Source organism: Colias philodice, chromosome 8 (genome assembly GCF_061535455.1).
Source record: "Colias philodice isolate Cphi_HAF_F1 chromosome 8, ilColPhil1 Martin Lab GWU primary, whole genome shotgun sequence".
NCBI classification, from domain to species: Eukaryota; Metazoa; Arthropoda; class Insecta; order Lepidoptera; family Pieridae; genus Colias; species Colias philodice.
Genome location: NC_143093.1, coordinates 8,440,026 through 8,686,233, shown reverse-complemented (window position 1 = coordinate 8,686,233; position 246,208 = coordinate 8,440,026). Strand labels below are relative to the sequence as shown.

Below are 246,208 nucleotides of genomic sequence, written 5' to 3'. Positions count from 1 at the left end.
TCTTAGAAACATAGAAATGTTGCTACATGACGATGTATTTGGTACACGAGTATATAATACTTTTCTGGTAAGAAAAAAATACTACCTTCATCTTTTCTGACTTCTACGATACCTGTAGCCAGATTCGAGCTTATAGAACGCAAAACAAAAATTACCTACCTCTAAAAATGACTACGGAAAGCAAGACATCACCAATAGCGTAACGATCTTCCGCGTGGACATTTCGAGCACATTCTCGCATTTTCTACGTGCGCCACGCTCATTGTACCAGTTTCGTAAATCCGGAAGCCCATTGTTTAGCACAACTGCACAACTCGAGCTACATTAGTATCCCAGTTAACTGAGCCGTTTGATACAAAAACTGAGTAACTCGATCCAGCGCTTCCCGGCGCTAACAACTAATTGGCCATCGCTTCCCCCGATAGGGTTACGACGCGGTGACGACGCTTTTAGACGTCACGAGATATATTTACCGTTCTTTTTAATGTGAAATATGGTAACGTTTTAACGTGGAAATGTTATTGTGTTGCTTTTCATTGTTTGGTTTCAGGAAGTGAAGTTTTTCTTGGTATCATTAGACTTTGAACGCTGCGCTGTTCGATTTTTACCATTTGACTATAAAAGCTTTACCTACATTTTTTGATAAAGATTAACAGAAACAATCTCTTATTATTTATAGAGATATAATTATAATAATGATTCAAATGCAAGAATATGGTTACTTCTCTATATCTGTTACTGTTAAATTAACCTATAATCTCATCTATTATAAAGATGTCCTCTTAACTACAAACGATTCCCAATTCACGTCAACACTTACTCGACTCGCAGTAGGAAATTAAATATAAATATAGTAGAACCCGTCTCCTGTCGTTTATCGAAATCGTCGCATCCACTTCCTTTCCCTTCCTTCCGCTCTAGTCTTGCTATTCGCAGCTAGCGGATGAAATAGCGATTTATTAATGTGAGAAATTTATTTATTTTATTTTCTAGCGTGACTCACAAAAAATGTACAGTTTTAAAATGCAAAAGCTATGTGTAAGCAGGCTTAGTACTAAGCCTGCGTAAACGGACCATGAATATAAGTTTATATTTGACCACAGTTAGCCAGTTAGTAACCGCTACTTTATTATATTAGCCATTTAAAATCAGATTTTCTAATCTAAAAACTTGGTTCATCGCTGTTTGAAAGTAAAAACTGTATCTTGGAAAGCTAAACGATTAAAAAATACAAAAGCTACTTTTTTCACCATTAAATGGTCATTAATAAGTCATTTCAAAAGTAATTAATTCCAATATCTAAGTCCAAATTATTTATTGGTACATAATTAATACACAAACACTTATGGACGGAACTTAGTTGGAAGATTGCAGAGAGTACTTGTAGTTTACTTAGTTTACAGCGTAGAATATAGATTGAGAAATTAAATTGGATTGAACGTTACATTACTGACGAAAGTGCTTTTAATTATTTGTTATGGCTATAACAGCAGTGCCTGAACTAAAACAATACATTTAAAAATATTATGGTAGAATAATACAGAACAATAGGCGATACATAAACTATAAGAGGTGCTACGGGGTTGAAAAGATTCTCCGATAGGAACCAGGATTTGACCAGCTTTTAATGAATTACCAGACTGTGAGATTTCTTCTAGTCTTCGGTTATGAAATAACAGTGTCATATTTACGGGTTTTTCGGGAGTTTCCTCTGCCTTTGAGTAAAAATAATACCCAACAAATTTTTGTTTACAGACTTTTTTTTGACACTACCTTTCTTCCTCCTTCGAAATCCAAGTTTGAAGCGCATTCACTTTACTCCCATTCAAAAATTGATAATATTTCATACAGCAGTGATGCAGCGCTATTTTCCATATCACTCGGATCGCTTAGAAGATGACAGCTTACGATTTGCACGCATATTCCGTCTGTCACTCCAGTTCGCGGCATTAGTGGTAACGGTCGACGTGTGCGGGCTTGAGTGTTTATTTACGTAAACAGTTTGTTTACATGGAACTAGTACTATTTTTATTGACTGAAAGTTAAATAAGGGGAATTGAGAAAATTCCAGTTTAGTTAGGTTCTCATTTAAAGAGCAGTTTAATCTAAAGGCAGTTTTTAGCAGTTTTTATAGTATAGGTATCGAGTTCGACGTTAACTTTGTATTAGAAACAATGCCCATACTCAGAATTCACAATTTTTCTTGTTATAAATCATAACAAATTACTTAAAATTTCAAAAAACTTAACCCTCTTCAATTTTGAATTTGATCATTACATTTGAAAATATAAACGGTCCCATATATCCCACAACAACTGAACGTATAGCCACCCAGCTACGTGACATACCGCGATCGCACGGGTATTTTAGTCAATTTTATTTACATATTTTAACGCTCGATTGATAGGGGCTGATCAATTTCGGTAATGGCCTGATGTAATGCATGCGCATGAACTTATTATAATCATATTATAAGCTATATGATAGCGGGACAAGTGACACTTTAAATTTTAATATTAATTCATTACGAGAAGTCCCCTGTTCCTCTAGTGGGGTATGGGGCAAATGTATTATTCATACACTGTGTTTCACTGATCGATTTTCTTAAGGACAAGTAGATGATCAGCCTTCTGTGTGCTGCCAGACGGTCAGACCAAGACATTCTTCGTCGTCGACCAGGAATCGAACCCAGCACCCTTCGGTTCTACGCTTACCTACGCGTTAACCAGTGTACGAAAGAGGCGGTCGAATTCATTATAAACAATGATAATAATAATTATTATCAGTGTCATTGAATTGTTAAGAGTTTAATTCTTCGTATTAAGGAGATATGAGTGAAGAACCGAGCTAAGTGGTAGTAGATGATAAGATTTTGTAATTGATATGAATATTGTAATACAACTGTCTATATTTATAAAGCTGCAACTAAAATTTACTAAACGAATGAAAACAAAATAAAACTTACTAATTTGTCAATAACAAAATAATTTTGACACAAAAAATGGAAACAAATATCTTGTTTCGAATTAATTATCTTTAATATCTATTTAATTTACTGTGCAGCGAACGCTTAAACAACACCATACTTCTGAAGAAAATCAATCATAAGGCGCCAAGTCCATCCCGATAGAAACAAAAAATATATGTGTATCAACTATCAGTTTCCGTAACGCAACCATGCCTTAGTTCACAACAAATGATGCGTGTTAGATATTATTTATTCTTCAACATCCAGGATAGTTCAATCACTATTAATTTAGAGTAACACTCGTAAATTAACTACCGCTGCGTTCATTCAACGTCATCCGACGAAAGATGTCACTCCCACTTCTATTTCGAAGTTTAGTCGGATATGTCGTAAAAATAATACGCATTAACTATACTAATATTATAAAGCTGAAGAGTCTGTTTGTTTGTTTGAACGCGCTAATCTCAGGAACTACTCGTCCGATTTGAAAAATTCTTTCGGTGTTATGGTGTGTCGGTGGCCCATTTATCGGGGAAGGTTATAGGCTATATTTCATCACGCTGACCAACAGGAGCGGAGAAATGCGTGTGAAACCGCGGGACACAGCTAGTTAAATATATAATTGGGTTAGTGTCGACCACACGTGCCGGGCCTTTCTGTGAAATGGATTTATGTCAACCGGATTTAACACTCAACAAGACTCGATAAGAAGTCCGATGTTATATAGAATTATCCGAGAAACAGCATTTTTCATATAAAACTCTACGATGAGTCGAAAACTATTATTTTGATTTTTCATGCTTTATTAGTCTCATGATGTGTCTTTTGTCATTGGTGAAAAAGTTATTGGGTTTTATAGGATTCGTTGAAATTAAAACTTTATAATTTGCAATGTTAGAGAAACTCTATCTCATTTGCAACACGTTTGAAACGGGAATCTCGATGCGAATTTAACTCAAACCAAAGTTTTTAAAATATTTACCCAAATTGAAGTTAATTCTACAAACCACAAATATAATTGCTCATTGCAAAACCGAAAACACGGTGTGACCGCGGTTAATAATTTATTATAAACGTCATGCGTATAAAACGGTGGAGCGGTGGTCAATGTTATGGTCTACGTGACCGGTAGAGGATCACTGGATATCTGGAGAGGTTAACCCACTATTGAGAATTACGCTTTTTTCGATATTCTATTAAATATAAGAATTTACCAGTTGTTAGATACGAAACTGGGCCAAAATCTTTTGTATAATATAACTCATAAAATATTTGCATAAGTAGTATTGTGGTTAGATATATTACGTAGTATGTTAGAAAAGAATAATTTTGCGGAACATTCATAATCATTGAACATCGTCCTAAGCTTTGCCTTGTTCTTGAAAAGCTGTTGTTCGTCTGAAGTGTGGGTCGAAGAATGTCAACATTTGCAGTTATCCTAAGTAAGGACTAAGAGGACCCATACCCACCCTATAAAGGCCCATTCACACATGTCAATGTCACGAACATGTGATCATCCTAAAATGTTTAGGGACTGCGTAATAAATATTCATGTTATATAAAGTGTATACGGCTAAATGCGATCAATACATAACATCAACACATGTGCCCGAAGGTCGGCGACGCATCTGTGTATATCGTGATTCTGATTACAATTCACACGATCGACAGCAGATGTATGTACTATAGATATACCTTGTAGGTAGGTCCTATAGGATGAAGGTCAGTTTTCAAGATTAAAGATGTACTGAAAGCGAATGTATGCACAAATTAAAAGACAGAGAGGAGAGAGAGCTGCTAATAATATTGTTTCTGATAGCTTATTGGAATTTTCATGTTAACTTTGATGCATTAGATATATCTGCATATGGTATTTACATATCAATGTATTTTGTCTTGTGTTTGTTATTTTAATTGACAGATCCAGAAGATGTAAAAGAAGCCATCAACCTTCACCAATCGTCGCTCTATGTTATTTTGTAAACGTCGCTCTATTTATTTTTTTAAACTTACATAACTACACGAATTTAACATGGAAAAACTAGAACAATTCTATTTTAAATACATAATGATATTATATTCATGTAATGTATCGCTAGACAATGGACGCCAAAAACAATTCATGTACAAAATTGATTTATTGCATTAATTAATTATGTTTAACACGTTTATATTTTGCACATTATTATAAGGTAACGGTAACGTCATGTTAATAATAAATCAATACAAAACCAAAATATGTAACTATGTCGTAGATGTAACAAACATAAATTAATTAAAAGAAGCCGCTAGAGTCGTTATTCCTAAAACTTTCAAAATATTATAATGTACTGTACTTAATAAAGGTACTAGCTCCTAACACAAAATATATCATCGTGGGTTATTAATTAAATTACTAATAGCATTTTTTTAATAACTATTATAACATTTACATAAGTATGAATATAATCTTATAATACTATAAAAATGAATCGCAAAATGTGTTCGTAATTCGAGAACGGCCTAACCGATTTCGTTAATTTTTTTTTAATAATATTCCTTGAAGTACAAGGATGGTTCTTATGGAGAGAAAACGTAAGCATGTACCGCTAGTTGTCCATAAAAATAAGTAGTAATACACAATTAAGTACCTACGTTAAAATACATTCTAATTAGGCGCATGATGTTTGTTTCCAACCTTCATTATAACATACGAATACATAATTTCTTTTTGTTTCATTGTATGGTAACACGTTCTCGCTTACAAGTATTAATAGGCTCTGAACGTGACCGACAGACGTACAACACTTCTATATATAGAGTGCAATGAATTGCGTTTCCTTACAAGAATTTCATTTACTCGTAATGGGCACTGTAAACAAAATTACTGAGGCGATTGCTGTAGTTAAATTTGAAACTGATGCATTATAATCAATATTAATAAAAAAGCTTTAAGTTACATGAAAAACATATATATTTATAATATTGTAGAGTAAATTAAAAAAAATCACAAAAGGAACTCCTTCGCACTTTGCTTAAAAATTGACAAAACGTGTAAATGTTAAAAAAGAGACATACGACGCATTGAAATAGCTTAAAATTACCAAACTAGAAGTCAGCATGCACTGGGATGATAATTACCTGAAAATAAAATAAAATAGTAGTATTAAAACAAATTCGCACAATAAAAATGTATAAAAAGATTTGACAGCGGTGGGATTCGAACCCACGCCCTTTCGGACTGGTGCCTAAAACCAGCGCCTTAGACCACTCGGCCACGCTGCCTGTGCGAAGCAGGATGAAATTATCAATCGTATACATTTCATACCAAATCAATATAATAGATACCTCCATAAAGAAATATTTTTTTCCATCATTTTTTCAGTCAATATATTTATACACAGCATACTTCGGCAATTTATCGCTATTACTACATAGGTATTATAATACAAAGTCTTTCGTCGCGTCTGTTTGTCTGTTGGCAATAAACTCAAAATACATTGCAACAATTTCATTCTGGCTTCACCAATGGATAGTTAATTTAAATTATGGTATTTTTCTACCTGCATAAATAATAATAACCACACATAATTTTTAAGAGGAAAGTAATTAAAATTAATAATTCAAAAAACATCTGATGATTTGTCATTTGATATTGAAACCAAAAAAAAAAATCATAAATTGTAGGCTTCCAATAACGTAACCACAACAGATCAATATCATCCTACATCATGTGCCAAAAAGCAAGTCTTTTTTTGGCGATTGGCGCCTCTAAACAAAAAAGAAGCATACCCATTAAGCAAACGAGATTACAAAAACCTTCTCATTTACAAGGATTGGCGTACTCAACGCAATCAGGGATTTATGCCCCATAATAGCTCGATACGTGACACCCACCTCGCTAACTAACCTATAATAACGCTTATTACAATAACTCCATCATTGCATTTCCGAGAAATTGTTAATGCAGTTCTGAAATGCACAAAAGTTTGCGAAATTGAGGGTATCTGATTATAGTTCTTAGTGCAGATTAATATTGCTCAATCAAATCATCATTAAAGTAGGTACTTTAATACATTGTTAAAGTAATATACATAGCTACTTAAGTACTTACTTAAAAAAATTTTCACGTCTACTGTCATATCCATACTAATATTATAAATGCGAAAGTAACTCTGTCTGTCTGTCTGTTACTCAATCACGCCTGAACTACTGAACCAATTTGCATGAAATTTGGTATAGAGATATTTTGATACCCGAGAAAGGACATAGGATAGGTTTTATCCCGGAAATCCTACGGGAACGGGTTTTTCTCTGAAAACGCGGGCGAAACCGCGGGCGGAAAGCTAGTAGACTATATGTCAATTGTTTTTAATATACCATGTCACAATGCTATTCGCGTCCATTTCATTTCTTTCCAAAAAAAGCCTATCAACAACTCTACATTTCATTTTTATTTCTTCTTGCTATTCCTTATAGACAGAGTCCAAAAAATACAATATGAATTCAGTAATGTAACATTCCCATTACTAGAACATCAAACAGCCATTGTAATTCCAAGCAACAATAATGATGATACAATTAAAAAGCAACCATCTCATCGAATTAGAAATCCAACTGCAGCCTGAGTCATAGCAATAACAAATCATCCCACAAGCAAGTTGATTGCGAGCCCACACGCTGCAGTCCTGTGAAAGTGGCGACATTACAGGGACGCCCACGGCCATGGCCTGATCGAGTTTGAGGTAATGATTGTGCATTTCATTAATTAGATGCAATGATCTATAGAGTTTATTGACAAAAAACAGAGGCAAAAATAGACAATCGTAATCGTAAATCGACGTATCGAAGAGGTGTAGTTTTCTTATAGATATTATCATATGTAATATTGATAGACATTAAGTTTTCTGTCTTTACCTTTCTGAAGAATTTAACAAAGTCAAACTCTATATTTCTAATTTAAATTTTAGTGGATAGTACTATTGGAGAATAATTAACATGAATAAAGTAGATTAAAACTTAGTTACCAACTAAACTAATGCTAACTTGAATTACGTTTGATATACAAAATTTTAATAAAGCAGAAACTTCCAAGAACTGCTTAATAGCGTTTACCATAAATTTTATTAATAGGCTTCAAATTAATATAATCCCTAAAGCAACAAATTTCAAGAATAGCACAGACACCATTGTTTTACAGGAACATAATATAACCAAAGCTATTCATCCGAAAATCCACGAGATTAAACAGAAAATCGGGCGATCAGACAAAGGGAGTTGTGTCGAACATAATTTGTGGCCCTTGCGTCCTATAACAATAAATCTTACATGTAAGCAGATTTACGACACTATAAACATGCAATCTCATCAAACTTATTTCACTGAAAGAATAATATGAGCTTTGGAGTAAGGATGGACAAGAATAACGCCGAGAGGTGCAATCATCGCAACCTTTACACCGTTTCGTTAACAGCATAACTGACATGCAGGTACCAGACGTTTAGCATTTATAGGATAACGTTTTAAATTACTACCTACTCTTCGCCGCTTCGAGCTATGAAAAAATATCGCCTTCCTTCCCATTGTTCAAGATTTATTTCAGATTTGCGAAACTTTTAATGCTTCGGAGACTTACTCGAATTTAGTTGCCAAGGATTACGATTATAACGAACTCACAATCTGTTATTAATTAGTGTAGTGGATAGTCGAAGCAGAAACAATGCCTCATTTATCGCTAAGAATGTAAAACAAAAAAAATATCAAGTCTTATGGAATTTGTCCAGTAGAAAAAATGAAGAAAAAAGGACTAATTTTAAAACAAACATTCCCTGCAACTTTCAAGGGACAAAAATTAGTTGAATCAGCAGGGGTGGATTTTTGTGGGTCATTTGTTTTGGAGCCCATAAAGAAACGCCGTTACCACCCGCGGCGAATATTTAGACTGGCTAATGGTTAGCCACCACTTTCAGTTCGCAAGGATATTGCATATTCATGGAGTTTTACATGGCTTTTTTTGCGGCACACACATATTTATGACACCCTTGCTCTTGTACGTTGTTTTATGAAAGGTTAACGTACATAAACATAAATGTAGTTACCGTGTTTTATGTTTTTACTTCGTAATAGGTTTTGTAAAACATAATGTCAGGAAAGCTGAAAATCTAAAAGGTGAAATGACATAGAATATCATCCCCAATTTAATACTTTCAGAAGTTTTGGCATGATTAAGTTACATTCATTTATGCATAGAATAAAGACAAAAACCCTAAAACAAAAAGATAATTTGTCGATTCAACGTGAATCAAAAAACTGTTATGAAATGAAAAAGCACTGTTCTCCATCACACAATTACTTTGAACTTCTTTTATTACGCAGTTTAGTACGACATGGACCTAATAATGTCGGTTTTAAGGCTCTCACTGGCTTGTGCTCACAGCTACGTGATAAAAGCCGGGCAGTATAGTGTGATTAAAATAATGTACGGATTTGGGAGCGGCCCCTAATGGGGACTGGCCCACGCCCCGCCACGTGTGTGCTAACGGAGAATCCCTTTGAGGTAATTACGGTATTTTTTAAAGCTCTGTCATATAATATATTACTTCTGAAACGTTCGTTTCAGTTTATGTTATAATGTTTTTTTGAAATAAATGATACTAATTTTTGTGAACAGCGTGGTTTTGCTACGTGTAGAAAATATGGCGCTCATGAGGCTATAAAATTTAACTGTTTTTAACGAGATAGTTATATGTAAGTTGGATTTTCTCTTCGGGGAAAACTTTTGTATTGGCAAAATTTGACACGTCATGATAGAGAAGAATTGGAATTTTTCAATGCAATCTATTAGAAACTGCTGAGAAGCTACTTTTTGTATAGATAGGTATTAAGTCCCCATATATTCGTTTGACAAAATCAGTACAGTAACAGAAAATGCCATCCGAGCCAGTAAAGTACATGGGATATTTCGTTTACCAAAGATTTTAGAACGCTCCCAGCGTTGCAGTCAGCGCAGCGGCGATCTATCGTCAAACATGACTAAACAATAGTTATTTTGTCAGCGCTGTGTCGCTTAAAATACAGCAGCCTCTAATCGTGATCGATTGTCGCGAGTTCGTGACCCTGAATAATGTCAATAGGTTGCACTACCTTTCTAAGCGACGCATGTTACACGAATATGGGTTTTATCTCGAAGTGACCACGGATTAAATTCCCGTGGGGCGCTCATCAGAATTAGAGATCCTTCATAATAATTTTGAATTGGCAGTTTCCTCGGTAAGGTATCGTTGACCTAGACATTGGCTTGTTAGCTAGTGGCAATGTCGTAGAAGAATCAAGTTGGAACTGAGAAATCTTCTCTTTATAAACAAGAATAGTCTCTGCTGTTTTGTAGATACTGAATTTAAAGCGAGGGAGAACAATTAGTATTCATAGAACAGCTTTGTCGAAAACTTTATTTAACCGTGTGAGAAACTATTATTAGTTTCATAAAAGTGCAATAAACTTTCGTCCCGGGTGTTTATGAAGAATACTCAGTCGTGCTCTATTATTATCTTCTATTATTGGTTTGTATCATATTTCATTTGTAATTTGCATAAAACTTTCACCTCTGGCCCGCATCCATATTCACTACGCTATTTACAGATGGAATGAAATCTATAACTTTTTAGTACAAACCCGACTATTTATTCCATACAACTTTTCAATATTAACATTTGTAAATTCAATTACACCTGTTTCCGATATTCAAAGACCAACTACAAGCTTGGTTTATTGGAATTGCATTTAAATACTGTCTCACGATTTCAAATAATTTATGACATAAATCGTGGAAATTTCTAGAATTATCCACATAATTCTATTACCGGTCGTTTTTCTTACAAAAATCATTTCCAGAAGAAAATTACAGACATAAAACCGTCAATTATTATAGCTTAGAGGTGTTTTCATATTAGTGTCACTTTGAAGCAATAGATAGTTATTATTGTAAACACGGAGGTAGTTTTGAAAATTACTAGTTTGTAACATTAAATTAAATGTGCGCTATTAATAATGCTTTTACCGCAAATTTCCTTTACAATTTCCCCATTATTTGTCTCTCTCATCATCTTTTGGTCATTATAATAAATTGACTTATTTCATTACTATTCCTATTCATGGCGAGAAATTATATAATTCCCCGTAAGTGGTCCTACAATAAGATACCTACATAACAGTTTTGTAAAAAATAAATTAAGTTGCACTACTTTTATAAAATATTTATAATATTAGTATAGATATAGGTATCTCTATCAATTATAAATCTATTTAATGGTAAGGAAACAATTCAATATTCATAACAATTTCTCAATGCATCAATGTTAATAATTATCTCTTTAGATGCCCTGTGAGTGACACATTTCTAATAAATAAATTTACGACCCGAAATTTTAAAAGTGCCACACACAAAAAAGAGGGTTATAATTCAACAATCAGCCATTACATGCACTCCCAATGATCTATCCACAAATACTTAGTACCCACATCTCCCTAAGCACTAGTCACCAACAGACATGGAACAAGAATGCGTGATTTACGACCATTCCGGATGGCGCGCAAATCGTACGTCTGCAAAAACAGCGGGCCAATCAAGCGCTAGCACACGATATCTGCCGATGCAGGGGTCGCTGTCATTAATCACTATCATTTGGGTGCGACTAACCTAACAAATGCTCGGGATACACACGGTTAAAAGGACCGTCAAACATTATTGTACGACATTGTAGAAATTTTAATTATGTTGGAGTATTAAAATTGTAGAGAATAAACTGATATTGAATAATTAATTCAAACTTAATATTTACAAGTAATTTTTTGTTAATTAATAAATATTCGCTAGACAGATCCACAATGAATACCCTTTTATTTAAAAATCCATACTAATATTATCAATGCGAAAGTAACTCTGTCTGTCTGTCTGTTACTCAAACACGCCTAAACTACTGAAACAATTTGCATGAAATTTGGTATGGAGATATTTTGATACCCGAGAAAGGACATAGGCTGCCTTTTATTTCGAAATATGTACCACGGGCGAAGCCGGGGCGGACCTCTAGTATCAAATAAACAAAAGATCTAATTCTGCATTTTTTTTATTTCACAAACAATACTAGTAACTTCATGTAAGAATTTTACATGAAGTCTCAAGAGACTTGTTCATATTTTGAAATATGTTTAGCTATGATAACATATCTATCATCACTTTGTTTGCTATTCGGTCTATCACTATCTATCTACTGTCCAGATACGATTACTGTAACAAATCTATTGGTAGATAATCTAATACGATTGGTTGATGTATACAGTGACCCACTTCTTGGCTTTTGTTTTGTTAGGATAGTGCGTAAACAAAATTTAATGCGTCGTGTGCGAATATTTTATAGTATAAGTAAACAACTTTAAGATACGTGCTAGAAATTATTACTTAAATAGAAATTGCTAATTATTATAATTGTTTATAATTTACTTATTCGTTGGTAGAACTACGGTTCTGCACTCTTCTTCTTTTGATTGAATTTCATTCGACCAATATTCCTAGTAGAAATAACTAATAACATTATCTTTTATATTGCTAGCTAAATAATTAAGTCTTCCAGAAAACATTATATTAACAAATTGCGTTATTAAGTCATCAAAAATTGAAATTGAAAAAAAATATGTTTATTTTCTTTACGCGGGAAAATTGACATCGTGTTTGACAGCTGCTGACAAACATTATATCTGTGGCCATCAAACGTGTTTGAGTTCGTTTCCATTAACTACATATACCAACTAAAAAGGCTAAAATATTGAAAGGTCTCGGGGAAGAAAACTACATTCAGATCTTCAGTTTCCAGTCGGGACACGTACGTTTTGTTATATGGAGGTTTCTGATTATTTACCTATTTTGCATAGAGGTAAATAATGCTCTTGATTGTTATCTAAACTTTCCACTTTATTCATGATACCGCACGAATATCAATGACTTTCTAGAAAATAAGAAAAAGCTCTATGCATAGTAAATATGAAATGTCAGATACCAATCGGATGCATACAAAAATATAAAGTTGAAATTTTATATCGTTCGGAACCAATATTAAACTTTATTATAGAAAAACTTCAACGTGATATATCAAAAAGCAGTTTCAACCAAAACACCCATGTAAAGCCAGATTTATGAAATATAAACAATGTAAAAATCTACTACTATCTACGTAATGATCAGGTACAAAAACTTGTCGACACGTTTAAAACCACACGGTCGGGGGACATAACAAAATTATACTCTCAAATGGGCCCAAAGATCGATTCGACATGCCTTTTATCTGAACACCATCGGCGCCCATACACGAGCCTCGATAAGCCATCTAGATCTAATAAATCATTTTTACTGCGTCTATGCGTTGTCTATACGACAAGTTTTCATAAAGCGCGGGTGTAAAAAGTGGGCACATATCTCAAACCCTCCATGATTTCTGAGATTTAAATGTTTTTACTTTGGGTGTATTTTTATCTGTTAAAAGGTATATGATTTATGTAAAGTTACGAGTAATAAAATTTATGACGTGAGGACTGGGTTTATTTTGAATAAATACCAAACAGAATATAATCTTCGCTTTAATTCATTTTGTTAAGATAAACAGTTACTTAATGATTATAATTTTGATCCATGAATAGAGCCTTCATATTAAACCAAGGTTTCAAAGAGAAACGAACGTTTACAACGTCTTTTATACCATTCCAAGACTTCCATATAGCCCAGATGTATTGAACTCACTTGCCCTAACTGTCCAGTGGAACATGAATGTCAATGATAAGCCTCCCTTATATAGAATACCATTTACAAGTAATGATCTGTGCTCCCGCCTTACGGTCTTTGTATTATCTGTAGCAACATAATTCGTAAAAGGAATGAGGACGAAATGCCATAATAGTCTTGTATGCTCTGTGAACTGAATGAAAATGGAACGACACTCAAATTCCAGCAACACGATGTACCTTTTTTAAAATTGTAAACACGCTCTAAATTAAAAAGCCGTGTTTAAAAATCTAATCCTTTATTTTGAAACCAGTGTAAGTAGAGCCTTTTTACTTTACAGCTACTACACATTCACATTGTTTTCTCTAACAAACGAAACGCGGGGGGTGTCAACCTAAAACAGTGTAAAATTCAGCTTCCGAGTGACACGTTGTATATTTGCTTAGGATATGGTCCAAGAGCCAGTGAACCCTGGGAGTAACGGTCTCTCTGTAAGGCTAGAAATTTGTATACTTACGATTTATGGCATTCTAAGAGCAATAGCCATGACCTGGCAGGCGTCAGCGCTGCACGTCATCAGCCCCTTTATTTTTTAAACTGTTAAAAAAATTGGTTTTCTAAACTTGTTTCTGTAAATTTGAAAATTTAATAGGACAAAGTTTATTTATTGTACATCTTAAAAAAAAATTTACAGGCGATTACAATAAGCAGAAGTATATGACAGATCAATTAGAAAACGCACAGTTGATGGGCTAAAATAAACTTTACCCTGTATACTCGAAATTTTTATATGTCTTCAAATAAACGTCTCAGAGTAAGTATGTACAATGCCAGGCGGTTTTGAACAGCATAAGACCTTGACAGGCGAGGGGACAGTTGCTAAGGGCGGCGTGCAAATAAGAAATTTTACATGAACGCATACAGTAAATGCAATGTATTTTATTGTGTTTTATAATTCAAATCAAAAAAGCTTTTTAAATGTATTAAAATCACAATAAAATACATTATTTCATTTTTTTAATATTTTAAAATGCATAGGTAGGTACTTCAAATAACTTTCTTTATGATGATTATGATAAATAAATATGTGAGCAATCAATGTCTTCTTAAAGTACTACCTACACCACCTAATATTTATTTTGTAATATTTTTGGAACAAGTATGTTCCATATCGCGCGTTGCGAAAGGGGGCTAGACATGGGCTAGACAGAAAAAATAAAGGCCAAAAGTTGTAACGAAGCTTTTTTTTTTTTTAAATCGTGGCCGCGTCGCTACGCTATGTGATGTTATATACATAGTAGTGACACTACTAGCTACTAGGAAAAGTGAAGTCCCGTGTCCCCGTAGTGGGGTAAGGGGCAGATGCATTATTCATACATCTGTTTCACTGATCGATTTTTCTTTAGGGACAAGTAGGTGATCAGCCTTCTGTGTCCTGCCAGACCGAGACATTTTTTTTTTCGTCTCCACCGGGAATCGAACCCAGGACCCCTCGGTTCTACGCTCACGCGTCAACCACTGTACCGAGGAGGTGGTCCAGCTACTAGGTAATATAATAAAACTGAAGAATTTGCTTGTTTGTTTGCTATGTTGAACGCGCTAATATCAGGATTCAGGAACCACGGGTCGGATTTGAAAAATTATTTCATTCATTTGTTATGGTCTATTTATAGATCTTATAAGATAAGCGAAAACTTACAAAACAAAAATTATTTAATATTAAATTTGTACGTTTAAATAAAATAAATCTTTACTAATATTATAAAGCTGAAGAGTTTGTTTGTTTGTTTGAACGCGCTAATATCGGGAACTACTGATCCGATTTGAAAAATTCTTTCGGTGTTAAATAGCCCATTTATCGAGGAAGGTGATAGGCTATGTATCATCACGCTACGACCAACAGGAGTGACAGACAGAATGCACTATATGCATTCACGCAAAACCTCCCACTCGCACGCCCTTAGCAACTGTCCCCTCGCCTGTCAAGGTCTTATGCTGTTCAAAACCGCCTGGCATTGTACATACTTACTCTGAGACGTTTATTTGAAGACATAAAAATTTCGAGTATACAGGATAAAGTTTATTTTAGCCCATCAACTGTGCGTTTTCTAATTGATCTGTCATATACTTCTGCTTATTGTAATCGCCTGTAAATTTTTTTTTAAGATGTACAATAAATAAACTTTGTCCTATTAAATTTTCAAATTTACAGAAACAAGTTTAGAAAACCAATTTTTTTAACAGTTTAAAAAATAAAGGGGCTGATGACGTGCAGCGCTGACGCCTGCCAGGTCATGGCTATTGCTCTTAGAATGCCATAAATCGTAAGTATACAAATTTCTAGCCTTACAGAGAGACCGTTACTCCCAGGGTTCACTGGCTCTCCAGCTAAATAATACATCCCTTTTGTATGCGTGAATGAAACAGGCGAAATTAAATTCTAATTACATTGCATTTGACTCAAATTCCTGTTAAGCCGCGTGTAGAGCATACCCTATGTTTTGTAGGAAGGGTTTATTGACCTTGGCTTTAAGCCAGTTTTGGTAATAAACGAATTAGGCGGTTTATCAAATATCTTATTTATGATTTATTGTAATAGAGAATGGTAGCTCAGCTGACTAAGTACATAATTGTCTTGAGATAACATTGCTATTAAAGACTTATACAGTGGTCAAATAACAATATGTTCGGAATAAAGTATAAAGCATAGTCACTTTTTATTATTTTAGGTCATGTTCATATGAAATTTCAAATCAAAACCAATTGTTACACGTCACGTTAACTCCCTCTTCATTTCTAGCTTTACGTCCATGACTATGGATCTCTTTTTATACAAAACTATTTAGATATCTTCATTCCCCTTAATCTTCTGAATATAATAAGTGTCTTAACTGAAATTTTGAACAATACAAAAACCTTCCAAAACGCAGATTATGATATCCGGGTGAAATAAGAAACATAAAAGGTGATTAAGCAAGGTGAGAGGGTTCGTTACAGCTCGCCCGTGCACACTTAGCCGCACGGTTACCATGTGTCCGGATAAATCCGGTCTAGACCGGACACGAACTCCTATCTTATATTTTGGTCTTAGTTTAAAACTATTCGAGCGTTTTCATTAGAGTTTTGTAACATTCGTACTATTATAGGGTAATACTTTTGAGTTTTATCGGATGTTTTTCTATATAATCTTTATCTTACAAATGCTCAAAAAGATTTTTTTCGATAATTTTTTATCATACAATTTAGGTGCTATGACTTTTAATTTAGTTCTTTTAACATTTTCATTACCAATATTTTTTTTTCTCTTTCTTTAGGTGCTATAATTTTCAATTTTGTTCTTTTAAATTTTTCATTAATAATCTATATTGAATATTTACTCCACTTTGTTTGAATTTCAATATTGTCAGTCTAAAATATCAAATAATTCGTCTTATTTTTAAATTAATATAAAATTCATATTTTACTTCTCTAGTCTTTAGTTTTTAAGCTGTCTACTTATTTATATCATTATCTCGACACGAGGCTAGATAGTCTGTTTTAGCAAAGTTTAAATTAAAATATTTGAGGCGGAAAACACATTAAGCGTACAGCCTCGGTGTTTCACGTCGGCCAAATTTTAGTTTCGGCTAAAATTACTTAGCTTCTGTACTTATGGTTAAAATTTAAACACTAAAAATTTTGAGATAATTTGTTGAAATTTACGTTCGAAATATTTTATGATAGCTAAATTTTAGAAAAAATTGCTATGATAGTAGTAACATCCTAATATAATTGTATTTTATAGGTTTCATATTTACATAATTAAGTTCAAATTTTAAACCGAACTTACCATTAGACATAATATACGCACTTATTCTAATCGTCCTATCAGAAAAGCCTCATCTAATCAACCAAAAAGTTGCCATCTAACTACCAAATTTTTAGAACTGCAAACTTTTTTCACCTGGTAACCCTACACAGTTAATTTCCTCGTCGTCTTTGTGATGTAAATGGGGGGTGGCAAGCTCTCCAGCATGTAAACTAGACTGGGACTTGAATAGATGCGAGTGCCTGATAATACACTGATTGGCGTATGTGAATTTTTTAACGTGAAAACGTTAATTATCGTTATTGTGTGAAGTGTTTTGGTGGTTATGTGCCAAGCAGTAAGTGCAAGCAGTAAGCCTTTTGATCTTTTTTATATTTTGTTTAGCAAAATGTAAAATGAACCGAGAAAAGGGTGGTCGGCCATACCGCTTTTTCTGCTTTTTTTGCTCGACTTGGCGGATTTTTTTTATCAAAATAATAGGTTTTATATGTAAACGTATTGGACCATAAGCCTATAAAGAATTTCAGAAAATTAATGTTAATATATTAACGTAAAAAGTGTATTTTTTACAGAAATTGATGTCAAACCACTGTTTTAGGCTACATTTTATTAACGCTTAGCTTATTATTATTAACGTTTTAGGTTGCCATCGTTCTATATAGTTGGGTTTTATAACTGGCTTCTGAATTTAATGATCCTATGGTTACTTCTTTGTAAGACTCATCAAATGCAAGTTTTAGCAAATACTTTAAAAATATACACCTCACATGACCTACAGGGTAATCTATGCAAAATTATCTTTGCATAGATTACCTATTAATTACCTACTACGGCTTCTTAATAAATATATTTATGGTGTCCTATTAAATAACTAGTAGAAAACTACATTAAATTTTTATAAATCAATCATTTCAACAGGCAATAAACCGCAAATAAATCTCCATCAATTTCTCACTAGATTAATATCAGAAATTTCTGGAAAAGCAGCTAATATGGCAACACTATCGCTTCATCTCTTTGAGGTGAGTTTTTTGTAGTCAAGTGCATCAACCTTTGAAATGAGAACGTTCGTATTCCATTCGTTTGAATCCACGTTTCGTAATCGATGAGAAAGCGAATGAAAAGCGTTCCAAAGGATTTATAATTTAAAGCTAGTTTAAAATTTAAAAAGCTCATTTAATTTCAATTGATGTCATCACGAACTGAAATTAAAATAAATTTAATAAAAATTGTCAAGCTTCGGATAGAAAAAAATATTTTTATTTCCGATTATGTTCCTTTGTGTCAACATTTTATCACGCCCGACTTTATTGTTTTATCATAAAAAGTACATTAAATCTGACATCTTTATGATTCAAACAAGCGATTAACGTGTCTATATGTTTACACAATCAAAGTTCAACCCGTACTCATAAACTGATAAATTATACCATAAACAAAGAGTGCATCAATCAACACTCGCCTCCGTAACTGAGCGTCAAATACTCCTAGAGCATCCGTCGTCAACCCACATCTCAAAATCGACGGCACAATTACAATTATTGAATCAGGAAACTGTTCCCCCTCGAGAGCAAGTTTAAATAAATCAAAGGGCCACTCAGCGTGCCGGTCGCCTATTTATTCAGTCCGCACTCCATAAAAAAACTCGAAGAATATAACGATATGTGGATGGAATCTAACGCACACTAGCGCGGTATGTCCATATGCGGATAGAATAATGCGCACACTTGGAATAGAACGATGGCACACACACATAGGCAGATCCACACCTGGGTCCACGGGATCGCGACAAAAATCATTATTCACCGCCTTTGCCGCAGTACGCTTGCCGTATACGCAGTGATATAAGAATAGGCTTTTCTAAGCTAGTACGTTCGTGACCGCGCCACCACTTTCCATCAAGTGGGTTTACGGTCAAGAGCTTACCTATGAAAAAAGCTGCCGTATGAACTATGAAACGTTTTTCAAGCGTACACTTCATGACACTTTCCAACGAGTTCAGGAACCGTGGCGAATTGTTTATTCGCCTGTAACCTACTATAATTTATAATTTCATGATTTAATATTGAATTTAACTTCCCTCCCGATGAAACTAAAGAGGTAAGTTTAAAATACAGTCGAAAATTTTTCATGAAAATCAAAATTGATTCGAATATAATTTTAATTTCCGTTCACTACATGTTGATATAGCACAGACATAGATAGACTACGCAAGTACCGCGATCTGTATGAAAACCAAGCGTGTCATATTTTTTGTACTGACCTTGACGCGTTATGACGTCACGAGCGCTTTTTAGTGATGGTAATTTCATTTTACGCTAAATCGATTAGGACGCCACTCGCGCGGCGATTCTAGTATCGTCCTATCCCATCGAAGTAAATCGAAAGAAATCAGATCAAACTAGATCTATGTCTAAGAGGTAATTAAATAAATGAATCGTAATCGATTACTAAATCGATTCAAGACAGAAAAATGATAATTACCATAGACAGAGGAATGATAAAAGAAATTTATAAACCTTTTAATATTCTAACAAGTAAACTAATGTGTTTTAGCTTTTTCTTACATATGCCCATTGAGTTACCGTGTACTACGTACTAGAGAGGCCATCGAAAGAAAGTAATGAAACTGTCAATCAATCAATCTTTATGTCCCGTTGCATCAATCCATTTTTCTTTTATGTTCGGGTTACTTGGAAAACTGAAAAAACAAACATAGTCTAAGCAATAAGGAGTTTTCTTAAAAAACTCCCAAGATGACACTTTAACTAATGGCGTCCATGTCATAATATTTATTTTTAGTACCTTTGTATTAAAATACTTAAAAGTTCTAGGTCCAGTCGTATTAAATGACAAAAAAAATCTATGCCTTTTTTTCTGAAAAATTGCTCCTTCAAATTATCATTTTTCTGTTCGATAATAAAATCGATTAGAATCGAGAACTGTTGCATCAAATGAACATCACTAACCACAAAATTGGACAGAAAAATGAGAAGACGCTATTCATTGCTTGTTATCATACGACTCGATCTTTACCGTGCCAAGTAAAAGCCGCAATGTATTCCGAATCATTTCGTATGATTTGGTATCCGTGTTTGTCACGATCGTTTTCCACAGATATTCTTTATTTGATTTTAAAATAAATAGTGCATATTCTGATTAGAAAATTAAATTACTTACCGGTGGAAGGAAACATCTCTGCTAACTCGGCCACTCACAGCTGTGGAGTTTCTACAGTTTATAACGGCGTAATTCGGCATTTTACTTTATTCAGCTTCACGTCTTTCCTTGGCGAACTGCAAGCGCGTACTGAGTGTAGGCCAGCGTCAAGTAAGTTTCATAATCTTAGTTTGGACACGGGAAGTACATACACTCGCTTAGTCTATCTTGATACATGTCTGTGTGATATAGGTTAACTGCCGAGAGATATTTAAAACAGCCTTGCAAAACGTTCGGACACCATCTGGCAATAAAAAAACATGGCGAGGAAACGGCGGGAAAGTTGAGGTTTCCCGCGCAATAATTTTCCCTTGAAAATAAATGGAGAGTAACTAATATAATAACACGATCGAGACATACCTTGCTATAAATAGAATGTTGAACTGGTTCGCTCTTTATGTAGGCGAAATTGAATTGACATTGCAGTTTTTGGATTACACTTGACAAAAATTATTATGAGATTTCTTTTTCTTTCAGATTAATGAATTTTTACCTTCCAAACAATCATAATATTTTATCAGTTCTCACGTCATTTTCAATTTCGAAAATCAAGTACCTACTACATAATTATTATGATTTAAATACCTTTTCCATATATAAATTTTAAAATATATAACCATGCGAAATAATCTTATCTGATAACTTTAAGAGCCAATATTTTTACTGCATGACATAATACAGACTATATTCACTCAATCGTAATGTACAGATAAGCAAAATTAAAATTGCCGTGATAATTAAAATGACGTAAAGAAATTTACAAACGAGTAGCTAAAAGGCTATCATACGATATAATCTTTATTCATTCAAAATAAATATCACGTAGTCATGGACGTCGTTTAAAAGCAAATGAATAAGTAACTATTGATCGAAATGGTTTAAGATGTCATGACAATAAGTTATTATATAACAAGGACTTGGAGATGCAAGTAACATTATTAATAAAATGCTTTAGCGTATATTTAATGTAAAATTTCAATAAGTAGACAAATAAGAATCAAATTCTTCGAACCAAGTGCAAAATTTCTTCGAACTTAGCACAAACTATTTTTTTTATCATACTTGCCTAAAATTACATAACCATTCTTAGCAAAAACGATGTTCCGTACTTACAATGTCAATCATAACATCATTAAAAATAATAACCTGCGATGCGTGAACTTTCATTACGAATATAGTGAAAAACGCATCGAAACTCGACTTTCACTAACCAATATGGTATGGTATTTCGACACAAAGTCAGCAATCATATTTTTGTTGCTTAAACCTCGTAATTGAAATGAGCTAATTGCGTGAATAGTTAGTTAACGAATGGCAAAGCAATGGTAGCATTTTGTTGCATTATGGTTGTTATGTAAGAAAATTCGTTCATCATTCAATAATTACGGAATTAAAACTAAACTCAACACTGCGATAGGTAATTTAACTTTTATTTTTTATTAATGAAACAAATAATTACAACATTTCTGTAAAAACTTATGTAGAATCTATATTCCCCCATAAAAAAAAAATACCACCACACAATCTTGTCTATGGAAAATAATCCCAAATTTAGAACTGTAAAAACAACATCTTAACTTCTATACCGAAGTATAATATTCGCGCGAAAATTCAAAACTGGAATAGAACAAAGACGTTAAGTCACAGATAACGAATGTAATGTTAGATTGGGAAATATTAATTAAAATTTAATTAGAAGTTTGATCCGAGTCGTACCAGATGTGATCGACGGTAGTTAATTAAGAGCAATTTATGTTTCCGTATTTTCTATTTGCCAACTGAGGAACTGGAGAATTCCTTGATAGAATTGTTTATTACGTTGTTTTTGTTGGACAAGATGTTTTTGATGGAAAAATTAAATTGTATTTACTTTCAGCTCAATTATTTCAATTAAGTTACCTTGAAACAGATGATTAATGTTGTATTTTGTTTTCTCTGCTTATATTTTTGTTTCAGAATGTAAAATGTGATTATTGTGTTCCATAATTCAAACAATTAAATTATTAAATTTATGAAGAAAAGGTTTATCTATATTTTATATTGCTTAAATGAGGGTTGGCACTAAATTAATATTTATTCATATTTCTCTATCTACTATATTTTCGTCTTGTTCATTATAAAACGCTAATTAATTTTGAACAAAATAAGTCCCTATTTCGGTTAAACCGAATTCGATAGTGAAAAATTATCGCAATCAGAAATGAAAGCTTCAAAACCACACGGCGATTCATATAAAATGCTTTCAAGGAGAAAATTGGCTTCACATGTATCACGGTCTTGTTTCACGACCTCTCGCAGTCAAAAGCAAATCGCCTAGATTTTTCTAGAAGTTCGCCAAATTGGCAAATAACGTCCGTAAACGCGCTACCGTTCGTTCCATCGTGAAAATCTTTCTCTCCGCTAAAAGCTTTCTTGAATAAGTCTTTTAAAGTGTTTGATTAGAGGGAATTGCTTAGCTGAAACATTCGTAATTTTAAATTTCCATTTCTAAGAATCTACTAACTCTTGTTTTAAGAGATGAAACATTTTACAAATAACATAAGCGAAACTAGCGAAATTGGTCATAGATAAAATCGTTTATGCTCAATTGAAATTGCTTAAAAAATCGAATAAATGCTCTCTTTCTTCTCTATGATGAGGTGACAGAATTTTACTAAAAACTGTCTAGCACGAATCGAAACTACTTATAATTTTCGTCTTAAATATAAAAGTGCCAAATTTCTCCAATGCCACAGATATTATTGAAATTCCGAAACCTTTACATAAACTGTGTTGCCACGTGAAAATGATTTACGCGGCTAAAATCGCAAGTCCCGACCGTTCGCCCGCTACATAAATCCAATGAGTTCCAACATAAAAGAGTTATTATTGAATCACATTTTTCTATCAACATACGGCGCAATACGTAACCCTATTGTAGACGGTTGAAATTGATCAGGAAAAATGAACTTTATTTTCTGAGATTGAAGTGATATAGAAAGTTATACTGCTGATGTTTTTAGGCGTATGATTTTCTTTCTATCATATTATATATATGTGTCCTAATAAGTATTATTTATTTTGAAATGGGTCACAATATACTTATTTCTTACCCTTAATTTGAAGATTTATTACATCAAAGATCTATTGTCATTAAATTGTATTATACTTACTTATAATGATAAAAATATTCTTCCCATAAGCTTCAAATCCGATTAGTACGATTCCAATACTTCTACAAAACAGACCCAGAATAAAGCATGATACACACGTACCGAATCAAATTTAGTCGATTAAACAATAAGTCCCCAGGAGGACTCGGCGGACGCAATAACCGTCATTCGTTGACTTCCGTAATTTGATTAAACAAAAACGTTTTTCATTTACCGGTATTTGACCCGCCACAGTCGTGTCAGGCACGAATTATGATAGAAAACGTGGGGTGAAAAAATTCGGCGATCGGCCGACGTAGATTACGGTCATTCGGTTGTAGTTTCCTTATTTTAGGTTAATTAATTATATAACTATTTGGGCATGGAAGATCGAGGAGAAACATTTATAACAAACAAAGGCTTTCTATCAGATTGAATAGGTGGGATGCAAGTGAAATCAAGAAATTTATGGATGATTCTTATGCTTCAAAAATATTTTTAATTAAAATTAACGATAAAGTATTATAAATTACATATTTGCAATGGATTTTTCTGCATCATAAGGAATTATCTTAATTGCAATCTAGTATCGTTTGCTCCTTTTAATACATTTGTTGAGAAGCTTAATTAGTCCATAAACTTCAAAACGACAGCATCGAGGAAACTTCCAGCTCCCGAACGGTGTTTAAATCGAGGCGAAGCCGATGATAAAACTGAACTCAACAAATGGGATACATCCGTGGAAAGTACCAATAAAACGGCAATACGAACTAAACAACAGTCCTTTGTTGTTAGTGAAAATAGCGATACAGCTGTTCAAAAACTAATTGAGGTCGATTCGAATGGAAATGCAAAGTTCTTTAACGTTTCTAATAAACGCTGGAGCAACGTCTTTAACACGTAACAAAGTGTGGATTCTGTGCGCGACTGTTGCAATTCTTTTAACGATTACTGAGCTCCATAGCAGCTGTAATCACGAGAAACTCAGATGCAACTATTGGCGCCAAATTAAGAATTAGTTCTGCTGTTTTCCGCTTGATTAGCAAAACCATTTGTACTGTTATGTTGGTCTATTAGCTTATCTATTACTTTTTTTATAGATAAGACGTTGTGGCAATTGAAAATTAACGCTGAAGACGATCATAATATGAACTATTTTAAGGATTCAAAAATACTTGATTATCACGACATTCATACAATATTTAAGTAGGTACCGGGCATACATCTCATTTATTAATAATCGAAAATAGGTAGCATACCGACATAATTTATCAATTTGTATAACAATATTCTACAAGATAATGAATAGCAAAGGTCAGAACAAACGATACCGTCTCTGTTTTACATATATTTTAGAGTAATCATACATTTTATAGTCGTATTTGACATTGAAGAGTATAAAATATCAAGAGAATTAAGCGCGTCACACACGGTGAAGATTTTATCTTAAGATACTGTTATATTTTATATTACAGTATCTTAACGCATCCGGTATCAGCGTTCGGACCATCATTTTTCTTTTTGTCATTGCGTACTAAGACTCCTGTAGAACCGCCATCCTGTTACAAATGACCCACAAAATTTCGCGTCATTTGTAACAGGATGGCGGTTCTACAGGAGTCTTAGTACGCAATGACAAAAAGAAAAATGATGGTCCGAACGCTGATACCGGATGCGTTAAGATACTGTAATATAAAATATAACAGTATCTTAAGATAAAATATTATAGTATCTTCACCGTGTGTGACGCGCTTTACGATTTACGACGTTATTTCAACGATTGTAAGTAATGTAACTAATAGTAACTAGTACAGGCAGTGACTTTCGTTTTATCTTTCGATCAGGCACCGGCATTCGCCGTGAAATTACTACAATTCTAACACCTATTTGAATTTTATGTTAATTAAATTACCGCTTAGTGCGTTTAAGATGAAACGATAAACCAATTACATCATAACTAATTAATATTTCCAATATCACTCGGGACTTTTCGATGATTACACTCGTTAATATCATTTTTAAGCTCGTGTTTAGAATTAATACTTTAATTTTTTTACTGCCATTGGATAGTGGTATTTAAATCGAGAAATACATCCCACCTTTTAAAGGTATCGTGTGAACTTATAATATAATCCTAAGGCATATTTCTACAACTATTTTTATGAAACCAGTCCATCTATAAAGTTACGTCACTTATCAATAATACCATAACTTGAATGCAAGCCATAAAATGCTAATTTAAGGGAATGATAGCTTAAAGTAGACTGGTACATAAATTATTTATTATCTACTTTATAGGGAAGAATAGAAAAGCGGTGGAGTTGTATCCCGAACTAAATAATATAGTTAAAACTAAAACACACACTTAAACTCATGAAATTATTGTACTGTCACCTATCCTTGATAAGTGTATAAATAAATAATGTGTATAGTGGATCAAAAATGAGTTTAAAGGAGTCGGTTGTATACAAACATACAGGGTAAGCTTATAAAAGCGTGTTAATACGTAAAGCAACCACGATCCACAACCAGAATATAGACAGATAGATAGTGGACAGATACTAAAGTTACTATATACTAAAGTTAGTATCTACTTCATAAAACGAAACGCATTGAATATTATTAGACGGTAATTCAAATTAGATCAGGTGAAAGTGGTCTGGAGTACTTACCTACTGCATAGCGTGAAATATAAGAGAAAATTTAATACAGCCCGGGAAGTTAGCATGCATTAAATTTTACCGCTAATAAATGTTGCACAACATTTAAAATGACTTACATGTACGTGCGAGATAAATTAATTGGTTACGGCGTTCATTATCATTTCGTTTTTACGAATTCTACAACCAATATAACAAAAGATATTATACCTTGTGCTTATTTTGCACACAGTGTTACATATAAAACTTACTATACCTAGTAAGTTTAGCGCGTAGCAAGCCTTTTTAATAACTCAGGCCCCGGAATCACAGACACAATAGAAAATCTTTTGTGTCGTGGACCGATCGGGCCGTTCGGGGCTGAATGGGTTAAAGAGGCTTATCGCTCATGTTTATAGGTGTACGTCTTTGAATTCATTTCCAGTATAACTTTAGTTAACAAAATGGTGTTTCAGAAATAATTCTACACCTTACGATACATCAGTTATTTTGTCATGTGCCTTCTAAATCGAAGCATTAAAATGCAAATTATTGATAAGATATTTACCGCTTTAACGTTTTAACACTTCTGGCTCTCTCCGGTCCTTTTTCGACAAAATTCCTCAAATACTTTTCAAAATGAAGAATCCGAACACGTGATGCGACACAAAAATGCAAATGAAAGCAAAAATAAGCGTCGGCACGCATTAAAGCCGAAATAAAAATTTATAGCAAACATCAATTTAAAACTTGATTCGACGACAAGTCCAAAAACTGAGTACCTCGTATCGGATAAAAACTGGAATTTAGTTTTTGCTGTGGTACACGATGCTGTGGTTATTAAAAATGTACACGTTTTATTTAATTATTGATCAATTATTATATTAATAGCGATCTTTAGCAATCGCAAACACATAATATTTATATAATGCTTTGACCTTGGCTGAAAAGGTGTGATCCCCAAATTATTCTTCGTGATATTTTTCAATATAAACAGTACCAACAGCAGCTTAATATTTTATTTAAGGTAAAACATTAAGTTTAATACCAAAAACCTAATCATCAGGTAATCCAACCCCTAACATCTACAACACTTCAATATGAAACCGCATTCAAACTAACAAGCTGTAGAGACAGAGCGACAATAGCAATCGTCCTCTGTACTCTGTACTCTATACTCCGAGGGAGTGACAGCCCTCAGTCGGCCCCGCGCAATACATCACACTAGATGTAGACAGCCCTACAGACCCTTTGCTAGCGGGTTTCTAAGCTTGCGTATGATTTTAAGTGACATTAGATCTCCAAAGGCTTAGTTCGCAATTTTTTTCCATCGGTATCAAGCATCATAACAATAAATAACAGTCCTTTTTATATGTCATTATGATAGAAATTTATGAAGGTTATCATCATGTTAATGTATGATGAGACACTGAGTTCTTTTAGTATTTACAAAGACTATGTAAGCAGAAGGATTTGACTGTTCAGTTGGCTTGGTTGTTAGTGACCCTGCCTTCCAAGCCAGAGGTTGTGGGTTCGATTCCTACCCAGGGCAAAAATTTGTGTGATGAACATAGATGTTTGCTCTGTGTTTGGGTGTTAATTATCTATATATGTAAATGTTTATTTAAAATTATATATGTACCTATGTTTATCAGCCATCTGGTTTCCATAACACAAGCGAAAGCTTAGTAGTAGCTTATGCCGTGTGTGAAAATTGTAGGTACTGAAATATTAATTTAAAAATATTTATTTTGATTTTGCATTAAACCTGTTAATTTTAATTAATACCACCAATATGCGTATTTTAGGTTTATAACATCACAAAGTAATTGACACTATTTATACCAAAATCTTATCCCAATCCTGCCTTAAAAAGCCTTCATCAAATTCAAAAGCATCGCCATTTAAATAGAGACACAACACATCTACCAAGAATTCATCACACATTTATTTAAGAGATCGCAGCATCATTACTCGCTAACAGCGTGCAGTCCTCCGAATTTCCCCTCACACAACACAACGATACATGTCACTAGTCTCGAAATGAGCGCTCTCCAAAGTAACCTAGGGAAGCTTACATTGACGCGTTTTGAGGTAGTATCAACTAAGAGAACTTTACATTGCATTTGGAATAAGTAACATCGTATTGTGGGTATGGTGCTTTAAATATTGAAACTTTTGAGCAGGAGATACTAATTAACGTAAAAATTATAGTACTTGAAAAAAATGGTTAAAATTTGTTTGTAATGCGTAAGACTTGGAATGGCTATCTAATATAATCACGATTAATTAACAACTGATTTGATACACAAAGAGTAATATTCAATATTTTTATACCCAATTCAATAATAAAATCTACTATTGAAATACGAAATTGAACATAAAATAAACAATTGCGTACTTACTTAACCGTTTATTAATTTCTTTGTTCCCTTATGTACTTTCTATATAATAAAATACACCTATAGCACCTGATACGACTGTAAAATCTCCCCTTGCATTTAGTTGCAGGTGCCTACAATTTTTCTTTCCCAACAAATTCGAATAGAGTGGCTCCATCATTTCTGTATATGGGGAGGAATGTTTTAATGTCAGTCCTTTGAAGTTTGAGCGTTACAATTTTTTGTCATCACACGTAGGGTCTAGGGAGAATTCTGCATTAGGACAAATTGTTTCATCTTTTATGACAGTTTGAGCATTTTTAAGGAACTCAGAAATGCTTGTTATTCGATTAAATGTAATAAAGCTTAGTTCACTATGTATTAGTACTTTTAAAAATCCAGTTGATTGCTTGATTTAAAGCGGTTATTTGAAAATACCTTGATAGTAAAGAATGTTGTTTTTAGATTGAAAATCCTTTAAAGATATAAATATATTATGTTCTGTACTTAAAATAACCGTAAAGAATGTCGTTCTAGTACTGTGATTACATGGACTAACTCTATCTATCTATCCTTCTTATACATCGTAAAGAGATAGAAGAAACTATACAAAAGAAAGTATTCTATGAATCAAAGATTATTCTATGCAAATGAACCGTTATACAATATGACATAATGTATATTATATTAACGATGAGTGTTTATTATGCCGCATAATAAAAATAATTTGGAAAATCCAAAAGTGCACGCCTCATAATTTTTCTTTAATAAATATTTATTAATTATTATTTTTGTTTATTTAATAACAATTAAACCACATCGAATCAGACCCTGAAAAATGAAAGGGTTCTATTCCTGAGCATACTCAAGCGTAAGAGAAAAAAAAAGACTCGATTAGTAAAGTATTTCGGTCGCTATCGTGTTAACAAGAAAAAGGATCCGCACATACAGACACACGGACGTCCAAGACGGAACTTTTTTAAACTGTTTTTTAACTAGTTTAAATAACAAAAATGACATCAAAAATATCATGAACGTTAAAAATAGTGTTTTTTCTTAATATGTGTGTGTATGTATTATCTTACAAGTGCAATGTATGATACATAAAGACATTTAAAGTTTGAAAAATCAGATGTTTTGCGCGAAGTGACAGTAGTACCCACCTCAACGCTTCGCTTATGAGGCGTGCAATATATGAGCCTACAATATCCACGACAGTTATCAACATTAAATCAAGATACAGGCTCACAGCATTCCTACACAAAAGTGAACAATAAAATATCTCAATCACTTCAAAAAGGCCATAAATTCCGAAATACTTTATAGGCGTTATAAATCACATAACAAGGGAGCTAAGTCGTATAAATCTAACAATATCAACTGTGAGCAGTCAGACACTGATCAACATAATAAATATAGCACTTGAAATAACAGCGTCTCGAGTGGTTCTTGTAATGCTTGTACCTCTGACATGGTTCTTCATAGAATATGCTAATTTACGGCAGAGTTTCATGCGCTTAACCCTGCATCTTACTGAAATTGAATCCAGTAGAAACTTCGCAAGTGGGTTTTGTTCCGAGTGTTTAAGTTCTGAACCAATTAATGTTTCTTTGTTGGAGGACTCATTAATCATTCGAATGGAAATCTCTTCTGTGGAAATTGAAGTGTTTTAATTAGCAATTTCGCAACTATTTCGAGTGTTTTATTATAACAAGCCTATTGTGTATATGTGTAGGTACCTATTGTATTAAACAAAGGTTTAATAAGCAACGGAAGTTTTAAAGCCGATGGAATATAGTTATTTACTTACTAGCTGCTCCGCGCGGTTTCACCCCCGTGGCTCCACTCCTGTTGCCCGTAGCGTGATGAAATATAGCCTATAACCTTCCTCGATAAATGGGCTATCTAACACCGAAAGAATTTTTCGAATCGGACCAGTAGTTCTCGAGATTAGTGCGTTCAAACAAACAAACAAAAAAACTCTTCAGCTTTATAATATTAGTATAGATATGCGACAAGGAGTTGTACAGGTTAATAATTATTATGCTTAGGGCAAACATTTAAAAGTTTTAAACACAACCTATACAAAAATTGTCTTCTGCACACTAAGTTCATTGCCATTTCTCATAGTATAAATTTCATTCACACAAACAGACTAACATTTTCTCGCATACAATCCCGCAAGTTCCACTAGAGGCGGTGGAGGGCAATTGAGCACATCTTAGCGGTGCGACGACCACCGAACAGTACTTAAGCTGAACGCCTTACCTGCTACGTACCTACTGATGAATGTATTATGTGTTAATGCTTTTAGAATTCCGCATTATGGAAGACTGGAGATTATGAACATATCCTAGATTTCAACAGTAGGTAGAATATCGAAGATACTTCATTAACCTATTTGTTATTCTCTGTAAACATTTTATTAATGCAATTACAAGAAATTAGTGGCAGTATGTGTCCCGTTTTAGGCTACTTTTTAATAAGTTGTAGCCTTATTCACAGAATATACTAACTGCAGCCTGCAGGTAGTTATACCTTTTTGTCCGTCTTGTAGTTGAATATATGGAAACTATTTGCAGTATCTTTTACGGGTAGCTCAATCGAATTCATTTTCTTTTTTTTTTCATTTCAATTTATCACTCTTCAAACACAGCGTCTTCAAAGTCTCTATATCAAAGAGTATGCTACAGTTTGATAGAAGCCCCTCATAAGTGCAACGCAGCGCGTTTAGGGCATGCACCCGGGTTTACCCGGTTCCGAAAAACCCGGGTAAACCCGGGTTTTTTGATGATCTTGAGAACCGGGTCTGAATAGTATGAAACCCGGTTCTCCCGGTTCCGACCAAAATATTAAAATATAAAGTATTATTTATATTTTGCTGCATTATTTTAACAAATTTATTGTATCTGGCAACGTCAGACTCACGTGCATCGCGAATTTTCGTGCCACGCCTCAAACGTGGCTCCGATTGGTTGTCTAACCTTAGATGCTATAAGTTTCCTACGGTTGTATTACCAAAAAAAAAATTAGGCTTCGAAAATGACAAAAATTAGGCTACAGATATATTTTTATTAGATTTCTCGTGAATTTGAAAAGCTGTTAATTTTACTGATTCATATTTAATGATCCAGTCATGTTTTTGTTTTTGGTATCAAGCTGAAATTTATATCGAATACTCAAGTCTTCGGTCCCTTTTATGTGAAAAAGTCGAACTCACAAGCCAACGCATCAAAAGATACAGCCGTAAATGCTGAAAATTTTCGAAAATTTCGACATTCGCATGGGACTCAAAACCTACAGCTGGGTACTTTTCATGTTTTTATGTGATATTATGATAACAAGAGCGCCGAGACAACCGTCAAAACGCTAAGGAATAGAATACGCTATCGATACAAATTGACATAAGCGTATGATGTTTTGCCTAAGGATTCGGTCACACTACCAACGACGACGACGACCACGAACAAAATTTTCATCCAGTCGAAATTAAATAAATTGTGCAAAATTTTTTCGAGATCAATGGATAAAAAAATAGGTTTTTCGTAGAAACGGTAGCTCCTAGAAAAAAATGTATTTAACCTTTTTTATAGATAATTTTATGATGTACAATTTTGGTTCCAGGTAATCACCTGGTATGATAAACTTACCGTCTCGGCGAAAATCGCAAAAAAAACTATTTATTTATTGATTGACCTCGAATTAATTTGAATAAATTTTGGCAAGATTTGAATTTTGGTCGTGGTCGTCATCGTCGTTGGTAGTTTGACCGAACCATTACCAAAATATCATGAGCTTAATGCTTATGTCAATAATTAGCGTTAGCAATTTCTATTCCTCGGCGATACTGACGTTTGACTAAGGGCCAAGGTACTTTTATAAGACTGATAAATAAAGAGAAGTATTGAAATTTTGTTTCTTTATTAATTTAATAAAATAAGACACAAGCCGCGTAAAATAAAGGCCTATCAGGTACTTATACAGTTACTTTTGTTTAATTTCGTATTTTTTCCGAAGTATTATAAAAGAACCGGGTAACCCGGTTCTACCCGGTTCTGAGCTCGATTTGGAACCGGGTTTCAAAAACTTGGAACCGGATCCGGTTCTGCATGCCCTAAGCGCGTTATGAAATCATTACCTAATGTCGTGAACACGTCTGCTCGCTAAAGATACGACAAATTTCTTTCCCCCTCTAGTTTAACTGCTTAAAAAACCGTATATTCTCCTCCCTCATAAGATCATCGTAAAATACCGATAATTTAAGATAGCTTGTGACAAAAATCCTTTGTTGTCTAGACTACAAAACGTTTTAGATTAAATTTTATTCAAACTATTTATTATATGAAAGGTTCGATTAAGATTTGTAAAAACGTTTTATTAATTTTTCATTCTGCTCTTTTTATGTAAAGCAACCATTATACCTATCACTTTATTGATTCTTATTTTTATTACGATACCAGGTCTTTTCGGTTCGTGTTGTCTTTGTAATTAATTTAAAAAAAAATGTGTGCGTGTACTAGTGTACACACGTAAGAAGAGAAACTTCTTTATGACCTTATTTTTCAAAAAATAATTTACTATATGCAACTTTACAGAAATATTATACGTCAAATCACGCGTGGTAGGGATACGAAAAAGTTGGCGCGTAACGGAAAAATGTCAAAATGTATTTAGTTTTCTCGGAATGAAATTACACTTTTATTACATAAAAATATTATTCAAATATTGGAAATGTTTCTCATATTTACACAATAATAGTTGTATAAAAATCTTTACCAAATCTTACAAGAAAAATATCTATATGTTTTTTTCACAAAAGCCTTCTAAGATCGCCAATGAAAACCCTTAACAGATTATCTATCTTACGTATATGAAAGCGAAGTTTTCTTAAAGTAATCTCTCACAGGGATCACTGAACCTTTATCAAACGGTCTCAAGCAAACAAATACAGTGTGTCTAACCACTCATTCTTATCAGTTTATGATGAACAGCCGAGCGACATATCACAGATTATTTATAACTATATCCAGGTAACGCATATTTTCAAGTGTATAATATTATTATTTAATTTTTAAATCATAACTATTTGACAATTATTTGGAAGAATTTAATTATGTAAACGGTTTTATAAAGGCTTTTATTTTTTTCTATCTGTGTTTCTATATTTTAGTACAAACAGATATCGCTCTTACTGTTTATTGATTTCTTTATTATTCCCATATCTGCAATCACTATACAGGCGAATAAAGGTTATTCATTCTCTATGGAAATACCATGTGACAGCTGTCAATGTTCCCGCCAAAAATGAACTTTATGCAGCAGTTGTTTTGATGAAAATTGATCCCAGAATTATTAGGGTCTAACCTTAAAAATATACATAAACTAACATACATACATATTGTTATTTTAACATAATGTTTTTACTATAGACACGACTGCATTTACTTAATGTTTATTACTCTCAAATGTAACATAAAATAGTGAAAACGCCTTGAAAATTTACATGTTCAAATAAGTAGAGCATTTTGCAAATATTTTTAATTTCAAATATGATTGTGCTAAATTATTTTTATATCATAAAAACGGTACGCTGGTATCAAATAAATATTAAAATATTTTAAAGACTACAGAAATCGTATCGAAAAAAAATAAACGTGTAAATTTTATACTAGGGGTATGCCGTATGCCTTACCTCTATTGCAAAAAGAAGTTCATATGCGGGTATATGCAAAACCATAATATCTATTCACTATAAAATTTCTTGAGGCTTATTGTATTAATTTAATTTCTTGACATCGCCCGCTCTATTTTCAGGATTATTAAAATCATAAGAAATATCCTATGAAAAATAAATTGCTATTTTCATCAAATTCATATTAATGCCTTGTTAAAGTAATCGGGTCGAAATACTGTTAAAGAAGAAAACTGTTCCATTTTAAACAATACATCATTTAAACATGTAAGGGATTAGCCATAAAAATACTTTGCCATTTCTCTGTAACCGCACATTAGTGTCAACTTGCAAAACTGGTATTCTAGTACTTATGGGAAGTCTGGTGTCTAAACAAATTAATGAATTCTTATATTTATACGAATTTATATTTTTTATTCAAGTTTTGCTATTTAAAACATTCAAAATGACATCGAATATTGCATATATGTAAATGATTACAATAGAATATCGCGAACCACATCTAATCCATACTAATATTATAAATGCGAAAAAAACTCTGTCTGTCTGTCTGTTACTCAATCACGCCATAACTACTGATCCAATTTGCATGAAATTTGGTATAGAGATATTTTGATACCCGAGAAAGGACATAGGATAGGTTTTATCCCGGAAATCCTACGGTAACGGGTTTTCTTTGAAAACGCGGGCGAAGCCGCGGGCAGAAAGCTAGTTTCGCATAAATATTTAATTGTGCAATCACACAACCGCATCTCCCAAATGCGAATCAACTGTCAAATTTACAGCCATTAGACCAAACTACAACGCGATAAAACAATATACAGATACAACCAGTAGGGAAACTTCATACAACATTTTCGAAATGGCTCACGCACACAACCAAGCGTAACCACACAATTGACCACTGACAGATATAAGAATACCCTTAGACATGCTTGCTTGTGTGTGTGTGCCATTCCGAAAATGTAGTATGCATTTTCCCTACTGGTTGTATCTGTATATTGTGGCGACAATAATCTCAATTGACGTGACTGGAATGAGTGGTCCTCTGGGGTCCCGTGTGAATTGCTTATCAAATCATTACCACTTGTTTAGCAGTGAACGGCTAAGTGGGTGCCTACGGTATATGCCAAGTATTGTGTGCATTATGGTTATTTAAAGTTTTTACTTTTACTTTATGAAATAGGGAAGTAAAGCGCTTGACCACAATCTCGCCTGATGGAAAACTGTGATGTGGCATTTCTTGAAGACCTTCATATTGTACTCGTCAGGAAACACAGAATAAAAAAATAAATAACATAAGCATAAGACAAATTGAATTTATACTTCATAGCATAATGACTGAAGAAAACAAGCAACTGCTAATTGAAATCGCAATGCTACTTCATGTATCCATAGTCCCGAGAAATATCTATAAAATTATGCACGGCCCATTTAAGCATTATCTATAGAAAGCAGTTATAAGCACGCACTACATATTAACATAGATAATATAACATTAATATCAGTGAAATGTTAATAAGATGCAGTTATGCGCCCATTTCTGCGCAACTACGCACGTCAACGCTTACAGCCCTACTCACAAAGCAATGTAAAGTTATTCGCTTAGAAAACGTCCGCGTCGGTGCCTTTTAAAACAACGCTGCGCGCTTAAAATTGCGACCTACAAGGCCGTGGAAAGCCAAGAAAATGGAACTTTAAACTTGTTTTAAAGCTCGCGATCTGTCTCGTTCTCTCGTATCGCGATAGATAGAGACGGATTGTCTTGTCAGTGATAGAGTGAAAAAGAGCGATCTCATTTAATCACATGTTAACATAATTCCATAAATTGTAAGGCCAGTTAGCAATGAGTGTTGATCAAATGCGTTGTAAAGCGCAACGTAAATGCTAAGTACTCTAAAATTAGAACCGGGGACTGAGCGTGGAAAGTCAGCTTAAGACGATCACATGAATTATTTATAGGACAGGAAACCTAAGGATTTCAAGCTCCGCGGATTAAATGCAATTATATGAAATGAAGATAAATGGAATGTAAATAGGCAAGTTCTACAAGTGTTAAAACAAGTGTTGGAAGTTATTTTTTTAATTGCAAACCGCTTGTTAGCCTGCGGGCATATAGGTCAATAGACTTTGTATCCGGTGCACTAAAAGAAAAAAAGAACTTCCATGGTACCTATTAAAACTGTAGTTTGTAATTTAATAACAGAGCCTTTTTAACTCATCCTAAACTACATACCATGGGTCTACAACAACAACTTAGTACATTTTTTGTAAGTAAATGATAAGGCCTTTTGGGCAAGTAATACCTACATAAAAGTACGAAAGAACATACATTTTAAAGTTCTCGTAAGTGCTCTTTACCTCACACATATATTAATTAAAACATATTTACTAATTAGCATTCTTAAAATAAGCACAACCACAATTTGTTTTTAGCATTTAAAACAACTTTAGAATGTTAAAACGATAACCATCTGACAAAATGTAAATACGCTCTTAAAATATTTTAAATTTATGAACGAATAAAAATTTTAGGATAAAGCTCTTATTCTATATCAAATTTAATGTTTTAAAGTTCATAATAATTTAGTAAAGAATGTGATAATTGCATTTTCCTCAATTGTCGTTACATTTTTTCTAAAGAACGTCAAACATGACATACTCCAAGTTGTATGAGAAATGACACCAGAATATTCATTAGTTAGGGGAGAAGAGAAAGGGCTTGTTAACTGGTTATTTACATAGATATGAAAGCAAGATATATTACAAATCTGGGCAATCGGGCGATATTCAATTAACTTCTGATCGCTTTCCGTCCAGCGGACACTCGCAATTCTTTTGAATAACTTTAAAACTTTTCTTATAAAGGCTTATTTAGGACCTGAACGTCTGTTTCTCTATTTACAGCTCTCTTTATTGCTTTCGGTTTAATAAACAACGCTTTAATTTCATGCTATTGGCATATTCTTTGAAACTTTATGCAGTTTGGAATAAACGACTTATTTATTGAATTTTTCAACTCCGTCTATTAAGACTTCTTCAAACAACGTAAGAAATCTTATTAAGACTAAGTTTAAAAAATGCCTGAAGTATTTTTTAATTTAAAATACGATATCGTTTGACGGAAAAAACTCATTACAACTTCTTTAGTTGATTTAAAGTATATTACAGATTTAGTGAATGAATTAATACCATTTCTATAATAACGTCCCTTTAGATCTCCTTTTACGAATAAAATCTTATTTATAACCTAAAGTTTATGTAAAAATAAATTCAGAATACATCAAACTAATTACCATCTAAATAAAATGGATTCTAACGAAACGTGGTCGAGATTTTTATGTGTCTGTTTCAATGAATCTTTTAACTTTTCAGCCAGCAAGTGGTCGGTGCGTTTTGCAATAAAACCTACATCTGGCGAATATAAAGCAAGGATCAAATGGAACCTTTTTTTTACATTCAATGTACGTAGATTAAAATATTATACATACTAACATGTTCTTCTCCCTAACATTTATTTTTTAAAACGGGAATGTATGTTTTATTGTAGCTGTGTTAAAGAAATAAACGTTGAGCAAATTGCAACTTTAATACGATTTAAAAAAAAAATTGTTTTTATTTTAAACTCTTAACCAATCTCTGCTACAGTCTACACTATATTTATTAAGCTTTTCCTTTGGTAACGTTTGAATAAGATCGAAAGAGAATTCCTTCAAAAGATAACACTTTAATTGTGTGATAAAACAGTCAGGACGCAATAGAATGTGTCGATGTCTTTATTGCAGTCAAATGGTTCGATCGCTTTATACGAGCTCGGATAACGCGCTTTCTAAATATAGGTACATTTGAATTCAACATTTGATTTGAACTGTTCTTTGTCACTTGGGTAAAACACTTATTCTAACACACCAACGATGTTATTAAGATTAACTAAACTATGCTACTTTGAGAGCTATTACCTATTATGTAAAAAAATATAATAGGTAAATTTAACTTAACTCTAACTTTGTTAAAGTGACTTATTCTAAAATAGTAGCATGGGTATCATATTTAAAAGCGACCTCTTTATCGAATTTGTGTATGCTTTATTTTAAATCATTGATTGAAAAAAATGTATTTTTCTCAAATTTTAGTTTATACAATAGCAAAATTTATATATATCTTTATGCACCTTTTAAGCCAGGTTATGGCGCCAAACGTGAGAACTCATCAGTGTTACGACAACACTCACTGTTACTACTGCTATAAATAATAATGGAAGCGATCTGAACGTCTACTTGATGGAAAGCGATTCCATTTGATCTTTGCCCATAAACATCTTCGGGGTCACGAACCCGACGACGTATCCCCTCAAATGGTCACTATTAATATTGAAATTTTATACGAGACGTTTTAAAAAACCATAAGTTTAAAATTCGACACTAGAAAGAAAATTTAAGAATCGATTACGGTCATTGATACCGCTTGAATGTCAACTTGCGTGTCGCAATTCGCCCTTTACAATTCAAAGTTGCGTAGTAAAGAAAACAATTACTGATATTTAAATGTAAATACTTCGTATGTGGATACGTAAACCTTCCAGACATCGTTACATACCATTCTGAATACATATAAAGTTTATTCATTTTAGATAACTTGAAAAAAGTATCTTCCTGCAGCGTGAAATAATGTAATCTTATATATAAAAATGAATCGCAAAATGTGTTGGTAAGCGCATAACTCGAGAACGGCTTAACCGATTTCGATAATTCTTTTTTTATTATATTCCTTGAAGTACGAGGATGGTTATTATGTAGAGAAAACGTAAATATGTACCACGGGCGAAGCCGGGGCGGATCGCTAGTAAGTTTTAGTTTAGAGGAAATTTACTGTTGCTTTTATAACATGAATATCCGAATTATGTAAATTATTTCTGTCGTTAGTTTATTTTTGTAAAAATTCAGTGATTGTAGATTTGTTCTTTACAAAGGAAGATTTTTGTCGACATTTATTAGTACTTAAAGTTGGCAAGTCTATCTACAAAGCTAGTTTAGGGTCTATCAATAGAGCATAAACATTCATATCGACTTCATTCTCCACACTACCTGATTACCCTGTTACTGCATACATAATTCCATTTAGTTATGTAAAATGATAATCAAACCTGAAGCAAGCGAACAAACAGTTAATGCCCTTTTTGCCTCCATCCCGCGCTCGCTTCTCGGATTACTTTTTTACAATAATTTGCATAACACACTGACAAATTAGTGATGTAAGAACCTGTACAATTAACATACAATGTGTTCGTGTTAATTGATGTTCGTAATTGTTTAACTAAACACAGAGCTGAAACATAACAGGACTAAATGTTTTTATTTTTAAAACGAGTAAGTATATCAAAATTTTAGTATTTACCCGTTTTTATGTTAACCATTTTTATGGCTTACCTGTGACGGTAGTGGTTGACAGGAATTACCTGTTGAACTAGGCAAGGGCCAGTAATTAGAAGCTAATCAAGCAATAAAAAGAATTAACATAGTTTAACCAAACGCAGACATTAAAGTCGGTACATCGGAAACGCAAAAACACAGAGCTATATAGCATTAGCATACTTAAACGTCCGCAATCATTTCCCTATCGCCGATTCGCCAGAACATACGCAGCCATAAAGTATGAGAGGACGCGCGTAATCCCTTAAACGGTAAGCCTTCCGCATTCGTCCCCGTCAGGCCGACCGACTCGTGCCAAGTTCAGAGACCATGCGACCGCAAACCACTAACGCGAAAGCACCGTTTTTGGAGGTACAACATAGCAACCGCCACTCGCCAGCCAATCCCAACTAGACACTAGATCGTAGATGTTTCCATTACGCCTCGCACTAGTTAATCAGGTTCCCGCGCTAAAGATGACCAGTAGAACACGAAAGACGCAATTGAACCAGGAATTAATGGTGTAGAAGTTATTAATGAGCGAGTAACTAAAGCGGTAATGAATACGCTAGAACCAATTTATAGAGTCATGCTGATTATACGATAAAGTGTGACTCGTATACGGATGAATAAATTCGAAGAATATCCAAGGGCCCATAAAATAACGATATCTACTGTTAACGCTAATAAAGTGCCCGGTTATATATAAGGTACATTCTACAATCAGGACGAGTTTCCTAAGAAACTATAAATCGTAGAAAGTTGCTAAGTTTGAAGTTATTAAATGAAGTCGTCTCGGTGGACGTCTCGTTTGCATACAATAAAGAAATGCAAAATGAATTAGCTCTAAAACGTAATAACCATCGTTCATTGCTTTGAGAATATAGCCTTAGTGGGTTTGTTACATGAATTAATTCAGTTTGTTTGTGGAGATCGCTTGAGGGTAATTTGTTTAGTGCAATGGATGGATCTATGGGACGATATCGTGGTGCATTTGAATAGCGGATGAATGAGCGTGTTATATATATAATAAGTACGTGATAATGACATTTTAAATGAATAATGTTTTTCAAAAACTACTTTTTCTTATAGATTTCATTTTATGTGAGCACAAGCGTTTTTGATGAAATCAAATAAGGTTTTTTAACGAATTTTCAAATATAATGAATATAATGAATAACTATAAGTATTAATTGAATCTATAAGTATTTGTACAAGTAATAGAGTTCTACATTCTGCAAATAAAGAAATTTGAATTTGAATTGAATTGAATTCTCACAAGTTAGTTTTCTATCAACATTTCTTACGCATATAGGTAACACCAGCACTATGCGTCCACCAAATATGTTGCATACCTGAAACAAAGATAAAAATAATTTTTTATTATTTGATATTTTTAATCATTTATAAAAAAATAAAAAGCTTTCCGAAAAATACTTCCACTAGTTTATGGCAGAGTCAATTTCAAAGCCAAATTTAAGTAAACTTTAGAAATCAAAGCCTCCAACAAAAATAACTCGTTACTATAGATACTTGAAATTAATTCGAATTGCAAAATCAAATGGGATTAATTTAAACACAATATAAGTAACCCAAGAATTATTAAATAAGATCAAACCATAATAAATTACAAACATCAAATATTATGAAAGTTAAAAGAAAACATCCATTAAACTTGCAGGAATGCAGAATTTAAAGATAACTGGAAGTAAAGGCGTCTTATTTAATTGAACGCTCCAATAATTACAGAGAGCGTAGGGTTGGCAGCAGTAGCAAAGTTCGTAATAAACCTTTACTGCTTGTAATAAGATAAAACGCCTCTTCGCACCTCTCACCGACACAGATCTACGAAAAACATTATGGATTCTTAATTAGTTAAAGATTGTAATGTGTATTAATCTTAAATTTAATAGTGTACTAGTATCGTATGTTCAAATGTTATGAATCTAGCAAATAATCATTATTATTAGTTACACGTATATATAAATTGGAAACCGTTAAATATTACGCTATAACCGTTTTAATTTAAACAAATGAAACAGAACATCTCTCGAATTAAGGTTACGTTCGATATTCGAAAGCAAACATGCCGTATACACAGATGACAGAACTAAAATAAAAATCAAACAATCAATATACAGAAGCAAAATATTAATAGCTATGGAACAGATACAGACAATTAAAAATAAAATATAACCATAGACAATTTTTTTCTTTTTTTTAAGACCGTGGTATCCGTATACATGTCGGTAGCCCTAAAAGGCTTGGACATAGGACGGTCCGAATTAATCTGGTACCACACTGTGAAACGGACAGAAGCGCGCTTGTTCGACTTAACATTATCTTTTAAAATCGCTTCGGAATTTTTAACGTGCGTGTTACTTATTTCGGCGTATCTCGCGCCATTGTGTGTGATCTTCGCATTTCCCCTTTGGATGGAATTTATTCTCGAGTATTCTGTGTCATCGCTTAATACATATATGCCTTGAATGATATCGCTTGTCATGAATACGTGTACGCTTCATATTACATATCCACCTTCCTATATATTATCTGTATAAATATTCGTACCTATAACCTACATATTATATTGAAAATTCTTATGTATATAAGTTACGATTCTACACGCAAAACTTCTTAATCTAAAGCTATCAAGAACTACAAATAAAACCACCGATTGTTATTTTACCTCAATTTATTCGATACAACAAAACTGGAATTTGGTAACCTTATTTTTACACGTGAAATTTGATATCTTATATTAATTGTCTCTAACCTTTAACCTTATACAACCTCCAAACCTTATCGACAAAATGGGCACAAATATACCCATCGAATAGCGAATGAAAAAATACTTATAAATCATAGAAATCCTTACAAAGCTTTTTCCACAATAATATATCTCATACAAAACTATCTCCAGTCGATATTGAAGGACGTGGAACTGACACGAGGTTATTTTCCTCACAAAACATAGTTCTAGACATTATTCAGTAATAAATTAAGCAAAGAAAATATTGGAATGTAGCCAGATGGGAAAATCGATGGCAGTTTGACGCAGGGATCCGCTCTGCTACACAAAGGAATACAATAAGAAAATCACATTTATACGTACATCTGACAATAATGTTATGCGAGAATATTTTCGACTTGGCTTTTTTTGAACGTAAAATAATGTCTTTTTAATTTGGCTTTATATGTCTGTAATGTATGAAGCTATCGCTATTATTATTTAATATTTTGCCTTATTTTGTTACATGAGCGTAGTTAGACTTTAGTGGTTTGTAAAAATAAAAGGACAAAACATATAAAATAATCCGTATATTAAGAAGAAACATTTTACATTAATAAAAAAATTGATACAGAAAGCTCCAGCATGGAATCGTGGGAGTCCATTATCGAGTAGGGGAACACCATAGGCTAAATTAATACAAAAAATAATAGAGGCCGCTTTGAATATTATTATCTTTAAATATTTCGGGGTTTGGTGCCAAGTTAATTTTATCCCTCACAATACCAATTGCAATGCTGCATATATCGGACGACAAGTATTGTAAATAATTAAAGTTGAAATCAAACTACTTCCAACTAATCAAAGCCGTGGGCACCTGTTAGAACTTAATAATTTATTATCTGTAACCACGAACAGGATCAATACATTTCATAATATACCTACTCTGAATATGTGAAAATGTTGCCTTATGTTAAAACAAATATTTATAAACCCTCACAAATCACCAGAAAAAATAGCTTTAATGTTTGCAAATACTACTTTTTCATAATGTAAATTGCCGGAACAGGTCTCTTAGTAAATTTTACTAATATCTGACGATGACACTGACATCCAGAATGTAAACATATTACCTATATTTATTTTTATCTATGGCAATGCGGTTATGGCGCGAACTTCATTGATCATTCGTACAATGAACTTCACGTAGTACATACACATGGTACATAAATGCATGGAGTTATAATTGGAGTTTTCAGTTAATAAAAAGCTTAATTAAAATAACATGGACGTACTGTAAAGGTTGTGTCCAAATAAAAGGTTCGTTTTAAATGCCAGATACGACATGATTGAGAATTAAGGAAAGGATTCATAAACGTTTAGTAATTAAAATGGTTGCGGATAGAATTCCAAGAGGCTACAATGGATTTATTACTTTATTTAACCCGAAACTTATAAGAAAATACGCAATTTTATTATATCTCTTTATTTCCGTAATAAAACAATGTAAACATTTCGAAATAGAAATTAAAAATATAGTAACTCGTTCGTAAAATAAATGAGTAAGTAAATGCAAAATATATAAGCAAAGGTGAAAATAATACTTATGGACGCAAGAGATCTGCGTCGAGTCACTTCAACATATTCACTTCAACGGTACTCTGTAGAGTGTAGAGTATAGACTACACAACAAATAGAGGCCGCGAGAACGGTGGCCTGCACGTGCTAAGATGATATTGATTACCGTGAATAATCTATGTGTTCATTAGTCTACAGCATCACAAAATATTAGCCGTTCAAAGGTCAATGCGGTAGTTAAGTCTGCATTAATCTCTCCGGCCGTGTGAGAAATTGTTAATTCACTTAGAGCGTTTCCCTCGTTCTAATGGTTCGGAAAATTCGCGTTGATTGAGTTTGTGTGCTGTTAACGAAATATGTATAGGTAATTTGGCAATTTATACCCTTGCCTTTACTCAAAATGTAGATAAATAAATATAGATTCATCATTCAAATATGCGAGAAAAATCTTACTATAAGCTTCAGTGAAAGCATTTTTACTTTTTTAATACTTAGTACTTGTCTATTAAATATATAGATATTTATTAAACCCCACACTACATTAAACCCTATAAATATTATACACATTAATAAAATCACAATTCCCTAAAACTCACAAATTACGCAATAATATTGTCACCTTTCCCGCGTTAATTAAGCTTAAATTAAGAACACAATAGAACACCAAGGAACCAATATCCAGTATAATAGGATGAATTTTAATCACACCCGTCAGATATATGAACCTCTGATATGGGTCACACTACATCACCATGAATGTGGGGCTACTACAGAATTAATTTACTCTGAAAGCTTTTAAAGAGCCCCACACATCCGAATATTAAGCACTATCTTGTAATTACATCTTATTAATTTGCCTTGTTATGTACGGTAATTTCACTGAAGCGTTTTTTAGTTTCTTTTGCAGTCTCATATATGATATGTATTTTTATTGCACGCCTCATAAGCGAAGCGTTGAGGTGGGTACTACTGTCACTTCGCGCAAAACATCTGATTTTTCAAACTTAAAATGTCTTTATTTATCATACATTGCACTTGTAAGATAATACATACACACACATATTAAGAAAAAACACTATTTTTAACGTTCATGATATTTTTGTTGTCATTTTTGTTATTTAAACTAGTTAAAAAACAGTTTAAAAAAGTTCTGTCTTGGACGTCCGTGTGTCTGTATGTGCGGATCCTTTTTCTTGTTAACACGATAGCGACCGAAATACTTTACTAATCGAGTCTTTTTTTTTCTCTTACGCTTGAGTATGCTCAGGAATAGAACCCTTTCATTTTTCAGGGTCTGATTCGATGTGGTTTAATTGTTATTAAATAAACAAAAATAATAATTAATAAATATTTATTAAAAAAAAATTATGAGGCGTGCACTTTTGGATTTTCCAAATTATTTTATTGTATTGTAAAAAACAAATATGTATAAAACAAAATAACACCATTTATGAAACAGCAACGGCTGTATGGAGCTTTATCTTATATTTAAAATTCTCGTGTCACAATGTTAGTCTGCATACTCCTCCGAAACGGGTGGACCGATTCTCATGAAATTTTCTGTGCATATCGGGTAAGTCTGAGAATCGGCCAACATCTATTTTTCATATGTACCACGGGCGAAGCCGGGGCGGACCGCTAGTAATTGTATATATATTTGTTTTAATATCATAGCTCTTGAGACATTGACAAAATTTTCATGAGATACAATAAACTGAAAATAAATGAAGATTAAACAATTTGTGTGATTTGACACCTTATAAAATATAACATACCTAATAGAGTTGAGAGCTCAGTTTTGTTATCAAAAATGTATGAAAATAATTCAAAACCGCGACAAACTAATACAAAATATTGAACTAAACATATTTTACCCACTCCATTCTGGCACACCACCAAAACAAGCACTACAAAATATTGTGCCGTAACAAAAAAATTAATAAGACAAGCAGTCGACCTGGGATTGTACGAACGTGTCAACGGCATGCTGGTGGAATGCAAGAATTGTACAAAGAAAAAGTCCGATGCTCACGTACTATGCAGAGAAATGCAAATATTTAAAAGCCCGGGGATGTCCGAGACTACGTCTTGCATACAAAAACTTTCTCCCTTCAAGAAAAATGCTGACACTCCTTTTAAGGCAACCCGCCGGGTCCGACTCTGAACTGTGAACCGCGGAGATTTTATTTTCAAGAGAGTAATATACTTAATGCGCTTCCAATAAAGGCGTTAACAAATTGAACTTTCCAAGTGACGGCACCGCTGAATAGCAGTTAATTTTAAAACTATTGCCCGTAGACAAAAGCCGGTGTAATAATAACGCAAACTTAAACTTTGATTGCAAATTCGTCATAGCCGTCTGTGAAGTTTGCTCCTCAAAGGCATTACTTGGGAAGTCGTCACAACTTCACCCGGCGTGAACTGAAACAAAATGTTTCTCGTTTCTTGCTCGAACATTTGTTCCGAGCCCCGCTAAGTGCGAAAGAGTTTGTCGTCGACGCGTTGATATATTACCTTGTATCCCTTCAACTGCATACGATTTGTCAGTTTGACACACACGACAAATTATGATAAACGGCCCTGGAGGTAATGGTAATTGTTACTATGTACCATGTGTGTTACGGGTCACAGGTTGTAATATTCCCATAACTCTTTATGATAAACATTTTCAGACTTTGCTCGCTTTGTCTCACTTCCTTGATACTAAGAATAAGAGAAATATCTTCTTAGTGCATTGACATCGTTGAAATATATGCTCAGTTTTTTTATGTACCTCCAGCATTTTATTATTATCAGCCATGGCTGTCCCACTGCTGGGCAAAGGCCTCTCTTCCCACCGTCTGATGTTATCCATGTTTATCCATACTAATATTACAAATGCGAAAGTAACTCTGTCTGTCTGTCTGTTACTCAATCACGCCTAAACTACTGAACCAATTTGCATGAAATTTGGTATGGAGATATTTTGATACCCGAGAAAGGACATAGGCTACCTTTTATTCCGAAATATGTACCACGGGCGAAGCCGGGGCGGACCTCTAGTTCTCTATATAAACAAAAAATTGTAACTTCAAGGAGATTTAGTTGCTCTACAACCTTCAAATGCTTAAAATTGCATATATATGCGACATTGGTGCAATATTGCTGATCATGTGTTAAGTAATAAGATGCAAAATTGAATTATTTCAAAGGGCGTCCATCAGGCTAGGGTCGATGACTCATCGGTAAACTCAATAAAGAAACGCTCCGAAAAATGTATGTTATTGGCCGGATTATAGCAACGGACGTGTGAGCGCTCTTAGCTCCGTCGGCCCAGTTTAACCTGATCCCTATTTTAGTAAGAACCCCATAAATTCATCTTTGTAGAGTATTCTAGAAAGGCGGCGTTATTGATGTTGGCATCACCTTTTTCCGTGAATTCGAAACGATTTTGAAGCTTTACATTCAATTTTACCAACCATGTTTTAAATAGCAAGAATGTTAGATTTCATCTGAAACAAAATTAACACTACGCATTATAACGTAAAAGTATGTACACAATACAAATATCTCGAAGTACTTTCCAAGAAATGAAAAACACAATATTAAAGCTGAGCACATTTAAGAATGCAAACACTTTTAAAGTACGCCAAACCTAGATTACTTTTCAAATCGAAAATATATAAAAAGGCCGTTACTTTACCTATTATATTAAATTGTACTTTATACTTTAATTTCTGTTCCTCTTTATGAATTTGTTCGCCAGTTTTCAAGATATACGGTCTCTTCTAGAAGGCTAAATTGTAACCGTTTGGAATCCCAACAGAAGGAACTTGGTTCTCGTTTTTTGTATGCGGGAAAATACTTTTAAAGCCTACTTACTGCATTTCCTCTAATACAACAATCCTCCCAATTATCCACATATTTCGATACAGCTTCCAACTCTCCATAAACTAGAGCTGTCCGTTTGATATCTGAACTGTCAGTTGCCCTCAGGATCGTTTACTTTCCAAACCGTGGCAGGCACTCGCGATACGTTATCTTAATTATCGGAGCGATAAACTCACTAAAACTAACGGATCTTGCTAGATCGAAACCGTAATATGCCTAGTTTATCATACACTTGGTAAAATATCGCGGTATCAATATAATACACGTATAAACCTTTAAGTAGGCGTGCTATGAAATTATCTAGTTAGCAAGTGGCTTTATGTGTCCACAGAATAAGCTTGTTGCTTATCAGAACTCGGTTCCCGGTTTAGACTTAAAGAAAAAATGGCAGAGCAGGGTCTGTTTATCAGTAAAAAATATGCAACAGATGTAGAATACGTCGCTCGTGGTAAGGATCTCAATTTTAAGGCTTTATGTCGTCACGCTAGTACTTTTTTGTATACAGTTTATAATGAAACCCAATAATAATGTTCTGTTATCCTCAACAGGCAGTCGCTATAACTGCTTACATACTTTTTTTTTCTTTGCTCTATCGATTTAACAAATTTCCCTATACTTCCACACCGACAGACCAGACAACTACAAGCATACGCTATAAATCTCACATCACTTTGATCACAACTTACCGCCGTCCCCCGGGACGGTCCCAACCATTTGAAGTTGCGTAAAGGTGTTCCGATCTGATTTGCTTTTGTTCACGCGATTGCGGCAGGAATGGAGAAACGATAAACTAGTAGGTATTAGGTACATTATGTGTTGTATATTTTACTGTTTTAACAGAAGATAAGTTTTTGTAGACATGTCGTGGCCATATTGATTTGCTCACTTCGTAAAATGCTCGAGTAGTTTATGAAAGTATTTATTATTATATTTTAACTGAAATGAAACATGTTTATTTACATAAGATGTAGAGAGAATACAAATAAAAAACAAATATACATCTAAATTCTCTAAAATAAAAGAGCGATGAACTAAAAGAACACTGGGAATAAATCCTTTTCTTTACAGAAAAGTCTAGTCAAAGTTAATACGGGAATTTAATCCTAGAGAACTATGAACTTGCTTCTTATTTTCTTCTATTGCAGAAGCATGAAAGAAACGGATGTTTTTCTATGTACTCTTTATAATTAATGAAAGCAAACAAGGTATTTAATTAAAGTAAACTAATATGGCTTTTTGAGACAGGAAAACTCAACAAGCTATTCTTCAAAATAGATTTTCATATCGCCGGTAAACATTATTGATTGTATTATTGATCTTCTCCATTGGTATGATTTCTACCACCGCTATTTCATGATAGATACGAATTTTTTTACGAATTTTTCAAACGTAATTTACTCTTAATTACCCTATTTTTGTGCTGGTAGGTACCTAAGTTAGTCGCACAGTTACTCTATTTTATATCATTACTTGTCATTGTTTCCATAATATTCTATCCTTAATTACCCGATTTACCAAACATTTCGTACCGTGACATAACAGTCACGCCACAATGTTATAGGATTAGGTGATTGGCATTCAGTCTACGGTTCGCTAACCAGAGATGATTATATTGCAATGTCGATAGATTGGCCGTATTACCCGCAGTGACGTCACACGCTCTATCACGATTTATTTGTTGATCTTTGACGGATAGTTAGATGTGGCATTTTATTTGACGAGTACACTCCCTTATAAATAACCGCTTTACTTGTGTCGAGTAATTTAGATTAGAGGCAAATTACTAAATAGAATCGGATATGTAAATTCAGGTTATAAAATCGATAGTGTTCGTGATGCAGGCATTACGATAATGAATTGTTATTTGTTGATCTTTGAAGGTTAGTTAGATGTGGCATTTTATTTGACGAGTACACTCCCTTATAACTAAATCACACTGTGTCGAATAATTTAAATCACAGGGTACTTACAATTAGATGTGAAAACTCGTAATGCCTTTATCACGAATCACGATCGCTATAAGGAATTGTTATTTATTGAACTCTGATAGAAACCTAGATGTGGCATTTTATTTGACAAGTACAGTAATTATAACATCTAGTTAAATCCATACTAATATTATAAATGCGAAAGTAACTCTGTCTGTCTGTCTGTTACTCAATCACGCCTAAACTACTGAACCAATTTGCATGAAATTTGGTATGGAGATATTTTGAAACCCGAGAAAGGACATAGGCTACCTTTTATTGCGAAATAATATGTACCACGGGCGAAGCCAGGGCGGACCACTAGTAATTATACGTTTGTGGGGTCGGACGTGAAAACCTAAGATATTTTTTCAATAGTTTGTTGCAAAATACATTCATTATAGATACGAACGTTATGACTTACTTTTATTTAAATGTAACGTTAAATGTTTGATATAAAATATTATAAAGGCGAAAGTTTGTAAGGATGTATGGATGTATGGATGTTTGTTACTCTTTCACGTAAAAACTACTGAACCGATTACAATGAAATTTAGCACACATATAGAGGGTAACTTGGATTAACACATAGGATAGGTTTTATCCCGGAAATCCCACGGGAACGGGAACTATGCGGGTTTTCCTTTGAAAACGCGGGCGAAGCCGCGGGCGGAAATCTAGTGTTTGATAAATGTTTTAATCTCAATAAAAATTAAGAAAGTCACTTGATAGACTTGTAAAATAAAACAGAGCATAAATTGAAGCGGTGTCGAATTAATTGCATAAAATACTATAAAATAATATTACAATATTTGTCATAAACCATATAAATGTGTCGAAGTGACACAATTTTATCTATAAACACTGCATTATTAATACTTAGACAATTAATTATAAGGTTTTCCTTTCGCCAGACCACGGGGTAGGTTCCATGCTGTTTTATTACTCTTCTCATAGTTTATAGATTATGCTATAATTTGTTACGTATAAGACATTAAGTAAGCGTTAAATCTTAAGCTTATATTTAATTAATACTTAGTGTTTATAAAGTAATTTCCAATGTTAGTTAAATCTATTAAGTTTTATAATCTAGCTTATACGATTTCTAGAAGTTTCACGCGATAATTTTAATATTCTTTCCTAAATTGACATTTCATTTATACAATCTTTCACACAAAGGTATGAAGAATGGATTTATTATTGGTTACACATAAAAATATTAAATCAAGGAAAACCCAAATTAATCTTTCCTCCAATGTTTCTATTAATAAACATACATAGGTAGATAATTGTATTTTACACACGACTTACTTTACGCACGTGTACATGTTCAATCATAAGGAGTTCAATTGAACGTTAATTTATCATATAAATTTTCATGCTCTCCATATTTTCCTGAACATAAAAGGAACCTTGGCCCTTCCCTATACTAGCTAGCTACTAGTTATTATTCTGTGCCTGTACCAAAAATTCATCAAATTAATTAGGTGTTGATAACGATTTTGGGAGGTGGTACCGGTAACCACTTACTCCATTACATTTACTTAAAAAAGAGCGTGTGCCGAGTACACATGTCATAAGTTAAACTTCTTTGGCAAGATTCAAATATACCAAAATCGTCACCTTATTCTATGACGTGACGGTATTGCCATGACGCGACCTTGAAATTTTCCTCTCAACGCGCTTAAAGAAGTTTCACTTCAAAACATAATATGTAATGTGATCATTGAATTTACCACTAGTGTGATCTAGTTTCAAATAATTTGCCTACGTGATAATAGCCATGTGCGCATCCCCCGATATCCGCCAGCAGCACTTTAAATGACGAATTGAGATCAATACATCGCCACTCCCCTTGATAAGGCTCTGATAAACGCGATAGCCGAATTGTTTTTAATATCAGATCTCTTATCGTGTAGTATTTTTAAATTTCGCACTTAACCTTGATTAAGTTAATCAGTTTTACGCAAAATGAATCAGCGATAACCATGTATCTATTTACTACATTAGCTGGTTAGGTCATGATCAATTGTGTTATCTACGTAATTACTTACATATTTAGTTATAATTTTTCAATATGAAAATTATCTGCTTAAGATCATTGCGTTGCTTATACCCCATCAATATCAAGTCCTAAGCTAGCGTTGCCTAGATTCCTACTACAATATCAAATAGGTACTTACTCTGCGTAACATTTGACAGTCCACTCACTATCAAAGACTTTGCAAACGTACCTCAAATTGTAATAATTCATTTGAGAGCTTGTACAAGAAAGCATCGGTATGGATTAAAACGAGTACCGCTTCATGCCCCGGCGGTCGAATGTTAATTATCGCAATGCATTACCACTGACCCGGGGTCGCACATAAACGGTACATAATGTTTGTAAACAGTTTTATTAAGACTTATCTTCTGTACAGCTGATCTGTAGCCCTAACAAATTATATGTTACGCCGCCTTTCTCGTTTTGTACCAGTTAGTTCAACAAGATGGGTACAATCACGTTTTATTAAGAATGATATACCTACCTTTTATGGTCACTTTAGGGAGAGAGTCCCTAAATTACTTTAACTTAGAACGTCTTGTTTAGGACATTTTATAAGAGACTGAAAAACGATTTGAAAGTGAGTGTGAGCTATATGATAGGTATAAGAAATTCAGTATTATATAAAAAATGTTTCAAGTTTGACAGTACGTTTTCGCCAAGCATTTTTTATGATATGGTGATAACTGATAGAATCAACAGCTGTCAGTCCAGTCTATTGTTCGCGAAGTTATTGTATAGTACGATGATATTCCTCTTCATCGATCATAAAATTAATCATCGAAAGCTTTACTAACTGTTGTAATATACATATTAGGTACTTGTGCCATATCTTGCAATCAACTGCTGCGTTTCTGTGGCACAATTTTTACCATTCCTTTCTAAAGACCAACATAAACTGCCTATAACCCTAGGCCACTCAAACAGTACATTACACTCATGTACGATGTTCAGCTTCTTGTCAGGGCCTGACATAATAACCACTTATCAGCGTCTGCCGTTTGACATCATAATTTATCCACAAGTACCAACGTTGCGATGGAGATTGAACATCTCATTGCGTGGAACGTTTAATTTGCTTTACACTTGCTCTTTTATTTACCTACATCCGCTGTTCTACTTGTTCATACTTTTTTATCTTGTTTACGAGCTGCAAGGTAATATTTTATTTCATTTTTCGCTCCGATTTTAACGTCTTAAGTTCCTTATGCAACTACTCCATTTGAAAAGAAAAGTTTTAATTTGCAATTCTTTCGTTTGGAGTTTAACGATAAGTATATCAGCCATAGGTGACTTCTCTGTCGAGCCAGTACCTCTAACTAGTATGAATAACAAAATATTAATTTGACTCCAAACCTCAACCGACACATTAATCTTAATGTACCTATAACTTTTAAAATCCACTACACCCGGTTCAATTAAATCGAAGAAAACAGCGCGGTACACAGCGAACTGCACATAATAAATTTTCATTGAAAGATTCCTTGCATAAACTCAAACTCAAACTCAAACTCAAACATTTATTTATTCAATTAGACTTCTTCTAGAAGCACTTTTGAAACGTCATTAAGTACATATTTTTAACATTTACCACCGATTCGGAAAGCAGTATCTACGGAGAAGAATCGGCAAGAAACTCCATAGTTGCTCTTTTTAATCATGTCAGATTTACAATTTTACAAATTACATATGTAATATCATAATGTATTATCATAATATGCCAAAGAACTGTCCTGTGGTTTTTACGCGACAACCCTCCATGGGTTTTTATCGTCCATAAATTCCTTAATACTGTAATAGGCTCTCTGGACAAGTACATTTTTTATATAAGTTTTAAATTTAGAACTACTAAACTCTTTAATATTATGAGGAATTCTGTTGTAAAAGCGTATACCTTGGCCCATAAATGAATTTTTAACTTTAGCTAGCCGGAAAAATGGCATTTCAATTTTATTTCTGTTTCTTGTGTCATAACAATGTCTATCTCCTACTTTTGTGTGTAAGTAAGCGTTATTGTGTACATATAAAATATTATTAAATATATACTGCGACGGTACAGTAAGGATACCAGTATTCTTAAAGAGATCTCTTAGTGAGTCTCGAGCACGCAAATTATATATAGAGCGTATGGCTCTTTTCTGTAATATAAATATAGTTTCTATATCTGCAGCCCTGCCCCATAGCAGAATTCCATAGGACATTATGCTATGAAAGTAGCTAAAGTAAACCAATCTAGCCGTTTCTTCATCGGTGAGATGCCTTATTCTTCTAACTGCATATGCAGCTGAGCTGAGCTTAGCAGCGGTGGTGGTAACATGGGCCCCCCATTGAATGGCCCCCCATAGCATTCAGATCTGCGATAATGTTACAAATCACGATTTCTAGACGATCAGATGTCAGCTGCAGTGAAAGTAACGTGACGTGCTATGCGAAGCAAATTGCAAATTATCCTTACTTTTCCAGATCAATCTGGCTCTTGGTGCAAGTTATGGGCTAGAATTAATCGGCGGGAAAGTGTACGAGAAACGGATATCATTTCTATTGCCTTGTTTATTAATACTAGGTTCGTCCGGTGGGCGAATACGAAATTTCTAGGGAATGTCCACTGAGTTCCTCCACATGAATGGAGGAATCTGTTCAATGATTTGATTTGTACTACAAATAAGTTTACCTATTTAACAATAACAATTTACGAAAAAAAAATTGAACTTAAATAAAGAAATTAAAAACACAACCTGATGAAGAATTTTGTTAGTGATTTACTTGCTCGTTTAACATTAATAGCCAATACGGTAATTACTACATGTACTGACTAATATTATCGTAAATAAGTTAACAATGGTATTACACTGTCAATCAATGTCATTATTACTTAAATAGGCATTAAAAGCAATTTTATAGACACTTTGTAAATCGTGTTTATTTACTAAATCGCTAATAAAGTTAATACTATTACTATACATCGTACATACATACTAATACTATTATTTATACATCGTTTAAAATTAATCGATTTGCGCTTGTAATTAAAATTAAATAGCATTTAATGAATTAATAAACATGTCGTATCGAAAACTTTACATCGACTGCGATCGGACATTAGACAAGGAGCGACGACAAACTTATCATCAGTCTTTAAAATTAATCGTATGTTTAATCCATAAGGACTTTGATATATGTATCTCAAAATCTAAAAAGAAATCTAAAAACAAAATTGTAACTAACTGCAGTATCCACAACTTCCAAACATCCGAACGCATCTGTCACAGTTGTCATTTATAATCTATATTTTTCGGAATCATTTTAAAAAGTTTTCCACAGACAATCTATCAAAACTAGTAAAAGCATACCGTTCTTCCCGCTTGTGTAACAGTGCAAGTGTCAGGTGGTGTGGCAGTTTGCCAGAATCGTAATAAATGGTCACCAACTTTCTGATACTTAAGAGAAGGAATGGGGTATTTATTCCTTTCCACACTTTTTGTATGTTTTATATGACGTAACTATCCTGCAACATTCGGGTTAGATTTTAGAACCAAACCTTGTTTACCTTAAAACGGTAGCCTATAGATTGGTTCGTTCGCAAGATTCCTAAGTCCTAACTATTTTAAACATTAGTCAATAACTTATTTCCTATGTTTTGTGTACATTAGCAGTTTGTTTACATAATATTATGCAGTAATCATTTGAAACCAAGTTGTAGGAACTATATTTTGGAAGTATCCAAACACGGGGTGGAAATTTTCTACACGAATAAATATTTCTTGGGTTGTAAGACACAGATAATACTTAACTGATTTTAGAGTTCGGTATAGGTAGATATCGTCACAGATTTTCATCGGGATGTAACAATGTTTGATGTTTGTCTTTAAATCAAGGAGATTGTTATTATATCCGTCACAGAAAGTTATTGTAATAAAATTCAATATTTTCTTAGAGATGGTATTCATATGTTAGTGAACTTAGCAGATCATTTTTAGCAGATCAAAAAAAAAATGAGTTCTTATCGCGTGCAGTTGAGTTCTACAGTTCCTGATACTTTTTAGAAATAGTTCTGGCGTTTTTACCTTAAAAAACGACATTTGAAAAAATGATCTGCCAACTTCCCGTAGCAGATCATTTTTAGCAGATCAAAAAAAAAATGTGAGTTCTTATCGCGTGCAGTTGAGTTCTACAGTTCCTGATACTTTTTAGAAATAGTTCTGGCGCTTTTACCTTAACAAACGACATTTGAAAAAACCCGACCTGGACCCGGCTTAACGTGATGCTAAGACGTAATGCTACGACGTGATGCTATGACGTGATGCTACGACGTGATGCTACGGCGTGATGCTACGCTGTGATGCTACGGCGTGATGCTGCGGCGTAATGCTACGGCATGTGTTACGGCGTGATGCTACGCTGTGATGCTACGGCGTGATGCTACGGTGTGATGCTACGATGTGATGCTACGGCATGATGCTACGGCGTGATGCAACGGCATGATGCTACGGCATGATGCTACGGCATGATGCTACGGCATGATGCTACGGCGTGATGCTACGGCGTGATGCTTCGGCATGATGCTACGGCATGATGCTACGGCATGATGCTACGGCATGAAGCTACGGCATGATGCTACGGCATGATACTACGGCGTGATGCTACGGCGTGATGCTACGGCATGATGCTACGGCATGCTGCTACGGCATGGTGCTACGGCGTGATGAAATATGACATAAATAAATTTTCTAGTGTTTCATTTTACGCGAGTATTTCTAAAAAGTATCAGGAACTGTAGAACTCAACTGCACGCGATAAGAACTCACATTTTTTTTTGATCTGCTAAAAATGATCTGCTACGGGAAGTTGGCAGATAAATTTTTTCAAATGTCGTTTTTTAAGGTAAAAACGCCAGAACTATTTCTAAAAAGTATCAGGAACTGTAGAACTCAACTGCACGCGATAAGAACTCACATTTTTTTTGATCTGCTAAAAATTATCTACTACGGGAAGTTGGCAGATCATTTTTTCAAATGTCGTTTTTTAAGGTAAAAACGCCAGAACTATTTCTAAAAAGTATCAGGAACTGTAGAACTCAACTGCACGCGATAAGAACTCACATTTTTTTTTTGATCTGCTAAACATGATCTGCTACGGGAAGTTGGCAGATCATTTTTTCAAATATCGTTTTTTAAGGTAAAAACGCCAGAACTATTTCTAAAAAGTATCAGAAACTGTAGAACTCAACTGCACGCGATAAGAACTCACATTTTTTTTTGATCTGCTAAAAATGATCTGCTACGAGAAGTTGGCAGATCATTTTTTCAAATGTCGTTTTTTAAGGTAAAAACGCCAGAACTATTTCTAAAAAGTATCAGGAACTGTAGAACTCAACTGCACGCGATAAGAACTCACATTTTTTTTTTTGATCTGCTAAAAATGATCTGCTAAGTTCACTAACATGGTATTCATTCGGTCATTGTATAATATGCATTCGATTCAAAGCATATTGCTATCTCAATTTTATCTCCTTAACAAAACGAGATGGAGAGATATATAGAACAAAGTAGTCACTTAGTAACTGATATTCCACTTTATGTAAGCAATACACGTACGTTAACAAACGGAATAATTTAATTTTGCAATTATAAATATATTTATCAGTTAGTAGTAGTAACTTATTGTTTGTTTAGTGTTCGAAGGAGATATAATATAATATCGATATTAATCAATTATCGATCGATATTAACTACTATTTAAACATTGTACACAGGGGTAAAAATTTTATATTGTTCCTTGCAATCAGTTATAGTCTAAGCTTTCAATATTAGTATCAAATAGCAAAATACCCTGCCCTAGAATAAAAAAAAACCCTGCCCTGTATTGATTAGAATAATTCGACGTCTATCTACACCACAGGGAATATGTAAGTACGCCTATTTATTTAATTTAGGACGGCGTCACATAACAAAATTAAAACATAGTACTTATTACCACAGATAATACAATACTATAGATATTACAGTTCAAAAAAGTCGCTTACAAAAATATAATCTTAATATTTTAATATACTCTTAATATACTATTATAAAGGCGAAAGTTTGTATGGATGTATGGATGTTTGTTACTCTTTCACGTAAAAACTACTGAACCGATTACAATGAAATTTAGCACACATATAGAGGGTAACTTGGATTAACACATAGGATAGGTTTTATCCCGGAAATCCCACGGGAACGGGAACTATGCGGGTTTTCCTTTGAAAACGCGGGCGAAGCCGCGGGCGGAAATCTAGTACATTATATAAAATATAGAGTCGTTTACAATGTTGACAAGAATATTCAATAGAAATAATTTCCCGCCAAAGTATAGCTATTTTATAGACATCATCATTTTATTGCGTCTTTTTGTTCGCAACGACGTATTTATAGGCTTTATTCAATACAACGTGTTAATGGGGTTTTATTCAAATTGAAACCGATAACTGTAAAACTGTATAGCTATTTCGTAGGTTTACGATTACTATAATTGAGGAAATGTTTAATATACCTTATATAATTTATGTATGTAATTGAAACCTTGTGTTTTTGTGTCACTTACTAAGTTTTATTCTTCTGAGCGACAAGTATCAATTGTTGAATATTTATGTAACTAAATATGGAATACGTTTGTCCCTTTAAAAAAAAGTTTATACAAGCTCTAACTTCATTCTTATTTTAATCGATCAAAATAAAATAGTATTAGTAGAGCATTATTAATATTAATTTACAATACCTTACATTTCGATATAAATATCATTACTAATGAAATAACTCTCTGTAGCGGTATAAGATAAAAATTGTCCAATATTAATTATGCACAATTACCAACTGCATATGTTGTGCAACTGGCCTTAAAAACTAATTAACTGAGACCATTAAAATTAGTACATGAACAACAAGAATGTGGTAGGTACGTAGGTCACAAGATCTTTAAAAATGCGAATGGAAGTCGCAAACCAAACTGCTTCTTATTACCAACCGCATTAAGTATTTGTATTCCTTGCATCGTTTGTGTCATGCGACGATTGACTATTGAGGCTTGCAAGAGGAATGATATAAACTATAAAGGGATCAATTACACACAAGCCTGTTGAATGATACGGGTCTGTTTATGTGGGCTCAATAGATCGTAATACATTGCGTCTTAAGTACAGCGTTGAATGCATCTACGCTTTGAAATGAAGACCGTGCGTATTCAGTTACAAATGGACACATAGTGTGAGGTGTAGGACGTAGGTGTAGCTGTATGTAGCTTCTATTATTAGAAGCGACATAACATATTTAGTCCTTATCTTGACCTTTCAATAACTAGTCTAAACTGACTGAAGTTATATTTAATTATTTATTTCTAAATTAATAAACATTCTCGCTTTGCATACATTAAAATAAATAACAGTATTGATAGTTCCTACTTATTTTATAGATCTAGATCTTTTAACTAAAGTTTCACATTGTTATGCATTGTAAAGTTTGCCGTTTTAAAAATAAATACCACCGTTACTCCCTATAATTGTAGTGTGTGTAAAATCCCCAACTTTACTTCTAATTATTTCTCATGTGTTGCACTAAAAGTCTAGACCACTTGAGACACGAGGTACGATTTCGTAGCATATAAATTGCAATGCTTTACGGCGCCATTTAAATTTCGCCCAATATAATAAACCTACCTTACCTACCTACTAAGAAATTTCCTGCATAAACATTTATAAATAGCCAGTGAAAAGTTCACGATAAAAGCGAAACCTATTTCCTACTTATTTATTAATATTTTCAGAATTAAACGTAAATAAATGCAAATAGCCGTAATGAACCAAAAATATTTTATCTGTGAAGCTAATAGACGCGGTATTTTTTATCATCCATAGACCATAATTATTTATTCATCAGTGAAGACGAAACCAGATGAATACCAGCGACTCATTGAATAGGAGTTAACGCGATAAAAACATGATCTTCCGAGATAATCTAAAATATGAGGTATAAAAAGGGAACACAAAAAGGCAGATTGGCTCGTAATCGTGGGACCAGACCCTACATTTTTGACACATCCGTAACTTGATAAAAGCGAGAACAATGCTGTAGTTATGGATGATAGAATTTGGGTTGATCTTACGTGGCATTATTACTAGAAAGACGTTACAAGAAAATTTATAGTGGTTAATTTTTTTAGATATTCATTGAACAAAGATATTATTTTACTAGAAATTAAAAACACCTAACTAGTAATTTGTCCGTACATCGAATTAATTTAAAAAATACGTGGATATACTTTATTAAAGATCTTCTTTCTACACCAGAGAGGAAAAGACGAAGCGCATAAATATTAATTTTATAAACTTTTATAGGATAACACTTTTTCACGTCCGGTTTGCAGGAAATTAAAAAAAGAAGTAAGTATACTTTTAATTAGATTTTAAAAATTTACTACGTAAGTACACCCGAGCGTCGAATATCAGGATAGAAAAAACAATTGGCCCGTTTTACGCAATATTTCATATTTTCATCATAATATTATAAAAAAAAATTAAATCACTTGAAATAAATAATTCAATATATACATTTTAGCGTTTACCCTACTCTACAAGACTAAAAAAACACCATATTTTATTTCACCCCTTAAAACCCGCAACAAATCATCGTGATCATCTTTCGATTCCATCTCAGAAGCAATTCGGATGCGCCATAAATTCTCAGGAAGTAACGTCACGGGCAAGGGTTGTGACACAATTTGTCCGCGCTCGATCAAGCTTTACAATTGACATATTTGTCACTGTGTTGCCGACATCACGCCCGAAATGTATTTTTATAGGGACTATGTTTTTACTGTTCTGTGGGGACTACAATGTGCTGTCAAGCGCATTCTATTTACTATAACATATTTTATTGTTAGCTTCGATTTTTACGGTGTTATTCAACGCTTTGTAAGTTGAGCTGATAATTTTATTTTCATAATATCAACAACTTTTACTTGCATTTAGAAAACCACTTACCGATAAACTCAAATTCAAAACTATTATTTATTTAATCTCAAAACTTTATTTGAAATCAGGAAAACGTTAAATTTCAGTCATTTTCAGTGGTCATAAAAAGCTGAACTAGATCAATTTTTGTAAGAAAACGCGATTCTAACAAAAACACAAAGCGCCTGAAGTCAATTGTCAGTTTTTACTGATCGTCTGGGTGTCCCAATCGACGATCAAAGAAACCAACAGTAAAAACTGCTTAACGCTTCAGTACCCAAATCTTGTATTATTCGATTACACAATATCTGGCCTCGGATAACTTTTTAACATTGAAATAACGGCGAAATTACGTTTTAATCTTGGATAAGCTGACCTGCCGATGTACCAACCTGTAACAAATGAAAATACATTTATTAATAAAATATGGTCAAATATTTTACAAGTTCTTATAACATTATAATAGCATAGACGAGAAATTAGAAAACAGCTGTACAATAACAATCTTTTATGTCAAAATGGATTGTGTATCGTTTGACGTAACAAAATTTCAGCTCAATATACGCAGAAAATTTTCTTAACCTAATACTACCTATAACCTATCTACTTAATTTGAATATAGATTAGGTATAATTAATTTCCTGTATAATAACGTGTAATACAAATAATATTTACAGCTGTGAAGCGGTATCCAATGATATCAATTTACATACCACATTAACGTGTAATCGAAAATGATTTTTTGAACACATCACTACATGTGAAACCGCATTCAGTTATATGAGAACCTTGTCACTTAATTATTATTATATTATTACATTTAGATGATAAACAAGTAAGATTTGAATATGTAAGCTATTAGAATTTTTAATTGATCATAATTGTATTTAAATTATATGAAATGATTACAATTTTAATATAGTGGACATTCTTAATATATAAGACATGCAATTATTTAGGCGAGATTGTTTTTTTGACATATTTTATTACAAATATGTTAAGTTTTACAATACCTGTGGAGCGTTTAATCTCCTTCTTTAATTACATTTTTGATATAAAAAAATAAACACAACTCTAGGTATATAAAAACTTTCCTATTTTTCTTGCTTCGCTTTTAATATTTTAATTAAAGCCACTTTAAAATAGTTAATTGCTGTTCTATGTTCAACTTGGTTCACATTTATCCTCAAAACATGATCTCGCACTACTAAATTTCAATGTTACGGCCGTCCGTCCGCTGAACGCTTGCTCGCCTGTCGCATTAGGGTCAGCTCACACCGAGACGCGACGCGGCGCGACGCTGCGCGCACATTTTTTATAGAGCGACTCAGAATATACTTTATTCACTACACGAAAAGATACACATTGCTACGCCGCGAGGCACCTCGAGGCGCAGCGCTGCGTGGTGCAACGTAATCTGAATTCTCACAATGTAATGTGTATCTTTTCTTGTAGTGAATAAAGTATATTCTGAGTCGCTCTATAAAAAATGTGCGCGCAGCGTCGCGCCGCGTCGCGTCTCGGTGTGAGCTGACCCTTACACGGACGCTCCGCCAGACCTTGTACAGCGAAAAGGTCGAATTAATTTACTAGTATCAACATAAACTGTTACTACAGATAACATTTTTTTAATTATAGTCTGTATTTTTTACGGAACAGCGCGCGGGAGCGGGAAAAAAAGAAATTAAAACGAACGAACGACAAAATTCAAAAATGGAACTCTTATCGAAATTGCCTTCGATATTATTAATTTCAAAAAACACATAAAACGAATTATAAACTATGTCACCAGTCAGTTAACAGATACAATTTTATCAAACCTTTTCCTGTTTATGTTTTTATAATGATAATTAAACTTTCCTGATTTTTGATAAGAATATTTTTTTAACAAAATTGTGTAAAGGAACGGTACAAAAGTAGCACCAAAAATCGTCCGTTATGAACAAACTCCATACAATAATAAAAAAAGTATAAAATAATATTTCTTTAGAAGCATGTTTAGAAAAACTAAAGAGTTCGAGTTTGTACGGATTCACGTTTGAATTGCGAAATAATATCTGAAGAAAAGAATCTATACCTACCACAGTAGATAGATATATCTTACACCTACCTCTGTATTTTACATTTCTTAGTAGAAATTTCTTAAACATTAGCATAAGAATCAAAAAGGAACAGATCAATAAAGAAAAACATTGATATCGTTATTTATGTTGATTGCTCTCTCTTTTTCGTAAAGCCCCAGGATGAGCAAAAACAACTTGTTTCTTGTAAGATATCGAGTTGTAATAATAACTTTTTGATAATCCCACACCTCATCTTAGTTTGCGTCTAGAATCTTATTAAGTCCAGAACTTTTTCTGTTACACAAATTGACTCTTGCCAGCGCCTATGTTTCTTTTTATACTGACTACACAGCAAATGATATTTTCTCGCGCCTCATCGTAATATACTTTTTATAGTAGTGAAGTTACAATGAAGCAATGAAAAAGTTTTCGTTCTCATCAAACAAACAAAATTCCTTGCGTTGTTCGTAACGTTAACCTAAAAAGTAAAAACTATTCTCTAGACTTAATAGCGTAGAAAACTAGGCGAAAATAGGTTTTCACGCATTTCTGACGTAAAAGTGTGTTTGTGAAGAGAATAAAGGAGAGAAAGAAACTTCGTATTTAAAATATAATCACGAAAATTATAAACAGTACGTTAAATAAAACAAAGTTAATTCTTAGTACGAATCATGAAGTTATCGCAGTCGTTTTAAATTAAGCCACGAATCGGAGCTTCATTTTCCGAGAGCGTTCCTCACTAAATTGAATTCAGCAAAAAATCGGTTGGAGTGTAAACGTTTTTGCGCCAAAGTAAAATTGAATGTGGTTCAGGAATCACGTTTATGGATTGTTACGCCGAGTGAAAAAATTGTAGGCCTTGTGTCGACACCAATTGTTGTTCCACTGTTTCAGCGCTTGCTTTCAGCGATTTAAGGCTTTTACACCCTCGACGAAAACATTATTACGTGCTTTGAAACAGAGACGTTCTTTCAGTCGTGTTCTAGAAATGTCGATTGTAGATGGAGAAATAGTGGCCTATATGGAAAAAGGACGAGAAAATTATGTTTTGCTCATACTGTAAGAAATTTTAATAATTAAATTCAACATACTACATACAACTTATAACAAATTTCTCTTCCGCGAAAAATGTTATTAAGGGAGAAATTTAACAAGATTCTATCCCAAAATATTCATAATAACAACGTACAACAATTAACAACATTCTTTCTAGAAATTTCTTAATACTATTTATTTTGTGATACATTCTCATGGCCGAATATAAATGTGAGTATTTAGTTTCGCAAATTCCAATCTGCGATAATTTAATTAGTACGCACTGTTATGACGGAGATGTAACGATTTTATGATTCGGCGAATCGCATGATAACAAGGTTATCTATTCAAGTTTTATGAGGAACGATGATTAAATGTTTCAAATACAAGCTATCGGCTTTTATTGGCTGCTAATTGGTGAATGCGGGCCGTGGAAATGTGTCATGGTTGATAGACAATAAACCTCTGTTAGATCCACAGATTAAAAACCGGCTGTGATGTAAGAAGCGAATTTAATGTTACCAGATAAAAAAAACTGATATAATATCTAATGTTTGCGCTTCACTGGTTTATTCATTATTTATAACGCGTTATTGCCATGTTAGTCAGTTTAATAATTTATAGCTGTATCAAATTTAATAAACATCGTTCGATATACGTTCGTGTAGATTTGGTTCGAAATTCATGTCCAGAAATAATAGAATGTTTGTACGTGTGTCCAGTGTAGCATATGAATGTGGTACAGATTTGCATCCCGAACAAATTGAACTATTGTAAATGCTATGAATTAGTATTGATTGACGGCAGATGAAGCTATCATTACTCGTTCGATCTGAATCACTTGCATATTATCATGTTCGATTTACAAGTGAGTTGATACAAAGCTTTTGTTGTAAATTAAAAATAAATAGCAGTGATTTTTGTTTAAAAAGAAATAAATTTCTGTTGTTTTTAGTCGGTAGGCTTTGAAAAATGAGATTTTACTAAGTATAAGAGATGAAAAATATTCTTTAGTGAATATAACCCAAACTAATAAAAAGGTGCATACCTATTTAATTTTAAGTTTTACAACCAACTGAAATAATAAGACATAGAATAATTTACTTATTTATTTAAATCAAGATTTATAAATCCACCAAAGTCACCTTTATATTTTGTTTTACGTCTACGCCATTTTAGGAAGCATTATCGGATTAGAAACTTTCATGTGATGCCTAGGCCATAGTTGCATCTAGATTCTAGGGATATTTTTCTTGTCTCATTACTTCTGAGTAATCCTATTAAACTCCATTACTATCAATATAAGTCGAGATGGTCAGGCACATCAGCATAATAATACGATATAAAATAACAACCTCCTTCCCTGCCGTACTACAGGAGCATAAAAAGCGCGGAAGTTAAATCACGTACTATCGTCTATCACTAATACGACAAATACCATATTGGTCAAGTGCACGCTAACTAGCATCGGCTTTACCATACTTATCTGATCTGCCATTCGTATGCCGACTGTTTACCTGTTCGCTGTGCTTTAGGAAAACAAATGATCACACAGTTCACAGAAAAAGGCTGTAAACCTCAATCCTGTACCTATTATGTAGGTACTATTCTAGGTTGTTTCAGAATATTATGTGGTTAAACAGTAATAAGTTGACATTAAAAATCACGGGAGAACGAAAATACTATAAATTAAACAGTTCTTTAGCCATATTGAGATATACTCACCATTGTTCCATTAACAGGGAAACGACAAATCCTATTTGAAACCTAAGTAGTTCAAAACATCTATAGGAACGCAACTGATATTTTTTATATTCCACGAAGAACAAAATCTATTTACTTCACAAAGAAGCAATGTCTGAACTTAGCTATAATAACTAGCAATAACATTAATCTTTCATGATACTAAGTTACGCGTTTAAGCAATGTATATAAATTAAACTTGAATAATAATATAATAAATAAAGCAGAATTTCAAGATTATTATCAGCTTCTAGCTATGTAGCTTAACGTTATTAGAATTCTGTAAGTCATCAGTTCTACAACAACTGGTTAAACACATCTACAAATTAGGTACAATGTATTTAGAAATATCTGATTATTATATAATTTTACACACTGCTGCAGGTATATCATTCAAATAAGTATTAAAGAACGGTGTATGATTATATATTAACATAATATCAAATCCTCCTTTATATTAGCGTTGGTAAATGGTAGGTATACTTCAAGACGCTTTCGCTTCGTTTCGGTTTCGCGAATGAACTCTACTTTGTACAATGTCTCGGTTTCAGTCAATTCACCCCAATATTTAATTACTTACAGCCCTACATTATCAATGGATAATTCATATCCAAAAAGTTGCTGAACAGATTCATGGCCTTAATAGATGATTACCACCATTCTCTTCAGAACTCCACTATACCCAAGGGAGTTAAAATTCAGACCGCCGCTTGGCGCTCAGACGCGGCACTTATATCGCGTCTTGAATTATACATAGCGCTACACCTCACAAGCTAATACCGTGTGGGAACTAAGCTTTACAACAAGATAAAAAGTAAAACAACTAAAACCCAACTACGACAAAAAACGACGCTGAAAAAGTATAAAACAAAAGTTAAATTGATGAACTAATAAAGAAGCTATGAACGAAAAGATGTGAATTATATGCAATCAGCCCATGAATACAGGTAAAGTCACAAGCAAATGCTAGTAATATATATATATTCAAAATGTGCAAGTAAAAAGCTTTCAAATGATACCAAACACGGCATATTTATCTTAACTTTATTTTTTTACTCTGTATGTTTTGTCCGCTAGAGGGCGCCACATTAGATTTTGTGAAACCCCATATAGCCTATAACCAGCGGACAATTAAGACGCTTCTAATGATATGTCATTTGTCGAATTCTGATAAGTAGTTTAGAAGTTACGAGGGAACAGATGAACATACATACATACATACATACATACATATATACATACATACATACATACATACATACATAGCCTGTCAAAATCATAACCCTCCTTTTGCTTTGCCGTAGTCGGGTAAAAAGTACAGCTATTAACATCGCATCGTATTGTAAAAATACTTGTACGTACGCTTTTTACCTAGTTCGATAATAGAGTGTCATTAGGAAACTCTTTACTGCAGTATGCATGGAGCGTCCATAGCTGTTCGGGTTTTGCTATTAGTTATTCATGTGTGTGACCCACTCGTTAATAAAACTGTTTGCTCGATAAACACCTGTCTATTATTGTTTACATCGATAAATCGGCTATCGTAATAGCTTCCATGTACATTTATTAAATTATCCATGTTGTCATTATATGATTTGTTTGGACAGTTTACTTGTTTTAATTATACCTAACTACCTACCTACATTTAAAGCAAGTTCACAACTAGTTCAAACTATAAAAAGCAAAACCTGGTGTTATATTCATTAACATTGCTTTCCCTTTAGCTATGAAAAACTGAATAAACATTCATTAGTTAAACATACGGATATAATTGATTCAAGGGTACTACTAACTTCATATAATGTATATTTCTTTAAGAAAATCATGTGATCATAAGGAAAAATCAGGTTAAGAAAACAATTAAATTATGATAGCCTTAAACTATAATATTTCATAAACCTGTAAAGTTAATTTTGATTTGTTCACTAATAATGAAATATTACAAACGGAAAGAAGCCTCTATAATGTTTCACAAAAAACCCTAAAGGTACATGAATTGAACAATAACGTTGGCATGTACTTTAAAACTTTCGATTGTCAAATAACAACGCAATTCATACACCCCGGTAATAAAAGAAAAATTCAGAGGCACGAATTTTTGGCGGTAAAACATTGCGTGACATTCACGTGACTTATCATACAAAGAACACGTTGTTTTGCTGTTGTTTTGGCAGAACGACACGCACGATTTGAATTATTCTTTCCCCTGACATCAGTGAACAATTCCAAAAGTTTCCGAGCTTATTCTTGTTTTCTGAACAAATCAAGTTGCAAGATTGATATCTCCTTTATAACTGAAACACCTGCACCGCCTGCTAATGAATAATTTACCTATTTCGAACAAGTTGAAGAGACGAGCGTTTGCCGAGGAATTTAATTAATAAGGACGTCTGCTCAGAGACTGATAATATTATTCATCTCTTTTGAGTTATTGGTGTATTATGTTTTTATTGTGAAACTATGGCTTCGTGCGGTTTTATTAATTATAATTGTCATTTTTATTTACAACAAGATTGTAGCTGACAGCTGTTTTATGGACAGAATCAGAGAAGATACTATAATCATTGAATGTCTCATTTAATGTTTGAGACAAATCTATATGTTCGGCTTGAAATATAGGAAATATTTTCGATATATTCATATAATCCATTTTTTTATACGAACCTTTTGCAATTTTAAATTACATACAAACAAACTAAAATATATATATCTATCTACACATCTATCTTGTACTCCTCGAATAAAAATTCATCCATACCGCTAAATCAATGTTCATTCAATGTCATTACCAATCAAAAGTTGCACATTGAAACCAAGCTGTAATTTATTCACCTCGATTAATTTCCGTGAGAGAACAGTTGCCAGACAACAATAAAAACATGTGCCCGTTTACATGCTGTCACAGCAAGTGGCGACAGCGATCCAAGCCACAGAATATTGACATTCGACAAACGTTGAATTGAACTGCGCTCCCTTGTTAGGGATTAAACATCCATCTGATGGACTGTAATTTGTATTTATTTGGAATAGGTCAGTTGATGTCCGCTGATAGATAGCTTCTGATTTACAAGCTATTTTGTGCAGTGTATACCGTAAATGTATGTAAGTACAGATATATTTAGATACCAATTTAAATATTAACTTCTATTTTATTAAACAAAAACTATCAATAAATTTGATAAGGAAATTCTATTCTAAATTATCATGGCAAACTTAGCTATTTTACACTGAGCTTCTTGTAGAGCAAATCCAGTTGGAAGTAAAAAAGATAACATTACCTAAATGTGTCACAGGAGACCGACAACAAAATGGTTGTCACAAAGTTTACTTTTAAATTGTTAGTATCATGATATCCGTCGAATCGTGCTATTCCACAATTTTCCTCAATACCTTTAAAGGTCTTGAGAGCATTATTTTCTTATTAGGCACTGATTCTACTCGCTTTTTTGCCTCTCAGAAAAATCATTACTATTAAAAGATTAACATGGTTAAAGTAACGGATCTGCAATCTTTTATAGCAGAATTTCACTATAATAGCCAGAGCAAGAACTTTCCTGCTATATTAAAATAAAAACATTCCTATATCAAGCGTCCCAACTTGGTAGTAAAAGACGGATGATCATTCCACGCTATTTATACAATGAACTGAATATACATAATTTTATTGGAGATAGGGTAGCATGTAATAAAACTGCCATCGTGCAAAAACCATGGCAGATTGACACAAAATGGACTATTGGCCGCTACCTCGTCCGCCGCTCGTAGTTGTATCGCCATTTTTGGAAGGCGATTCTATGAAGAATCCCGTGAGGTAGGAAGACATAGTCCGTTTTTATTGCTTTGCCTGTTGTAAAGTATGTATTCCATGACTTTCCTTCAATAAATTCCAAATAATAGCAGATTTTATGAATAGTTAAATTTACTTTATCTTTAAATGGCATAACACAACATACTTAATTGTTTGGATAAAATTAATATATATGATAATCTGAGTACGCGACTCAAATAACCCTGAAATTCCATCAGAGATATAGATAATACCTATTGTAAAATATAAATTAGAAAGAGAAAGCGTTAGGTATAACAGTAGCTTCAAGCTAATACAAGCAAAGCACCGGATTTTGCATTTTTAACGTATGCTTTTATTTTACACTAGCCGCTCCGCGCGGTTTCACCCCCGTGGCTCCTGTTGGTCGTAGCGTGATGGTATATAGCCTATAGCCTTCCTCGATAAATGAGCTATCTAACACCGAAAGAATTTTTCAAATCGGACCAGTAGTTCCCGAGATTAGCGCGTTCAAACAAACAAACAAACAAACTCTTCAGCTTTATAATATTAGTATAGATTGTATTTAACCAATGCGCGTGTCCAGTAAAAAACTGCCTTCGCAGTAACCTCATTTTCGTGCGTATTTTAAAAGATACGTTGATTGTTTTTCTATTCTATACAATACAAGGGCGGATCCAGCTTTAGTGCCAGGGGGGGGTCACATAGACGTGGTCAATTTTCAAAAGCTATATTTTGGTAATTTAATTGATACGTAGATTTTAAAAAAATTGGTCAAGTGCGAGTCGGATTGGCGAACCAAGAGTTCCGTACCGTACAAACATTTTTATATGTTTTAATATTAAATTTATGCTTTCTGCAATTTTTCCTTTATCTGTGCTATAAGACGTAAGTTTCTATTCAATAAAGATTAAATATCAAGATTCTGTGTTCACGGAAAGTACCCTGTAGGTTTTGATTCCTGGCAACACTTGCGAATGTTGATAAGCATGAAATGTATGTTTTAGCAATTTTTCCTCCATCTGTGCTGACATTGCTTTTAACCAAATTTCAGAACTCTGTGTTCACAGGAAGTAGTACAATACCTATAGATTTTGATTCCCTTGCGATAATGTCGAAATTTGCGATAATTTACGGCATAAACGGCTGTATCTTTTGATTGCGTTGGCTTATAAGTTTGATTTTTTCACAGCTATAAGGAACCGTAGATTTGAGTATTCGGTATGAATTTCAGATTGATACCTCCACGCGTTCCTGAGAAAAAGGGTCTTGATAGGCAGACAAACCTAATAACCTAACCGTACGGACCGTAAACTCCTAACCGTAGGATTTCGACATTAGCAAGGGAATCAATACCTGCAGGGAGCACCCTGTCCCGTAAACACAGTCTTGAAATTGAGTAAAAAGTATCGTGGTATAGCACAGATGTAGTAATAACTGCGAAAACCCTAATTATTTAATTAAATGAAATAAAAATATATTTTTTAAATAATTTTAAACTTACAATCCCTTTACTCATGAACGTCTACATGTATTTAATTGATATTCACATCAGATCTCAGGTCTATAATAACTTAAATCTGTTATTTAATTCAAATTCTATGTCAACGCAATCTGAAGAAAAAGCAATTAGAGCCGCATATTCTGTAATTCGCAACTACTTGCAAGGGAATCATCAATCAAAACCTACAAGGTACTTCCCGTGAACACAGTCTTGAAATTTGGTTAAAAGCAACGACTTATACCCGGCGCGGCCTAAGATGATCCCTATGACAGTTCGTCTTAGTGATTGCTCGTATGATGGATCGTGTCGATACTTTACTATTTTATAGGCTAAGGCGTGGTTTGCATTCAGCCACGTCGGTAAACATGTTTTTACAAATATTATAAAATGAATTTTTAACGTCTATTATGTAAACGAAACGGTAAGTAAAACGAAAGTTTTCCAAAACATAAAAATGCACCTTATCATTTTCTCGTAATCTTTAACCCGTTTAACACAGTGTATATTATTTTATCATGAAAATGGAATCCCCCATTTAATTTTTCTAAAAAACTTATATTATCATAGGTAAGTAAATTAACGCGAACGGTAATTAATTAATTAATTATGCTGCGATCTTCTGTTCCATTCAATAGAGAATAAACTATAGCTTAAGCATGGAAAAAATGTGAACTCGTTTCCATTATCGAAATTTGTGTATCGATACTTTCCGCACTAGTCGATAAATGCCAACGATGTAAGTTTTGAAGGACGTAAACGTAAAGTCAGATTGATATAATTTCTCGTAAATGTTAAGAATTGTTATAATTCCAACGGAATATCATTGTAATGGCATAAAGCTACGTAAAAATTAATAAATGCCATTTTTAGACGCCTCCAATACGTTTCTAATTTAATGGTGACGCCATTACAAGTTTGTCTCTTGACAATAACTGTCAGTGTCATAGGGATCATCTTAGGCCGCGCCGGGTATAAGCACTTACAAGCACAGATAAAGAAAAAAATCCTTTAAACAAAATTGATACATAAATTGACAACATAATGAAAAAATATGTTTGCTCGGAGTCCTCGGTGCGCGAGTCCGACGCGCATTTGGCCGATTTTTTGTTGTAATTTGACTGTATTTTCTATTGTTCATTTAAAAAAAATTTTGCTATTTTATGTCTTATCCACGAACTGGGATATTTCGATATTTGAGGTTTTGTGTGAAAAGTGTAACAGCAAAAGTTGTAGAAAAAAAATTAATTACATATGTACAACTTTACCATTACACTTTATTCCGCAATATAGTTTTTTTTTTTAAATCGAAAAACCTGTTATTTGTCCTTAAATTACGACCACAGGTCGACCCTAATAAACTTTTTCTATAATTTTTGTTATATTGTCTTCCGTTACCGTTTGTAATTGATTTCAAATTGTTCTATATTACTTTTATGTCTCAAAATTCAATAAAGACATCATATTGAACAGTATTAATTTGTGAATTTAAAAAGTTAATATTAAATTAGTGGTCCACTTAGGTCGTGGACCTAGCCCAGGGGGGGGTCATGACCCCGTGACCCCCCCCTGGATCCGCGCTTGATACAATATACCTACATTTTAAGATGGTGTAAGTAACATAAATCGTCACCTAAAAAGTAAATATCATTCAGCGTAAATCCTCCCCTTTCTTATTATTTTGTTAATATAAGCTATCTAATACATCTCATCGCTACCCGAAACATGTTCAAATTTGCGAATTTTAATTGCATTTTCCACTTATGAGAAAAGCTATGAATAACATTACTTTTAATTGACCTTCTTTTCAACGTCACTTTACAAGCTTGGTGAAACAAAGGCCAACGACACGTCATCGCTAGCGCTTGGGAAACTCAAATATGCTAATCCAAAACCAACATAGCCGGCAATTGTTTATCGACGTATGTACGCAATTCCACCCTTTTTTTCAAAGAGCAGTTTTATCCTAGGCTATAAATTGGTCTGCTTTTTAAACCAGCAGTAACAAAGACACGTTTTTCTTTTTTTGTCATTTGAAAATATTTTGTTCACATGCTCACATCGCTCGATAATATAACGTCCATTTGTAATTTGTATCCTAGCTTATCTGAAGTAAAAATTTGAATATTTATTTAGAATATCCTCCTTTGGTTATGCGAGTTTCGTGTACGAAAATGTCATTAACATTACAGAGTCAAGTAATTTTATTTAAAAGCAATTTCCTTATGAATAAATAATTCGAAGCATTCTATGAAAACGTAACACCTGTTTCAACGAAATTTCGCAGAAAACACGCGTGTTGATGATGAGGTTAAATTCATGAAACACCTGCGACATCAACTTATTTGTCGTGTCTTTTGAACTGAGTTTACTTTAAATTATTCAACGACTCAAACTCCTTTTCAAAACAACAAAAGTATCCATTTTCACAAAGTACAATAATTATTCATACGTTTCATTTATTTAGTGAAACATTTCATTAATAAACATCAGAACTCACAGACAACGCAAAACAAATTAAGTATATTCCTTCAAACAATTTATCGCATGGATGTGAACAATAAATACAATGCCAATATGTTTAATAAAGTAAACACAATTTATAATACGGCGTAAACAAAGTCGTACGTTACATTTCTTTGGACGGTCTTGAGCAAACAATCTCAATTCGCCTGTGTACAGTTTATTTTGCTTTCCACTTAGCAGCTTACTGTCCGAGTAGTAACTGATCACACGTATTTAGCGTCTACTTAGCTTAAAATCCGTGTGTTTGGAGATGTTCAGTTTGTTGTTGGAAAGTAACTAGACGTGTTTTGATTTGTAGATAAGGTTTAAAAAGGTTGAAAGTATTGAGTAGTTACTAAACGGAACTTCTGAACTTAGATTTCAATTTCTGTTTTACTTACTTGTTACTTGTAAATTTCTATTAATAGTAATTTCACGCTGATTGCGCTGAGATTCACAGGCATTCGCATTTTTTGTACCCACCGAAATGCATTGATATTGCTAAAGTAGGTTATCTATTTTCATAACTGTTTAATTAAAGAATCTACCTAACGGTCATGAGAAAATAATATTATTGTAGACGTTTATTAACAAAGCACGTTTCTTATTAATGAGTTCCCGAAATAAGTTATTTTTTTTAATAACACACGAATTGCTTTTTATTTTGAAAAAGAGACTGTTCACAGAATGTCTTTTTATATTCAACAAAATTTTAATTACGATAGCAAGTGTTTGACAATGACCAAAATTTAATTAACATAATAGCAAAATCAAGTAAAACTTAATTAAGCCAATATCATAAATAATCCAAATCCATTGCACCTGTAGCGTTAAATTTCGTCCCGAAATCGTAAATTAGGGGGATTGGGAAAAATCGATAAGCGGGTGCGTTCAACACTAGACAGCATGGCGCAGGCATCCAATCCGGTCAAGAAGGGACGATGATTATTGCCATTCCTTTACCTACATTACACCTACCATTCATTTCGTCCGGGTTGGCCATGACTTGGGCGTGACGAGCGAGCTCCCACATAAATTCTTCTTTCACAAAAGTACCGGCCCTAATTAAGTTGAGTTACTTCAGAAATATACTGAATAATTCAACCGTGCCTCTGGGACTCTCAATTTCTGACAACGGGCACTCTACCTCAGGTAAGAACTGTAGGATTTTGCAGTGTAATATTTCAGAACTGAAGTATATTGTGGATGTTAAAGTTGATAAATGAAAGAAAAATTTTGTAGACTTCAGCCTCTTCAACATTTTCAAGGAGCTTTTTGAATATACCTACACGATATATTCAAAAATCTCAATATTTTAACATATTGGTAAAGATAAGATGAGAACTGAGATGTTATAGACTTTTGAATGGATACATTTTAAGCTTATAATACCTATAGGTAAAGTGTTATGACCTCGTTGGTATAGACTATTGAGTAATGAACTCAACTAAAACAATTGAATAGTTATCTATTACTTTTCAATGCAACTACAAAATTAAAACTTATAATACCTACAACAAACATTAGCGAACCAAGCTTACACGGTCATTCAGAGAGGCTTTACATTTCCGGTTCGGCCAATCGATAACAATATTTTCCGCTCGCGACAGCCTGAGCGGGCAAGTGACAGCCAACTGCGGGCGAGATATTTCATTACGATAAACTTTCAACTCTCCTCTCCCCGTAGCTACAGCCGATGTATCAATTGGGCATGGTGCTGAATGTAAATAACGCAATCTAGTGAATACTATAAATTGCTTATTCGATAAGCATTTAAACAATCAAATACCAAGTCGTGTATCATAATGAACAAGACATCGAATCTCTAAAGAATGCCTTCTTTCTTATAAAAATTCAACCGTGCCTCTGGGATTCTCAATTTTTTGACAACGGGCCTTTTATGTTACAAGCGCTGGTTCAACGGTTTTTTATGTTCTCCATTAAAATGCACTTAAATTAAGAAAGCATGCAATTCTACGTATTAATTAACGCAATAAAATATTTATCAGGTAACAGAAAAAAAATTGGGCCAAATTTTTAGCTTTGCATTTTAAGTGCAGGAATTTATGAATAATCTATCAAATATTTCTTCACTACATGCGCACACATTTATAAAATAAACGTATCTTTAATATACCTGGGAAAATAGCCCTCGTCACACGTTTTCATTTAAGTTTTCAGTTGGAATATGTAAATGTTTTTCATCACCGAGTCCTCATTCATTACAGTGACAATTTAAAAACAAAGATCGGTAATATCGTCGACACATTTTAATCAGCAATGTTTGAACAGCTTAACGAATGCTGTCCTCGCTGTAATGATTCATTACCCAAAAGATATGCGAAACAATACTGAGGAATTACGCATTTTATGGAAGTATTCAGGTAAACTTCGTCTTTAACAATAAACTTTTTAAACTTCCGCAAGTTTGTAATTATATTGGCAATTGGCAAAATATGATATAAGAGAGTACTTATATTTACTTTTACGAAACCTATTAACAACAAGTATCGAATTTAATGTAATCAATGAGGCCAAAAGCTGTACCATTTTTTTATTTGTGATATAAAATTGAATTATTGAACGCACCTAAAACGCCAACTAAAAAAAATTGGTCATGGGGGCTCTTATTATAAAAATAACAGCAAATAAAAGTTTATCTGCTTTGGTTTAGAGTTGTCGAATTTTTGTATAGGTTAGATTAAATTAAAATATCATTGCCCTATAATCTCACATGACATACAGACCTTTAAAATCCAATCGTATTAAAACATAACGTTATTAAAAACGTTATAAACAAACACCACCTGAACGTCCACGGTGTGAATATAACCTCAGCTAGCCATCTGTTTTCCATAAATGTGCGATTTAAATTCAACTATTGAAACTCAAAACTCATTAAGCAGAGTAAGTTCATTAACCGCATGTTAGCAGATAGAGAACAAACGAAAATAAATTAATCAAGAAACAGACCACGTGCCTACCCACTTACACGAAATGGATCGTTTTCTATGTAACCTTTTCAAATAAGCTTAGGAATAAGATATTTCTTGTGGAATTCATAGAAATAGAACATAAGTAATCCTATTAGAATACAACAAATGAATACATACCTGCATTGTGAATAGTTAGTAGGATACATATCATGCTCCCAATTTTGTAAGCATAGATGAAGTTCTCATTATTTTGTCTCCACACATGAGTACATGCATAACGTAACAAAAAAATAATGAAGAAAGCTATAATCAAACTTACATGCTTGGGTACGACATGGGCAGATCCTACCGTTACGCGTATTTTTGCCCCTAATGTTTATCTGTTCTCCCACTAGTTATACCATAAATAAACAACCCAAAAAATGTTCTGCCAATGCGAGCAATTATAGCAACATTTCAAGCAACCCTTGCATTACGGCAACCCTCGCCAAACGTCGAGTAGGTGATGGCAAAAGATTTTCAACATCTGCTCCCTCATTCAATATACGAAGATATAATATTCTATGTCGTGGGAGGTGCACGTCTATAAACTTCGTAAAGACCTGCCAACTTGTAAATATATTTTTTTGGTTTAAATATTCCTACTTCTCAATAAAATTGTGACTCACCTTATAATTTGAATTCTACGTTGACCCAAAAAAAACTTACACGAATATTGACATTGCATTTAATTATGGTGTGGCATTCACTGATAAGAAAAAGAAAACAGTTAAAACAAATTTAATCAATTCTGAATTGTTGTGTAACAAAAGAGGTAAGATTTGCTTAAATTAAAAGAAAACATTTAACTTAGTAGTAAATCATTGCGGTGATGGTAAAAAATTCACCCCGAAAGCTGGCAACTCACAATCCAATTACCGAAGCGGAACTCTGGAAATTCTAAACCGATTATAGAGAATTGAAAACATTAAGTACTTTACGGACTCTGGGCCCATTACAGGACATCGAGCCTTATTCCTGATATCATTAGAAGGTTTATAGTGTAGCACAAAATGTGATTACAAAGTCATAGAATTTAGATCGAAATTATTTACGCAAAACTCTTATTTTCGGCGACTCGCAAAAGTGCTGATTAAGAAAGTTTGATAAGTCGTTTCAGCAAACACCATTTCAGCAAATTATTTAGTTAGATTGCGTAGGTATTATTGGATTCTTTACATTTTGCAAATATTATCGAGGTAAAACTCTGTTAGGAGTGTTAGGGGCCATCATTTATTTCCGGCGCGCCGTGAAGGCCGTGAAGAATTATTACTAACGCTACTTGGTCATAGGCTTGAAAATAAGAAGCTTTTGTCTTCGTACCCGTACATCATGTGTGTATAATAACCCCAAAATAAGTACAAAAGCAATCAAGTATTGTTTTGTTATTTAATACGCAAGAACCAAGATGCGGAGGGTCCTGTTCGCGAATCGGAACACGACACTAAGATATTTCTCAGAAACCCTGCTTTAGTCTTCCACCTTGCATTAATTAAAGAATGCGTCGATGCGATCATTCGGTATCATATATTACACGGTGAAATCGAAGAAAGCTTTACATGTAATTAAAATATAAATCATTTAATGAAACTACACCGTGGAAATAAACATTTTGCTTTATCGACATTTGTGTCCACAATTATATTATTATAAATGTAAGTAGTGCGAATTTAAAATTATTAAAGTACATATATATAATAAACTTGAAGCAGCTCGATTCCAATGGTTCAAATGACTACCTATGTAACAAATGCTTTTATGACGATGATTTTTCATACATTTTGAAACGTTATCATCAAACAAAACGTTGTCACTTTCAAATTCGTGACTCACGAATAGTTACACTATGTACCTATCACTGGGGTCATTTTACTGTCATAAATTGTCAGTACGCATTTATTGGCCTTAAATCTTAGCTGTTAAGATCTAAAATAGCGTAAATATGATCAAAACGCGAACTGTTATCATATTAAATAGACAATTGTTACTCTGTAAAGTTAACGATCTCGGTTATGCAAACAATACTTACGTTAAGTAATAGTAAAATGATATAACTTAATGTGTTTTAAATCTGTTATAAGATATTTTTATGTTTAAATTTTTAAGAGGAATCATTGAATACCAATAGGTCCACAATTATATTTTCTAAAAAGGATTTACGATCATAATAATAAAAGTCTTATCTTTCACTGCCGTAAAAATTATACTTTACATAGCAGGTACATACCGAAAATGGGCATCATTTTTATTGAAGGCAACAGTGAAAATATCCACGCTACCTCATCACCATAAACGCGCGTATCGTCGTAATGGCGGGCAGACTTCTCGTTTGTTGTTTTTATTTTATTAAGACAAATGCTATGTTATCATCATTGTACGGGTTCCTATTGTCTGATATTTTTGTGTAACCCATTATTTCCTTTTTATCCGCCCCTGTGTTATTTTATGCATACTAAATGTACCGATATTTGGACGGCGAACCTTTTCAGTCTTTAAAAAACAAATCTGCTCCTGCGAATACAATAAACTTAACTTAAACACAGACTTCAGATAAATCTGTTGGTACTCCTACATGTACGGAATTTTGTATGAATTGAATTATACATATTTGTAAGTAAGTACTCTCTAGTCTCTACATCTTTAAAACTCAAAAGGTAATTATTTTAGTAACAACTTTTGCCTACCTATAGGGATTAGAAATAAATTCGAAAATTAAGGTTGTATCCGACTATATCGTACGTATTAACGTAGGTACTTACGTATATCAAGATATTATTAATACTGAAAGTTCTACACGGGTTGTACAAAGCGGTCGGTCTTCGGTCGTGATCTTGAACCGAGGGCAGCCTATTGTCTCCTTGTACTCTATGAAACCCAACTTGATATTACTCGGAAATATGCTAAACATTAATATTTTCTTATAATCATTAATCATAATAAATAAAAGTCATCAGATATTTTCTTGAAAGAAAGCAACGATGGCGATATTATTCATTTAATACAAACTACACAAAGGTTTGACATGAATAATAGCAACTGATTATCTGAATCTTTAGAACAATGTGTAAAGTTATATTTAACAATGAAAATGTACCTAAGTCTATTATTCTACTTCCCGATATATTAACTTAGAATACTTCTAACTTCTAAGCCTACATTCGGTTAGCAACATAACACAAATACATTCGCTATTAAATAATAAGGTAAAGGCAATTAACAATGGCACGATGACATAAAGAGATAATCGCATAACAAACATTTCAATGGACCGCAGTATAGAAAATAATGGTTATTCACATTATTGTGAGACCTATCTCTGAATTTAAAATGGCTAAGCTGTCCAGGCTTTCAAACACATATTGTTAACGGCGGCCAAACAAAACATTGCATTGTTACACAGTAGCGGGATGGCCGAAGAGTTGGACAACCTCGTGACTCACGAACCGAGTTTAATCAGCCAGGAAAGACGCAAACGCCTATTTATTTGTCCAACATGACCTCCTGCTGCAATATCGAAACTATGCAGTTGAGATATCGAATACTTTCTCTATCAAAGTCTTTAGTAATTTCTGATGTAGTCATTGCAGTAAGTTCCACGTTTGAGAAATGAGATAAACTCTTCCATTTTGCTGTCTATAATGGGTAAAAGAATGTAGAGCTGCATTTTATTTGTTATACTACACAGCATTAATAGAAACCACGATGTAATAATATCATTATGTAAAATATATGGAATAATAAAATTTTTGAATGCAACATCAAATAATTCTTAATGTCATCAAAAATTGTTTGGGTGAAGGTCACAAAGACAGGTAGGAATCGTGTAAGGCCGGAGCAGATGACGTCACTTCCTGGACCGTGGCACGACGCATTACGTTACACCGAAGAATTCTAGTCGATAAGTAGTAAAGCAAAGTGTGCTTTATTCTTCAATTTATATCGCATTGAGCAATGGAATTTGGATTAACGACTGTTAGAGATTCCATTGTTCGATATGGGTTAAATTTTTTAGACAAACATTGATTAAACTTAAGTCAATATTAGCAGATATAAGCAAGATGATAAAGGAGACTTCATCCAATACACTTTCCTCAACACGTTACAAGAATTGAAATCAATACAAGATTTACTTTTCTCTTTTTTCAAATTCAAATTCTATTTACATAATTTCATCGTTTCAGTACCCATTAAATTTAGTATATGTAATTCCAATAAGTAATTTCATACTCGTTTCCAACAACAAAGCAACACCTGTTCCTCTACATTCCTGGTTTAATATTCATACATAAACACATAAATAGATCGAATGCAGTAAAACGCAAAATGCGCCACCAGCTACACCACTTGGCTCCTATTTTACTGCATCGCGATCGATCTAATTCCTGGAGCCAACTATAAGAAACCAAAGTTCATTGAAAATTCATCACAAATAATGGCTAGCTTTAAAAAAAATGATATGCCTCTTCAATTAATACTCGAGTTGTGAATATATAATTTTACTGCAATGCAGAAAGTTGACGAGCAATGAGATTTTTCACGTTATTTTTTTGTATGCACGCTGCTGTATTCTTCATTTATATTTCAGCTTAAATGATTTTTTAATTAAATAACGACAGATATTTTTAAGTAGGACGAGATATGTTCATATTTATTCAATTAAACTAGCTCCCATAAGGTTCCCTATATTTTACTTCTAGATCCTAGGTCGAGGTTAGAAGTTTTGAATCAATGAGGAAACATTTACAAAATTACGTTTTCATTGTATATCTTGTTATTCGCATTATTGCCAAATATACTGAGATACTCTCGGTTATAGAATACATTATTTCTATTACATATTCACTAGTTTCCGACTATTTAGATGGTGATAATCGTGTGTAATAATCACAGGAGATATTTTATTAGAAAAAAAATTCTAAGCTGTAGTTTCAACCAAAATTTTATCCTCAATTTATAAAGCATAACTAGGCAAGCCTTAAATCACCTTTAGTATCTATAATAAATTTTCAAAATCTATTATCCTTTATTTGAAAGAAGAATCCGGATAATTTTGCAGTAAGTCCATACTTATAACCATATTTAAAACCTTCATAACATATTTACCGTGCAAACGTCTATAACGTGGATATACGGACTTTACTTACAAACCAGGCACTTAAACTTATTCATAAACTAGTTAGGTACTTCTGGACAACTTTTTATCATATAATTAATGACTACAAGTTAGAGATCTTGACAAATACCTATCTACTTTTTATTTTCCTGCGAGCGCTCATTCAAGGTTTAGATACTGTGACGGAAACTATTCATGTGGAACCAGGTTTTAATACTCCTATAAGTTACGTTGTTAATATTAATCCTTAATAATTTATTTTAATCAAGATGTGCCACATTGTATACCTACAAATTGGTTGCAGCTCTCAAATAACGGTGCTTTACGTAAGCAGCAAATGACGCGACCGCTAAATATCTCCTTTGTCGCTTCCAATCTGAGCCCCAAACGAGCACACAATATTCTCAAGCTCAAGCCATATCAAGTGCGCTCCAGATAAATGGATCACGTTACTTGATTAACCGGCACGCATCCCTTCCCCTCATCACCCCTGGGAATATTTAAATGGGCCCTGAATATATCACACCACCCTCAGGAGGCAAACGAGCGAATAACCCTGTAGATTTGCTTACCTGCGATGTAGATCGCGAGTTAAATGACTTTATCTTAATTAAGCCCCAAAACAACTGCGAATAAGGGTGATTAACAGAAACCAATTACCTATATCGATTCCTGTGTAGCAAGTGTGGGAACGCGAGTTTGTAGCGGCTATTGTGTGTAAAATACTACAGCTATCTGTGCCAATTTTGTTTTCTATTCCTGCAGGTTATAAAAATTTTATAGATACCTATGGATTTGCAAGTAGCAAACGCATATAAAATACATCAACGTGTGACCAAGAAGAATAGACGTTTCGAAATAAACAGCACACAATTGGATAATTCCTTGCCGAAATCAAGGAACAACTCTTTACACGCAAATTGGGAGGATGGAATATATTGCTGTCACGTGCAATTTAGAGCAACAATTTGTAGCAGACGTGCTATCTAAATCAACATGGCAATCACGCGCGGCGCCACATACAGATAATGTATATTGAATATCAGCATTCAGAACATCGTCGGCACCTTCACGCGCATTGTTACACTCATTGATTTCTCACGGAACTTCGTAACATCAAAGAAATGTCTTTATCAAATTCGCGAATCGCTCGAATTAATTAAATTACAAAGCGACCGCACTGTATTCATTCTATACTCAAAACCGATCCCAATACGAGTTTGATGGGTACTTCAGTACTATCTTCATCCTATCCTTTCCATCACTTGCAAAATCTTTTGATTATCGCGTAAATTATGAGTAGCGGACAAACTTACTGAATATGAAATAATGTTTACAAGTTTAAGTAAACGTAAAAAAGTAAACTTCTGTACATTATTTCATATTCAGTAAGTCAATTTGAATTTTTTTCTTATATTTTACCATATTATTAAGGCAAGCAAGTAATGAAGATGTTTCTTTCTGTTCTTAGGTTTAGTCCTTGGTTTTGAATCGCAATAAAAATAAATTCTCAATTCTGTCAATTTTCATTCAGAACATTTTAAGTTAAAGTCGATAAATGTATTTATCTCTTGGGTGTTACTGATTCCATGGAGTAATGATATTGGCTGCATATTACATTCGATGTCCCCGAATTTCATTATTTTGTGCTGTTTAATCGATAGCTGGTAGTGGATTTTCTTAACAAACTGCTTTTCTTTTCCATCAAAAATGCGTAGTTTTTGTGAAAATCGAAATTGAAAATGATATTTTTTAAGGTTATTTTTGTACTAAAAACGCAACTTAAAGTAAAATCTTAAGCCATTATAGTATCAAAATGTCTAATTATCACACTCACACGCATTATTTTTAAATATATTTACGTACCTATTACTTTATTTACATATTACAATTTATTTTGTCAAAATAGTATTTTAACAATTTAGTATAGCCAAAAATCGTTCCATATTTTGTATTCACAACAAGCCACAGATAACACAGATTAGTTAATATGACGCAGATCACAGATTAGCAATACAAATATACTAGCTTATCATAGAGTATAAATGATACATTTTAATTTTTAATGTTTTTTTTATAGCTCACTTGCTTCAGTTTTAAAAATCGATTAACTTTTACTTTTAGTATTCAAATAGGTAGCGAGGAGCGAAGCGACGAGCGTGTTAGGTTAACTGTTGAACTGCCGCACGAGCCGAGCGAGCGAAGCGAGCGTGCCGCGGCAGCGGCCGGCGAGGGCCAGAAGCGACTTTAGGGCGATTCCCACTCAAACAAAAAAAAACTACGTAGGTTTAAACAACCTGTTTGTATTTTATTTATGTATCGTAAAATTTTTGTTATTATCAAATGCTATCTATATTAAAACGAAGTGTCTAGTCGTCCGCTAAACGGATGAATAAAATAAATTAGTCGTCCGATTACCGGATGAATAAAATAATTTAATCGTCCGATTATTCGGATTAATAGATAACCTTTTAACACTAAAGCTAGTTGGGTTGGACTAAAGCAAAGGGGGCGCAGGACTTAGAAAATTTTTGATGGAGTTGGTGTCATTATAACACCTATTTATTATTATTTTATCGTAAAGATTACGCTAATATAAGCATGTTTTATAGGAACAACTTTTCTCTAAAATCAAAAATGGCCGAGATATTCGCCCTTAATTCGTTAGGTTAGGTTTAGGTTAGGTTAGCCTTTAGGTTAGGTTAGGTTAGGTTTCTTAAAAAAAAACTACACAGAAATAGGAGACCCGCGAAGCGGGGCTCCGTCGACGCGCAAAAAAATAATCAAGTTTAGGTTAGGTTAGCCGTTAGGTTAGGTTAGGTTAGGTTTCTTAAAAAAAAAACTACACAGAAATAGGAGACCCGCGAAGCGGGGCTCCGTCGACGCGCAAAAAAAAATCAAGTTTAGGTTAGGTTAGCCGTCGACGCGCAAAAAAAAATCAAGTTTAGGTTAGGTTAGCCGTTAGGTTAGGTTAGGTTAGGTTTCTTAAAAAAAAAACTACACAGAAATAGGAGACCCGCGAAGCGGGGCTCCGTCGACGCGCAAAAAAATAATCAAGTTTAGGTTAGGTTAACCGTTAGGTTAGGTTAGGTTAGGTTTCTTAAAAAAAAAACTACACAGAAATAGGAGCCCCGCGAAGCGGGGCTCCGTTGACGCGCAAAAAAAAATCAAGTTTAGGTTAGGTTAGCCGTTAGGTTAGGTTAGGTTAGGTTTCTTAAAAAAAAAACTACACAGAAATAGGAGCCCTGCGAAGCGGGGCTCCGTCGACGCGCAAAAAAAATCAAATACCTACGTGTGCCCTCCTCCCCCCTCTCCTCCCCCCACAAAAAACCTATAATACGTGCGGCAGTTCTCTAAAGAATTATTATTTTATTCATCCGGTAATCGGACAACTAATTTATTTTATTCATCCGTTTAGCGGACGACTAGCGCTGTCCTTAAAATTATTTTTGACAAATTCATTTTAAAAATCACTTTCGAATTATATTTATTATCTACAATTGTGAACGCGTCATATAACATTTATTATCTATAATGGCATGTCGTAAATACGTGGTAAATACAAACTTACATTTTCCAGGTAATATAATTTAAGAAATTGTTATAAATAAATTAATAATACGGCATTATATTTAAAAATATTGCCTGTGTGCGAGATTACTAGAAGTTTTAATACGACAATGGTATAAAAGTGTCGTTTTTAGTACAAAAATAACCTTAAAAAAAATAATTTTCATTTTCGATTTTCACAAAAACTACGCATTTTTGTTGGAAAAGAAAAGCAGTTTGTTAAGAAAATCCACTACCAGCTATCGATTAAACAGCACAAAATAATGAAATTCGGGGACATCGAATCAAATATTTAACCATGATATTTAATATCAAAAGGAATCCTAATAAATAATAAGTCTTTTAATGTAGGTACATTGGATTTAACAAAAACTGGTTTGGATCATGACGAACCTATTTGTGATTAATTATGTAAAATCTATGATATATTGATATAACCGTACAGTTAATTTAGTCCATTCTCCTTAAAGCTACTAAAATAAAAACCTTTTAAAATTCATTCCAACATCTTCGAGCACTTTGTTAAACTAACACATCAAAACAGTTTATTTTGTTACCATGGCATCTTATTCGCACATTAAAATTCATGGTACCGTAAAGAGAATTAATAAATCCATCCGCTAAAAACATCTCAGGACCACAAGCTCATTCAAAAGATCAAGTGGCAAAAAAACTAGAGCAATGAACTGAAGTCACGTAGTATCCTCATCCATTTCCCGAGCACGTAGGAGCATCTAAACTACCGCTCATTGTCAATATTGGAGTATTCTGAACCACTGGCAAAATCAATAGACATTATCTGATATATTTATTATCCTTTCTATGTAATAAAGTTAACAAAGAATTAGTGCACAATTTGAACACGAGTTACTAGATGACTATTGTTCAGTATCCCGAATTGAACAGCTTTGTACAATGAACATATTTTTGGATCAAAATTGATACATTACATTGATATAATTGAATAATTTGCATCATTAAGCTATAAATTAAGTTAAATGATTGATGCATTTTATTTTAAATTCAGTTTAATTTACGGGGGAAAAAATTAATTATTAAAATTGTCGATCTTCATACATTTTAATACTGCTTTTTAATTTAAATTGGAGGAGCTAATTAATACGTCGAGCGTACTTTGTATCCGCTGACATTTTTTATCAAAAGCGAAATCGATATTAACTGCATAATGCTTGCGAATGAACACTTGTGTAGAACATAATATACGGTAAAGTGCAAGGATACGAAGTGCATCGCCGATAAACCGGAGATGAAAGCGACTGTTTATTTGATTTTCTGCCGCTACGTACTGGCATATTAACTAAGCTCGACCATTGAACTTTGCAGCCTGAACATTTCCACAACTTGTTAAATTCCTGCCTCTACGTTGTTACACGCAAGAATGGCACCACATTATGTTGCTACACCGTACTTAAACTCCTAAGTAATTAGGATGCAGTTACATTGTTATAACATAGACATTGAAAGCTCAACTTTACGTTTGACTCTTCGTTCGTTCTCGTTCGCACATCATATTATATTTTAAAAACAAAACAGAGATCCAACTACCAGTAATTCTTAAGTTTCTAAGCTTCCTTATGTCGTAATCGTTTAAGGTTAAATCAACTGTTTTTATCGTTGACGACCTCCCAACGTGTTCTACCACAAGAAAAATATGGGAAGATCTCATCAGCTACTGCAAGAGTACTTCACATAATTATTCGCGTACGAGCGTCGTACTTGCATAGTGAATGCATGTTGACCGTGAGTTATAATTGCGCAGATAATATCAAGGGACTCTGTGAATTCCTTATCAAAGCTTTTATGACAGTTAGCGTATATTCTTGTTATGTTGTTGTGTCACATTATTAACGTAACAGGGAAGGCTATTGTCATTAACTTTGCCTCAGTCGTCGACCTGGAATCGGGCTTGGTTTCGTAACAAGTTATTTCAGCTCGTCCCATCGAACATTGTCGGATTTCGTTTATAGACCATTTGTATGTGATCTGCTACGGTTAATGATTTCGGCCGCTTCTCGCTCAGGCAACTCTATTTCGAGACGAAGATAATAACTTTTTATTGGAGCCCATTGCTATTGTGTGTATAAATGTTCGAAAGTTCGTTACGACGGTGGCGAGTTCCGATTAAGTTTTTTGTTCAGTGTAATAATTTTCATTTGTTTTATGTTTTACGCTAAAACCTTGAAACCTGTTCCTCGAGTTCTTATTTTTTACATTCGTTCGTTAATTCAAATTAGATTTTACTAAGACTTATTTTTTAATCCTAAGTATTTGTTAATTAATATGTTATCAGAATGCCAATTAAATAAATTATGAAGACAACATGTTATCAATAATTATTACTCGAGTATGCAATATGATTTTATTTTCCTTGGACATCGACCTTCTAATACGATTGTGCATGAATTATATTCACATAGCATAACCTATGTAGATTGTAGAGTCATATTATTGTGTTTGTTCCAACAAAAACACGTTTGCAATATGTGCGACCAACGAGATATGAACCACTTAACATAATATTATAATCAATATAAATTTTATTCACATCTACATACGATCGATCTTTGCACGAGCATTCTTGAATTTCTTATCTATAAACCACGACCCGGTCAGTTTTTCACACGAATTCTTATCAAAAAGTAAACAAGTTTTAAGTTGAAACTACTTCATTTATTTAAATGTTATAAATTAAATAATATAAAGGACATGCTGCTACACGTAAGTGCATACAGACCGTTTATTTTTCTCATGCCGGTACTAGACCTCTACTGCACCGCCAAAATCCTGTCCTCGGTGGGTCGCGTCAACAACAAAACACACATAGACTCAGCACTTATACCACTTTACACTCAGTTTTAACCTCATAAAATAATTTTCCATACACAGCGCATTTGTTTATAAGTTAAAACGACGTTTCCATTGTGTTTATAGTGAAGAAAACACTAGGATAGTTTATCACGCTACGATCTACACCCACGCAACCATGTTGCGACGCGCGTCAACGCCGCGTGACTGCAGGCGTGTCGCCGGCTGACACTTTGGCGCTGTATAGTGCGGCGCTTGTAACAAACAATTGTTACAACCATAAACGGCCTACAGATGGCGTTATTCACAATATGCATTTTCTTGTTTACATGCCGCATTACAATATATCGTATCTTCTATATTTATTTATATATCAGAAAAGCTATAAATGCAAAACTCACTGTTTTAATTTAAACGACCATATTCATTGAAAGTTTCGATAAACAATAATTGCCTCTGACATGAAATAATATATTTATCGTACTTACCTGAGAAGCTTACAATTAATGCGATCGAGTTTTCCTCAATTTTCCAGCATTTGTAGCACACAGTTTCAGCTTGAATATCACTTCACTTCATAATAAAATTAGAACGGACAGATAAATCAAACACAGTAAATTTGTATTTTACATGAAACAGTCTGAAACGCCGGCTGATTGCAATACTTAGCATTAAGTTTCTCTATAGCGCATCATTTACAGTGTTAATGGGTTTTCCACACCGTACTGCAACAATATAAAGCGTTTGGGACACAGTTCACGGTGAATAGCGACCGATAACACTATCCATCACCCCATTATCTACACGCCTTGAAGTTAGCAACGAGTGCGCACGTCAAAATATACCATAAATAAAACCGTACAACGGGGTGTTCCACCCCATCCCCCGTTTTCGATCCATATCGGCGTCAACAGAAATGATACTTTGAATCGAAATTTGAAATTTCAAGAGTCCCCAACGATTAAATCGATGCCGGCCGGCTTTAGCGTGCGTTAACGGACGACTATCGTATTCTTTGAGCTATCGTTGGCGGCACTGAGCAGAGGGGGCGGCGCCTCTTATAAAACCCGTATTACAATACGCTAAATCGTCTCCAGTCCTCTTATACTACAGTTGGAGCGCAAAACTTATTCAAACTGGAACAAGGAGTAGGTACCTACTAAGTACTAACCCATCAATACGTTTTAAACTTCTTTGCAATTAAGTCCGAATAATTGCGCATGTAAAAATCTCCTATTTATAATAATTATTGGATATATTTGAAAGGCTACTTAAGGCTAAATTATAGCCAAAAAAAAATACGAGATGTATTATTTACAAAAGTAACTTTATGATTAATGATTACGTATAATTCATTTTATCATACCAGTAAGCCAACCAAACGTAGGAAGCCTTTTTAGACGTTAAGACGTGACGCGAAGAAAAAGGAAAGCGACAATTTTTCCGCTTCATATCTTTCTGTACATTTCATTACTTCCGCTATTTGTGGACGTGAATCGACCTCGGGTACAGTCGTACAGCGTCGCGCCCTCTCGGATTAGACCGCGCGACTAATCGATAGTCAGGCATGCTTCCAACTTGCTACGCTACGTTATACCTACTACGAATTCACAAACGTAGCTTACTACAATTACTACACGTCGAAATCGAAAAGCCAATTTCAACTGGCGTAGCAGTCTCTCTATTTGGTATAACATGTTTAATTGTTTCATTGTATTGAAGTTGTTGCAAGAACACACTGAAATTAACCCTGGTTAGTCGAATTATAAGTTACAGTATTGTTCTACTATATTATTTATAACTGCAGAAGCTACCTAATGAGTTTGTTCTGTATGCAATTAACAAAACATATAGGTAAACTTTTTATGTAGAATATATTCTACAGGTTTCAGGTAGCTGCTGCAGTTATAAATAATATCACTACTCACTACATAGTATAAAACAAAGTCGCTTTCTCTGTCCCTATGTCCCTATGTCCCTTTGTACGCTTAAATCTTTGAAACTACGCAACGGATTTTGATGAGGTTTTTGAAGTGAAACTTCTTTATCGGGGGTGGACAAAAATTTTGTGAGACATTTTTTGCGTTACGCCGCGCGCGTTACATTTTTTGCGTTACGCCGCGCGCGTTACATTTTTGCGTTACGCCGTACTCGTGACATTTTTTTTCTTATCCCTACCACGCGTGATTCGACGTATACTTTCTCCAGCGGAGTAGGGATATCGTATCGTTTTAACGTACGTCCTACCACTTTACTTGACCGTTTTTCTTTTGCACTCGTATTTATTTCCAACGCTCTATGGTGACGTGATAATATTATATTAAAGTGATCAGCACAATCAAAGTGTTTATTTTAATTATTCTGATTCCAGTGAATTTAAAAAAAAAGTAAGTAATTACATATCTTTTTCTAATACTTAGGTGTAATTATGGTATTTATTTTTCTAAGTTATTTAAAATTAACCTCACTTTTTGATTGTATTTTTCAATTTTTTCAATTTTATTATAATATGTATAGATAATATGTATAGATACACTAGCACGTGGGTGGAATTATGTATAAATTTTTTCTAATACTTGAATGTTATTGTGGTACATATTTATTTTTCTAATTCTAAAATATTTACAGTTATTCTCAGTTTATGATTGAATTTTTTAAAACACCAACACGTGGGCGTGATCATGTTATTTATTTTTCAAGTTATTTAAGCTTAACCTCTGTCTTAATATGTATATATTATGTACTATGTGCGTCATTAATTTCTGACTGTTTCGAGATTTGATGCAAAATAAAACAGTGTGTAAATAAAATTAAACAATTGAGTAAAAGTATAATTTCATAGATAACACGTTGAGAAGTTCCCTGTATAAATATATATACATATCTTGTATAAATACATACATAATATGCCTATAGATTATATAGACTCAATTGTTTTATTTTATTGATTTTTTACAAATTTTATTTACACACTATTTTATTTTGCACCAAATTTCGAAACAGTCAGAAATTAATGACGCACATATTATATTATATACGTTTTAATATAGAATATTTTTTATTTTACAACCTTTACAACTCGATCATTAGGAATTTATTACCTCTATTGTTCGAACAAAAATAAGTTACCGACTTTAAGAACGTGCCGACAATGTAAGTACACAATTGTTTCTTAGAAAACATTTTAGAAGTATACGATAATAAATCTATGACTCACGTAAACACGTGTTTGCTTGATTGGTGTCAGGTGTTCAATTATAATTTTATGAATTCAAAATTTATAAGAATAAACCTCAAACTCTCTGTCCAATCAAAATCCGAGGTTAACTTTTGAACTACCGCACGAGCCGAGCGAGCGAAGCGAGCGAGTTGCAACAGCGGCCGGTGTTAATATTTAAATAGGTAGCGAGGAGCGAAGCGACGAGCATCTTAGGTTAACTTTTGAACTACCGCACGAGCCAAGCGAGCGAAGCGAGCGAGTCGCGGCAGTGGCCGGCGTAAATATTCAAATAGGTAGCGAGGAGCGAAGCGACGAGCATCTTAGGTTAACTTTTGAACTACCGCATGAGCCGAGCGAGCGAAGCGAGCGAGTTGCAGCAGCAGCCGGTGTAAATATGTAAATAGGTAGCGAGGAGCGAAACGACGAGCATCTTAGGTTAACTTTTGAACTACCGCACGAGCCGAGTGAGCGAAGCGAGCGAGTTGCAGCAGCGGCCGGTGTAAATATTTAAGTAGGTAGCGACGATCGTGTGACTAACGTATTTCTTTAATATTGTATATAGTAAATTATTTTTTGAAAAATAAGGACATAAAGAAGTTTCACTTCTTACGTGTGTACTCTAGTACACGCACACATTTTTTTTTAATAGATAGAGTGATTCAAGAGGAAGGTTTATATGTGTAATAACATCAATTAAATAGTGGAGAAGTACTGTTATTTTTGAGGTTTCTAATGTGATGTCGTAAATAATTACATTTTTTCCGCTTACATTGCAAACGCAGGCTGAACCCTACGAGATTTATCAAAATAATGTATTAAGTATTATACACATTGAAAAGGTCTACAGAAAAGTCCGCGATGGTCTATCTCTTATGGATAACCCACAATAACTTTTTTTTGTCATTTACTTTTTACGACAAATAATGGTTAATTTTCGAAGCGATTTTAACCAATACAGCATTAATCCTTAAAGAATTAAATACCTTGAATACATTGTTTATTTAATATAGATCTATATGGCCCTTTACATCGTATGATTTAAATGAATATTTTCGAAGATAGGTATTACAGATTTAAAAATTGCGGGACGTAGCGTTTGCGGCGGAACCGGCCGGCCGCCATTGCACCCGTGCGAAGCCGGGGCGGGTCGCTAGTGAATATATAAATTATTGTTTTAATTTACTCGAGACTTGGCAAACGTATGCAGGTTATATAAAATAACAGATAACTAATGTTCCTTATAAAACGTACATATATCATTCTCAAATTATATATACATACTTAGGTACATAATATTATATAAATAGTTTATTATATAAAAATAAATACTTACAACATAGACAGAATTTTATATTGAAAAAAAAAATACCGCATTTCTGTATAAAAATACATTTCAAAATTATATTAGATGCTCTTAATCTAAGGACTAAGAGATATTCTCATGACCATCATTTTTTATCTCTGAATTAAGCCCATTGTCCACTACTTTTGTCTCGCCAAAAACTTAGGTAGGTACCGTAAGCATATATTATAATAGTTTCATAAACACGGAAAGAATATTCACAAAAATGTTAGGTAGGAAATTTTAAAAGTCCTAATCTCAGAAAATTAAAACGAATCATTTAATTTTCACTCATTTGCTGGTGCGCATGAGACTCATGCCATGAGTTTTACTATTTGTTGTCACTCAGAAATCTGAATTCAAAATTCCTACATTAGGCGCGTTCCGATTCTCATTTAGATTATTAGAAAATGTTAGGTATGTGTAAGCAGTACTTACATAATATTATAACTTATGTATAGTAATTAGAAGGTATATGTATAGGATTTCCCTACCTACCCGTTTTGATTCGTATAGAACTTCTTTTTATTGGTCTTATGTAAGTACTATGCATAAAAAAATAATATAGAATAGAAAAATAGTCAGTTTTCAATACATAAAAACTTTAATTCTATATGACAAAACCTATGGACAAAACATTACAAAATTATTACATTTGCCATAATAGTAGGTATTAGGTATCTAGTATCTACGTAATTCTTATAAAAAAAGTACATACCTCTTTTAAATAATGCCAAATCAGGTGAATCTCTTAATTTCACACCTTTTAAACATTTGCATATTTGATCTGAGTTAAAACTTATTAGTTATTGATGAAATAAAAATTAAAAATCTATGAACGTCGATCCCCATCCCGCCAAAGCACAAAGTTTTTTTCAAAGAATACATATACTCTAAAAGAGCTAAAAAAGAGGTTTTTTTAATTAGATATCAATGTTGCCATTTGTTGCCTACAATTTTTTACAAATTAAAAAGTTAAAAAATTCATTTCATAAATTCATATTACAGAAAACTTTATAAAAAAATAAATATTTACCTACGTCATATTATTACACATTACTTTATTTGTCATTTTTAAATTACAATGAATACGCATATTACTTCCAAACGTCTTTTCTGTGTTCGTTGTATTAATAAGTTTTAATGAAAAAATATAATAGGAAATTTCACAAAAAAGCAAGTTGGAGAATATTATAAGCCTTTGCGCAAACGAGGTGTACAGAAAATTGTAATTTAATATATTAATAAGTACATATTCTGGTACAAACAAAACTTACAAAGTAGTTTTATGGAGTGTAGATAAAAGAGTACAATCTCTTGTCATATCTTAAGAGATATTTCCTAAAACTTTAATCATAATCTATTCATCGTCTTGTGTGTGGAAATAAATGTATATATCTTCGAGGTTTACCAACTTTATATACCTAATCATTAGCAAATACCGACGAATGAGTTTGGCGTTTGCTCATGGGTCATGAATATAATTTAAAACCTATGACCTAGTCCCAGACTCCCAGAGCATTTTAAACCAACGTGTTGGTTTATGAAGCCTAGACCTAAGCCTACCACTCAGTTTTTATTTATTTATAATAGCAATACAATGGCCTAGTGGCGCTGTCATCTTGGACGACATTGACACTTGACACTTGACAGTTTATAATTTTAATTTTCGTGACTATAGTTTCACGATATATATAAAAGTACTCTGTGGTTTCACGTTCACAGTTCACACTTCACTTTTTTATTATTTAATAAAAAGATATGCTAAAAACGGTCCTTAATTGTATCAAAAGTTGATATATAATTCAACTTATTACCATCAATTCCAATTAATGCGTTTGAATACAATCATGAACAATATAAAGATATTACCGTAAGAATTCTTTCTTGCCTCTGTAAATTGTGTTATTTTTTATAGTGTTTCAAAAATGTTTATTATATTTTAGCGGTGATGAGATTGTGAAAAAAGGTGTAACCAGACTCGAGGCTAATTTACCTGAATTAGGATTGAAAGATGTAGTCCCCAATGGTTCTTGGTTAGAACAAAAACAAATTCAAGCATCACTGGAAGCCAAGAAGTGTCTCATAGAAGTTGAACGTATCGAAAAAAGGTAATTTATTTTAAATTGTAAAGTACCTGTATAAACAATTCACAAACTAGTTTTATCTACATTTTTAAACATTTTAAACAACTTTAATTTAAGTATTTCATATATGCAGGTATGCAACCACAGTATTTCATGTAAAATCTACATAATTTTATAATATCTATTACAGAGGTCAACTCAGTCATGCAGAATGGAAAGATGAGCTCATGTTAGCTGAAGTAACGCAGAAGTGTGGTGGTTACTGGCAATACTTAGGTCACAATGTCGGGAGAATTCTTTATTTGAGACCTGAGGAAGCGCTGCTGCTGATGGAACTGGTTTGTTCATTTTTTTCGCTCTATTGTTGATAAATTAGTATAAATTTCTGAAAGTTGTTTAATTGTAGTCCATTAGACTTTTTTATTTTAAGATTCAAATGTCAGATTTTAATATTTTTGAAACATTTGTTTACAAACACATTGTTTAGAATTTTAATATTTCATACATTTGAGTACAGTATAAAATATTATTAACTTGATTCCAGAATTGTCTGCTACTTAAATATAGTGGAGTAACAGTATCACTACAACAAGCCTACACCTTACTACTGCAAGGGGATATAAACTTATTAAAATACAAAGTATATGCTTCATTAAGTAGAATAGGTTACAAAGTTTATAAACATAGAGCTCTTGTTAATAATAGATTGAAAACAGAACAGAAACATGAGAATCTTGATGAAAATACTAGCATACCTTTGAGTGAATCCCAACTCAATGAAAATGTTACAAATAATGAAGATAAAACAAATGAAAGTACACTAGAAGGAGCTCTTGTTATTAATAGATTGAAAACAGAACAGAAACATGAGAATCTTGATGCAAATACAAGCATACCTTTGAGTGAATCCCAACTTAATGAAAATGTTACAAATAATGAAGATAAAACAAATGAAAGTACACTAGAAGGAGACACAGCCTGTACTTCTAATGGCACTAAAGAAACAGAAGTTTCCATTAGTGAAAATGATAATAATGAGCATATAGAACCAGAAAAAGATCACACAAGTGAAACAATCAGTGTACAATCATATAACTCTGTTTATAAAAGTTACCACAACAAGTTATCGAGATTAAAGAATAGGAAACTTAAACAATGTTGCGCAACTACAACAAATGATATATTCAGTACAATTCCAGATCTTTTAGAAAAGCGTACTGTAACTTTAAAGGTGCCAGAAGCTAAATATGTTCCAAATGACATGGTTCTTGAGGAATCCTATACAATTAACTTAAGGAATGTGCCCAAAAAGTGTACAAGATCGTCTAGTTTATCTTATAGTTCTAGTGATGAAGCAAGTGGAAGTCACATAAAAAGATTAAGGACTGCATCCACCAGTGGCCCATCAAATTCTAATAGACCACATTCAACACAAATGTACCACAATAATCATTTCAGGCAGTTCTCCTATTTAAGACCCCAATCTAACTTCAATTACTTTAATATTAACATGCTATTCCACAGACCCTTTATTCAACAAATATTCTTTCCGTCACCTTTCCAATCCCGAGGTTCCCTGTTCTTTCAAAGGCCTCAGTTTTATCAGAGATCACAGATATTTCAAAGGCTACCTCTAAACAACTTTAATTACTTTAACAGCAGAGGGAATAATTATGTAGCACAGAATAACGTGAGCAATCAAGAAGCTTACTTACAGAGGATAAAAACTTTGGCCCAAAAGTTGAAGCAACTTGTAGCAAGGGGTAATGTTAATCAAGATAACACTCAGTCCTTACAAAGACTCCTCAATACCTACAATTCAAGATACAAAACAAATCTAAGGCTAGGCCCATATTTCGATATTGTCACTGCTGATGCCATAGAAACTATTGACTTAGACATGGATGATGAAGAACCACAAAATAAAAAGCGAAAAACGGATGATGATTCACTCGAAGATAACCTTAAATCAATTAAAATAATGGCGCTAGAATTGAAAACTCTAGAAATTAATGGCAAAGCAACACCAAGGCATAGGAGAACATTTTCGAAATTACTAAAAACATTCAATAGATGTTATAATTGTGATTATTATTTGAATTCTGTACATGATGTAATTAATCGGAGGCAAATAATTCTCGATTCCTCATCCGATACAGACTGTGTAATACAAGAAGAAACAACTAAAGCACCTGCACAGAAATGTAAAAAGAGTAAAAAATTAAGGAATCCCTTTAATATTCTCAAACGGCTGTCGGAAAAGCAAGATATTGCTAATGAAGCTAATATCTCAACGCATGACGAATATGTAGAAATTAAGGATAAGAAATATACTGATGCTATTAAGGAAACTATAAAAGGCAAGTGGCTTCCTAGTGAGAACGATTTTGGTCGAGTAGAACTATGTGATGAATATGGCATAGATCCATTGTTATCAAAGACAAAACTCCTATATGATTTTGCCAAATTTAAATCAAATGCGTTTGAAAACTGGTTAGGATTGAAAATAGCTTTCTTGGAAAGTCTGAAAGAAAGTATTACTGAGATCCAGGATATTTCTATGTTCCAAACTCATTTTGATGTAGATTGCTTAGTTAAGCCTGAAGATTGTAGCGATACACAATCTGTACTACAGAAATTAAGAATTATAAAATCGAACAAAGAAATTACTAGTAATTCAATACTGAAAATTGATTTTGATGTTTACAATAGAGATGTGGAGAATTTTAAGAAAACTGACCCTCCGACACCTCATTTCCGAATTATTTGCCTAGAGTGAGTATATTTAACCACTTATAATTATAATTTAAAATTGCTTCTAAAATTACACTGAAATAATTGTTTTATATTATGTAAAAGTCATAGCATATTATCATAGTCTGGTTCAATTTATTATAAACACTTGGTTGTAGTCATGTTCATGTATTTTTTTTTATCTTAATATATATAAATCTCGTGTCACAATGTTTGTCCTCAATGGAATCCTAAACCACTTAACCGATTATAATAAAATTCGCACACCATGTGCAGTTCGATCCAACTTGAGAGATAGGATAGGTTTTATCCCGGAAATCCCACGGGAAAGGGAACTATGCGGGGTTTTCTCTGAAAACGCGGGCGAAGCCGCGGGCGGATAGCTAGTAAATTATATAAATAAATTAGCTATCTTTTAATTATTTCTGTCGGAAAACTGCATTTAATAAAAAAAATGGATATATATTAATATTGTATGAGTTGATAATATTAATAAACTTAATTTTCAGGGAATCATCATCACTACCAGCAGCGTCAGAAATCGAAGCACTCCACTCAAAATACACAGACAATGTCCCAATAGTGTTCGCTCTAGTCAGTATGAGCTCAGTATCATACTTACAAGTTAAACCTATGGAAATACCTGTACATACTCCGAGTGATAACTATCGATAACATATTTATGTTATGGGTGTATTTAGTAAGACACCTATTATAATATATTATACCGTATATCATGTACAAATACATACATTTTTATTTCATACATTTTTACGAAATAAGAAAAAGGATAGATGAAACCGCTCTTCAATATATTATATTCACAACAATATTATATATGTATTTTCAAATGTATTATCATATCTGAACTGAAAGTAGTGAAACAAAATTGTTGCAAAAAATAATTTGCTATTGCTAAATATTATATATGTATTTTCAAATGTATTATCATATCTGAACTGAAAGTAGTGAAACAAAATTGTTGCAAAAAATAATTTGCTAGGTACATGGAATATACAAATTTTGTAGATATTATATTATACAGTATCCTATAAAATTAAATACCATTTTACTACTAATAGACATAAAAAGACTACAAATATTATACACGCGTTCTAAACACGTACAAAAATATTGATGTAACATATACAATAGGTAACCAATGTAAGTATTTATTTAAAATTCCCTGAGTTTTTATTTTATAAATACATAATATATGTATATAAACTCACAAAGTCCTGATACAATATAAAAAATAAGTAGATGTTTCAAAGTTATTATTGTACAATGTACATCATCCAGAATGGCAATAGAAAGGTCAGTTAATTGCCTGACTTATGTAAGTGAGATGTAAATGTAGTACATATACATAATTATAATGCTTCATGCGTAAAAGATTATGCGCGACTTACAATTTTTAAAGGGCCGTTGCCTTTTTAAAATACTAATGATGTCTAAAAAAGATATACATTGTATTGTATATCTTTTTTATACATCATTGATTTAAGGATAATTCAAATTTTATTTTCGTTTTGTTTGTTTTTTTTTTCATAATTTTATATACAGTAAAAGTTCCTTATTCGCGGGTAATAGGTTCCGTAAATATGCCGCGAATAGAGAAACCGTGAATAAGGAATGGTAATTTGTATGGGGTTATAGGGAATACGTTCTTAGGTGACGAAATAAAAAGCAAATACATAAAGAAACCAGTTAAATTTAAGTTTTTGACCAAACATATTTATTAATTACCATTTAATTAGGTATTATCTTCAGGTTTAGGCAATGGCTTGTCACTTTTTACTCGTTTTTCATTTTTTTTTAGTCGACATTATAAATTCGTAGTTGTAGTTTAAGCGTTTACTAAGGATAACGAATGGTTTTTATTTAGGTAATTACATATATGTATGTACCGATGTACCGATTCGATCCGCGAATAATGAATTTTAGTCCGCGAATACAGGATTTAGGTCGCATTTTTTCCATCAGCGAATAGTGAAACCGCGAATGAAGGAAGCGCGAATAAGGAACTTTTACTGTATTTTCTTTTTTAAGCTATTGCATAGCTTCTATCGCGGGCCTTGAGCGCGGGGTCGGAATCGAGAAATTCTGTAACGAAAAAACCTCACGCTCCCCACTCCGACGGGCTCGGAGGTGTGGCTTGAAGGCATGCTATGCAATAGCTTTACCGCAGCAGTCCCCGAGTGCCACACGACACACTTCTTTTTTATACTTAGCATTGTATCAACGACGTCAGGGATTGTTTTCATGCAACTTCCTTCTTGAACTACAAAAATGTTATATTAAGTTGTTTTGTTAATAAATTAAAAATATACATTTACTTACCTCTTTTATTTCATACCTTTATCTGGGGGCAGGCTGTATGTACATACTATGATATTATTAAGTTAACTATGTAGGTATTTTTCATACAAGAAAAAGGCTACTAGTGGGTTTCAGTCATGTTTCAGTACTGTTTTTAATAAGTATCATAGACTAATAAAGTATCTAGTCTTTTTCACATAAAAGGTAAATAAAAAAAGTCGGTACCTACTCGGGAATTTCAATAATATTTTTATCTGTCGACTTCCAAGCATTCAGAATTTAATTTTAAAATAGTTACATAAAAGTACATAAAGATATTTCGAATATGATTTATGGATTTTGGTTGCGTGAGATTTTTGAGAAAGGACATGGGATAGATTTTATCCCGAAAATCCCACAAGAATAGGAACTAAGCGGCTTTTTCTTTGACTGCGCGGGCCACAGCTGGCGGAAAGCTAGTACTTAATTAAATAAAAGAAAAACAATTTTATATTAAACATTTTATTAGTCTATTTAAATCCAATAGTTTCAATACACAATACTCGTACTCGTATATTCGTTTACATACACAACCATTGTTTTTTTAATAAAGCTATCGCTAATTTAATTTAAGGCGTAGGTAACTTATAGCAGCTAATTATTGCTATATTAAATTAAAAATTATCCACCGATTTTTCCACTTACGTACTAGATATTTATGTGATATAAAATTTGGCAAAATTATAATATCTAGAATTGGCATAGGAATGTACAGTGAAGTGCATTAGGAACTTTCGATGATAGAATTAGGTGATAATTTATTTAGGAACTAGAAGGTTGGATTGTGAAAAATGTTTAGGAAAATCAATGAAGACATGCACACAAACAAAAATGTCTATGATCTTTATTTTTAACTTAAAATTACCTATTTTTGTTATATAACAATGAAAATTATGAAATCAGTTCGAATTAGTTACGTTTAGGTACCCATGGACGTATAAAAAAAGACGGACGCCGTATTACGAACAAACAACGTGAAGCCACCATAGTAAGCTAGCGATCGCGTAAAGACAATAAACACGCACACACTCTCACCATAGTAAGCTAGTCGGCCGCCATTACGTCGTGAACTACCGACTGATTAACTGCGTCACTGTTTCACAAAAAATATTTAAAATGCCGTCTTGCGTGGTTAAATGGTGTCGCAACAGTACAATTTTAAATAACAAAACACAAGGGATTACATTCCACAGGGAAGCAAGTTATTACTTTTATGTTTTAATGACAAAATTATTACGGCAAAATTTATAGAAAAAAATACAGCCGCCATTGTCATCAACACAGCTGTTGCCATGGCAACATGGCACACACGCATGGATGTTTCGCCGCCATTACTAGGCTTCACTCAATATTTAGGCGATATACCGTCCGTCTTTTTTTATACGTCCATGTAGGTACCCTATTAAAATTAATGTAATTTTAATTGTTGTTGGCAAACTGTGAAGTTTTTCGCTTACGGCTTTTTTTATTCAAGATAGGGAAGCGCCCGCCATGGAAGCGCTTGACCTTGACCACAATCTCGCTATCACAGATAAACTATTTTTTAATGAATATAACTTATACCTTCACTTTTTTCCCTAATTCACAACGTAAGCTTACTTTAATAATTTTTAGAATAATAATTAATAATACGTAATAGTACCTAAACTACAGCGGGTACCTACCTATCATATTGTTTTGTAAACATTTTTTTCCTAAATAAAGTCACAACGTAATAGATATGTTACAAGCGTAGTAAGTACCTACTAATTAGTAATTTTTTTAAAGTCCGCGCCAAACTTTTTGAAATTCGTATCGAACGATACTACGGTATTCGAAAATAACCTTCATCTGTTAATTACCTACCTATATTAATTAAAGTAATATTTAACTGTAGAATTGAATATCAAGGGTTCAATTTGTATAAAGTTTGGCAAGGACTTTAACTTACCTACAGACTAGGCTCATTAAATGATATTACTAATATAATATTATTTTAATGACTTAATAAAGGTACACCTATAATACTTGGATCACAGTCAAAAGCAAATGTGGACGTCTAAACATGTTATATACTATACCTACAGCTAACTGCATTCTACATACACAAAAGACTTCACATCTTATATTTTTATAGGAAGGTCATTCAGTTCCACAGAAAAATTCTGAAACAAATTTTATAGTTCTTCATTTTCTTTGAAATCCTAGTTTACAATATTGATTGAAAAAATAGAAGATTAAATTAACCATTTTTGAGCCCATCTCACGGCCATTTAAAATTAATGCCCGATAGTTCGTAAAACTTTTCATTGTGTGGTTTATAAAATTCTTTCAGACGATCTAATACAGCTTGCTCTATATGGGGATGATTTCTGCCCTTGGTTTTACCCAAACAGTGTGGAATTGACTTTGTTTCAGATTTAAGAAGACATGGGAAGCCCTTCGTTGAGTTGAAATAAAAATGCTTGTCCGTGATAACTCGTTTGAGACCGAGGAAATCCTGAAAAATTATGTAATATTAACTTCACTGTCGATAAGAAACCTAGCTTAAAAAAGTTTCGTATTAGAATCTTTAGTCAAATCCTTGGTCAAATCCAATCAAGACGCCACGCCACGTGTATAGAGAAAACTTACATATTAAAATCTACGGCTAGACACAATTAAATAGTATAATGTTCGTCATAAAATATTTCCCAACGAACGAACTGTGGGCCAAGATAACGACTTTGTGGAGCCCAGGAACAGATAGAAGACGTCGCGGCAGGCCGAAGAAGTGATGGTGAGATGAACTTGACCAATTTAAAAATATTATAATAATATTTTTAGTAATAATAATATACTGGTTTTCATTAGGACAAGACCGCGATTCATGGAAGCGACTTGGAGAGGCCTTTGCTCAGCATTGGGACGCGACAGGCTGATACAATACAATACAATACAATGGAAATCGAACCCACACATATTCAAGTCAGGTTTACTTGTGCCAAACATAGGTATTCGTTTCCTGTGTAACGACTCTCTTATTATACAAATGAAATAAAGTTTAAATTGGAACCCACCTGAACTCTAGCCATTTCAGCAGCTGGATCAGCAACTAGTCTCTCACCATTAATCAACAAAAGTCTAGATTTAGGAAACCTACGCAGCCATCTACGATATGGTCGCGAATATATCCCTAATCTTACTGGTGGCCATGATGCATCTATGGCCCAAGCCCCGCCCCATTGTAAAGTGCTGTTTATGAGGGCGAAGTCTTCGAAACGAGGTAATCCTGGTCGTTTGCTGTATGAAAATAAATATTTAGCAACTACTCAATACATATAATATTAACTTTGCAATAAAAAAGACAGCTCTACAACTCATGCTGCACGAAAAAACGAATAGGTAGGTATATTATGTAAAAAATATTATGTAAACAACATAAGTTACATAGAAGAGAAGAACAAAGTTAAACAGTCCTCCATTAATTAAAAACACAAACACATGTCTATTGCCTAGTTACTATATTTTAAAATTTGAACATTTTTTAACACCCTGTATTCGGTACATTTACCTTACCTAGCAGACTGAGTATAATCGCTTATTGCTCGCGTCACGGGATCTCTAACAACAGCTAGCAGTTTTACAAGAGGGTTCATAGCAAATACTCGTTTAGGGGCGGATTTCGTCACCCAATACGAAGGTGTCTTTTCCATTGTAATCTGCCCTTCTAGCGTTGGCGGCATTTTATCTCTGCAAAAAAAAATTGTATTGATCATTATAGATAATGGAAAGAAATGATAAAATAATATAAAAATATTATTGAAATAATAATAATGCGTAAGTACGTACCTGTACCATTCAAAACCTTTGTGATAGTACTTGTCAAAGAAATGAACTTCTGATCCTGCGGCTCGCACGTCTGGATGCAGCCTATATTTAAAATGATTACTGAATATTTTTATATAACTAAACTTTAATTTAATATTTCGAAACCAATAAGATTATAAACATAATTTACAAGAATAAGAATAATCATTACCTTAAAAATTCTAATAACGCCCGTGTACCACATTTCTTTACGCCTATAATGAGAGCATCTGGAAGTTTTTTAATGGGTACTTGGTTGGATTTATGCAATCTGCGATACTCGTAACCTCCATCTAAGTTCAATCCCAAAAACGTAGCAAATTTAAATGCTGCGTCTTTATATTTTGAAATGTGGTTCCAAGAAAGCCTGACTGAGACCTGAAATTTGAATAAAGTTTTACAGTTTCATTAATTCAATACAATATTAACGGTAGTAGGTATTATAGAAAATAATTGATACTTACCTTACGTTCATCAACTAAGGAAGTATTCAACACATATAATAAATATAATAGAAATAATAATGTGAAATATATAAACGTAGTTCGTTTGGAAGAAAGTGGTATCCATCTCATAGCTGCTTTTGGAAGGCATTTGTGACACTAATTTATTTAATCTACAATAATTGAAACCGACTATCTAGTAATATAAATAAACATCATCATTCGATTTAACGCTACTCTTTATTTCTTTTCTACAAAACACGCTATAATTAAACAACCCGCACCCCGCAATGCGATACATTTGTATTATTAGCAGTGCGCAGTCGCGAAATGTTTATTTTATGAATGAACAAGATATTCATGAATTCATGTATGGCTCCTTGCCAAAAATAAATAAATTGATAATGGAAACATCGCTGAAAATATTTTAAATTCGTACAAGTTTACGTAGGGGCATTAAATTTTCCCGCTCCTAACCCTAAAGTGCCTAAACTTTATCTTACTGAATAAAAAAAAATGGTATCTAATTATCTATGGTACAATTTTTTTACAATGTTAGCTGCGTTTAATATTACTATTCTAATATACATTTTATCACTTAATGAAATATTAACTTTAGTTACCTTTTTTTAAAGAATCAGAAAGATTTAAATTATCAAGAGCTCACAAATGAATATGCTCTAAGTTAGTCCGATTATCCAAATAGACGGGCACACCAACATGAGCAACGACCACTGACAACTGACAAGCGACAAAGAAAGGAATTTGTTTGTGTTGAACTTTGAAGCCGAGAAATAATTTAAAATGACAGTCCAGCAACTAAACTCGAATATTTCTGACGACTCAGATGATATGGTTAGTTTACCATCCGAGGAAGAAATTTATAGGCGAAAATATCAATTGTTACTTGAAAGATGTGAAGTGTTGCAACAGGATAATGAACGAATAGTGAATAGGTTTGCATTTTCTTAAGAATTTCGTTGTATGAAGCTTATTTACAATTGGTATATATTGACCTATCTTTTTAGGATACACGAGGTAAAGAAAATAACAAAACGCTATAAAAAGGACATAAGGTTATTAGTGGAAAGACTAGATAAACATGGCGATGCATTCAGGAACATACCCATTGAAACCGAAGTCAAACCAGAAGTATTCACGAAGACTGTTAAAGGCAATAAACCACAAACGCCCTTACGGCAGATAGATAAACAAAATGCGACAGGTGGAAAGAAACCTGCACCCAAAAGAAAAAGCAAAGCAGACAAGGTGCTACTTAGTTACTGTTCATATAATGTTTATGCTTTATTGTGTCTACTATAATGAATGACTGTTGTTGTGTATTGACAGTATAAGCCCTTGTTAATCTTCAAATTATATGTATTAATTAAATAATCTTATTAACAGCCAGAGAAAGACCCCAACGCTCCGAAGAAACCTTGTAATGCCTTCTTCCAATTTTGCCAAGAACAAAGACCAGTTGTAGTAGCAGAAACAGCAACAGAAATGGGCTCAGAGCCCACGAAACAAGAAGTCACACGGCAATTAGCGTCACGGTGGAGAGCCCTCACAAATGAAGAGAAAAGGGTAAATAAAATATTATTAAAGTGAAACTTTTATTACATCGTCTCAAACGTTTTGGTCTGTGTAGCGCATGTCGCGTGTATCGCGGCTGCCGAGTAGGTATACCTACTCGGCAGCCGCGATACACGCGACATGCGCTACACAAAGCAGTGTTCGGAACCGTTCAAACAGTTTCACTTTTACCATGGTTTCATAAAACCACACAACATTTTTTATGTCTTTCAGATTACAAAAACTTACACAGGAATCAGATTTAGTTTATCCAATAGTATTGATCTAGGAAAATGTTAAGTATAATGTTTTCTTTGTTCATGTGTAGCAGTTTTTTATAGGTTTGAAATGATAACAATTCACTATTAAGTCTTTGTCTACTTCACATAATATAATTTTCATGAATTCTATTTTACAGGTATATGTAGCAATGTTTGAGAGATCAAAGGAAAAATATGCGGAGGAAATGTCAGCATACATTAAAAAGGAGCAATAGTATTCAGCAATTAAACCACTTAGCAGTTAATCCCCTTGTGATCTTAAGCTTTAAGTTATTATTTAAATACAATTTTAATTTACAAACATTTCTTTTTATTTAAGCAAAATCTAGTTAATCATATTGCAATATTGCCTTAGCTATCAATTTATCCCTATTAATATTATAAATGCGAAAATAACTCTGCCTGTCTGTTACACTTTCTCGCTTAAACCTCTCAACCGATTTTGATGAAATTTGGCGCAGACAATCTTTAGACCCTGAGAAAGAACATAAGCTACCTTTAAAACACCACGCGGGCGAAGCCGCGGGCAGAAGCTAGTTTTAAATATAAAAACATAATTGAAAAATAATGTAGGATGAAATAATACACCAAGTATAAAATACAAAAGTGTATTCATCGATAAAAAATTACAAATTAAAAACAACTATAAATAATGGAAAACAACATATTGACGGGAATCTACTATTCAGGATTTAAAATTGTCTTTTTCCAGACGGATAGCTTTCATAGTTTCGATTGGATCTGCTTTGTTGACGTGTTTCATCACTGGTCCTTGTGTTACCCTCATAAAGGGATTGTAGAGTTTTTCTTCCAATATTGTTGATGGTACCTAGAATTCATATTGTTATTGTTACTTATATTAGTTATGTAATGCTATCAACACTTCAATATACTTATATAAATATTGTGATAAACTAGTCTTATCTTTTAAGACTACTACAATATCTTTGTACAGCAGCATACATATTATTTTAACTAAATTCGGTTCAAATATTTCAAAACATGTTATATATAAGATTTTATTATTCATCACCTAATCTGTTAGTTTCAAACAATTTTAGAACAATAGCAATGAAAAATTCGTCAAAAATAAAATTTAATAATAAATATAACATTAGAACTCACTGTAGGCTTTCCCTCTTGTCGCTTTTGGAGAGACCATGTGATTTTATTCTTAACATCTTCATTTTCTGGTTCAACATGAGCAGCAAATTTCAGGTTTTGTATGGAATACTCGTGGCCGCAAAACACTTTAGTCTGTTCTGGTAGATTGCCAAGTATATCTATCAGAGCTTTGTGCATTTGTTCTGCTGTACCTTCGAAGAATCTTCCACAACCTCCTAGGAAGAGTGTGTCACCTGTTGAAAAACAACCAAATATAATAACATATAGGTTTATTAAAAAAATAATGAAAATTAAAGATAAAAAAAAATTACAGATTAAATATTAATAAAAGTAAGAATGTGCATGTTATTTTAATTTCTAAATATTATGTTTTGTGTTCAATTTAATGTAAACTTTGCATTTTAAATGTATATTATGCATAGCAATAACATTTTTATCCATATAGCTACAAACCTGTGAAAACAGCTTGTTCTCCACCTTCCTCAGGGGAAGTTACAAAATAACAAATGTGACCAGATGTGTGGCAAGGAGTGAAAAGACAGAGCACATTTAAATTTCCAATGTTAAATTTGGAGTTATGTGCAACCTTGTTGGTCAATGCACCAATACGATCATCACCCCCATATACTTCTAAACCAGGGTGCATTTTCACTAGGTCCTCATTGCCTCCTGCATGGTCCCTTTAAATCGTAACTATATTATGATAGGTTTTTTCTTTATTTAAAATTACAGTAAATATAACAAGGAATACCGAATTAAACATAAGCAAATGTTAATTACGAAAGGCTAATTTAAAGCAGTCAGTAGTTTAATTAACATTATTAATATACCAATGGTGATGAGTAGTGAGTACTTTTGTTAAGGTGACACCCTGCTCCTCTACAGCTTTCAAAACAGTATTTGGTTCCACTGGATCCACTATAGCCGCTTCTTTCGTTGCTTTATCCACAATTAAGTACATGTAATTGTCTTTCAAAGCCGGCAGAATTTTAATATCCATGTTTTTAAATTGATGGAATTCCGGTTTACTGTGACTTGTGCGTTGATTCCAGACCAAAGCTAAACATTTAAAATTAAGTTGTTTATTGTGAAAAACACTGATACACATATTTGAAAATTATAATAACTTACCCTGAAAGTAAAGTCTAGTTATTCGTTGAGAAAGCCCGAATGGCAACGAATTAACGACCCTAGCAAGCATTGAACAAAAAATAAAAAATCAGTCTCACAGTTAACAGGTTAAAACTATACTTTATTATTAAATTGAATAAATATTGTACCTATTGTGCTGTTAAATTTGCGCATTAAACAGAAGAATAAAGATTTGTGAAGTAGTGTGAAATCAACATTTGTTTTTCTTCTATGACATTTGAATGACAAATATACATAGTTACTATACTCTTTGGACAAATCACAAAACCAGCAAAACTCAAGTGTTCAGACTTCAGAGAGTCACGAAAAAAGTCCCGCAGATGTGGCGCTGTCGGCGGCTGACATAATATTGCCATATTATTATATTCAAATACCCGTAGAATTGGGAAAAATAAATGAGAAGGGCGCTATAAATATTATTCATATTCATTGCTTGCGTTGAGTATAGATGTTTATATGATTTATTTAATGCAAGATTCTATAACATAAATTATGAAGGTTTTCTATCAATTATTTAAGACACATTATCCAGTTGGTAATTGGTAGTATATGAAGTAATCTGCACACATCTACTTAATTATTTCGAAGCAATCCTTCGTTTCATCGTAAATTATAGTCCATATTATTAAATTTTCAATAAGGTGAACCTTATAGTTTTAGTGGCAACTCGTAACTTTTTTTCTACAAAATGGCCGACATGTCAAATTTAGTTCATTGCTTCGCCGTAGGACTTCTTTCTTGACGCATACTCTTTGTAGGTAATGATTACACGATTTACACCCCCAATTCTGTACACATTAATATTAATTTACGATAGGTACCTGAATATTATTTAAAAATATTTTAAATAGTTGCGTAAGAGCGTTTTCACATTATCCGATCCGATATCGGATATCGGACGCCGATAGCCGATATCCGATATCGGATACAATTTTCCCTTTCACATTGTCCGATAAAATCCTTCCGATATCATCATGAGTGTTGCCAGAAATTTTTAGAGAAAACTAAACTAAATTGCCAGTTGATAAAAAAAGGTATAATTAAAGAAAATTCAAATGATAGATCATAGTTGTACATACATTAAAAATAACTACGTAAAAAAAAAACAACTTCAAAAAAAGAAAAGTAAAATGTAAATAAGATTTGATATTTAATTACTGCATATTATTTAGATGTGCTATTTACTAAATAGTTTTGAATTTTGATATCGGTCATTTGTATAGTATATGTTAACACATTATAAATTAAAACCCCTTCCAGACGACACAATTTTTCGTCCAATTTGACTAGATTGGCAATCAAATTGGGTCGTCTAGACGGAAATATGAAATTCAAGGTCATTGGGTGGTCGGGATCGGCCGATTTGCGATTGTCTTGGGATTGCCCGATCAAATTGGGTGGTGTGGACGCTAATTGGCCAATTTTTTGACGTATTCACCGAGGAAGCGGCGTGTCAAGCGGATGTTGTCGTTGATTTTGTCTTCTCTTTTACTTTGATTATTGATTTTTGTGTTGAACAGCTGTGTGTGAATATAACCTTTTATATGTGGAATGAAATTTTCCCACTTTTCCCTACCTGTTATACCGGGAGCCGGTATGGTCAACAGACAGCCCACTTTTGAGATAGACTTTTACTGTCACTCGATTTTCTCCGTATCTAGTACGAATCAAGTTAATTCGAGTTATAAATCTTATTGTAAATTGAATAATCTTTATTCACTTTCAACCATTTCTATATAAATTAACTAGCTTACCGCCCGCAGCTTCGCCCGCTTTGTCTAAAACCTATTAAATTATATACTAAAACCTTCCTCTTGAATCACTTGAGTAGTTTTAAAGATTAAGCATACAAAGGGACACAGGGACAGAGAAAGCGACTTTGTTTTATACTATGTACTATGTAGTGATATTTATATGACTTAGGCGATTTCTTTTAAGCAACCATTCTTTGCTTCATATCCTTTTTCTTTTTCTTTCTTCTAAATTTGTAGTTACAGCCAAAATCAGCCCCAATTTTTGTTTTTTACTAAGAGGCATGTTGCAAAATAAAAGTCCAGTCAGTAACGGCAACGGAGCAGAACTAAGATTGGCGATTTAATTGTGTACGTGTGGATAGACGATCAAATTGGGCCCGATTCAATCGGCAATCAAATCGGCTGGTTAAATTGTGTCGTCTGGAAGGGGTTTAAATAAATTTATATCAATACCTACTACAACCTAGTATTAGTTAATAGTATAAGTAATACATATTATGTATCAGTTCAAAATCTATTAAATGTATTTTTAACAAGACGTACCTAGTCATTTAGTCATTTTTTCACTATATACATTTATAAAAGTTCATGTAGTACCTATGATAAATTTATTAAGTGATACAATCTTTGTTCACATTTTCTATTCTTTTTCTTATTACACTGTAAATAATATTGTCACCCGTTCAAATATAATATACTTTATAATATGATTGTTGTAATTTCCTGTAAGTAAAGATACATAAATTATTTTATTGTCATAAGCAATTATTTTAGAATTAAGAGTTTTCAAATATTCTTTGTTGTTAATTCAAAATAAAAATAAAATCGGTGTGAAATCTCCTCCTTTTTTTGAAGTCGGTTAAAACACTCAATGACAACAATAGGTATCTACAATAAACAGCACAACCAACATCCAAGTAGGAGGAGGAGCGAGGCAGAATGAGTTAAAATATAGATGATAGACACTAATATTTGAATTTAAGAACGCAATCTATTTTTGTTTACTTCAGTTCAGCCAATTGCCGTATATTTTAATACGGTAATTAAAATAGCTGCCTTATAAATCGTATTTTTAATGCCTATAAATACTTAAAAGTGTTTTCTTAATAATAAAAGGTTTCTTTTAATAGAAAGGTTTTTTGGTTAAAGCAAAGAATTTTTTTAAAGATTTTGTGCCATATAAGACTGAAAATACACAAACTAGTGCTTTTTTGCTGTTGGTATACTGCCTTTTCGAAAATTGAGTTGGCAACACTGAACATTATCGTCCGATAGCTCACGGGCATATCGGTGTCGGCTCCGATATCCGATATCGGATCGGACAATGTGAAAGACAGGTACATATTTCATACATTTTACTTCCCTCCGATATCGGATATCGGCTATCGGCTTCCGATATCCGATATCGGATCGGATAATGTGAAAACGCTCTGAAGGTTACGTACAGTGTGGTACAGTATGAATCCAAAAATATTTTTATAGCGACAATTCTGAGATCTGTCGTCGGCTGTCAATTTCTGATATGAACTGTCAAACACATGTGCTGTGCTCAAAAACGTAAACAAGCCCTGTACGACAGGCCGTGATGTTTTTGATATTCACAATTATAAACTCATATAATTCACAATGAAGAGCAAACCAGTAAAACATAAAACTACGAATACATTTCGGGTACGTATAATTATTAAATAATATGCTATGAGCTTTATAATAATTGTTTTGAGGTTACCTACTCACGATCGTAAAATGTGTTATTTTAGAGACATAATAATCAATTACTATTTTAAATTCAACTTGAATTGTATGTATACTAACATTACCTAGTATGTATATGTATTTTGAAATACGTATACAATTAAAAATATCGAAGAATTTTGACGTTCTAAAAATCTTCTAAAGTTCTGATCATCCACTCAATATTGCAGTTTGTGCCATTTGCGGAGCGAATAAATGGCATCGACATTCGGCATGCTGCTCTCTACCACATTGAGCATTCATACTCCAGTCAACCGGGAGAGAATGATACACATTTCCATGTAGCTATCCAGAAATGGCATGCGCTTAATTTGACGGAAAATTTCAAGAAATTTAAGAAAGAAGTCTTTGGCGTTGTGACTGTGGCACAGTTGATTCATAAAAAGGAGGAAGTACTTGATTTGTTGGAAAAGTTTTTGAAATTGGAAGACCAGTTGTGCCTCCAGCCCTTATTAGAGTAAGTAACATGATGTGAATGGTACTTAAATCAATAGTCTTCATATTGTAGTGACTAGTGATTAGCAGGAGAAATATTATATTTGTGAGGCATTTCTTACCATTGCCCATAAACACTATGTGTAAACTGAAATTACTCTGCAATCACAAAGACAATCATTCTATGTTTTTGAATTATACAGTTTACCATTTATTATTTCTTATTTTTTTCATACATCAATCTGTTTTACAGAATACTGGTGTCAGTAGCGAAGGATTTACGAAATGATTTCTACCCACACTTTCCTAAATTCCTGGATATACTAATAAAGTTATTGGACACAAAAGATGCAGAGAGACTGGAATGGACACTTATATGTTTGGCTTTTCTATTCAAGATATTAAAGCCATATTTAAAGAAGGATCTTGGGGTTGTACTACCAAGAATAATACCTCTTTTGAGTGAAAATAAACCACAGTACATAAATAATTTTGCTGCTGAAAGTTTTGCCTTTGTGGCCAGGGATATAAGAGATAAGAAAAAGTTTGTGGAATCTCTTCTTACTTATTTAAAGGATAATGATGATGTAAGTACTTGTTTATTATAAATGAAGAATAAATAAATATTACCAACTAAATAATTCCATTATTTTATAATACTATAAATTATAATAAATTATTAAAAATCTTGAAATTTACAATGAGTTTAATGATGGTGAACAAAAGTTAAATCTTTCACTAAATTGGAATATAATCTATTATTGTTTACAGGCTATCACAGGATGTGGTCATTTGCTCTTTGAGATATTAAGAGGTGTGAGCAATAAATTCCACAGCTGTATTGACACCTTCCTGCCTCTGTTATTTGAACAACTCAAAGAGAACAAGACGCACCAAGAAATTCTATTCAAAGTACTCACTCAGACAGTTGAAGACAGCTTACAAGGAATATCACATAAAGAGTTCACATTCTTTTGGGATAACATCGTTAAATATACAGAAGAAATAGCTAAAGAAGACGGAAATAAAGGACTGGAGTATATACTCAGATTATCAGGACAAGTCATTGAACATCAACATGGAAAATATCTGTCCAATCCACAGCAATATACTGTTTTGTTGGTGAAGGTTATCTGTGAACAATCATCGGAGACTGTTCTAGAAGTTTGCGCTCAAATTGGAGCATTATTACTTCTATCATCAAATATTACACTGTCACAAGAACATGCTGGCATCCTTGTTAAAGTACTACTGCCTTTACCGTTTCCAAATATTCTAATTGATTTTGTACAAAATGTCATCAGTTATTCACAATTTGATATGCACATATTGCCCCATTTTCTGAACTTTGTAATTCAATCCGATTTTGACAATGAAGCAATGTCGACATTGACGAAAATATGTTTGAGAAAATCACCTTTATCCAAGAATGGATTGAAACTTTTTGAATGGGTGAAATATCCGCTAGATTTCGGAAAAGGGTTGCCATTAATAATGGAACACTTCAAAAATGTTTTAAATGAAGATTTGGAGGAAATAGTTGAAAATCCATCTAAGTTAATGAATGTGTTATTTTGCATGCCTCATATAGAGCGACTTGATGTAGACATGTGTATTGAATTACTTCGAGAATTAACTAAGAAACTTCTGAACACACTATCCATATATAATCTGGAACATCAAAATGAAAATAAATATATCTGTGATACAACTGCATTATCAATATGTGCAAGAAAAATAATGTTCATACTTGCTACTACTTTAGAATGTGCGATACATATATCAAGCTGTAAACGATTGAAGGAAATATGTGATATAGATGTTCTATTACCAGTTATAGTTCCTTGTGCAGCAGACCCAAACTATTTAGTAGCGTTACAATTACTTGACTTGTATCTAACAGCTTATGAATACGAGAACAGCCTGACATATCCATTTTTGTCATTGATTGATTCTTATTTGAGATCTAATGTGTCTTCTCCATTTCATATTGTAAGTATTTTTCACATTTATTTTGGGAACTGTAGGAATAAACATATTTTTTTTTCGATTTTGTCTAATGAGTAGCTGGGATGGAGCAAAATGATTGTTATGTTACTGTTTCAGTTTATTATAATCGTATTTTTATTTACATTATTTATTTTATTTTATTTATATTTCGTTGTTGCAGGTGAGATTATTAACAACGCACATATATAAATTATTTGAAAATGTTGAAGAATTAAATAAAACATTACAAGTTGGTGGGGAAGTTGAAAGATTTTCAATTTTCACTAAATGTTATGCAGTGGAATCCATTACTCCTTCTATACAAGAATATAGGGCTCAAATAAGTACTTTGCAAAAAATGGCATTCAACACAACACAGTATGAATTAGCAAAAGACACAGATTTTCATCTCTATGCTCTGCATTATATGTTAGGTATTTTATATGCCAATTTCAAACTACTCTGGGAACCAGTTGTAGAATTTATAGCAGGTTATGGCAATGGTCTTGTAATTGATGTCTTTTGGCCAACCTTCTATAAGGCTCTAGAAAATTCTTTCACAAACGCCAAGTGCAACATCAAAAATTTCAAATATGATAACGAAATTGAAGGAAATAGTGCACTCCTTAAAGATTTATATGCTGAATATAATAATATCCCAGAAAGGCCTGATCTTTTCAATTACAGAAATTTGATCTTAAAAACAATGACATTCTGTATTCATGTTTGTGAGGCTAAAAATAGGGATGTTGTTACTCTTTTCCTGAAATTCATAGACGAAGAGTATCGGCAAAATAGTAATATGAATGCACTGACAATAGATGTCGAAAAACATGATAGCGAGGCTAGCAGTGCAATGGAAGTTGATAATCCAGAACATAATGTTGATAATCTTGAAATTCCTGAAGAACAAGAAAAAGACACTGTGTCAGGTAAAATAATATTTAAAACCCTTATAAATATTATGCAAGTTCTCTCGCAGTTTAAAAACCCTAGAGCACTCCATAAGGAACCAGTTTTTTGGGAACTCTATATGGAGTTTTTAAAACATAAAAATCCTGGTCTCCAGAAATATGCATTGGATTGTGTTTTGAATTATAAAAATAAAAGTGTGGTTGCATACAAAACAAATCTACACAATCTAGTTGATGAAAACAAGTTTAAGGATGAACTTGCACAATTTAAAATAACTGAAGATTCAGAGGCTATTCATGTTGAAGACAGGGAACATGTTGTTCCTATAATACTAAGAATTTTATATGGAAAAATGACTTCAAAACTAGGAGCAGATAAAAAGGGAGGAGGTCAAACTAGACGATCTTTAGTGATGCGATACTTGAGTGGCTGTAAAGAAAATGAATTGAAAATATTCATTGAAATGGCATTCACATACTTCAAGGACAATATGAAGTTAGAACCTAAGGATATATTGCAAAATATTTCCAATAATATAGACTTAAAAGCAGTCACGAGCCCTGGAAAAATACATAGTGTATTAAACTTATTTGATGTTGTAAGAGAGTATTTTGGAGGATGTATGAAAGATAGTTTACTATCTCACTTTATGAAAATATTTTATGCTGTCTGTTCACACGTAGCCGCCGTTCTATCTCGTGTTGAAAAAGTGCACGTGAGTTATGTGAAAGTAATGAAAAATCTTAGGACCATTGCTCTGTCAATACTGGGAAAAGTTTTTGATCAGTTTGACAAATATGCGTGGACTAAGGATGAATTGTATGTCATTTATGAAACTTTAATATGGCCTGTACTTCCTAGATTGCACATTGAGGGTATTTACAGTCCAACAGTTCTTCTAAAGCTATTCAATACATGGTGCCTCAATCCAAGATACTATATTTTACTAATAACATGTTCCGAAAATGATACTTCCCTAAGTCCTTTACCTGAAATATTTAAACTTTTGCTAGCACCGAAAACTACGCCCGGTGTTGTTAACATGATACTTGATATGGTCGAAAAATTATTGACCTTAACCGAAGATGAAGAAAAAGAAGTTCCAGATTTAGAATCGTTTAATGTTTTAGAAGTAAAATCTGACAGAACTGATATCAATTTTGGCAGTAAAATTTTAATACCTCACTTGCCCAGTATTTTGGAAGTCATGAAGAGAAGAGTTGCAAATTCAGCAAAATCGAATACTGTGAATAAACGAGATCTTTTAATACTTTCACGTGTTACGGAAATGGTTACGACACCTGAGATGTGCGACGATTTATTGAATCTCTTACTTCCTATACTTGTGAAAAAAGTTTGCATGAATATGGCTGAAGAAAACATGGAACATGCAGTAAATACTATTATAAACCTTCTTGGACATAGTTCTAATCCACAGCTATACATGAAGAATATTGCTGTTCTCTTTAATAAGATTACTTTAGTTGAAGTTAGGAAGTTATTGATTAAACTCTTGTTTTCAATGTGTAAAAATGAATCTGCTAATAAAGAAGCGTTAACGAAAATAGCTAATGTTATTAGTGAAATGAATGCTTTCAATAAGAGATGGATAGATCAGCCTGATTTTGACAAAAGGATAGATGCATATAAGACAATTTATCAAATGTTGGATAACAATGAGATTGATATTGATCTGGCTATTTTAATCGTTAACAATTGTTTCTTCTTCATCCGCACTGAGAAAGACATCGGTTTACGGGATAGTGCAGGATTATGCTTAAAGAAAATACTCCCGAAATTGTTAATGAAGTACAGATCAACTAATGAAGGACAATTTTTCGTTCGAGACACCGTGCTCTCACTTATATCGACTGGTATTCGTGATAAGAAAAATGATATTTTGCGAAATGAGAGTCTCACAATATTGGGAGAATTAGTACGGGAATGTCCTGATGCAGATGTAGTACTATCCGATTTAGCTCCGTTAGCTAGCAAAGAAGACATGGAAGTTGACTTCTTTGAAAACTCTTGCCATCTTCAGTTACATAGACGTGTGCGTGCGCTTCTAAAGTTCTGTAAAGTAGCAAGAAAAATAACAAAATGTCCAACACCCAGGACTCTGACTAATTTCATATTACCTTTGGCATCTATGTACATATGTGACGACAATTATTCGGATAAGAACACGTTAATAGATGCTTGTATTGAAGTTATATCCACATGCTGTAGGTTACTGCCGTGGTATCATTACGAAGTGATCTTAAAGTTGTATTTGAATAAAATGAGACACTCGACAGAGCACCAAAAACAACTAACGCGTATTATAGTCGGAGTGATTGACGCTTTCCATTTCGATTTCTCTAAAGTTAAAAATATCGAATTACCAAAATCGTTAATGAATAGTATTAAAATTGATAAAAATAAGAAGGTAGATAAAGTTGAGGAGGAAAAAGATCAAGAATCTGAAGATGAACAGGAAAGTAAAGAAAAGGAATCGTTAGAGGAAGATTTAATCACAGAAGTCGGTGATGAGAAAGACGAAGAAGAATCGAAAGAAGTGTCTAGTTCACCAGCCTTTGAAAGAATTACTAGTGTTTCGCCTTCTGTGGCTAATAGGATAATCAAATCATTAACAGCTGGGTTATTACCACAATTAAATAGGTACGTTATTATTTAATCTAAACTGGGGCCTTAGACAAAGTAACAATTAAAAAACGATAACGAAGTTAGAAAAGGCAAAAATGTATGGGATTGACATACGCCGCGTTAGATCACGTGGTCTATCTAATGTCAATCCCATACATTTTTCCTTTTCTAACTTCGTTATCGTTTTTTAATTTTTACTTTGTCTACGGGCCCTGAATATCGATCTGTTTATTTATACAAAAGTATATTTTCGTCTCTATTTTGATCTTTTTGTTCACGGAGACTAGTTTTCGTGATTAAAAGCTCGCTAATAATATTGATTTTAACCATTTACAAACTTTTCAGAGCAATAGGAAAACTGACGGAACACGAAGAGTCGCACAAAGTGAACCGTCGTCGTACTGGATTGGTCCGTCAAGAGGAGGACATGTTGCGAGTACCTATAGCACTCGCTTTGGTCAAGTTATTGCAACGCTTGCCAGGAGACTTCTTGAAATATCAGTTACCTGGGTAAGTTTAGGTATGCACTTTTTATCATGACGTGTTTGAACTTTGAATCATTATAGTTTCGGTGTGTGAAAGAATTTTTAAACAAACCGATGATGACCGCATAGTTATATATTACTAGGTTTCCGCCCGCGGCTTCGCCCGCGCAGTCAAAGAAAAACCCGCATAGTTCCCGTTCCCGTGGGATTTCCGGGATTGCGTCATTTTCCCGGGATAAAAAGTAGCCTATGTCCTTTCTCGGGTATCAAAATATCTCCATACCAAATTTCATGAAAATTGGTTCAGTAGTTTAGGCGTGATTGAGTAACAGACAGACAGACAGAGTTACTTTCGCATTTATAATATTAGTATGGATTATTAACATATTTGTAGTGTAATTTCTCCACTTCCTTTTCTTCGGACAACATTCTTAACATATAGAAATTAACATATCTTTTGTGTAATGTATAAAAAATTTACAAATTTATTTTATATTTTTAGGACCATTTTCTTGTTTCTCTGCGATATGGCCATCTGTTGCTTAGACGATAGACCATAATTTTGAAGGAGAAATTCTCACAAGTAAACTTTCTTTTTCAGGATTATAATAAAGTTATGTTCGTTCCTAAAATCACCACTAAAACAAGTGAGGATAGCAGCTCGCGATATCGTTAAGAAAGTGATGATAACAGTCGGTACTCCATACTTAGGCGTATTCTTTGAACATTTAACTCTACTACTGACCAGGGGTTTCCAAGTCCACGTACTTGTATCCACAATCCACACGGTGCTAGATGCTCTAAAATCTGACTTCAAACCAGACGATATAGATCAAAATCTCGAATATATTCTTGATGTATGCATTAATGACTTATTTGGTCAATTGTCCGAAGAAAAGGAAGTGGAGAAATTACACTACAAAACTCCAGAAGCAAAACCAAGCAAGAAAAGTTACGTGACACTCATGATTGTGTCTCAGAATATTACAGAGAAATGTTTAATCAACCTCCTCTTACCGTTTAAAGAGGTCTTACAGAATCACCACTCGAAGAAAGTAGTTCTGAAAGTCCAAGATGCCTTAATGCATATATCCAGTGGTTTAGTTACTAATAAATTTATTGATATTGAATCTCTTTTCATATTCCTTCATGGAATTGCATCAGAGAGCATTCCGGAATTCGTTTTAAGTGCTCCTAAACGAGTTCTCACTGAAGACCAGAAAGAAAAGATGCTTAGAGCGAAACCAGATTGTTTTATCATACCAGAAACACCAAAAAGAAATAAGGAGTCACAAGCGAGACACGTTAAAACGTCTGCTAAAGCGAACGCTCATGTTCTAGTGGAATTCAGTTTAAACATACTTTACATTATTTTGAAGAGGGAAAAAGTGCCTAGAATGGATTGTAAGGCATTCGTGGATCCTCTTATACCCTTGCTAGTAGATGCGATACAAAGTGACCATATTAAAGTTATAACTGTAGCGCTAAAATGTATAGCGGCGTTGTGGACGATTAGAATTAGCACGCCGACGTTAGAAGAAATGGTCGAAAGTATTGTGAAGACGATATTCTCGATATTACATAAATACGCGACGTTTGAGATCAGCAAACAGAATGATAATTATCACCTGGTTAGGACTGCTTTTAAGGTAAATATTTTGGTCTTTTTTTTAAATATAGGAAAAGTACTATTTGTCCCCCAAAAATTTTAGTATGTACTTAATAAAGTTTTAGTATGTACTTAGTAATTTTTATGTATTTTTTTTATAATAGTGTTTGAAAATTAATACCTTTTAATCATTTCAGGCTGTAACAGTACTTGTAAGAAATGTTAAACATTACACTTTAGAAGCAGATCAACTAAAAACGTTACTGTTATATGCTGAAGAAGATTGTCAAAATGATGAAAGACAAGCGAACTCATTTTCATTGTTAAAAGCTATATTGGATGCAAAATTAGTTTCAACTGAATTACACGAAGTTATGCAAAAGATATCGAAGATTTGTATTTTAAGTGAATCTGCAAGATCCAGGTATGGTTATATGATTGACTTAATTTGAAATATTTTTTTGTAGTGTGTGTGTTTAAAGAAATAATAAAATAAGGTCAATAAATAGCGTATTTGTATGTGAGTTAATATACTATAAACTTCAATAGTGTAGTAATTATACAAAATCTGTTTCACCATTTGAATTTGATTCTGTCTTTTATAATTAATCATATTTTGGCACTGACTTTACTTTGTTTTTATAAGTAAGGCTGTAAATGCTTAAATTCTTAATAGTAGGTACATGGAATATATATTTATGTTAATTGTATTAAATGCTAATTTCCAGAGACGAAGCTCGCGGTATTTTCGTAACATATCTAACGAATTATTCACCGGGAAGGCGAATGGAGAAATTCATACAGTTCTTCATGTCTCAACTGAACTATGAGCTGCAGCATGGGCGGGAATCGTCGCTTAAGTTCATTGAAATGATCGTTCGGAAATTTGAACCGGTTAGTTAGTGTTTTCATTTTATTAATTTTTAATTTGATAAAATGTGAGTTAAGTTTTTCGTCAAATAAGCAAAGAAATCGATTGCGTTTTTATGATATGGTACAATTTTAGGTTCAAATTAGAGTTTTATATTTTTAATTCAATTATTGTACAAAACAGTGCAGTTATTTAATTAGACAAAACTTAGTAAATCATCAATTTTCTTTCATTGCAAATGTCCACCAAAAATCAATAAAATTTTTTTTCGCCCGGGATAAAACCTATCCTATGTGTTATTCTGATGTATAAGCTATATTGTGGTAAAGTTTCATTCAAATCCATTCAGTAGTTTTTACGTGAAAGAGTAACAAACAACTTTCGCCATTATAATAGTAGTAGGATAGTAGTAGGATAAAACACAAAACAAATCAAACTGTGTATTATTCCAGGCATTCCTCTCAAAGCACAGCGACTACATGCTACTAGCGCTGGGAGCCAGCATGCTGAACGACAGCGCGGCGGAGTGTCGCAGCGCTGCGGCGGCTTGTATAGAGGTGATGCTGACCAGACTGACCAGTGCTGATAGGAACAAGCTGTTCGATATGCTGCTCAAGTTCTTTGAAGATACAAAGGTTTGTAAAGTTTATTCACTAAATAAAGACTCGAGTGAGGTGATTAGCAAAGAAACATTAATTTTTTTTTTCTACCTACCATCGTAATTTCAGTAAGCTTGTTACCTTTTGCCCAGGTTGCCTGGAAGAGTTCACTTCTAAGTGATAAGGCCGCCTAATAAACTATACTTTTCTTGTTTTGTTTTGTATAAATTAGCAATAAGTTCCCCATGTATAGTTTTATTAAAGAGTAATAAATAAAAATAAAATTCCAAAGTTGTGTTTCACAGATAGATGAAAACAATTTAATCATAGTCAAAAGACCTTCTCTCAGTTTCTTTAATCACAAGACATAATATTTTTATGTATTAAATAATTATTTTAAAGCTGTTTAATTGTCATATATGTACAAGTATATCATATGAAAATTGTTAATATAGTGAATGTAACTTAATTATATTGTAATAAAAATGGTTTTTCAATTATAGTATCAATGTATATATGCTTAATTATTTCTTGTATTTCAGCCTGTACATTTCGAATTAGCAGCCCAGTTAGCAATTCGGTTTGTTAACGTTGAGCAAGAAAACTTTAAAACCCGCATTGAAACGCTCCTTCCCGTACTCAGTGGAAAAATATTACTTCTCAGTAACGATATAACCGAAGGTCGCTTTGTTAAAATACGCCTCGACGACACCGAAAAATCGGACGAAGATAAACAGAAAGAAAAAGACCACAGCCTAATACAAATTCTGAATTTAATAGATGCTATTGCGACGCACTGTGTTGCCACTTTGAAAAATAAGAATTATAATTCCGATTACGATGATATAGGGCAACACTGTCAAGCGTTATTGGCGTATCCTCATGCGTGGGTTAGATTACGATCGGCCAAAATTTTGGGGCATATTCTGAATAGTGTAAATGTTGAAGACTTAGAGAATAATGGTGAAACTGATAGAGGGTTTATTTATTATGACACGGAGGATGCTTTGCGTAGTTTAGTCTTGGATCTGTGCGCGCAGTATACGCCAAATGTAGGAAAGGATATGGCTGATCAGGTAATTTTGTACGCATATTTTTGGTTAGGAATAAAGATGGACATTATTTTTGCAATAAACATTAGGAAGAACATATTTGAAATCTTAGCGTATGTTGATTTACAGTCGCATTGCAGTGCTAATTTTCAGTCCTCCGCTGAAATTATTGGCGAGGTTACCATTTTAGTAAATTACACAATAACTAATGATGTCTGCCAAAATTAATCTTGTCTCGTATAGGTCAAATAGTTTAATTTATTATATTTTTTCTAGTTTCATAATAAGTTTTAACTCGGTTTTAAAAACTCTTTCAGGTGACTGAAGTATTATTCCTCATACTAAAACTAGTGCATTCAATGCCTAGCTTCAAACTAACAAATAAAGTGGAAAGTGACGAAGTCGACACGGAAAAAGCGAAAGTGAATATAAGATGGATCCTGTTTAAGTTACGAAAAGGAGTAAATGCTGAAGTGGCTAGAGCGCCTACTTGTATGAATATTGTAAGTTATTATAACATATTTTTTTTGTTTAGTTATTATAAATAGTGTATAAGAAACTATTTTTTTACTGTTACTTTTAAAGTGAAACTTCTTTAGGCGTGTTGAGAGTAAAATTTCAAGATCGCGTTATGGCAATACCGTCACGCCATGGAGTACGGCGACGATTTTGGTATCTCGCAATCTTGCCAAAGAAGTTTCACTTCTGACACGTGTGCTAGGCATACACGCTCTTTTTATAGTACAACTAATACCTAATAATTACACAAACAATTTGCAACAATCATCAAACAAAGCAAAAATATTTATGAATCAATTAATTTAATAACAGCAAAATGCAAGTGTACTTTTATCGAATTACCTTTATATTTTGATTTACGATTATAGCTAGGTTATATAAAAAGCTCTTTATTAAAAACAAATTTAAATTATACCGGTACAAAATATCGTTATATTATATATTTAATTTTTTTTATATTAAATTTTTATTTCACAGAGGTCCGCCATTTTTACAATGTGGATCCACTTCATAAGTATCCTCGAACCAGAGGATATAAACAGAATAATAGATGTAATGTTACCGCCGGTTGTTCGAGAACTTTCCACCGGTGACGCGATGTCACCGTCTAGCGTTGCTAAGCAACTCGCGGGAAGAATTGGGAAAAAATTGAGAAGGAAAATCGGAGATATTGAATATAGCAAGCTAGCTGCGGAAGTACAAACTAAATTGAATATTAAAAGGGCTGAGAGGAAGAAGGTTAGTGTAACTTATAATTAATAACTTTTTAACGCTTTATGTTTGTAACTGTAAAATTTGTAGGGCTTTACATTATAGCGATATAGTCTTGATATCTGTTTTCACTACTATCAAATTTTGTTTTAGTTATAGGAAAAGTTCAAAGTCCAAATCTATTATTAAATTTAAATTAATCATTGTTCGTGAAGCGTGTTACGGGAGAATTGAATATAGTAAAATTTAATGACTTTTTTTAAACATGTATTCTATCTATTTAAATGCTCTTATTCTATCCAGATCTGCTTAATTTTTCTATATCTAAAAAAAATCCTAATTTCTTTCGTATCTGCTTTCAGATATTATTACAAGAGAAAGTCAGTAATCCAGAGAAGGCAGCAAAACGTAAACTTCAATTACGCGAAAAGAAGAAGCAAGCTAAGAAAATTAAACTAGAAATGTTACATGGAAAGAGGCCGAAAACGAGGAAAAGGAAAGCCGAAGACATTGATATTGAGGACCAATTACTACAGGACGATTAACTTTTTTACAATAAATATTAATTTTTAATTTAATCTCTTTATTTTAATTCGTCCAAGGTGAAAGTGTTCGTGAATACATGTGTTTTATCGACAAACTATTTAAGTTGTATTCATCGCTAAAATTTGAAAATATCGAAATTCCTCAGATCCAATGTTTAGGCTCTTAGTTCTGTGAACTATTTTGTATATTATCTTGTAAATATTGTTATAGTTGAAAATAAATAAATTTCACATAAAGAACTGTGTTTTATTACGAATGTACCTCTTTTTGATTAAATATAAACAAATAAGGTAACGCTTAATTCAATGCAAATAAAATAACCATAAACAAAATATAGCTTTAATAACAAAATCACATAACAGAACTATTAATTATCACAAATAATATTTTACAAATATTTCGCCCTTCTAGTACGTTTAAGCTATTGCAATTATCAAGCTAACAATATACCATGGACCAATATAATATATCAAATATTGGTCCATGAATATACTTAACTTTTAACATTAACTACTCACATTATTTTGTATATATACATAACAAAGCTGAATAAATTAAAATTGCGAGGTTATACGATTTGCTAAGTGTGGGAACAATAAATAAATGAAAATGCATTGAAATTTAAACAGTTATTACTATATTTTAATTATTATCGACACAATCACACAAGTTACAACTGGTAACACACACTGCTTCGCAAAAATGTTGTGCATAGTTTTTCTTCATGCAAAATGTTGTTTCAATAATTGCTAAATTGTATATTAAAATTTAACATCGTTTCAGCACCATTTTCAACATTCAGCTTTATACACTAATGATGAAAAATTTTAAGTTTCTGTTAAATACAAAGAAATAACAAAAACTTTCATAAAATAGTGTCACATTATTTGCATATTTACTCATAGGTTTATTAAAATTCGTTGTATGCATATTAAATTTAAAGGACAAGCTAAAAGAATGCTGAAGCCAATTGAAATAAATTATTATTTATCGCATAGATTATTTTTACGATATTTACTTTTTCGACAGTTATTTTTTAAACTACATTGTAAAGGTAGGTACCTACGATTAAATACTAGATCCATAATGGTAGAACTACAACCGTTATCAACTGTAATAATCTGAATAAACCTCATAATTGTAACATAAAACCATTTTGTATACATTAAGCAGAATTTTATAATAAAAACTCAATTTTTGTTAACTTTTAATATTTTCATATCACTCTATTTACACAACATCAGGCACACTTGTACATAAAAGTTTCCTTATAATTACATCACACGCTTGCAATTAAAGCACAACCAATAGGATTTTAAATCAATGTGAAAATCTTCTCAACTGTGTTCCAACTTCCACTGCACGTATCGCGAAATACTATGACGTTATGTTCCCTAGCATTAATAATAATAATATTATTATTGTTCTTTTTGGCTAGGTAGGTATATATTATTAATTATTATTATCATCGCGATCAAGCTATGTATGAATCGAACCTTCGTAAATTGTAAGAGAAAACGACTCACAGCGTACTATCATTATTAAGTACTTATATCTATAGCTAGATAGATTTTTAAACAAATGTATTTTCGAAAAAGCGTAACGTGGTTATAAAATTCAAGGGCATAATACCTATTCATCAAACAAAGGATAACATTTTCCCTTCAAAAATATATTTATAGCCGTAAATAATAACAATAGCAATGGACGGCAACAAAGCTCGGCGATTTAAATTTTTTAAACAATTGTGTTAGACGAAAAGAAGTTGCCGTTTTTATTACAAACTTTTTCATGTTTATAAAGCGAGTTGAAATGAGTCGATTTTCATGGGTTGGATTATTGTACATATTTTTATATTACTGTTTGAATAATCAGAGTACAATTTCAATGCTTTGCATTCTCAACAATAATATACTACTATATTTTTTTATTTTCTAGATCATATTGTAACCACAGATAACATTATAACTTCTAATATTGTATTACACTTCTACCGAGATCCCTTGATTAATTATTCTCTTAAATGGCGGTATAAGCCAATATTAGAATAATTAATCAAAGCATAGACAATATCCTAATAAACGATACTATTTGAATGGAATAACCAGCTATAATTGACTTAATTACGAGGCCATGATGGATCGGGAAAGAAACAATTTGTATGTACGCTTTGTGATAAAACACAAAATACTATCTGACAAAACTAAATAGGTAGATATAATTTTTGTCGATATAGGAATAAATAGTGGACAACAAAATTCACTATTTTACTATAGCACGTTCATAGTAATAAGTGGAGGTTATTTGTCATAGAATAGAAATCCACAGACTTAATATGAATTTGTAAGCTTTTTAATTCCGCTATTACTTTTTTAATAATGTCTAAAATAATAATAACGTAAAGCTCATTGTATTGTAAAATAGTGGACGAAGGGTTAAGTTTCTGATTTTGATAAGCAGGATTCATTGCTCTAAAGCTGTATAAGTTCAGGATTATTTATTTTTAGAACAAATATCGAATACTGCCAAGTTCCTAAGACCAAGACGTAGTGAATTCTCTAGCAGATAGCAATGGTATAACCTGATCTCTAGCTGACGATTCACAGTAACATAGTGGACAAGGGATTGTATCGCATGATCTTCGACAGCAAAATCCACAATAGTGACGTAGTAGTAGCCAGTACAACCCCGCCCCAGCCAAGTTCCAAAGACCAAGACGTAGTGAATTCTCTAGCAGATAGCAATGGTATAGCGGGTCCATGTGGGATCTGTAGCATTTCAGAGCAACATAGTGGAAAGCGGATTGTATCGCATGATCTTCGACAACAAAATCCACAATAGTGACGTAGTAGTAGCCAGTACAACCCCGCCCCAGCCAAGTTCCAAAGACCAGGATGTAGTGAATTCTCTAGCAGATAGCAATGGTATAGCGGGTCCATGTGGGATCTGTAGCATTTCAGAGTAACATAGTGGAAAGCGGATTGTATCGCATGATCTTCGACAACAAAATCCACAATAGTGACGTAGTAGTGGCTAGTACAACCCCGCCCCAGCCAAGTTGCAAAGACCAAGACGTAGTGAATTCTCTAGCAGATAGCAGCACTCGAGGAAACGCATGGGATGTGTAGCGGAAAATTCATAGTAACATAGTGGACAGCGGATTGTATCGCATGATCTTCGACAACAAAATCCACAATAGTGACGTAGTAGTGGCCAGTACAACCCCGCCCCAGCCAAGTTCCAAAGACCAAGACGTAGTGAATTCTCTAGCAGATAGCAAAGGTAAAGCTGGTCCATGTGGTCCAACAACTCCGTCCGCAGTATCGTCCATTGCACGGGCGGATACTCGCTGGACACGCTTGAAGTGGATTATCATTAGCGTGAACATTGCGAATAGACCTGGGAACAATGTTTATGTAGTTTTTTAAAAATAACACCTTTATCATTTTGGAAAATCCTAGGGGCAAAAACAAAAGCCAAGCGACTTATTTTTGAAGTGAAACTTCTTTATCGGGGTTGGAAAAAAATTTAGGGCAACATTTTTCGTTACGCGTGACATTTTTCCGTTACGCGCCATCTTTTTCTTATCCCGCGCGTGATTCGACATAGGTAATATTTCTGTAAAGTTGCATATATCTAAATAGTAAATTATTTTTTGAAAAATAAGGTCATAAAGAAGTTTTACTTCTTACGTGTGTACACGCACACATTTTTTAATTTTTCTTTTACTTTTTTACTGTTCTGTGACTTTTACAAACAGTTAGGTAATTATAAAAAAGGGTTTGGAAGCTAAGTGTTCTGTAAAACCATATGCACATGAATAAAAAAGTAATTTAAATATCTATTAAGGGATCTTCCAAATCGTTCGTTACATTTAAATTCATAATGTAAAAGTTTAAATGTTTTTATTGAAGTGAAACTTCTTTATCGGGGTTGGAAAAAAATTTTGTGTAACATTTTTTCGTTACGCGTGACATTTTTCCGTTGCGCGCCATCTTTGATTCGACGTACTTCTGTAAAGTTGCATATACATAGTAAATTATTTTTTGAAAAATATGGTCATAAAGAAGTTTCACTTCTTACGTGTGTACACTAGTACACACACACATTTTTTTTTATTTGAATAATCTTACACTTACCAGCCAACAAATACATAACGCCAGTAACAAGAACAGCGCTGATCTGGTGCTTACAAACCCCGAAAGCGCCGACCAGCGCCGCGCTGCCCAGCACTATGAGGCACACTAGCGCACACGATATGGACAGATTCTGCATGCCTGGTGTACGAAATTCAAAACAAAACAATTAACAATTTAAACAAAACAATTTATTTATTTGTTAACATGGCGGTGTGGTCACAAACATTTGGAACTTCCCTTTTAAGTTATATAACCCTGTAGTAGGGAAGTTCCCTCTACCTCAGTTAAATATAGCTACATGCTAACAATACAACACTACAAAATTTAGAAATATATTTATAAGGATTATATTAAGATGTTTTATTTTAATATGGTGCAATTTATAAATGTGTTTTGGAACATTTAAAAGAATATAAAAGTTCTTATCTAATAAAAAGATCGATAGATGATTAGGTTGTGGAAAGGGTTATTCAATAAGGTTTGAAGTTAAGAAGAGAAGTAAGTGTTCTTAAAAAAACACAATGTGATATTTGTGGGTTTTCTTTTAAAAGAGACATTTATATGGGCTAGAGTTTAGATTAGGTCAGAATTTATTACGTTTCGCACGCACAGATGTGACTCAGAATCTATAAAATAAATTGTATTGGTTGATTCGATCCGAGCTAGCGGATAGCATTCAAATAATATTATACCTAAACACACTTTTTATCACTATTTTTTTTAATTATAATCACTTCTTTGTACCTACATTTACATTTTCGTACATTTTTAACTTTTAATGTGCTACTCAAAAATATGCTAACACAGATTAATATTTATTACTTACGATGTTGCACATCGGCTCTGGGTTCCTCATTCTCATCATCAGCTAAATAATTTGTGCACAGCGGCTCCGTGGGGAAGCCAGCCCTTGATAATATTGATACTTCTTCCGCTAAACAATTATTGAAAATATTTGAAAAATCAGTATAAGGTACTATAACCCATACAGGACAAAGCATAGTTTGTATTTTGCATAGTGATGAGCGTCTCTACCCTGGATCAAGGAAAGTTTTAATAACTTTTTCAAAGTTTGAATTGTATTCGAGATATATTTAGGCACTGTTTTGTTGGAAATATAATCGAAATGCTTGTCATCTATACATCGACACATCGATACTGACTTTCACAAATAAAGAGCCCATAATTATTATAGATACATTATTTTATGTTAAGCTGCGCTTTATAAAAACAACTGCATAGTTTTTCTATAGAACCATTGTATAAGTTTTGAAATGCCAAATATCCTACAAAATAACAACAGCTAAATATTAGTAATGAAACTCTTTGTGTTTCTCTTTTAAATTTGGCTTTGTTACAACGGGTACACTGCAGCAAACACTGCAAAATAAATAATGTTGGCTCAGTGGTAAACTGGTCCGGACTTATTTAGTATGAAAAAGCCTTTTAAATTAGTCTTTAGAGTTTAGTTTCCCAACAATATACGAGTAACTACCCTAACCACATAATACTTGAGAAACTTTACAGTATAATTTTAAAAGTGTTTACACTCGACTCAAAGTCAATTAAAATTTTATAATTTTGAATAAAACTTACCTTCTAAAGAAACGCACATCTTCCATATGCCACCATTCATCGGTACTAAAAATGTGCTTCCTCCTCCCCCTTTTTTCTTGCTTGTATCTTCCACCTGCAATGGATTATTATCAAACAATTTGCATTTTGCAATATATCATATAACAGCTCATGTATCGATCTCATATTTAAAGAAGCATAATGAATACAAGCTCATAACGCTCTACGATAAAGTAAGTAGCGTGGTTATGTCCCTTGATCGAACATTAATTGTGCGAAGTTTTTTACATACTTTAAGAAATAATTGCACCCTGAAATTTCAATTAAACTTTAAACATAAATTCGGTATTCTTAATAAGACGATTCTACGGTACTCGAAAACTTACACTTAGTGTAGATATATTCAAAAACATTGCGACAACAAATTTTCTTTAAAATATTCAAAGAGGTCTTCAATATTATACATCTGCAACATTCGAGAAGGTTCCAGATTTCTCGTGAAATCTTTTAGAAAAGTCGAGTGGTGAGGAACGCTTTATTATTCACCGCTTGAAAAAGCCTCGGTTGAATTAACGAACGGTAAATGAGACAGACGTGCAATCAGTGAATCGCATTTGTAAGCAGCTTCTCCAGAAGTAATGACCTATGGTTTTTCTTTGTATTATAGAAGGTGGTTTATGTTTATGTCTGAATACGTAGCACCTCAATATGTTATATATTGATGGAAGATTAATGGTAAAAGGCCAATTGCTTGCTTTGCACATAAAGCATTTATGCACATAAAGCACTGAAAAAAGCTTTGCAAATTTTCTTTATAATTTTTAAAGTGAAACTTTTATTACATCGTCTCAAACTTTTTGGTCTGTGTAGCGCATGTCGCGTGTATCGCGGCTGCCGAGTAGGTATACCTACTCGGCAACCGACCGTCACGCGACATGCGTTACACAAAGCAGTGTTCGGAACCGTTCGAACAGTTTCACTTTTACCGTGGTTCCATAAAACCACACAACATTTTTTTCTTAATAATTTCTTATTAAAATCTGCTTGCTCAATTTATTATTGCGAAGAAAAGGTAGGTAGGTAAACTATACTAGACTAAAACTAAACGAATAAAATACTTAAAAACTTTAAAAGATTGATGCAAGTTACAAAAATGGGTAGCTTGGTGATACACAACCTACCTAATCAATGCGTACAAAATTCCAAGTATTTTTACAAACTGAAAAGTCATTGACAAAATACGTAATTTATTGCGAACCAAAGTCGAAGTAGAAAGAAAGTTTAAAAGTAATATCAATAATGATATAGCGTGTTAGCTGCAATTTCAAGGTTAGCTAGTGATTACAACGCATGGCGCTCATATTATTAGGTCACCTTGACCTCCGGCTATTGAAGTATCGGCATGGGAAACCTAGGGGCTTATAGTAATTTATGACTTGCACCTGACCGTTTACACGTTTGAAGTTAGTATTTTGTTATTATAATTAAAATGTATCTATTTAACACTAACTAACTATCTAATATCTATCTAATAGGCGTCGTTATCTACTAATATAATAATTAATTATCTTATAAAGAAGAATTACCTAATTAATATTTTGTCAAAGATCAGTGAAGGTAGGATTGAAAAAAATTCTTCATTTCATTTAAAATTCGTTTGATCTCTTTATATCCGTACTCCGTATTGAATTATCGCTGTAAATTATGATATTATTTAACAGAGCTTTCAATAAAAGCTCATAGCAATTGTTGATAATTTTTACATCGTTAATCGCTCGATCATAATACGTATAGAGAAAGCTTTTTTTAAACAGTCTTTTTCTAAAAAAATGGAATATCTTGTTTTCTTTGTTCTGTAGAAAATCGAATCGTAACACAAGTCACTCAGTACTTCAAATGTTTCCTCACTGATGGAGGGGTTGGTGAACTTTCACGCGTGACCCGAATTTCATTAAGGGTTAAAATTCATGGCAGGGCTGAAACGTACTTATTTCATTCATATAGATTAAGCTCATATTTTAACGGATTAAATTTTAGTATTCAAGAGAGATAACCCAATATAATCATAATAAAATATTGTTGAACAAAGAATACACATTACAGAATCAGAATAAATCATTTAATATTGAAATGGATTGCAAATTCGTGTTCATTGTAAGTGCAATTTCTTAAAATAAAGCAACGTTTTGCAAAGCTTCACGGCTCGTGTTATTATTCTAACCACGGTAAGTGCTGAAAAACAGAATGAAATTTATAAGGCAAAAAATATTCCAGCATTTTCATTATAATTACGTCGTAACTTCGCGTGCTAGCGAAAAACATCAAGGTGACTGGCTTAATGTTAATATGCAAAAACATTGGGGTTCCGAAATGATATTTTGCTATATATAGGGCTTGCAAAGAATAAAATACGCCCAAGGCCCAAGGTCTTAAGGTATTACAATTATTACAACAGATAAAATATACAGTCAAAAAAGTAATTCTATTTATTTTCATCATTGATGCTAAAAATGTATAATGAGTATCGAGCTATATGGTAATTTATGATGAAGCTTATAAATGCACCCATAGATTTTACCCGAATTCACCCGTGCCTGAAGGATGGTCATTTTTTCTAGTGCATATGTTTGTGTGTGTTTATTGCTTGAGCACGTAATCGTCATATTTTGGTCTTCAAAGCGATTGCTACGAATAAATTCGTACTTTCTATTAAAAAAATCATCTAAATCCGTTGCTACGCTTTGATACTGTGTAGTGATACACGCTCAAATTTATACACACATATATTACACAGTAAACAGCAGTAGGCAATGTCATTTGGGTAATTTAACTAATCGTCTAGCGAAGGTCGTAATACATATCCAACTAGCAAAAGCACTAATGGTTATAGCTATCATGAATAGTTGGGATAATTAGTTTTGTGGACTATTGTTATAGTACAAATAGGTATTGTGGTTAAACTTCTATCAAAAAGTTCCGTCCCTTATTATTTCGCTCCCCGGCTACATTCGGATGACCCACGATAAAGGATAATGAAAGTCACTCAAAACACTTTCTACTGGAGAAAAGGCTTTATTTGTCTTCATCCTGAACAAATTTTATGAAAATTTAATCTGCAATTTTTATGATATTGGAATTTATATTTTAATACCCACGTTTTTTACACGTAATTAGTTACAGTATTTTAAATAGGTATATTATGTACATAGTAGGTGTGTGTGTGCATATATGCGATTTGAACACACCTAGGTATAATAAATATCTACTCTATTAACAATTAAATGATAAATGGTCTAAGATCCGAACATAAGGCGAAATTCAACGGCGTGATAATAGAATGAGACCAATTTTATAATTAATTTAGTCTATTAAAAAATGTATTAAAAATGGGTTGACTGGGAAAATCCTGGACAGGACATTTTTAATGAATTAATTTTTTTTTATTTATTTTTATTTTTTATTAATTGCAGTTTCGAGATAATAAAACAATTTTGTAATAAAACAGTGCTGACATAATTTTTTTTTTCATCATCCTATCAAGTGAAAGTAACTGGTACCGACATACCTGTTTATACCTGCCAACCTAGCCGTTTGTCCCGGTAAATATTAGAAAACTATGACTGCACATTCTGTAGGTTTCATACTTTAAGTCTATTATATTTTTTTTTATTATCTTGATACTGCAATTAATTAAAAAAAAATGTTTTTTTTTAAATTCATTAAAAATGTCCTGTCCAGGATTTTCCCAGTCAACCCATTTTTAATACATTTTTTAATAGACTAAATTAATTATAAAATTGGTCTCATTCTATTATCACGCCGTTGAATTTCGCCTTATGTTCGGATCATAGACCAAAACAAATAATACGCTTTCATACACAGATAATATACATGTACCTACTAGGTATTCGTATAATAATTTCCTTGCTTTAGAAGAAAATTGCTCTATAAATTAAACTTGAATCTCCGTTTGTGGCTTGTAAATAAATTGCCTTTGGTCCTTTGGGCACAAAATATAATAAAATAAAATGGATATAGTGGAAATATAAGGATTGAAAATACCATTTATAATTTGCATTATGTAGGTACCTATATATGTATACGCCTTCTTTGCAGGTAGGTGCCTATTTATTGATTATTGATTTTGATAATATAAGATGAAAGACTAGTCTTACAATATTGCAAGTAAAATGGCTTCTGACTTAGCATTATATCTAGGGATTATAGCACAACGCACTGTTGGATTGTTTAGATCGTGTTTGCCTAGAATCAAGACTCTATAGACACTTTTTTATTGGCGACTTTTAAGACTACGAACTACGAATTACATATAAAGAAAATTAATTGTATTTATATTTAATTGACTTGAAAATTGTCCATGTTAGGTTAGGTTAGTCTTAGTATTTCTTAGTTAGAAAACAATGTTTATTGTTTAAGCAGGTACTTTTATAGGGATGAATAAAATTCGTTAGCACTTAGTTTAATTTAATTGATACTCCGATACGTTTGTATTCATCCATTAGAGTACCTGGTTACCAATTAGTTAACCTTCAATTTCAATTAGACCCGTCGCGTGCAAATTAATATCATTTCGTCATTAAATTTAATTATCATTCGCAATTGCAAAGTTAATTAATATATTATTTTATTAATTTCCATGTTGATATTATTTTATTCGCGTTTTATTTTCTTTCTTTCATTCGTGGTCTGAGAGGCGCTTAGCTGTGTGTGACGTACAATTAATAGGCTCTATATCTCTTTTCATTAAGGGCTTGGTCTAGTAGTGCAAACAAATGCATCCTGTCATCCTATACGTAAATAATACAAATGTACTAAGGGAAAGTTGCTCCACTTAATTTTTAAAAATTAAATCATTCGTATGCATAATTAAATATTCGAAATAAGTAGCAAAAATGACAATTTGAAACAATTTTCGTGAAAATTACACCGGGTGATTTTTTTTTATCAGTACACAAAATTTGCGAATACTTTCTATTGATATCTTCAACTTCATGTTTATATATAACTGATCAACTTTTACAAAGAAATTTGGACGAAATATAAAAAAAATAAGCTTTCCATACAAAATGCATAACTCTATACATTTTTTTCGACCTAAGTTTCTTAGTGAAAGTTGTTCAGTTTAACTAATAAAACGGATAAACAATTTTGTATATAATAAAAAAAATGTAATGTTTGTGTTAAAAAATTATCAAATAGAAAAATACGCAAATGAAAACAAAAGATAATTATTTCTGACTAGCTTCCGCCCGCGACTCCGTCCGCGCGGATGTCAGTCTTCGCATCTTCTATAGATTTATTATATTATGTGTAATATATAGATTTATATTGATAAACATAATAAATCTTTTGCTAGCATTCTGATGCTTTATCGGTTGCACTGGATTTATCTCTTTTTTTCAATCGCTTGAATGATATAGGATGGGTCCTTGATGGGCATCGAATGCTGAAGTCTCGAATCAATCAATTCTGACAGTAGGCAATTTATGTAAAATCTTGATAATGGTCCATCATTTTATTTTGCCTAAACGTTACATACTTTTTTATATATTCTATTTTTAACGAATTATTCACTCCAGTCCAAACAGCAAATAAGCAGACTTCTGCTTCTGCAACGTTTAGTTGTCCCTGAATTTAGAAAAAATAGTCATGATTCTTATCTATGACAAAAGTGTTATTTTTTGCATTGTATTTCAAATGTTTTTTTTTTTTAACCGCATCTTCCGCATTCATGTCTTTTGCCGGAATTAGACATTTAACTTCTACTAGTCCCATTTTCCCTTTTTGATATGGGAGTGTATAAAGTAAATTTTTTAGATATTTCTCGTTATACTTTTAAAAAGTTATTATTGTCATTTTGCTCATTAGGTAAAGTAATTTCGATATCAGTTTTAAGTTTTTTGATACCTGCAATAATAACGTCATAATCGCCTGCACATACTTATCGATTACACCCTGTATACAATCCACCATCCACATTCATAATGTTTTCCTGTCCTCCTCTCCTTTACGCTGTTCACCGATACATTTTAAATGAATCTGCTACCACTGAAGGATGTTTCATTGTGATCAGCAAATTTTCACCACTGTTTTCGATTATTTGTTTTTCATTTTTAATCAGCAATTGGGAATCATCAGTTTTGTTTTTTGTAGATTGGTGATGTACCCTAAAAATACGTCGAAAAGGGAAAGCATCAACGAATTATCGTTTTCGTCCTCTTTTTTTATTCTTCGCGTCTCTGTTACTTCTGTTTGTTTAGTTCTCAACACCCACTGAATTTTCTATGTTATTGTGATCTTCCATTACATCTGAGTTTTGATGATGTGATGATAATCCATTCGTTTTAATATTGGTACTTAGAGTTGGTAGACTAAACTAGAAATGGCGGACTAAATTTGTCAGCGCGTCTGTAAGATCAGAATATAAAACCAACATCCTGTATTTAAGTTACAAAATTAATAATCAAACAACATGCCGCTACGTTGAAAATGACTAGAAGAAAAAATTAAAACACCTCGGATCAATTTTGGAGTAAACAAATCATTTTCCCCGTATGGGGATTTCCCCGGATGAACTTGGGAAGTTCAAGTTCTCAATACAAGTTTATATTATATTTCGTATTTCTCAAACGAAAAATAAACATTTTTGGAACTTCAAAAAAATTATATTATAAGAAAATTTATGAGCTTACTTTAGTTTTAAAGAAATATACATCCCTTTACTGACACCCCGTAAAATAAAGAAATTGTTGCCAATCACCTTTGCAATCTATTTGGTTTCATTAACTTTATGTTCGAAGATAATTTTTTTTCTAGTAGTTACACGCGTATTTTTTTCGTTTATTTTCCATGTCGAAATCAAATGTTTAAAAATACGAATATTTGCACAAAACTAAGATATAAATAATCAATTAACAAAAATATTAAATTTAATGAAGTAGAGCAACTTTCACTTCGGTATGAAGGAAAATCGAGCGTAGAGCACACGTCAGAACGCTCCGGCCCAAGGAGCGCGACTAAAGAAATTCGCTAGGATTTTTCCTTATTATTTTAAATATTTTTTTAATATTTAAAGAATTATCAAAATTCAAAAAAAAATTTTTTTAAAGGATTAATACTCATTGGTCTTCAACCAACTCGAATAAATTAATGGAAAAAATAACTTTTAGCAGTATTTATCAATAGATTTTGTAAGGCAAAAAATGGGAAATTTAATGAATTTATAACGTTCTAATTAAGAAAATCATAAGTTTTTCGGCAATTGTATTCAGCAGTTTTTAATAACGACTATATAAGGATAATAATGCGCTGATCAGATTGTGTAAATTGTAATCGGTTGCAACGTAGTGAGTGCACAAACTTAGCTCGAAATGTCTTTGGGGGAAAGAGACTTATCTTGAAGGCCTGATTAAGGTAACATAAAGTAACTTTATAAATGTGAAAAAATTCACGCGCATTGCGTATATAACACTAATTGATAAACAAGAAAAAAAAATACTGTTTATCATTTCATTAGCCGGGAAAAAATTGTCAAATAACTTGTTGAAAACGCAATTTTGCTAGACTGCAGCCTTAAAGTGTAGTCTCATTTTCCATTATGTGGTATGCCGTATAGACTATGGTACAAATAAATATATAGCTATTGTATTATTCCAGTAGACACGCTACATCACTGCCAAGTAACATCAAAATCCGTTCAAGGGTTTTCGCGTGAAAGAGTAACAAATATTCATAATATAAGTAGTTACTTAAAAATAACGTTTTCATTGATTGATATTATGTTTAATGCTTTGCCAAATAAACTATCGACAACAAAAACCTTACTAAAGCGTGTTGTAAGAAGCCTAATAACATACATAACTTTCGTACAATTCCAATATTCGAGCAATTTACGTTACTTATAAAAGGAAACTCCACATTTCCGACACCTCATATATTTTTCCCAAGTGAAATCTACGCTAGTGATAAATTGGAATTGTAACAAAATATAGGGTTAGTCTCGTAAACATTGTTGGCTCTTGGGAGTTATTATTGTAATAAGTTATAACGAAAATTGCAAAGTGCAATGTTACACATACGAGCAAATGATAATACCACATAATACTTTACACATTCAATCTTAATATGGGTACCTACAACAAAGAGAAAGTATGTTTTGCGAATATTCAGAATATTGGCTGAATAATATCAGTTAGAAGTGGTAGCCTCGATATGTAGCGATCGGTATAATCAGTAATATTTCATTTAAACTCTATATCGATACTGAAGAGTTTGTTTGTTTGGTCAAACGCGCTAAACTCAGGAATTCAGGAACTGTTGGTTCGAATGGAAAAATTAATTTTGTGTTCTATAAGCCAGTTATAGAAGAAGGCTACGCAAATCACACAAATCAAATCACACATCACAATAATCACAGCTAATCCTTCCAAATATTATAAGTACATACATACGCGCTTGTTTGTTTATTTATATTTCTTTGAGGTTTCACGATATTTATATATATATGTAGCTAGGAGTGATATAGATTAATTTTCAAAAAATCTCATTCTGGGACCTTCGATAAAGTTGGCTAAACTGCGGCTAGTATGATATTATAGTTTAGGTAGTTAACTGTTTATATGGTTTGATAGTACCTATGTGTGAAAAAATTCAAAAATTCAGGCCGTGTCAAACATCATCTCAATATCATAATCAACACGTGCTCCACGTGCTCTGTCATGATCGCCGCGCATAGCATGGCCGTTGAACATCGGGACACATAATTATACTAACCTTGACGACCTTCTCATCTAGCAGCCACTGTATCGCGGTGTTGGACGCGTTCGCGAGCGCCGTGAGCGCGGACCGCTCCCACGACACGTGCTCCCAGTGCTCTGTCATGATCGCCGCGCATAGCATGGCCGTTGAACAACTGTCACAAAAAAGAAAATTTTTGAATGAAGAAATATGTCCTATACATTCTTATTTTTACCTACAAATCCCAGAAATTGGTAGTAGTATATTATTTTAAACACACCACTAATTATTTAGAAAAGAAGAGCTTTTTCAACAGTAAAATGCTCTATGATTTATAATATTAAATAGACCACTTATATTTTGTGAACAAGTTTTTAAACCATAAACCAAAAATTCTATTATACTTACTTCAAGATCTATTACGTAATGGATGATCTTAAATCTATACCCTTGAGAAGCTTGAGACAACGCTGCCGGGGATATAAAGCGTTTTATGATGACCATCATTTTTATACTATTACACCTTTTTATATTTAACTAGCGGTCCTCCCCGGCTTCGCCCGTGGTACATGTTTACGTTTTCTCTACATAAGAATTATTAATTATTCAAGGAATATAATAAAAAAAGAATTATCGAAATCGGTTCAGCCGTTCTCGAGTTATGCGCTTACCAACACATTTTGCGATTCATTTTTATATATAAGATAAACCTTTCCTTTTTAGAGGAATGGAAATAAAGTACTTACCTATGTATATCAATTTTTTACAATAAAAATCTTTAACAATGAAAAGAAACGTTTCATTTTATTAAACCTAACTACAAAATTTGTGCTTTTTATATTGAAATATTGATATGAAGAAAACCTCATGTTTTTTCTCTTCACAAAGTTCAAACTCTCGAAACATAACAAGGCCACTTTTCATCACAAAGACGGTTCTGAAGAATACCTACTAGAGAGTATAAAACTTTTATGAGAAGTGTCACTAACTTTTACTATAAAACGAATACTTTAGTTTGATGGTTGGCAAAATATGTGCAATGAAATAAGTAGATTAAAAATTCAGTTTTAATAAATTATTATTAAAGCACATGACACGCTAATATTATCTATAATATCAAAATTCACGCATTTATAACCCTGGATTAAAACTTTTGTAATTTGTATTTAAAATGTAGATAGGTAGGTACATAAGAACGTTTGAATTATACTATTTATTTAAATTAATTCATGTAGTAAGCACGGATTTAATCCATCTACAAAGGTTAAATCCTGGAAAATACATTCCATGTGACATTTTCATCTGACTCTAGAATAGCAGTGTTAAGGGCCGATTTTTCAATGCTTGGATAAAACTTATTCGTCGAATAATGTATAAAACTACCATTTTAAAAACATATTCTAATTGCCCGTATTTGACAGTTTTGGTGACATTTTAATATTATCGTGTAATACTTTATTAGACGGATAAGTTTTATCCAAACATTGAAAAATCGGCCCTAAATTAATTATTCCCATCATGTTATTTATTCAAAAGTAATATATGTAGAGACTAACAAATGTGAAAATAATAATCAATATCTTATCTACACTAATACCTATTATAAAGATCAAAGATTTTATGTTTGTTTCTTTGAATTAAATAGGCTCCGAAACTACTGGACCGAATTTAAAAAAACCTTTTACCATTAGAACTTTATGAAGTTAAAGTTTAAGATATGTACACGCATTGCAGTAGAAAAAGCAAGGTTCCTACAATTCTTAGAAGTGTCGAATGTGATCTAAACAGGTAATTTAATGCCACGTAAACACAAATCCTACCCTTTATCCAATTCAAACTCTTTTCTTAGGGGATTTACGGATTCCGCAATACAGACGAAATGTAGAATCGTTTTCTTTGTAACAAAGTTTTATTCGATTGTTCAAATAAGAAAATCTAGATAGATCTTGTTAGGCTTTTTTGTAATGCGCAAGTGCTATTTGAAACAGGTTACGAAGAGTGTCGTCTATAATGAGACAAAGGGAACTTTTAAAGCTCGTTTCATCGATCATTAGAGCAGACAAAGACTTTCGCTTTTAAAGTTATTGGCAAATCTATGATAAATATCAAAACAAATTCATGACAAATAAGTAGAGCCTATTGTTGTATGCAATATTCTTACTTATGTATTGTATTTTATGGGTCTATATAGGTACCTACTAGTTAGAGACAGACTATAGTAGTTTATTTTCAAAAAAAGCGATGCCAGGAATCACATGATCAATTATGTAATCCAATTCCAATCCGAAATTTAATCGAGAAATTCTGAAAAGTTTTTCCTTAAACCGACCTACATTATACGTTATATAATCGATAGCGGGGAGACGCCAAGATGTCTCGACGGAAGGGATCCCTGCAATATTTTACTAAGATTTATCCTGTAAAATATTTCGTTTAAAACTGATTTTCGCAAGTGCTTGTTATCCTCTTAACACATTTCGCTGTCTCGCGTTACGGAAAATGTTAAAATATTCTGCAAAATTTGGCTATAAATACAGAATAATTGGTACAGACGTTCAAGTCAGACGACGGTAACAATATCTTCTAGTTATTAGGTGTACCACATCAAAATATTAAATTTATAGTAGGAACTAACTTAACATATCCATTATAATATTTTTGTTTATATAATTTTCCAATACCTAAATATAAATGAGGCTTAATCGTGGTTAATCAAATCACGTAGTATATGTGTATTAAATTATTGTACAATATGATGTATGAGGATGATTGAAAGTGCTACCTATATCGACTACCTCAATGTACGAGTACCTAAGTTGTGCAGAAGCCAGAAACGGCGCAAATAGAATAATGGTCCATGACCATCAAATTGTAGAGCCGTTTTTTCATTTCATTTGCTTATTCAAATAAAGTACCTTACATTTTCATAAAAACCGTCTAAAACTATTATAAAAATAGAGTAAAAAAACTAGAACCGCAAACTCATTACAAACATGAAGGACGGAAGGTTATACATAGTTATAAACTAGTATAGTGTACTTGTATCGTTAATTAACATACAAGCTAAGGTTCACTCTAGTGACATGACTGTTTCTGTAAAGCTGTGCAGTTTTTCATCAACATAGTTACATAGCTAAGTAGCTCTTAATTAACTGTTGTTTGTTTAGGACCCATTCCATTATATGTACTTCATTCTACGGTACCAGACATCTGATAATATTTTGGGTTGATTAAATTTTTTGTTATGTTACGTATCAACTGGATCAAAGTTTTATAAATGTGTGTCAAATGATTTTTAAAATAAGAAAAGTAAATATGACTATTTTTTCATTCATATAGTAAGTAATAAAATACCTACATCATTAGCAGTCGTCATAAAATTTGTTAGATATATAAGGTATTTTCAATCAATCATACATAAACATACTTAAATTACAATCAGTCATCGGTAAAAATGATATTGGTGATAGATTAAAAGCCATTTATATCAAAATCAATCACTTCATACCAAGTATTTACATATGTACTTATACATCATCAAGGGAAATATTTAGAGCAAGGACTCCACAGGCTAAAGAGTATTTAGTGGGAAACACCTCACGTTTGACCTCAATCACACTGATTTACATACTGAACGAGCTCTATCAAGTACTAGGAACGCGACTCTGGTGTCATAATATTATAAATACAGGTTCTAAGGATTCATCTTAGTTATTATGTGTTCAAAAAATATCCCCGACTGCTTTGGAGATATCATCGAAAAGTTCTACTTCCTTTCATGAAGATCTAAGTAGTTGTTTAGGTTTTATTACCCCTTCAGCTTCAATAAGCATTTTTTGACTTGGAACGACCGAAATAAAAAAAATGTTGTGTGGTTTTATGAAACCACGGTAAAAGTGAAACTGTTCGAACGGTTCCGAACACTGCTTTATGTAGCGCATGTCGCGTGACGGTCGGCTGCCGAGTAGGTAGGTATACCTACTCGACGGCAGCCGCGATACACGCGACATGCGCTACACAGACCAAAAAGTTTGAGACGACGTAATAAAAGTTTCACTTTAAAAAAAAATGTAGCTCATCGCTGTACAGTTTAAATTATTACAAATTGTTTATAGTTAAGTGAAGCAAATTTGCACGAAATATTTTTGCTCACAAAATGTTGTCATCCAAGTATTATAAGATGGTTATAACTTATAAGACAAAAACAATATAGTTATCACCGAAAACAGCTCTTTACGTCTTTACGTAATACAATTATATCACAAAGAGGAGCGAAAGCTTTGACAGCTGCTTTTCAAGATCAAATTACTTTTTTTCTCCTTTTATATGAACGAAAAATGATAGAGATAACACATATTGTAATTTTATCATAATATTATTTTCATCATTTTATTTTTATTATTACTGTTAGTTTGGTATAGATAAAATTTCCTATCACTGCTTATCGTGAATGTGATATGTACACCCAATGTATACCTTTATATATATTTGAATTTTGTACGTGCTCTTTTTCATGGCTAAAAGCAGTCTTGCAGAGCTGGCTATAGCATGATATCGTAAAATCCGTGCATGCGATGCCGAGGACAGAAAGCTGCGCGATTAATGCAGTAAATATATACTTGATTCGTGAGAAATAATAATTTATGTTTAAATCTTTTCACAAAATATCGAGTCATACCCACAGTCGTTAAACTTAAAATTAAGTAGTTAAGATTCCGTTCTTGATGCACACAATGGCACAAACACAGACATGTATCAAGACTTAATATATGTCTGTGGGCACAAAGTTTAAACAGTAGATACCTAGGTACATTACATTCTATATCAGTATAATATACGTATAGACAACCTATATGTACAAACGCAAAGTTGCAGCACTCATCTCTGTTTCATCTTCATCATTTCGACATAAAACTCCATTTAAAGCGAAACTTTGGTATCTCATACCCATACCCTAGCTCTATTTAATTGCAGTGTTTACTTATTTTGTTTTCCAAAAAGTTTCTTAATCTATGATTTTACATAACGTTAAAATATAATATGTACATATCAATGTACATTCTATGCTCTTAGTGCATAGGTAATCTAGTATCACAAATATCTGAGGTGATGGATAAATAATCGACTATTTCCTATTAGGTGCCACCAAGGGTGCCACAGTATTACAATATTATTTATACATGAGTCGAAACTTGTAAAATATATTCATTTACCGTAATTACTGCGTACTGTAGGCACAGACAATATGACTAATGTGATATTTTTACTTCACCTTAACGAGAATTTAATTACTCAGTGACCTTTCATCGCCTTTATGGCTATCCAAGTAAACAATACCCTCCCTTTTATAACAACAAAGTTTTGCTTAATTATTGGGTGAATATCTGATGTTTATCTATAGTCCATTTTTAATTTTATGGTGCTTTGTTAGATGTTATTTATATGTGAAATTAATACATATAAATATTTAATGTGAATGCACAGTGTGAATGTTACAATGTGGTTACTATATTCTCTTCAAAGAGGTTGACCTATGTTCATATAACTTTTTTTTTCTTTTGGCTATTGCAAAAATGACAATTGTGCCATTTCAATAGTTCAAAATGGCTAAATGAATAAAAATAAGATAAAAATTTCAAAGTGTTAAAAATCTAATAAAAATATAACGAGCCAATGGTAAGTTGCAGAGTATTTTATTTTTGGTGCATCATTAGTAACTTTAATTTAAAACGGAACGGACGGAAGGAACCATCAGGAACAAACAGGAAAGATTTTGTTGTACTTCTGTCAAAGATACTGACTGTCGATGCAAGTGTGACTCCAAGAGTGCAAAATATTATTTCAATATTTCCCTCACACGTTATAAACATTGAATATCATCGATTTATCTTTGTAGGTTTTAGTGTAAAATGCACAAGCTACCACAAGATATCGTCGATTGTGTAGTTGGCATAATGGACGATGGACCTGAGCCTATGAAGAATTTTAAACCCGTACAGGTAATACCTTAATGTTATGTAACGTTACAAATCTCAAATATTATGGAAGAAAACATATTATTCTGTTAGACAGAATTTTTTTTACAATCTGAAATATTTTAATTTCTGTCAAAGTTTGAATATTATACCTTTTATTTGCCTTAGTTAGCCGATATTAAATGTTGTTGCTCTATGTGATTTTCTGAATACGTAATACCATATAAAAACTGCTACCAATTTATTAGCAAATTTGAAAAGCCCGAAAGAAAGCACATGGTAATTCTTCAATTAGCTATATTTATAAAACTCTACCTATTTTGCACTGATTTATCCATAAGAAAATAAAAAATGGCCTGGAGAAATTCTGGGCGAGCCATCAAGCGCAATACGAGGAACGAGGCAGAAGCAGTGGGAGTCGTGTGAACCGTGTACACCGACACAATGCTGCTTATCCCAAGCTGATTGATGAACTGGACAGGCGTCGGTCGATGACGAAGGTAATAAAAAATATACTCTAATTTTATGCAGATAAGATAGTTTTAAGGGTACAAAGTGTTTGCAATAACGTACGGCTTGTTTCTTTGGAGTTCTTTTAAAGCTAAGAGAATTAATGTGTCTAGGATAATAATTATTGAATACTAGCTTTGCACCGCGCAGTCAAAGAGAAACCCGCATAGTTCCCGTTCCCGTGGGATTTCCGGGATAAAACCTATCCTATTTCCCGGGATAAAAAGTAGCCTATGTCCTTTCTCGGATATCAAAATATCTCTATACCAAATTTCATTCAAATTGGTTCAGTAGTTAAGGCGTGATTGAGTAACAGACAGACAGACAGAGTTACTTTCGCATTTATAATATTATAGTATGGATTTAAATGGCTTATGTAAATTCGAGGTTTTAGTACCGTTTCAAGACCGTTTCAAAAGCTATATAATTTAATAGTAGGTATATTATGTATGTTTTTATAGTAATCTGCGTTCTGTAGTCGAAAATATTAAAAATATCATATATAATAACAATCTTAGAGAACTACTAAGTATGTTAAACTTTATAAATATATAGATTTTTTTGAAGGTTTTGAATAATTGTTAATTTGATCCAGATAACTGCTCTTAAGAAAAAAGATAAGTTCCGAAGAGATCCAACTTTCAATGGTTGCGCAAAATTTAAAAGGAACAAGTACAGGCGCCGTGGCCGCGCTAAGTCCAAAGCAAAATCGAAGTCACGCACACACCGCGTCTCGTCAAGAACTAAAATAAGTAAACCACATTCCAAAGGGAATAATCGCAATAGGTTTGCATCGCATTTTGTGACAACGGGATGTCAGTGCGCGTACGTATTGGTGAAAGATAAAAAATTGGGCACAGATTATGCGGGAATTTTCAATATGGAATCAAAATTGAATGTTAATATGTCAAAAGTGATAACTGATGCGAATATTATTTCGAAGGCGGCAAAAGCACCGAGTTCTAATGCGTCGAAGACACAGGCTAAATCTGTTAATTCGTCGAAATATCCCGATACTAGTGTAGCGTCTATGAGTACATATCATAGTTACGCTACTCTTGATCAAGAGCCAATGGTTTAAAAATTTAATTATGTTTTGTAATGGTAACGTCTTTGTTTCTAAATTATGTGGCATATAAGTAAATTATTTGCAATTGATTTTATTTTTTTATTATTATTCCTAAACCTCTATCTCTTCTGAAAGATATGTATAAATTTTTAAAGAGTATAATATCATGGACAACCTATACAGCTAACTACCTAAATAACCACAGAATCTGTAATGTTAATCTGTGGCACAGACTAACATTACATACCTCATGTACCAATAATCTAGCTCCTAAAGATAGTACGGGCAAAATTATTTATATTTCTAAACTAGCTGTTGCCCGCGACTTCGTCCGCGATTACGTCGTTTTAGGTCATTCGTCGTTTAAAAAAAATACGTGACACTTTATTTTTGAATGTTCTTAATTGTCTCTTATAAAATTTAACTACATTAAAATTGAACACTCTGAAAATCTTAAAATCGGAGAAAATTGAAAATCTGAGGAAAACATGAAGGAATGTGATTTAAATTCTACATTACTTAGTATTTCAAATAATAATCTAAATTAAATGTAGATTAACAGTTTGAGCGCACCGTTATAGAATATGTACCTAAGTATTAAATTACGTTAGTTTACATAGTAACAAAACAAAAACACGATGACTTTCTTTCGCGCTCGGTACCACAAACTAAGCATGTTAATGGTACGTGGCCCGCGTCACTTGACCCCCCGCGAGTTCCCCTCCTTTGCTATGCGAAAATACATTCGTCGCCCTGCTGTAGGAAAAATTGTAATACTGTGGCCTGGGCGTTATACACGCCCAGGGAGTTCCTGAGTGCCGATAGACGTCCGTCTATCGGCATTTATAACAAATATCACCATCTTGAGGAAAAGCTTCTAATTTCGATTTAAAACTGCATACATACGAATTAACCTGATGAAACATGTTCTAAAATTGTGAAATGAGTTCAGTTTTAAATTCGAGAAATATTGATAATTCTTGTATTAGACTATTCGTTGTAGTCGAATACAAAATATATTTAAAGAAACTTAGGTTGGCCTTCAGGCAAAAGGGATCCTATCAAATGGTAAACTTGACTTTGTATCTTAAAAGTAAGCATGAAAGGACCTTCTGATAATTGTTGAGCACCAAAGGAATGATCCTTTGGTGAAACGCACTACTATAAGAGCGAATATTGTCTAAGAACTGTTTAGATTGCACATGTTCCTCTAAAAGTAGTGATTTCAAAGGTTCCGGTGTATCTTCAAACGAAAGCCGACTCCTTACTCCACTTTAAATCATTACAAAAATAACATACTACGTTAATATCGCCTATACAGAAGATGATCTGTAATCAATTGTGAGGTTTTAAGCAAACCCACTTTTATATTTGTCGGACCCCACCACCGAATTCGTAGATTGATCTTCTATGTTTACCTCTAAGTCATTAAGACTATGCGAAATCTGTCTGCAGTAAGAGGGGCCTCTCGCTATTCGTCCGTTTCCAGAGACCGAATAGTTTCAATTCTTAATCTTTCATTAAACAAACTTAATAATCGTTTTTGTCTCAATTAATTGTAATATTCGCGTCCCTACTCTAGTCATTGCTTATGCTCATGTTCATCTTCAAGAGATCGAATAATATTATGGTGCACCCTATCATTTGTCAAACGGTCTTCATATTGAGTAAAAGTTTCAGATTCTCGAGATAAAATGTGACGGCCGTGATCAGCTGTGAGACGTTATACCCTCTCAGTGAAGGTTTCGGTCTCACGGGATAGTACATGCCGTTCGCGGTCAGCTGTGAGCCGCAATTCTCGTTGTGAAGCGGTTTCAGGTTCTCGGCATAACACGTGTTGTTTTCGGCCTAGAGTATACCTCTAACGATTCTTGAGAACTCTTATTTCTCATTTTCTTAGCTTTGCTCGAATTTCGAGATAAAGATTTTTTAGGTGGCACTGATGCATGAAAATAAAAATTGAGTTAAAACGGACTGAGAGTGTTATAGACAAATATAATCAGAAAGCTTCGAACTCCTAAGCTATCGGAAGTTACACGTGTTATTGTGAGTCAACCATAAAAGATAGACATTTATGATGTCGGGAGATATTTTTTATATAATAAGGAGAACATTTCTTTCATACATGATTTCTGTGTAGCTTTAACCATTAAGGTTGCACACGCGACGAAAGCTTAAAAATGGAGTTACTGCTCTGCTCAGGAATATGAAAAATAATTGTACCAAGTTTCGTTTAAATCCGTCGAGTAGTTTTTGTTTCTATACCGGTTATACGGACAAAAATTTTACTGTTTGCTTCTTTGGCATCAGTGTCGATCCCTAATCACCCCGTGATAGTTATTTAGGAAATATATTTCATGTACAGATTTAATATACCTAAGTATACATAATATATTTAGATTCCAATTTCCATGTAACGTTAAATTCGACTATACAATAACTAACAGACAACGCAGGTTACTCTCGTTTCCGTAAGTTGAGGCGGCTACATATTCGGTCCTCATAACATCACTTTTAGTGAACGAAACGACAGCGCGGTTTAATTCGATGCCAACACCATCAGAAAAAAGGAAATATTTTTAATTGTGAAAAAATATTATGATTTACACTATTTTAATATAAAATATATGGCTGTGAGTGTGTAAAAATAAATCCAGCTAGTTTCACATCACACTTATGTTTATAATTAGCTATACGACATGAAAATATACATATTAATTACCAAGCAATAATCATACAGGTAAATACTGAACAAAAGTATTAACAGTCAAAGTTTATTTTTACTAACATTTAACAACACCCATGTAAATGATGAAGAAATGATAATTATCAACGAACTAACCTTTCCTATAATACTTAACACAGCACATTTTTTAAATTATCTTGCTCAACTCTGCTCAAAAATTTGAGGGTTTTGTTGGAACTGTAATGTGTCAAAACTATGATATATCTAAACTACGATACAACTTGCATGCGGAAATGCTCATTACAATCAGTGAATTTAAAGAATAACTAACAACAACTATTCAATTTTATTGAGCTGATGAATATCTTTTGCCTGGAAGAGATCACCGCCGCCTAATAAATATACTGTGTTTTCTTATAAAATCGTAACATAATTTCTTTTATCTACTAAATTTTAATAAATAAGTTCTTTTTGTTATTTTTATCTAAAAATGATCTTAAGCTTATATTAGGCAAAAGTATACATTAACTTTTTATAATTTCAGGACCGCACCTTAAATGGGGTGCTCGGAAAATATGCCTCCGGATTATTAATAGAGAAATGATACCTACACAACAAAGTTATGTTGGTTCCATTTTATTTATAAAATATAATGAAAATGGGCAAATATAAAACATATTATGTAAAATGATTAAAAATAAATAAATGAAGCAACTACGATTCAAAGAAAACATCTTTTTCAGTGTGAAAATGCTCTAAGCAATCCTGGATGATGAGTAGGTATAATATCATGTACTCTCATCCCAGTACGGTCGGTACCTCGATAGCCATAACGATAAATATTATAATCAGATAACAGCAAAGTCAGAATAAAAATCATAACTTGTACAGTTGTGAGTGCAAAATTTATGTTTCATTTGGCAATAACATTTTTTTCGGTACTAAAACGTAGTACTTTGATATGTGGTTGGCTGCCCCTCCTCTCCTTCCTGAAAAATATCCTCCAAAATTACCCGAGATACTTCCAATGATTGAACCATACGTTGGACATTAACTTCAGTCAAAAATTGACGAAGCGGATGATTACTAATTTCCACTTAATCCTTGCTGCCACTATCTTCATCATCAAATCATCAATTTTCAAGTGGTGTTGTAAAATTGTCAGCAGAAATAGTCTTCCAAAGGCGATATAATTTTATGAACATTGAATCTGTAAATAAAAAATCAAACGTTAATAATTGTAAATCAATAAAAAAAGCTACTTACAAATAAAATTTTATCAACAAACTACTGTTCCCAACGCACCTCAAAATCTTGTAAAAGTCAAAAAGAATTCATCATTTTATTATTTCATTCTAAAAGTGTAATATAAAACCATTATAAAACCAATAAAAAACATGAATTGCTATCATTATAAAAATAAATACCTATAAAAGTAACAACTTACCTTTTGTGGGAACGCATGGTGAAAATTCACAAAACACGAAGATTGAATTTGATATTTTTGGTTTTATGACATTTATTTTAATTTTATTTATTTATTTATTTATTTATTCAAATGCTTTATAAATATAAATTTATAAATAATAAATTTATAAAGAATAGAAACATTTGATCACGAAATTATGTGGGTTCGAGTCCCGCCTCGTGATCGAATTTTTTCTATTCTTTATAAATTTATAAAACACGAAGATTAGAAATGTAACCAATGAACACAATCAATATTAGATTAATTGTAATGGTGTCTCGTTTGACTTAAAATAATAAACATCTACCCTCACTTTTAAAAATGTAGTATATTCACACGAAATATAAGCGCACCTTATAGGGAAGGGAAGATATGGGTTAAAGAGTTAAATAAATAACATGATTATATTTAAATTATTAATTTTCAACAGTTGTTCAGTAGTGATAACATGTAAATTGATTTGATTTTTACGAAATCTCATAGATGGCGCTGTTTCAAATTTGTCTTTATACTACTAAATTCATTAAACTGTTTCTCTGCCCAAATTACGTAAATGACATAGTTTTTATTTTGTAAAGCTAGATAATAGCATGGCTTACTCGAAATCAACATTTAAACATGAGTCTTTAGATTGTACGCTGTCGTAGTACACGGAATATGTAAGAAAAATAAAGGTTCACAGCTCCTCCCGCGAAGGTGATATCATGATAATATGTTTAAACTATCCTCACCCGACCTCTTAGGAATATTCATGCAAAATTTGAAGTAAATCTATGCAGTACTTTCTGAGATTAGCCCGGAAATACATACAGACAAACAGACAAACAGACAAACCGACAAACAGACAAACCGACAAACAGACAAAAATTCTAAAAACTATATTTTTGGCTTCTATATCGATTATAGATCATGGATCAAGTATTCTTTTAAAAAAATATTCAATGTACAGTTTTGACTTTCCTACGATTTTATTATATGTATAGAAGTGTAATATAATACCTACCAACAAAAAACATGAATTGCTATCATTATAAAAATATAAATACTTACCTATAAGTAACAACTTACTTTTTGTGGGAACGCATGATGGTGAAAATTCACAAAACACGAAGATTGCATTAATTGATATTTTTGGTTTTATGGCATTCAATTGCTTTATAAATATCACTACATAGTATAAAAAAGTCGCTTTCTCTGTCCCTATGTCCCTTTGTATGCTTAAATCTTTAAAACTTCGCAACGGATTTTGATGCGGTTTTTTTAATAGATAGACTGATTCAAGAGGAAGGTTTTAGTATTTATAATTTATTAGGTTTTAGACAAAGCGGACGAACCCGCGGGCGGTAAGCTAGTAAATTTATAAAATACGAAGATTTTTAAAATTGTAACTAATGAACGCAATCAATATTAGATTAACTATAGATAATGGTGTCTAGTTTTACTTAAAATAATAAACATCTACCCTCACTTTAAAAAAATGTAGTATATTTATTATTTACACGAAATATACCTTATAGGGAAGGGAAGATGTGGGCTAAAGAGTTAAATAAATAACATAATATTAAATTATAAATTATTAATTTCCAACTGTGTATTCAGTAGCGTTAACATTTAAATTGATTTGATTTTTACGAAATCTCATAGATGGCGCTGTTACAAAATTAACATTATACAACTTACATTCTTTAAACTATGTTTCTCTTCCCAAGTTACTTAAATGGCATAATTTTTATAGTGTCAATCTAGATATTGTCAAACAACATTTATATATGCGTCATTTAATTATTAATTTCCAATAGTTAACGTGTGTTTGATTTTTCTAACACTTCATAGATGGCGCTGTTTCAAATTTGTCTTTATACTGCTAAGATTCAGTTAACTGTTTCTCTGCCCAAATTACGTAAATGACATAGTTTTTATTTTGTAAAGCTAGATAATAGCGTGGCTTACTCGAAACTAACATTTAAACATGAGTCTTTAGATTGTACGCTGTCGTAGTACACGGAATATGTAAGAAAAATAAAGGTTCACAGCTCCTCCCCCGAAGGTGATATCATGATAATATGTTTAAACTATCCTCACCCGACCTCTTAGGAATATTCATGCAAAATTTGAAGTAAATCTATGCAGTACTTTTCGAGATTAGCTCGGTCAAACATACAGACAAACAGACAAACAGACAAACAGACAAACAGACAAAAATTCTAAAAACTATATTTTTGGCTTCTATATCGATTATAGATCATGGATTATGTATTCTTTTAAAAAAATATTCAATGTACAGTTTTGACTTTCCTACGATTTTATTATATGTATAGAAGATGTATGCTGGAGGAATGATATGATTGTGCGTTTTTTTATGTTTGAAACGAACCCATAATATGTATATTATGTACAGTAGAAACTGTATAAAAGTCGATTTACTTTATCATATAAGTTAAGCAAAGTTTTACCTTATAAAACTTTGTTCTTCGGGTTATGCTCAAGTTGGTTACGAGAAAGTTTTAACTTTTGACGTTAATCTTTTATTTTACTACATGATGAAATTATTATGTTCATTTTGAATAATATATAGGTATAAGAGGTACTGCTATTTATGCTATGCTGATTTAAATTTCATGACTTTTCTGATATTAAAAAAAAACATTATTATCTTTAATAAAATGTAGGTAACTAATAACTATCTTGTTCAATAAAACTGCAACCATCTTTCGCGATATCTTACCTATATCTTTTGCGTTTTGCATTCGCGATAGTCCTTTATGTATTCTGTAACACTAATTTATCATGTTCTGATTTGGTAGAAGTGTGTTTGTCTAAAAAATAATTATCTACGTTGGAAATAACTCATTACCCACGCTATATTATGTATAATACCCCGGTGTGTGTACTAAAGAATTAACTCACTATCGAGCAGGGTTGCCACCGTTTTATAGATCGAATAAGGCAATACAAAACACATACAAGACATAAAAAAGGTAAACATACAACATACCTATACACAGAAAGAGCATGCATGTTGTGATGCATGACTCGGTACTTAGCCCACGTAATCAATTTAACATACTTACATTAAGAAACAAACTATGTAGATTTCATATTATGAATGTTTTTAATTATTTTTAAGATTAAGAAAGTAGGTAATTTAATTCATAAACTAAGTATACCTATATATATATATATACGTAACAACTACCACGTACCTACGCAAGTTATGCCTAAAGCTTATCAACTCAAAAGTTTTTCTCAACATCTTATAAATGTTTTTCTCTCTATTCAATTTATAAAGCTTATCAAAGATTAATTAAATTTCAAGGAATTGTTAATCATTTCAATACCGCAATACATTCTCTGTATAGATGAGAGAGATTTATAACGCGTACCTACTCAGATTTTCTTTAAATAACTTTTCTTGCTGAAATGTTACTATAGTTGTAAGAATATCAGGATTGCTAGAGTAGTCGATTGTTTATATGAATTTAAATATTCTTTCATGTCTCTATTACTATAAAATAATATTACGATTGACAGCCCTATCATGAAGCCGTCTGACACGAAGAATTACTTCGCTGAGCACTTAGAAACAGCCCGCACTGGGCTAATACTGCTATAGTGGCAATAGCGTAACTAGCACAAACTAGTAAATGTTTCATATTCTTTCTGACTTGACTGTCATGTACAGCTTGAGCAGATAATGTAAGCGCTACATAAAAAATATGGTTTGTAAAATAGTATTATATTATCCGTAGTACAGCTAAAGGTGAGAAAGCATTATGTTTTATTCAAATAACCACATAATATTATGTACATATCTTTAATCAACATCATCAGCCCAAATACGTTCCCACTGCAGCAGGAACACAGGCCTCCTATGAGAGTTCAGACCACGTTGTATTTATTACATTTTTTACAATGTAATTGTATAGTGTTTAAATAGATTGATGTACAGCGATTTGGAAAAGCCACAATACTGTAATTGAAAACAATCTTTGCTTAAAATGACGATTTTCTTGTTAACTTAGATATACTGTAAAAAACACACGGCACACACTGCCGAGCACACGTGTCAAAGTGTCACGTGTGAAAGTTTTTGACAAGATTCAAAGATGCCAAAATCGTCGCATTACTCCATGACGTGACGGTATCGCCATGACGCAACCTTGACTCTCAAATTTTACTCTCAACCTGCCTAAAGAAGTTTCACTTCAATAAGTAGGTATTGTGACTTTTAACGTTACAGTAGTCAGTAGACACGACTAATCTGATCGGTTTGAATTGAAATAGCTGCTAAGGCTACCTTCACTGTACTTTTCTCAACCCACGTTGTTTTACAAAACAATCACTTAACATTATATTTATGAAACCCTTTTCATAGTTACTTAAATGTATGAATAGTCTCCAACGTTATTTATTGTTCTGTTTGGCCTAAATAAAAGCAGTTTAGAGGGTGAACGGTTGATATTGTTTAATGAGTCACCCCAATTGTTAAGGTGTTTTCATTTCATTCGTGGGCGGTGCAGGTAGAATGGCGGTATGAGTTTTCAGTTTTTTCAATCTCTGCCTATTTCATTTGATGTAATTTTCTTGAGGTGCATAAAATAATTGTAGAATTTGTTCCTGTTATTGCGTTAATTCAATTATTTGATATGCATGAAATGTTATTACTAATAGTATATTAAGTGGAATGTACGTACATCTATAACAGCTAATCATGGAAGAAAGATGAAGAAAGAAATGTATGCACCGAAGGCATCCATGTTTCTGTGTGTAATAAACCTATTTAGGTAAATAATATGAAACAAATACGCGTTCATAATTTGGCCGAGTTCCAACAATATATTATAAACAGTTTCATTTGAATAAATTTCTATCATGAAAGAATTATTTAGAAGTGAATTAAAATGGAAATTCAGTTTACAACAGTTCAGACGTTACCTTTGACATTTCAGAATTCTCAACACTTTGTAAACTACCTTTCACTCAATTCTGTTCCTGACGTAGCCTCTGGGAATTTACACGTTCTTTCTGGTTTTACTGGAATAATCCTATTAAGCACATTCTTATAATATATTTGAATACAATTTTTGTCACTTAAAATGGTAAGCTAAGAAATATTCAAATTGAGTAAGAATAAAAGCGGGCATCATTTATCTTACTTAAAATGTTATCAAGAACGGTTCAACGAATTTATTACTTTTTGAGACATACTCCTAAAGACCTAATGTGAGATTTATTAGATGTTTTAACGACATAATATAAGAAGAAATGTAATTTTCATAAACTGATTAAAGCAAGTAAAATAAATTAAAAATTCTTTAACACAAATAAACGAATGCCTGCATATAAAATAACTAATTTAAACTCTCGTTACATTTCGAAGCGATGGCTATAAAACTATCTGCAATTAACACACGAGAGTAACCCGGGTTCCTAAACTCAAATATTTTAACGAGTGTAGTATGTAAAATTTTACGTTTCTCCCGTAGTAGAAATTTCGTAGTCTCGTAGCTTCGTAGCATACGTAGTACGTGTCTACACTGTCTATGTTTGCTAACGAAACCTTTGTTTATTTTCATGTACGCCGCTTTGTGTATTCAACTTATTATTTTGTTAGCATTGATGCTATCGTACTTACATAATATATTATACTTTCATAAATATTGTGTTTAAAATTAAGTACATTGAAACACTCGATCAAGTTTATAAGTAATAAGTCAATATTCAAGACATGCTTATAAAATTGATTATGTAATGATTTCATTTTATTATTTTTTTTTAATTTTGTAACCGCAAGGCGCAATAAATTGTCTTTTAAATAAAAATAAATTTGTCATAATATTATGATCTCATTATGATCTATACAGCAATTTTCTGTTGTCTTTCTAAAAAAATATACAACGATCAACGATACTATTGATATTTGATATCACCGTGATTGACATTGAGGAAATACTGTGCGAGTGAGTCCTAAACATGTCTTTACAAGGGATTAGTAGTACTAATAGGTAACATAGATATAGTAACTATTCGTATAGAGGCAGTGAATTTTAAGTAGTTAGTATAAATTTACTTTACAAGCTGTATTTTGATATTGACACAAGTACATTATCTTTGTTCACGGAATGTTCATTATTTCCATAACGCACTTAAAAATATTACTATGAAAGAAATCAAATTGTGAGAACTACACCAAATTTAATTGGGACCTCACTGAAGGCACCAGCTTACAAATAAAAATAATAATAAGAATCAGATCAACCAATCAGAGGTGGTATTTCTCTAACTCCTCCTCTTTTTAAATCGATTTAAAAGAAGAATTAGGGGTGCAAAGAGCGTGAATATTGTACAAGTTCAATCGTCTTCATTTCTTCGAAACTATAAAAGTCTACTGCGCACTGCAGATACCAATATGTGACATGAATTTTATAATCAGAATTTCAGGCTCTTGCTTTATATTTTATTCGTGAATTTTCGAGCTATAAATGCAATACGAAATGTTCAATGAAAATATCTTAAAACTGACATCTCTTTGGTTTAGTTCCGAATTGCATATCTTGTTTTGCGGCTTATTACTGAGCGTATTCGAGTAAGATTTGGGTTAGTGCTTGTTAGAGAATATTTAAATAAAATATGTACAGATATTATATGGTATTCAGTATTCCCTCGAATTTCTAAAAGAAACATTTCTATAGACTTTGATATTAACGAAATTGCTTTGAGGTTGTTTATCATATAGTTTTATACATTATCTAAAAACAAAATAATCTAGGTAAGTATGTATGTTGTTTTTTAGTTAAAATGAGAAGATTTTTTTAGGCATGCCGGCTTATGTAAAATATATACGGTAATTTAACTTTATAAACAACAATAATATGTATCTATTCATTGTAGTAGTGTTATCATATACGGCACGGTGTAGCTTGAATCATCCTTTAAACTTAACGTCAATGTAACATGTCGAGATCGTTATGGATTGGTCCAAGCGACTCCTCCCCCTTTACCTAGAGAGCAGTGAACTTGCCAAATATCAGACACGTGGATGCATGCAGATTACGTAATCGTATATTTACTTCGTGGTTTTCCCTGACGCTCATCTCCCAAATTGTTCAATTGAAAAGCCATTATTTAGTACATTAGTACATTTAAGCTAAACCATATATATATTAATGGGCAATGGGCATCTGTAGTGGTAAATTAGGAATGAGTCATCTAGACGCTCGAGCTACGCTTTCTGCTACGAACTGCGGTTTTTCACCATGTTGGATCGTATATGCACAGTGTGTGTATATGTGTGTTAATGTTGTTACCTAGTGAGCAGCAGCGTGGCCAGTAGATAGAAGACGGATGGATGCACGCCGCACTCGCAGTCGCCCTGCGGCGTGGCGGTCTGGGCCTCCATATCGGCTCCCAGCTTGTGGTAGGCGATATACGCGCGCGCCGGACTGCCGTGGGAAGCAATTTTCGTAGTCTTATGTCGACCCCGGCAATACTAAATCCGTTCATCTGGTCGCTGGGACCATGCCTCTCTTCCTGTGTATAATCATACAGCTGTAGTGGGAATATACATCTATGATCTATAATCTATATAAATAAAAAGAAATAAAGATGGGTCGCCAAACGTATTGCGAAGCGTAAAACTCGAGAACGGTGCAATTAATGCGGCTATTTTTTTGTTAAGGCTCATGAGGCAATTGGCCAATTTAATGGTCAGTCAAAATGAAACTTAAATAATATTATATATCTTTGGGACATATATGAATATTAAGTGAAAGAAATAATAAATTATAGGTATCTATGAAATTAACGTTTCAAGGTGTTCATAATTTGTAGTTATCGCGACTATATTACCTTATACGGACGTTATACTGTAAATTTGTGTAGTTACTACACGTTAAAGATACAATATTATCCGTTACACTTTATTAAAATAATAAACTTTGTATAAAACTAATTGAATATTTAAATAAATAAGGATGCATAAATTAAGGTATCGATGAATTCTAAGGGACAATAGGTAATTATTATTAGATGAAATAAAAAAATCGTAGATGCATAGCTCATAAATAACTTTGGTAAATATTTTCTCAACCAAAATAATTCTTTGAGGGAAAACCCCGTTTGTTTTGAACACAAAATACCCTCCCTACGGTTGTAATTAGGTCGCCTTGTGTGCATAAGGTAGTTTTAATTGCCTAATTAAAGTAATCGTTATTTATAAAAATATAAAGCACCCTCCTACAAAATGTTGTAAAGGGTCCTTATGCAGATACATTATTTAGATTTGTTGGCATTCTAAGTAGGTACTTTGCTTTGCCAAAGCCTGTGGAAATAATTTACCGTTTACTTGTACACAGCTAGATAATTTAGGACTTCCAACTGCCAGACAAAATACAAATCTCCGTGATAATAAGGTGATGATCAAATAAAATCAGATGTGATAAAACATATTTCATAAAAACAAAGATAAGAGTTTGCCGTAACTTTAATCTCATTAGAGTTCAATGTCTCCTACATAAAACAAAATTACAGTCGGATTTATATTGTGCGTTCCAGATATATATATAGCCAACTACTACCTCAAACCATTAATTTTCTTTCTAATCAAAACAATACATTTTATCTCATTATATCGTATCATATCGTGACGAATATCGGATAATAGCTACAAATCGTACTTACCCCTTTCACGCGATTCCACTCCTTATTATTTGGGATAATGCGCGAATTTCCGTCACATTTTCCTGTAAAAAGTTTTTCTGGTTCTTTCAATACCCGTGATTGCGTGTGGAGGGTTGTTGATTGTTCACTCGCGATGTCACCGGACGCAGAGAGCGAACCTCTCCAGCGGAGAATTACAAACAGACTGACGGGGTTGGAAAAACGAGAAAATAAAACGGCACGTAGTGTTGGGCGGGGGAAACTAAAACGTCGATTCTTTTTTTATTTCTTCTCTTTTTAGACTAGTGAAAGCGTTCACACGTGTGGGAGTTATAATGCAACTGTTATTGGTATCGGTACTTAACAATTTTTATACGATTGGTATGGACTTTTGTTCTTTAAAACTTATTTATTATCCGTAATAGATATAAGGATATATAAGGACCTAAATAATAATGAAGTAATAATATTGAAAAGAGGCGCTATCTGCGCTCGGTGTAAGCTACAAAGGCCTTCTAATCATTGCAACCATTTTTAAATAGGCCAAAAACTTATATTAGTTATTGTTAGTATTGGATGTTAAAATTTACATGCCCCACATACAAATAATGTACAATACCGTATCGATATTCGATACTAGTATGTCCTAATGGAGCAACTCTACGGCAATATTGGGCGGACAATCGCTACAGCTAGGGCGGGGGAAAAGTCGATAGCTACTTCATGCCATTATACGATGCACGATGCACGGTGCACCATAATTAATTACAAATTGAATTTTATCGAAAATCCAATTCAATTCCAGCAATTGTCAACGCTGAATCGAATTCCAATATCGAAGTTTGTACACGTTTTTAGGTACAAATGATGTTCTCTTTTTGTACGATAGTCGAATACATAGACACTATAGACATTCGAATAGAGATAAGCCCCCCTAGTCAAGTGGCTTTCTGTTAGCGTAGCGTTCAATAGAATAGACTACGAATGTATGAGATTGACGTAAGCTGTAGATACGTTTATCTACAGCCTACGTCAATCTCATACATTCGTAGTCTATTCTATTGAACGCTACGCTAACAGAAAGCCACTTGACTAGGGGGGCGGGTTCCCGCGCTTACGTATAAATTTTATCGAATGTAAATAATTCGTTCTTTGTTTCATTACATTCACTAATATCCCTTTAAAAATTGATTTTATTTATTGCATATATAAGTTTTATTCGTTCTCATTAACTGTTTTATCTTCAAGTCCTACTTTAAATAAAGGGGTTTGGGTAAAGTTGGCGTCTTGATGAAATTTCGCAGCCAGTGATGAAACTTTGATATTTTAATAGCGTAATATTATATTGTGATTTGTTACATCATGACCGAGAAATTACATCATAGAAATAAGCAAGTTTTCTATTTCGTTTTTTAACTAAAGACATGATACTTAACCATAAAACCAAATGAAAACGAGCAAGGGTTCTCTATTCTTAACGTAGGTACCTAAAGTATATTTAAAAAAAATATACGAAAACAATTTATTGTACAAAATATCGATATCACTGTTTCCAAAATTTCAATATGCTCAGGAAAACTGCCTTGAATAGAGTAAGTAACTGAAAGTAAAATATAATAGTTGGTATTTTTTTTTCTGTTTGTCTATTTTGTCTGTTTGAATATGCGTCGCAGGTAAAATTCACTGTGCCGATAGTGACAAAATTCTTACAGTGATAGACAAAATATTAAGGTTCAACTTAGAGACTACGTACATTTAATATCTTTAAGTAAATTGTTTAGGGGCATTTTAGGGGTGGTTATCCTTACAATGTTCATGTAACCGGAAAAAAAAAATCGCCAATATGCATTAAATAAATGACACGTCATATGGATAGATCTTTAAAAATGAAACAGAGGTAGGTATTGTGTATTATGTACGTACTTACGCGTTTTTTTAGTTTTCTATTTCACGGAATTCGAATAATCGAATCCACGCACGCGCGAACCAAGTCGCGGGAACCGCTAGGCGCTAACACGCAGCCATAAATGCCCAAAGTGCCATTTCTTCGAAAATCCTCAAAGTCCACGCGAGTGAAACCGCGGTCGAAATGCTAGTTACTTAATAATAAAATTGCTTCTTACCTGGTTAAATTAGTTTATAAAATGAAATTATCAAATACCTACTTAATCAATGAAAATGAGGATTATTATAGATATGTACATTGTACATAAGTAGTTACTTATTAGTTAGTTATTACTTACCTAAATAGTTAATTTTATATCATTCTTTTAGTAAAACTGTATCGACATTCGAATAAACACTAGAATAAAGTGTAGTCGAAAAATTCCAGGATCAGAAAAATAACTAATTGTAGGTACCGTACCGGTAATTTTGTAGTTCATCTAGATTATCATTCGTGGAACTCTAAGTATGTACCTAATTGACGACACTACTTGATGCTGCAAGTACTTGCAACTATGCTGTAGGTATTCATCTAGGTATATTTATAATAATTTATAGTATGAATACACATACCAACATTATGCAAACATTTGATTTTAGGTGGTTAAACATTTTCTCAGGATGTTTTTCTTAAATCCAAATCTTCGGACGCGGACTGTGAGTGAGAGATACGTCGACACGATTTAATGCGGCCCTCAGATGCGGCCCAAGGCAATCATAAGCAAAGATAAACAACAACTGCCTAGTAAAAATTAAAATCAATCTCACAATGCAAACACACTAGTTAAAAGTAAAAATAAAAAAAAAACATATTGTTGATCGTAGTAAAAAGCGCGGGAATCTGTGGCGGGAATAACGAAGACATCGAAAGCATAGACTATAGGTAAAGAGCATTTATAGAGTATACAAGTGAAATTACTGCGAAGGTCATTATAATAACAAAAAGAAAAAGTTTGTGTAAGTACTGCACCAGCGCACGCAGATGGCGTTACATAATTTCGATTTTTGTTTTAGAATATATGCATAAACATAGATCTGGATTAAAATATATCCAATTATCGAAGAATGCTTCGATTTTATTTAACAAATAAAATTATTACTATGGCAACAAAATGTTATGATTGACACATGACATCTGACAGATGATTCAACTTTCAGTTATCACCGGTCGGCCATTATTTACGAGAGATCACGTTCATCGGTTACACGACGCTGCTTCTAGTGAATTAATTTATATTTTCCACATTAACTCGGCGAACATTTCAGTGGAAAAAGGAAAAGATAATTGGAGATACGAGCAAAACCTAATATTGAATTATTCCTGGCTTAATTGTTTGAAAGGTGAGTTGATAGGACAAACAGGTTTAACGTACAATTTCTCGCATTTTAATTGTGTTGAATTTACTGTATAAAAACGATTTTATTGCATATAAGTTGTTAAAATCCACAATCAATAGCAAACAAGTTTACATTAGAAAGTTTCACATTATTGTTGTCCACGTGGTATGTGTAAAAGTTCTATTGTAATTGTAAATGTCAAAAGTAACCGTTAGGGCGCGTTCCCACTATGTCGTAACGACTAATTTATCGTTCGACGACTGTCGTCTTTACCTGTTCCCATTATAACGATTGTTTGTCGTCAACATTTTTTATCGTTTAGCGACTGTCGTATCTAGCTGTTCCCATTGGATCGCGACGACATTTTATCGTTTCCTGGCAGTCGCTTTGTCGTTTACACATCATCAGCAAGCTACAAATCTAGTTAGGCCAGTGGAAATTAACATTAAATTCGCAAAGCACGATGTAGATTTGAATTTTTGGTATGTTGTTTGGATCAGTTATGGTGATGTAAATCCCAATTTGCAACTTCGAAAAAGTTGTGCTCGCTGCGCACCACGTGATAAACTGCGAAAATTTTGGACTTTTTTCACTTTTTGCTCTAAAAGTCATAAACTATGCGTTTCCGACAAGTATGATTCAGTACATAAATTAAGGTTATTAAATTTTCAACAATTTAAGTCTAACCGCAGCTCTCTAAACCTTATAACGACTAAACTGTGGCCATTCGAAGATGGTTCATTTTTCCGGAAATATTGAAATTTTTAGTTTTGCTCCCGTTTGAAGCAAAATATTGGCAAAAACCGCTCGTTCTATGAGAAGGTCGTATAATAAAGTTGTAGTGCATTTAATTTTCTTTCATTAGAGCATAGAACAAAGTCTGTGAGACAAATATTTCACACACAATATCTGAAAAACAAAAAGAAGGTAGAAATAGATTTTTAAAGAATTGAAACTGAGAGCATATAAAATCATAAAAAGAATAATACTTTTTCATTTGCAGGATAGGTAATTAACAAAATTACAAAATTTGGGAAAGTAGGAAAAAAGATTATGTACGCAAATAATAAACTGCGAAAATTTTGGACTTTTTTTACTTTTTGCTCTAAAAGTCATAAACTATGCGTTTCCGACAAGTATGATTCAGTACATAAATTAAGGTTATTAAATTTGCAACAATTTAAGCCTAATTAAAGCTCTCTAAATCTTATAGCGACTAAACTGTGGCCATTCGAAGATGGTTCATTTTTCCCGAAATATTGAAATTTTTAGTTTTGCTCCCGTTTGAAGCAAAATATTGGCAAAAACCGCTCGTTCTATGAGAAGGTCGTATAATAAAGTTGAAGTGCATTTAATTTTCTTTCATTAGAGCATAGAACAAAGTCTGTGAGACAAATAGTTCACTCACAATATCTGAAAAACAAAAAGAAGGTAGAAATAGATTTTTAAAGAATTGAAACTGAGGGCATATAAAATCATAAAAAGGATAATACTTTTTCATTTGCAGTATAGGTAATTAACAAAATTACAAAGCTAATTAGATTTGCAACAATTTAAGCCAAACCGCAGCTCTCTAAACCTTATAACAACTAAGCTGTGGCCTTTCAAAGATAGTCAGTTTTTCCCGAAAATTTCAAATTTTTAGTTTTGCTCCCGTTTGAACCAAAATATTGGCAAAAACCGCTCGTTCTATGAGAAAGTCGTATAATAAAGTTGTAGTGCATTTAATTTTCTTTCATTAGAGCATAGAACAAAGTCTGTGAGACAAATAGTTCACTCACAATATCTGAAAAACAAAATAAAGGTAGAAATAGATTTTTAAAGAATTGAAACTGAGGGCATATAAAATCATAAAAAGGATAAAACTTTTTCATTTGCAGGATAGGTAATTAACAAAATTAAATTTTCTACAACTTTATTTTATGACCTTCTCATAGAACGAGCGGTTTTGCCAATATTTTGGTTCAAACGGGAGCAAAACTAAAAATTTGAAAATTTCGGGAAAAACTGACTATCTTTGAAAGGCCACAGCTTAGTTGTTATAAGGTTTAGAGAGCTGCGGTTAGGCTTAAATTGTTGCAAATTTAAATTGTTTCAAATTTATCTTTGTAATTTTGTTAATTACCTATCCTGCAAATGAAAAAGTATTATCCTTTTTATGATTTTATATGCCCTCAGTTTCAATTCTTTAAAAATCTATTTCTACCTTTATTTTGTTTTTCAGATATTGTGAGTGAACTATTTGTCTCACAGACTTTGTTCTATGCTCTTATGAAAGAAAATTATATGCACTACAACTTTATTATACGAACTTCTCATAGAACGAGCGGTTTTTGCCAATATTTTGCTTCAAACGGGAGCAAAACTAAAAATTTCAATATTTCCGGAAAAATGAACCATCTTCGAATGGCCACAGTTTAGTCGTTATAAGGTTTAGAGAGCTGCGGTTAGGCTTAATTTGTTGCAAATTTAATAACCTTAATTTATGTACTGAATCATACTTGTTGGAAACGCATAGTTTATGACTTTTAGAGAAAAAAGTGAAAAAAGTCCAAAATTTTCGCAGTTTATCACGTGGTGCGCAGCGAGCACAACTTTTTCGAAGTTGCAAATTGGGATTTACATCACCCTAACTGATCCAAACAACATACCAAAAATTCAAATCTACATCGTGCTTTGCGAATTTAGGGTTTTTTAGTGTCGATTTCTACTGGCCTAAGTCGCCTCTGCGTTCGCTTGGTGATTACTAGTGCGTTTACTCTCCTGAGTTCAATGGACGTCATAGAGTTGCCGTCCACGATTTTTTATCGTTTTACGACTGTCGTGCTTGCCGTTCCCACTGTCACGACAAAGTGTCGTCACTGCAAAAACTGTCGTAGACGACAGTAAATTGTGTCGTTCTAAATGTGAACACCTCCATTTAAACATATAAGCCACGACACTTAAAACTACACGATTATCTGTCGTCACGACACGGTGGGAACGCGCCCTTACAGTTTACCGGCAAAATAGTTTTTGTTTTTTTACCAAACTTGTTTGTGGGTCAAATACGTTCGGCCATTGTTTGATTGTTTGTTTTATAATTTAAATAGATGGCTGAAGTATCCGAAGTGCCTACCACTCCGACGGAATTATTGGCAGTGGGTCGCCGACATCTTGCCGTGAGGGACTATGGAGCGGCTGTCGAGAGCTTGGCTAAGGCTTGTGAGGAACTAGCCAAGGAACATGGTGACACTGCAGACCAATGTGCTGAGGCATATTTATGGTAATGTCTATTTTTATTACTCTCAATGATTTTGAGTACCTAGGTATATAATTGTGTAATTTCTGCTTGTTATGGCTGGAGGTCTTCATGTAGCAGAATTATAGACTTGCTTGTAATAAACTAGCTTACCGCCCGCGGCTTCGCCCGCTTTGTCTAAAACCTAATAAATTATATACTAAAACCTTCCTCTTGAATCCCTCTATCTATTTTAAAAAACCGCATCAAAATCCGTTGCATAGTTTTAAAGATTTAAGCATACAAAGGGACATGGGACAAAGAAAGCGACTTTGTTTTGTACTATGTAGTGATAACATAAAGCTCAGTTAACTTTCTGTAAAACGAATTTAATAATATAAACATTGAATTAAATTTTTTAATAATTTAAATTTAAAAACAGTTTTGGTTTTGTATATGAATGTTTTTTATTAGGTATGGCAAAGCTCTTCTTGGTTTGTCGAGGGAAGAAAACGGTGTCCTTGGAGATGGTATGCCAGGAACAAACAATGCTGAAGACGATGATGATGAAAATGATGGTATGTTTGATTTTATTATTAACTATTTTAAAGCATTGAGTAGAAACTTGCTGGGTCACTTACAATTTATTTATTGTTATTCTTGTGTCTTTTCTGTTGATAACTCAGGCCCTGGAATCACGACACAATAGAAAATCTATTGTGTTGTGGACCGATCGGGCCGTTCGGGGCTCAATGGGTTAATAACTAAAGGAAAATTTCTATGTCTTGCATTACCACTTTTTTGAGAAACTACAAGGTTGTGAATCCGTTCTCCTCAATACCATTTTATTCAAGCTTTTTTTACTATATTATATTATCTCACATGAATTTAAATATAAACAGAACAAGAAGAAAACGGAGATGACGATGCTATGGAAGGACAGAGTGAAGCGAATGGAGATGTCACAGAGAAAGAGAAAGAAGTGGAACAGGGCGAAGCAGAGTCCACCACGAAAGATGAAGCGGAGGAAGAGGCTCCAGAACCAGAGAGTAGCACACAGGATGAACAGCCTGTAAGTTAATCCATACTAATCTTAATCTTAATACTATTATAAAGGCGAAAGTTTGTAAGTATGGATGTATGGATGTTTGTTACTCTTTCACGTAAAAACAACTGAACCGATTACAATGAAATTTAGCACACATATAGAGGGTAACTTGGATTAACACATAGAATAGGTTTTATCCCGGAAATCCCACGGGAACGGGAACTATGCGGGTTTTCCTTTGAAAACGCGGGCGAAGCCGTGGGTGGAAATCTAGTTATACTAATATACTAATTATACTAATCTTATCTTAATATATATAAATCTCGTGTCACAATGTTTGTCCTCAATGGACTCCTAAACCACTTAACTGATTGTAATAAAATTCGCACACCATGTGCAGTTCGATCCAACTTGAGAGATAGGATAGTATAAACATGTAGGTACCACGGGCGAAGCTGGGGTGGACCGCTAGTAATATTATTAATGCGAAAGTAACTCTGTCTGTCTGTCTGTTACTCAATCACGCCTAAACTACTGAACCAATTTTCATGAAATTTGGTATGGAGATATTTTGATACTCAAGAAAGGACATAGGCTACTTTTTATCCCGGGAAAATGATGCAATCCCATGGAAACGGGAACTATGCGGGTTTTTCATTGACTGCGCAGGCGAAGCCGCGGGCGGAAACCTAGTAAAATAAAAGTGCAGTAGAACACAGATTAACTGAATTAATTGGAATTAGACATAGACTGGTATTAAAGAAGAACAAAATGTTCTATACAAACTTTTTTTAGTTTACAAATACAGTTCGACTGTAATAATCTTTTTTCTGTATGATGCGGGGTATTTATTTTATTCCTCCTTTAATCATTAGATATTAATAATTTAATTCCCTATTTTTGTGGTGAGAGTATCTACTGTCGTAGATATTAAATAGAGAAAATAATTTATCATTGTAAGTTTAATACTTATATTTTAAAATGTTTATGGTATTTAGAATAGATTCGATCGTTTAAGTTATGCATTGTGTTTAAAATATAAATGAGAACAGTTTCATATTGTTAGAAAATAATCTATAATCTTATACAGTGTAAACTCTATATAACGACACTCCATTTAACGTCAAACTCCGTATAACGTCAAGATTTCTCGACTTTGGTTGGTTTATATTGTTGTCTATACAATAATACACTCCATATAGCATCACGCTCACTCTAATTAACGACCACAATAAGACATTACAACTAGGAACTGGGACTTGGAAGTACTGACTAAGTTGCCGAAATCAATGAAAATGTAGTTGTTTACATTCTTTTTACTGACATACCGAAGATTCTTAGAAATGCAGTCGTAGAAAAATAAAGAAAAAATTCTGCATGCCGAAGAAGATGGACGATCTGCCAAAAAATTTAAGAAACAAAAAATATGAAGACCTTGATCAAGCGATGATAACATGGTTTCATAGGCAATGTCAAAATAATATTCCTGTCTCTGGACCAATCATGCAATTTTCCCTTTCTCTCCATTTAACGACCACTCTCTATAACGTCGAAAAATGCACGGTCCCTTAAGTGACGTTATATAGAGTTTACACTGTATATAAAAATGAATCGCAAAATGTGTTGGTAAGCACATAACTCGAGAACGGCTGAACCGATTTCGATAATTCTTTTTTTATTATATTCCTTGAAGTACAAGGATGGTTCTTATGTAGAGAAAACGTAAATATGTACCACGGGCGAAGCCGGGGCGGACCGCTAGTCTTATCTTCTCTTATATATAAAAATGAATCGCAAAATGTGTTGGTAAGCGCATAACTCGAGAACGGCTGAACCGATTTCGATAATTCTTTTTTTATTATATTCCTTGAAGTACCAGGATGGTTCTTATGTAGAGAAAACGTAAACATGTACCACGGGCGAAGCCGGGGCGGACCGCTAGTATAAAAAATAAAAATGAATCCCAAAATGTGTTGGTAAGCGCATAACTTGAGAACGGCTGAACCGATTTCGATAATTCTTTTTTTATTATATTCCTTGAAGTACGAGGATGGTTCTTATGTAGAGAAAACTTAAACATGTACCACGGGCGAAGCCGGGGCGGACCGCTAGTAATATATATTTACATCTTTCTGTAGGGTACATCAAATGGAGAAACTAATGATGAATCAATGGTGAACCTTGACAATGAAGATGATGTTGACAATCTGCAGCTGGCTTGGGAAATGTTAGGTAAGAATCATATTGTATTTTTACACGCTTTTTATTAGCTTCACCTGTATGTTTGTTTGTAACCGACTTCTTTGGGCGCAATTTTGACCCACTTTAAACGGCCAGATTTCGTTCAAACTTTTTAGATTTATTGAGGACCGATGACAATACACTAATTTGATAAAATAAATAATAGTTAAAAAAAACTAAAAAACACGGTTTTTATAGAAAACCGAACTAAATGGGTGTTTTTTAGGTTTTTTTTAAACTATTATATTATTCTATAGTTAAAGTTTTTTGTGCATCGAATTTTGTAATAAAATCTGATTACATTTTATATAGTGCACACTTGCACAAACATAATTTATACCATTCTTTAACACCATACATATATACTAACAACTTTTATATATACAGTGTTTTAAGTAAAAATATGTATTGTCAAGTAAATTATGGACTTCACATAATCTTTGTATTATTGTGGTTATTGCGTTACTTTCAGTTCAAAGAAATTTAGTTTTATGAAGTTGCATAACTTGCTGAATTGCTTACTGAATTGCTTTATATCCGTGTTAACATTCCTCACGAACACAGCCATACCGTAATAAGACGATATTATTGCTCAAAATAATCTCCACTCACCCGCAAATTCTTTAATTTTTTTTTTCTCAAGGTGTACAAGTTTATGTGTTATTGTGAAACGTTAGAATAAGTGAATTGTAAGAATTCTTTGAAAATGTCTCTCTCTAAAGCTAACTCTTCTTATTTCATTACAAAAATTAATTTATCTTAAATATAATTTACATTACAATTTCAGATCTCGCCCGAAGCATACTAGAGCGTCGCGCACAATCGAAAGCGGAAGCTGCTCGTACATTATTAGCTGATGTCCATCTTGCACTCGGTGAAGTTGCTCTCGAGAGTGAAACATATGACAAGGCTGTTGTTGATATGCGTAAGTTGTGTTTTTGTTTAATTTTTGACGTGACAACGTCTTATAATTCGATAGAGCCGGCTGCACGCACGAAAAAACATGACTCATGCGGCGTTACCTCGCTCTGAGGCGTTCCATGTAAGGCTTGAAGTGCAAGCGAGAGCGCGGAACGAGCGACAAAGAAGCACAATCGGACGTTGTCACGTTCAACTATCGTCAGTAAACCGACTTTACAGACAACCAAATTTTTTATGAAGTAAGAAACCAAAAAATATGAAGTAGGCATTTATGTTAATTCATTGAGGTGTAAAAACATTTTTATTAAATATTTAAATAAAGTATGGTATGGTTAGGTGTAATTAAATGGTGATCTCCCATGTTCTCTTGTTGGTTGGTCTGTCAATTTTATAAAAACACTAGCGGTCCGCCCCGGCTTCGCCCGTCGTGCATATTTCGCCATAAAAGGTAGTCTATGTTCTTTCTCGGGGTCTAAAGATTGTCTGTGCCAAATTTCATCAATATCGGTCCAGTAGTTTATGCGTGAAAACCATACATACAAACCTTTCCTCTTTATAATATTAGTATAGATATGGTGTTTATAATTAATTGAATGGTAATAATTTGATTTACAGTAAGCTGTTTGGAAATTCAAAAGGAACTGTACCGCAGTGATGATAGGCGCATCGCTGAAACACATTATCAAATTGGTAAGTTTGGTTGTCCTGTACATAGTAGAGATTTAATTGATAAATTAATACAATTCTCAAATAATGTATATTCACTAAAGTTTAAATTTTTTAAAAATAATGAGTCATAATTATAGTCCATTGAATAAAAAGTTCTAGAGTGCGTGAGTTAGTAACGTAAGATGTTTCTTCGGAAACATGTCAAGAGTCCCTAGGTAATAAACATACTAAAACCCCGGGACACTAGGAGGAGCCCCGGAGTGGGGGGAGGGGGAAAATGGGTCCATTTTTTCATTTTTCGCTTAAATCTCAAAAACGGTACATGTTAGAGAAAAACTTTCAAGGAAAAGTTGAAAGGCCATAAAATTATCTACAAGTTGTACCTAAATCATTTTTTCCTATATCCTACCGTTTCTGAGTTATACGCAGTAAAAAATAATTTTGGCTCAAACAATTTCCCCATACTACACATCAATCGATCAAAAAAATATTTATTTCTTCCAAAAACCTCAAATGTGCAACTTGTAACCGGTACTGATAGATTGCTCTTAATTAGTTCTATAATTGGTAAAATAAACACATTCCTCCATGGAAGCATTTAGGAGGAATCGATTGTCAAAATGTTATATTAGGGCAGTTTGAGTTACTGAACTTGATCTTTTTATTTTTTTCTTCCAAAAAAACTCAAAAGTGCAACTTGTGACCAGTACAGATAAATTGCTCATAATTAGGTCTATCATTGATAAAAATACCAGATTCCACCGCGGAGGCGTTTACGGGTAATTGAATTTTATTAGGGTAGTTACGATACTTGAACTTTTTATTTTTTTTCTTCCATAAAACTCAAAAGTTCAACTTGTGACTGTACTATTAGATTGCTCTTAATTAGGTCTATAATTGGTAAAATAAACACATTCCTCCATGGAAGCCTTTAGGAGGAATCGATTGTCAAAATATTATATTAGGGTAGTTTGAGTTACTGAACTTGATCTTTTTATTTTTTTCTTCCAAAAAACTCAAAAGTGCAACTTGTGACCGGTACTGATAGATTGCTCTTAATTAGGTCTATAATTGGTAAAATAAACACATTGCTCCATGGAAGCCTTTAGGAGGAATCGATTGTCAAATATTATATTAGGGTAGTTTGAGTTACTGAACTTGAACTTTTTATTTTTTTTCTTCCAAAAAACTCAAAAGTGCAACTTGTGACCGGTACAGATAGATTGCTCATAATTAGGTCTATCATTGATAAAAATACTAGATTCCACCACGGAGGCGTTTACGGGGAATTGAATTTTATTAGGGTAGTTATGATACTTGAACTTTTTATTTTTTTTCTTCCAAAAAACTCAAAAGTGCAACTTGTGACCGGTACCGATAGATTGCTCATAATTAGGTCTATCATTGATAAAAATACCAGATTCCACCATGGAGGCGTTTACGGGGAATTGAATTTTATTAGGACAGTTAGTTAAAAAGTTCAAGTATCGTAACTACCCTAATAAAATTCAATACCTCCTAAACGCCTCTATGGTGGAATCTGGTTTTTTTATCAATGATAGACCTAATTATGAGTAATCTATCGGTATCGGTCACAAGTTGCACTTTTGAGTTTTTTGAAAGAAAAAAAATAAAAAGTTCAAGTATCGTAACTACCCTAATAAAATTCAATTCCCCGTAAACGCCTCCGTGGTGGAATCTAGTATTTTTATCAATGATAGACCTAATTATGAGCAATCTATCTGTACCGGTCACAAGTTGCACTTTTGAGTTATTTGGAAGAAAAAAATAAAAAGATCAAGTTCAGTAACTCAAACTGCCCTAATATAATATTTTGACAATCGATTCCTCCTAAAGGCTTCCATGGAGGAATGTGTTTATTTTACCAATTATAGACCTAATTAAGAGCAATCTATCAGTACCGGTCACAAGTTGCACATTTGAGTTTTTTGGAAGAAATAAATATTTTTTGATCGATTGATGTGTAGTATGGGGAAATTGTTTGAGCCAAAATCATTTTTTACTGCGTATAACTCAGAAACGGTAGGATATAGGAAAAAATGATTTAGGTACAACTTGTAGATAATTTTATGGCCTTTCAACTTTTCCTTGAAAGTTTTTCTCTAACATGTACCGTTTTTGAGATTTAAGCGAAAAATGAAAAAATGGACTCATTTCCCCCCTCCCCCCACTCCGGGGCTCCTCCTAGTGTCCCGGGGTTTTAGTATGTTTATTACCTAGGGACTCTTGACATGTTTCCGAAGAAACATCTTACGTTACTAACTCACGCACTCTAGACCCCCCTTGGAGGGACTCATTCAATGGACTATTATTTCTTCTAAGGGCCGATTTTTCAATGCTTGGATAAAACTTATTCGTCGAATAATGTATAAAACTAACACTTTAAAAACGTATTCTAATTGCCCGTATTTGACAGTTTACGTGACATTTTAATATTATCGTGTAATACTTTATTGGACGGATAAGTTTTATCCAAGCATTAAAAATCGGCCCTATAAATAAACTATTCTATATAAAAAGTAAATTCCATTTTCCATGCTTGAATATTGAAAAACTTTTTGGCCAGTAATAGACATTTGACTATTAAATAACATACAGCTAATTTGTAGGAAATCTTTTTTAATTATAATATTTTGCATTACTTGCAGGTCTCGCAAATTCCCTCGCGTCAAACTTCGAAGACGCGATCACACACTTCAAGAACGCGGCGAATATTCTAGAAACTAGAATCAAATCACTGGAAAGTCCTACCGCAACTGACGATGCTACAGTCAAGAAATACTCCGCAGATCCCTTATATTCGGTTGAGGGAGAAATAAAGGAGTTGAAGGAATTATTACCGGAAATACAGGAAAAAATTCAAGACATGATGGACTATAAGGCGGAGGTAAGACCCTGTGAATGCATTGAGCAGACTAGAGACATGCTGCGGAATATGATTATAAGGGAAAAGAATATGTGCCATATTGAAGTTGAGGCTTAGTTTCGTATCAAGAAGATTATATCTAATACACTGGAGATTTCAGTATGAACATTAACTTGTAACAAGAAAATATGACCTTGAATGACGCCTGTATGTTTTTTTATCCCTTTCACACCCACTTGCCAAGTTAGGTGTGAAAGGGATAAAAAAACATACAGGCGTCATTCAACGTCATATTTTCTTGTTACAAGTTAATGGTCATAGTGCAATCTCCAGTGTATTAGATATAAGCTTCTTGTTTCGTATCTAACTAGTAAGGTTAGGTGTGTAGTTTTATGAAGTTGATTGTGAATATGGTTATATTTATAAGGTTTTATGTTTTGGATTACAAGTTGTGTGTTTTTGACATCCCTTTTTTAATTAGTGTTAGGTGAAATTGTTGCTGTGATGTTGCATTCCTATTTTAGTATTAAAAATTGTTACAAGATAGTTGTAGGAATAGACAAATAACTTCATAAAATTACAAACTAATTCCCTCCTTATTACTGCTTATTATGAACCGTAATAACCATAATGTAACTGCTATCTTTTAGGCCTAAATATCCCCAAGGCTGACTATTAATTGATAAGTACTCTGCCAATTACAATGCCAAATTTGGTATAACCGATGCTCATAAAGGAAGGAATTGTAAATTGTGTTGATGATCTGTCTCTCTCACACATAAGAACTCGTGTATTGCTGTCTTGCTTCCTCACCACCATTTTCCATTCCTTTCTTTTTTGGCGCGAGTAACATTTTTAAAATTACGTAGACTGATAATACTCATTAGTATAGATATATATTGACTGCCGACTCAAGACTGATCTTTTTAATCTGACATAATGCTAATTTTTGTGAAATGTTATATGTATGAGTGCCTTTTAAAAAATATTACCATCTAATTGTTGAAATGATACTTTGATATTATTATTGAATGAGTAAATTAAAATATTGCCATTTTTTTGTTCAATATACTTTTTATGGTTATATATTCATTAATCTCAATAAAATTGTCAGTAGCAATGCTCTTGTAACAATAAAAATTACTTCTAAATTGTTGTCAGTATTATGTTATAGTCAGTGCCTTAATCTCGACGCTTTAGCGGTTAGTAATTATTGTATAAGTAACATTGTATTGTTATACCACAAGGCCATTTTTGTATTGTGATTTTTTTTTGAAATAAACATGTTCGAAATTAACGCGTGTTGTTATTGCAGCGAACCCAATACATTGATGGCCATGTGGTTTTTGTTTGTGGTGTGTGGCCATTGATGTTTTTTATAACCTTTATATGTAAAAATTGATATTGATTATTTGAGAGAGGTAGATTTTAAAGGAAATAATCTTAATATGTAATTTGATATTTACCATTGGTTCAAAAAAGTTTCTACAGAGGGTATTCAAGATACTATGAAGTTGCTCTTTTAAAATTTCATTTATCTAACATTTTTCTTTAAAGTTATGATGCCTGAAAATAATATGGTTAAACAACTACATAGATTTTGCATATTTCATATTATCCATCAGATCATATAAAATTAACTTATAAATTTAGTCCCACTAATCTCTTTAATGACAAAGCATTTTGTTAAAGCATAGTTAATTAATTTATGAATTATAAATAAGGAGATTTTCTATTATAATAAATGCTTTGCTGTAAAGATAGTTGTTGCTCCAGGCATCTTCTGGTCAGGTAGATGATAACAGGATAATAATATGATATTATTCAGATTATGAAGTATGTCAAACTCAGATATTTATTTATTGAATTAGAGCTAGCGCGCACGAGAAACTTTGTCTCCGCAACTATTTTGTCTCTCCCATCAATTTGTATGGGGAGTTGCGTTGCTACGTGCGCGCACTTTCATACTAGCCCATAGGTGGAAGAGACAAAATAGTTGCGGAGACAAAGTTGCTCGTGCACGCTAGCTCTCAGACTTCTTCTGCACTTTTGAATCGGAAAAGTCATAAAAAATAGATAATTGGATTGCAATCAAATATGCATGAGTTTCAATAATTATAACCTTATTCACTGGATGTCTAATATTCTAAATTACATATACACAATAAGCAAAACTCATTTTTTATATCTAAAAATTTATGGATAAATAAGATTAGAAAAGCTCTGAAAGTATATCATTTGTCCTCCGAGTCTTTAGTCTGCAAAAGTTGAAGTTAGAAAACAAAATTTAAAATCAGTTATATCCATAAATCTATGATTTAGTAAAGCTGTTCTCTGACATATTAGATTGCGAGACGAGATATACTATGAATATAAATTATGAAATAACACATAACACTAATTTTTCCAGACCATAAAAAGAGTACGAGAAACACTCTGTCCTTCAAACGGAGAGAAATCCCAAAGCAACGGAGCCAGTTCATCATCAGAATCCAAACCAAAGCCCGCGGCTTCAGATATTTCACATCTCATCAAGAGGAAACGCAAGCCCAGTGAAACCGAAGAACCGGCACCGAAAAAAGTCAATACGTGAAATAGTTTTAACACCTATCTATGTAAAATAATTGTGGACTACGCTCTCAGTAAAGAACCATTTTTGGTGTGAGTGCTAAATGAATAAATTGACACATACATATTATGGTGTTTGACCAATTCGTTTGAATTTAACGTGTTGATTATGAATACTGAATTGTTCCTTAATTTTGAGGTTATATACATTTGAATTTTACAGTTTAATGAAAATAAGCAGGAACAAAAGGTTCAGGTCAAATTTCTTAAAATTGAGTAATGTTTGAGTTTTCAGAAATTACTAGAAGACTTTAACGAGTTGTTAAACCATAGACAACAAATAAAGGTGTATTGTATAAGAATAATAATTTTAAAAAGCGTACAACAGTAATTACAACTTATTTGACGAGTGCGTGTTAATTATTTTATATAGATGTAAAAGTAAAACCCTTTAAAAGCCTAAATATGTAAATAACGAGAATTAGACCTTATCCAGTATGTATCTAACCTTCACTTTATGATTGAGATCAAACCCCACAGGAGACAAATTTTATTTTCCAATGTCATATTAAGAATTTTTCATGTTTATTTTTTTATAATATGTAACTGCCAGTATCATGCTTTTGGAAATTTTTAGTCTCCTTCAACTTGACTAATCTTTATGTACTTTTATTATCCAGAGACATTTTTCATCTTTTTTCTAATTCCTTAGAAATATCTTTAACTAGATCGAGAATAATATCTTGATGTCAGACCAACAACTTCTTATTAAAAAGAGCAACCTTTTTCGTTCTAGTGGAAGGTTTTTCTTCGAGATGGAAAGATAGGGCTAGTGGAAAAATAGACCTAGAAAAGCCCTATAGCTCCAAAGTCTAATAAATAATAATTAATGTCCTTATATTTTTAGTGTATTTATAAGGTAAGTACATAATAGGTTTAAGTGTAACATTGCCTTAAAATTAAATAATTAAAAATAAATTAAAACGTGGATGAATGAAAAAGAAAATCTCTTGACTCTGTATTTATTCTAAATTATTATTTGATAAATTGTTTTGACTGAGAATTGTATTGCTTTGTTTTCGCTGAAGGCTAAAAATATTTAGTTTTTAAGATTAGTGATTAAGATAATATGTAATTTAAATTTATGTTGTATTTAAGGTATTAATTAAACATACACATTTATACGTTACTTTTATTTTTGTTTTCCATTTCATATATAGTTTAATATAATTTCAATGCCTCATATACCTGTCAATTTATTTTCAATGCAATTCGTATTTAAAATACAATAAATTTCATCCGTTTCAAGTTTTCAACGATCAAAATAGATTCTATAATAACATCGTCTACAAATACTATAATTTATAACGATTTATTATACAAATACGATAACCATTCGCAAATCGTGAAAAAACGAACTTTATCAATTTGCATGACTAGACTTTTTTGGCGATAAAAATAAACTGTAGACGTTATTTATTTATACGATGAGTCACGTATCGGATCTTTTTTAGTAAATATTGATGTTAAACACTAATTATAATAATTTTAAAGATTTGTTACCAGACAATATCCTGGTTATGTTTCAAACTCAATTTTTTACCAGCTTTAAAATTTATAGCAACACTAGCTTTCCGCCCGCGGCTTCGCCCGCGTTTTCAGAGAAAACCCCGCATAGTTCCATTTCCCGTGGGATTTCCGGGATAAAACCTATCCTATCTCTCAAGTTGGATCGAACTGCACATGGTGTGCGAATTTTATTAATCGGTTAAGTGGTTTAGGAGTCCATTGAGGACAAACATTGTGACACGAGATTTATATATATTAAGATTAGAACAATTTTTTATGTACATAACTAACTACGTGATGCCTAATAAAATAAGGATCTAAGTGAGACAGCATTATGAATGTAGGTACAATATACATAATTACCAGCCATAGAAATCTAAATAACAAGACACATAGAAGTGCTAAAATGTCATAATTCGTATGAAAACCGCTGTCGCCAAAATCAACACATTCAAACCGAAAGCTAAACAGTACACACAAGTAAACTATGCCTTTTATTGGACAGCTTGATTTTAGTGAAAACTAACTTATCTATTAAATTAAGCTTTTGAATATATATCCTAACGCACGAATTTACGGTTTATTTTAGAATAACATCCCTAAGTATATGAGACTTTTTGCTCCAATACGAACAAACGTGATAATAAGAATGGTCGACTGTGTCATTCATTGTTATTTCGATTACTATGGTGACGCTCGTAATACTTGTAAATATTCTATAATTTTAAGGAAAAACGGCATTATTTCTAAAAAAAAATATTTTCCGATGAAATATTATTCCTTTATAAGTATAATTACAACTTGTGGAAGAATTTCCGCAATGGGAATTGCTGAAACACACCATGTATACACTCATACGTCTCCAGAGCAACTGAACAGTGACGAATGCACTGGTGTTGTGCAAATCACCTGAGTGGCGACAAGGTCACGCACGCTTACGACTTCTAGTGTCTTGTTATTTAGATTTCTATGTTACCAGCAATGTATTTAAAATTATATCAAAATGGTCAGGTAAAAATGTAATTGTGGGAAAAGCAAATGTGAAGAAAAAAAAGATTTTAACAATTAACCTAGGCTACATTTGTTTAATGGGCACGATTCCACTGGTATATAAGTATGTACTTGAATGATCATTATCGTGAGTAAAGTACACTGTACATGTACTTGTTATAGTAAGTCATAAAATTATTGAAGTCACGTTTGTATAAGAAGGTAGGATCTATTTGAAGTAGGACCAAAAAAAAATCATTTAAATCTTAGCACCAAATTTGCTTGCATCTACAACAACATGTTATGCAAAACGATGTTTGATTAAAGCTTGTATATAATATTATAATAAATTCAAATATCCGCCTCACTTCTTACTTAGCACTTTATTAGTAAAATATTTAGTCAATATCATGAATAGCAGACAAGGTTTAGGTAATTTAATTTCAATGAAGGTATTTAAATTAATAGTGCGTATATTTTGTACATACAAAATAACTAAATATACAACAGAAATAAAATAATAGATAAGAAATAACGAACATTTATTTTGATTACATAACATGGAACACTTTGATACCTGCATACAATTTAACAGGGAGGGTTAAAATAGTATTAAACTTTAACAACAGCTTTTCCAGTGTTTTCACCAGCAAGCATACCGATAAATGCATCGTACAGTTTATCAAAACCCTCTGTTACATGACTTCTAGTTTTAATCTGTCCTTTTTTAATCCATTGCGCTAAATCAGCGAACGCCTCATGCCATCTGTCCTTGGGCTGCGACCAACGTGATACAATAAAACCTTCAATCTTCAGCTCTTTGAACACAATAAATGGTTGAACAACTGTCGCCTTTGGCATTTTTGTATGATCGTCATTATAAGAGCTTATACTCCCGCACACGGATATCCTTCCATATTTATTCATCTGTCCCATTATAGTGCTACTTAATTCTCCTCCAACATTATCAAAGTAACAATCCACTCCTTTTGGAGCAGCCTCTGCTAATGCTTTGGGTATATCAGCTGTTTTGTAGTTGATTGCTTTATCGAATCCTAATTCCTTTTCCAACCACTGCACTTTGTCATCAGAACCAGCGAATCCAATCACTCTGCAGCCCTTGATCTTAGCGATCTGACCTACGATGGATCCGACAGCGCCGGCAGCTCCCGTTACTACAACAGTCTCGCCAGCTTTAGGTTGACAGATTTCTAGGAAACCAAAGTAAGCAGTCGCTCCAGGCATTCCAACAACACCGAGGGCAAGTTCAGTGGGTAGGCCTTGTAGATTAGGTAGTTTATAAACTTTACCAAAAGGATCAGCTGTTTCACTAACTATGCTGTAATCGCACCAGCCTTTGTGCGTAACGACCTTTGTTCCTGTGGGAAACGAGTTATTCTTTGACTCTTGAACTGTGCCGATTTGGAAACTAAACTGGTCATAAGGAACAGGCATAGTAGAGTTATAGGCACGAAGATAAGGGTCAACGCTGATCCAATCCGCTTTAACGACAAACTCGCCCTGTTTTAATGGAGGAAGTTCATATTCAACGATTTCAAAATCATCACGCTTAGGGACACCTTGGAAATGTTTCTTTACGACGTACTTTCTTGCCTTCACCATCCTTAATTTTTGAAAAATGTCTGGATCTGAAATAGATGGAAGATCAATTTGAAATCTTAGGTATTCTATTCATACAATTAACATTTGTATCTAATATCTCTAATATATCTTACACGCACATAATAATTATTAGCCAGGAAACAGCAATCTACTGAATTAAAATAATTCTCTTAATGAATGAATGGACAGTAGCAAAACTAAAAAGTAAAGTTTTTTCTAAAAACTACACATTAAGTTTATTGGCGATTCTTCTCGAATAAAAAAAAATCTATTCAAAAGTAGGTAAAAAAATTGATTTGGAGTTTTTGGTAAGTAGTGACTATTTGTTATTGGAATTTTACCAATAGTTACTTACTAAAGTGTTATTTTTTGTAAAAACTTGATTTCAACAATTGTATTGAGATTCTTAAGTAAGTAAGTAGGTATTAACTAGTTAATTTACTAGGTAGCTGACCCGCATAGATTATCGTATTATTAAAATGTAAATGCCTTTAAATTTAAATAAAATTACGATATGATTTTACTTTCATTACTTACATTTAAACCTATTTAATTCACCTAATAAGTTAGGTAGGTAGCTACCTACTTTCAAATTTTCCCTATTTATTCATAACTAGCTGTGCTCCGCGGTTTTACCCGCAGTGCTCCACTCCTGTTGGTCTTAGCGAGATGATAGGTATATAGCTTATAGCCTTCCTCGATAAATGGGCTACCTAATACCGAAAGAATTTTTCAAATCAGACTAGTAGTTCCTGAGATGAGCGCGTTCAAACAAACCAACAAACAAACTCTTCAGCTTTATAATATCAAGTATAGATACCTACCTAACACCCGTTAAACTAATACAGAAAATACATTAAATTTTAACGGGATAAGTAGCTCTTCTCTTATAAGGTCATTTGTACATAATATAGTAAAATTTATGATATCAAGTTCTTAGTTCTTAGTTAATATTTGGTAATCTGGGTCCTGGGATAATAAAACTATTATGATAAAATATACCTACTTAGTTATATATATCTAGGTGACTAGGTAGGTATTTGTAAGTAAGTATATAAAATTTACGTGTGATTAATTTATAATAGCTACCCATAGAAATCTAAATAACAAGACACATAGAAGTGCTAAAATGTCATAATTCGTATGAAAACCGCTGTCGCCAAAATCAACACATTCAAACCGAAAGCTAAACAGTACACACAAGTAAACTATGCCTTTTATTGGACAGCTTGATTTTAGTGAAAACTAACTTATCTATTAAATTAAGCTTTTGAATATGTATCCTAACGCACGAATTTACGGTTTATTTTAGAATAACATCCCTAAGTATATGAGACTTTTTGCTCCAATACGAACAAACGTGATAATAAGAATGGTCGACTGTGTCATTCATTGTTATTTCGATTACTATGGTGACGCTCGTAATACTTGTAAATATTCTATAATTTTAAGGACAAACGGCATTATTTCTAAAAAAAAATATTTTCCGATGAAATATTATTCCTTTATAAGTATAATTACAACTTGTGGAAGAATTTCCGCAATGGGAATTGCTGAAACACACCATGTATACACTCATACGTCTCCAGAGCAACTGAACAGTGACGATTGCACTGGTGTTGTGCAAATCACCTGAGTGGCGACAAGGTCACGCACGCTTACGACTTCTAGTGTCTTGTTATTTAGATTTCTATGTAGCTACCGTATTGTTGTTAATTGTACACAAAGTCAAGGTTTAATGTCACGGCCTCTGTGAATTTCAAGGTCAGTGGGAAATAGAGGGTCAGCTGAGGGCGTTGTAATGTTTGATTGGCCCTGGATTGCCCTACACGATTTACTGTTACCGATTTACTGTAAAAATTTTTTAAACTAATATAATGAAACTATTGAATATAGGTAGTTATAACTCTCTACTAAAATGGTAATATACCTAGGTAATCAAATATTTAGGTACTTACCTCAAATAAGCGTTTGTTATATTGCTTGGTCACTATCACAAATAACTCAAATTTTCTATAAATATATATTATTGCCCAGTGCTCACCGACACGGGCGATCTGGTTAAGTTTATTTCAACAACTTGTAGTGTTTGATGATATTCCCTGCTTTTAATGTTTATGTAGTGATACCGGATACGTGTATGTATCCTATACACACAAACCACACATAAACGTTGTTATGGTCACATGCGTCGAGAATGTGTGCGTATTATATTACTTGCTCTGTGGTGTGCGTCAGTCAATGAGCTATTGAGATTTATATTCATCATAATATAATAGCCCACACTCTAGAGGACAGCGCGGTTAAAAATTAATAATTTAGAACCTTATGTCTTGGGAATATGATAGTTTTTAGCGATAATATTCGTTTATTATAGTTTGAGACTTGCTGAAATAATATTGAACCAACTTCCAGTTGCATTCATCTATGAACATTGATGAACGGAACGGAACGTTTTTATTTTGTAACGCTATTTTTATGACCGTCCCGTTTTACCCTTTGGGTACGGAACCCTAAAAACAAACAATATAATATTTTCAATAGTTGTCAATACTTTATGATGACAGGGTGTATTTTTATAATCAGCTTGGTTTTATAATTGCGCATTCATATATTTAATTGCGAACAATGTTTATTGTTTATACTTAAAATTCCTTATCTAGGTATTTGTATAATTCACATTCATTACAGACTGAATTATATTTGTGAGATTGAGCCATAAATAGGTATTCTGTTTAATAAAAAAAATAAAAATCTGCTTGAATGATGATTATCGTGAATACACATGTAACTACTCCATTCTTATCAATAAAAATATTCTTAATTTATTTACATACAAGTCACGCTTGTATGTAAATAAATTAAGGTTAAATGGGTAATTAGGTTAGTTTTATTAGCCAAACTTTTTGCACAGGTAATTGAATTACAGCTCTTTTTTGTCATTTTCAGTGCGCCAAGTAAAAAACTCCAATACTTACTAATATCATAAAATAAGTAACTTTACACATTACAAATAAAATACATCATTACATATTATACACTCTTACATTCATTTCATAAGTAACGCGCGAAACGGAGCTTACGGAGCGCTCTCGATTGTGCTCCTATGCAGTACATTGCCTCCATACGAAATCCAATAAGAGTGAAAGAGAAATTTCGCCACAGTCCTGCGCGTGAAACAAAAGATTTACTATGGAAAAATAGCCGAATGCAAATTCGGGGATTTTCTAATTTTGCTAAATAATAATTGAATTCGTTTTGAAATACTTTATAATTTTTAGTGTTTATATAGACATTTATAATGTGGTGTTCATTTTTTTTTGTAATAAATTATCCTGCTAACGCTACATATTGTATTTTCGTTGTTTTATTTCAAGTGAACACCCATACAAAAAAGTGCTCAACGCCGCTAAAGAAGTTTTCACTTCAAAAAATCAAGATTTTCTCACAGGTTAATCTTATATTTCTTTTTATAAACAACTAGCGGTCCGCCCCGGCTTCGCCCGTGGTACATATTTAAGTTTTCTCTACATAAAAACCATCCTCGTACTTCAAGGAATATAATAAAAAAAGAATTATCGAAATCGGTTCAGCCGTTCTCGAGTTATGCGCTTACCAACACATTTTGCGATTCATTTTTATATATGTATAAGATAATAATTATGTAAGTATGACTTGCATTTTATATTAATATAATGACGATAATACGTGGAAAATTATTAGGTATACATAGTAAGATGCGGGCTACCTTTTTACCTACGGTAGGTACCTACTTAATAATTGATAGATATACCAGATGAAGATCTAAGTACCTACCTACATCCTGTATTTTTTTTTATACAAATTATATTAATTTTTCATTATTTTGGTTATTTGATACAAATCAACTTTTGAATAATTTATGTTTAATGCTCTAAGAATGTATCTATCTTATAACATAAACGAATCACAACTGGTAAACGCATACCTAACTCGAGAACGTCTGAAGCTGAACCGATTTCGTTAATTCTTTTTTTATTTTTTATTCCTTGAAGTACGCTGTACGAGGATGGTCAAAGCGGGCCGGACTGCTAGCATCAAGCAAGCATAAAATAAAATTAAAAATGACTTGGCAACTGCATAAAGATGACTTTATATGATAGAAAAAGAAAAATTTCTGTCAAAATCACAGAGGTCAAAATATTAAATGAACTTTATCAAATTGAATAACGTGATAAAATTAAACTCGCAAAGAACATCAGTAATGGCTAGCGGAGATTCACCCGACATACCGAAACATATGAGCTATGCAAAATCTAAAATACCATTTATCGGAGCTTTCTTCGATTATATAAGTACTAATATCGAATATATGAGGAGCAAAACGTTCTTTAGAGCGGAGAGATTGCAAGCTTCTAATTCAAAGCAAACATTATCAGCTACTTTCGTAGCATTTGTTTGCTTTTCCCTAGGGATGGTGAGCAATGTGAAATTCGAAGTTGTGACGTTTGATGAAGAGCCGTTGGCAAATGATTTACACTTCATGGTGATGAGCAAGGATGATAAACTGTATATCGATGATATTGATGCGTCTAGTGAGTAAAAATTCAATTTACATAGAGTTGTTAGAGATGTCGTTATTTAATTTTTAAATTAACACCATTGGCACCTAAGAAATTTTCCATTGCAGTAAAGCATTCATAATAATAAATATAAATAAGTATACTTTATATTAGCGATGCAGAGCAAATAGATTTTTAGGTACACTTTTTTAAATAATAATTGATTCTTTTTCATTTCTGTAGGAGTGATGTGGTGCATCGAGGCTTCTGACGCGCTTGTTATAATTTTTAGTACACTATTGATATGGAATTCATCAAACGTGGTAGGTAATTGTATTAACTGATTTGTTCTACAGGAAGGAAAAAACAACTGTACAATAATATTATATATCGTATAATATGATCATTCTGTGCACACATTTTGGACCGGTAGGTATATACGTATACCTAATGTAATTAATAGTCAACGAGTACATGTTACAAGCGCGTACTTCAATGCAAATAAATAATAATTCTGTTTATGTTTGTATAAGACGCAAGGAAATCATATTAGGTTTTAATCATGCATTATCAATGCTTTTATCATGTAAGATTTGCTACAAAAGTGTCTTATTATTCAATCAAATTTATACCGCAGCTAACTGACCCGACGAACGTTTTTCTGCCATTAGATTCTTTTCATTTAGAGTTAAAAAATACACCTACATTCAATAGGTAGGTAATCATTACTAATACACGTATCAAATTTCATAAAAATCGATCACCCCGTTTCCTAGAAGTATGACAACCAACACAATAATTTTATAAATTACAAGAAGAAAACGTATTTCGTATAATTTTAATTAAAATGTATTCTTGCAGCGATCCCCTCTAAGTGAATATCTATTTCTGCCATGGCTTGGTGCTACAATGCGTGGCCTGTGTTTGAGGCAGGCGCCCACCGCTGGTGCGTTGATTTACACCATGAGCGTGGTCAATGGATGCATCAACCCTTTGTTTTTGACGGCTTTCTCTTTCTTATTCTGTTAGTTTTTGATTTATATTTGTATTCTATAATATTATGTTTGCAATTTGCAATTTAAAATAATTGCTGTCACAGCCGGCCGGGAAGTAGTTAAATATAACAGTATCGAAAAAAATTGGTTCAAGCCTTACATGGAACGCCTCAGATGAGTCAGAGCGAGGTAACGCCGCATGAGTCATGTTTTTTCGTGCGTGCAGCCGGCTTTATCGAATTTTAATTATAATTATGAGACGTTGTCACGTCAAAAATACATAGGGCTAAACCTTGGGCTAAACACGTATTTCCATTAAGATTTTTTTTATTTAATTGATCAGTAAAACAGATGTGATATATACCTTCGTCTGCCCCATATTATAGTCCACTGTCCACTGGTTCGTGTTCATATGATTGTAGATTTTGGTAGCAGGTAGCGATAATTAAATCGAATCCAAAACTGAATTGTTACCAAGTAATTTATTTAAATTATCTAAGTAAGTAGATTTATTATAATAAAATATATTATGTCTATTATTTTTGTTTCTCAGTGCTCGAAGCTCGTCTATGGTTGGAGATGGCCCGGCTGGTCAGTTTACGTTGGCAGCGCCGTGACCATGTGGATATTAGCGGACCCTCGCACTATGAGGTGGAGACTCTATGGAGCAATGACGACGTGCAGAGCGTTGAAGTTGGCAACTTTGTCTATTGATTCTGTTCTTTTTTTTAATTTGATATTTCTTTTTTTTTTAATAAACTGGAGAAATGAAGTTCGCAACCTTGTGTGTTTTATTTGATCAAATTTTGCGTTCACTGTTTTGAATAAATTGGTTTAGTCGCAATAGCGATGAAGTTGGCTTATTTTTTTATATATTTTTTTTTTTGTGTACCTACACCTACCTGTATCCTAAATTAAGCTCTTGTACAATTTTAAAATTAAGTAATTTTAATTTTTTTTAATGTGACAACTCCAGGCACTCTTCATTGCATTTGTATCGTATAGTAAATAATTTATTACGTAATATGAGTTGCTGTTTTATTATTTTTTACGATGATCCATTGTCGTGATTATAAATAACAAGACAATAAAAATATTATTGTTGTGTAAAAAATACTGACGCATTTTATTAATGGTATAATAAATGACACCCATTTTATTTCAGATATTATTTATTTAAAAAATATTCATTTATAAATAAACTTAAAAATTGACAATAACTAACAATACAAACTTAATATTAATATACAATTAAAGCACAGTTACCAAAATGCACGATTGTAATATCTCCACAATATAAAAGTTTTATACAAATAATATATATAATAAATCAGGTACTGAAAGGATCCACACATTTAGATATTATGAGCTGAAATTAGTAGAGATACCTACGTTTTATAAAAATGAGGGTAAATTTAAAATAAAGGATATGGACGGATTAAATATTCTGGCTTGATGTACTAATTATCGAAAATATATTTTTTAATAGGATTATAAATCATGAAAGTTTCTGTAAACCAATATAATATGTATAACGATACAATTTTATCGCTCTATGGAAAAAGGTTTTTCTTTAATTAGATAATATTATAAAGCCTGTATCTCATAACAGGACATATTTTAAATCAAAATTTTTCTGTCTTACCACAAAAATCTTTAGACAGGGTTTAACTTTAAGCGCGGGTTCTCTTTAATCTGGTTTTGTCGTATTTCACATGGACAACTATTAAAGTGACAGATCCCTGGTTTAAAGTTAGACTGTGTTTAAATTGTTTTGTGGTAATACCCATCTATGTTTATTATAATTTATATTCTCTAAACTTGTTATTTCGTTCTTTCACCATACACTACACTTCTGTACAGGATTCATAGGAGAACCTAATGGACAATTAAATTCCCTCGCGAAATCCTTAGAATTAGACAAAGTGCCGATAACTCTGAACCGTCCCGGAGAATGTACGGCCGTTTTCAGTTTGTTACGCATCGCTTCTGGACGCATTGCACCGCACCATACCTGTGATTATCGTAAATTACCTTAAATAAAATAAAGTTTGAATAGAAAATATTTAGATGGATCTATTATATAAGTTTACAAATAAAGAGACACGACATCAACTAAAATAGGTACTAGACCAGTGTTATAGGAGATCGACGCTTTCCACTCCATGAGATACAGTTTATTAGACATTTATTGGATTCTACATGCATGGGTACGGCATGATAAATAAAACCATCTCAGGCATAGCTCTCTTATCCCTATGATCGATTATACAGGGTGTCCCACTATTGGTATACTAAGCGCGAAGAGACTTGTAGTTTTGCATACACTGATCACTTAAAAAATACTTAAACAAAAAAATTACGTCAAAAAATTTTTGCTAAATTTTTCCGGAAAAACCATGTTTTCTTCTCTAGCTTCGCGCAGCCGGCATATACCGCTTCGCTAATGTGAGCATTTTGTCTATGAAAACATAATCTTAAGCTCACGTGCTGGTGGTAAAGTTGGGCCTGTTGCTTGTTATGGGTGTACACATACAGCCGTACAAATAAAAACTTGCTTATTCAAACCTTATGCAATGCATAGATATGATAAGAATAAATAAAGAATATGGATGTCATAATTTCTTACAAATAAATTTGGAATAACGTCGATGTAACTATGTTCACGCTATGCAATAGGCGCGAAGTGGCAACGTCGCAATTCATTCACAAAATTATGAAAAACATTGAAATTGTCTACGGTTAAGCCTTGGTGCTGTCATTTTGCTGACGCTCGTTTGACTTCGTCGAATTTGTTGTGAAGTTTCATCATACGATGTTCTGTTTATTTATTTTTTAAATATTTATTGGAAATAATTTAAATATATCATTAAATATGCAAGCAAATGATAGATAACGCTATCCAATATCTGGAGAACAGAAGATAAACCCACCTTGAGATAGAGAGTTGCCAAATAACTGGTACTCAAAACATACAACTCCAGGCTTAGAAGATTTATATTTTCAACGAAAGTGTATATTATTGTGATAAGTTTAGAAATAAGTTTTATGTATGTATGGTTTGGCGCGTGTTGTAAATAAATAAATCATTATAAATATCAAAAGGGTTTTTCATAATTTCGTATATTGCACGCCTCATAAGCGAAGCGTTGAGGTGGGTACTACTGTCACTTCGCGCAAAACATCTGATTTTTCAAACTTAAAATGTCTTTATGTATCATACATTGCACTTGTAAGATAATACATACACACACATATTAAGAAAAAACACTATTTTTAACGTTCATGATATTTTTGATGTCATTTTTGTTATTTAAACTAGTTAAAAAACAGTTTAAAAAAGTTCTGTCTTGGACGTCCGTGTGTCTGTATGTGCGGATCCTTTTTCTTGTTAACACGATAGCGACCGAAATACTTTACTAATCGAGTCTTTTTTTTTCTCTTACGCTTGAGTATGCTCAGGAATAGAACCCTTTCATTTTTCAGGGTCTGATTCGATGTGGTTTAATTGTTATTAAATAAACAAAAATAATAATTAATAAATATTTATTAAAAAAAAATTATGAGGCGTGCACTTTTGGATTTTCCAAATTATTTTGACATTTCATACAAAATTTTCCATTTCAATAGGTACGTAATGAAATTATTAATTTGCTCAACTTTTTCTACTTCTCGTATTACTCTCATTGCTATTATCTCAAATTTAGATTGAAAATTGCTTCTAAAACTTGTAAAACACAGCACAATGTACTAAAAGATATGTTATAACTCGGTTATGTCAGACTTATACTAGGGTGGTAGCCGTAATAAGGACGGAATAGCATTAGTATGAATACTTATTACGAAGTTATACTAGGTTACATTTATTTCGTGTTTATTTGTATGATTTTTCCTTATTCTTAGTTTATTCTTTGCATAAAATGTTATAACTCGTTTATTTGTACGGCTGATAGAGTTTTAAGAATTTATCTGTTTGAAAAAAAAATGCGTCTGGAATTTTATAAGTATTTTTTACGAACTCGGCGTATGCAAAACCATAACCTCCTTTGAGCTTAGAATACCAACAGTGGGACACCCTGTATAATATAGTAGTTGGCGGTTGCTAGAATAGAACTCATTTATTTATAGAGCAGTGTGTGATAGAGCCGACAGCTTCTATCTCTATCTCTTAATAACTTTAATATAATAGCCGAGTCGATCTCTACATAGAGTACGTCATATAGTTGTACATATTATTATGATAGCTCTAACCATTATCTCTACATCTCTACATAGAGTACCTGAGCAAAGTTAAGGAAGAAGAGCTGTGTATGTGTATGATTGAGGCCTGGTAGAGTTTCATCGCTTGCATCGTGTAGTCTGAGCCAATGTTGGTACGCGTGGAACGCTTGTTTCACACCGCCGTTGTCTGCTATGTTTTCACCCTGGAATACGAAATTTCATAACGTAGTAATTTTTGTTATAAATACGACTTATCATTTTGTTACTCTTTCAACTATCTCCCAATCTTTACTATCAATTGATGCAAGGAAAAGTAGAAATTGGAATTAATTATTATCTTTTCTCATTGTTAAGGTAAACTTTCCTGCAAATATGAATTTTTAAAGAAAATGAGAGGAATTATTACGCAAGAAAAATTATTTGTATAATAGTGATGAAAATTGTGGGAAAAGACCACGAAAAGACAAAGCAAGGTTGCGAGAAAAAGTTTTAGGAAACTCAATTCGATAAATATGCATCATCACTAAATATGTAGTATAAAACAAAGTCGCTTTCTCTGTCCCTATGTCCCTTTGTATGCTTAAATCTTTAAAACTACGCAACGGATTTTAATGCTGTTTTTTTAATAGATAGAGTGATTGAAGAGGAAGGTTTTAGTATATAATTTATTAGGTTTTAGACAAAGCGGGCGAAGCCGCGGGCGGTAAGCTAGTAAAATAACAATTATACAATTTTCCATACCTGTGTATTAACCCCATCCAATTTCATATTAACCTCCGGCACCACATACTGTCCATACTGATCGATCAGACATTGCGCACGTTTGTGGAACGCCTCTATAGCGCTATCCGACCACCATCTGTGTAAATTGCCTTCGCAGTCGAACAGACGACCCTTGTCGTCGAATCCGTGGGTTATTTCGTGACCTGGAATAAGGATAAATAAGGAAAAAGTCGGGTGTGATTAGTTTGAAAAGTTAAAATATACATTTTTTTTAAAGAATAGAAAAAATCGATCAAAATTCATTCAATCAAAATTCATTTATTCATAGATTTACATCATTATTTTGATTGAATCGATTGCAGCAGTAAAAAAAATATTGTAGCGGCTGTAGCGTTCACTACTGCGTACTTACGTACTTGCTATATACTGTATACTGTATATAACAAGCACAACTCACCAATAACAACCCCGATGCCACCAAAGTTGAGCGATCTCGGGAAGTGCCGGTGATAGAACGGCGGTTGCAGGATGCCGGCCGGGAACATTATCTGGTTCTTGTTGCGGCTGTAGTACGCGTTCACTACTGCGGGCGCTGTGTTCCAGAGCGTTTTGTTTACCGGTTGGCCTATGCTGTGTTTTAATGGAAGAATTAAATGGAAAATATTATTTAAATTGGTCTAAAAATAATCTATATTGTCAATTGTAGGGATGACTTAAATTATTTGTAGAGATGTACACTGTAGACCAGGATTAATTAAATTAAATTAGTAACTGTTTAAGATGTACAAACACCTGGGGGTAACTGTGACGTCTTATAGCAGTAGTAAATCTAGTGTGGGAAAGTGGTGGTGCTAGATGGGATGGCAATTAGTACTGCTGTAAGAGGGCACGATAACCGTTCAGAACAAAATCATATTTTATGATATTTTATTCTTATATATTTATATGACAAAGAAAAAAACACTAAAAATTTAAACTAAATTCTGTTAATGAAAGTTTAAAATTAACAAGTCTCTACATAATTACTCTACATTTCTATTCAAACTTCGTTCAAAACAAAATAAAACCGCACCGTGACTGTTCCATTTTGGTCAAATGCTGCAATATATTCAGGATATTCTCGAAATATTTATCCGGGTGTATCCTCACTTCCTTATACCGATCATCCAGCTCAATTCTATCCAGGATAAAGTCCGGGTAACCTATTCTAAGCATCATAGAGTCAACTTTATGTGCCGCTAGTTTTTTCGTCTCATCATCTATCCAATTGGTCATGTGCAGTAAATCTCTAAATGATTGCTGGATTTCCCTCGTCATGGTTAGTGTGTCGTTTTTGCTCATTTCGTCGAAGTACTTTCTAACGAACATTGAGCCAAGGGCCATACCCATGTTTGAGTTTACTTGGGATATACAATTCTTCCAGCGTGGTGGAGATTGTTCTCGACCGAATAGTATGAAGTAGAATCTGAAAAGTTTTTGGATCGTAATGGAAGGTTAACAGTTTGGGTATATGAAATTTGCACTTTTCTAGGTACTATTTTAGGAATACATTTTATTTGTAATGAGAGTTTATTTAACAGGAGCTTGTTATGCTTTAAGATACATACTGTGATTTAATTACATAGCATAAAATATTTTCAAGTATTTTATATATGTTAAAAGTAATTTAACTGAACCTTTGAAAATATAGGTACTTTTGTATAGAGAATTTTCCTTTTTACACATTTGAAATAAATTTTTTCCAAAAAAATAATAAAAAATCTCACTGTTGTTTAACAGACTGAAAGCGGTCGTCCAGGTTATTAACGCGATGCCGCACAAACCGCCAGAGCAGATAATTCGCTAAAGTGTTCGGATCCGTCGCCTCTATCAATTGCACCAAGTGCTGTCGAATTGTTGACAGATTATAGACTTGCACGTGATGGGATCGTGATTTTGGTCAGGTGGAAGTTGGAACACGTGATGGGATTGTGATTTTGGAATGGGATAGGAAAGTTGAACATGTGACGGTATAGTTGGAATGAATTTAGATTTTTGAATGTTCGCGCCAATGACAACATTTAAACAAAGTTTCAAGCAACATTCTTGGTCAACTGTTGCTAGACAAATGTTTACCATGAATACGAGGCTGTAGAGGTGTTTTGAGAATATTTAAATGTATTTGTATATGAAATCTAAGACGATATATAGTTTCCACAATTATAGGATTTACAGGACTCTACATTTTCTTTAAGGTGAGTGAAACATCGGCATCAAATTTTGCGCATAGATTTTGGCAGGCATTGCGATTATTTCTCAAACTTTAATTCATATTGCATTAATAATTGTCACAATTATAATACGCAAATAATAAAAATAATTAGGTACACAAATAATACAAAAAAGGAAAAAAATTACGTTAAATGCCCCTGCTCTACATTTTACAAAGAATCTCTTTACCCAAAAATACATACCTAACATCAATAAAAACCCTTACCCGAACATAATTAAGGGCAAATAGAACAACAGTTTCCTCAGAATGCACAGTTCTATTCATAACAATACACAAATATCTCTTCCAATCGACTTCGGGAACTAAAGTTTGTAATTTCGCTAACGTCATTCTCCTGTACAGTTCTGATACGTTGCGTCTGTCCTCTGGCGCTGAGGTTATTTTTGCTAATCTGTTGAAAGAAATCTGTATAAATTTTATTTTGTTAAAACCCCTAAAATCTCTGTCACACTCTAGCTTCCTAACTACCTTCAGACTCAAACATCATAATACATTTAATGAATCCGTTGCGACGTGATAGAATATGGTGTCCGTAGAAATTAGAATAACGTTTACCGAGTCAAAGTAGATTATAATTTTATGAAAATGGTAATAGAAAATACAACATAAATTATAAATTATTATCTATGGAAGACTATTAATTGCATTTTAAGATGGAGATAATTATGTAAATGTAATTACAAGGAATGTATTGATTTTTTACTTGTTTGTTGTATATTCTCTGTATGCTTAATTAGTTACTATTGCCGCATTGCTTATAAACTATATCATTTACATTGAAATAATGAATGTGTAACATTAGATACACAATACGTAAATATTAATAACAACAAAAATACTTAGTAAGATTTAAAAAATATAAGGTAAATGTCACTTACTTGATTTCAAAATCGATAAGCTTGTCTGCACTAGCTTTCACGTAACCAGGTTTTCCTCCAAGTAAAGTTGCTATTTTTATCAAATATGTTTTGTATGCCTCCAAATATACCCTGTTTGATCCTTGTAGAAAATAATCTCGAGTTGGCAATCCTAGTACAAAAGAATAACGTATATAATGAAGACTGAAAAATAAATAGAGACAGCCATTTTATGAATTAAAAATAATGTTTTGGATATAATTTTACCTAAACTAGTTTGATCAAATTGTATGACATATTCATCCGAATTCTTAATATCTGGTCCAACCCACTCGGATATCAAAATATCGTTATTGAACAATCGTAATTTGGCCATTAGTTCTAGCCAATCAAAAGCCCCAGGAGTCCAATCAGGTTTTAGTATAGGCCAACCACCAAAAAGATCTAATAAATCTAGAAGTGGTTGTTGGGCCCTCTGTTTTAATATTTCATGATTCATACACGATTTGAACAAATATCTTGCTTTTAAAGTAGCATCGCCATGAGCTGGGTCGATAGAGTCAGGTTTCTGAGGCATACGTTTTATATGAGAAATGACGTCATCAATGCCTTGCCGTCTTTTGACTCGCTTCTTTGTTAGTAATCGTCTTCCTTGCATTAAGTCCCTTTTATAAAACTTTTTTCTTTTTATTCTGTTAACTCGATTAATGTGTTCCACTAGTCTGTGTTGCCTCTTTAAACGACTCCTTCCTTTTCTCTTGTTATCAAAGTAATATTCGTGAATGTTATATTTGATTCTAGGTAGAGATTTGTCAACTGTCGATATTTTGTCCAAATACCTTCTAATACGATTAATAATTTCTGATTTGTTTTTGTCATCATTTATTTCGTAATGAGCTTGTTCGTTAACATTATCGGAAACATCATCTGGTTTGTTTAAAATTATATCTATACGCATGTTATTAATATTTTCAATGGGGCACTCTGAGGGTCTTAATACTTTCAGAAAGCTTTCTTCGAGATCTAAATGTGGGCCCGGATAAATGGACGCGACGTATTCAGATTTTTTAAATTCAAGCAGATCTTTGAGAACTGCGTCCAAGTTTTCCCTAAGCATTTCAAATGTATCATAACTGAAAAGCAAGATAGAGTTATTATATTGAAATTTTCTTATTTTAGATCGTTTTTAAAATCTTACCCGGCTTTATCAGCTGGAATAGGATTAAGAGCAGGCCAGTTACCGCACGCGTATTGATAAAAGTCATGACAAGGATCGGCTTCAGCGTCCATGTATTGCGTCATTATTTTTGCTTGAGTGCTCCTTATTGTGTCGCGGTCACCTTGACCTTTCCAAAATGCATGAATACCTGATAAAGTAATGATGTAATTACCAAAGATGACACTATCGGTTTCTTTATTGTGGGTAATTCACCATTGTTTTAAGTTTGATAAGCCGTAATTAAGAGGAACTTTAACGATTATCAAATTAACAGTTTGTTTTTTCAAGATTTTCGAATAATTAGGCTCAATAGATTTATTATTTACTATATTTTAATTGGGATCAAGCTTTTATTCTATACTAATAATAATTTGTGCTATTAATAGCCAGATTTTCCATCATTAGGTACTATAACTAGGTACATAAATCGTACATTGCTTCTTTCGCATTTTTCATAATAATGTTGACATGTAATTTCATTTGATTCGGACGTGAACTTGACTCGTTTTACACGAGTCCACAATTGGATAATGGGCGTGAGCGTAGCACGTTGTAGTATGCATAACCTATTGTCAATTCGGGACGAATGCTTTTATACAAGTCGTACGTATAGCAACCCGCCAAAAATAGTTTGCCACTATACATAAGATAGGTAGTTAAAAGATAGTACATTTTCATGAGGGTTTTTGATAAGTGACATTGATTTTAATTTGTTATGCAAAAATACGGGAAGCAAAGTTGTTCTGAGACTTAACAATACTAGAGGAAAATCACCGTGAAAAATCTTCTGTTCCTATGGATAAGTAAGGAAATTTGAAATATTTAAACAAAACACGTAATACAATTGATAAAGATAATTTAAACCTACCAGCATACGAACGCACAGGCTTGTACACATGCGCTGCTGAGCTCATTTCGCCTTCTTCTAACTCGGGCTGCCTGCGAACTTGCTCCACATCGTCCAAGGGGCCACGGTCAACGTATAGTTCAGGATGCACTACACTGATAAATACAGTCATACATATACGAAAATTCATTACTGAAAATGACTAATATCTTTAATGTTAACATAAAACATGTGAAATTAAAAGCCCAAAAAATAAGTTATAGTAGGTGTCATAGAATAAACAATCATATTGGATTTGATGCAGTTTGCAAGGACGATAACAGAAACATTTCCTATGTAATAAGTTAAATAAATTGCTAGGGAACATATTGTCTTGTTATACCTTTGCAGTTTTCCATCATCGTCGTATTGATCGTTAGGATCGTTTTCGTTACTTTCTTCTATTTCGCTGTTATCTTCATCCTCTTCGGTTTGGTCGGAGAGATATTCTCTAAAAAGAACTTGGTTGAAAATGTTACATTTAATAATTTAATTTAATACATAAAATTCACATTGTTTATAATCATTAACACTTTTGGTTCACTTTGTAGGCTTCAAGAATTTTAGCTCTAAAGTTTTTTTTGAACATTTTTCGTACAAAACCGTTGTCTAATGGAGATCTTACAATTGACAATTTTCATCAATAATTACATATACATACCTATACTTACTTGTTTTTATTTCTTACGAGGAGTAAAGTGGAACTAATAAAGTGATGTTTTGTTTTGTAGTCTAAACTGCAATCCATAAATAAATAACAATGCAAAGTAAAAATTGAATTTATGTTTTGATTTATCATGAGACTTTAAATCGTTAATTTTATAGGTAGATATTCAAGGTAATGGCCCTATTATTGCATTAGGAATGTGGTAATTAAAGTTCCAACAACCTACCAAAACAATATCTTATGATCTTATGCATGATTATGATATTTGCATAATATTATTATTTACCCATTACCGGCGTTGTAGGTACCTACATATTTTGCAGTATATTACATAGTACATAATATGAACGTTTAAATATTAACTATCGTATTTTGCATATTGCACTTTAATTATTATAATGCTTGTTATAAACTATTTAGTATTATTTAATAATATTATAATTAGGGCATGCAGAACCGAGTCCGGTTCCAAGTTTCTGAAACCCGGTTCCAAATTGATCTCAGAACCGGGTAGAACCGGGTTACCCGGTTCTTTTATAATACCTAAGAAAAAAATACGAAATTAAACAAAAGTAACTGTAAAAGTACCTGATGGGCCTTTTATTTTACGCGGCTTGTGTCTTATTTTATTAAATTAATAAAGAAACAAAATTTCAATACTTCTTTTTATTTATCAGTCTTATAAAAGTACCTTGTTATCATAATATCACATATTATAAACTTAAACCTTATTCATTCCTTATTCATAAACTGTAAAGCAAAAAACCGGCCAAGTGCGAGTCGGACTCGCGCTCCGAGGGCTCCGCACAAACCTATTTTTTATAATGTTGTAACTTTAAAATTTATGTTTCTAACATTTTCTCCTTTATCTGTGTTATAAGACTTTACTTTTACCAAATTTAAAGGCTCTGTGAAGACTCAAAACCTACAGGGTACTTCTCATGAGAAGTACCCTGTAGGTTTTGAGTCCCATGCGAATGTCGAAATTTGCGGAAATTTTCAGCATTTACGGCTGTATCTTTTGATGCGTTGGCTTGTGAGTTTGACTTTTTCACAGCACTTGATGCTTGACCGAAGACTTGAGTATTCGATATAAATTTCAGCTTGATACCAAAAACAAAAACATGACTGGATCATTATATGAAACAGTAAAATCAACAGCTTTTCAAAGTAATACACCCGTGGGAAACTTATAGCATCTAAGGTTAGACAACCAATCAGAGCCACGCTTGAGGCGTGGCACGAAAATTCGCGATGCACGTGATTCTGACATTGCCAGATAGAATAAATTTGTTAAAATAATGCAGCAAAATATGAATAATACTTTATATTTTAATATTTTGGTCGGAACCGGGAGAACCGGGTTTCATACTATTCAGACCCGGTTCTCAAGAACATAAAAAAACCCGGGTTTACCCGGGTTTTTCGGAACCGGGTAAACCCGGGTGCATGCCCTAATTATAATAGGGATGGTTCCATTTTTCCTTTTTTTTGAACCTGACGAGAATCGGCCGGGCGTAAAAAGTCATGGATAACACAAAAATAGTAATGTTGGACAACGATAAATATTATTTTTACCTTCTGATGTTATTTTTTTAATTATAAGCAAACCATTAGCAACTAAATTAGTTCGTAAATTGGTGTCAATGCCATAATTCCATATTATGAGTATGTATGTAAGGATTTAATTGTCTCGTTAACATACCGAAGTGTGATTCCATGGTTAAGACAATGCAACTACAGTTCTATGATTTAAAGTAAGTAAGTAGGTATATGTTTATTATGCTGTAGCTGTTAACAATCATCATTTTTATATCTCATTAATTTATTACTAGATGTTTTGTTTCGTTTTCGAAAGTAGACTAGATTTTGTTTAAATCGTGTTTATAATACTATTCAGACTACACTTACTCGTCTTCTTCCGATGTAAATTTAAATTGGCTTCTGCGTTTAATCCTTTTGGGTGGGATACTTTTTCTGTTTCCTGATTGAATTTGGTCATTCGCTACATTGTAATAAGTCTCAGTATTGCTGTCGGCGTACCGTCTTGCCATAAAATCATCATTTGGAGGCAAAAACGACGTGCGAAATCCTTCGAAAACATCACGTTCCTCAGGATCAACAGTCTCTAACTTTGAATAAGATTTAGGGATATTCTGAATTACAATTTGATCGGATGGATCACCCAGTGAATCGAATGGTTTTTTGTAAATAAAGTACAAAGAAATTGCGATCGCTGTAATAGTTATTATTGATAAGAACCGGCACAGGTTTGCACTTTTCGGTTTAACTGAAATTGCTTGGGGTGGCGTGTCTACGCGCGTCATTGCAGCTTCCAACTGACAGTCGGTCAGACATCGTCGGATTTGTAACTGGAATATTGCTGTATACAATCTGCTTACATAATAGCCATTGTAAGGTCGACCCTGGGATCTTAGAGATAGGAGTAGGCGACGAAATTAGCGCTAGATCTACCTAACTGTTATGTTACTTTTCTATTACAAAATATGGATAATTTAACATTAAAACAAATATGGATAACTAACATTAGGGAAAAATATTTATTGACCAAAATTATTCAGGCTATACGCATTAATAGAGTAAAAGAAAAAATACGACATAACTAATTAAAAAATATTTTTGTCATATTAAGATGTCAGTGATGAAATGAATTTTTAATTGTTGTTATTATTTAAACTTTGTATATTTGCAATTTAAAGAAATTTACATATTATAATATGACTACATTTGCCGATGTATCGAAACAAGTTCATTTATTAGATGAATTGATATTGACAGAGATGATATCAGGTAATTTTCATTATTTTAAGCAAATTGTAAAAGTAGAATAAGAGCCGAAATATCAATACGAGGCACACAGAAAACAAGTTTATTCACATAAATTGTCCTTGCTCTAGAATCTAGATTATCAAATACCTAGTGGTAAGTATATAAATTTAGTCACCTAAATTTATTAAAGGTAAAAACGACTATTACGAAGAATCTATAGAATTTAGTAAACATCTTCTCACTACAAAATATTGGTACATGCGCATATCGTGGAAGAATAAGATGCATTTCCTAATGACATTGCTAGAAAATGTTAAAAGCGTTTGGACTCTATCGCTTCTACTGAAGTCTATTTGGAATTGCAAGCCTAAAGATGCAATATCTTCTATAAGCGAGTAAGTATGCACTATGAAGCCATAATGATATTTTTATCAGTAATGTAATAAACTAAAGAACAAGAGCACTACCTATATTTTAAGCTTTAAAGTATAAAGCGTACCTACTTATAATTTATGTTTATGTCTATCAAAAGCTTCTTCTTACTTTGTAGAAAGCAAATTTGGAGTAGTTATGATCAGATTCCTCTGGATAATAATAGAACCGTACTGCCACTTTCTATGTTAAATGAAGCTATGGTTAATGATCGCAAATGGTTTTCGACTCTGAAATCTGTGAGTATTATAATTTGAATATTGATTTCAACAAAACAGAATAGACAACATATTGATAACTATGTATAGTTAATGACAATAATCTAATAATTGAAGAAGTCCCTCATCCGGACAAATTTTTATTATGATAGAAAAGTACTTGTTATACTTTCAGCTTTCATAAAAATAACGGCACACTATAGTTCATATTTCTCCTCTCTATGATGTTTTAAAATTTTAGGACCAACAAGCATTAGTTCTATCTGAACTACTAACGGTATCAGGTGGTCCACTTATGTGGGATATACTAACTAGAGCCCAGCAGATATTTGAGAGACATCGCCAACAACAGTTACAAGACATGATGGACTGTGTTGTTTTGAATGAACCACCAGCAGAGAAGTCAAAGGCTGTTCCGACTGAGGTAATTTCAAATCTATGCTAATATTATAAAGCTGAAGAGTTTGTTTGTTTGTTTGAACGCGCTAATCTCAGGAACTACTGGTCCGATTTGAAAAATTCTTTCGGTGTTAGATAGCTCATTTATCGAGGAAGGCTATATACTTTATATTATCACGCGAAGACCAACAGGAGCGGAGCAATGCGGGTGAAACCACGGAGAAAGATAAAGCCTATAAAGCCTGTAAAGTCTATTACGTTGTAATTAAGCTACGTTATCAAATGAATAAAACATACACGTCTTATTAAATAGGTATGACGTTATTTTTGCTTATAATGTATATAAAAAAAAATGTTATCATAATGCATTAAAATATTTTAAGGTCAAAAAAGAAACTCCGCGTCGTAAGACGTCATTAAATACGTCAAGTCAAGCTCCACTACCTGGACAAGCCCAAAGAGAGGTAAAATACGTTTTTCTAATAGTTCTTTGGTTGTATAGTAGATATATTATCCAAAATTTTATTACATATAAACAACGCATACACAAGAAAAAAATTAAAGGTGAGCTTTACATGTTACGATTTTCAGTTGGAAATAAATCTGGCCACTTGGAATTCTACTATAAAATCACTCCGAGATAGCTTCAAGCTGGAGGAACTACAAATGATGTATAAAGATGGCACCAAGAAGACCATCTGGAAAGTGAATAGACCGAAGCCAGAAAGTTTGGAAACTGTTGATTTTGTATGCATTTGATTGCTATTTATTTACAAACTGGGCATTACTAACTAAGAACTTAACGTTCATTTAAAAATACTTAGCTTTAAACATTAAAATTTTCGGCTTGTTATAGATTCAGCTTCTACCAGCAATCATTGCCAAACGTATTCTATTATACGTGCCTCAAACGCAGTATACGGAAATATCAAGAGTGAACAGATATTGGGCTTTTCTTCTTGATGAGATCAAAGCCGATATGCTGGCTAGACAAAAGATCAATATGGATATAGAAAAATTGCGAGTGAGTATTTTTTTATAATTTACATAGGTATATTAGTTACTATATTTTTTTCGTTACTGAATAATTGTTTGTCGTAGACGTGTTTACTTTAACACGTTTCGTTTTATTACTTTGATTAGTTTGAAATTACGATTGAATCGACCATAATAAATTACTTGTTAAATTCCAATGTTCGATTTTATCTAAATTGCTTAAAATAGGTTACTAAGAAAGCATTAATATCTTTATTTCTGATATTAGGGACGATAAACTTGTCCCACAAACAATTCAAAAACTTACAATTTTATTAGGAAATTATACTACGTCACGACCAAGAACTAGGCATGGTGAGCGGGTCTGAGCTTTGCACAAATACGTCTACGCTCGATGGAGACACCTATCATATAACATCACCAATTAGTGTAGAGCCAGTCAAAAAATCGGCTAATATTGCCGATTGGAGGAAACAGGTGAAAAGGCCACCACCAACTGTAAGTGGATTTACTTTGTTTCTATCATACTTACGTACAAATCCTTCAAAGCATATAAAATTATAATTATCCGTTTACGATGGCAGACACACAATCATATTATGACGCTCAAATGTATTGCAAGGATTCTTTTTTTTATTTTGATGATAACATAATCTAATTTGAGAACAAATATTAGGATATAGTTAGGTATTATAAGTATTTAAATAAAATATTTTCATTGATTTTGTTTCTTTCAGACCCTTAAACCAATTCGAAAAATGTTCGATTTTCACGAGCGTTTGGATCAACGTGGGGCTGCTGATGAAAACATGTGGAAATGGTGTTCAAACATTTTGAAATTGCGCAAAAAATTGGTCGGCCACGACGTTAGTAAATACTTGTACTTATAACAATATTATGTACCTTACTGTCGGTTATATTATATTATGGGCTGATAATAATTATTTAAATGTGAACCAGATTTATAGAACCTACGCATTACATTATGCTCAAATTATTATTTCAAATTATCGTTAATTCTATCATAAACTAAATTAATTATCATTTTTTACAAAGAAGGTAGACGTTGTATTATTGTTTTCATTGTTTCAGAATAGAAAGGAATCTGAAGGAATCTTACCGTTAGGTGATTTAAACTTTCCTTGTCCTCTTTTGGTTCACAATTTGAATGTTCCTTTGGATTTTCCTCTCATTGTGGATCCAACTCTAAAGTGAGTTCCAGAATATCTCTAAGAAAATCATTTTTTTAAGTAACGTCGTATATTTTTTTCGTACCTTGGCGGCAAGAGATGAAACAGATAACCGTAGTACGTCACAGAGCAAGTAATATACTACAGATAAATAATTAAGTTTGCTTGTTTCAGACATGCCACCAAGGCCTTAGAAAATAAACGTTACAGCTGGAAAAATAAAGATCTTGCAATTCTTTATCCAGTGATAAAGATACCATCTTACCAGTTTCCTTTTTGAATTATAATTAAAGCTCTAATTACAGTATGTTCTTTATTTATTATTTAAACATAATTATATACCTATTGTGCATTTTTATTGATTCAGGTAAAGTGAAGATTTTTGCATATTTTGTGGGATTAAAGCGGAATTGTCTTTGAATTTAGAAAACACAGAAATGCATGTACAATTTCACTGTTTCCCACACAATCAGATTTTTCAGAATCTTAATTTTCAGATTGATCTGATAGTATGTCCGATGTGTATTCTGGATATTATATAAATTTAAGATGGTGAACAAGAACACAAATCTTTACACACATTAATTCTATAGAGAGAACACAAACACACCCACTAAATAATTATAATCGCGTAAAAATAGATAGCGTAATAACTTTGTGATCCTGAATTTTTGAAGTGAAACTTCTTTATCAGGTGTGGAAAAAAAATTTAGTGTAACATTTTTTACGCGTGACATTTTTCCGTTACGCGCCATCTTTTTCTTATCCCTACCACGCGTGATTCGACGTATTTCTGTAAAATTGCATATAGTAAATTATTTTTGACGTGACAACGTCTTATAATTCGATAAAGCCGGCTGCACGCACGAAAAACATGACTCATGCGGCGTTACCTCGCTCTGAGGCGTTCCATAGGCTTGAAGTGTAAGCGAGAGCGCGGAACCGAGCGACAAAGAAGCACAATCGGACGTTGTCACGTTCAACTATCGTAAGTACTTAGACTTTACATACAACCATAGAAATCTAAATAACAAGACACTAGAAGTCGTAAGCGTGCGTGACCTTGTCGCCACTCAGGTGATTTGCACAACACCAGTGCATTCGTCACTGTTCAGTTGCTCTGGAGACGTATGAGTGTATACATGGTGTGTTTCAGCAATTCCCATTGCGGAAATTCTTCCACAAGTTGTAATTATACTTATAAAGGAATAATATTTCATCGGAAAATATTTTTTTTTAGAAATAATGCCGTTTTTCCTTAAAATTATAGAATATTTACAAGTATTACGAGCGTCACCATAGTAATCGAAATAACAATGAATGACACAGTCGACCATTTTTATTATCACGTTTGTTCGTATTGGAGCAAAAAGTCTCATATACTTAGGGATGTTATTCTAAAATAAACCGTAAATTCGTGCGTTAGGATACATATTCAAAAGCTTAATTTAATAGATAAGTTAGTTTTCACTAAAATCAAGCTGTCCAATAAAAGGCATAGTTTACTTGTGTGTACTGTTTAGCTTTCGGTTTGAATGTGTTGATTTTGGCGACAGCGGTTTTCATACGAATTATGACATTTTAGCACTTCTATGTGTCTTGTTATTTAGATTTCTATGCATACAACCAATTTTTGAAAAATAAGGTCATAAGGTCATTTTTAAGATATGTGAGACTTTAACGATAGATAATGAATAATTTGAAAATATGATTATAGACAGGTATTTCATTAGTATGTGGCTGACCTTAGCCGTAAAATAAACAAAAATAAAACCATTGCCACTTCATTGAATTTTTCGATACGGAATTCTGAAAGCACGCCACACATTTTCAATTTGGAAAAATTAGAAGCTTTCTGAATTCAGACTCTAGGTTTCTATAGCGACATTGCATTACAGACAGTCGAGGTCGAATATATGCCATCTGTGATTTGTCACTGTCAAATGTCAATACTTTATGTCAAAATTGTCATGGGCTGTAAAATATGTCCGCAGTTGCCTTGCCTGTCAGTTAGACATGCGCAAAACAGTACGTCAAAAAGTAATGCAACATCACGCATCTCTTCTACGGAAGTGATATTACTCCGTAACATCACACATTACCCGATCGATTTTTAATGAAATGATGACATTAATAATATTATAATGTTTATATTATTATATTAATGGTGATATGTGAAGTATTATAGATCATATTGAAAAATAGCAATAATAACTGCAATACTTATTAGTTATTACATATCGTAAAATTACAATTTAAGTAAATATTTAAAAAATGTAGTTGATTTTCCTTCATACTTGGCCACGTACTTTATGTTGTTTGTTAATAATTGTAATGAACGCAAGCAAATGTAAAACAAAATAAAAAAAAGTGAGTGATGCGAGTGATGTTTGTAACTGATGCGTAATGCGTGATGTTGCATTACGTGTCAAAGTGATATTACTTTTGTACTATTACACGCATTACCTACCCATGTCTACTGTCAGTTGATAAAAATTATTTTCTGAAACAGAAAACTAGACGTGTTAGATTTATAATTCTATCGTACAAACTTGCTGAGCAAAGAGACTACAACAACATAGTATTATTTTTATAAAATATATAATGAAATCGGTGATTTAGTTTTCGTATGTTTGGAAATTAACATATAAAAATGAGTAAGCATATGTATTCTACTGCAAATTTGACCGACAAGGAGCTAAAAGAACAAGGAAATAGACTTTTTAGCCTACGTCGTTTCGAGGATGCTATGAATTTTTATACGAAAGCCATAGTAAGTATTCACCTACCAATATATACGTGTAATTGTTACGGTTGAATGGATGTTGCCTGATTTTATCCAATAAGATAAACATTGACGATGATCTTGTATAAATTTAAAATGTAAACATTTTTCTGAGAGTGTTTTGGTTTTGTAGATAAAAAACCCGTCAGTTGCGACATACTTTACAAATCGCGCATTATGCCATTTGAAAATGAAGAGATGGGAGGCCACTTGCCAGGACTGTCGACGGGCTTTAGACATAGATAGTAATCAAGTAAAGGGACACTTCTTCTTAGGACAGGCGCTAGTTGAGCTGGAGTGTTACGATGAGGCTATTAAACATCTACATAGAGGTAGGTTTCAATTCAAAAATAATCATTGAAGCCAATTTGAATTTTTGTTTGTTTACAAATATTTTTGTAGAAAATTTTAAAAAACTGGATTATTATTATATAACTTCATAAATAAATTTTATATACTTTGATAACTATTATTATTTATTTATATAAATAACTAACATAGATGCTTAATATTTTATTTCATAAACTATAACAACAACATAGTTGTTTACAGTTTTACCCATTGTGTTTAATTATTTATCAACATTAATTATTTCTTCCATATTATACTTCCTTAAGATTATTTTAAGATAATAAACAGAATTAAACGTTATATTGATTTTCAGCCAATGACTTAGCTCGTGAACAAAAATTGAACTTTGGTGATGACATTGCTGCTCAAATAAGAATTGCGAGGAAGAAACGATGGAATGTACAAGAAGAAAAGAGAATATCACAGGAAATTGAATTACAGACATATTTGAATAGGTAAGCAAATATTTAAGATTAAATTAATAAAAACACTTTATTGTACAAATTAAGAAATACAAACAAAGAAAAGCATTACATATTTTAGAGCACTTAGTTAGCATGTTGATGAAACACATTGTTTACTCAATAAACATTTAGATATTTTATAACTAGCTGCGCTTCACGGTTTCACCTGCGTGGCTCCACTCCTGTTGGTCTTAGCGTAATGATATATAGCCCATAATGTTATTTACCTTCCTCGATAAATGGGCTATCTAACACTGAAAGAATTTTTCAAATCAGACGAGTAGTTCGATTTGATTAGCGCATTCAAACAAATAAACTCTTCAGCTTCAAAGATGTAAAAACATTACTTAAAAAGTAATTTTTTTTTTAATCTTCATAACTTAAAGTCTTACTATGACCACACAGCAGAGCCATTTCTTCAAAGGCTTAATAGATAAAAAATACAAATAAAGCAATTGAATTCATACGAAAAACCATATTGTTTACATTCAAATAGTTGCAATAGTTGACTACGGGCCCATGTAGAAAAATTTATGGGTCATTTGAACCACCAGGTGACCTATCTAGAATGATATAAGAGCATAAAATAATAAGATTCAGCACTATGACGTCACTTGTAAGCTGTCCAACTGAGTGCAGATGAAAATTCGAAAGTACAGGTAGAGATTTTTCCCCTAGTCTCCATGCCTTGGTGAGGCGTTGCGAATTAATGGATTAAAAGCAGTATACACGATTAATAAAGCCCAGTTAATCAAGTTGCCCGTAACATCAGCATTCAAGGAGTTCAACTCACAACTATTATTAAAAAAGAGATACAAAACAAGTCCATGCAATGCAAATCTAATGCTTTCCTGTTAATGAGTAAAATTATCCATTCTACAATAAAAAAAAATGATTACCATACCATAATAGTATGATCAAGGAACCGAGGAAGCAAAGTAGAGTTATTTACCATTTTATTTCCTAAATAGATAACAATTCAATAAAATTATTTTCTATTTCCTTTCCTTAATAGATTAAAATTTAAAATACAAAATTAAAACATCTCATAGTGATCTTTATGCTTGTTACCTTTTACCGTGGTTGCCTAGAAGAGATCACTATTAAGTGATAAGGCCGCCAAATTATTTGTACTCTGTTCTATTTGTATGTTGTTCTAGGTTTCCTATTTTTACAACTATTAAACTGTTAAATAAATAAATAAAACATCACCCATTTTGTTCCAGGTTAATAAATGAAGACTTACAGCGTAGAATAGAATCAATTAAATTAGAAAATCTAAATGAGGAAGACTCATCTACAAAAATTACAAAGGCTGAAGAGGAATGTGTGAGTATACATTACTTTTTAAACTTTCAACATACTTATATTAGCTGGGGACTGTATGTTTGTATGTAACCTACTCATTAAGACTTAAATTTGGCCCATTTTTAACCGACTTCAAAAAAAAGGAGGAGGTTATCAATTCGGCCGGTATGTTTTTTTTTTTTTTTTTATGTATGTAAACCGATTACTCCGTGGTTTCTGAACCGATTTACGTGATTCTTTTTTTGTTCGATGCGGGATGGTGTCGAATTGGTCCCATAAAAATTAAAAATTCGGATAGGCCCAGTAGTTTTTATTTTATGAGCATTTTTGTCTGTATTTGTAAATGTTGCAAGTGCAAGTTTGAAGTCGGTTGTTTTTAACGCAGTTATTGACTTGTTAATAGATATAAATTAAACTTTTTACATTTATTAAGAACCGGTGGCAATACAATAACTTCATGAGTTTATCTTATTATCCTGAATAATAAGAACAATAAAAAGTTTTTTCTTTTAGATGATTCTATTGTTAAAGCATGTTTTTTTTTTTATATAGAATATATAAGTTACTAAGGTTTCCGCCCGATCTTCGCCCGCGCAGTCAAAGAAAAACCCGCATAGTTCCCGTTTCCGTGGGATTTCCGGGATTGCGTTATTTTTCCGGGATAAAAAGTAGTCTATGTCCTTTCTCGGGTATCAAAATATCTCCATACCAAATTTCATGAAAATTGGTTCAGTAGTTTAGGCGTGATTGAGTAACAGACAGACAGACAGAGTTACTTTCGCATTTATAATATTAGTATGGATTAGTATGGATTGAGTTCTTAGTGTATTGTAAACGTAAATTTAATAAATGTCTTTATATATAAGTAGCTAAGAATTCAAGATATATTGGACTGAAGAAGTAATAATTCCGTTGGCCTTGTAATAAAACTAAATATATTTAAGTAGTGTTCAATGTTACAAACTGAGTCATTAAAATGTAGACAATAAAATATTGGTAACTAATTATTTATAAATAGGGAATTGTTTTATTGATTTGATTTTACATTTTTTTATAAATTTACGAATAAGAATTTGGCGGCAAATATACCGGATATTTGGCGCCAAATGATTTTAATTATTTTACAATTTATATTGAATCGTTTAAAGTAATCCATTTAGAATAGGCGGTTAAATAAATAATTTATTCCTGCTTTTGCATTATTAGAAATTCTCTTTAAAAGAATTGATTTACTTTCTTTATCATTTTGTGGCATATCGCTGAGGCGCTTCGACCGTGGCCTACGAGGCTTGACCTACTAGGCCCTGATTGCTATAGTTAAAAGAAAGAAGCCGATTCAAATGCCGCCTACAATAAAATTTAATCTATTCATTTCTCATAACGTCTTCACCTTGCAGATTTACTTACGCATCTTAAACTAAATCGTTGTAAACATAACAATAAATAGATTAAGATACAAACGCAACAACATTTTAATCTTGGAACGTTATGTCATAAGGTTTAAAAACAGAAGGCATAAGATGTTCCTAAGGCCATACATCAGGCCACCTCACGCACAAAAGGAATAATCCCATTATGACGTCATTGTGACGTCATAGCATTACTATAGGATGCGTGGACTTAATTCATTAGCCGGGTTTTTTGTTCTATAGGTATAATATGGTATATATGGAAAAATAAGGAGAGGCACGTATGGGATGCGACGGTAATTGGTTTAAGTTATAAATATAATACCTATGTATATTTACAGAATAACTACAGTAGCGAGTTGAACAATCTATTCTCCAAGATCGACGAGCGGCGAAGGGTAAGATGTTATATTGATTCAGTTAGATATAGCCACGTTACGTAGATTTTGTCACGAAGGATTGGAATGTTCGTGATGTGGAATTAGATATAAAAATAAGGTTTCTGACGCAGTGTATACCTCAAATTAAATTTGCGGGGTTGTTCTGGGTTCGATTCCCGTTGTAAATAAAAAATGTGGCAGGGCTGGGTTCAGACAGTTGAACAAGTGAAGACAGTAGAGATGAAAAGACCTTAAAAAATTCTTGTATGTACGTATCTTCTTAACCTACTCACTATTTTCTAATAAATGTATTGTCCATTGCAAAATGTTAATAACTTTTTAATGTATTGGGTACTTACTATAAGATGAATAATAATGTTATTTTATCACATAAAGACACAATATGTGAGGAAACACCATTGTTATGCTAAATAATGTAAAGTTGAAGGGGGTTAACGCAGTATGAAATCACTTATGATACTATATTCTACCTTAGAAATACAATTACACATTGTGCTATCAACCTTACTAAGATGATTGTTAAAACTTGACTCGTAGAAGAACATAGACCCTTATTTGACAGGAGTTATTTGAAGTATTTAATTGATTTTTCGTGAGTCCTTGATAGTCGTAATTTTAATGGGTTAAGATATAATGCAAAAAGATACAACATTCTATAAATACTTCAGAATGCAATTTACAAGTCAAATGAAGTTCACTTGCATATGCACGTATCCCCATGAGACTGCATTATAATACGAAAACAATAAATCGCAATAAAATGGGTACGAAAAGATTGTATCGACCGTTGAGAATGTTTATGCATTTACTAGTTGTCCCGGCAAGGTTCTGCCTTAGGTACTCTTATCAGTTATGTAAAATAGATGTTGGCGAATCACAGATCTACCCAATAAGCACAAAAAATTTCATGAGAATCGGTCCAGCCGTTTCGGAGGAGTATTGTAACTAACATTTTTATACGAGAATTGTATAGCAATAGATGAAAAACTCGCATAGTTCCAGTTCCCGTGGGATTTCCGGGATAAAACCTATCCTATTTCCCGGGATAAAAAGTAGCCTATGTCCTTTCTCGGGTATCAAAATATCTCTATACCAAATTTCATGCAAATTGGTTCAGTAGTTAAGGCGTGATTGCGTAACAGACAGACAGACAGAGTTACTTTCGCATTTATAATATTAAGTATGGATGTATTGTTTTCAGAAACGCGACGTCCCAGACTATTTGTGCGGTAAAATCAGCTTTGAGATCTTAAATGAGCCGGTGATCACTCCGAGCGGTATCACATATGAGAAGAAGGATATTGAAGAACACCTCGAGGTAAATACTTATTAAAATATTAAACGTTTATTAATCAGTTTCCTAGCAGTTATGTATGAAAATTGGACGTTCAAAACGAAAATCAGTATTTCTCAAAATTGTTGTGAATTTAAAAGAATAAAGTTTATTAAAGGTCAAAATTCTTAATTGTACAAAGAACTTGAGTATTCTGTTTCATTTAATAATTCTATGAAAATTATGTGGCAATCAATGGTAATTCTATGTAACCTTCGTATTTACAAACTGCATTTTTCCGACTACCCTCACCTTTTTTTTGTTCCAGCGTGTCGGCCACTTTGATCCCGTCACTCGTGTGAAGTTAACAGCAGATCAATTGATACCTAACTTCACTATGAAGGAAGTTGTAGACGCCTTCTTGCAAGAAAACGAATGGGCGCTCGATTATTAATAATTCTTAATAATCGTAAATTAAATTAGTGTCCGCGCTTGTAGATAGAAACCATTTCATATTTTCACACGTAATTTTAAAGGAATTCTAGGTGTTGCCACAGTCACATTATTTTGTTCCTAATGCCCAAGGATGGGTGAAATAATTTGATAAAACCTTACTATTTTTAATATCTAGTACATTTTGTTTCAATTTTACTTAGTCTGTTTTAATATTCCATAATAAATTTTAAGGTATTTGATGTAATAAGATCGGAAATTCTATTCGTTTAATGAAATATAATACTTATGTACAGCATTATTTTATTGAAAATTATAATGAGTAATTTCACAATGGTTGGCAATCTGTTCGTAACCATATTAGACCGGACTCTCAGTGGAGTTTCGTTTGCATAAATAGCGGACCTAAATCTGACTTCTGATATATATTGTATAGATCCCAGACATCTTATAGACAGATGTTGCCAACCAGTTTTGTCGTCCCCTTCCCCGCACCCCGGTAATTAAATATGGCATACAAAGAAAAAAATAAACATTTCCAAAACATGCCGCGTGGGGTATCAAATGAAAGAGCTTATTGAGTAGATCACGAATATATAGCTATACTATAACATTTCTTACACTTTCTCTAAGATTTTTAGAAAATTTACGAAAATGGTCCATTTTTGAGTTAACTTTAAACCACTATAGATTGAAAACTCATGAATATATTTTTTAAATTATTATTTTAAATAATTAACAATAGTCCATTGTTTACGATTCAATAGTTCGTACAGTGAAATAGTTGCATGGGGGAGTGGGGGAGCATTCAAAGATGGCGAGTATATTTTCAAGTTTATGCCAGAAATAAAGGCCTAATACAAAAATATCGGTGTCAGGGCTTAGAATAATTATCTCTGCAATATGGCAGAACATTCTTGAATCAGCCTCTGTGTGATTAAATTTCAAATCGGTAACTTCAGTGAAAGTTGCGCCTTGCAATTTAAAACATTTTGTGGGGTCATCAAATCCACCACATACATATAGCTCACTTATTACAAACTATTGCATCGTAAACAATGGACTATTGTTAATTATTTAAAATAATAATTTAAAAAATATATTCATGAGTTTTCAATCTATAGTGGTTTAAAGTTAACTCAAAAATGGACCATTTTCGTAAATTTTCTAAAAAATCTTAGAGAAAGTGAAAGAAATGTTATAGTATGCTATATATTCGTGATCTACTCAATAAGCTCTTTCATTTGATACCCCACGCGGCATGTTTTGGAAATGTTTATTTTTTTCTTTGTATGCCATATTTAATTACCGGGGTGCGGGGAAGGGGACCACAAAACTGGTTGGCAACATCTGTCTATAGGATGTCTGGGATCTATACAATATATATCAGAAGTCAGATTTAGGTCCGCTATTTATGCAAACGAACATCTCCTTGGAGCCTGCTCTATATTATGAAGGGACTCTTTCAGTTAAATCTTTTTTTAATCTTTAATAAAAAAATAATATAAAGATCCGAATTGAATTAAAGATTTTTAAATACTTTTTAAAGTAAAGTAAAAAGCGGAAAGTTTATGTTCGATCTCTACGAATTATTGATTTCAAAATTATAATAATAAAAAGCTTTAATAATAATTATTATGTAAATTGTATTGTGTGATGAATTTGCTTAACTATGACTGATTTTTCTTGATTTTCTGTACTCTGTGTAATTATAAAAAATACAAAAAAGGCTTATAAGTACATATTTAAATTTATTTCAGTATTAGTGTAACAAAATTTTTATGTTTAAAAAATATGTATCATTTAAAATCTTGCCTCATCTAACCTTTAAGTCATGAGTATTTGTGTTCTTCTATGTTAAAATTATATCTACTTTTTAAATTATAAAAAAAAAGATCAATAGTTTTTCCTTACTTATGTGTTGGTTAAAATTTTATGAGAAGTATGAAAAAAAAGGTCACAAAGTAAAATATGATTGCCTAGGTTGTTAGATAGGCTTTTCTTTTCAGTAAAACAAAATATAACAAATTATGTAAAAATTACACTATAGAATACTGTTGTTTTTACATCTTTATTAGATAAACCAAAATAATAACCATAATCTTCAATAATTTATTCAATGTCATAAATTTTTAAATTTTGTTTTTAAGCTATTGCATATCGCGGGCCTTGAGCGCGGGGACCGAATCGAGAAATTCCGTAACGAAAAAACCTCACGCTCCCCACTCCGACGGGCTCGGAGGTGTGGCTTGAAGGCATAGCATGCAATAGCTTTACCGCGGCAGTCCCCGAGTGCCACACGTCTTTTTTTTTTTTAAACACATTTACACCCTACAAAGCATGTTTAATAATAGAAATCTACTTTTAAGCATGTATTTTTGTAAGGTTTAATGTTTGCTTAATATAATTAAGTTATTTGTAATGTATAAATTGTCTTATGTTTTCGAAGATACACTAAATATTAATTTAATTTACTTGACCTGGCACTTATATATTCCATGTTAATTTTCTTATTGTTTATCTTGTAAAAACACCGTAGCAAGAATACATCTTGTTTCTTCATATTATATCGATATATTAAGAAGAACTATTTTAAGTTATGAATTCATATTATTTCTGATATATCAAAATATGTTGTGGAAACCCTTTTATTTCCTGTGATACATCTAGAAGTATTTTTTTTATGTACATACTTATAATTTTGCCTTATTTTCCATATAAATACAGTCTTATCTATTTACTCAATTATTCGTAAAATAAATAACCATTCTGTTGCAGTTTTCTGTGTTTGTAAATAATATTTTAAACGTAAGCGTCTAAATTGTATTATTTCAAAATTTGTGTTGTACATATAAGTAAATTAAGACCTTTTCTGTTATACATTTAAGTTCAAATTGATTTGGGGTTTTAATTATTAGATGATAATAAATATTTTGTCGTAATTTGTACGGAACCAGGTCGTGACTACATTGTATCATTATAATATTAAGTAAATGTTGGTTTGTATATTGTGATTTTATTTTAAAACCCTTATCCCACAAGTAAATGTAACTGAAATATGACTGAAATAAAAATTCTAACACAATTGAATTCACACACATTACTTATAAATAAAAAGGAATACCTACTCTAATAAGACGGTCAATACATAATGAAGAAGCGTGATTCCCAGTATAAAAATACATACTTCGATATTTAATTTATCAAGAAATCATTCATCTTAATACATATATACATAATATATAAATCTCGTGTCACAATGTTTGTCCTCAATGGACTCCTAAACCACTTAACCGATTATAATAAAATTCGCACACCATGTGCAGTTCGATACAACTTGAGAGATAGGATAGTTTAAACATGTAGGTACCACGGGCGAAGCCGGGGCGGAACGCTAGTAGATAATAAAATAATTTGGAAAATCCAAAAGTGCACGCCTCATATTTTTTTTGTTAATAATTATTTATTAATTATTATTTTTGTTTATTTAATAACAATTAAACCACATCGAATCAGACCCTGAAAAATGAAAGGGTTCTATTCCTGAGCATACTCAAGCGTAAGAGAAAAAAAAAGACTCGATTAGTAAAGTATTTCGGTCGCTATCGTGTTAACACGAAAAAGGATCCGCACATACAGACACACGGACGTCCAAGACAGAACTTTTTTAAACTGTTTTTTAACTAGTTTAAATAACAAAAATGACATCAAAAATATCATGAACGTTAAAAATAGTGTTTTTTCTTAATATGTGTGTGTATGTATTATCTTACAAGTGCAATGTATGATACATAAAGACATTTTAAGTTTGAAAAATCAGATGTTTTGCGCGAAGTGACAGTAGTACCCACCTCAACGCTTCGCTTATGAGGCGTGCAATAAGGGATTTAGTACAAGTTTTTATAATTAAGACGGCATTCGAACCCGCGTACTAAAGTGGCGATGTCTTAGATTGCTAGGCCACTCATGATAGAGCATTCGAATTTTCAATTTTTACTAGTCTCGGTAAATTTTTCGAATATTAATATATTGAAGTTTATGTTACAATCCAATCATTACTAGATGCTGTAGTTATTATTATCAGCTGCAGCGGTTATAGATAAGTAGTAAATTTAATATTGTAGATTACTGGTAATTACTGGTAATAATACCAGTTGTCTCAATGCCAGTAGGTGCCTCAAAACTTTTAGTTCTACCAAGAGCAGTGTTAGAGTCAAGACTCTAACACTGCCAATAAGCAAGCCAAGTTTAGTACCTACCTATTAGTGTACCTACTTACTACTTACTACAAGCAGGACTACTACTACTCGTCGTTCCTATCGTGTAGAATATAACAACTTTAAATTTATGTTAGTAATTTACACTATGTGAAATAGGAAAATATAATAATAAAATCATTTTTATTTAATCCTCACAACAGGGGTTACTAAAATTTAATAATATAGATCGTGCCTACGTCACATCTACGTGCTACGTGCGTAGTAGCGTAGTACCTGCTACAGTTATCCTTAATTTTTATTTCACATTTGTAGAGCCGTCAATAAACCAGAGAATATACAACACCATTTCTGCTGACAAGGGAATATTCCTGAAGATAAAATAAACATTTCAAAATGTCATTCTTCGCCCTTTACATTTGTATGAACATGCTACGAAGATTTTCTCGTCAAATATTTTCCATTTTTAAATGTCAGTGAATGTTTTCACTTATTTTGTAGTCGATGTAGGAGTAGATTTAAAATTTCTTCTTCTTAATATTCAGGTCCTTCAGATTTTTAAGGACATCTTTGTAGTTAAGTAGGAGCTGTATCATTACTTACATTTAATTTTTTTTTGAGTTTATTTATCTATTTTAAAAGTTCATAAAGAAACACTGATCTAACAAAGTAAGGAACGTAATGAGAAATTACAAAATCAACGTACTGTTATGGGAGGTGAAATAAACCTCTTTTTAAAAAAGAATTTATTATTTAAAACTTAGTTACAACACTATAATTAATACACAGACTTATATGTGGTTAATACACAGATTTATATGGGTTTGCCGGCAACCGAGCTCTTAGGATGTTGGAAGTAGACTGGCTGGGATCGGATGGATAAGCGATGCGTAGGGAATATGGCGGGAAAGGAATGTGCTGACGGGATAGTTAGAGGGATGGCTGTAAGCAATAATGCATACAGTCTCGGAACATAACACCTCCCGGGGGTAGTCTAAACTACGGGGTTAAAACATTACGTAGTTTAGATTTGGAGCGGAACTAAAGAAAAATACGAAATTAATAATTAATTCTGGTGCTAGGTCCGGACTTAGGTAAAGGGGTTGAACTCTCTAATGAAACGGATTTTCTCGGAGGGGTTTCTTGGATATTTGGTATCGGAATGTTTTCAGGTTCGGGCGGTGTGTGAAGGAAACGAGAACAGTTACCGGTTTTTAAGTATAAAGCTAATTTATAAAATAGAAAAATAATTATTATACTTATTACTAGAATTAAAATTATAGAATAATGGGTCTCATATTTAATTATTTGATGTTGGTTAATGATTTCGTCTATGTCGTCCGAAATCGTTTCAAATTTACGTTTTGATTTTACTGTAAAAATGTCCAAATTAATATCCTTTAAATGCATAGGAGGCTCATTATTCCTTTCAGTTTTAAAATTACTTATATTATTACAGCATGAGTCATTAATTATATTAAAGTCGGAATTAGCAGGCGTTACATTTAAAAACATGTCTTTGAACTTAGGTATAAGCCGAATATTTTTATTATGAGCTACACAATCATTCGGGATATTCAGGATACCCGTTCCTGAAATGGTTAATATTACATTATTTCTATTGCGGCATTCTACAAATAATTTATCTTTTGGGAATTGCACGTAAATCCAGTTATAATTAGAAATAGGTTCCCAAATTGTTACATTTCCGAATATAAAATCTGTATGGCACTGGACTGGTAGGGCGCTTACAACATTTGTTAATAGTTCACTTTCGCACCGAGGATTTGAAGTTGTTGAGTGTACACTCGTGACGTCACATATGAGCTCATTTGGGTTTATAACGGTGCAATATTTGATAGAATCTAATGTACAGTATAATGAATTATCAGTGGTTATTGCGATGTACTTAATACTAGGAATTACATAACTAAAGGAATTAGGTTTATCTCCATTATGCGGAGTAGGTAAGGCTAAACAGTGAAATAATTTATAATCTTGTATGCCAACTAACGGAATTCGTAATACAAAAATGATCTTGTTACTAAAACTATAGCAAATAACTTTAGAGATGTTTAATAACAAATGTATATTATTTAATTCTATACTTAAAGGTAACTTACGATCTACGGGTATGTGTCTATAGTTATCGACAAGCTCTTGGTACAGTTGCGTGGGAGTTAATATAGCCGGATGTAAAACGTTTTGTGTACTGAATAGGATGGCATTTGTTATGTCTTCTAATCGGAATGATATCGTCAGCATTGACGCTTCGAGACGAGCTAATATATTATCAATTTTCGATTTAATATTTAAGTTAATTGAAAGGTTTGAAAAATTCTGAAATTGAGAAGAGAGTTTGTCGATAGCTTCTGCGAGACTGGCCTCATTACTTTTTATATCATATAATGTTGAATTGAATTTAGAAAAGGTAGAAGATGTGACTAAAATATTTTCTTTTAGCAATGAGCTCAGTTTTTTCTCGTTATTTTGTACAGCTTGTATAGCGTTATCATATTTTACTGCATCATTTTCGTCTAAAGTGCCAAATATTGTTTTGGAGAGTGTGCCAATACCAGCAAACCAAGCCCCTCGTTTGAACTTACTACTGATCAAGTGAGAAAAAGAAGAATACTCCGATACTATGTCATTATATCGGGTTTTGAGAGGTTCTAGTAAATAACTACATTCAGTGTTATTAGGATAATGAGCCTGGATTTTGTAACATATGAAACGTAATGTGCTTAAAAACGAGTTAATGTTTGCTATATGCGGATTTATATAAGATATATCTAAGGGAGTTACTATATCTAAATAGCCTACATTTATATTTAATTTCCCAATCGGGTCAAAGTAAACACCGGAACTGGAGTTGATTCGATGTACATATTCGGGGTGACCATGAGCCATTGCACTGGAAATAGAGTGTAGATAATATAATATTTATAATTAAATCTAGTATTTATCTATGATGATTATATTAGTGTCTGGGATGAAGAGAACTAGGTATAAAGTACGTTTATGCGTCACGCATATTAATTAAATTACGCATAATAATAAAACAATATATTTTAGTATAACTAAGATATAATTAAGATAATACAGTTTATAATTTAGGCGTCGCCGGGGCAATTAGCTAGCTTGACTTCATCATAGTGATGGGTTACATGGCGCCTATTTATCAATAATGTTAGTGTATGATTTCCATTAATTTTCACAACTTTGTAAGGACCTTTCCATATCGGTGATAGGGCTTTTCGCAGCCTTAAATGATTTTTTAATAAAACGTAATCGCCTACCTTATATTGAACAACCCGAGTGTGTGTATCATAATAATTTTTGGAATTTATTTTAGATTTGTTGATAAATTCTAGAGCTTTATCTCTCGAATGTTTCATTCTATGCTGTAGCATTTTTACGTATTCCGGGTAAGTAGTATTTGAGCTATCGTATATAGAGCTAGGGATATGAGGTTTGTGACCAAATAATAATTCATACGGTGAATAATGAGTTGTGGAATGTACGGCGGAGTTATATGCTAACATTGAAGTGAATACATAACGCGGCCAATTATCTTGATTTTCGTTTACATAGGATTTTAAATATTCTTTTAGCGTAGAATGAGACCTTTCTAACGCGCCTTGCGTTTGAGGGTGATAAGGGGATGACCAGAGTTGCTTGATTTTAAGAAATTCGCAGGTCCTTTTAAATAAATCTGCAGTGAAGTTAGTCCCTTGGTCAGTAAGTATATGTTTTGGTATTCCAAATAGGGAAATAAAATGAACGAGGCATTCGCTTGATTCCTCGGCTGTGTTACTACGCAATGGATAAGCTAATGAAAACTTCGTTAGGTCATCCTGCATGGTGAGGATAAATTTATATTTGGCGGAGCCGGACTCCGGTAAGGGACCTACTATATCAATTGCTAACCTTTCAAACGGTGATGTTGACGTCGACGTTATAACCATTGGCGCTCTATTTGTTTTACGTAGGGCTTTGTTTGCCTGACACAGTTGACAGTTTTTGATGTAATTTTCAACGTCAGAGCCCATGTTTTTCCAATAATACCTTTCCTTAATTCGATTCAGTGTTCTTGAGCAACCTAAATGTCCCGCAATTGGTAGGTCATGATTTTCTTTTAAAATCTTCGGAATTTCACTAAGGGTTGGATAAATTATATTATTCTTGTATATGTGAATTATGATATTTGTTCCGTCAAAGAGATAAGTTAACATATTATATATTTTAACAAAAGAATGTTTATCGAATGGATTCTTAAAATCGGAAATAGCAATTTCGTTAACAGTTGGATATGTCATCATTACTTGATCACGCAAATATTTAAGAGCCTTGAAGATATCCGGATAGGAATGATCGTCAAAATGGTGAACCTTTGTAAATAAGAAAATGTATGTCTTGGTATCGATTACTAGCGGTAAGAATGAACACAGTGATCTTTCTAACTTAAGGAATTCTTCACGTTCAGGATTTGGGCAATTGTTGAGGACATCGCAGGCATATGGCATGGATTCATCCATGTCTATAGAGGTTGGTATTACGATTAACTTTTGTATTGATTTTAATAAGGTCTCATTATGTTCTTTGATGTGTGTATTATATTGTCTAGGTGATGATTTTAGAAATTTATTATAGGTTTCATCTGTTACAATTTCAGGTGATTCTGCACCTTCCGGATTCGGTGATGTAGCAGGTAAGGTTACAGGGATTTCAGGATCAAGGATACCGCCAGGTAAGGTTTCAGGATTTTCGGAGTCAAGGATAACAGCAGGTAAGTCTTCAGGATTTTCGGGATTTGGAATGACTGCAGGTAAGGTTTCAGGATTTTGCCAGCTCGTAGAAGGTTGTGGTTCTACTGTTTGGTCAGGTAAGTTTCGGTTAGGCTCTAATGGGCTTGGCAGTTCAAATTCGGGAAAACCCGGACTAATATTGTCTAATTGAAACGATGGAGGTGAAACAAGGAGGTCCATGAGGTCTTTATCTAACGCATCAATGTGAGATCCGTCGTTAGGTTGATTTGAATCTACGTCATTTTCAGGAAGGACGGGATTAACAGGATATCTAGATAGGGCATCGGCATTTACATTAAATTTACCCTTTTTATACTGAATTTCATACTCGAATTCCTCAAGTTTAAGACGCCAACGAACTAGGCGGGAACCTGGATCCTTGCAATTGAAAAGCCATTGCAGCGGCTTGTGATCGGTAATGATTGTGAAACGATGACCGTAGATATACGGTCTGAAGGTCTTTGTTCCGAAAATGATTGCTAGACATTCTTTTTCTGTGACGCTATAATTACACTCGGCTTTGTTCAAACTGCGTGAGGCGAATGCAATTGGACGATCCTGTCCAATTGGGCCTTGGGACAGGATGGCAGAGATGGCGAAATTGGAAGCGTCACACGTTAATAGGAATGGCCGTGAAAAATCTGGATAAGCTAAAATAGGAGCATTTACGAGTTTATCTTTTAAGGATTCGAAAGCTAGCATTTGTTCGTTTTCCCATTTGAAAGGAACGTCCTTTTTGAGAAGGCTGGTGAGGGGCTTTGCTAATTTTGCGAAATGGGGAATGAAACGACGATAATAAGACACTAAGCCTAGAAATGATTTGATATCCTTCGGATTTTTCGGAGTAGGAAATCCGGTCACGGATTTAGTTTTATCTGGATTGGGTTTGACACCATCTTCTCCAATCACATGCCCTAGGTATGTAACTTCCTTTCGTAAGAATTGACACTTATCGGGCTGGAGTTTTAAATTAAAGGACCTGAGTCTGTCGAATACAGCTCGGAGGTTATTGATATGCGTTGCTAAGTCGTAGGAGTAAGTGACGATATCGTCGAGATAGACAAAACAACGGCTGCCTTGTAATCCAGAGAGGCAGTTATTCATTAGCCTTTGAAAGGTAGATGGGGCGTTTTTCAGCCCGAAAGGCATTCGATTGAATTGGAAATGTCCCTGAGGGACGGAAAATGCTGTTTTCTGAGCATCTGAAGGAGACATAAGAATTTGATGGAAACCAGAGCACAAATCAAGAGTAGAGAAATATTTACTTTTACCTAATTGATCAAGAATTTCATTGATTTGTGGAATTGGGTAAGTTTCACCGATTGTTATATCGTTCAGCTTTCGATAATCGATTACAACTCTCCATTGTGGCTGACCTTGAGAATTTGCCTTTTTAGGCACCACCCATATGGGTGAGCTCCATGGAGAACAAGACGGTTCAATAATATTTTGAGTTAACATTTTCTGTATTTGTGTTTCTACTTCCTTTTTATGACATTCGGGAAAACGATAAGATTTAGTATGAATCGGGACATCGGTACTAGTTTGAATCTTGTGCTCTATGGCTGTAGTGTGGCTTAGCTTATCATCTGGGAGATGGAAAATATCTGCATACTGAGAACAAAGTTCTGTGAGGGAATTATATTCCTCGTCGTTCAAATGGTCTAATTTTAAGGATTTAATTATTTCTTGAATTCGTTTAGATACACTATGATAATTATTATTGTTTACTTGAAATGCAGTAAGATTTAAAGGAACTATATCGAGATTTAAATTAGATTTTACCGTAATAGGAGATTCTGAAATATTAGCAACCGTCAGGTTTACGCGATTATTTTCCTTGACTTTGACTATACAATTGGAAATTAGTAGATTTTCAGAAAGGTGTTGGTCTACAATCACGCCTTCTTTAAGATTGGCATTGCGGACTGAACACTCTATCACAGTTTCGGTCCGAGCAGGAATAATAAAACAAGGATCAACAAAATGCAATTTGACATCTAAGTTACCTATCCTTAAGGTGTCATGAATATAATCAATTTTGCAACCAAAAGCTGTTAAGAAATCTGTACCAATTATTCCGTCATACGGTAAATTAATTTGCTTAATAACATGGAATTTGAATTTTACTGATTTATTATGAACTAATTTAAGACCGAGTAAGAAGTGACCTTCCGTCAGCGTTGGTTCATCGCCAGGGTCAATGCCCTTGAGGTTAATCGGTTCCTTAGTCAAATTAGGATATTTAATAATACTAGATTGCTTGATAAGACAAATAGCGGAACCAGAATCTACTAATAAAGACAATGGAATATCGGAAACTGGAGACTCTAATAGGACATGCGGCAATAGCCTTTTGGATGTGTCTAAATTGATTTCATAAACTTCACGATCGACATCTTTGGTTACTATAGATGTCGTTAACGTTGGGACTTGTGGCTTTACAACCCGGGATTGGTTATTCTTCCGATTAACCTTGGAATTTGAAGGATGGCTTGTCGAGCCTGATATAGTAAGGTCGTCAGTTTGGGGCTGGTTACCCTGTTGCATGACCTTGGATTTCGAAGGATTGGCTGTCAAGCCGAATTTGATAAGGCCGTCAGTTTGGGGCTGGTTACCCTGTTGCATGACCTTGGATTTTGAAATAGGAATTGTGTCGACTTTGGATACTAGTCTCGTGCGACACTGAGGCGAGACCCTTATTCGTTTAAAGGGTCTGGTGACGAGTCATCGTGACCATAGGATGCGTCAATTTCGTCCTGACCTACAGGATCGGATTGTGCTACATATGTTACTCTGGGTGTAGGATGGTGCTGTGCTCTGAATCGATTATTATTGAATTCGCGTCTTTTGCATTGCGAAATATCATGACCAGGGAGTTTACAATAACGGCATATAGGCTGAGAATTTTGCGGAGGACCGCTAAATCTAGCTCCGCGGAATTGATTAGGATAAGGACCATTTTGAGGTTTGATTGACCTTGGCCTATTGTCGTTATTGTGATTGTTAGGCTTCTGATCACCTTGAGGGCGTTTATAAAGTGTTTGTTGAATACGTTCTTCCGAGATTGCGAGGTTCACTGCCTCATTAAGATTTTTGGGTGATCTACATCTAACGATATTGGAAATCCTAGGGTGTAGCCCCATTAAGAAGTGATGGAGGGCTAAATCCTCCATCGCTGCTGTTCGACCCGGAAGTTCCTTAGCCTTCGTGGTGGATAATGATATCTCGGTAAGGAGTTGAGAAAGATTGGTCTCGACTCGCAATGCATACTGACTAACGGTCTCCTGTGAACCCTGCCTGCTTTCTTGCAGTTCGGTTAAAAGATGAGAATAATGTTTGCGTTGACTGAACTGCGTTTTTAAGAATTCTTTTAATTGCTCCCATGTCCCGAATTCTTTAATTGAACAAGCTACTTCCGCTCTACCGCTCAACTGACTTAAAATGTATTTGAACAATATAGGTTTCTGCTTATCGGATGCATATTCGTATGCGTTATTGCAATTGACGATAAATGAATTTAAAGTTTCCCTATTCCCATCATAGGGTTTAATGAATTTAAAAAGAATATTAATATCTAGTTCAGCCATAGCTAATGCGGCTGCGGCTTGTCTGGTAATTCGTGGTGAGCCCACGGGAGATTTTACAGATTCACTATCGCTAGGAATTTCTTCCGGAACGGGAATGAACAATTTACTATCGTCAACCCGCGATTTTGACATAATATTTTAATATTTAAAAATGAAGCGGAACAATTTTAATTTAAATCAATCTGTACAAAATAACGGCACATAGAAAAAACATAAATTATACACGGGCTCTCTTACTATGTTGATATACAGTTAAGCAATAACAAGCGACTTACAGTGCATGAGCAGCGACGATAATCGTTGTGATAACAAACATCCGGTACATCATAGATATCTCTTAGAACACTTATATTTAGTCTTCGATCTTCGGGAACCCTCTCGACACGGATACGACGCTACTTGCAGACAGGAACAGGCAGGACCACTTTCAGGACACGCGCAGGGATGAGGAGCGCCTGTAGCACTCCGACGCAGCAGAAATCAGACGGGCATTCAATATAATATATTCTATATGTAGATTTGCGCTTTATTGATTTGCGCTTTATTGATTTGCGCCTTCCGGCTGATACACTTGAATACACACACTTATGCACCTGGAACCTTCCGGTTCAGCACTTATGCACACTTTTGAACTTAACTTTTTGCACTTAACAATTTTCGGACTGTAGGAACGTGGAATACGGAGCGAGTCTAGGGTTGCCCGGCACTGGAATTTCCGTATCCCACCGCTGCCACCAAAATGTTATGGGAGGTGAAATAAACCTCTTTTTAAAAAAGAATTTATTATTTAAAACTTAGTTACAACACTATAATTAATACACAGACTTATATGTGGTTAATACACAGATTTATATGGGTTTGCCGGCAACCGAGCTCTTAGGATGTTGGAAGTAGACTGGCTGGGATCGGATGGATAAGCGATGCGTAGGGAATATGGCGGGAAAGGAATGTGCTGACGGGATAGTTAGAGGGATGGCTGTAAGCAATAATGCATACAGTCTCGGAACATAACAGTACACGGTATACACCTTACCTACTGGGTAGTATCGTCTATTATTATTACTACTATTGCCTGCTTTTGCTTTTTCTCTTTTGAATAGAATAAGAAAAAGAAAACTTTTCTGGAACTTTTTTTTGAGTATCACATTCAACATGTAGGTATACCGACATTACTTGTGGTAAATCAGTTTGTTAGATTAACTCTCCCGTGACCAATAATGAACGAGGTTAAATCATATCAATCCAAGCAGAACAATGATAATAATCAATAGTAACTATACGTGGTTCTTGCTTGAATGTCTTAGTTAATTTGATTTAGAAGCTTATCTATATTGATCTAAGAAACCCATTCAAATGAGCTAATTTCATTATTTCATTTACTTTTGGTTCGACGTATGCTTCAGTAGACCTAGAGCCAAACGGTCATATCTTGACTACTCAGAAAATAATCTGTTCAGTTGTAATCTTTTTATAATCAAGATAATTAGAAGTGTCGAGTTTATAAGATACAGTTACCAGTTGTGCTTTAATAGTATTTTTATAAACGTTTAAAGATGTATAATGAAGAGATGAGAATAGTAGCAGACATGTATAAGCAAATATTATGACGCTATCAAAGTTGAAATGAATAAAATATATTTTTATATTAAAATTTTAAGCGGGGCTTCGAATACTATGCACCTACGTGAACAACCCAAAGCGGCACGGGGACCTACGCACTTTTAAATTGAAGAGGCTTAATAAAGTATGAAGATAAATTTTGGTGATAAATTGGTCGGAAATACTTGAGAATTTTGAAGAGAAAACATTAATGATACCACCGATGTCTTGCTACAAGTGCCGCGTGATAAAGGGGAAAATAAATATAAATAATTTAGTGTAATGAGTATTTTTTACTAATGTTGTAAAATGAAAGAGATCCATAAAATAAAATGATAATTCCATGGTTGCCACAACTTGTGAGGTTAACAACTTTACAGCCCGTGGCCGCCCTGTAATCGAGGACTATGGAAGTGCCATTTAGAATGAACCGAAGTTACGGTAAAAATCGTGTTTAATAATTATAGAATATTAAAATGCAAATTTAAGTTACCTGCTGATGTATTTTTTATCTATGACTTATTTATAAGTAATTTAAATTTTAAAACAATAGTGAAATTGTTTTCTGCTGCGTATAAGCTACCTATTTTAATCTACATTGTTTTTGTGAAAGCCTAAAAAAAAGTCAAAGACCGATAATACTGATTATACCTACCCAGTGCTACTGTGATAGGCCTTTACAATGCTTAACTGTTGCTTGCAGGAATTTAAATTTAAACTTTTAACAGGCATTCGATTCAGTCAACGAACTGAACACAATACATTTTATTCGCATTTCTATCACGATCCCATCAAACAGAACAACAGTTACAGCAGTTTGCCAAAACGTACCACGGACGCGTGTTCCAGTGCATCCAAATGTTCGCAACTGTTGCTTCTGGCGCCAATCCAGGGGAAGATATTTTGATTCAATTATATATGTAATAGAAATAAAACTCTTGTATGATGCCCGCAATGGTTTTGGCTCGCTCGTGGGTCACTGTTGCGTCTATAAAATATTTAATCAGAGCAACTGGTAAGGCGTGGGGTAAACGCGTATGAATGCGTAATGAGACTCGGGTTTATGGGTAATCATTTGTTTTTGTTGAACGGTTTGTGCGGTATTTTTTTTATAATTTAATTGCTGATGACCTATATAAATTAAAATATGTGCATTTTTAATTGACGTAGGTACCCTAAATCTCTTGCTGCCTAAAGCTGTCGATTGGGAAGCTTTTGTTTTATTTTTAATTTATTTACTTGCCATTTGGTAATTAAATCATACAGAAACTGAATCTCACAAATAGTATATATTTTAAAGTATAAAGATCGGCTTGTGAATATGTGATTTATTTTTATTAAAAACCCAAAAGATCTATTAGAAAAGGTCTGGAATAACACATTTAATGAGATATCCCGCTAACAATAATTAGTACAGTATCAATTTTACTCGTACGAGTGGATGGAATACACGGGTTTCCTAAGACAGAAACATTTACAAATCTTTATTAATATGTAACTATTGCATTACCTACTTACTGCTATTTTTCATATTTATTCAACTAATACCTGTATCGATTATTCGATTATAACAACAATCATTAAAAAATTTACAACCAAACATAATATCCACCATGCCATGTTTTTACCTACGTTTATTATCAGTTTTAAAAAGCGCAGCATTGAAACTAGCCCGTTTAATAAGTGTCCTCAGAATATAATTTAAGTGTCTCGATTCAGTATTCGTAGGTTTCAATCGTATTGGCCCGAGGCAGTGTCGATTGCAGATGCTTACAAGTGGGTCAAGGCATCTATGCAAGGTTCTGCGAAAAACAAACCAGATTTATCACTTGAGAAATGGAGTGGTGAAAATGTATTTGTTTGTTGCTTGTTATTTTCTTATCTTTTAATACAAAAACAGTTTTGAATACGAGATTCGCTTGATGTATAAGTGCGTTATTTATGGAAGTATGGGGGTATGTAATTGTTTTTGTATTTATTTATGTTGTCATGGGCTCTGATTTTTTCTCTGTGTAGTGAATTTCATTGAAACTACCACATGCTTAATCTTTTCTTCGTTTGAGTTCTACATAATATTGTTGTTGTGTCGATGAGTGGCCAGCGCATTCGTGCACTCTCCAGGCGATAGGAGGCACCAGCGATACCAGAGTGTAACATCTTAGAGCAAAAGGAAATCATTCAAGTAGGTATATAGATGTGTTTTACAATTACCCTATAATCTTTTTTATGTAAAGGACAATGATGTCTTTTTAGTTTAAAAATTAGAGCAATTTTAATCGTATTGTAGAGCAATTTTGATTTAAAGATATTAAATTGTTAGCTACTTTATTGCATAATATAGGTACTTATCATGAAAATGACTATGTGCCGCTTTCTTTTTAGTTATTAGTTTTATTTAAACCTGTAGTTGTATTTATTATTCTCAATAATTGTAAAAAATCGTAAAACAAGATTTGCTGTTATATTTTTTTGTAGTCATATTTTCGCTCTAATGTTGTTATGTGTAGCGTTCACAATAAAAATACTGTCCAAAACTTCCACTTCTTGTAAAAGTATAAAGCGAACGTGAGCGTACATAAGATACTGAGATTTAAAAGTTTTATAGGTATACATTTTAGCTATCATCTAAAATCCAAAATGAATAAACATATTTCACATGATCACGAGATGATATAATTATTAATTTTGAAAATTCTCTCAACGATGTTTCAAATGCTTTTCTTGAGAAGAAATAATGTATAGTCTAGCGTAGGTACTCAATTAAAAAAGAAAAAAAAACACTAACTAACACAAGCACGTTTAAAATCAAAACATTAATCAAATTGAATTAAAACCTCTTTCATTGCTGAATAATTTAATTTTTAAAATCCACACGTTCAAGAAGAAAATTGCGCCTTTTGTGTGAAATGCAGAGCTAACCGCTTTCATTTCTGCCGTGTCAGGTTGGCTCAGGTGAAGTCATTAGCATAGCATAATTCGAAATGCAAACATTTGAGGTCAGTTTAATTTCTAAAAAAATAGTGGAATAATATAAACTCATGAAGTTTCCGACCCGATAAGTTTATACATTTATCAAGGATCGGTAACATTGGTCTGAATTAAATCTGTCCGTTTAAAGTGGGTCAAAATCGAGTCTAAAGGAGTCGGTTGCGTCCTTATGCATCACGTTGCATACAAACATATACATAATATATCATTGTATGCAACCAGATCGGTGAAGATGACATATGCTGAGCCTGGACCTTTTCTGTTGTGTTATGTTGTTTTGTTAGTTATTATATGTGGTATTGTTGGTGAATAAATCGTGTCGTTTATCTATAAATGTAAGTTAGGTATGCGGCTTCATAGAATGAAATGTCATCCATGAAACTTTGCAACTGCCGGATGTATGACTGTAGAGGGAATACATTTTAGTTTGTAAGCGGATAAATGTATTATTGTGAATGGAACACTATCATTCATCGTGACAGCCTGTAGGAAGTAAACAGTTGTTTTATAATTTTAGCATAGTTTGTTTGTTGGATTGGAAATTGAAAATTTTAAGGTAGCTTAATGGATACGTATCTACCTATATTCCATGCGTATAATATCATGTGACCTGTATAAATTATCAGAGGTATTATGCTAAATAAGAGAAAATGGAGTAGAATTAAATTAATTTTACTAATTTGACAACGTACCCAATGAAAAATTGTACCTATTGCAATATCGTTTTATAATCAAGTGGGTAACGGCACCAATGGTCAGCCAGGCACCAGTGATCAGCCTATTGCGTTGTTTATTGGCCATAAATATCGCTGTAATCAAAATAACCAAATCACGCGCACCTTAATAGAAGCTCTGTTTCGTTATTGGTTCATGCATCACGCGATAGGAGCAGCAGGGGGTCAGGGGAGAGAAGTAAACACGTTCGTACAGGTGCTGTCCGCCGACAAGAGCAGAAGTGTCATGTCTGCAATATTTTTTGTTTCATGTGGTGCTCTTTTGAAAGGTGAGAAATAACATATTTTAGTATGAAATGTGATTGTGTTTTATAGATAATAACTTTATAGATTACTTAGAGCATTTAATTTTGTGAAATTTGATAAAAAATATTGTTTTTTTACTTAAAAATTTGAGGGGCTGACCATTGGATACTGATTTTTTATGAAAGATCCAATGGACAGCCCCTGGGGCTGATTACTGGGTTTATTCCTAATTATTAGAAAACCCAGTGGTCAGCCGCATTTCAAAATATTTTTTTCAAGCGGCTGACCACTGGGTCTCAATCTGTGGTCTCAATGATCCAGTATTCAGCCACGATGTTATTGAAATAATATTTGAAGTATAAATTAGAATGTTTGTGTTTAAATCTATAAGTAATACTTCATGTTAGTTAAGTTTTACCTGAAATAATTGTATTATGTGTATTCATATCCAAAAGTTATTATTGTTCCCTTTTTTTCTAGCTAAAAATGCCGCCAAGACAACAGTATCCTCCAGAGAAATCCTCCGAAAGAGATCCTCCTGTGGTTGATTATAATTATATATATTGTGGATTATAGATACATCAATAATATTATAAACTAATATCGCTGATTTCTTTAAAAATAATTATTGCTGTTTTTATGATAAATAATAAGAAGTACCTAGAAAATAAGAAGACACAAAGAGATTGTAATAGTATGTTTAAAATAATATTTGTATTATGTGCGATATACATTTTTTTGTGCTAAGTGAATCGTTGCTATAAAAATGTGATTAATATAGTTGATTTTGATATAACATTGTTTATTTTGATCTCATAATTAGTTATACTTACTAAAGGCTGAACACTGGGTTCAACAAGGCTGTTTATTGGTTTTTAGAGGCTGTTCACTGGGACACTGGGCCATTTTTTGTTTAAAATTAATTATATATTTTACTAAGAGAATTATTGTTTTTGATAAACGCTGATTCGAAACTACAATAAACAATAAATCCATACATGTAGTACGTTTTTTTATTCGACGATTGTTGTAGAAATGGCAATTGTCAAAACTTCAAAAAGCTGTTATGAGGCTGACCACTGGTGCCGTTACCCTATAATGACCGTAACTAAATATCGACGATTGATGTTTAATGTAATACATTTAAAGCATAATGTACCTCACAGATCTCGATATAGTTCTGTGATGTACCTGCATCATTTATTTATTGAGCAGCTCTCCAATTTATTTCGTATTATAGAATGTAATATCTGTACCGTAAGTATAATTTTTTATTGTTTTTCTTGTTGAGAAGTCCGTTATAATTATCAAATTAACGTAAAAACGTAAAGTGGTTATGATTGTTAAAGAACGTCGAAAGCTCTTTCACACTCTTTCAGATTGCCTCGAGTGGAGACAAGGACCGGGGCTGCAAAAATATAATGAGTTCGTTAATTAAGCTTTATTATTATAGAGATACTAGCGGTCCGCCCCGGCTTCGCCCGTGGTACATATGAAAAATAGATGTTGGCCGATTCTCAGACTTACCCGATATGCACAGAAAATTTCATGAGAATCGGTCCACCCGTTTCGGAGGAGTATGCAGACTAACATTGTGACACGAGAATTTTATATATAAGACGAGAATTTTATATATAAGATGTTTTTATGAGATAAGATAAGATAAACCTTATTGGGTATCATAATAATTTATAATGTTTTTGCTTGCAAAATTGTTTTAAATTACTTCGTTCATTGATTGAAAATCTCGTTTTGCGATCAGTTTTCATATCCTTTCAATACAATGTATTATATAAACTTGCACATAAAAATTGTAGGAAAATAGAGTTTAGGGAGCTAGCTAGAGACGGCGTGTAATTACAGACTTAATTGCGTCTAACTTTGCTAGTTTATTCTTCGAAACTCTGCGTACAAGCCGGGTTTAGCATCCAACTGTTCACGCTTTGCTTGCTAAGAAATTTCGTCTCTATTTGTATGTCTTTATTACATGTACACTCAGTTTTGCATGGTTTAAACATACATGGTATCAGCATACTATACCTATTTACTAATTTAGGAGTATTGACTTACTTTGTTATTACTTCTTAAATCTCATGCAATTAGTGTACTAATCAACTAGAGGTATAAAGGGGAAAGTAGAGCAATCACACAAATTATGTTGCAGCTTGCCCGGAAGAAATTTGTTTTTAGCAAAAAGGTCGCCTTCTTGTTCATGTAATTTGATATCGTTACTTGTGTTTGATTAATTATTTATATGTGCTTGATTTATTATAAATCCGAAAGCTTTTATGTATTAGAACTGTAGCTATACTATAATTTCTTACTACATACTACACATATACTACATATTACTATTAGTTCTCTTACGCAAAAATGTTGAACTGATTTGTAGGAAATTTAACACACCAAGAAGGAGACTGTCATAAGAACATGAGTGTACTAAGCAGTAAGCGTATGAAACTGGAAGCTGAAACTGGACCATAAATTCCTGACTTCGATCGCCGAGTCGAGCAGTCTATAAAGAGTTTTTTCGCTCTCCTACCCTGAATTGTAAAACGATTCATTTTCCTTATAGACGGTTGAATTGTAACATAACTTTTATAAAGTACCTACGAGTAGAGCGTCCAAAATAATACAAGTGACTTACACAGGGTTAGTTTTCAATGACCAGACAAAATTTAAAATTAAGATCTAGATATTAAACCAAAGGTACATTTGAAATATTATTTTCGAATAAAAAATAAAATAAAATAATAGCATTCATTTGAAAATGTCTTAAAAATTTCCTAAATCGTAAACACGCGATAATCAATGCACTTGTGTGCGTGCGCGCATCGCCACATTTATGTGTGTGCTAACTTCTACCTATCTAGATTGTTGAACTGAATTGTGCTTTTGTAATGTCCACACGTTCGCTTTTTAGTGGCGGACAGGAATGAAATCTAATTAAAAAAAAAACGTTTTTTTTTCATTAGATCGAAAATGTTATCGATTAAGAACCATTTCTGAAAATTTGGCCGGTCATTGAAAACTAACCCTGCATAGTATAAATAGTATCACTGTTATAATTAAAGGTTCGAAATATTATATTTTTTAACCTTAAAGTATTAGGTTACACAGATATAGAGTCCTAGGTCGGGAAACTTGCGCAGTGTGGATTCTTGTAAAACCATCGCAATTTGCTTTATTATCCATAAATTTCCACGTTGTTAAAGTTTGTTTCAAGTTGAGATATCATATTTAATGATATTTCTTGTAACTGTTCAAATAAAATAGAAAATAAGTGTGGGGTCATGAAGTTTTAAAACAACGTTCGATAATTTAAAAGAGGCATGCAAAAAAGAAATGGTTATTGGATTATTTATACCATAGAAATAAAACGATTAGAAAGTTAGAATTTTGCAATAGAACTTAACGTAAGTCTAAAAAAATGAGTGGTTACTTTTTATTAAAAAATTATTATAAAAAGAGCTAGCGAGAGCGAGCGTGCATTACGATACATTCTTCTTCGTCCGAACGCCGGACCGTTCGCGTTGGTAGAATTTCTAACTAAAATTTGATTGTGAAAAATTTCCACGCTACGTCAAATCAGTTGCTCTACACGTACAGGAAATAAAAGATTTCAATTTAAATGCATGCCAAAGGAGAAATTGTGTGTTACGTAGACCAGATGACACCTGCACAGCCCCAGAGCGGAGGATTGTCCTCCGTCCTCACGCAAGCGCCGCGCGGAGCTACGCCCACTGAGGCTCAGATGTAAAGACCGCTCTACCAATGTGGGTGCGACGTATCCTTGAGATCCTTAATGATTTACGTAAGCGCAGTTAAAATAATTATACATATTTTGTAATTATGTCTGTGTTGCTTAGCGAATATCGCTTATTAAAATAACGCTCTATAAGAATAGTGTTATTTCAAAACCGTGATTTATTTGTTATTATACATTAACTATGCAAATGCATAGTTTTCTAAGCAATTTTGAAGACAAATTCAAACACCGTGTATAATTATAAGCACATTCTCGCAACGATGTAGCTTTTTTTGTAATCGTTCCCAAGACAAACTTTTTAAAGAGCACTATTACGTGTTGAGCGGCGTGTACCAATCGCGCTCGAAGCTGCGCAGAGTGGGTCAAGACGGGCGGCGCGAACTAGCGGGGTAGGCGGCGGCCGATTCATGTTTACGGGTCTCGCCCGTCAGCTGTTCGCCGCATGAATGTGCCGCTTGCGCCGCGCATCGATTGATTGATACTAGAGCACGTGCCTCCTGCGAGCCAGTCCTGCCGCGCTCGCCGGCTAGCCCGCGCGCCCTCTCGCCCGCGCTCAATGGATTGCCCGAGGTGACCGGCGCGACGCACCACTGACCGCCGTAAGTAAATTAATACCCATACGACCGATGCGGCTGCGCGCTGCATTGTTTACAATATTTCGAATTGCTATCGATAATCAAAAATTCGGTTTACGTAATCGAAGGACGCGATTGTTATTCGGCTGCCCGTGACGGTACGCACACAAATATTACATAAACCTTTCGATCAAGTTGACAACGTTTCGGCACTTGACGTGCATATAATTAAGAGATCCTTAGGTCCTTATCGACCTCTTCGGTGAGGGAACGACTTTGGCAATGTGATAAACAAAATTACGTATTACTTACATACGAAGCTATTACACTCAACTATATATTCTGTCGCTATTTAAGCACATTCGGCTAATGAATAATTCCTTTTAGCATCAAGTAAGAGAGTTCCAATTAATGCATTATTTATGTTACATACTTAACATACGTAGGTATACATTTTTGTGGGAAATTTATACTAATATATTTATATCAAGAGTAGATATTTATCAAATGAGAACGTTTTTGATAATTTTTTTTATATTTTGAATATCGGATTATTTTATGAACATTTTATTTTAATTTGATTTGTATTGGCAATATGAGCAACAAACCATTTTTAGGTCCATACCTAAATAAAATTCCCATGTATTTTCGAATAATTTCTAACGTTTATTAAAATAAACGTAGGTAGAGTTATGAAAAGTGGATTTGCAGTTCAACTTTTTTAATTTCATTGTTTACGATAAGCGGGTGTGTCGTTTAAAGGGCACTTGCTATATTTGCTTGGGGTTTAATAATGATAATTCATTTAGTGGAAAGTTTACGTGCCATGCTATTGAGGTGAATTTTAAACGGATATACTATATAATAATAATATACATATAATATACTATATAATATAAACTGATAGACTAACCGGTTGACAGTTTACTTGGTTTTTAGTGACCCTGACTTCCAAGCCAGAGGTCGTGGGTTCGAGGGTTCGATTCCCACCCAGGGCAAATATTTGTGTGATGAACGTAGATTTTTGCTTGGTATCTGGGTGTTTATTATAATTAAAATTATTTATGTATGTTTATCTGGTTTCCACAACACAAGCGAAAGCTTAGTATGGGATCAGATCGTGCCGTGTGTGAAAAACTGTCCTGAAAATGTCCTGAAATATATATGTTAGTTTTCCTTAGTGACCATCAACTTTTAAACAATATTTTCTTGAAATGTTGGCAATTATATTAAATACAAATATTGTCTATTAATGATAAGTATAATATCACAAAATGTTAATGTTAAAACAATAACGGATATTATGGTAAATGTTTATAAAATATAATACTTAAGTATACTAAAACACTCTGATTATATTATGATGACAAAGTAAGATCACTATCAGTAGACTGTAACCTAACCTTGGGTAACCTAAATTATATTGAGTATTTCCAACTTTTACTTCAATATCATATTTTATACGGAGTTATATATAGCTGACATTTTTGACATTCCATAATAAAAAATAAAAACAATTCAAAGGATATTTTATGTAATGATATTCAATCCACAGTAACTGGCTCTTACAAGACTTATGAGTGAAAATATAAAATTACTACATTGGTATACTTAATAGTTTTTGTTGTGTTTTATTTTTAATTAAATCATCAAAACCACTTTCGCCTATCTATTGTAACAAGAGATGAAATCTCTCGCAGAAAAGGGTGCGACAGCTGAGGTTCACCATTGATTGTTTGCTTTTCGTAATCTTAAACGAGAAGACTGCTCCGTATTTAACAATTTTTATTGTTTAATATATTTTTAAGTAATGAGTTTATTGTGTTCATTATGCCAACAAAAATAGTAAAATGTTCTTTAAAGCTATTTTAAAAGGAAACATTCAAATGTTTTGTATTGAGCACACACTTAAAATATAATGGACATTATAATAAAATTATATATGGATATTTTTTGTTCAAAAGTTTTAAAAACTTGTTGCATTATATTTAATTAGAATTTCTCTAATTTTGTTGTTATTACATTAAAATTCTGAATTAAATTGCTTATTTTAACAAATTGTACTTAAATTTGCAACTGCTGTAGGGAGGTATATATAAACTATACAATCATACATACATAGTAAGAACGTATAGTCGCTGTATTTTGCAGTATGCAGATGTCAAAACCGCAGATAGAATTGGCGGAGTTTCTGTTATAGCACTATTTTTTTACTGCTGCAGTGAGAATAGAATTGTAACCGAATTTTTGTTTTCACCTTTGATCGAGATTTGAATTTTTAAGTGCCCTTTAATAAAATATATTGTAAAAAATGTTTTGCTAAAACTACCAATTAATAACTTTTCAACTCATTTCACTTAACATGGAGGAAACATAGCTGTAATATGTCTTTTGGTAGCAAGGCTTTTATATTCATGGGACCTTACTTATACAGCAAAATGAACAAAATACTAAATATCTTTCCTATGACCAAGTTCCGTTGTAAAAAATTTGTTACAAATTGGCTATTTAATCTAAACTACTTAGAAACTGAAAACCTCGTTACCATAATTTCTTGATTAAAATATAAACTTAAACTTTTACTGAATATTAAAATAAACATATCCACACACATATACACATATATACACGTACGCATATACACACACACTCTCAATACTTAAAATGGCAATATAAATATATTTCTTTTTCTGTTGTTTTGTTATGTAATACATATGATGAAAGAGATTGAGCCTCACAACACAAGGGATCCTAGTGTGGGGTTCAATGCAACATATGTAACAATATTATGTAAAAATTTTTTGAAACAAATAAAGAAATTTTTTTTTTTTTTTTTCACATACCTAAACATATACCTAAACATATTTTCAATGTTTATACATAGTATCGAATTCCCATCCCTCTTGTAAAATAATTAGTCAGTGTCATCAATTGACGAGGAGTAATTAACACCGTGTTTACAAGAATAGCATTTATATGTTTACATATTAATATATTCTATATATTTATCAAATACATATATGTATAGCTTAAGAACCAATACTTCATCACTACATAGTATAAAACAAAGTCGCTTTCTCTGTCCCTATGTCCCTATGTATGCTTAAATCTTTAAAACTAGGCAACGGATTTTGATGCGGTTTTCTTTAATAGTGATTCAAGAGGAAGGTTTTAGTATATGATTTATTATGTTTTAGCCAAAGCCGCGAGCGGAAAGCTAGTACAAAATAAAATAAAATTCTTCTCTTTACCTATTAAATATCGGGTATGAACCAAAAATAACGGCCAGATCAAAAAGTTTCACATTATAAGAGTAAGTACATTCAGTTTAAGTATCGTCTAGATTTATAATTCTAACAACATACTATGACTGTAGAAAAATGTAGGGTTTATTACAAGTCTAATTTTGAGCTCAAAGACATCCGATGGACGAGCAACCCAAGTAGAGGCCATTTTAATTCCTTTGTGAAATGCCTGACCAATATTTTTTCTTCTTTTTGAAAGTTCGTTAATAAGAAAATACGCGGTCGATTTTTTATGGACGATTTTATAACTATTCGGAAGAGTTATCGTTAACAGACTCCTGAAACTTGCAGATCGCGTCTATCCTGAAGCCCAATGCGGTTTTCGCTCTCAAAGGTCAACAATCGACATGATATTTACCCTACGACAACTTCAGGAAAAGTGCAGAGAACAACAGACACCCCTGTTTATTGCCTTTGTAGACCTAAATAAGGCTTTCGACTCAGTTAGCAGGGATGGTCTGTATTCTGCCTTGGAACTTATCGGTTGTCCTCCCAAATTACTCTCAATGATAAAGTCATTTCACGAAGAGACGAGAGGAGTAATCGTGTATGATGGAAAAGCCTCGGAACCCTTCATAGCGCGTAGAGGTGTCCGTCAAGGCTGTGTTATGGCACCTACACTGTTCGGTATATTTTTTTCACTACTTTTGAACACTGCATTTAATAATGACCAGCAAGGTATACATCTGCACACCAGAGCCGATGGTAAACTATTTAACGCCTCTCTACTTAGATCTAAGCGACACCGCCTAGATCTCTTTGTGGACCAGCTTTTATTTGCAGATGACGCAGCTTTTGTTGCAAATTCCGTCGTGGAATTGCAAACAATTTTGGACAAATTTTCTCGCGCTTGTACTTTGTTTTCGATGTCCATCAACACTAAGAAAACTGTTGTTTTGGCTCAGGGATTTACTGATAGACCAACATTTCTTCTAGACGGAACTCCATTACAATTAGTCGATAAATTTATTTACCTTGGATCAACTGTTACGAGCAATCTTTCCATGAATGCTGAGATTGACAGTCGCATCGGCAAAGCTGCAGCAATGTTTGGGATGCTCCGAGAAAGAGTGTGGGAGAATAAACATCTAAAAACCAAAACGAAGTTGATTGTTTACCGATCTACAGTACTTAGTGTTCTCCTATACGGCGCTGAGACCTGGACTTCGTACGCCAAGCAGGAACATCGGCTGAATGCGTTCAACATGCGCTGTCTGCGTAGTATTCTGCGTATAACATGGAAAGACCGAATTACGAATGAAAAAGTCCTAGAGATTGCACAGTTGCCCAGTCTTAGAGCCCTGCTTAAGCAGCGTCGGTTGCGTTGGCTAGGACATGTCCATCGCATGGACCCTTCCCGATTGCCGAGACAAGTTATGCTCGGTGCGGTTGCACATGCGAAGAGAGGCATCGGAAGACCCTTGCTACGTTTTAAAGACAGCGTGAAACGTGACATGTCCATGTTCAAGATCAACCCCCCGGACTGGGAAAAGCTCGCCCAAAACCGTACTTCTTGGCGCAGTCTTATTCATGAGGGTTGTAATGCACATGATCGCAGTTGGTTCGATGCACTCCGTGATCGTCGGACTAGATTAAACAATTTATCACCTTCCACAACATCATCATATAAGTGTAAGACTTGTGGGCGTTATTGTCGCTCCAGAATCGGGCTCTTTAGCCACGAACGACACTGCCCTAAATCATGACTGATTAGGAAAATTGCAACACTAATAAATTAATAATAAAATTTTCTTTTTTGAAATTTAAATGTAACTGCATATATGATCTACTACAGATCAAATAGGCCAACGACGATTGATTGAAATCTGAAATAATTAATTGGTTCGTATGGAAAGCTGAAATAATTAAAAGTAACTGAAATACATAATTGTTAATTATTGCAAAAAAATGTATTGGACATGGATATAACCTACTTTTGTTGCGAGAGTAAAACTTTGAAGTGTCTGAAAGAGGTGACAGAAATTTTTAAAAAGGTTGTTTATCCACGAGCCTAAAGCTATAAATATAAATAAAATATACTTTACTATTCCCATTATTACCTTGTATGCGGCCGTTTCAAATAACATTAAAAAACATCGCTTTTCTACAATCGTGTTCACCGCCGAGCCGAACCAATTATCAAATTGTTTTACATAATTCAATGAGCTCACTTTAAATTAATAAGTCGGTGTATAACATGCATTATGGAGGCCTATAATGTGCTATAATAATTTGTTTTCACCGCAGAACGTGGCCAAAACATTGTTACCATGTTCCCATTCAATTATTTATCGCTACATAGTTTCGTTGGAAATTCGTATATATTTTTACGGCAATGTTGCGAACGGGGTCGACATATTTGTGTGTAAATAAAAGTTAGAATTTCTAAGTAGCTGCAATGTTAGCATGTTGATTTACCGAGTAATTGTATATTCTTTCTATTCAACGATAGCAGTGTGGTAACGTTTGTTTTTTAAGTGTGTCCCAGTAAAATTGGGGTAAAATGTCATGGCCTTTCAAAGTAAGGAATTATATTTTATTAATAAATTATATTTTTTTTTAATAAATTATATATCTACATTGTTGTTGAGTAGCATTATTTTCGTATCTATCAAATAGTAGGTTATATACCTAGTGTACTAACTAGTAGTGCGCTCGTTGTTTATTAGAAATTCTTACTACTTTTTTGATAGATTCATGCAATAAATATCTGGTGGTATTCATTAATTATTTATTTGTTGAGCTATAAATGCCTTATTACAGTATTCACAAGAAACGTGTATGTACGTGTACGATTCTACGAATCAAAAGACGACCTAACTCTACCTACGAATTATTCGTAGAACACTGCCTGATTTTATTTTATGCGTCAGAAAATTTCGTCTGTTCTGCGTTCTTTTCCTATAATGTATCGATTAAGATCAGTAATGTGTCAGAAAAACTATAGAACGAGTTCAACGAACAAAAATATCGCGGATTACATTTATATGTATAGAATACGTTACGAAAGGGATAAAGATTGAACATAAAAGCTTAATAAAAACCAACATTACGTTCTTTTGTTATTATTATTGAAATAAATGTACAACAAAAAATATCTGAATGGTTTCGTAATTAAAGGCGGGTCGTTTTTACCTTTTCGTATACGTTTTTGTAGTGTAAAGTAAATGAGAACGATTTTCATCACACACATGGCTACATCTCAGTCAGTAACAAGAGATTATGGAATCATCCATGTGCAAGAAAGACGAGTATTTACCTGTTATATATAGCGTAATATTTAGCACCTGGCAAGACGTGTTACATTATACGTATCTTCTTTTGACAAAACGGCTTAAAATGAATGTAAAGGAGGCTAATAATCCAATCACAAACAATTATTAATTAGCAATATATAGAGTAAAGATAATGTCTATGGTGTGGGACTGCTGTGGACTGCATGCTCTTTAAAAATTAACATTAAACCTCCTTTATCTCAGTTTTCAAGACTTCTTAAGTTTGTATGATCATTATAAGTACTTACTGAAGTAAAACGGCAGTATGGTAATTGTAGAGACAATATTTATCTATATTGATAATGAAAATTCTCTTTGTTTAAATATAAATAATTATAATTTTGATGTGGAGGTTTTTATTGATTACGTTCCGACAAATAAGTATTGATAATTATAGAAGTAGAATTAGTATTTCTAGTTACAAAAAGCTTATTAAAGCTCATAAAAGGATAAATAAAATAAGTAACCTTAATAGCTTTCAATATTTATCAAATTCATTGCATATCCATAATAAAAAAAATTGAAAAAAATTGTAAGCTAGTACACAATGTATTTAACACAACACTACTTTTAGAGAACAGGAACAAAATAAAAACAACCTTTCGTAGTGAGATTCCACGCCCGGCCGATCAAAGTAAAAATCTTTGTGCCGAAAACAAAAGCTTTAAAATCTGGGAAAGCCTACAGCGATTAATCTTTTAGTGCTAGATTAGCTTTTAAACACCGATCATAGAACCAAGTGTTTGCTTCTTTGTTGAGTAAGCGAGTCTTTTCATTCAAACTAGTGAAAATCCTTGAAATGAGTCCCATTGTTTGCCTTAAGTGCAGAAGAAGTGGGCACTTTACTGTGCTGTAGCTTTTAATCTTTGTTGCACAAAACATGTTAACTGCATCGTAATTAAACGCTTTGCATAAGCGTTTGTTGCTCAACCTGTTAAATAACGCGTGAGATAATATTTTAGAAACATTTTAAGCTTACTTCCGTTCGCTTTAATAATTCACGCTATTTGAGAGAGCTAGCAACAGATTATGAAAGTGTTGGAACAAAAAAGCTATTATTGTTGGTGGAATGAAGTTGTTTATTCGAATAGAATAATAATAAGTTTTAGTTTTCATTTCCTTCTACCACAAAATCCCCGAAATTTTTTAACCAATATAAAACCGAAATTTGTGGTTACTTAAACGGCTACTATACTACTTATATTTTTAGATAACCAAAATATCTATTACATTTCTGTAACAGAAAATAATTAAACTTTAATTAAAAGCGCAGTGATTATAATTTTACAACACCCGTCATATTTAATAAACCAAACTACGTCGTAGGTTACATAGGAAATTTATTAGTTCCCAATGCAAGCCTGCTAGGAGAATATTAAGCTAATATAATATAATATTAATGGAACAATAGCTTCGAGACGAGCTCACAATGAACTATGAACAATGTAGCAGGTTGAATGTGTGTTACAGAAATCGTGAATGCATTTACAATCCTTTCGTAAACCGCATACGAGACCACGTTAGTTCTCTTCATATATTGTCGTTGAAATAATGTTAAGCTTTGTATGTTGTTATGCTTTGTTAGTTTAAAATATTCTGGTACAATTAAATGAATGTTCTGAATTACAAGCGTCTAGAAGTAAAAATTTACGAAGTAGCTACGAACCGTAGCTAGGTGCTACGAACATTTTTAGCATGATTTTTTAATATTTTACGAGATACTTAGTTCTTATAAGTAGTTACCAAGAAACTTAAAAATAGATAATAAAGCGTTCATAGCTTATTAAATTATCTCTCTCTCGTGTTTTGATATTCTCGCCAACCCGTTTCTGATTTTTAAATGTTGAAACAGTAATATTACCTAAGATTTTTTTAAAGCATGTAACGATTTATAACTAAATATTAAAATTAAGTTATATTATTTTTTTAAATAATGTTTATTATCGCATGCATGATTTATGTATGCAGAGAAAAATCTGGTGCGAAATAAGTAATGTTTTGTTCCGTGTAACAGGCGCTACATAGAAAACAGAGGCAACTGCCAATACGAATTTCCATAGTCAAATTAAATCTACCTTTAAAGTCTTTAGCATACAATGCATTTCCGATATAACACAGTTAACAGAGCTGACCTACATCCCTTCGGCAGGCGTGTATCAGCCAGCATTTGGCAATCCCTCACTGCGCTCGTGAATTTTATTCTTTAAACCTGTTAGTGACGGTGCTGTGAAATAAATTGCTCCACGGATTTGGCTGCGATGTTTTTAGATTGTTAATGTTTTGTATTGTAAAAATGTAAAAGTTTCAATAATTGGGAGTGTTTTTGTTGGTTGTTATGCGATACAAATTTATGTTTTAATTGTTGTAGGAGTGTTTTATGGAATAATTTAATGATAATGCACTCGAAACATTATTATTATTGTTTGACTGGAAAACGAAAGAAAAAAAGCCAACTGCGTTTTTTACCATTTCAACGTTGTTTTTAACTTATTTTCTAATATAAATTAATAAAGAATAGAAAGAATTTGAATGCAATAAAACCAAAAATATCTAATTTTCTAATACAACTGACGAAATTTCCAGTTTATTACCACTTGGGAAAAGCCTACACCACTCTTAAAAGCCACAAAACGTTTGCAAAGGCCCTAATATTGTGAACGCTTATGGGCAGCGATGATCACCTGCCATCAAGTGCATCGCCTGCTCCATTACTAATACTGTGATAAAACACTATCGATTCAATGTTGACTTTACCTACATCTTTATATACTCAAACTCAAATCTATACTGGTATTATAAAGCTGAAGAGTTTGTTTGTTTGTTTATTTGAACGCGCAAATCTCAGGAACTACTGGTCTGATTACAAAAATCATTTCGGTGTCTGATAGCCCATTTATCGAGGAAGGCAATACTCTATAGGCTATATATGATCATTTCGCTAAGACAAACAGGACCGGAGCAATGTGGGTGAAACCGCGGGGCACAGCTAGTAAGTACTATTTTTATTCATGTAAGCTTTTACAAGCATTTATAAATAGTCATATTTTAAATTCCTATGGATTTGGAATGTCACTTCTACCACATCTACTGTAAAGAATCGCTAAACAACTCGATATATACTCAAAATAGACATAAGTATATAATGCAACTGAATATAAGTTATATTCTCAGTAACATATACGACAACATATGGAAGTCACAGTCCAATTACCCAAGTAAATAGATATATCTTGGCTAATTTAGCGACTGTTGGACCGCGGACAATGAATCGTTCTGTTTACCTCTTCCTAGAGTATCGACTTTTCTAGTCCAAACTATATTGAGTTCATAGTAATGTACCACACCATGTACCATGTTATTTCTTAAAGATAAGTTTTATTACTTTTTGAGTGCATAAAATTATTTCTGCAAGGAGTAATTTGGCTACTATAAAAATATAATATATTTCTTGTACAATATGATTTAGATAAAGATATTGTGATTGTTCTAAGCCATAGTTTTATAAGTGACTTATTCAAATTCAAATTACACTTATTTGCAAGAATGCAGTTACAAATATAGGTGTTGTTATTACAATTTATAGTGTTAATACATCAATTATCATTAAATTATGACTCCTGTTAATTGCTTTGACCTTCGTAGCACTTTTTCTAAGTTGTTCAAATAAATCAAAACAAAAGCAGAGTCATCGTTCAATCCCGAATATATCATTTCCTGTAGTGTGGTCGACGCCCAATAATACTTCGGCTAATGAAATGAAGAGCTTCTCCGATGAGATTGCCTTAATATCACGAGTTTCGCTGAGTTCTGAAGATAACGATATCGTTGTGATAGATGACCGTCTACAAGCACTAGTCTTACTAATAAGACATACAATTTTGTTACCTATGTGCACAGGGTAAAACACATTTTCCATCGCACGACCACCGCAAATGTTATTGAGAAGTTGTTTTGATATATATTGGCGGATTTTAAGTTGATTTGCGATTAGAACGAATCATCTTTTAGCATTATTTTTGTTATTCCGCCATATTGTCGTCGGTCGTTCGTAATTCTCGTTTTTCATATCATATTTCATACGTCGTGTGTCACGCAATTGCCGCTCCTAAATCAGTAAATCAAACAATGTTAATCATATAAAGAGACTAATGCAGGTTTTCATCGACCAGTTTTATTGAAACAGTTTTATAGTTTCTTGTGCTACGGCACACTTTATTACCAACTACCAAAAAGACATAAAACCTGTGTATAATTATGACTGCCAATTAAACATAACGTTTTTGTAAGTGTAATAAGGAAGAATTAAAAAAAAGCTTGCATCGGTGTAGATTAAACATCGTAAGAAAATAAATTGTAGTTGCAGTGATGTATCAGTTTGATATCTACTAAAACTTATATTAAAGTTGTAACTTTCTTAGAATATTTAAAAAATGACTTGAATGAAGGAGAAGGACAAGTAAAAATATAGCATAGTTAGTGTTTTGATGTAATAATAATAATCTAAGATCCAAATATAGGTCGACCTTCACCGGCGTGATAATAGAATGAGACCAATTTTATAATAAATTTAGTGTATTAAAAATGTATTAAAAATGGGTTTACTGGGAAAATCCTGGACAGGATATTTTTAAGCTATTGCATAGCTTCTATCGCGGGCCTTGAGCGCGGGGACCGAATCGAGAAATTCCGTAACGAAAAAACCTCACGCTCCCCACTCCGACGGGCTCGGAGGCGTGGCTTGAAGGCATGCTATGCAATAGCTTTACCGCGGTAGTCCCCGAGTGCCACACGTCTTTTTTTTTAATTAATTATTAAAAAATCTTTTATTTTCATTTTTTATTAATTGCAGTTTCGAGATAATAAAACAATTTTGTAATAAAACAGCGCTGACATAATTTTTTTTTCATCATCCTATCAAGTGAAAGTAACTGGTACCAACATACCTGTTTATACCTGCCAACCTATCCGTTTGTCCCGGTAAATATTAGAAAACGACTATGACTGCACATTCTGTAGGTTTCATACTTTAAGTCTATTATATTTTTTTTATTGTCTTGATACTGCAATTAATTAAAAAAAAATGTTTTTTTTTAAATTCATTAAAAATGTCCTGTCCAGGATTTTCCCAGTAAACCCATTTTTAATACATTTTTTAATACACTAAATTTATTATAAAATTGGTCTCATTCTATTATCACGCCGGTGAAGGTCGACTTAATATGTTCGGATCTACTACTATAATCTTTTTAAAATAATGACGAAAGGTAAGTTTAATTTCAGCTTATTTTTAAATTACTCAGTTGAAAATGTGTGCTGTAGCATAATGTAGGATAAAGAGCATTTTCAAAAAGCTTTTCAGTCATAGATCAATAGTTCAAAAATCCATTCATCATCTATTGACAACTTGTGGGAACTTAGACTATTCCATACAATTTTAAGTGTTCTCACTTTAGTATTAGTTCTATAGCATGTTCATTGTTATTTTCTTATTTCACGATTACGAATTCAAACGGAAGCATATAAAAACGATGGAAACACATTTAGTATTGATTAACTCAATATAGTAATATTTTATTTCGACAAGGTAAGCGAGTATGTCATATAACATTATTATAAGAATGTAACTGGAACAGTAATAACTGTTTGATGATATAAAATAAATGAGATAAAGAAATGCTCTACTCAGCATTTTTACAGAGAATTTCTAGAAAGTTCCTATCTTTAAAATTTAAATCTCTTTTTGTTATTCCGGCAACGTAGAAACAATAGTTTAGGCTTGGGCTAAAAAGATAAGTATGAAAGCTGTCTTGTATTTGTTCCCAATAAAATGCACCGCGTCGAAAGATTACGAAAACATTTTGAATCCGATATCCATCTGCGGTTCTGAGCGAATTTTGATTTTCGACGCAATATCAGGCCAAGATTTATTTGCATAAAACCAAATGTATACTTGGAATGGAATTGTTTTTCCCAATATTTTATGGCACCGGGGTTGTTGAATAGCTTCCGTGGCTTAATATATCTTTTGCATTAATTAGAATGCCTGCCAAAAACATTGA

General features: G+C 33.0%; 13 protein-coding genes, 1 long non-coding RNA gene and 1 other non-coding gene across 18 annotated transcripts; 9 read left to right on the top strand and 6 right to left on the bottom strand.

Moving 5' to 3' along the window:
- Positions 1-6,152: 6,152 nt before the first annotated feature.
- TRNAL-UAG (transfer RNA leucine (anticodon UAG)) lies at positions 6,153-6,232 on the bottom strand. Its single transcript has one exon. It is a non-coding gene; the product is annotated as a tRNA-Leu (tRNA).
- An 88,267-nt stretch (positions 6,233-94,499) lies between these two features.
- Tsen54 (tRNA splicing endonuclease subunit 54) lies at positions 94,500-244,957 on the top strand. The gene is made up of 8 exons (XM_089698384.1): positions 94,500-94,534; positions 94,572-94,719; positions 94,793-94,957; positions 95,124-95,271; positions 95,478-97,708; positions 98,197-98,562; positions 98,657-99,252; positions 244,770-244,957. The coding sequence occupies exons 2-6, from the start codon at positions 94,679-94,681 to the stop codon at positions 98,360-98,362; spliced, it is 2,751 nt and encodes a 916-aa protein (XP_089554510.1). The 5' UTR covers positions 94,500-94,534; positions 94,572-94,678; the 3' UTR covers positions 98,363-98,562; positions 98,657-99,252; positions 244,770-244,957.
- On the bottom strand, positions 102,259-104,591 carry Hs3st-B (Heparan sulfate 3-O sulfotransferase-B). Its single transcript, XM_089697854.1, has 6 exons — positions 104,341-104,591; positions 104,049-104,254; positions 103,859-103,939; positions 103,586-103,759; positions 103,087-103,309; positions 102,259-102,527 (listed from the first exon to the last, which is right to left on the bottom strand). Exons 1-6 carry the CDS (start codon positions 104,449-104,451, stop codon positions 102,291-102,293), a joined length of 1,032 nt encoding a protein of 343 aa, XP_089553980.1. The 5' UTR covers positions 104,452-104,591; the 3' UTR covers positions 102,259-102,290.
- On the top strand, positions 105,058-106,486 carry LOC149486715 (uncharacterized). Its single transcript, XM_089697853.1, has 4 exons — positions 105,058-105,275; positions 105,348-105,588; positions 105,727-105,906; positions 106,313-106,486. The coding sequence occupies exons 1-4, from the start codon at positions 105,124-105,126 to the stop codon at positions 106,388-106,390; spliced, it is 651 nt and encodes a 216-aa protein (XP_089553979.1). The 5' UTR covers positions 105,058-105,123; the 3' UTR covers positions 106,391-106,486.
- Positions 106,768-108,682, bottom strand: tzn (hydroxyacylglutathione hydrolase tenzing norgay). 3 transcript variants are annotated; one of them, XM_089698413.1, is made up of 6 exons: positions 108,581-108,682; positions 108,432-108,490; positions 108,131-108,359; positions 107,754-107,980; positions 107,301-107,533; positions 106,768-107,004 (listed from the first exon to the last, which is right to left on the bottom strand). In XM_089698413.1, exons 3-6 carry the CDS (start codon positions 108,298-108,300, stop codon positions 106,861-106,863), a joined length of 774 nt encoding a protein of 257 aa, XP_089554539.1. In that variant the 5' UTR covers positions 108,301-108,359; positions 108,432-108,490; positions 108,581-108,682; the 3' UTR covers positions 106,768-106,860. The 3 variants fall into 3 exon arrangements, with proteins under 3 accessions (XP_089554539.1, XP_089554540.1, XP_089554538.1); XM_089698414.1 differs by lacking the exon at positions 108,432-108,490 and having other exon boundaries at positions 108,581-108,679; XM_089698412.1 differs by having other exon boundaries at positions 108,432-108,676.
- On the top strand, positions 111,736-124,571 carry LOC149486713 (small subunit processome component 20 homolog). Its single transcript, XM_089698369.1, has 14 exons — positions 111,736-111,877; positions 112,132-112,418; positions 112,650-112,983; positions 113,168-114,388; positions 114,567-117,961; positions 118,292-118,456; positions 119,033-120,080; positions 120,238-120,464; positions 120,769-120,934; positions 121,364-121,546; positions 122,053-122,586; positions 122,880-123,065; positions 123,559-123,819; positions 124,155-124,571. Exons 1-14 carry the CDS (start codon positions 111,833-111,835, stop codon positions 124,335-124,337), a joined length of 8,235 nt encoding a protein of 2,744 aa, XP_089554495.1. The 5' UTR covers positions 111,736-111,832; the 3' UTR covers positions 124,338-124,571.
- On the bottom strand, positions 125,716-159,588 carry LOC149486711 (uncharacterized). Its single transcript, XM_089698420.1, has 7 exons — positions 159,197-159,588; positions 157,825-158,047; positions 138,846-138,984; positions 130,074-130,167; positions 129,304-129,411; positions 128,478-128,615; positions 125,716-127,737 (listed from the first exon to the last, which is right to left on the bottom strand). The coding sequence occupies exons 2-7, from the start codon at positions 157,914-157,916 to the stop codon at positions 127,475-127,477; spliced, it is 834 nt and encodes a 277-aa protein (XP_089554546.1). The 5' UTR covers positions 157,917-158,047; positions 159,197-159,588; the 3' UTR covers positions 125,716-127,474.
- LOC149486712 (uncharacterized) lies at positions 143,852-146,436 on the top strand. 2 transcript variants are annotated; one of them, XM_089697852.1, is made up of 4 exons: positions 143,852-144,185; positions 144,706-144,808; positions 145,126-145,284; positions 145,890-146,436. In XM_089697852.1, the coding sequence occupies exons 2-4, from the start codon at positions 144,719-144,721 to the stop codon at positions 146,373-146,375; spliced, it is 735 nt and encodes a 244-aa protein (XP_089553978.1). In that variant the 5' UTR covers positions 143,852-144,185; positions 144,706-144,718; the 3' UTR covers positions 146,376-146,436. The 2 variants fall into 2 exon arrangements, with proteins under 2 accessions (XP_089553978.1, XP_089553976.1); XM_089697850.1 differs by lacking the exon at positions 143,852-144,185 and adding an exon at positions 144,192-144,485.
- LOC149486710 (protein HGV2-like) lies at positions 162,280-177,193 on the top strand. Its single transcript, XM_089698410.1, has 9 exons — positions 162,280-162,460; positions 165,550-165,722; positions 166,152-166,255; positions 166,580-166,749; positions 168,864-168,957; positions 169,754-169,891; positions 170,503-170,577; positions 173,226-173,464; positions 175,854-177,193. The coding sequence occupies exons 2-9, from the start codon at positions 165,550-165,552 to the stop codon at positions 176,034-176,036; spliced, it is 1,176 nt and encodes a 391-aa protein (XP_089554536.1). The 5' UTR covers positions 162,280-162,460; the 3' UTR covers positions 176,037-177,193.
- Positions 179,096-182,331, bottom strand: LOC149486709 (prostaglandin reductase 1-like). Its single transcript, XM_089698411.1, has 2 exons — positions 182,152-182,331; positions 179,096-180,219 (listed from the first exon to the last, which is right to left on the bottom strand). The coding sequence occupies exon 2, from the start codon at positions 180,191-180,193 to the stop codon at positions 179,183-179,185; it is 1,011 nt and encodes a 336-aa protein (XP_089554537.1). The 5' UTR covers positions 180,194-180,219; positions 182,152-182,331; the 3' UTR covers positions 179,096-179,182.
- Positions 184,437-186,486, top strand: LOC149486708 (uncharacterized). The gene is made up of 4 exons (XM_089697849.1): positions 184,437-184,767; positions 184,978-185,057; positions 185,596-185,758; positions 186,283-186,486. The coding sequence occupies exons 1-4, from the start codon at positions 184,437-184,439 to the stop codon at positions 186,441-186,443; spliced, it is 735 nt and encodes a 244-aa protein (XP_089553975.1). The 3' UTR covers positions 186,444-186,486.
- LOC149486707 (neprilysin-4-like) lies at positions 187,522-198,901 on the bottom strand. Its single transcript, XM_089698367.1, has 13 exons — positions 198,486-198,901; positions 196,251-196,358; positions 195,890-196,023; positions 195,001-195,169; positions 194,070-194,935; positions 193,824-193,974; positions 193,150-193,336; positions 192,440-192,558; positions 191,746-192,138; positions 191,131-191,303; positions 190,692-190,876; positions 190,010-190,153; positions 187,522-187,743 (listed from the first exon to the last, which is right to left on the bottom strand). The coding sequence occupies exons 1-13, from the start codon at positions 198,899-198,901 to the stop codon at positions 187,567-187,569; spliced, it is 3,222 nt and encodes a 1,073-aa protein (XP_089554493.1). The 3' UTR covers positions 187,522-187,566.
- LOC149486706 (uncharacterized) lies at positions 199,313-202,879 on the top strand. The gene is made up of 11 exons (XM_089697895.1): positions 199,313-199,385; positions 199,555-199,759; positions 199,915-200,035; positions 200,256-200,438; positions 200,797-200,877; positions 201,005-201,160; positions 201,270-201,437; positions 201,728-201,907; positions 202,147-202,263; positions 202,502-202,620; positions 202,774-202,879. Exons 1-11 carry the CDS (start codon positions 199,313-199,315, stop codon positions 202,877-202,879), a joined length of 1,509 nt encoding a protein of 502 aa, XP_089554021.1.
- Positions 204,594-214,049, top strand: STUB1 (STIP1 homology and U-box containing protein 1). The gene is made up of 9 exons (XM_089698419.1): positions 204,594-204,608; positions 205,086-205,372; positions 205,518-205,716; positions 206,049-206,190; positions 207,426-207,528; positions 209,258-209,314; positions 210,519-210,635; positions 210,919-211,424; positions 212,513-214,049. Exons 2-8 carry the CDS (start codon positions 205,253-205,255, stop codon positions 211,042-211,044), a joined length of 864 nt encoding a protein of 287 aa, XP_089554545.1. The 5' UTR covers positions 204,594-204,608; positions 205,086-205,252; the 3' UTR covers positions 211,045-211,424; positions 212,513-214,049.
- Positions 229,004-230,222, top strand: LOC149486704 (uncharacterized). Its single transcript, XR_016315976.1, has 2 exons — positions 229,004-229,248; positions 229,706-230,222. It is a non-coding gene; the product is annotated as an uncharacterized LOC149486704 (long non-coding RNA).
- Positions 244,958-246,208: the final 1,251 nt, after the last annotated feature.

Excerpts from the sequence above, each read along its gene's own strand:
- Tsen54 (XM_089698384.1), top strand. The coding sequence starts at position 94,679 with ATGCGTTTGAATACAATCATGAACAATATAAAGATATTACC. Across the intron at positions 94,958-95,123 it reads GTTGAACGTATCGAAAAAAG|AGGTCAACTCAGTCATGCAG; the intron begins GTAATTTATTTT and ends TATCTATTACAG. Across the intron at positions 97,709-98,196 it reads TTCCGAATTATTTGCCTAGA|GGAATCATCATCACTACCAG; the intron begins GTGAGTATATTT and ends CTTAATTTTCAG.
- Hs3st-B (XM_089697854.1), bottom strand. The coding sequence starts at position 104,451 with ATGAGATGGATACCACTTTCTTCCAAACGAACTACGTTTATATATTTC. Across the intron at positions 103,760-103,858 it reads AAAGGTTTTGAATGGTACAG|AGATAAAATGCCGCCAACGC; the intron begins GTACGTACTTAC and ends TTTTTTTTGCAG. Across the intron at positions 103,310-103,585 it reads GATTATACTCAGTCTGCTAG|CAAACGACCAGGATTACCTC; the intron begins GTAAGGTAAATG and ends ATTTTCATACAG.
- LOC149486715 (XM_089697853.1), top strand. The coding sequence starts at position 105,124 with ATGACAGTCCAGCAACTAAACTCGAATATTTCTGACGACTCAGATGAT. Across the intron at positions 105,276-105,347 it reads AATGAACGAATAGTGAATAG|GATACACGAGGTAAAGAAAA; the intron begins GTTTGCATTTTC and ends CTATCTTTTTAG. Across the intron at positions 105,907-106,312 it reads TCACAAATGAAGAGAAAAGG|GTATATGTAGCAATGTTTGA; the intron begins GTAAATAAAATA and ends TCTATTTTACAG.
- tzn (XM_089698412.1), bottom strand. The coding sequence starts at position 108,501 with ATGCTTGCTAGGGTCGTTAATTCGTTGCCATTCGGGCTTTCTCAACGA. Across the intron at positions 107,981-108,130 it reads CTCACTACTCATCACCATTG|GGACCATGCAGGAGGCAATG; the intron begins GTATATTAATAA and ends TACGATTTAAAG. Across the intron at positions 107,534-107,753 it reads AGAACAAGCTGTTTTCACAG|GTGACACACTCTTCCTAGGA; the intron begins GTTTGTAGCTAT and ends GTTTTTCAACAG.
- LOC149486713 (XM_089698369.1), top strand. The coding sequence starts at position 111,833 with ATGAAGAGCAAACCAGTAAAACATAAAACTACGAATACATTTCGG. Across the intron at positions 112,984-113,167 it reads ATTTAAAGGATAATGATGAT|GCTATCACAGGATGTGGTCA; the intron begins GTAAGTACTTGT and ends TATTGTTTACAG. Across the intron at positions 120,935-121,363 it reads TCGTTCGGAAATTTGAACCG|GCATTCCTCTCAAAGCACAG; the intron begins GTTAGTTAGTGT and ends GTATTATTCCAG.
- LOC149486712 (XM_089697852.1), top strand. The coding sequence starts at position 144,719 with ATGCACAAGCTACCACAAGATATCGTCGATTGTGTAGTTGGCATAATG. Across the intron at positions 144,809-145,125 it reads AGAATTTTAAACCCGTACAG|AAAATAAAAAATGGCCTGGA; the intron begins GTAATACCTTAA and ends TTTATCCATAAG. Across the intron at positions 145,285-145,889 it reads GGCGTCGGTCGATGACGAAG|ATAACTGCTCTTAAGAAAAA; the intron begins GTAATAAAAAAT and ends AATTTGATCCAG.
- LOC149486711 (XM_089698420.1), bottom strand. The coding sequence starts at position 157,916 with ATGGAGGCCCAGACCGCCACGCCGCAGGGCGACTGCGAGTGCGGCGTG. Across the intron at positions 138,985-157,824 it reads GCCACGCTGCTGCTCACTAG|TTGTTCAACGGCCATGCTAT; the intron begins GTAACAACATTA and ends TTTTTGTGACAG. Across the intron at positions 127,738-128,477 it reads CGTTATGTATTTGTTGGCTG|GTCTATTCGCAATGTTCACG; the intron begins GTAAGTGTAAGA and ends CATTGTTCCCAG.
- LOC149486710 (XM_089698410.1), top strand. The coding sequence starts at position 165,550 with ATGGCTGAAGTATCCGAAGTGCCTACCACTCCGACGGAATTATTGGCA. Across the intron at positions 166,750-168,863 it reads GCACACAGGATGAACAGCCT|GGTACATCAAATGGAGAAAC; the intron begins GTAAGTTAATCC and ends ATCTTTCTGTAG. Across the intron at positions 173,465-175,853 it reads TGATGGACTATAAGGCGGAG|ACCATAAAAAGAGTACGAGA; the intron begins GTAAGACCCTGT and ends TAATTTTTCCAG.
- LOC149486709 (XM_089698411.1), bottom strand. The coding sequence starts at position 180,193 with ATGGTGAAGGCAAGAAAGTACGTCGTAAAGAAACATTTCCAAGGTGTC.
- LOC149486708 (XM_089697849.1), top strand. The coding sequence starts at position 184,437 with ATGGCTAGCGGAGATTCACCCGACATACCGAAACATATGAGCTATGCA. Across the intron at positions 184,768-184,977 it reads CGATGATATTGATGCGTCTA|GAGTGATGTGGTGCATCGAG; the intron begins GTGAGTAAAAAT and ends TCATTTCTGTAG. Across the intron at positions 185,058-185,595 it reads TATGGAATTCATCAAACGTG|CGATCCCCTCTAAGTGAATA; the intron begins GTAGGTAATTGT and ends GTATTCTTGCAG.
- LOC149486707 (XM_089698367.1), bottom strand. The coding sequence starts at position 198,901 with ATGACGCGCGTAGACACGCCACCCCAAGCAATTTCAGTTAAACCGAAA. Across the intron at positions 196,359-198,485 it reads TTTACATCGGAAGAAGACGA|AGAATATCTCTCCGACCAAA; the intron begins GTAAGTGTAGTC and ends AGTTCTTTTTAG. Across the intron at positions 196,024-196,250 it reads GATGATGGAAAACTGCAAAG|TGTAGTGCATCCTGAACTAT; the intron begins GTATAACAAGAC and ends TGTATTTATCAG.
- LOC149486706 (XM_089697895.1), top strand. The coding sequence starts at position 199,313 with ATGACTACATTTGCCGATGTATCGAAACAAGTTCATTTATTAGATGAA. Across the intron at positions 201,161-201,269 it reads GTTTGGAAACTGTTGATTTT|ATTCAGCTTCTACCAGCAAT; the intron begins GTATGCATTTGA and ends GGCTTGTTATAG. Across the intron at positions 202,621-202,773 it reads ATTGTGGATCCAACTCTAAA|ACATGCCACCAAGGCCTTAG; the intron begins GTGAGTTCCAGA and ends TGCTTGTTTCAG.
- STUB1 (XM_089698419.1), top strand. The coding sequence starts at position 205,253 with ATGAGTAAGCATATGTATTCTACTGCAAATTTGACCGACAAGGAGCTA. Across the intron at positions 206,191-207,425 it reads TTACAGACATATTTGAATAG|GTTAATAAATGAAGACTTAC; the intron begins GTAAGCAAATAT and ends ATTTTGTTCCAG. Across the intron at positions 209,315-210,518 it reads AGATCGACGAGCGGCGAAGG|AAACGCGACGTCCCAGACTA; the intron begins GTAAGATGTTAT and ends TATTGTTTTCAG.